At 41.7% G+C, this 234,912-nt stretch overlaps 4 protein-coding genes across 10 annotated transcripts; 2 read left to right on the forward strand and 2 right to left on the reverse strand.

Moving 5' to 3' along the window:
* Positions 1 to 20,375: 20,375 nt before the first annotated feature.
* Positions 20,376 to 68,649, forward strand: LOC115578710 (growth factor receptor-bound protein 10-like). 2 transcript variants are annotated; one of them, XM_030411805.1, is made up of 17 exons: positions 20,376 to 20,532; positions 23,557 to 23,664; positions 30,635 to 30,728; positions 36,581 to 36,833; positions 37,812 to 37,935; positions 50,294 to 50,450; positions 53,152 to 53,267; positions 55,441 to 55,515; positions 55,908 to 56,045; positions 56,320 to 56,430; positions 58,660 to 58,758; positions 58,856 to 58,933; positions 60,413 to 60,529; positions 61,168 to 61,234; positions 61,993 to 62,080; positions 62,511 to 62,604; positions 63,281 to 68,649. In XM_030411805.1, the coding sequence occupies exons 2-17, from the start codon at positions 23,614 to 23,616 to the stop codon at positions 63,425 to 63,427; spliced, it is 1,809 nt and encodes a 602-aa protein (XP_030267665.1). In that variant the 5' UTR covers positions 20,376 to 20,532; positions 23,557 to 23,613; the 3' UTR covers positions 63,428 to 68,649. The 2 variants fall into 2 exon arrangements, with proteins under 2 accessions (XP_030267665.1, XP_030267666.1); XM_030411806.1 differs by lacking the exon at positions 20,376 to 20,532 and adding an exon at positions 20,542 to 20,649.
* A 4,820-nt stretch (positions 68,650 to 73,469) lies between these two features.
* LOC115578509 (triple functional domain protein) lies at positions 73,470 to 157,521 on the reverse strand. 4 transcript variants are annotated; one of them, XM_030411508.1, is made up of 63 exons: positions 157,196 to 157,521; positions 138,455 to 138,505; positions 121,322 to 121,396; positions 117,040 to 117,154; positions 115,154 to 115,346; positions 112,354 to 112,458; positions 111,981 to 112,177; positions 110,148 to 110,400; positions 109,270 to 109,392; positions 108,565 to 108,756; positions 105,696 to 105,827; positions 104,767 to 104,997; positions 103,902 to 104,024; positions 102,308 to 102,499; positions 100,950 to 101,119; positions 98,553 to 98,727; positions 98,084 to 98,279; positions 97,092 to 97,258; positions 96,817 to 96,936; positions 96,511 to 96,702; positions 96,234 to 96,383; positions 96,029 to 96,143; positions 95,629 to 95,744; positions 95,407 to 95,529; positions 95,114 to 95,308; positions 94,894 to 95,009; positions 93,992 to 94,058; positions 93,743 to 93,852; positions 93,103 to 93,172; positions 92,840 to 92,929; positions 92,662 to 92,754; positions 92,470 to 92,581; positions 92,133 to 92,323; positions 91,642 to 91,743; positions 90,429 to 90,458; positions 88,986 to 89,128; positions 88,729 to 88,828; positions 88,370 to 88,613; positions 88,128 to 88,235; positions 87,712 to 87,905; positions 87,454 to 87,624; positions 84,345 to 84,440; positions 83,811 to 83,959; positions 83,632 to 83,698; positions 83,340 to 83,443; positions 83,187 to 83,256; positions 83,011 to 83,100; positions 82,810 to 82,902; positions 82,586 to 82,636; positions 82,420 to 82,497; positions 82,110 to 82,301; positions 81,008 to 81,188; positions 80,659 to 80,916; positions 80,058 to 80,566; positions 77,997 to 78,244; positions 77,577 to 77,715; positions 77,449 to 77,476; positions 77,114 to 77,276; positions 76,847 to 76,968; positions 76,677 to 76,755; positions 76,203 to 76,403; positions 75,935 to 76,073; positions 73,470 to 75,287 (listed from the first exon to the last, which is right to left on the reverse strand). In XM_030411508.1, exons 1-63 carry the CDS (start codon positions 157,263 to 157,265, stop codon positions 74,730 to 74,732), a joined length of 9,327 nt encoding a protein of 3,108 aa, XP_030267368.1. In that variant the 5' UTR covers positions 157,266 to 157,521; the 3' UTR covers positions 73,470 to 74,729. The 4 variants fall into 4 exon arrangements, with proteins under 4 accessions (XP_030267368.1, XP_030267365.1, XP_030267369.1 ...); XM_030411505.1 differs by having other exon boundaries at positions 77,577 to 77,718; XM_030411509.1 differs by lacking the exon at positions 90,429 to 90,458.
* Positions 157,522 to 165,312: 7,791 nt separating this feature from the next.
* cfap90 (cilia and flagella associated protein 90) lies at positions 165,313 to 169,816 on the forward strand. Its single transcript, XM_030412574.1, has 3 exons — positions 165,313 to 165,521; positions 166,250 to 166,366; positions 169,556 to 169,816. The coding sequence occupies exons 1-3, from the start codon at positions 165,405 to 165,407 to the stop codon at positions 169,730 to 169,732; spliced, it is 411 nt and encodes a 136-aa protein (XP_030268434.1). The 5' UTR covers positions 165,313 to 165,404; the 3' UTR covers positions 169,733 to 169,816.
* Positions 169,817 to 171,129: 1,313 nt separating this feature from the next.
* On the reverse strand, positions 171,130 to 223,174 carry adcy2b (adenylate cyclase 2b (brain)). 3 transcript variants are annotated; one of them, XM_030412571.1, is made up of 25 exons: positions 222,207 to 222,470; positions 213,444 to 213,641; positions 207,729 to 207,890; positions 206,563 to 206,712; positions 202,813 to 202,961; positions 200,980 to 201,091; positions 197,700 to 197,827; positions 195,900 to 196,058; positions 194,561 to 194,693; positions 190,718 to 190,894; positions 190,591 to 190,631; positions 190,417 to 190,497; positions 189,606 to 189,675; positions 189,215 to 189,312; positions 188,423 to 188,507; positions 186,447 to 186,587; positions 185,686 to 185,841; positions 185,055 to 185,239; positions 182,504 to 182,588; positions 180,345 to 180,503; positions 179,220 to 179,366; positions 178,924 to 179,031; positions 173,780 to 173,894; positions 173,563 to 173,687; positions 171,130 to 173,477 (listed from the first exon to the last, which is right to left on the reverse strand). In XM_030412571.1, the coding sequence occupies exons 1-25, from the start codon at positions 222,468 to 222,470 to the stop codon at positions 173,325 to 173,327; spliced, it is 3,381 nt and encodes a 1,126-aa protein (XP_030268431.1). In that variant the 3' UTR covers positions 171,130 to 173,324. The 3 variants fall into 3 exon arrangements, with proteins under 3 accessions (XP_030268431.1, XP_030268432.1, XP_030268433.1); XM_030412572.1 differs by having other exon boundaries at positions 173,269 to 173,477; positions 186,447 to 186,584; XM_030412573.1 differs by lacking the exon at positions 206,563 to 206,712 and having other exon boundaries at positions 173,269 to 173,477; positions 222,207 to 223,174.
* Between the last annotated feature and the right edge of the window lie 11,738 nt (positions 223,175 to 234,912).

A 234,912-nucleotide genomic window follows, 5' to 3' on the forward strand; every position in this document is an offset into this window, starting at 1 on the left:
AGGTGCCACTTAGACAAAAATATTAGTTAGTTAGCCAGAGACGTTCTACTATTGTGCCTAGAAGGACTTTGAGTTAGCTTAGCAGTTGTCACTTGCACATCCTCTATCTTATTTATGTCCTATTTTTAACTTCTGGTTCCCAGGTCACTTACAGTAGGGATGCAGAAAATAATCGATTCAAACATGCATCGAGATGCTTAATGGAACGATTCTGAATCGATGCAGTAACGTAACATAACCGTTTTTTATTGCGTTTCCCGTTTCTGCTGGACAATAAAGTTGTAAAGTTCAAGTTGCACTGTGGGTGAAGGACGGACACGCGAGCGAACACAGTAAAGCCACCATCTTAACATGGAGGAAAGCAGTAGCGGTAGCCGATGTGCGATTAAAAAAAGTCCACACAATTTAAAAGCGGATATCTGGGAACATTTCGGATTTTATGAAGTTGCTGGGACGCGACGACAACTGGACGAGACCCATGCTATTTGTAAAACTTGCCACGCTAAAATCAAATACTTCGGTAACACCACTGATATGAGGAACCACATTAGCCAATGGCACGCTGAGCTAATGTTAGCCTCTGGTCACAACGGAAAGAAAACTACTGACCCAGGGCCAGCACAGCCAAAGATTGCTTTAGTAGCGAAGGACTTACGGTCTTATAGCGTCGTCATGAACGCCCGGTTTCGCCAGCTGGTTAAGGCCCTGGAACTGCGGTACAAGATTCCATCTCGGCAAACAGTTGCAGACACGGTTGTTCCGGCGTTGTACAGAGAAACAAAAGCCCAGGTGATGAATTCAATGAGGGAAGCTTGCCGAGTAACTTAGCAGTCACATGTGATTCATGGACTAGTGTGGCCACCAAGTCCTATTTAACGGTAACGGCACATTACCTTCATGAATTAAAATTAAAACATGTTGGAAGGCTTGGCCTATAATTGTATTTTTCTTTACAACTTAATGTACTAAACATGTGAAATTTGTTTACATCTGACTTTAAAAGCAGCTTTCTAAATAAAGAGTTCATATTTATCTGACTGTTTGTGTTAATTGATGAAAAACCATGTGTGGTAATATAGAAAATTGAGGATGAAATGCATCTTGATGCATCAAGAAGATGCATCAAGATGCATCGTAGAATCGAATCGAATCGAATCGCATCGTAGACTGGTGAATCGTAATAGAATCAAATCGTGGGGGCAGTGAAGATGCACACCTCTAACTTACAGGCTATGCTTTATCAACACATCAACCCTGTTGGTTGCTTTGTATGCAGTGTAGTACTACTGGTTTGCTTAGTTCTGACAGGTTATGTTCTGCTTAATTTTTTCCAATATGTAAAGTATGACATTGCACACAATCAAACAATTATCATCATCATCATCATCATCATCATCAACAACATCATAATAAAAACATCTGCAGTGGAAAGACATCAGAATCTGAGTGCACTCAAAGATCTGAGTATGAATCAAAGTGCATAAAGCAGAGGGCAAAAATAAACAGCTGGAATCGGCGTACACATTCTGTAAGTACAGCTGTATTTAAGATAATAGAATGGAGAAAACAGTGTGAGGTGGACCAAAGTATCTTCATTTGCACAATGTGACAAAAAATGCCCAGAGACATGAAATATAATCATATGTTTGCACTTCATCAATTTATTTCACATAACTTTATGATTAACACTGACATATCACTTTGGCATGTGAAGTCATCTCAGATCCGGCTTTGTCTCAGTGGCAGAAGTCCACCACAAGATGGCAGCTCCACCGCGTCAAGTTAAAATCTGCTGTGAAATCCGAAGTCGAAGTTATGATTTCAGCATCTGTCAAACAGTTGCCTCCAAGACCTAATCTAATAGAAGCAGCATCTTCCCATCACATGCTGGAGTTGACTGGAAATATAGAATGGAATCACAGTGAGCCTGTGAACACAATGCACCAGCTGTTTTGATGTGATCTTACGACTCATCCTCATCGGTGACCTCCTCTCTCTACAGCCTTCACCTCTGACGGGCCAGACTGCCTCTTTCACTTCAGACAAAGACAGGAAACATGCTGTGGTCCAAGCAATAATTTCCTATATTTCAAAGTAAAGACAGGAACCAAAGTGCAACAGGAAGAGCCAATAACTCACATGCATCAGACATCAGGTACAGCAGCGTGGGCCTGTTCAGTGCTTGTGGAAAACATATTTTCTGGCTTCAAATTAATTATTTTACCAAAACATTGATTTAAAAAAAAAAAAGTACACAAACAACATAAAATACCGCTGTGGGTCTATACACATTACTTTGGGTAAGTTTGGTCAGGAAGAAATTCAATAAGTACAAATGTTGATTATATTACTGATTCCCACCACTTCATTAAAGCCAAATGTCGTCAATCTAATGCATCATTATGTAGGCAATCTGCACTTGTTGATCTTTGCCAAGAAGGTCATTTCTGAATCATAAGTCTTAAAATCCAAACAAAATGCCATTCTTCAGGAAACGTCTGCTGAGTGATGGGAAATGCGATTTATTTTCAGCTGCCACGTCACCGGCGCTTTTGTCCAGCTTTTCCTGTGGCCCTCACTCCAACAACATGTTTGTTTTCAGGTCTATAATTGTGTAGCCAACTGCTGCCGATGGGGGAAATCCTGTCTGAACTCTCGGCCTGTTCTGATGAACACACCGGCACTTGGTGACGTCCAGGAGACGGAATGTTAATTTTTCTTTAAATCTTATTTAATTCACAGCTCTAATCTTTGTTTGAACAGGCAGTCCTCGCTGCCACACAGAATGTTAGGTCCTAGCCTGGAAGCTGGTGCCTTGGTTGCACTCTCAAACATTCTTTACGATGAGAGCACACACAGTATGCACACAGTTGATGAATGCCGCATCCCACTTGCGTGCACGCACACTAACACACACAGATGGTTGCAGTTAGACTGTAATATTTTCACTTAGGTTGCCCTTGGTGTTACATGTCTGGAAAATCTGAGTAATGCTTGTTTGACAAATCATCTCTGATCTAATGTAGGCTTTGTTTAATCACCCCATAATGCATTAAAGCATGTTTGTAAGTGAAACAGATGCTCGGATAAATAAACACACGTCGTCATCACTACGCTCACATGTGAGGGTGCGGTTACACTGTGATTAATTGTCCAGTACACAATCGTTCTCGAACAAAACTACTTTTTCTCGAGGTTGTCGGTCACTCATAGTAATTCCCAAATGTGTAGAGAGAATTTAGACTAGATTAGATGACAACTGCATGAGGTAGACCTAGCTAAGTCTAGTACAGACCATTAAACAGACTTGCGCTACATCCAACCTTCACGAAGCTTATGATGTGTAATATTGGGGAGTGAGACACGATACGATGACCCCCACCACAACATCTGTGGTTGATACTTTAGCATGCTAACGTAAGAGTTACAGACTGTACTTAGTTACCTTGGGTGCCGTGAAGTGAGCTTCTGCAATGTTATGGCTGGAATGTACAGGCATGGCATACGTTGTTGTGACAATTATTATTAATCATGGCCAAGAAGTTGTTAAAAAAAGTGATAGCTAGTAATGGTTGTTTTGCCTCACCCTGACACTATAGATCTCAAGAATACTTTATTAAAGCAAAATTTGATTAAAGTCTGGTATTTGGTACTTGTGTTTTTTTTATCAGGTTTTTGAAAAACTTTATCTTATCTTCCTACTATTGATGTTTTACATCAGATCTTTGCCTATAGAGTGTTGTAATTTGTAGCCTTAAATCATTTAGCATTTTGGTCTGCCTCTGCATCTGGTTTCCTTGTCCCAAATAGATTTTTGGTTAAATGCCTGAAATAAAGTTAGTGGTTACCACAGGCTTAAGATAATTAAGTGCTTTGTTTTACGACAAAAATTATGTCACTGCTACACTATTCTATAAGGTCCAGCTCCTATAAATAAAAGGTATTGGGATGTTTATTTGTCAGAGTTCCACATCCCACAAAAAAGACCAATAGGATTCATATTAAACACTTGTTTTCTAAATCTTAGCAGACTGATGTGTATCAAACAAACCAATCACTCGATAATTAACCCTACCGTATGCCACCATGTTGACATAAAATGTTTGAATATGTATTTAAAAAATGTTTTGCATTGACCAGCTGAGGAACGAAGCAATGATTCCAGACCTTGTCCTTGTCCAGAAATATACTTCATGCAGGTCGGTGCGGACGCATTATTCTGCTACTCTGTGTGTACAGTACTTTTTGTTGCTCTAATGCTAAGCCCTTCCTGGTATGTACCAATCCCTCTGACCACCCAATCAACGGTATGTTTGTTTGGGTGTAAACACTGAGAACTGGAGAACTGTATGTGTGTGTGTTTGTGTGTGACAAAAATAGTATCAAAGTAAGTTATTTGTTGTTGGGACAAACTGAAACAGGCCAGTGCTTGGTACACACATCCGGCGTGTTTAACAATAGCTTTTGTGAATGAATATTTTGTGCTTGTGTGTCTCGTGTTGTTGCGTCTGTCTGCAACCACTGATCCAGGCTGCCAGGCCGACAGTCCCAGGCCAGGCAGCAGCGCAGCAGGGGGCCGCTGCCATCAGACCACCACTTCCCATCATGCCGTTCAGTATGGCCAGTTCTGAATGGGTGACTCAGCAAGCGCCTGATGGACATTTTCATGTCGCTGCTCTGTAACAAAGAAAGGAAAATAGCACAATGGTGCCCAGTGTATGTGTGTGTGTGTGTGTGTGTGTGTGTGGAAGAAGCCAGGTCTTCCCCACCAATCAGAGTCCAGCTGTTGCTTTTATGGTCTCTAATGAAGACTGAGCGTTTCTTATGTATTCGGCTGTGATTGTGTTTGTTTTCCTGCATTGATGTATTTGTGTATGTGCCACCGTGTGAAAACCATTCTCAAGCTCATTCAATGTGGCACCACAGAGACGCTGATGGAGTTTTGTTTCCTGGGCAAAATCCTTATGTTTTTTCCATTTGTCACGGTTGGTCAGCCTTCAGGGACAACGTCTTTCTTGTCACCAGGCTAAACACAAATAAAAAGGACAATGGGTGGCATGAGTGTGACCGTAGCCAGAATGGGAGGACTTTCTCCTCTCTGGCACATGAAACCCGACATGAAATCATTTATAATGTGTTGCTGCTGAAAAAATACAGCGAACGAGCCAGCGTCAGCGCCGGCCTTATATAACAGGCCATATACAGAGCAAATAGGCCCCAGCCCTAGTGAAGCTGTCATCTGCTGGAGTAGTAAAACAATGGAAGTGAAGGGTGAGAGATAACAGAGCACCACCCCTGCTGTGATAATAACACTGTGCAATGGCTATATTTTGGGGCTCACTTTGACAAAATTGCTTGGTGTGTGTGTGTGTGTGTGTGTGTGTGTGCGTGTGTGTGTTCGTGTGTGTGTGTGTTCGTGGCGCTGTACATTGGGCTGCTCAGAGCTCAGCACTATGCAGCTCCACCACAGCTTTACCGGTGAATTCACTCTTAAAGAAAAAGATAGGTGAGTATTTTTATTTTACAGCAAGGAATTAATCTGTATGTTTGTCCCTTTTAAAACATCCTCATGTATTATACAATATAATGTCTACGGTGAGTTCTCCTAGTAACAATTCATGTCAAATTAAAGGGTTCAGGTATGGTTGTGTTCACTATCAAGCCCAGATACAGATCCACTCAGTTCTAAATTTGACCTTTTCGTAAAGGGACATTGTGGCCTTTCCCCTACATTCTCAGACCGAAGCACACCACTCATTAAACCGGCACCAGAGCTTGCTACCAAGCCCTTACCTCCAATAAAAACAGCTCAGGCCTGGACAGCAGAATAATGACTTTTCACTCGGTTTTTACTCGGGTTTGAAGCCAGCTGATGCATTTACAGGAGAGCTGCTTTCCTTTCTCCTCTTCGGCTCTTAAGTAACCCACACTACTGTTTGCTTTTCTTTTTTTTACACTCAGACTAGATAACCACTAAATATTTTTCTTTTACTTTATTATATCTAGCATCTAGCACATCCAATCATTCATTTTGACTCATGTTTGGAGTCCAGCATTCAGTCTACTTTTGGTCTCTTCCAACTCCTGAGCATTATATTAGGACCTTCATCTGATACACGCTAATGCTGCTAAATGCCCCTGTCTGTCTTCCGGCACTGAGCAGAAAAAAGAAAAGCTTTTACCAGTGATACCTGTGATTATTCTCTTGTCACAATGTCCTTTGATTATTGATTGCAGACACTTTAAAGAGGGCTAAAGCAATTTTGAACTGAATTAAGACAGTTTAGCCTCTAAGTTAAGCTACTGACCTATTGTATGTAACGGTTGGTTTTACCTTTTGGGAAAATAAACTTTCTTGGGACAGACTGTAGCAAAGGTGTATTTGTAACTGGTGAAATCCATTTAGGTGCTACCTGGTATTGCGTATGCTAGCTCACTCTTCTGGCATAATGCAACAATTCAAAGGGAAATAATGTTATTAGTGACACCTTCTTTTTTCCTGTTAAAACATGTCAAAATGTCCACTAATAAAGGTCTATAAACTATTTGAACGCAGCAGCCATTAGGAGGCTCAAATGTTGTACTGCTGTATTGTGGCTGCACTATAAACATACGAAATCTGCCAAATTGTTATCACTTCACTGTTTCCTGATCGATTAGCAGCTGTAAAGACAACAGATAGTTTTATCTGGAGGGATGCTGGACCATATTTCAAAGAGAAACCACAGGTTTGATGCCCAATTAGCTTCCATCAACCAACAGCTAACGTTAGCATTCGCCCACATTCTAGCTAACCTTACTGTATGAAACTCTACTGTTCTGACATGGTACGATTAGGAAAAGTGTAAACTAATTCAGAAGTATCAACATACATCTTGAAGACATTTGTCATAACCTGCAAGTGAACCACAAAGGATGTATAGGCCTAATCATACGGTTATGTGAGCAAGGAAAATCTGGATGAAGACGACAGTTAACAAGTTATCAAGTAAGTTGTTTCACATCGAAATATGGTCGAATGTGCATCCAGATTTTCACTTTCCATCATCTTTTCAGTTGCTGATCAACTGAGAATTTGTTAAGATGCATGACTGTAGCAAGGATTTGTCGAACTTTGAGGGCACTATGCAGTATGAAGGGAATATACACTGAGGTTTTGGACATTTTGGTGAACTCTTGTAATACAAAGCATAATGTTAGCTCTGTAGTCTATGAGTGTTCAGGCCTTCTCTTTGTTTTAGCTTTCTTAAAACTCCTTCTTAGCTGTTTTCAATACCACACCAGGTAACTGATGCACATTTATCTCCTCTTCTGAATAAATCTAGTTTGATTAACCCCCCATCTCAGCTAACCAGCATTAGTAAGCTTGCTAACAGCTACTGTAGTAAAGCCTGCGTTAATCAATTATTGGCTACTTTTTGGGAGGCAATGCAAGAAGGCGTAAACACAACTTTGTCATATTATTGCTTTGTTAAGTTATGAGTTTATGTGAACACTAGTTGCTTATTGGTCTGACTTTTGGCTGCTAGATGGTCAGCTAGAATAGAGTCTGTTTTTACTGAGCTTTCCTGCTTAAAAGGGCTGCCATGTTGCAGCTGGAAACTACTGTATGAGAGCCATTCAACCAAAACCATGAGCTGAAATAAGCTAAAAAGCTCTTACTCACGCCCTTAAAGATTAAATATATGATATCTGAGTTTTTCTTACGCAAAGACAGGGGAGTGATGGAGTCCATCAGAAAAGTACATCACGCTCTCTTTGTGCACCTTATAATCTGAGCTTCTCTGTTCTTATTTATTTTATTTGTTTTGGTACTGTGATGGCTGAGCATACGTGGATGGGGATCCCTCTCCTTCTGCCTTGTCCATTTTCAACATGGCGGCCTGGTGAGAAACATTGTCACATTACAGCTGCAACATCAACTAGAACATGAGGTGAGAAATTGTCGATACAGTGACTGTATCTTGATCCGTATTTGATCAGCAGTGTCTAATTTTAATTATTTATCCAAGTTTTGTAAGAAGTGTGTGTTCATTTTTTTTTTTTTCCAAGTCTGACAAATTGTCACAGATCAGTTATTTGTATCACAGCAGTGGTGTTGGACTCAAACTGTGGAGGGCGCCAAATCGCACAAAATGCTGATGACTACATAATGTTTCATTAAAGATGGATGTGACACTGTGATCTGACCCCCTCACTGGAATTAGAAACAAGTGATAGGGGGGAAGAGTGGCTGAGACAGAGATGCCATTCAGTCTAAAAAGTTACAATACAGTAGTGTTGCTACTTTTGACAATATTAGGATACTAATTGTCCTGTCAGTATCCTGCAAATTCATGGCAAATCTAACCCCACTATACAGTGACCGAGACTTCCAGACGTCACTCCTCACGGGTTCACTCCTTTCCCTTGTCTCAGCACAACATGTTTTCTTGCCATTGATTGGGGCAGACTGTTCCCTGCACTGTTTCTGTTGGCTGGCAGCCAGGGTTTTTGAAGCCATCATGAAGAGATAAACCAATCAGAGTGGCCAGGGTAACGTCAGGGTTATCAGCGCTACTGTTTATCTAACCCTGTTCACCAAAGACGTGTGGATGTGTGTGCATGACAGCAGCTCCAGCTCTCTTTGTGCAGTAGTGTCTAATTGTTATTATATGAAACAAACCGTCACAGGAGCAGAGGCATCACAGGATGTCCCTACTTATTAGACAATTATTCATCTAGACATCCCAACACACACACACACACACACACACACACACACACACAGTGTGTCTTTATTTTGCACTCTTTCTCCCTCCTCCCCTCTCCCTCCTTTTTGTCTTCAGATTCTGGACCGATGTGTCAGGGTTTGGGAAAATGCCAGTTCCAGAGATACTAGAAGTTCAGACACAGCCCTGCAGAACAGACTCACTGTCATGCGCACATATGAATGCACACACACACACACCTCCTCTTCTCTCCTCCTTCCCCCCGTCTTCCTGTTGGATTCTGTTCCCGCTGTTCTGAGAAAAATGAGGCTTGACTTTTAAAAGGGAATGTTCTGGACCTTGTCAGCAGGGTTTGGTACCGGTCATCCAGTCATGGTCAGCAGGGACAAACTCACAGTCTTACATGTTACATCATGTTCTCCAGATTTGCTCCTGTGTGACCTTTCCCTGCCACCTTAAATGGAAAGTCCTGCTGGGCTCAGACAAAGAAATAATCTGGACCTCTCTGAAATTACTCAAAGAAGTGACTGTTGGGCTGCTTTGCAAAGTTTGGAAGCAGAGTTTATTTTACTTTGCTGTATGTCCTCCTCATGGTTAAGGTGTGTGCCACTCCTGGCAAGATGCTCTGCACAATCTCTCAGCCACGGGGCCAACGCTTTGCTGCAGAGCCAGATCAGCTCCGAGTAGAAACTTCAAGCAAGCAGCTGCCACCAAAACTGTCTTGACTGAGATTGTTGATGTAGACGAAACTGGATATGCACAAAATCTCATTAATTTTTAATGTCTGCTAAGGCCTGTGCACTAGATATCACTGTTTTACACAGAGACACCCTTGACATGCCAGTAGCGCTGAGATCGAAAAGTGGCTACAGGTATGTCGATTGCTGCTCAACGGCATATACCGATCCCTAGAATGGCATACCGATCCCCAGACTGACATACAGATTCTCGGAGTGGTATAAACCGATCCCCAGACTGACATACAGATTCTCGGAGTGGTATGCTGCTATTATGCCGCTGTTATTCCACCGACACATGACGGTATGTGCCGCTTGAGATTGTTACGGCACTGAGAGACTGTTGGATGGGTACCGCTTCCTGATGAATATGCAAATGTAATGCCACTGGGCTGGTTTGACGACAAGTACAGCAATAAACGTATACTTGTTTTTTTGTCTTTATTGACAATGCTAACTTAACATTTTACTGCAAGTAATGTTATGTTGTTGGGATTGTAGCGTATAGACAGTAATTACACGTGGGACTCTTACGATATGATAGTAAAGTAATATGTCTAAATGTCCGCCTATAAACGACTTAAAGCTAACGAAAGCGCTAACCTTAGCTGACATGGCTAATATTAGCCCAGCCACCTTAGCCAGTCTGACTAATCGATAGCAGAACTTTTGAGCCTGCCAACAAAACAATACTTAGTGACGGGTTTTCATTATTATGGTGGCTGGGCTAATATTAGCCATTACTGTCTATAATTACTATCTATATGCGTACAATCCCAACAACATAACATTTCTTGTGGTAAAGTGTTAAGTTAGCATTGTCAATAAAGACAAAAAAAAAAGTATACGTTTAGTTTTTAGTTTAATGTGTTTATTTCGGTCTTGTAAGAAAAAAGACAAATACAATAGACAAATATAAAAGTATAAATACAAAACAAAACAAAACAAAAACAAAATAAATCAATAACAAAAACAAATCAAAACAAAAAACAATACAAGCAATACAATACACCTTGACCGAAAAGGTGTAGGCTGAAGCATCAGCTTATTTTGCCTACCCTTCTTAAATTAACATTTTCCGTTTGCTCATTTTAAAAAATCTTTTGGAAGAAAAAAAAACAAAAACAAAAAAAAACGGCTGTACTTGTCGTCAAATCAGCCCAGTGGCAATACATTTGCATATTCATCAGGAAGCGGTACCCATCCAACAGTCTCTCAGTGCCGTAACAATCTCAAGCGGCACATACCGTCATGTGTCGGTGGAATAACAGCGGCTCTGACATGCACCACCCCTCTGACTTTAATTTGATTTATAAGCTTACAGCAAAAACTTTTTCAGCATAAACGCAGTCACTTTACACACTACAAAGAAAAACGTGGACTCTTTTTGTTGCTAGGATGTTGGAAGGATTTGACAACGAAAGCTGACATTAAAGGAGCTGTAACTTAAATCTAGTTTAAAATAATAAATGTCTCTGATCTAAACAAGTCGTTGGAGATTAAATGGCTCAGAAAGCTTTTGGCTTCTTGGTCTTACAGTTGATCTTTGTGCTGCAAGGCAACCCTCACTCCGGCTTGGCTGGCGTTCAGCAGCGAGACTCCAAGTTGCTGGCTGACGCATGTACAGTTCACTCGCCGTCACCAAGTTTAAATGATTAACCTCTTCATTCGAGTTTTTTTTACGTCCGAAGCAGTTAGAGCATCTGAGATCTGTTTAGTTTATCTCTCATTCCTCTTCTTTTTGCTGCCAGAGTCATTTGAGTTTCTCTGTGCTGTTTAATGGACGCTGAGCTCAGCCTTGACCTAAACAAATGTGGTTTAGATTCTTTGAGTGTTGCTATTAATATCCAGTCAGTCTTTTGGCAGCAGATAGCTGATACTTAAAGAGGGAGACAGGGCATGATGGGAGGGAACTGCCTGCCTGCATGGTGCACAGGGGAAAGTCTTTGCATAACCTAAGAATACTTTCAATCTGTTTCACAGTCAGTAGCTTAATAAATCAGGAATCTGCAATTACACAGCAGCATTTCCAGCAGTATGGCAGGTATTAGTCACAGTTGGAGTTGATAAGCACTGACTGGAGAGCAGTTGCTCCACTTGTTAAGGGACAGGCAGCTTTTAATGATTGTGTTGTCTTCAGTCAACTCTGGGAAAGTGTTGGTTTTTATCCAATATCAGTGCTCATCTGGCAGTTGTGATTGTGATCCAGACACCTGAGATATGATTGCGATCTCTGTTGTAATCATAGTCATTCATTGTCTAAGAATGTGAGTACTTAATGACAAGCTGAAAAATGGCTTCATCTTATCACTCCTAAGATCTCATTTACACTGCTCACAGAGTGTTTGTTGTTGTATTTCTCTTTCATTGAACAAGACTGATTATTCATGCCAGCCTCACTCTCTGGATTCATTTGCCCGGCTCATAATGAAATCCCCGGTGCCGGCACAGACTCAGTTTCTGAGGTGCAATACAAACATTTCAAGTGATTCAGCTGAGGCAAAATTAAATTCCTCAAATGATTATTGCTCAAGTCTTTTTCTTTTCTTTTTTTTTTCTGATGCGCTCATAAAAGAAAAGACTTGCAGGTGCAGGAAGAACATTCCTCTATCCTGCTATCGCTATTGAAAGGGGAGTTGTGTTCCCAGCTTTCTCAGTACTCTATTCCTGTAGCTTACGAAGCCCGGGCCAGATGGAAGGGTGGCGTTCCACCACACGGCGATCCAACCCAAACATCTGCCTGGCAACGGCCGAGGCCTTTTCACTGAGACAAAACACAGGCCCGCTCTGTGCGATACCATTACAAATGATTTCTCTGTTTGATAGGGAATAGCTGCTGTGCACTGCTTCCGGCAGGGAGATGTTGGAAATCTGTGCGTCTCAGAGTGAAACTCAAAGTAGGACTGGATGTTTCAACTCACCCTGCCTTCAGCCGGCTAACGTCAGCCCTTATCAACCTTTACCCACTTCACCCAGCCCTGGCCACAGACTGTAAGAAGGCGTGAAAGTAGAAGCACAGCAGAGGTGTGTTATCAAGTCATATTATTCAGGTAATGATGCTGATTACTTTGGACGTGACAAACCTGAATTTGATTTTTGACACCAGTGACTTCACTTGGACCTTGGCCTCATTACTTAGAAATGACTCAATATCCTCCATAAGTAGAAACAAAAAAAGTGTGCAACCCAAATCTGCAAATCTCCACTCTGTTGACAATGGATACCCAATAAACCAACCTGGAAAGGTGCATTTGTCATTGCAGAACAGCAAGATAATACCTCAGATTATCACGTTCATATGAAAAAGACTCTGTGGTCAACAGAAAAAATGGACTGCGCCGTACAAAGCACACTGCTCATAAATTTCATGTTATTGTAATTGTGTTACAAGAATAACATACAATGGCACATGGACTAATGGATCAGATGACTGCACCCAATGTTAAATAGGTCACTCATAGTGATAAACCCAGAGAGAATTATCACTCATGTCTGCAATTCCACTCAGCTCAAGGGAGCATTTCAGCCGTTTTAGCTCATGGTTTTGCTCTCAAGACCAGCAAAATTCTTTTTCTTTTCCGGGAGCAGCAAGCAACCGCTTCCAGAAAACAATCTCTAAAAACTCAGCGCACTTTCTGATCAACAGCAAACAGATACAGTTGATCACAATAGTGGAATGCAAAAGACTCAGATATGTATATGCCTCAGGAGTTGGGGGAGAACAAAAACAGCTAGCGAATGCTATTGTTGCTCCAAAACGGCTGTTTTTGTAAATAGGTTATTTTTTTCTTGAGTACACACAGTACAACACAGTGTGAAGAAACGACAGTGTTGCCATTACGTCCTGTCTATTGTGTTGCAAAGATGTCTACTAAAGTTATCAAGCGAACCGGCTAGGCCCAGCTCATCCTGACATGTAATACCACTTCGTACTTCAAGACGTGATAGTCTGATAGGTCACGGTCCAGGCAGCCAGTGGAGCCTCTTAGCTCCATGCCTAAGGGAACAAATAAACTAACTATATGTTGATGAAGATTCTTAGTCATTCCCGGTCATGATAATTCTAAGTGCTGTATTGTAGGCAACTGGACTTGTTTTCATTTCAAGAAAAAGAAACGAGTCCAGCTGCGTTCGATATAGCACTTAAAGGGACAGTGTGTAATATATCAAGTATTTAGTGCCATCTAGCTGTGAGGTTCTACATTGCAACACTCCTTTGCTCACCCCTCCCGTTCTGAAGACGTTGGAGACGTTCCGGAAGCTACGGTGGCCCTGACGGAAAAAAAACTCATTTTGAAAATATGGACTCTTTCCCAACAGCGTCGAGTAATTCTACTGATTCAAGTAATGAGGTAAAGATGTAGTTAGTTATTAAGGCTATAAAAATATAAAACTCGCTGAGCTCCCTCTCAGTCAAGCTAGCTCTGAGCGAAAACGCGTTTAGCCTTACAACGTAGTACTACGTAGTGCTTTGTGTCCCTCTCAGGAGTCCATAGTTTATTTAAAACCAGAAAGATATGGCGGCCTTCGTAGAGCTTGCCCGTGCTATGTATATTCAGATAGGCAATTCTTCTCTCAGGAGGATAAGTCAGATTGTTAGCAGAGGCAATTGTACACCAAAAAGGACTTACTTATGAACGAAGACGTTGATTTGAGTTAATAAATTACTTAAATCGTTACACACTGTCCCTTTAACAATCAACCAACTGTAGCTAGCTACAGCCAAGGATTGCTTCTGTAGCAAAGAGCAGCACGCGAAAATAAGATGATGCTGGGTTAAATGTCATGAAGTCAATTTGAAAGTAATACATACAAACAAAGTGCTCATTCCTTCAGTACCAACTGTTTGGAAATTTGATATACTGTACCATCAGATTGGGTGAAGGGCATATAATCCCATTGGGACTCGAGCTTGATTTGAGACCTGTTGACTTGTAATCTGAATCAGGACTCCATAACCAAGACTTGAGGCTATTTGTAATTGAAACAAAACACAACCCACCCCTGCCGCTCACCACCATCTGAGTCATTTAGTGGATCCAGAAAGTCCAAATTTTCCCAGCATGATGGACCCTGGGTGCAGCTGACTCTGTCAATCAAGCACAAAAGCTCCCAAACATACCTCTCTGAAGGCCAAAATATCCACAAAACCTCACACTTGTGATATTTTCCATCAAAACATGTGCTATTGAGAGCCTAAAATCTTGTGTAAAAAACTGATTTGCTTTGGAGAACTTGTCGGTTTTCATGAGCAAGAGTCGCTGCCAGTCTGAGGAAAATGTTGAAAACTTGAGATGTTGCATATTTTAATGGGAAACTTAGTATAAATATCTTATATTTCTCTGGTGATTACACGCAAATAAAGGTGGTAATTGGGAATCTGCTATAATCAGAACATGGAGCTCCTTCTTTGTCTGTGATTGCCATTTGATTTAGGTAACGTCTAAAAAGATAAAACATCATTACAGCAAACTTACTCGAATAATGCACATGTCGCACCAGGGTGAGACACATGAAAGCTCTCTAAAATAATTTCTGAACCTTTTTTATATTCACCACTCCATCAAGTGTAACAGGAAAGGTCCCTGTTGTGTAGACATACAATGTTTTGTGGCCGTGTTTGAACTTTTCCAGAGATCAGGTTTGAGGTCCATGCTGGTGTGACTGTAGAGGCTCGGTGGCACTGACGTACCAGGCAGCCGGAGTGAAAAGAATGTTCTGTTATTAGTGGAAAAGCTCCTGTTATGTGGATTAATCTACAGCTTCGACTTTGATCTCCTGACTCACTCTAAGCGACTTTGGAAGGTAGTTGGGGCCAGCGCACATTTCAGACACACACACTGCACACACACACACACACACACACACACACACACACACACACACACACACTGCACACGCACACACACACACACACACACACACACACACACACACACACACACACACAGTGTACTGCAAATGCTGCAAAATATGAATGTTCATCATGAGTCACATAATCTCAGTTGAAAATGTCATTAAGACTTTCAAAACAAGTCAAAATAGTCAGTGAATTGTTTCACACTCCATGATGTTGAAGAATCTACTGAAGTTTTCTGATCGAGCAAACAAAAGTCTTTACCCAATTAGAAGAAAAGCTCCCACGTTTTTGCGCTGCCAAAATTGAATGTAGATTTACCGTAAATAATGAGCAATTAAAATGTACTTGCATGCACGTGCGTGTGCACCTGTGTGTGCGTTTGCACCTTAACTGCATGTGTGTGTGCACATGCAGTTCAGGGCTTATCAAGCCCAAAAGAAGCAAAATCTCTGAATGCCAGCACAGTGTTCCAAGCTCTTAATAAGATTTAAGTTTGTAATGTAGATGCCTAATTATAACCCAATCTCATGTGGAGGCCAATGACAGAACAAAATTGTTTTGTTACTAATTTAGATTTAATGATTACTAAGGTGTTAAGGGATTAATGATGCCTGACAATATAACAGCACTGACTGTAACCACAGTTTTAATCCAACATTGCAAAGTTATTAATCTTATATCGTTGGCTGACTTGGGAGAAACCTTTAAGGTACAATGTAACTTGGGATTGTCGGTATCAGATAAAAATAATTAGGTATTGTAAAAAAATTTTTAGCAAAGCATACATGACTTAAAATTGCTTTGTTTCAATACAGGCCAATGCAGGCAATAGCTCTCAGACCACCCAACCACAGACACATTGTCCACACAGACACACCCACAAACACGGACGCACACGGTGAATCACCTACAAACCATGCCAGGCGCACACAGTCAGGATGACCCAGTTCCATGTGGCTGGACTCAGCTTTGTTTACGCTCAGAGGTTTCGAAATGGTCACAACACACTGAGTCTGTGACCCAACCATTTATGGTTTTTTAATTGTCTCACACATCAAAACACACACTCAGATAGGGAAGCGCTTTGATGTCACTCTTTAGCCTGTTATGCATTCAGGCACGCCGTACACTGTATTTACAACTGGAGACAACTGAGCCTACGGCGGTGGCGTGTTGCGTGTGTGGGACTTGACCTCCTAAGGCCTTGACCGACTCAGATTCCACCACATCTGGGATGCCTAACTATTTCCCAACGAGGATCAGTGGAATTTTTATGTAACAGCCACGCTTCTCCTGTGTTTTCAAAACACTGCGAGTCCATGTGTTTGTGCGGCTGACCCATTTCAGTGGGAAGCATCAAGCTGTTTCTGTTGTCAATTGCGTAACTCTATTAGACTTAACCTCTGAATGCAAACAAACAGAGCAGTGGGACTCGCTGGTCATCGGACCAAGCCGGGCCTGAGCCTTTAAAGTTTGTTGGCTTTCTTAGAAGGCACTGTGCTTTGAAGTGTTTCCACCAGTACATATTGTTTCGTGTTCAAAGTCATATTCCAAGCTGAAACCTCAGATGTTTCTAAAATGTATTCTAATTCAGCCTGTTGGAGCTACTTTCAATTACTTGCCAACACACATAACTTCTTTGAAAATAATGTTGAATGAAGGAACAATATCGTGGATTGGCCATATACTGCATTCTGTCACGATTCTGACCCCTACCTTTAGACATTTATTGACAAAGATGATGGTGCAGTAAACACCATTCAGCATTATGTCCTTTGGATGACTCAAACCAAAGGTCCGTCATTTAATGTAGAATTCTGTTATTTCAAGAAAATCTGGGTTGTATATTTATATGTTTGGGTGTGTAAATGGTTCATACTTACCAACAGTTTTGGGATTGGTCCAGTTGACCAGCTCAGCTGGCAGCCCCAACACTGCTGTAATGGCTGCGACGTAATCCTTTGGGGCAACTCTGACTGCCAAAGTTACATCCATTAAAAGTGTTTATTTTGTCACTGACAGGCTGAGGTTTTTATTCTACGTGTCTGGCAACATAACTAAAATTATTTCTAAGGTGTCTGACCTGTCTCTCTAATAATAGAATCCTTTTTGCGTCCAGATATGAAAGTATCGCTGAAGGAGAACAAGGTGGAAACATGACTCAGTGGATGTAACTTAGTAGACGTGACTTTGACAGTCGGAGGTGCCCCAAAGTGCAAACAGGTGCAGGATTTTGTCCATGATTTAATGGAAAATCTTGAAAAAGTGTTTTTGCTCAGTTGTGTTGTCCAGTCTGTATTATATTGTATGACAGTCACTCTCCCCAACTAATCTTGAAGGTAGTTGTACAATAACAATACGGTTTTACAATATTTGTGTTTTCCTCACTGGTGGAGAGTTGATGGTGCCGTCTCCATTTGCTCCTTTGGGTGAAGACAGTGGCGGCTCCAGCTGCTTTGAACATCAGGCTGCTGCAAGTGAAATCTAACCTAAAACGATAATCATACAGTCATTTAAATGTTCGATTTGACATGGAATCACAGTCTGTACAAATGCTAAAAATGTGCTACAGATGTCAGAGATGCTCTGCCAAGTTCTGTAACTGAGTATAAATACTCCCATGTGACGCTCAGGAGGTTTGATACTCCATGTGTATTTACAGTGTACCTCTATGTGTTCATTTTGTAAACAAAGGTTTTGGTGGAGTGCAATTTCTGGAAATAGTCTGCACTTCTTACCTAGAAAACTTTTTCATGAAAAACTGGTGATGACTCACATGCATGTGGCCTCGGGCTCATGCATGTCCAGGCACATGTTTGGCTTTGGCAGCCTTACACATGTGTCCAAGCTGAGATCTGGCCTGTCGCTTGTGTGTGTGATGGAGGAGGCGCCCCTTTAGGTTTCCATAAATGTCTAACCTTGAAATGAGTGTATGTTGTGCTGTTACATGAATAGCTTGGTTCAAATAAAGTATCCTGTCTCCTCACTGGATCCACTTGGCCAAGCTTCCTCCTTATCGGCTGTCAGCCCCAACATGTGTCCACCTACGGCTGGTCTGAAAGCAGATAAGGTGAAGGGTTGAGTTAACCTGTGAGTGGGTGAAACCTGAGTTTGTGAATGGCTGCTGGATGATGGATAGGTGAAAGGGGAGGAGGTGTCAAGGAATATCTAACACAGTACAGACAATTTATGGCCTGTCAAAGAAGTTAAACTGTAGTAGAGCCAGCATGCGTCCATAGTATTAGTGGGAGCCTATGAAATTGTACGGGCGCTGCTATGACTTTTATCATGATAAGTGGTCGATCCCCGAGTGCGACCTAACAGGCAGGAGAGTAAAGGTGGACCACTTTAAGATTTACTACGATAAATCTAGTAATTTAAGATTTACTACAGTAAATCTTAAAGTGAAACTCTCGGCAAAAAGCAACCAAGGCTTTATTTATGATTGAATACGAGTCAAACCTTTGTGTAAAAGCATAATTATGATGAAAGAGGCACTTTTAAGATTTACCGTAGTTTCGTTTTTGGGCAAGCTAATTTTCAATGGGGTGCATGGGGCACTTTTACGCTAGCATCAAAATCGCTTTTTTTAAAAACACTAAGAAGGCTCGACACAACATGAAACTTTGCTCGTAGTATCACCATGAGCACGAGCATTGTTTGTGTACGCAGAGTTTACAAAAAACAAGGTTTTTGAACTACCCACCGTTGGAGATGGATCTCCTGCACGTCTCCATCAAGGCAGACAAAAAGTGTTGATCCCTGAGTGCGACCTAACAGGCAGGGGAGTACTGGTGGACCTCCTGCCTGTTAGGTCGCACTCGGGGATCGACACTTTCAAATAGCGATTTTGATGCTAGCGTGCCAGTGCCCCATGCACTCCACTGAAAATTAGCTTGCCCGAAAACGAAACTACGGTAGATCTTAAAAGCGCCTCTTTCGTCGCAATTATGCATTTACACGAAGGTTTGACTCATATTCAATTACAAATAAAGCCTTGGTTGCTTTTTTTGGCAAGAGTTTCAATTCAAAAGTGCCTCTTTCGTCGTAATTATGCATTTACACGATGATTACGCTGATTTCAGTATTCTTTGTACTCGCAAGAAAGAATTGCTCATGCTGTACTAGTATGCAGCATTGTTTTTATGTATGTATCTATATTACCAGTTGAAATATATGTGGTTTTACAGTTTATGATGCTCAGTGGAGCGTTAGTGGTACTTCTTTTTATGCCTCTATGGTTTTAGGTCAAATGTTTCTATAGTGCTCACTACTGTACTCAAAGTTTTGAATACCCCATTAAGGTGTGTTTATGGTTCTCACTCGGCTAGTAAGATGGTGACCTTAACGTGCTATTTCTAACCCCTATGGTATGGCTGTTATATGCCTCGAGGAACTCGGAGTTTGGCTGTTTTTCAGCCTGTTGGTGTAAATGTTTGATTAGATTTGACATAAAGGACATATGCCGCAGGCTACGGGGCACGCACTTACTGTACACCTGCAGTTCTGACACCAGATGGATGGATGACACTAATGACTGTGTCACTTCAGCTCACAGAGGAGGCCTCCCTCTACTTGAAGGGTTAAAGTCAGGTCTTGAACACGCTGCAAGAAGTGTCAACCCTCGCAGTTATTTTTGAGTCGAACAAACAAAATCAAACACGTGTCAAACAAATTTACAACCACATTTTCAGAAGGGAAGTGAAAACCCTTTGGAGGACAGATAGTCGTTTTTCTACGTGTTTTGCGTATCGTGAGATCTGCGTGCTGGCAATCAGGTTGTTAAAAAAAGTCACTTTTTTTGCAGTGTGCTGCTGTGTACAGGCCGGGGCGGAGAGAGGAGGTTTCCTTCAGAGAGAGAGAGCGAGTGTGTGTGTGTGTGTGTGTGTCAGTGTGTGTGTGAGTTGGGGGGGAGTATGTGTGGGGAGAGAGCGAGGAGAGTCAGCTGGTCGAGAAGTGCAGGTTGAGATCAGTGCATGTGTGCGTGTGTTTGCGAGCGTGAGTGTGCGTTTACGTGTGCGTACGTGTGCAAGGAAAGCGCCTCGGGGGGGTTGGGGGTGGGGGGGGGAACAAGGTAAAGACAACAGTCAGAACAGCGGACGGAGTTTTTTAGGGGGGAAGCAGTTTGTGTGGAGATCCAGACGAGGACGGTCGAATCGCCGGCTGCTGCACCGCCGCGCGTCCTGGACACGATCCTTGAGCCGCGTCCTGCGCTTTGATTACCGTAAGCACTTGGGGTTACTTGTTTGGAAAGTCAGTATAGCGCGCATATGGTTGAACCTCAGCGTCGAACATTGTTCTTGTTGAAGATTATTGCGCATGCACAGGGATGCAGGGAGAGGTAGACGCTTTTCTTCTTACTTTTCCAACGTTTTTTTAAATCGGCTGAAATAAGACTGTACTGACATTTTCTTTATGAGGTTGAATGAGCTGTAAAAGTCACCGCTCTTCTCCAAAAGTCTCATCAAACCACGGCAGGTAATGTAGCCCATGATGAGACTGACATGTAAATGATACCAATCATGCATCTCTGGAGAAAAAAAAACAAACAAACAAAAAAAAAAAACAGAAAAGAAAGAAAGATGTTAAGGTGACGATCATCAGGTTTAGGGGGGGCAGAAAATGTTGATTTCTATCACTTCATGCTGAGACTGTGTCAGTGGTGGTGGAGGGCTGCTTGAGTTTTTCCAAGACATAGAAATGACAACTTCTCCTCAGTACTCCAGTCAGCCTGGATGCTTCATCAGTGTCAGAACCTCTCTGCAGTGAATGTTTCATCTCCTCACTCTTAACTGTACTTTGCTTCCGCTAATTGCTACTTTGTAAGGGAGTTATCTGAACCCGCAGCACATAGAGGCATGGCTGCATCAAGGAGGATAAGCTGGCTGAGTGTGTACTGTGCGTACTGTGTGTACTGTGTGTGTGTGTGTGTTGTGTGTTGATGGTCTGTCATAAAGCTCCATTAGCTGTGTCTTAATGTAGGCTAATCTCTGCATGCTGCTAAACTTCCTCCTTCTTTCCCTCCTGGTGCATAAAGAAGACGACATGTCTGTCGAGGATCGGGTAACATTAAGGCCCATAAGAGCCTCTGAATGGCAATTGTACTACGGTGTGTAAGGTGCAGGTGCAGTTAGATAGTATAGATTGTCCCTAGTGAGGTTGCAATGCAGTCCAATTCACTCATAATCACTAAAAACCTGCAACTGAAATGCCCTCAATGTCAGCATCTGAGCTAATTTGTACTTGGAAAGATTTAGGAGTGTGGAGTTTTATATCCACACACACACACACACACACACACACTTGCACATACGTGTAGCTTTATTAAGTTACTCCCTGCCCCTTTTTAATTCTCTAGATCTCCCTGTATGACCAGTAAAGCTGAATTACTCCCTTTCTCTGCAGGAGGAACCACAAATGTCAGCAAATGTCAAGCAGTTGGAGCTTTGGCTTTGCTTTCAGGCTTATTAGCCACACATACAATCAGCCCCGCTTGCCCTTTTGGCCCACAGTTTATGTTGTAAACACAGGCATAGCCATATGCAAGAAGGTGTGAGGAATAAAACTGGGTACAGTAAAAAAGAAAAAAGTGCAACTATCAGGAGCGGAGAGGCTGTCGTGTGCAACTGTGCACACACATTTAGACACAGATTCTCAGTCAGCAGAGCGACCTAAAGATAGCAGAGCCCCAGTGGAAACAGTAATTAGTGGGGTGAAAAGAGAGGGAGAGGTGGTGGAGGAGGAGGAGGAGGAGGAGGAGGAGGAGGAGGAGGAGGAGGAGGAGGAGGAGGAAGAGATATTGTTTGAACCATCTGATATCTGTTATATAATGACCTGTACAATGGAGACATGCTGGGAGAGAAAGTGAAGAGAAACGAGCAGAGTCAAAGAGTGAGAGGAGCTATTTAGTGAGAGAAACGCTGTGTGTGTGTGTGTGTGTGTGTGTGTGTGTGTGTGTGTGTGTGTGTGTGTGTGTGTGTGTGTGTGTGTGTGCGTGTGTGTGTGGATTGGTGCTCGGTTGCAGCACTTGCGTGAAATTTGTATGTGGGCTGCAGAAGTATCTTAACAAGTCATGTCTTCCTGTGTGCAGCATTCATAATTTTCTTGAATTGAGAGAAATATCAAGTTTCAAGAGGTTGACATGTCAAAATGTTGCTGCAGCCGTCTATGAAACTGGGTGGGCAGATAGGACTTGTTAAAGGGAACAGTTGACAGTTAGAATTTGATGGTGACCTGGAATTTCCACCAACAGGCGAGGATAGGACGTTCTGGCCAAAACAATGAAACAAACGCAGACAGAAATCTGATTCCAAAATGACTTCACGTTTGCCCCACGAACCCATTTATCTTTATAATGAAGTGGCTTTGGGGTGTAACAGCAAGTTTGATGATTGTTTCCGGAAAGCAACTTGCATCAGAACTGTCTATCTCTTTGACAATGCATTGATTGGTATTGACATTTCATGCTCCAAAACAGAAGGATCCTGAACAGCCTTAAATGGAAATTTATTGCGGTGTGTAAGTGTGTGTAGCCTCTTTCCAAACACAAACTCACACATTCACAATTTCCCCCTGCCTACTCACAGCAGATAATGCTGCACAATGCTGTGGCAAGAGCCGACTCCTATTTCAAGTTCCCTTAGATAAACCGCTCCCCCTCTTGCCCACTTTTGCCTTCCCCAGCAATCTGCAGGTGCTGAGTGGTCATGTGTTGCAAGCTTGGAGAGGGTCTCTTATTTAGTCTTAAGCCCCAGGCTTTGTGTGGGAACTGACGTGTGTGTGTGTGTGTGTGTGTGTGTGTGTGTGTGTGTGTGTGTGTGTGTGTGTGTGTGTGTGTGCGCGTGTGCGTATGTGTGTGTGTGTGTCGTACACAATGGCTGTGTTTACATTGGATTCGGTGTGCACATGTTCATCCATGCATGCACATTAACTCGAAAATGCAGGCTTTGTTTTCTCCTGAGCAGGGAGAGGGGTGTAAGGTTTTTGTCTTTATGCATACCAAATGGATACCAGTTTACAAAGTTGTTGCTTGGTGTTAAGCACAGATCCCAACACCCAGTCATTTTTGTTAATTCACACTCTGTAGGCTACCTCATTACTTTTCTGTCTATACTTCGGCTCTCAGCTCATTTATGTGAATTTGTGTTTTCTCCTGTAACCTCTGTTCAGTCAGCTTAGTGACAAGTGCTTTCTTTCCTCTTTTTCATTCAGTCTGTTTTGTGCTGCTGTGTCCTTCCTTCATGTGTAGGGTGCTGGTGAGACCAGAGGGTGCCACTCCCTACGGAGGGAACACTGAAGGTACATCATGGCCTTAGCAGGATGTCCTGACTACTTCTTACGTCACTCAAACTACCAGGTAAATATATTGTGTGTTGTGCAGTATGTGCACTGGTTGGATGGGAGCGTAGCAGTCAGTGTGACAGTAATGTTACTCTATGTTCTTATTCAAATGAGTGTCAATAGCTTTATATTCCGACAGTAATCACTGTTATAGAGGGTTTGGGTAGCCACCAACATCTCTCCTCCCCCGCTTATGCAGTAAAAGAGGAAAGAAATGTTCCGGGGTCCATGCACACTTTATCCACTCAGGACAAGGAACCCCATAAAGAGGCGGTCCTGTGTGCTTGTAGACAGTCAGAGCAGGATCCTCCTGTTCTGGTACCAACCCAGCTAACAATTTGAGCGCTCCCTGTGGCGGCTTATACTACCAAAAAGACCAAGTGATGAAAAATGCTTGAAGAAAAAAAAAGGGGCAAAGACAACTACCATGAAAAAAAAGACAGGAGTTGTGTGTGTCGTGTCATGGTGATGTGGAGAAGAGGGAGGGGATTGCTAACTGCAAGACAGACAGGAAGTTAGCTAAAATGACCACAATGCTTGCAGCAGCTTTAATGAATCAGAAAAACTCATGCGGGGCTGTAGACCTTTCTGCTCTGGATTTTTTTTGTCAAAGCAGGAAAAGCGCAGGTGTAACTCGTAACTTTAACAATGGCATCATCTTCTTTAGCTTTGGAGCTAGCATATAGTGCCAATGCTCCCATTATTATTGCCATTAAATTGTTTCTGTGATTGACGAGTTGGTTCAGATAACAGCCCCTCGATGATAAAAACAAAAAAATGCCTTGAATATATTTGTCCTAGTTGTTCACAATGGACAATAAACAACTATGGAAAATTAATAGGAAGCTATTGTAGCGAACAACTAACGACAGAAAGTCATGCTAAGCTTAACTGTGTTGCTATTAGAATAATTTTACTATGTCTTGTGCTAAATGTCAGTTCAAGGCGTAGGGTCGGGTTAAACATCTACCCTAACTTTAATGAGTTTGGCTACTTTTCATTTTAGCCCAGCATTCATCTGTGTTTTAGGTACTGTCCTGTGCTCATGTTAAGCAAGCACACATACAGGTGCTTGTTATGCTCTCACACTGACACTTGTTAACTCAGCTTAGTTACTGTGTAATTAGGAAGCTAAATTAGCTTACTTCGTACTTTCTACGTTGAGCCCTGCCATCGCGATGTCACCTTTTCCCCACATCCAAACAATTAAGTTGGTGAGTAGTACATTTTCATAATCAATGTAAATGTTGGCAGTATCTACAAAAATAAATTAAGTATGTAGAACTATCTGAGAAGGCAAACGCTGAGATACTGCCACGGTAAAAAGGTGTAAGGACTACCGTGTTAGCAAACAGCCTATTCACCGACTCGGCAGACACAAGGCTAAATTAGCATTCATTTAGAATATTTCTTGGCTTGTTTCTTGGCCACAGAGGCATATAAGTTGAATATTTTCTTTCTTTTAGCTCTGTTTGGGCCTCCTCCAACTCCTTAGAAAATGTGGTCCTCTAGCTGCTAGATGCTTCTCTGTGTTTACAAGCTAGTTGCTAACATAGTCTGTTGTTTTGCACTGGGTTTTGCCCTAAATGTAGGTTTTTAGTGTACAGTGGAATTCAATGTTGTCAATTAATGTTTTGCTATAAAAAGAAGCAGCTTTGTGCAGGGCATTGTGGAAGAGGAACGAGCAAAAAGATGCTAAAACGCTTTATAGCGCTGAAGGGAGTTACACTGTTTATATTGCACATATACTGTATACATCTGCAGCCTTTGGTTACATTTATGTCACATGTTGTTTATGGGTGTGGTAAAGACTGTAGTTTTGACAAGTATAGTAATATGAACCTCTTTGTTTGTATCAACATGTGTACCTTAGCTCTGTAAGTCTACTTTCTTCACAGTGAATGACTACCAGCCCAGTTAGGTGAAATATGGCGTCTCTGCAACACAACAGACCCACTTCCACTGTCCAACTCCTGCAGAATGAGCCCTTTGTTTCACTGCTTTTCTCCTCTCCAACCCTGCAGAAACCTAAAGAATTTGGTTAAAGAGCATCGTGGAGGTCTATAAATAGAGCTCTAAACAAACAACAATAACAAACTGGGGGCTTTGTTGTGTGGCAGGCCTGAAAGCATGGGATTGATGGTATGACGTCTTCTTGGGACCAATGGGGATGATGGAGGTGACGTAGCTTCAGCTGCCTTATTCCTCTTAGTGGAGGCGCAAAAATGCAGATCCCTGCTAACCCAAAGCGTGGGACCGCTTGAGCTGACATGAAGTTGGATTGGTTCACGTTAGCTTCCAGGAAAGGGTTTTGCACCAGTAAGACTGCAGTGAATAGTGAATTGAATCCCCATAGAAAACAACATTCCTCCACCCTGAATCTAGTGGAGAAAAAACTGAGTTTGATAGTTGGAGGGAGAGAAGTGGGTTACAACATTGTGTGTATGTGTGTGTGTCTGTGTGTCTGTGTGTGTGTGTTATGTAAAGCTTGCCAGTTGACATGACACAGCATGGCGCACAGACACACACCCCATGGATTCTCTCCGGAGGCAGTGACTGTAGGTTCAGTGTGTATAGATAAGGCGCAAATGAGCCCTCTTTTCTGCACACTTACATAACGCCATACATAATGCTGGGCATGTTTTGGGAATCTGGGCACAGTGCCAGGCCTGTCTCTGTGTGTATGTTTATGAGTGTGTGTGTGTGTGTGTGTGTGTGTGTGTGTGTGTGTGTGTGCGAGCGCGTCTGTCTATCTTAGTGAGAACGTTGGGTCTGTGCCAGAGGTGTCTTGGAGAAAGCAGCCAGCAACTCTTGCTGTCTTTCTCTCTCTTCCCTTCCATCTTCTTATGTCTTATGTATGAATGTGTGTTTGTTAATGTGCATACACATGAACTGCAGAGCACTGAAAAAGCCACAGATGCGAGGCTCAGCTGAGTTATGACTTTAAGCGGTCAGAAGAGCCGAATGAATGAAGCATTTAGCAGATTCTCTCCCCTGGACCTCAGTATTTGTACCAGCAATCCTGAACATGTCTGTTCTGTATGAGAATGTGGACTACAGTTCGTTTCTTTCTTTATGTTCTGAGAGGTCAGAGGTCAGCGGCTGCACGCAGCGGTCACCACGTCACTGGGCACGCTCAGTCTTGTACTTGTGCTTTCGAGGAAGTGTAGTCTTTGATGCTCTGAGAGAAAGTGTGTTGCAATGCTTACGTGTAGATGTTAATGCTGTGGGCTATAAAGAGGAAGTGGAGAAGTTTGGTCACGATGAAAGGGATGTCAACAGTCGGGTTTGTGTGGTCATACAGAGGAAGAGAGTGTTGACAACCATGTTATAAAGCAGTTTGTCCCCAACTTACATTTTTATGGTAAATACAATATTCACCCTTGAGCGTTATGTAGAACTTTAAGCGATGCGAGCGTCTCTATGGTTAGAATCGTCGTTCGTTGGTCGGTCAAGATTCAAAACATCTGAAAAATTTCAACAACTCTTGGATGAATTGCCAAAAGGCTCCAGTTCAACTGTTTTCACCACCGTCCTGGAACAGACCCAAAAAACAAAATCTTAATGTTCCGAACTGAATGTAATCCGTTCCTGAATTCAAGCTTTGCTTCTGTACCTATAAACTGTACTCAGCTGAAGTAATCCAGGACATGTATTTAATGTAAACTTGTTTTGTTGTTACATTAAACTTAGTTGACTGTTTTTAAAGCTTCATGTTCCTCTGAACAGAAACAGTTTAGCTGCAGTTCAGCTGTTAGCTCTATCAGCTCCGTAGCTCTTAGCTCCTTAAGCCAAACAAACCGCAGGACTCGGCTACCTGGCTCTCCTCCTGCCGATTTCAACGTGGGTTTATTGTTCACACTGAAGCATTATCTGGAAAAAAATAAGGTGCATCCCCGTCGATGGTGAGTTCACTGCATCTTTACGATTTGAATGCTTCATATTTTTCATGCACGCTAAGTAGCCAGCCACTTATTGTGACAGTTGATGCAGTTAATCATTTGCCAAGCACACTCTTAATGTAGTTCGATCAGCTAAAGAATCATCATCTTCAAGCATAGTTATAGATATGAGTATAAATATTTATGTTACATTTCATTTTTTGGTATGGAGAACAAAAAGGACGCATGTTTGAGGTTTTAATCATGGAGATACATTGACTATTAGGTCAATAAAAAAACAAGGCCTTAAAAACTGAAAATGTTCAGTGACCTGAGTGAACTGTAATGAAAACAAATCAAATAAGTTTATTCACAGATGATAAACAAAGTTGGTCGATTTATGCCATTGTGTAACTTAAACACAAGACTAAAGGGCTGACTCACCAGCTATAAAGTTTAAGAAGAAAGCCTCCCTTCATGTACTCTACAGCTTGTACCCTGAAGACTTATAACATCAAGAATGTTATTTTGAACCATTGGCTCATTGTGTGCAAAACAATCCACATCTGGAGAATGCTTCACTTAAAAAACAATGCCTACTTTTAGGTGAACCATGTCTTTTACATTTGTCATTTCAGGATCTGGTTGACCGTTGGGGCAGCGTCAGCACGCTGTCTTCAGACTATAGAGTCAGAGAAAGTGCATTAGTGGGGATTCACAATGAGGTTTTTATGTGGAATGTAGCCGTTAAAGCTGACTCTTTTACTGCACAAGTGCTGCTGAGGGGAGGGGATTTTCCCTGGGTTTACTTGTAGCTATATATTAACACTGGTGCAACTGATATATGTTAAGAGAACTAGGTCGCCGCCCCGCCTTCAGCTCCACTCAGCATACACATCTACCCTCATATTTCTAGGAAAAGGCAATCCCAAACCTGACGGTGCTGAAAGTAAAGTTACAAACACACAAGTTTTGTGGCTGCAATGTTTACCAAAAATGAATGTGAACCCATGTAAAGTGTATGTTCAGTGTAATGTATGCAGGAAACAAGCACACACATTCTTTATTTGCTTGGACCAGCTCGTCATTATAACTATGATTTTAGAAGCTAAGCAAAATATGAAGATGTTCTATTTCTATGGCTGCAGCATTACATTTAATATCGGTACAGTATGTCACTGCATCATTTCATCCACGTTTTCCCATAATACAGCCTGACATATCCGGTATCTTCCAGTCATCATTAGATGAGCACTAATTTGCTTTCTTGCTGAGAGTTGCCTTAGAAGATCTGTGCAACTCTGATGTCTGTCAAATTAGGCTCCAACCAGAAGTCAGCTATTTTTTGCTTAGCAGAGAGACTGGAAATGGGAACGAGAGCAAAATCTCCCTACCTCTCTCTCTAAAGCTTACGTTTTAGATCTCTTTCCTTTTAATCCGTAGAAAAGCAAAAGTTTAAGAACGAAAAGACCATTCAACATGTTAGGAGCTTTATATCCAGGACTACTTCTTAGGTCTGAGCAGTTTCCAGGCAACCAGCATAGACTAGATGAAGTCACCTCTTTTAGTACAGTCTTCGCATCCTGGGTGTTTTTGTTTAAATTTTTGTATAGGTTTCTTATATGTGCTGGTAGCTGCATTGCTTTTTTTATGTTTCCAGTCTCTGTGCTAAGCTAAGCTAACTGGCCAACAACTAGCCATCTACTCAGTGGATGGATGTGTGCATGTTATCGATCATCCAAAATGTCTACATGAGACAATAACAGAGCAGCAGAAGCAGCTTCAGTGGTTAATCTGTTGCTACACAGGATATGAATTTAGACACAGTACTAAGCGTCAGTCGTGTGTGTTTTGGCAGTGTTTGGAGCATAATACACAATCACTGTAGCTGAAACATAAAAAAACGCTTTGGGACGTGTTTTTGCGTTTTGAGAAAATACAATGAGGACCATTAGGCGACAACCTAAACAGCTGTATTGTTGGAAATGCAAGCATAACTGTTCCGTCAGACACGTCCACTGAAAAATGCCTTCTTTTCTGGGCTTGAATGGTGCTTTTACATTAGACTGTAAGAAAGAACTCACCAGTGGATGCAGCAGAGACTATGAGGCTTATTTGAATTACTTTGTCTGTTTGAGCTTTTCTACTGTGCACTTGGGGTAATGCTCATTGTTATTTGAATGTTGGCTTGTATTTCTTTGACATGCTGAGTAAGATATACTGTGTATCAGGGAGTGTTTAGTGGACGAGTTGTTTTATCTCTAGCTAGTCAGCTCTAGCTGAAGCCTGCAGGCTTTCTTTGTCAGCCCACAGGCCCTGCAGCCAAGTTGCCTTCCTTGGAAAGCTTTTGGCTGCTGCTTCTCAGAGCTATAAATCTTACTCTGGGCATTCATGGGTGTTTTCGAAGCACCGAGGGGAGCTGGGAGTGTGTGTGTGTATGTGCATACATGCACAACAGGACCCCTGGCCACGAGCAGTTCCTGGAAGCAATGCTTCCGCGTTCTCTGTTTTCCTGGAAAAGGGAAGATTGAAAATGTATTTGGCTTTTTTCCCCTATCGTTCTCCTCTGCAGCTTTCTTGCCTCAAGGCTGCATCAAATTAGACAACGTTTGAGGAACTTGGCAGTGTGTGCGTGCATCTCCAGACGTGTGAGATTGTATAAGTGTGCCTGAGCCTGTACGTTTGCCCTGTAAAAATGATTGATCTGTTTTTTTGGTTTTTTTGTTTAGTTTTTTTGTATCAGCACCTGATGTAAGATCCACAAGTGGGAGTTGGAAACGAGTATGTGTGTATGTGTGTCTGAGAGAGAGAGAGATAGAGAGGATAGAGAGAGAGAGAGAGAGATAGAGATAGAGAGAGAGGATAGGGCAGGGGGTCGTAAATTCACAGGGTCAAAGTGTCACAGTTCTCTGAAGTTGAGGCATGATGTTCCTCGAAAGCAGAGGCATGAACCCCCCTCCCCTTGTCCGACCCTCTGAACTCTGTGAAAAAACAACAACCTTTCTTGAATTTGAAACACTGCATGGTTTTTACTGTTACTGTTTTTACTATCACCTTTTTTTTTTTTTAAATATAATTTTTCTTTTCTCTGCCCTCTTTCAACAGGAGAACATGGACCGCACTTCCTCTCGCCGGCCTGAGGACCTGATTGTTCCAGGCTTTCAGCACCCGGCCAATCAAAATTTGCCACATCACCATGGTAACTTTCCTCTGCTCTCCACATACTGCCCATGTCAGATGCATTCAGGGATTTGAATAAGAAAATAAGGGCGTTACTGACGTCTCTTTATCTGCTCTTCATGTAGTACAGGTTGAATGACTAAGTTCAATCTCTATTTTGTACCTTTCTTTATGGGATCTCTTCATTGCCAAAACCCACCGAATGTTCTTCCTGTCTTCCTAGAAACCCCTCCCTTCTCGCTCGCTCACTATCATCTCCATCTAGGACATTTTCTCTCCTCATCACTGCGGGCTCTACTCTCCAGATGGAGAGGTTATAGACAAGTATAGACAAAATGCCCCCCAGTTTTTTTTGTACTTCTCAGCACTTTTTTATGGCCCCTCCTTCCTCCCTATATACATACACACACACACACACACACACACACACACACACACACACACACACACACACACATGCACTAGCCTTCACTCAATATATTCCCAGAAATCCCTTCTTCAGCCATCGTGGAAAATCTTGGGAATCCTTTTGGAAAGCGGCCAACTTGAGGAGAGGAAAGGTTGTAAATTCTCCCTCCCTTGGCCTCTATCCTTTTTTTCTCTCTGGTTGGTGGTTTAGTTGTCTGCCCTGCTGATGTGCAGTGGTCATGCTTGTGTGAGAGCATTAAATATGGCTTCACTTGAATGGGTTGAGTGGATGGGGTGTTTATATAGGCCTCCAGGTCACCCAGTGCCGGGCACAGTAGAGTTTATACTAAGTAGGCCATAGGTCTGTGGGGCAGGGGTGATAGATAGTAGAACGTATGCAGGTTCAGACTCCAATACGGGCAGTGACGCCACAGTCTTGTAAAGCCTTTTTTCCTCGAACGCTTCCATGATATAACCTCAGGTTGGGTAATTACCAATGCAGAGGCGACGGAATCTAATAGCAACAAAAAGACCAAGAGATCTAAAACTGGTTTGTTTCTAAGGAGCTAACTGATGTTTAACAATTGGAGAAGAAGACATACACTAACTTATCACAGTTTTTTTTTTTTTACAAATACTAATATTACTCCTGCTCTTTTCACCTACACACGTAAATGTTCTGAGAAATTTCACAACCACTTGATGGTAGATGTAAAGGAAACTATAAGACAAGGAAGAGTATTAATTAAGGCAGAAGTTGATGTGAAAATGTAACAACTCTGTATCTTCAAAAATCCAAGGACCACACTGTATTCAACCACAAATTGATGATACTAAAAGCTCAAGAGTAGCTTTTAGTCAGATGACTCAGCAGTCATCTTAGCAATGGCACCAGGCAGTTATTTCAGACTAACAAGAACAAAGGTGCTGGATGTGTGTGTTACAAATACCATCTCTGATGTGAAGAGCCTTACTATTTAAAATGCTTTAAGTGGTTTGTGTCCTTTCTTGTAACTTATAACTTCTTTTTATTAAAGCAGCATTATGTAGAAATCGGCATTTTGTGTGCTTTGGTCACACACACACACACACACACACACACACACACACACACACACACACACACACACACACACACACAGCTTCTTAATGCAACACCACTGTCATGAACACAAATCCCTGGTGTGTAATAATTTGTCAGATGCTGTTTAGGTGCTAACTACGAAAAAAAACACAGTTAGTAGTTTAATCAGAAATCTGGTGAGTAGACAGTGATGAATAAGATAAGATGAAGACTAAATCTGTACAAATGAATGAGATGTCTGCTTGATGACTTCAGTGAAAAAGCAAGCAGCTGCTACATTCTGATTTTGCTCTCCAGAGAATCAACCCATCAACCTCACTGACGGACTTGCTGTATATTTAGATCATGCCCCGGTCAGGTTTCTTGCCCTTCGTTTATGCTAGCCATGTGTATTTGATGATCTGGTGACATGTCTCTTGATACATACCACGGGGCTGACTGCATGTAAGCCAGCCTGTGTGCTGTACAATGCATGAGAAGTTCTGTTTTGCTCATATTATTCATAATGAATTTGTTCTCCAGAGTCGCCCTGCCGCACCATAAGGAGTTAATTTGATGCTGGTTATCACTTAAAGTTTAGTTTAGTTTAAATCTGAGAACTCACTTGTTTCACTTTCACTTTATCGTCCAGAAATAAAAAACATGTGCTTCGTCCAATGCAAAATGTGAATACACTGACAACAAAACACAAAACAGTCTCAGTGCAGAATAAAAACAAAATGTACCACACTGTATTATTATGTCACTTATAACTAGAGTATTTTATGGTTTTATAATGGCTCTTAATTGCACTTTGCCCCTGAACATCCAGCTCTTGTCCCTGACCTCTTCACTGCAGTCAGAGATCAATGATTGCAGGTTGTTGTGGCCAGGGACCGAGTGTACTCATTCAGTGTATTCTGGGATCTTACAGGAATGAATTTACCACAGTTTTATGGTGGGTTTTGTTGGATGCTATAGCTAGAGTGCTGCAGCAGTTAATCTACATTCAGTTGTAGTCCGTGAAAGAGAGGAAGGAGAGGACATTTCATGCTATATGTCCGCTGGCTTTCCAGAAGCTGAAGCCAACAGTGCAGTGAGGGCCAAGCCAGCAGCGGGAGGAGGGAGAGGAATGCCAATGATACCATCATTACCCTCTTAAAGCCGCACTAGGCTACATTTTTATGTAAAACTGCGGCCGGCTTATCAGCCTTAATCACAAAGTGGCAACAGAGAAGAGCAGCAGAGAGAAAACCCTTCCCACTCCCAAAATTAAGAGCATACATTTGGCCTTGAATACTTTTTGGTTTCAAGTGTAACCCTTGAAGGAAATGTTATGTGTACGTAGAAAATGACAAACTGGAAGTCTGTGGCCTGCTCAAAGAAAACTAATCTCGCTAATGACAACTTAACCAATGATTCTTCACTACCTCCGCTGAGGGAACTTTTGCCACAGACACATTCTTAAGCTACAGCTGCAGTGTTTACATCTCAAACAAATCAGCTGTTTCTAATAAAATAAAAAGGTCTTTCAGTATTCTTTAGGAAACAAATTTAAATGTTGACCTGATGATGGTGATAGATACAAAGTCATGGACGTCTGTAACAAATTTCATGGTGGTCCAGCCAACATTTGTTGAAACAACAATTGTCAACCTCATGATGGCACAAAATGAAAAATTGGAGGGAGTCAGCAAACATTTCACAGAACTGCTTCTAGTAGATGTTGAGTTATTTCAATCTGGGCCATGGTGGTGGATCAGCAGACATTGCCATCCATACAGCTTTGCCTCCAGCATGGAGCATTTAAAACCCTTGTTGACTCTCTCCACCTTCCTGGAATCTGGTTTTTATTTTTCCACATTCATCTTTGTATGATTTCTGGAACAACTGAAAAGAATCACATTTAGGCCCAAAACTCTGAGAAAATGGATTTTGTTTCTCAGAAATATCACATCACAAGATGTCTGCATATTGAGGTTATGAGTTAAATTGAATTTACCGCTCCCCCTGTGGCCATCAGTGTAAAATAGATCTTTGGGCAAAGATACATTTTGACATGTTACAGCAAGAAAAGCACAGGAGAAAACAATACAAGTAAGTGATGTCTGAATTAAAATTCCTGTTATTGTTCGTGCTGGCACATTGTCATATTGTAAATACTGCCTGAGACACTTATCAGTAACACCTGTGCTTTTCCAACTACAGTAAGATAAGTCAAGGCTATGACTGTCTGCTGTGAGAAAGGTCTTCAGTTTATTGCAGCTTTACATAAAAAAACTACTCTGGTTGTCCTCATGTGGTCTCTTGTGCTTTTCCAACTGTGTGCATGTTCTCCCTGTGACACCCCGACCTGTGTCCTTCTTATGAACTCCGACATCACATGACCTTGTGTCCCAGACTGTCCTTTATGTGTGTGCATGTGTGTCATGCATACTGCTTTGTGATCTGAGATCAGACAGGGCGACTCCCGCTTCCTTTGGTACAGCGGCTTCTTTTTCCCTCAAAAGGATCAGTGTGTATGCTCGCTGAGCTTGTGTGTGTGTGTGTGTGTGTGTGTGTGTGCGCATGCAGCACAATGTGCTTTTTCTTCAAATTCTCCTGTATAATTACATACACATGCTCATCAGCACTGCATAGCGTACATGGTGTCCCAGGCTCTTCTGTGTGTGTTTTGGTGCCCTACTTTGTCCTGATCATTTGGCCACCATATGCCATGAACAGGCTGGTGAACGTTCTCAGAGTGCTGTAATTTCTTCTCACAGGAATGTCAGGAATTCTGTGTGTGGTGTTGGGGTGGGAGGTTGGACCAAAGAGCTTTGGACACACATATGTACACACACGTACAGAAACACGTGGACACATACCGCACTACTAAGTCTTGCACTTATTCTACCCCTAACCTGACTGTTCAAACTGTTCAGGTTATCTACGGGTACTCGAGTCCAAGGATTTAATTAGTCACTCTAATTTGGCCATAGGTGCGAATGTGAGCATGAATGGTTGTGTGTCTCTACATTTTAGTGCTGTTATGAACCGGCGACTTGTCCAGGGTGTTCCAAAGTCAGCTGCGATCAGCTATCCTGTGAAGGATATGTAAAGGGAGTGAATGAATAGCATGAAAAAAATGAAATTCTGCACGTCTCAAATACATGAAAGGCCCTCTCTAGAGCCAGTGTTTGGTTTGTCAGTTCTGGGTGACTTTGAAAAAATGGCATGGTGTCTGTAGAAGAATGCTCATTCTGAGGTCAAGAAAACGCAGCGACTCATGTGCCACCTGAAAAATCCGATTGCGGACACCTTCAAGACTGATCACAATCGAAGTCATCAGATTGAGCACAAATAGACACAAGTCTGAGTTCATGTAATGTTTTTTTTTCCCTGAAGGGTTATTGATTTAGCAGCAATAAGTGCTATTAAAAGTCTACTGGTTCGATGCTGAAGAAAACACGAGGCCTTCCAAGTCCTGGGGTGACATCAGTTAATTGATAACAGACAGGCTAAAAGCCAAGCACTGACTGGCAACCATGTTATTGACTGTCCTGAGACCCTTTCGGACGGGTTTGGTTTGGTTGGTTGTTCAGTCTGTGGGCGACTGTTGGTTCCAACATCCAGTGCTTGATAGAGAACTCAGCCCCTTGAATGACAGGTTTCACATAACCTGACCAATGGCGAGCCAGTGAGTTAGTGTACTACACAGCCATTGGAAGAGATCCAAGCCAAAGTGAAATCCAGCACGAGGAGGAGTGAAAACCTCAAAACAAGGCTGTCTGCTCTCATGCTCGATGGTTCAGGGCCATGGTGTACTTCTGGCAAAATGTTTTGCTGTTGACCATGTTAAAGTACAACTAATTAAATTTGCAAGTCACAACGGTGTGCCGTTGTCACAGTGTACAGGCTGGGAGCGGGACAAAAGGTCAAAATGCTGAGCCGTGTGTTCAAAGGAAAGCAGGATGCCTGGTCATTCTTCATGAAGCAAACTTTTTACACAAACAGGATTCCTTTTTAAATCATTTCTGGCACATTGGCTTCCACAGCACTTACTCTTTAATACAGAAATGCACATCACATCACTTCATATGAATGTCCATAATCAGCCTTCATAGTTTGCCTTGTTTTACCTTTATCAAGCCTTTAAAATCAGCTGTGGAGACTGCTGAGAGGATGCATGGATGACTGCAATGACTCTGCTTCTGCCTTAGCTGTTTTATTCATATCACAGCAGAGAGTTAGCACCACAGTCTGTGAAGGATGATTTGTAATGACGATTAGCTGTTTTAAAAAAAATAATCTGTCAAACCCACTAAGGCGACACCTAGTGGATCTTTGCTTTCCTGCAACTTTTACTGTTACCGTCACTCATTTTCTTCCTCCACCCTTCTCCACCTCTCCCTCCACAGACGATGATGTGGACCTGGAGCAGCTTGTGAATGACATGAACTCGTCCATGGAGAGTGTGTACTCTACGCATGCGGACACGGCTCTGCTCCTGAACAACGGCCACGTGCATGCTCCACACCACCAACACCACATGCATCCTGCCTACCCGGGACACGGCCAGGCCCACCGCCGTCACACCCCGCCCCTGCCCTCTTCCTCCCCCTCCAGGGAGAGGCTGAGGCACTCACAGCCCATGCACATCAGAGCCGTCAGGTAGAGATACACAGAACTTGCACCGTGCATTGATTTTTCCGTTAAGAAAAAGACAGCTGGAAGCACTGTCCTCACAAAAATTAAATTATGTTTACATAAAAAGACAGCATTGCCTGAGGAAGAACAGTTGGTAATGTTTTCAGTTTGTGAGTCATTATGGCAAATTGTGGTCCTTGAGACACCTTTTGGAGTAGGAGCGATTTTTACATTCTGTGGCAGGTATTGATAAGTCTGTCTACCTGTGGACAGAGTTTGTCGGTACATCAGCATCACAGCTGTGCACGATGCTATCACAAAAGTTCACAGGTTGGTAGTCGAGATCAAAATAAAGGCCCAGTTCAAAGATGGGTGTGGTCAATGCAAAGGGCCCAAAATGACCGTTGAGGTCAAAGATGGGCTCGACCCATGAATATTGAGTACAATGTAATAATGACTACTTGGCACTCAGGTTAAGAAAGTCAACATGTTGATGGTGGTGTGGTTGGATTGTTTCCATCAGAAGCTTTGGATATAAACTAAACTGTAAGATGGGGGATCGTGCACATATCGCTAAATACTGCTGGAAAATTTAGATTAAGGGACTAAGATGCTCGTTGAAACTCAAATAGATCAGAAATATTCTGATTAGTTGAGATGTTACAGATCATCAGTTTCCTAAATCATCGTGTTGTTGTCAAGTTTCACCATTTAAAATCACTCGGCAACAACTACAATTCAGCTTTGAAGACTGCTCTTTATCTTTTTTAGATTGTAGCAGCACCAAAATAAGCCAATATAACATACATTGTCAACTGTTTGTTAATACAAACTTTACAAGACCGTACTATTCAATGTGAAACTTTTAACTTTAACGAAATATGTACTTCTTGGTCTAAAAACCCAAATGATACCCAGAATCACACTGTATGTGAACAGTAATGTTAGTCTTCCATTGATCAGCGAGGGCTTTGACATGAGTGTGTGTGTCTCCCTCTGCAGGTGCCTGCAGGAAGAGCAGCAGCTGCGTCCAGCCTCCCTGCCAGCCATCCCAAACCCTTTCCCTGAGCTCTGCAGCCCAGCAGGCTCCCCTGTGCTCAGCCCCATACAGACCTCTGAAAACCACGTTAGTACACCTACACCGACTCACCTGCACTCATACAAACTGTATACAAAGGTTAAAAACGATAACTGCCTGGAGGAGGAAGGTGCTGTTGAAAGGTTTCTGAATGATGGGCTGCCTTTCAGTGCTTGTTTTGGGGGGAAAAAACGTCAGCAACTTTCTGTCGTATTTGAACTGTTGAATAATTACATGGACATCTATCTTATTGTCTTTTATCGTGTTGTCCTTTACTTACCTTAACGTGTGTGTGTGCGTGCATGCGTGTGTGCGTGCGTGCGTGTGTGTGCGTGCGTGTTGAAACCAGCTGACCCGCCTGTTATGTTCAGGACAGAGCAGAATGTGTTGACTCTGGCTGGCTGCGTACAGCCTTTCCTTCCATTACACAACAGCTCACCCTGGGTTATCTGACTGTATGTGTGTGAGTGTGTGAGTGTGTGTTATTCTAGAAGCATCATTATCAGTCACATGTGCAGACACACACACACAGTGACAGACATGTTTTGCTGTGGAGAGAGGTGAGCGATGTCTCCAGGATGCTGCAGACAGAGTGCAGACTTCCGTAGTTGAGCTGGGAATAGGCTGGGAACGTCTGCAGGTCGGATCTCTCTGAACCTTCTGAATCCGTCTGCCAGCTCCGGGAAGACAGGCGCCCATTTCCGGTTCACACGCCTCAACTTTGGCTCTTGGCGCGTGTGTGTGTGTGTGTCATAGCCTTGCCTTTCCTTCCCCCGGTAGATCCTCCTGCTCCAGGAATGTTCCACCCCTCTCAAAGATGTTTTCAGGATGCCCACCCTGAACAATAAAAGTTATTTTTGATGCTCACCCTTTTCTGAGGTCCAGTCTCCACACACACACGCACAACGCACACACACACACTTTTGCATTTGGTTGTCATCATCTCACAAGGTCTGGAGTCAGAGCGCAAGTTTGCAGGTTGTACAAAGGAGCTTTTGTGTGTGTGAGAGCTGACTGAATGTTGCATCGTGTCCCTTTCCCAGAACATCTTCGTTTGGCCCCATTTCATTTAACTATTGTCATGTGTGTCCGAAAAAGGCAAATAATCACTCTTGTGATAGCGATGGAACGCATTTGTATTCTGTTGTACTAAGCAGAAAGACAGTTTTGACTGCAGTTTTTTTTAAAGCTGCTTTGCATATGCCTTGTATCTGACATTGATGACTCATTCCTGCTCTCATTTTTCAAAAACAGATGATAGCTCTGCGGTCTGGCAGCATTTTGCGTCTTCTTTCCTGCATTTTTCATGGCATGTCACCAGGTTAGGGTCGGCAGGAAATTCTTTGCGGCTTCTTAATGGCACAAAAACAGGAAGATGGTAGTATTCTTCCAGCACGAACTGCGATAAAGCCTGAGCTGGAAGGAGAGTAAAAATGCATGGAAGAATCACTTCCAACATTCCATCATGTTTATCATCGTCAGCAAAAAACTTTTTGGCTGAGGAAGCAGAGGAGGTGGCTAGGAGACTGATGAATGTGTGACTGGAGGTGATGGGGATCATGGGAAACCAAACCACCAGTGTAGAGAAAGATCTTTGCTGTAATTTGATTAGTGCACTGTCATTAATAAATATGACAGTGATACATTCATTCCTAAGAATGTTACATCTTAAATGTTACACAACTTTTGGGGCAGTGGCATGGTTCAAGGGACAGTACCATTAGTCCAGACTGAAATATACCAATAACTATTTGATGGAATGCTTTGAAATGTTGTAGAGACGTCCATGATGTATCAAGGGTCTTGGGTTAATTTAATTTGTTATTTTACAACACAGGGTTGTACAAAGACATGGGAGGTCAGTAACAGTCTGAGGAGAGAAGCTGCCCTGTAGTCTGGTGGTGTGGCTGCAGATACTTTTGTATCTTTTGTCAGATGGCAGCAGGGTTGAACAGACTGTGGCTGGTTGTCTTTTAGTATCCTTTATGCTTAGTGCAGACGTCTCACCTCACTGATATTGCAGATGCTCTGTAGATTGGTGCCAATGATGCTGTGGGTGGTTTTAATCACCTACTGCAGAGCCTTCCTGTTCTGGGCTGTGATGAACCATGTCTTACTCTTGTGCCACCACAACGGGCACATTTGTGGTTTTGATTAAATTGCCTTGAAATCTACTGGAATGATTGCCCACGAATATTGGTGCAGAATAGAAGGATAGGTTTTGATACATTTGAAATGTTCCATTTGTCCAATACTTTGATTTCTGATCAAATAAACCAATGATGTTTCTATAATATTAAGCTGCATGTTGGTAATTTTCATGAAAACACATTAAGCTTAGATGGTGAACATTTTAAAAATTACCTTCTGCATATCAGTATGTTAGCACTGTGAACATGCTGATGTTAGCATAGACTGCTGGGGGGGTGATTTGTTTTTTTTGGCTAACTCAGAAGTTGGCATCATCCTGGTTCCCGCATCAATAAGCCTATTGAATTTTGGATTAATGCAGAAAATATGTCTGACACACGGGTATGATACTTGCATGTTTTGTTCAGCAAGATGAACACCACTTTTAGAATGTTCTGAGCATAAAAGCAGTCGCCAAAAGTTAATCCACACATAGCGGTTGCATGACTTCACTGTCCTGTCTGTCACCAAACATCTCTTTCAGGCATCTAATTGAAAACCCACTGAGTTCACGGCAAGGGGAACCGGAAGTGCAAAAATGCTAACTATTATCCGGGTTATAGTACTCGTTTCTGAAAGCACCACAGAGCTGCCAGCACGGCTGTGGACTTTTTAGTCTGATTGAAGAGTTATATGACTGTGACATCTCTTCTAACCATTCCCTGTATTAACTTGCCTCTTTCATAGGATGCGTGTAGAGCCGTCATTTACTTTAATCCACTCTGATACTTAAAATGAGCCATGGTGAGCCTGTAGCTGATTGAATGAAACCTTCACTGATCGTATCACTTAAGTTCAGCAAGAGCAGTGGCAGACTGGCTCCAGTCGTCAGTGCTTCTGTTGGCATGCGATGTTGTGTAACATGTAAGCTATCAGGAAGGCTATCAGCTAGTGAAGGCGGTGAAGATGCTGTATGTGTGGATGGAAGTGTGCAGGCCAGTTTAGTTATCCTGTCTGAAGAGCATTGAGAATGGCTTACACAACAATGCAGACGAGACTCTCAGACGTGCCGTGCGTTGGTCTACAGACATAGTTGCATTGTATTTGCATTGGCATGGTTTTATCAGAGGATCTCTCTCCCTGCAGCTGTAGAGTTGGAATCTGAACATTCTTTACTAAGCTTCAGTCTTTTTCAAAGGGATGCACAGCTTACATTATGAGCTAGTAAAACTGTGTATGTGCGTGACATGACAGGTTTATGGTCTGCGTTGCCTTTGATAAGATAAATGGATTTGTCCTCAGGGTATCATGAACAGGCTACAATGAGCAGATAACATGACGCTGCATCTCCATCAGATTTTGGAAACAAGCGTAGGGGAATGCCCATGTCATGGTAGGCCCTGTTTAACTCTTTACATGGACACCGATAGCTGCTGATGTTAAAGCTAATTCAGTGGTCTGAGCAGTTTCCCACGCAAATTGTGGCAGTCTTGCACCATACAGTTCAGTGTTGTTACTCCAGCTTTCACAATGATTTGGTCAGGTCGTTCTGTCATCACCGGCCGAATGGGTTTGCTTTGGCATCATGACTGCGGCTATAACGCAACTCCTGCTTTTATGTGTGGCCAGCGACACAGCATTACAAACATCAGGGAAAGCAGGGAGCCCCAGTGGTTTGAGAGAGAATCTCTCAAACAAAGGTCTTGGGTTCAAACCCCGTGTTGGCAGGCATCCACCCTGCTGATGAAGCTTTGAGCAAGACACTGAACTCCCTCCAGCTCTGGGTTCAGTGTTTTTTAAATGACCCTGACCTCTGACCTCCCTGTGGAAAAGGGCAAGAGAAAAGAGGGTTTTAATGAAAAAAATGTGATGTGAAAAAGACTTTTTCTCATGGTTTGTTATTCTGTGCCGTGTCTGATTACTGAAATATTCAGTGCTTGAGAAATTTGACACAAATTTTTCATAATTTGTCATACTTGCTGTCAGACAATGGGGTGTTTTTCTTTTTTTAGGCATGCCAGTAACTCAGAAGGGATGGGTCAGTTTGGTTGGTTCATCACTTTAATCCAGACTGACATACCTCAGCTATTGCACTATTGGAAATTTTTATGTTTCCCAGAAGATGAACCCTGATGACTTCTGACTTAACCTCTTGTGCCAATATGAGGTTTACATTTGTGTTTGTTAGTGAAATGTCTGAACAACTATTGGATGGAGTACCATAACATTGGCACAGGCGTTAATGGTGACCAGAAGATGAATTGAACATACTTTACATCTAACGTCATCAGGTTTGGAAAATGTAGCCAGAATTTTAGTTTAAAACATCTGAAAAATGAACAAATATTATGAATAGTGTGTAAAGAAGCAACAGTGTAGACGTTATGCAAAAGACATGTATATACTGTGTTGCAGAGGTATCCACTGAAGTTTGCATGCTAACCAGCTAGCCCTGGCCTCTCCTGTTCCGCCTGCTGTGTCTTCTTGTCTCCGAAGTTATAGTCCGGGTCAGAGCCGTTGTAAATCACCATGGTATTGTCTTCAGTCCTCGGGTCTCAGACGCCGGGTTCAGTCACAGTCTGGTGTCCAGCCGTGGTCACTGGGAGGCTAGTTTACTGAGCCCCAACATGAGCATGTTAACATAATGTTTTTCGCCATTAGCTCAAATCACATTGTGTCATAAGACACCGTCACAGAACACATATCACTGCTCTTTGTGGGCTCTTGTTTTCAGGTTCTTTGATCTCTGATACATGTTCATGACCTGTTTGATGTACAAGATTTGTACCCCTGTTTTGGCACATTATGGATGTGTTGTATTAATAATATAGTGCTACAGCTGTTCTTAATGATTCTGAAAACAACAGTGTCCCGTGTTTAGTGGTTTGATAATAATGTTTGATTATAACTTTGTATGCGGTTTTTAATGGCGACTCTAATTGCTTGAACACACGCAAGTTGTAATAGCTGACAAATATTTAAATACTATTTATTTTGTATGAGCTTCAGCTGTTCATACTGTAGCAGTGTCATTAAAAACAAATTGAAGACTAAAGCTCTGAGTCACACACACTCTCTGTTAAGGACTCCTACCTCCCCCTCTGTCTGTGGTCAGCTGATGTACTTCTGCACGCAATGGTCTGCTGAACCACTGCAAATCAGGTGCATGTGCTAAGAAGATAGCCGTGAAAGTCTGTTCAACAGAGTATAAGCTTTAAATGACAAACTACTACAACAACTACAACCAGATAATGATTAAGGGAAGTCGGAGCTTTGATGTAACATTCTTTCAGTTTATGAGCCAGAAATCGTAATTGTCGGGTTCTGATTGCAACACTGATAAAACCATTTTTATAACAACGCTTTTGGAACAGACATGAGATGAAATTATATTACTGTAAAGGGAGTTCAGACACATTCTTTGTTTCTTTGGATTGTTTCAGATACAATGAGTGATATCCTGTACATGGCCAAACTATGCAGCAGGCATTCATTTTGCTGTGGAATTGGGGTTGGAGAGCTTTGTCCTTTCTGCTCAGACAAATGAGATGAAAGATGATCAATGGGTGGATGGGATCTGTGCAGAGAAACATAAATCCCTGTGTAAACTTTTCTGCCAAATCAACCCAAGTTCTTTTATTTATTTTATTTTTAATATCTACCAGATCAAAATTGGATTTATCTTCTGTTTTACTGGATCAATTTCAACAATGCCCACATGACTTTATTTAGGAAACCTCTGGATGACACTAACACGTGAAGGGATTCCTAGAACTGGCAGGTGGAGGTCTTCTTAGAGGCTTTCTATCTGTCAGTGTGTGTGTGTGTGTGTGTGTGTGTGTGTGTGTGTGTGTGTGTGTGAGAGAGAGAGAGAGAGAGAGAGAGAGACACACGCGTCGTGTCAGTGTTGGGTCGTGGGGAGGTGGGGAGGTGGGGAAGTGAAGCCACTCAGTGAAGCTTTGTCGTGGCGCTCCAGCGAGGTGAAATTAAGTTTGGCCTGTCTGCATAGCTAATCAGCTCTGTCTGGCTTGAAACCCGACCACTCACAGACATGAAAGACAACTGATGCTGTACTAGAGCGGGGTTGGGAAGTCACCACTAAGCAGTGTTCAAATGCAGACATTAGTGAAGGGTGTGTTAGTCTGTGAAGGAAGCCTTCCCCAGACGCCTGCTATCATTTGGAGGTTTGCAACTGGTATTATAATTTCTTCAGTTTTTGCATAATGTAAGAATCAGATGCTTGTTTAATATCATTAGCCATTTACACGAGTCAAGTTAAAAGGTCACCCCAATTGCAGAACTGGCACTTCATATAACCTTTTACTATGTCATCAGTAACAGACTAGTTATGGATTATGGATCCATCTCAAAGTCTATGATATTAAAGCATACCAGTCAGTAATCTTAGATTGATAATGGAAAAAATGACTAAACAAAAGCATCACGAGAGTCCCCCCTTATGGCCCACTTTGGTTCAGTTTTACCACTCAAGTTCTGATGAGCCAGCTGTATCTCAACTAGGGCTGAACGATATATCGTTATCGTATCTATATCTAGATATGAACATTCAAGATATTTATATCGAAAAAGCAACGATATAAACGATATAGATGACCCCGCTCGCCCTGCACATACAGCTCTGGCAGTCACAACAAACATCCTTTTCACGATTGCCCTTGAATGCACCGCTAAGGCCAGCCAACCACAAACCTTATTTCATGCTTGCTGTGGATCGACAGCTGAAGCCAACCATTGACAAACATACGAGGGCGGGAGTGAGGGAGACGGAGACTGAGACGCCCACACAACTTGGCGACTTTCTAGCTAGTTTAGCGACTTTTCAGACCCTCTTAGCGACTTTATTTCTAAAAAGCGACTAGCAACACATTTTGCAACTTATTCAGATCATCAGGGGAAAGGCGAGAAATATATTATATTATAATTCTCCTGCTGCTCAGAGTCATCGCAGTCCACGGCTCCTCTGCCCTCCTGAGCGGCTGCACAGGCGGCAGGCCGGTGTGTGTGTGGGGGCCGGCCGGGCCTGTGCAGCCGCCTGAAGCTGCTGAGTCTCAATCTTCACTCTCACTCTTTCTCTCCAGATTAGGATGTCATCGTTCATCTTGTAAAAATGCACATAGTTCGTTTGATCTTCTCCCTCCCTTTACTGTTGTTACTTCAAATATATTTGTCTCTGTAGTGGGTTTGTGATTATTTAGTTAAGATTTCTCTGTCAACCATTTGTATATGGCTTAAAATAATCTCTTTATTTTTCTGAAAAATGCTTGGTTTTCACCGTACCCGTAGTCGTATCGTATCGTATCGTATCGATATCGAGATATCTGGCATGAATATCGAGATATGAAATTTTGTCCATATCGTTCAGCCCTAATCTCAACTGCTCAGCACCAAACGACAGGCAGATAAAGTTAGCGCTTAGCCTTTAGTAGCTAATGAGCCAGGAAGATTACTCAAGAGTTAGTTGAGATCAAATCATAACATCTGTCACACTGACTCCGTACCCAAAAGTGGCATATACACACTGTGTAGACTTCCAGTTTGTGATATTTAGTGGCATCTAGATTTGTGGTTGCAGATTGCAACCAACTGAATACCCCTCATCTCACCCTCCAATACAGTGGTTGCTAAAAACTCTGAAAGTGAAAAAGATCAAACTGCTCCTGAAATGCCTCATGAGTAGTCTCACCTTTTAATTCTGTGACTTTGTGGCGTCACATCACGTCACCATGTTAGACATTTGCGTAGTGTTTGCCTATCAGCTAGTCAGGCACATACGAATTGATGTAGAACAGCTGCTCTGTTGTTGGGTGCAGTGCTGTCTCAGGCGTGTGTGAGCTGACCAATCAGAGCAGACTGGGTATTCCAGAAAGTAGGGGGCGGGCTTAAAAAAAGCATGCACACCTACTCTAGTAGTAACCCAAAATAAGATAAGAAACCTGATGATAAACATAATATGTCTCCTTTAAAGGTGGTCAGTGATGCAAGATCATAAAACTAAGAATCACTGGGCAGCACATAATCATCGCTCACTGTATTTTAAGTCCTGAGCGTGTCAACATGGTTTTGAGTGGCATTTGGCACTTCCTTGTTGTTGTTTTTTTTATCACAGGGACGAATACCATCCTTGGCCACCTAAAACGATTAATCAACATGCATGCTAAAGTTAGCATGAAGCACATGAGCTAATAATCAGCCGGAAACACATACCTCCTCATCCATTTGTCGCACTGCATTCAGCATATTTCTAGCCGACTACAAGTAATTATTTTTGAAAACGTACCATAATTTGAGATTTTTAAATTTTACACTTAAGTAGTCATTCATTTCCGTTCATTTTGCTTTGCTATGACAAAAACATTGAAATTGAGTGCAATATTGCATTCAAAAATCTTACAAAGGCAGCTTTCACATCTTCAAAACCTGTTTCGTATCAGTAAATAGCCAGTAGCAAGCACAACTAGCATTTACCTTTAATAGACAGAACAATTAGATCCATGTTAACCTTTTCTCTACATTACATGTTAAATTCAGTTGTACCATGAAGACCTATCATGTAAAAAAAAATATATATACATAAAAGATAGTGGCCATCACTCGCTCTGCCCCTGCTGCCTCCTCCACTCTGAATGAATCAAGATTGCTTTTACAATCAGCGGGTCGTATTACTGTGGAATAGATCTGCTCTGGCTTAGAACAACCAGATCACTCATGCTAGCGTGCGTGCGTGCGTGTGTGTGTGTGTGTGTGTGTTTGTGTGTGTGTATAGCCTGATAGGTTTAGGGGCCCATAAACCTCTTGGTCAAGTGGGTCTGACCCTGGCACAGATTATTGTGTTTGACCTCTGACCCTGCCCTGTACATACTGTGTGTGTGCACGCCTCTCTTTGTTTATAGGCCTGCAGGTGTCTGCCCATGACCCTTCAATCCAATATGGTGTGGCTCCAAACCCTCTTAGTGTGTGTGTGTGTGTGTGTGTGTGTGTGTGTGTGTGTGTGTGTGTGTGTGTGTGTGTGTGTGTGTGTGTGTGTGTGTGTGTGTGTGTGTGTCGTTATAAGCAGCATATGAGACCAATAACCCTGTACATTTCCACCCCTCACCCTCCTCTGGTGGAGTGAGAGAATAAGGAGGAAGTGGGGGAGGGGAAGACAGAGGGGGGAGGAACAAGCCAAGGTGAATTGAATTTCATCATGTAAAGATAAAACTTGGTAAAGAAATAAAGAGACACTGGCCGAAGATTTGAAGGAGTTAAGATTAAAGGAGGAAAAGTTGGCGCGCAAAGTGAGCTTGTCATCTGTCCCCGCACCCATATTGCCTTTCACATATGCTCATCACATACATGAAAGTGCATTATCTACACACACACACACACACACACACACACACACACAAACTCACTTAGAGCCCAATGGCACACTGCTCCCCAGACGGCTGCAAAACTGCTGCGTGCGACTGGAGGAAAAAGTCCAGCAGTAAAGTCGAAAAACTGCTGGAGCTGGTTGTCATAGTTAACATTTTGTCTTCTTCTTCTGTGTGTGTGTGTGTGTGTGTGTGTGTGTGTGTCTGCCTGTGTGTGTCTGTCTGTGTGTGTGTACAGCTCATAGTTCTCATGCACACTGTATTAAGGGGCCAGCTGGGTTGGCCTGCGCGCTACACATGAGCCTGATTATGACTCAGTATTGCATTACTGACATTCCTCTATAGCTCTCGCTCTTTTTTTCTTTCTCTATTCATCTCACCTTTACCCTCCCTTTTCTTTTTCTTTATCTCCTTCTCCCTCTCTCTCTCTCTCTCTCTGTCTACCTCTCCCGAGGCTGGGCAGATTTGCTGAGCAACCAACTCCCCCCCCCCCCCCCCGTCGCTCCCTCCCCTCCCTCCCCTCCCTCCCTACCCCTCCCTTGACCCCTTCAGCAAAGCCCCAACTCCCGACATGTGATCCATACGGCTTCAGATCGAATCACCCCTCTGTTTTCTTTCAACTTCCTCTGCAAACCCCGAAGCCACCAGTGTGCGTTACACATGTTGCTCTGGTCCTAACACTCTTGAATAGTATTTCACATGCAGCTGAGGAGGACGAGGAGGAGGAGGAGGAAGAGGAAAAGGAGAAGGAGAAGGGGAAGAGGGAGGGGGTAGAAATTAAAACCGTCAGGCAGCTCAAAGAAAATGTCAGTGGATGCATAAGAATAAGGGATGTTTGTGTGTGTGTGTGTGTGTGTGTGTGTTGTGGGGAGTTGTGGGCGTGTTTTAAGGGAGAAAGACTGTTACTTTTGGTGCGGTGCCATCAGTAAAAGGAGCTGTCGGTGATCTTTTTTGTGGTCGGGGTGAGGGGATTTGAACGCAGCCCTGAAGAAAAGAGTGCACAGTACGTGACAGGTAGCAGCTCACCGTTTAAAAATCCCACACTGGGTTAATCCAGCAGGAGGAGGGGGGAGGAGAGAGGAGAGGAGAGGAGAGGAAAAGAGAAGAGAAGAGAGGAGAGGAGAGGAGCGGAGCGGAGCGGTGGCTCATACCACTCCTCGCAGCTCAGCCTTTATGCTGCCCAGCACGAGAAGAAGGGGCAGACTGTCTCTCTCTCACGCGCGCGCTCCGTCTCTTTCACTCTCGTCCTTCCTCTGTCACTTCCTCCCTCCTCCCCCTCTTCTTCCCTCTTACCTCTCTTGCATTCTCCTTGCCAATCTGTCCCTCCCTCTCTCTCTTCCTGACTTCCTTCCCTCCTCCTCCTCTTCCTCCTCCTCCTCCCTCTCTCTCTCCCCCCCCCTCCTCTCTCTCTCCCTGTCTCTCTGTGTCACTGGAGAGCGTCTCAGTGTGAAAATGCCATCCTGCTCTCCAGACTGTTGCCTCTTTCAGGCTGTGGAGGTAAGAGACTTGTGTGTGCGTATGTGTTCCTTTCTCTTCTGGATGTGCTTTGTGAGCTGTGCGTGTGTGTTTGTAGTTGTGTGCGCGAGCTCGCAGGGACGAGGATCTTTGCATTTGGAGCCCTCGATGTTTGCAAAAACTTTTCTCAAACAAAACTCATGCGTCATGAAATTACTTTTTTCTTTCATGGGGGTGTGTGGGGAGAGCGGAGGGAGTCTTCAGGCTCTGCAGGGCACTGAGCGCTGTGACGTTGTTTCTGGTCGGATTTCGTAGTCGCCGTGCTGGTGCTTCTGGTGTTTTGTGTCATTTCTAGGCCAGTGCTGCTGTCGTTTTTCGGTGTTTTAGTGGGTTGCCACCTCGCAGTGCCATTGTTCGACTTAATTTTCCGTACCCCCACCCTCCAGCTCTCGCCCATCACCAGCTTTGTGTTTCATGTGATTTTCAACAGTTGCTCCCTGGTGGTTTTGTGTGAAGTACAGGGCAGCAGAATCCAAGCCGTGGAGAGGGGTGTGTGAGGATACATACAAACACACACATACATGCAATTTCTCCCTGATACATGGAAGATAATCTGCGTCTTTGTGGTTCGCAGCCACTTTCTGATGTTTATTTGCTCCGATTCATGCGTGTTTGTGTGTTACGCTGCATGTAAGAGCGACCTCTCCATGTCGTGTGTGTGTGTGGTTGTGTGAATGTGCTCATACAGTGGTGTGAAGCAGCTGGTCTGTGGTTATCTGTGGAGCAACACTCCCAGAGAAGGCGAAATTACACCCAGTTTAAATGTCGCTTTGGGCACTTGGCGAAACTGGTTCAAAATGGCGCAACAATGGCAGGTCCTCCAGCCTTAAACTGTACCCGCGTGCTGCTCCAGGCACTGATATTTTTAAGGGCAAAATGCAATATGTGTTGATGCACGGGGTTATTTCGCTGTCAAAGTGTGAATATGTGGTAGTTTTCCGACTGTGGATTTTCTCGCATGTGACAGGAAACGTGTCATTTTGGTCTGTGTGCAAGCAGGTTTACATGCGTACTCTTGGATGTGCGTGTAAGTAAGTTTGGTTGAGCTGTGGACAAAAGGGTTGAACTGAGAGCGCAGGGGCCAATCGACCTTTCCTGGACGTCATCCTTTTTTTTTTTTTTTTTTTTTTTTTAAAGCGCTTCCCATGTTCGAGTGATAATGTGAACCGGACTTTTAAAGAGTGGACTTGACAAAGCACCTGGTTATGGAGGTAAATGTAGCCACTGATCTGTTAAATTCTCCCTTTTCTCGGCCGATTCAAAATTCCGAAAGCGAGTCAGGAGGAGTCTCGCCTTCGACTGTTCTTAGACTTTCCCCAGCCTGTGAAAACATGACCTTCACTGCTCATATGAACATACCCTCATTGTTACCCCCCTTGTGTTTTCAGATAGTGAAGGTTTGGAGCGAAGATGGGGCCGGTAAAGTGGTGGAGATCCCCGCAGACATGACAGCCAGAGACGTCTGCCAGCTCCTGGTCTACAAGAGCCACTGTCTAGACGACAACGCCTGGACACTGGTGGAGCACCACCCCATCCTTGGCCTTGGTAAGGTTGTGTTTTGTGTGTGCTCAACCTTGCACGGATTTGGCAAACACTCGCGTCTATGTTTACGGTATTAATTCGCTGAGAGATTCTACTTTTGTGCATTGGTTATATGCAATGATGGAACAATTTATCAAAGAGTGGTAAACAGCATTATCACATCCTGTAAGGCTAACCTACAAAAATGTGAGAAGAATCTGTTACGTTATCAGTTATATTTAACAAAAAGAACACATATTTTTGCTCTTGCTCTGTCGTGTCTTTCCGTAGCAAGCATGATTTTTACACCACAAACTGTGATGCATGCCGAGAAAATATGTCATGAAGATTCATATTAGCCTTGAGAAAGTGCATAAAAGCCATTCTGCAGGTGAAAAGAAGAGTAAAATGCAGGCTTCCTCTACATCACAATATGGTTTTCTATAGATATATATGTCAGCTGTATATGTGTCTGTGTCTATACCTCTTTTGTGTGTCTCTGCATGGCTGGCTATACTGTGGTGTGTAAACCCTCAGTGTGTATGTTCACTTGGGCATAGCACGAGTGCTCGTATGCTTTCTATACAGCTCCGGGAGGGAGGTGTGGTGGTCGTAGGATTAAACATTTTCCATGTTCTGCTCGCATGCCTGTTCCCTTCCAATAATTCACGGGGGGGGGGGGGGGAAGAGGGGAAAAAATAGAAAAACACAAGACTCGTGCATTTGTTTCTTCACTTTTGCTGTGTCTCCCTTTGAAGCTTTATTTATTTTCTTAATTTTTTTTCTCCCTGGGTCCGTCTTTGTCCTCGATGAGGCTTTCCGACTCCCGAGTCGTATTTTTAGAGTCAAAGGATCGCTTTGTGCGTTGCTGCTTGATCTGCGTTTCTGGAAAAAAGTGCACTGGAGAGATGGAATGTGAGGTGAGGAGAGGGAGGGAAGGAAAGAGAGAGAGAGATGAAGGGAGAGGGGAAGAGAGACAGAGGGGGGAGAGATCGAGGGGGGGAAGGGCGGAGAGAGAGGCCTGGACTTAGCGTCATACCAGAGCTGAGGGGAACCAATCGTGGTCCTCTGTCGGACGAGCCCCTAGCCTTGCTAGCCAATCAATCTTTCCTTAGCCCTCCACAGGAAATTCCCCTGCTGGTAGCCAGCGCGTGCACACACACACACACACACATAAAAAGACACATGCACACACTTAGAAAAGTCTGTCCACCCCGAAACTGCAGCCAGAATACATTTTTAGCAAGAAAAGTGACCACAGTTTCACCAAAATATGTGTGTATATAGTGCCTCATCCTCCCTGTGTGTGTGTGTGTGTGTGTGTGTGTGTGTGTGCGTGTGTGTGTGTGTGTGTGTGTAAATAAAACCAGACTTTGTGGGTTAATCTGAAAGGCAGAATTAGTACTAAAACCTTCATTGCTCTCATTTCACGTGTGTGTGTGTGCGTGCGTGCGTGCGTGTGTGTGTGTGTGTGTCCATTCACGCAGAACTGGAACATCCTGTCGCTATCAATTTCTAATCGGCCTTACTCTGAGATCATATGCCTTCAACTTCGAGAGAGAGGAGAACAGATGCACACACACACACACACACACACACACACACACATAGAGAAAGTCATCGGCCCTGTGTGGTGAACAGTGAGCAGGTTAGGCCTGTGTGAGCTCTTAATGTGTGGTTGTGTGTTTGTCTGTGGCTTGTACTTTGCTTATGGCTTCGCCGCTCTCAGCAATCAGCCTAAATACATGACATCATCTTCCTGCAATGCCCCCCTCCCCACCACCTCCTCCTTCTCCTCCTCCTCCTCCCCTCCTCTCCATCTCATACCACTTCTCCTCTCCACCTTCACTTCCTCCCTCCCTGCCTCACTGTGCCTCTTCTCTTCACGGCCCCTCCTCAGTTAACCTCTTACTCCCATGCCCGTCTCTTAGTAACAGGCGATTTGTTCTTGCTGTGTCATTGTATACGATAGTGTAACCGGTTGATGCAGGGGTGAATAGAGGAGGAAGGTGAACTATTGCCTCCCGTTATTACCTCCAGTGATGATTTTAATAAATGAATGCTATCAAATCGGTTTATGCTTCATTTTAATGTTCAGGCAGTATTCTATTAGGTACACACTACACTAAATATGACTTCCACTATTTACTGTATGAATTTAGCTGAAGAAGGTAAACTGTGTACTAGACAACATTTCTCAGATGTATACCAATAACCTTTGTGAAGTAGATAAGTGACTAGGTAACATTCAACTGATTTATATTAGGACTTTATGTCCTAACACATCAAAAAGTTGTTGTGTCTCCTGTTGTTAGAGGACACTGTTCGAAACAGTTTACATTGAACAAGGTCCTCTGTTGACAAGGACATCTCAGAATATTAAAAAGAGAAGTAAAAATGAAGTGGGAGAGGAAATGCATGCCAAAGAGCTGCTTGTTATGCAGCAGATCAGCCCTAAAAAAAGAACAATGGAACAGTGGAACTATAATTAGCATGTAAATTGCGTTGTTGAAATGCTTACATTTGGATTTCTGAATAGATTCTTTGAACCCAGTTTCAATCAAAAATCCAAATGAATTCCAATTTTAAACGCGTGAATAAGCCTTCAAGCAGTCAACATTGATTTAAAAATCGGATGTGTTTTTGCCTCCAGCTACAGTACATCCCAGAGGACCATACAAAGATAACCCTGTGACTAACTCTGTGTGTCTGTGCCCTCATTCAGAGAGATGTCTGGAGGACCACGAGCTGGTGGTTCAGGTTCAAGCCTCCATGAGCAGCGACAGTAAATTCCTCTTCAGGAAGAACTATGCCAAATATGAATTCTTCAGGAACCCCCTGGTGAGTCTCTTGCATCCCTTAAAACAAATTTCTGCGCCTGCTTCGGTTTAGCACGCAGCCTCTCACACCCACACACTGTTTGCCATACACACACACACAGACACACACAGCTGGTGTTCAGCCTTGATATTTTTGGACTGGAGCTGCTGATAGCTGAAATTTCATGCTGACATTCAAAACCTAAATATTTGATTGTTTTTAGCCAAAAATTACAGCAGCTCAGCGTTTCCACAAGAATATGTTTACTAGGTGAATTGCTGAAGTCTGTGTAGTGCTCCAAAAATTACTTTTGCCTCTAAATACTTATTTTAGTCACATGAAGATAGAAAGTCTAAAGCCACGCTAACAGCAGTTTGAGGCTCCGTTTGGTTCTTCAAGCTAATGCAGCTAATGTCCTGCTAACATGCTCATGATTGACGAACAGTGGCTGTGCTAACATGCCAAACTGTGGCAGGTATGTTCACCATGCTCGTTAACTGTGTTTAGTGTTGTGAAGCCATTAGTCAGCTAAGTTGCTCACATTCATGACATGAAGTTAATCATTTAAATGTATATCTTTGAGCCAGTGTCCCATCTGTTAACAGCAATGCTAACGGCAAAAGTAGTAATGATTCCAAGTGTGTCGTACAACTAACAAGATGATGGTGGCCCACAGCTCCTGTGCTAACTAAGCTAACTAGCAGCTAAAGTTAGCAGCAGTTAGCAGCATCCCTCTGATACTTTTGTTTGGTGTTGACGACAAGGCACAGCTCCTGAATGTCAAATGAAACTAGCCAGCATTTTGCATGTTGCTGACATCCTGCGGTCGTTGCTGCAAAGCTTCGGAGTTCTGTCGGTGGCAGTGAGGGAGATTTTACTTAAAACCATATCACAGGCAGGTGAGATACACATATCTTTAGCCAGATTAATACTAACTCACCACAGGGGCATTGTATATTAGAAATAAAAAAATCTGCAGGACTGTCAGAATGAGAGCGCCAGTGTAACCTAGAAAGTCACGACAAATGAACTCCCGCTCCTGCAGTGTCCTCCTGTCCACACTTACAGACAGCCCTGGTGCAGGAGGAGGGGGAGAGACCCCGACGTGGCCTGCTGTTTCTCTGCTCACTCTGAGCAGCATTCATGCGAATGGATAACAATAATAGAATATTTTTCTCGCCTTTTTCCCTGATGGTTTGAATATGTCACTGAAATTGTCCCGTGTCGCTTTTTAGAAAAAAAGTTGATGAGAGGGTCAGAAAAAAGTTGCTAAATCATGCAAGAGACTCGCCTGCACCTTGGGTTGATGGGAATGTTGTATGTTGAAATGCTGAGATTTGATCACAAACAAATAAGTTAGTTTTAGTGACCGATCATCAAAAACAATATATTAAGACTATCGTTAACTTTGAGTAAATTATTATCCAACTGTAAAACAGTATATATGTCAGGTATGTTTGTTAATTCCTTTCATCTTTCTGGTTTTGTGGAAGCTGAAGCTCATTTTGCACTCGCTCTAAGTCTCTCTGGGTAACAGCGTGAGCTACAATCTGAAAAGCAAAGCTGTTCATCATTTTAAGGACACAAACCTGCCTGTGACAGCCAACGAGTTGGCGACAGCCGGTTTGCGTGGCATCTTTTGCTGATGTGGACTCAGCATGGGGCCCTGCCGTTACGCGCTGGCCCGGTATAGAGGAACGTTATTGCCGCAGTGATTTAGGTGTGTGTCAGAGCCAGCAGGTGACCTCAGCGCTGTGGTAATGAGCACAGTAAAACACCAGAGTGCTGGCCGCGGCCTGTCAATCACGCTAAGAGTAGCGCTGCTGGCTAAAGGGGATTACATCAGCGGGTGAGATCATACTGCATCTACTCCCAGTGCCCTCTCTCTTACACTCTCTCTCTCTACCTCTCACCCCCGCCACTTTGTCTCAGAGTCCTTGTGCTCATCAGACTCGCACACACACACACAAGAGAGATGTATTCTACATAGAGAAACACTACCCCAGTCTGAGCTTGCATATGCACTAAGTGGTTTCTAGTGCCTCTCTCTCTCTCTCTCTCTCTCTCTCTCTCTCTCTCTCTCTCTCTCTCTCTCTCTCTCTCTCTCTCTCTCTCTCTCTCTCAGTCTCTCACTCATTGTCGGCCTCTCTCTCTCTCTCTCTCTCTCTCTCTCTCTCTGTGTTTTTCCATTCAGAACTTTTTTCCGGAACAGATGGTGGCTTGGTGTCAGGAGTCTGACGGCTCAATCCCTCAGTCACAGCTCTTACAGGTGGGACGATGACTCAGTGTTGGGACACATGCGATGCTTAATGTAAACGCCAATTTAATCCTGCATCCTCACTCGAAAGTAGCCACCCTTAAAGATAGAAAGCGAATATGCTCTCACTGAGGATTTTTTTTTTGTTATCCTTGTGAGGACATCTGTTTGTCCAAAAATATGCACGGTCACACACATGCTTCCTGAAATCGGCTAATTACACTCGCTCAGTGTTGTTACTGCAATCTCCAGACTCCTTTTTTAAAATGGGTTCTACAACATCTATGAGCATGTAGTTCCCAGGATGTTGGACGCAGAAACACAAACATTTATGTTATGTACTGTATGTTATCAGTTCCCCTGCAGCACTGTTCCCTATAGATGCTGTTTGTGTATTTTTGCAGAACTTTCTGAACTCCAGCAGCTGTCCAGAGATTCAGGGCTATTTGTACTTGAAGGAGCCTGGACGCAAGTCCTGGAAGAAACTCTACATGTTCCTGCGACGCTCCGGGCTCTACTACTCTACTAAAGGAACATCCAAGGTGATTAATTACTGCCCCACTGATTCTGAAAGCTGGATGAGGGGAGATCAAATGTGGTGTTGGTCTCAATTTTCAGATGACGTACTTCACAACTGTCAAACTTTTTGTGTAAAATATGCGTCTGTTGATTAACCCTAACCCTCAAATGTAATATTGCATTTGCTCAAGTGAAAAAAACATTTAAAACAGGTTACATTATTAAAAGCGGTCCGTCATTCTTTTCTGCATGCTCCTGCTGACATCCTTTTCTCTTTGCCTCCCCACAACTAAACAGGAGCCCAGACACCTGCAACTGCTGTCAGACCTGGAGGACAGTAACATCTTCACCATCATCACGGGCAGAAAACTCCACAACGCTCCCACAGATTACCAGTTCTGCATCAAGGTAACACTGCAACCAGTGCAAGTAATTTATCAGTATTTTAGTGTCTAGTGACTCCCTCAAACCCCATCAAGAAACTGAATCACACAGCCATCCTATCAGAGGTGGATGACTGGGTGTTTTGTGATGTTCCATAAAAGCTGCTTCCCCTCTGCGAGGACACAAGGGTTAAAACCACCCAGCGGGGGTTTCAAACACACACTCAGCACTGTGTGTCCCACTCCAGGAGTTATCCGTGTTGGGTCACCTGCTGATCTGGGATAAACCCAGTGGGATAAGCCGGAATGGTACAGGGAATCTGGCCCGCCTAACCCCCTCACCTCTTTCACACACACACACACACACACACTAGACGGCCGGCGTGTCAGATGCTGTCAGCGGGGGTGACAGTGCAGGATTTGGTAAAGGGGTTTTACTTGGCAGCTGGGGGTGGCTGGATTGTTGCTATGGAGACATGAATAAATTTATCGGTGAGAGGTCGCATCTGAGGAGCAGTGTGTGTAACGTCCTTGTTACTAATCGAGGGAAAAGGAGAAAGTCTTTGCTCTGCAGCTGGTAAAGTCCTTGCTAGTAGGACTTTAGTATAATATATTAAATGTCATTAATTGAATGTCAGAGGAGCTGACAAGCCTACAGTCTTTGATATAATGTCTGAAAAGCTGCTCATGTGAAGATGTTTAAAATGGGGTCAAGGCTCTATCCAGACATTTTCTCTTTATTGTTATGAGGACACTCTCATCTAGACATTTTTAATATCGCAATAGTTTCAAGTAGATGGGGAAAATAAGCTTGTAATTTAAGAGATTCAATATCCTGCACTTATGAACAACAAAACCTTTTTTTTAAAGTAGAGATGGTGAAGCTTTAAAACACACGTTTTGCACTTTTATGCCAGAGGAAGAGTTACTACAGAAATCACTGCTGATACAGATTGAACGCTACAGAAGACCAATTGGTTTATTTAATGCAGTCATATTAATGTGGTTCAGTTAGATACACTCGGCTGAAGCTGCTAAAAAGGTTGTCATGATACCAGAATTTTAAACTTCAATACAACGTGCGCATCAGAAAACGATACTTGATACTTCTTTTGGTACCAAGGAAAAAATAACGAGCAAGGAAGGAAGATGCAAGCCTAACACATTACTTAGCACCCACCTTACAATGCTGTGCTGAGCCCCCCAGACAGCTTAACAACCATTCACACCTGGGCACACCCAGCGGTTACCGGTTGGCCCCAACAACTCTGAAACTCAGAGCTCACATGTGTCCTCAACGACTCCGTAAGGACACTCCCACACAGAGTTTAAAAGCCTGCAGCTCCCCTCCAGTTAGTCAGAACTGAAGAAGCCTCTTGGATGAGAGGAGAAACGTCTTCAAGGAACTGAAACAAGTCCAGTTGCCTACGATACAGCACTTAGGAATAAGGAAGGAAGATTTTTTTCACAACCTGCACACAGAGCTGGTACAGAACACACACCAACACTCAGTACCCAAACCCAAAAGTCATACTTTAGTAAAAGTAAAGATGTTCAAATATTACTTTGGTAAAACTGAAAGTCACCCATATGAATAGTACTTGAGTATAAGTATCTGATATTAAATGTAGTGAAGTATCAAGTCCAAGTAAGAGTAAATAATACATATATCACGTGTGTGTGTGTGTGTGTGTGTGTGTGTGTGTGTGTGTGTGTGTGTGTGTGTGTGTGTGTGTGTGTGTGTGTGTGTGTGTGTGTGTGTGTGTGTGTGTGTGTGTGTGTGTGTATATATGCTGTGTGGGTTAACTGATTGTTGGATCAGTATTCAGCATTTTATTTGTCCAGTTGCCGATGAAATTCTGCTTTTTTTGGCTCTGATGCAGCATGTAATCTGTAACTTGTATCTAAAGTTACCTAAAAATTGTACATTCGTACATAACTTGAATAAATCTACTTACTTTCATTCTTTAACTTCCAGCACATTTATACTTAATGTCTGTGTCGCCTTGGGTTGATAAATATGATTGTAGATGTTTTTTTTTATAAAGTTTCAGTGCTTTTGATATCATCAAATGTGGATAATGTATCATTTCAAACACTTGGTATAAAGACAATGTTAAATTACTGACACTTTTTAATGCTAGCTAACAGTAGAAAAACTATGACGAGATGATAAGGTGTGACTGACAGTAGACTCGATCTCTATGATCTGTGCATCCCGTTAAATGAGTGTTGTGCTGTGTTTGATTGACAGCCCAGTAAAGTGAGGAGTGACTGTAAGGAGCTGAAGATGCTGTGTGCCGAGGACGAACAGAGCAGGACCTGCTGGATGACCGCCTTCCGCCTGCTCAAAGTACTTCCTTTACTTTCAAATGGTGTTACCACGCAATGATTTGTCAGCTCATGGAACCGCGAGTTGACGCCATCTCTCCTCTCTTGTGTCCTCACAGTATGGGATAGTACTGTATCAGAGCTACAACGTTCCCCAGCAGAGGAAGTCTAACCTCTCGCCTTTCACAGCGCCTGTGGTGAGGATCTACTCTCTGACATCATCACCTTCTTACAACCCTGCTCTAATGCCCCCACTCAGCCAAGACCAATCCAGATCCATTAATCAGCTGATGGTGAATTGGGAACCAGTTCACTCTGTGGCCACCGTGTGCCTCGCTCCTCTTAAGGGGAAACACACAACATGGGCTAGACTTTTCCATTGAACATGTGAAGGATTTGTTAAGTGCTCACATGTATTTCTATTCAAACATTCATTGCTGCAGTTGACCGTTAATGAGGTAGGAGTGGTGCCCTGTAGTGAAAGCTTATGGTCCCGACTCAGGTCAGACTGCTCATTGAAACAAACAGCAGTCTATAACATAAGTACATCCGACACAGAATGTCTAAACCTCAGAGTTAATTAAAGAGTGAAGCCCAATGAACAAGAACATGCTTAGTTGTGTGTTATACTTCACACTAATCACCTCACACCAGGAGGTGTTTAATATAGCATGATGTGTGTTAAGTCCACTTTGTACGTGAGAATATTTTTACTGTTTGAATAATACAGACTTAAAGAGCAGATTATGATCAAGGACTTATGGTCACATTACTGTACCGCACTTAAGAACTTTACAGTGTATATAATCACAAAATCATCATGTCTGAAGTAATGAAATGAGGGCAACAGCTAACAGTTGTTTTTACTATCACTTAATGTACCAGTTTTTATTTTGATTGATTAGTCTGAAAAATAGCCTCTCACAAGAGCCCATGGTGATGGCGTCAAATGTCAGTAGCCGTACAAAACACAAATATATCTGTGCAGGTCAACATCGAATTGTTGTTCACAGTGTTGAATTGCAAATCTTCACATTAGAGAACAGGAACAAGAGCGTGTTTGAAGATTTTCTCTTGAAAAGTCACGCAATATCAAAATATCAAAATAGTTATCGATTGAATTTTCTGTTGCGTTCCAATGGACCTAGATATGTTTATTTAAGAAAATGTAGGTTTTTAAAAATAAGATGGTGTTAGTAAAAAAAAAAAAAAAGTTCAGTATGACTGGTTATTGCTATGACTTAAAAATCCGTACTTTAAAGGTGCATTATGTAACTTTCTCAACCCGTCCCCAGAAAAATCAACCATAGGGGTTGACTGTAAAATGAGCTTATTATGACCCAGGTTTGTTCTCCTGTATGATACATATCCTGCAAATTGTGCTAAAGAATGGCAGGTTTTGAATTGACTTAACTCTCAGAAGAGGGGAACACGTTGGTAATTAATTTGAGCAGGAGACTAAAGGCTTGTCCACTTCCTCAGAGGGGCATGTGTGGATTGAAGTGAGTCTCTGCAGACAGGATTTGTCTTGCATCAGTGACTGTGTCTGGCTTGTTTGACCTTTGACCCTTGTCTCCCCCCCCCCCCAACACCACCACCACCACCATCCTTGCGTACCCCCTCCCCCTGCTCACCTCCCTCCACCTACCCTCCCACCCTGCAACGTCTCCTTACAGCGGAGCGTATCTGAGAACTCCCTGGTTGCCATGGACTTCTCCGGACGGACTGGTCGCGTCATCGACAACCCGGTCGAGGCCCAGAGCGCTGCCCTGGAGGAAGGACAGACCTGGAGGGTAAGAAGGGGGGATGGAGCTTTGGCTTTGTGATGGATAGATCTTCAGGAAGTTATCCAAACATGAAAAGTTTCAACAAAGGAGATGCTGTTTATAAATAAAAGCCATATTATCATGCACTCTCGCTTGGTTTATGTTTTGTATTGGACCGCCTCTCATACTGGATGTATCCAGATCACAGCTTTCCACAAACATTGTTGACCGAGATCTTTTGCATGTTTGAACAATCTTGGTGTAATTTCCTTCATGGAAATGTTCTGCAGAACCCTTTTTTCCACTCAAACTCATTTATCTTTCCCGGGCATCCCTTTTCTTAGTAAATTCAAGTGTGCAGCAGCTCCACTTATCTGTTGCTGAGATCACTGCTCTGACGGGGCTGAAGAAGAAAAGCTGCTCACTCCCATGTTTCTGGTTGAGGGTGACTGCAATGCATTACAATGTGTGTTTACTGGACTAAAAAGAAGTTTCACCGAAAATTCTTTGTGTTTTGGTTCGAATGAATGTTTAAGCATGTCTCGGTGTGACAGTATTATGAGTCAGATAATAGGTCATGGCTCACAGGTGGGAGGCTGATTTAAAGGAATTTAATTTGACACCTCGTGTTAAATTCTGTCGTGTTGTTTGTTTCTTCCACATAGAAACGGAGCCAGCGTATGAATGTCCTGGGCAGTCCCAGCCCCCTGCACCCGTCGTCTCTGAGCACAGGTACTCCCACTTCAAACCACGAACTAATGCAACATTAACCCAAGTGGTCTGCTTAAAGCCCATTGAATCACTGATGACGACATTCAACTTGACACGCGTCTTGAGTTACCACTTTGGATTGGATCTCACTTCCCCGCAATGTATGCAAATAAACTTGATAATCACTGGAACTAATGAACCCAATGTTTTGTTGGCAAAGAAAGAAATATCTTCATGCCTCAAATACAGTGGCGGTTCTAGACCAGTTCTAATAGGGGGGCCAGGTTGGGGCCGGCTTTTTTGTAAGGGGGCACATACAACCTCGGAAAAAAGGACAAATCCCTCATTCAGACAAAGCAAAGTTTACAATTTCAACAATTTTGATTGGGTAGTAAACTGCTGATACACTTTAATTCTGTCTTTCCTTTCAGTTCAAAATCATTGCAAGAAATCTGTCATTGTATTAGTGATGCAGACTCACTGTCAGGGGGGCCACAGGGGGGTCCAGACTCAGAGTTACGGGGGCATTGGCCCCTGTTGGCCCCCCCCCCCCAGAACCGCCACTGCTCAAATAGTAGAGTAATGGAGAATTTGGTGTACACTGCATTTAACAAAGTTTGTCCGATAATTTGTAATCCAGTACAACGATGGTTTTGGATCACCAAGGATGTTGAAGTGTGAACAGCCCCCCATTGTGTATTTCGGGGGTTTATTTTTGTCTTGTCCAGAGTTGGTCGATAAAATTCTCAAAGTCTGAGTGAAAGATGTCTGTCTTCCAGTGATACACAGGACACAGGTGTGGTTCCATGGTCGCATCATGCGAGAGGAAGCCCACAAAATGATCATACAACAAGGCCAAGTAGACGGGTAAGAACAGCTGTATGTGGAGCCTAATTTCTGAGTTTTGGTTTGACGCTACCTCCCGGTAAATGTTGCTCATCTTACATAAAGTATAAAGCCCTCAGAAAAGCGAGTCAAGTGAAGATTATTTTGTCCTACTAGAACTACATGAATCAAAAATGTGAAAAATGTAGACATGGCTGCTGCCCAGATAAGCTTAGATCTGGAAAATGTCGGTGTCTAAAAATGGCCTTTTGGCTCTTACACAGTGGATTAAGATAAGGTTATCAACCCAGCTGCTTCAGCTCATGCAACAGCATATCATCATACGTCCAGAGCCTAATATGATCAAAACAAACAAACATAGAAATGGAGTTATAGTAGGGATGCATTGTGTAGTTGATTCTTTTTGGTGAAAGAGTTGATTCACCTCTCTTTTAACGTTCTGTGTTTTCAGGTTATTCCTGTTGCGGGACAGTCAGAGTAATCCCAAGGCATTCGTGCTCACCTTGTGCCACCACCAGAAGATCAAGCACTTCCAGATCCTACCGGTGAGTCACGTAACACAACGCAGTAACAGTCTGCTCCAATAAGGCGCAGTGAGGCTGCTTCACTCCGACAAATTAAACAACTCAGACCTGTGCAGACTGATAGATTTCTTCAGGTTGATAAAATTACCTTCTGTTACATTTCATGCTGTATCCTAATTACTAAACTGCAGTTAAAGTCTTAAAACCAGCTGCCGTGGCTGGTTGGCATCGCCTGCAGTGACACATCTTAAATACAACTTAATCTCATAAGGAAACCTACAAGATTCATCTGGCCTGCTGCGCTCGCTTCACGTCACTACCAAGCATTTTCCAAAGCATGCCTTGCTTTTTTTAAACGATTTGAAACATGTTTTTTCCTTCCTCCCAGGCAGCCATCTGTTCTCATTTATCTTCTGACAGTACAGGAATCAACTTGAGATGGTTTAAAGGGCCTGTTCACTGAAATTACGACACATACTTTTTCACTTGCCGCTAGAGGTCTTTAGCCATGCAGAGGGTGAGGTTTTGAGAAAATTTGCGAGTAATACAAGACTGCTGCAAGTGTAAGACACGCTGCAGAGACACACTCCTCTGACCTCTCTGATGAGCTCCATGTTCTCTCAGTAACAAAGTTATAACATGTCTCTGTCACCTGGTGATCAGCTGTCCTCTCCTCTCTCCTCTCTCTGGTTGTTAGTGTGAGGAAGACGGTCAGGTGTTCTTCAGCCTCGACGACGGCACCACCAAGTTCACCGACCTCATCCACCTGGTGGAGTTTTATCAGCTTAACAGAGGAGTGCTGCCCTGCAAGCTCAAACACCCCTGCACCGCTGTGGCCTTGTGACACTCCACAACCCCAACACCACCACCCCCTTTTTTTGCACACCTCTCACCCTGAGATCCCACCCCCCCATCTGCCCCTTCCTCACCAGCGCAATGAGGTCGAGGAGAAAAGTTGAGTCGAGTTTCGGGGATGTGAACAACTCGGCAGGAGCCGGCATTAATGCGCCCGTGCATTTCTCCGCCTTACAGCTGTTTGGATGTTTTGAATAGCAACCGTTCGGACAGTTCAAGCGTTGCAGATTGTGGTCCCAGCAGCCCGCCCGGCTCCTGCCACGTTAGCACGGAGACTTGGTTGTTTTGTCATTGCCCTTTTGACCCTGGAGAGAGACCATATGTTAGTGACAACACAAGACAGTTAATGCCTGTTCTGCGATGGATCCCTTCCTTAGAGTCCCTCACCCTTCAGCCCCCCCCGACCTCCCTCATCCTCCAGGCCTGATAAGCTGTGGTGCCTGCCCCACCCGCACCCCTTCGCTGGCGAGGTGAGCGGGGAGCGCCACCCTCTGACTTCCTCATCGATCATCAGGGATGGACGGGAGACTCTCTGGGTCTTATCAAACCCGATCCAGGAGTTCTCTCAACCTGTGCAGTCCAGTCTGGATAAGCTGACACCCTGCCCACCCCCCCCCTAACCGCCACCATCACCACCTCCACCGCCACCTCCACCTGAGCGGACTTGATGCGGCCTCTCTGCTGTGTTCCGTCCCGCAGTCCCCCGGTGCAACAGCGATCCCCCCCTCTCCTCCTCCACAAAAGCTCAGAGAAAAGATGTGAGAGAAAAAAGAGAAGTAGCTGAAGGCGAGATAAGCAGAACAGTGGCGAGGGTTTGCTGAAAGGACAGAGGAATGTTTATCAGGAAGGCTGAAACAAGCCTCTCTTGTAGAGTTGATTACTTGATGTCATTTTAATGCTGTTTTATTACTGTTGATTCAATGCAGAACTAGTTTTGCACTCCCGGGCGGACAGACGACAGCTGTTCTCTCTAGCTACGTGAAGCTGCCTGCGTCCGTCGTCGTCCTCGTCCTCCTCCTCCTCCTCCTCCACCCCCGCTGAAAAGCATGCATGTGAATTTCCACCAGTTCTGATTGGATTACAGTGGCATGGGAGCAAAGAGAGTCACGGCTGATTATGCAGTGCCTTTCAGACAGGTTTGGGAACATCTTAGACCTCTATGTGTCTTGAAGCAACGTAACCACGCTTTGGTTAAAAAAAAAAACGAATGTGCTCTTGTGTCTCAAGACCATGAGGAAGAGGAGGGAGACTGTTAAGTAGACTCCTGAAAAAAAAAAGTGTCCACCCCCGAGCTTCTACCATTTCAGTCTTTTTTTTGTTTGTTTGTTTTTTTGTTTTTTAATCAAAAGGGTTAAATCTGTTGGTGAATTTATCTTTGAATGTCATTTTCTTCTCCAAAGTCTGTACTGAGCTCACTGCTTGCACATTTGAATTATCACATTCAGATTCTGACCACTGTTCCATTCACATTGACTCCAGAAGAGACAAATCAACAAAAGCACTCCCATTTTGTTTTTGTTTTGTTTTTAATATGGAATTGAACAAATAACTTGAAACGTGAGCTCGGGTGACTGTGCAGCAACGCGGTCCAGAGAGATTCACTCGCCTTAAGTGAAAATTGTGAGCCTAAGCTATGTTAAAATGCACATACGGTAACACATTATAGATGCTGAGGGGATGGTATAACATCGAGACTGTTTGTAATTATGTTAAATCGATAGTTTCACACTTTTGGGAAAACTCTTCACTTTCTCACCAACAGTAAAATGGGAAGATCAATACCACTCTCACTACTGTACTGTATATATGAAGCTACAGCCAGCAGCCTGTTAGCACAAAGACTAGAAACAGAAGGAAACAGCTAGCCTGGCTCATTCCAAGGCAACAAAATCCACCTACCAGCACTTTTAAAGCTCACTAAGTAGCACATTATATGATGCTGTATGTAGTTTTATCAGGGGTTTGGAAGTTACCATATGCTTCCTAAGCTAAATTAACCAGCTGCTGTGCAATAGCGTCATATTTACTGTGCATACCACAGTGGAAATAAGTCAACGTTCTATATTCTCATCTTTCTCGTGACAAGAAGGCGCAGAAGTATGTTTCCCAAACTGTCAAACTAATTTTTAATAGCAAAAATCCACTTGAACACACTTCAGGAAGAAAAGGTGCAGCTGATGCTGACTTGCATCACCGGGCCTATTTTCTCGTTGGATGCTGTATTTATGTTACTTTTGCAGATAACTTGCTGAAATGTAACATCATGTCCGGATATTTCTACGAGATAGCACCAGTGGTGAACATGGTGATGTGGTGTCAGTCCCTCACAATCAAACGGTAAGGTGTTCTTTCTTAAACGGCCATTTTGTAACAATTACACAAGGAGAAATTCATCTCCACACCAGCAGCAGCCTCAGTATACCAGAATGCTTTGCAGCCGTCAGGTGTGTGTGTGGTCCAGAGGGAGCATTACTAGTGTTACTGAATCATTTTAGAGCTGAAATTAATATTTATTAATCAACACAAAATTAATTGGCAAGTCTTTCAATAGTCAGAAATCTTTTTTAAAACAAAAATGCTTTCAAATGTAAACATGGTGCTTTTCATGATTCAGTTTATAATATTTGTAAGTACAGGCTTTTACATTATAGTAAACGAAATATATTTGGGTTATGGGTCAAAAAATTAATAATTTTTCGCAATTTTCCTGACATTTTATAGACCAAGTGAGTCTGGGATTAATCAAGAAAATCCACAGATCTATCATCATTCAGCTAGCTAGCGCAATTTCTGTGGCTATAGGCCAATAATACAATGAAAACAATATGGGTATGCTTATTCTGGTGGTTGCTGAAAAGCATTCTGGGAGATGAAGTGAAAAGGAAGGTACATTAGGGAAAGTTTGTCCACCAAAAAAGTTGACATTAATACTTAAATCACTAAAAAAGAAAATCTGTCTGTGAGCATGTTGAACTTTGTTGCCCCCTTGTGGTAGCATTGAAAAACACATTCTCATGCTATATCCACTTTAAATAGCCATACATTGTGGCTTTCAAGTAACACCTGAGTGGATGTTTTCACTCTAAATTTGTCCCTGACTGCCCTGTAATCACCCCCCAAAAAGTGACGACCATCATGTAGGAATGTAAAACAGGAGAGAGGTTAGAGAAGACTTTTAAAGTCGTTTTCCTGCCCTCTCCTACTGTCGCGTGACCAGCGAATGAAAAGCTGCAGTGACATAACACCTGCTTAGCTTCGCCCTCCTGTTCTCACCTGCGCCTCCCCTCCGTCCTGTGCCAGATTCACAGTCGTCAGGGTTAGCATGAGGCCACCAGGCTCCCCGCCAGGCTAACTAAACTCTCTCCAAGTGCTGTCATCGACTCACAGGCCACTGCCACACCATTCAACCAATCATGTGACCTGACAGACTCACCAGCTCTGCACTCCACCAATCAGGCCTTTTCTAGTCAGCCAGGGCAGACTCTCTCTCTTTCTCCCTCTCCCTCTCTCTCTCTCTCTCTTTTTCTCTCCCAGGATTGGATAATGCTTGAACCCCCCGCCCCCCTTTTCCCACCTGTGTCCAGCCTGTAAGCTATGACCTTGTGGTGAATATTTGTGTGTGGATCCGTGTGTGTGTGTGTGGATGGCCTGACTGTTATATTCACTATTCAGGATCGCTAAGTCTGCTGGTTATCATAACTTGCCTTTAAAGAGGAAGGTTGCTTTGTGTGGTCGGGTGAAGTCAGGCTAAGCTGTGGATTTAGAGGAGATGGGAGTTTAGCTGGACATATCCCAGAATTCCCAGTAGTCAGCGGAGGGCTCTTCCTTTCCGTCAGAGAGGGACGTGAAGCCACACCGCTATGGGTCAGCGGGGACGAACCACCGTCCTCTCCTCCTCCCTCCATTTTTAATCACTGTGCTACAATGCAATCCTATACACAAGCCCAAGTATATGAACATACCAGTATACAGTATCATTTGTTTTCTAAGTATGTGAAGCTATGGAAAAGATGTAGATCTAACACTGTACCTAGGTCACAGATCACTATGTATGGGGCGTTATGCTTTTGCTCATAACTCCGTGTAAAATGAAGAATGATTTATTTTGTCCTTTTTTTCCATTATTTGATTGTGTGTATATTGACATTATTGTGTTTTTTTCTTTGGTTTGCCACAAAATGACCTTTTATATATATATATATCTATATCTATATATATAGATATATATAAAAAGAATATACCACAGTATATACAGTATTAAATTAAGCTGTTTTTTTTATTTTTATTTTAAGAGATCAAACTGGATTTTTGGCATGTGTCAAATTTCTGAACATCAGTTGTGTGTATAAGCTGACAGGCTGGCAGAGTCCTCCACTCTGCCAGCGTTCAATTCTGATGCCATTTTGATGGTAAACCACGTTGAATATCCCCTCTCAGTCTGTCACAGCCCATTCCACTCATTTACTTCAAGTTTCAAGACCGTAAATGTTTGGATAACCACCTTACAAACACACACACACACACGCAAACACACACATACACACCATTGGTTTTCATTGAGAGCGCGCGCGCACACACACACACACACACACACTAATGCTTGACCCTCTGGGATATTCTTAGCAGCTTTCATCGCAAGTAGTGCAATTATACGCTGTAGCTCAAGAGGGTTGTGCATTTTCATTATGTCCATTTACTCTGATTTTTAAAGGTGCATAACAAAGTTTTTAAAATTCCTTTTTCTTAACCAAGCCTATTCTTGCAGCAGGTGCCTCTTGTTTGTGAACAGTATCAAGTCCTTAGTTGCCATCCGTCCACTCACTGCGCTCATTTACAGTTAGCTGTAAATGTGAAACATAATCCTACTGGAACTAAATCCTAATATCAGGTCAGCAACGCATACAAGTCCCATCGACGCTGGTGACGTAGGTGCACGTGAAGCTGACACGGTGTCGGCTGTGTTGTAATTTTTGGGTTGAAGTCCTCATAAGCTGAAGTCAAATCAACATTTCAGGGAAAGAAACAATAATAGAGCAAATGAACCGTAATCAGTTTTTCAGAGAACCCCACTGTGCTTTGCTTCATTCTGTCTGTACGGCTCCTGGATCTACATTGTATCCTGTTCAGGTATTTTTGTACAAATAAGGGACTGATATATTCTCTGTTTATTGGAAATTAGAATAAAAGACAACATTGCTATAAACCAAAAAATCCATGGCCTGGTGATGTTTTTTTCTCCTCTTCCTCCTTTTTCTTAAACTTAATTCAAGCATAGTGGGAACATTTACAAACTGTAACCATTGCTTTACAGGCTGTCGGCATGAGTTGTAAGTGGCAGAACAGTAACATTAAACAATTTGTACAGAACTTTAATTCAGGTCAAATACATCAGTTAGTGATTATACTAAAATTATCCTGCACAAATGAAATAGAATTAACTGTTCCTCAATTTCTTTTTTTTATTTTATGTTCTTTAGTTCATTAGTCTTGAAATTCAAAATGTCATGATGGACGTCAATAGAACAGTGAAATGCAATTAGGGACTCTGGAGAGGGATCAGCTGATCAAAGATTGTAGATTCCAAAGCAGTCAAATACCAATGCTTTGGGTTAGTAACAGTATCAGTATTTGACGACCTGAGACAGAGACTGTAACTGTACAACTGTATCACCTACTGCAGTGGAGGCTGATTGTTGAATAAAATAAAGCTTCATGGCAGAGCAGTGTTGCAGCATTCTCCTGAACAACCAAAGTATATGCGGACTTTGTTTTAAATTGTAAGAAAACAATCCCAAAAAACAGTATAATAACTTTATTATATAGCATAAACAAAGACACTGGAAACCCAGAGATCCCAAAACTGATCTGAAGACATTATTTACCTCCATCCGGACTGTGTATTGACTTCAGATGGGGCACTCATTAATGCTTTTAGCTTAGTAGCTATTATAAAAAGGTCGTAAGTGATGTCTTTTCAAATCAATTTGGGATCTTGGGTCGTCCAGAAACCTGGACTATGAGTTTACCAGACAAGCTGTACGGAGCCGTTTTAATTCCCCGTCTACTTCAGTTGTTCAGGAGAATGCTGCCACACTGTTTTGCTGTGATGCTCCAAAAAATGTTCTTAGACTTCAAGACTTGACCTGACTCTCTGTCAGCATGGGGGTGAGTAGATAATGACTGGAATCCGGAAAATGTAATTAAAGTATAACTCGTTTTACAGAAAATGGTTTGTGTGACGCATATATTATTCATGACATTTTCAGATTGTAAATTCAGATGCATGAATTCATAAGAAGCATTTTACTGTTGAAGCCGTTCAAGATTGAGCTCGTTTTAACCACTAAGTACCGTTAGCTAGTTTAGAAAAGTGGCTCCCAGCCAATGGTTCAGGCCCCTGCAAAGGGTCACAATACAAGTCTGAGGGGTCACGAGATGATCAACAGGAGAGAGGGGGAAAAAAGTTCTGATCAACAAATTGTATAAGTATTTTGGACTTTTCTCTAATCTTTTACTTTGCTTATATATTGCAAATTTGGGCTTCAGACTTTTGAAATGTTTCAGAGAAGATTAGAGGGGAAATGTCTCCAATAATTAAATTGTAAACAAAATAGATTTTAATTAATTAATTTAAAAAAAGTTAATTTGCTGGAAGGGCAGTTTTTCTAGGTGGTGACACATGAGTATCAGTGTGTCTGTTCTGAGACATGTGCAGGAGGTGTTTCAAGAGGGAAACCAAACAGGCTTCAAGGACTGTGGAAAACAAGAAACGCAGCAAGTCTCATGGAGTCAGAAGAAGAAGTCAGGTATGTTTAATGTAACATAAAATTAAATATATATATAAAAACATTCCTGATTATGCCAATAGAATATCATTTCATAGGTCCTCTTCTCTGAGACATGTAAAGTAGCCTCCTCTCACTGTTAGCAAAGAACCACTTGAGGGCAGTGCAGACCATATTCTTGGCTCAAACCAAATCACCAGATGATAGATAGATTTAATTGCAAATCTTTTCTAACTGCTTTAAAACCACCTGCCAAAGGTCAAATTTGCCAGTCACATAATAGAAACAGACCAAAAGTGTATTTTTGAGAAGAATATAAGATCAGGTCGGCTGTGTAAAAATCCACTGTCTGTAGCGCCACCCAGTGGCCATATTTTGATTTGCAAGAATCCATCACTCCTGGATCAACACAACCAATCAGAGCCAAGGTGAGTGTCTGAGAAGTGTCAATCATTCCCGTGCAGACGCTGCTGGCAGCCGCCATCCCTCACGCAGTGCGTACTGGGCAGTGCCCCTCCCCCGCAGGTGCAGTGCCTGCTCTTACCTGGTCAGATATGTTCAAGCCCAAGCTGTAAACAATGGTGGAGAACAGACAACAACAATAAAGCCGAAAAATGCCCCACCATAGCCCACGCCAAAGAGAAGAAAGAGGACTGATGAAGAAAGGCAGTGTAAAAACAAAGAGTATGACCGAGCCCAGTGCCGGCCCAAGCCTTCTGGGGGCCCTAAGCAAAATTTGACTAAAATGTCACACTATAATGTTACATTATAAATTGTTTTAATACAGTAACAGATTATGAACTACTGTACCCCCTGGGCACAGATGCATAAGGACCCCCTCTAGTTTATGCGCATGACTCAAGTGCTGGCAGACACAGCAGTTGTAGGCAGGTATACTGATCATGAAATATACTGATCATGAAATCTGAATCATCTTGTCTTGAATTATTCATTAATTCACGTTACTTGTTTAATGTCTTTAATATTAGAATATATAATATTCTAATATTAAAGACATTAAACATAAAATAACACTCACTGAACACAAACTAAGGTTATAACTGCCCAGTCACTCAAAAGTGTCTTTTAAGTGACTGGGCAGTTATAACCTTAGTTTGTGTTCAGTGCGCTCTGAAGTGGTTGAATTGGTTTAGAGAAATAACGTTACTCATGCTTCAGAAAGGCAGCATGGCAAAAATGTTGCACAGGGTAGTAACTACGGTGTCACTCCGTCTAATGCGATGAGAGGAATATTGTTTGTTACTTTGGAGATCTACAGTGATCGGCATGAGGCACTCATTGTAATTTAGTGGTATTGGTCAGAAATAGAACAATCGGGGCTTATTTCTTTGTTGTTATTTTTAACGCACTGTCTAGGTTAACTGGCGTCCTCTGTTACCGTGGTTACCAGCCTGCTCGTGTAAGGCAGGCTTCTCTGTGGGGAGGGGCGTTGAAGGCAGGGCTGCAGCAGCAGAGAGGAAGAAGGAGGGAGCTGGGAGATGTGCTCAATCAAATTTTCAGGCTAAGTCCACTTTTTTCTCAATCTCCAGACTGCAACTTTAAGAAAATGTAATAAAGATATAATGGCTGTCATCATGTTTTTAAAATTAACATGTTAGTAAGTTTTATTTCTAAACACAAAAAATATAATTTGAAGGACTGTCCGAGGTGCTGCACATCGCACATCTAACATCCAACGTTGCACAAGGTTGGATGTTAGATGTGTGTTAGGAGATTGTACGATGTAAAAATGTCTTTATCACCACTGATGTTGTAGTAGGTTGAGCTAGACGCTGCGACTACAATATTTACTCAGCACAATTTTTGAAAACAAAGATTTACTTTAAGACAAATTTGTTAAACGTGACTTTACTGTATACAGTCATCTCAACACTTAAAACTCTCATTATTGAAAAATCCAGTATTAACTGGATCAGCAGCTGACTCAGATCAGCTGGTGTGATGACTGAGTAGAGCCACCGTCACGTAAGAGACGGTTACATAATCTTTCTGACTTAAATGCAATTATTTCACTTCATAGAAATGAAGTGATGACAACCACAGCTCTCCTCCTCATTTAAATCAAGCTCCAGTAATGTTACTTTACAGATTCTCAGCACATCGTAATGTCATCCACTCGTGAAAACTGCTTATATCTACTCTCATCAGAACTCACATTAAAGTTTATGCTCATTTTCCATTTAAGCTTGAATTGAGTCACTGTAAAATGTAGCTTTCCAAATAACACAACTCAAAAACAAATACTAACACAATGTTTAAAAGAACAAAATGTAAAACAGGTTATGTGTTCATTATGTTTAATTCCCAAATAATTGATGGCAAAATGAGAATATTTACAAGAGAAAATATGTATGATCTGTACAAAGAAATATACATGCAGTGATAAAAAAAACATAAAAACAGACAGCAAACATGAGACGAATGAAACCGAAAAACAAACATGACAAAAAAGACAAACAACAATGGAAAAAAAAAAAAAAAAAAAAAAAAAAAAAACCTAAACTGAGGTATCCAGTCCAAGTTTCCTTGTTTTTAATGGCCTGTGCACACCTTTCAAATAAATAAAAAGGTAACGGAAGGATGACTGATTTCTGTTCCCGGTAGGATCTGTTCAACGTAACACATCCTAACCCCATATTGGATTAATGTAAAGTTAAGTGGTTATAGCTTTGCTATATTGTGTATTGTTTTAAAAGGAAAGCAATAAAAATAAACGATTTGTTAGTTGCCGTATTAGGGTAGTTGTGTGTATTTTTGTTTTGTTTTTAAAGGAACAGGAACTGATGGAAAAAACATTTTGGCAGCAAGTATCTCTACATAAAGTTAGAACACCATTTAGATAATGATGTACAAAATCTTCCATTTAACTCTTGAAATGAAACTGCGATGCTCCACTATCTGTGAGACGTACACTTCTCTCTTTAATCCCCTGCACAGGTGACTAAATAAACCGTGTTCTTTCAACATAGTGTTAACTAGTGTAAACAGTCATTTCACATGGTCATAGATAACCTAACTCAAGTGAAACATAATCACAATTAAACATTGTACAAGTACTATAAAGCTGGAGCAACTTTGGTGTACCAATACTACCGAGGCATACAGTACAAAACGTGTTAAATTATTGTTTTGTTCAAACCATAATGATTGTAGATTGTGACCTCTAACCTGGCCTGGCCTGGAAGTCCCAACACTCAGAGATCAAATAAAACACAAACTACCAGCAGTGCTTGCAGTACCAAGTACATGCTTTTCTCTAGATTTATTACAGATACAACAGATGTCTTCATAAATAGTTGCATAAAATGTTAAAGCCGCAACATTGCACATGATAATCAAACATAACATACAATGAGTGCATTTACAGTAATTTGTCTTCCTCCGCCTCCACATTCACTCCCGTCCGATTGGCAATCACTGCTGCCGCTGAGGCTCCGACAGTCTCATGTCCAGAGTCCACTGTGAATGTGAGAGGGAAGAAGGCAGAAGTCTATATACAAGGTAAGGCTTAAACATCTCATATCTGCGCAACACAAGTTTTGTTCTAGGAAAAGCAAACGATGGATGTCTATTGTTTCTTCTCAGATTGGACAGTGCAGCATTGTTACTCGCAACATGGTCATCATGGTATCTTAGATTAGGTACATTATATAAGCGCAGCCATCAAAAAGCTCTGATCAGACGTATAAATGTCTCAATAAATTCAAGAACCTCAGTCGCTGTCTCCAGGTGTCTACAGAGTCCAAAGTAGCACAGCAACTTTTAACTGATGAGCGTTTTCTGCAATTAATCTTTTTTTTCTTGGAAATGTAGAGACAGTACTTTTGTTTGTATACATTGTTTCTATAAGAAAGGGCTGCTTCTCAAAAGTCTTTGAGTTACAGTTTTAGTGTAAAAGAGCAAAAACACACAACGTCTGTGTCCCTCGAGCAACACGAGGGAGGGCAGTTTGCTCTGAGCGCTATCACTAGCTTTGTGGGCATCGCTTTCTCCTGAAAGCTCTGTGCCTGTGCAGTTGTGTCAAGGCTCGATCAATTAGCTCCTCTGATCAGCTTTAACTCTTGCAAAGGAAAATAAATTACTTCATGTTTTTTTTTTTTCTTTTTTTAGATTTTTGTTCGCTTAACTACAAAATCTGTTTTGAGTTGAAACCAGCAAGCAGCAGTAGACAAAGGGCATCCATTAATTTAGGTGATTGGTGAGAACTCTGTTCTCAAGGGCTCTGATTGGCTGAAGACCCTAAACAGGTCTCTGGTTAATTGGTGAAAGGACTACAGGACTTCAGTAAATCAGCATTCTGTGAAAGAGGATAAGATCTGCATTCATTATTTCTCCTTTTACATCTAGACCACCAAGATGCTAAACTCCAGAGGAACCTGCAGCCCCTCCAGCCTCAGCTCTGTCCAGTTACTCAGCTTTTGTCAGCCATGATCAGACAGGAGGCAGTAGGGAGTGAGGGTTGTTTGGACTTGTTTATCCCATCCATTAAACTTGGGGCTGAAGGCGACTTTGGATGAAGCTCCTGACGCCTCCGATGGCCCGGGCATCAGTCTGATGTTTCCTCCTGTCTATGAAGGAGATGAGGCGGGAGGTGTCCAGGCAACCATCTGCTCTGGCCCGGCCGTCAGCCGGCCCGGCCTGCAGCCACGGCTCCTGAAGGCAGAGCCCGGCTGGAGGCCTTCTGCCTGGGTCGGTCCTCAGAAGCAGGCAGATGAAGTCCCGGGCTGTCTGGCTGACGCCCTGGAAGTAATCCCTGGGGAAGCTGAAGTCTAGCCGGCAGATGTTCAGGCACGTCTCCTCGGCGCTTTCATCGAGGAAGGGGGAGGCTCCGCTCAGCAGCACATAGGTCACCACACCAAGGCTCCACAGGTCAGAGGTCAGCGACACCGGCTCTCCAAGGACCAACTCTGGGGAGGCAAACTCAGGGCTGCCCAGCAAAGGGTGACTGTAGTGGGCACTGTTGAGCTGGACAGCATCACCAAAATCTGTGACTTTGACCGATGGCTGGCCGCTGGAGCTGTGAGCAACCAGGAGGTTCTCAGGCTGGGTAAACAGATCAAAAGGGTCACCATTAATCTTAAATACACATCTACTACATGACCTTTGACTGCCATGATGACCAACTCAAGATCAGGTAAGTGTTGTAGGTGTTTTAGGTAAAACAGTTCAGCTTCAGACCACACAGTATTTCAGGTTTTAAAGGTTCCAGGCTTGGCTACATCTTTATAGAATAGCTTGACTTTTAAGGAAATGTGCTTATTTGTCATATTGCACAGAGTTGATGGGTTGCACAGAGTTGCTATGCCAACTTTGCTGTCAATGTGACACGATCAAAACAAAGTGGGATTGGTCATAAAACTTGGCTTAGGTGTTACTGAAACCTGCTGTGATTGGTCCTGTGCCTCTTCTTCATTCTTTGGGGATAAAAAACTACAAAACTCGTTTTCTTCAAACTGCTAAAAATGCTGAAATATTCAAGGCTAAATAAAAAGTTTTCACAGCTACATCCCTGGATGTCCACGCCAGGTGATGCTCACGTTAGTATGGATTACATACTGTAGCAGCAAATGATTCTGTGTTTTTCCCCAACCTAACAGCTCTGGTCAGTGATGTACAGATCTCCTGTGTTGCTGAATTTAATATCAAAGAAAATAATAAAAAAAAAACAACACTGAGGGGAGAGTCCTTACTTTTATGTCCAAATGTACTATTCTGCTGTTGTGAAGGTAATGTAAAGCTTCTAAAATGTCCCGTAGGTAGCAGGCCACTTTCTCCTCCGTCAGATTCCCCCAGCTAACAATGTAGTCCAGCAGACGACCTTGGTCCACCCTGAAACGCAAACACCACAAACACAAAGGTAAAGCTTCAGATGGAGAAAATGCTGGTTTATCAGTGCTGATCAAGCTAATGAGCTTAATTCCGTGTAATTAAATTTTGCTTAATTTGCTCTGTACTCACATCTCCAGGACGAGGGCGTAGCTGCTGGGGGTTTCATACGTGTCTATCAGGCTGACGATGTGAGGGTGTTGGAGCCTCTGGAGCAGACTGAGCTCCTGAGTCACCCGGTCCCTCCTCATCAGCTTCTTGTTGACGTGTTTGACCGCCACTGTGCGTTTGGTGCCACGCTGGTCACAACGCTTGACAACAGAGAAACGACCCCTGGTGAAGAAAAGAGGACCGATGTTCAGAGGTCAGTTAGTTCACTTCAGACAGGTGTTACGGTTGTTGGATTGTTTTCATTATCCGATTCAAATTACACCTCATAAAAACACTTGTGTGGGGTATTTTAGGCGTTTAATGAGCAAAATAAATGTCTTTCAATCATATCAGGAAGAAAACAGTGATTGTTTAATTTATAGCAAGGGGCTGCAGTGTTGTTGCAAAACCTGCACATTCGCGTTACCATGGAGATAATAAGGAGTCTGTTATTACCTGCCCAATTCGACCACCTCGGTGTAGTGAGCCTCGAAGTTGTCCTTCCAGCTCACTCTCATCCCGTCAGTGGACACAGCTGTGACGAGTAACGACACAAACAATTAATCAGTGTCTGCTTCGTCAAATAATCTCTGTAGAGCAACTGCTACAGTGTATTGTTCTCTTACCCAACACTCTGAGGCTAGCTGATGATGTTACGCTGCCAAGCTCATTTGTGGCAACACAAGTGTAAATGCCATCATCCTCAGAGGCCACGCCGATTATCCGCAGCGTTGCTTCACCGGTATCACTGAAATAAATGCACACCCGTTAATATGATGTACATCTTATTTCAACACTGAACTTCTTCACTTTTAAGCACCCATTTTCTTTTGTACTACAACAACTGCTATAGTAAACAGTCATGCAGTGGTACTCAGATTGGGATATCTCACCTGTAGGCGATGCTGAAGTGTCCATTGTTGGCGAGATTGCTCTGGTTGGGTCCCTTCCAGGTGACGGCAGCCCGCGGTCGACCGCAGACCTTACACCTGAGGGTGACGCTCTCTCCGTTGTCACAGGTCACATCACTCAGGGGTACAAGGAACTCTGGGGGAACTAAAAGAGGGGGGGCAAAGTTCAAGGTTTAATGCTGAAATCTTCGAAAAAAATCAAACTGTTTAATGCTGTTCATCAAGCATATCTTGTCGAAAGCAGTTTTTGCTTTTGATGGTATAGAATTGGTTTTGTAAATCCTCAAATAAACACAATTTGACAAAGTCGCACTTGCCATCATAGATGTAGTTTGGATTTAGAAGCTGAAAAGAAAAAACAAAAAGCACGTCAGAGTGAAAAATGCACTTCAGAAGAGTAGAGACAGGTCTTAATAGCAGCACTCAGATGAACTGGTGAACTCACCTTTACAGAAACTTTATTGGCTAGGCCATCTCTGGACTTCCTGTAACCGTTTTCCAGCTTGGTCTCCTTTTTTGCCTCCTTCTCCTTCTTCTCAGACTTCTTACGAATGCGTAGGGACGTGTGCCAGGATGATGACTTCCTACTAGACCAACAAAATCAGACTGCTTAGCTAAACAAGTAGGTGAAAGTGTGACTTTAAGTCAGACACTGAGGGTAGTAATGAATGTAATAAATCAAACACTGGAATTCCTTTGTAAAAATATAGTATAGTATATGTATAATATATAGTATGTTGAACTGATGTTGGCCTTATTATAAAAATCAGTTCAAGACAACATCCTTCAAATAGTGTGATGAAGCTTTGATTGATGTAACACAGTCAAAATAATTTATTCCTGAGTAACTTCTCAGCGCTCTTACTTGATGGGTCCCTCTGGGCAGTCAGGGGCGATGGCCGAGGTGTGTCCCAGCACAAATCCGGGGATCCAGCCCTCGGCGGCGGGGCCCTGCTCGGTGGCCGCCCTGAACACCAGGAACATGTTTTGCTGGTTGCTGGCCAAGATCTGGACCACCTCGCCCTGAATGACACTGATCTCATCCTCCTTCACTGCCATGTAGTCCTGGGTCACCAACATGGTGGATACGCTACTGCTGCTGCTACTTTCACTCTGCAACACGGGAAGGAAACAATGTGGGAAAACTGTGAAGTACAAACTTGTATGGTTCATTGTAGTAAAACCATGAATTACAAAACAGTTTGTCCTAGGGCTGTAACGATACACGTATCGAAACTGAAATCGCCACACTCAGATCCACGAACCTGTCCCGCAGCGTGAGAAGGCAGAATCGCAACACAACTTCCAGTCCAGATCCAGCCCTATGAGCTATAAGTAGATCCTTTCACATAGAGACGCCGCATTAACACCACAGCGATGGTTCTCCGTCGTTGGTCGTTCACACAGAGCGAAGCACAGCTGGACTAAAGACGAACCGCTGTGTAATTCACACAGAAAGCCAGCGCTGCGGCTCCTAAAGAGACGTCGTGATGATGAAGCGGATAAGTTGTAATCATATGGTTGCTGTTTTAATGTGTCGTGATTGAGATCCTGACTCACGACATCCTGTAAAGTGATGAAGTTACGCTCCTAATTACATAATAACATAATCACTATCAGTCAACAGGTCGCGCTGTCTGACTCTGATGCTGTTTTCCGGGGTAAAGTTCACTGAAGTCTCGATCCGGATGACTGACCGTCGCGGGTATTTTTTTTCATCATAAACACTCGGTGAGTTAAAGTTTTTTTCTGGTGACAGACGCTGTTTTTCGGGCAGAAATGTGGCGAGGAGTTGGTAGGACAGGCGGGAGGACGGACGCTTCTCCACGTACAGCTACGGTATTTTTTTCCCTGTTGCCAAAGACAGTTACATTTACTACGTTACCATAGTTTGGTTCTGTAACAGATCATCCTATAGACACACCCTCCATACGCACAGCCGGCTCATCTATTCACACTCGTTTGCCAATACTGCGCCTCTGATACTATCAGACAACTATCATATACAGAGGCTATGAAATGTTCCATAAAAAATAGTTTAATCAATAAAAAAATAATAACAAATCAAGGTTTGTATCGAACCGTGGGTAAAAAAAAAACGTGATACAAACCAAATCGTGAGTTTGGTGTAGTGTTACAGCCCCAGTTTACCAGAAATCAACTCATATAAAAGTTGACACTATTATCAAACATTTTAAAGAATTAAAGAAATCCGAAACTTTTGATTTGGTAAAAAGTAAGAGAAAGGTTTGAAGCAGAGGACAAACACTGGAAATGGACGTTTGACTATTGTCCACTTGATAAAGTCTTCAGAAAGAATTAAGGTAAAGTGCAAGAAAGATTTAAAAACAGAATTTCATTATTTTTGTCTTGGAAAAACAAAGAACTGGATGAAGAAAGCCAGGAATAAGATGGTTTCCATTTCACTCATCTTTGCTCTGCAGCGTCAGGCAAAGACGAAAGGAGGAAGGTTAGATTGAATGAGTGGATATCTGCAGAGTGCGTTTGCAGGTGAACCACAAACGCCAACGAGGTTAGTTGCAGGAAAAGTACATTTCAGTGACACACCATGAAGACAGCAGGAGGTGAAGGACGGCCAAGAAGAAGTCAGGTGTTAGTATAAGCTTTGTAAGACTTAAGACATCTACAGACACCCTTGAAAGGAAATCACTGGAGGGCTGATTGAGGTCCAATAGAGAAATTCTGAACCTGAAAACACGTAGAAAGTGGGAACTTGTGCAAGAGATTGTCTTGAGAAAGGTTCTAAAGCTAGAGAAGATGACGCTGGAGAGCAGTGAAGGTTGTCAGAGATGTGTAGTAGGGGACAGATTAGTAGAGCTGGCTGCAGCAGGACGAGACAGCAGGCAGACAGGACAGACCAGGCCTCCCTCTGCCTCGGTGTTAGTCGGTGCAACACTAGTCTTACCCCGTTACTCTGGGTGGACTGGATGGACTGCTCGCTGGCCGATGAGCACGTACTCATGCGGTCGGCTTCCTTGCTGTGCGTGGAGTGTCTGTGGGTTTGGCTACCAGATCCAGAGCCAGTCTGAATCTGGTTCGAGTTCTGACGGACCAGAGTCTCTCCTGCCTCGCCAGGGAAGGTGAACGAGCCAGGCCTGCTGGCTGGTGAGCCTGGCATGGAGCTCCAGAATCCAGATCCGGACTTGTGGCCCGGGCTGGGAGGGGGAGGAGGAAGGCCGTCCTTGCCAAAGGCAGGAGTGGCCAGGGGCGGGGCCATAGGGGACACGGCTCCTGGCCGTGGTTTGGAAGTGGGTGTAGAGGGCAGGGGCCCAACTGTAGCACGGGGAATAGGGGCTACAGCACTGGCAGGAGTGGGGGTCTGTGTTTGGTCCTCTGGGGGCTGGGTAGGGCGCTTGCCCTGCGGGCTGCCCCCTGGAGGGAGTAGGGAAGGAGGGACAGGACAAGCGGACGAACCTGGATCATAAATTAACCAAATTCATTCCTCAGTCACATCTTTTATTTTGCCATCAAAACAAATTTCACAATTACAGACACATGTTCCATACCTGACATCTTGTTGGGGCCGTCGGGGTCGCCCCCGGGATGGTGGCGTAGGGGCTGGGGTAAGCGGGAAGGCTGGGGGATCCTGGAGGGACGACGAGAGCTGCCCTGGGGCCCTGACGGGATGGCGCTACCCTGGGAGTTTCCACCAGGCGGCACACTGGACCCACTGCTGCCTCCAGCTGGAGCTCCCATGCCGGGCACACATGACCCACCGCTCGCCCCCACATGGTTCCTCTGATACTCTATAGGTGAGGTCAGAGCTGTGACAATGTACAAAAAAGACGAGGGTAGCCATGAAGCAGAAAGCCTACATATTTAAAAAACCTTTTCTGTGTGAGTGTGTGTGTGTACCATTGAGGAAGTTGCGTTGGCTCTCGAGTATCTGGCTGATCTGAAGGGTCCAGACCTCACGCACCCCTGGGTGGGAGGAGTGAAGCACAAAGGACTCCGTGGCGCTGTTGGTCGATCTTGAGGTGAGAGTGAACTTACAGGGATCACCTTCTGCATTCTCCTCTAGACCCAAACAGCTGACCTACAGAGTGCAAAAGGAAACAGAGAGGGAGTCATACTGTTGCGTATCATAATGGTTTTAACACTGACTCTTAACTATTATGTTATCACATTCACATGAATATCTTTATTATTTTTTAATGATTTACTTCTTTGTTTTAAAAATTTTAAGCCAGTACAACAGAAGAACCTGAGACAAAAAAAATATATACAAAAAACTCTTCTGTCTCTGTTGCACAGCACGTCTTGTGTCTGACTTACCAACACAAGTTTAAAAATTATTTTTTATTGAGCAGTATAGCTGCACCGATGCACCAAAAGAAAATTAAATGTGAACTATTTTGCAAACCATTTGGTTGTTTCTGTTATTTTTCCAATATTTTCTGGTTTCAGCTTGTTAAATGTTAGATTTACTGCTTTAATTTGTCATCCATGATTGTAGATAAAGTGTCTTTAGGTTTTGGACTGTTGGACAAACGAAGTAATTTCAAGATGTCATTTCGGGGTATGAAATTGTGATGATCATATTTCACAACTTCTTGACATTTTTTAGCAACCAATCAAAATTAATAAATACATTTTTTAAATGCTCTTTTCAAACAAATCTAAATGTAATTTGAAGTGATTTACAAGTGACTGAAAAAAAAACATTAACAAAACAAAAACAGGTTATAGACTAAATGACCTGCAAATTAAGGCTCAACAAATGTTTATTTCCCACATCAATTAGTCTGTCGATGAGTTTCACAATTAATTGTTGGTATTCTGAAGTGTGCAAATATACAGCTTATAATTCTGAGAAACTGATTTTTCATGGACTGCACTTTCTCCACAAGAGGGAGCTGTAAGCTCTTTAGATGACAACCACCCACTCATCCCATATTCTACTGGCCTTCACTGATAGTGTTAATGCACACCCTTGCCAGACTTTGACATCTGTTACCTTAATGCTGTTCTTATAGAGGAAGCCTGGCAAGGAGAAACCTTTCTTCTTGTCAAGGGGCTCGCTAAAGATGACCAGCTGCTCAAAGAGGAAGACTCTCCTCTCCTTCATCCGGCCGAGCAGACTGCCCTCTGGGTCAGACACCATGAACGTGTCTTGCAGTAAAAGGCGGCCCTGAGCCACAATCTTCCCCTGGAGAGGGAGACGGGAAAAGATGCAAGATGAAGATGTTATAAAGAATTTATTTGTTTAGTAACAGGCTGTTGATGCGAAGTATTATTCCAATTCATAAGTCAGTTTGATTTCTTACATCAAATCCCTGAAGTCGACCGACATTCATCATATCGTTGCACCTTTTTGGCACAATGCACATGACTTCCACTGCTTTCTGTAAGACACAAATGACCACAAGGTTGATAACTGCACACGTTTAGCTTGATGTTGAGTGATGAAAGAGTGCTGTCTCATTCACTTACCTCCAGCTCCATAGACTCCAGCCCAGCCTTTTTAGAGTGCTTCAGGAAATCCTAAAACAGGAATAGAAATTGTCAGAAGAAAATATAAATGCAACAATTTAAACTTCACAACAACGTAACAGTATACATTATAGGTAGAAATGGCTGTTAAGATGACCAGTTAAAGGGGAGCAGGAGCAGCAGTTGAGGCTCTGGCGCCCTCTGCTGTCTTGCAACAGACCAACCTTAAGCAGCAGCTGGTACTTCATGATCCTCTGGACGGGCTTGATGAGCAGGTCTGAGATCTGTAGCCTGTGTCCCAGCCGCTGCTTCAGGTCCTGCAAATTCAAAGGTCAGAGGTTACTGGAGATGCTGATGGCTGGATGAGGTTTGCATTATCTGACGTGTGTCAGACGGTGAAAGTGCTCAAAATAACGGGCTCATACCTCAAAGTAGGTGTTAATGTACTCTGAGACGATGTGTTCCGACTTGGGCTTGTTCTGACAGTACACTACATACATGTTGAGTCTCCGTTCCTGGATACATAAAGCATATAACTTACAACGTGATCAAATAAACACAAGCATTTACAATTAAATGAGAAGTCGGAAATCCACTGAACCTGTTTGAGAAAGAGTGGTCCCAGCCGGTCAGGATCCTCCAAACATTTCTCCAACTCCGCAAAAAAGAAGCTAAAATAAACAGCAGAGAGGTTAGTAAGCTACTGAACCAGTGAACTGAAAAAGAGTCTATATTCTCCGGATCTGTCACATACTCCTTGTGCCAGTCGTAGATCTGGTGGATGTTGCCGAACACGATTTTGTCTTTTCCCTTCATATCATCAGGGACACCCTCCTCCTTCATCCGGCTCATGTAGCCCTAATGACGAGACGCACGCGAACACATTAACACAAATTCACACGAGGGAGTCTGTGAAGGTCAGCAAATTAATTCTAATACTTTCAGTGACATTTTAAAATGATAATCTTACGACTTTATTTCTTTTGGATCCATCACACAGCACAGTAATGTATGACTAATGAAGCAGCTGGTGAAGCACGACTTACCTCCACCACCAGGCCAAGGTCTCTAACATAATCTCTCTCCGTGTCCACCAACTCCAACAGAATGTTACTACGGTGAAGAAGAAACAGACTCAAAACTTAAGAAATCGGAAGAAGTCACAAAAGATTTGCTAAACCAAATCATTGTGTGTTTGTGATACAGATGAATGGCGCGGACGTACTTTCTCTTCTTCAGGATGCTCGTCCTGCGTTCGTCCATCTCTTCGATGGGGGAGGAGGAGGAGAGGAGGGAGTTGTCAGAGGGGTTGAAGGATGGAGAGCTGCTGTCTCCCTGTTCTACCGACAGTGAGCTGGGCCTGTCCTCCAGAGCCTGCGCCAGAGAGAAACACGAGGTAAACTAAAGAGTGTGAAACACAGCACAATATACATCACATGTGTGTCTGTTTAAAGACAAGAGGGGCATGAATACTGCAGTTAATCATGCCAAGTCCAGGACATATGTACAAGTCATGTTCACATCCGCCGCTGATGCCATAATCCACATGCCTATTTATCACCACAGGAGCACATTGTTTGAAAAAAGTAAAACATAATATAATATATATAATATAACACTGAAGCCCCTAAGTTGATCTATGACAAATTCTGATTTACCGATCAAATCAATCTTATTGATAAACGATAACCATGGCAAAATATCTTCATGTAGGAACTGATGAAGCTTAGTGTGTTCTTGTTTTCCTCTGTCATCCTACCATCTTGCTTTTGACCAGCTCCTCGATGGCGCTCACCAACTCAGCAGCACTGGGCGTCTCTGAACTGGATGGACGGACCGACAGACGAGAGGAGCTCTGGGTAAAAAATAGAGAGATGAGAGGATTGAGAAAAGAGAAAAAAAGAGCATTAGAACATTATAAACCTTTGACTTAGACCTATTTCTGTGAGCTCTATCTCTGCTCTTTGGCTGGTGTTGATACAAGTCTTCTAATTGCTTGTATGTGTAATTTAGTCATCACTAAAACAGACAATAAATATTTGTATTATCTGTTTTATGTGAACATTTCTATGTGAACCCAAGTGTACTGAGTTGTATGAAACAGATTAATAGCATCTTACTTGAAGATAAGCTTTTGTTTCGCTCACTTCTTTGTTAGTTTTATCATCAGTGAATGTTTCGGTTACCTGAGTGAGAAATGACTTAGTGAAAATGTCTGTTAAATGTTCAATGCTGTAATCTGAAGAGAGATCCACAGAGATGTTTCCACAAGTGAAACCCCAATGCTCGAGAGTTAACTGTACATCTGAAGGTTCAAAGGAAGTGAAAAGTAAAAGTATATGAAATTTGAATGTGAAGGAATAAACGTGAGGCTGAAAGTCGGGATGACCAAAAGAAGATTGAGAAAAAAGTGAAAATGTCAAAAAAAATGTCGATGGGGAGAGGGTCCGGTAAATAATAAAAAAAAAAGGGAGATGATGTCTGAATGGAAGATGTTCCGGTCGCTTTCTCAGGTAATGATAAACAGCCTTTGAAATAAAGAAAGGATGCTAACAGAGCGAGAATGAAAGAAGGAATATGTATGTATGTATATATAGTTGAGGAGACTCTCACCCTTGCTGTGCTGTGCTTCAAGACTTTCCCCAATTAGGTTTTCTGGGTGAGGCTGTGTGCCCTTCTGGCCTCGCCAGCGTTTAAAGATGCCAATTACTCGCATGGGTAATGAGGTTAACGCACAGAGGGTAAAAGGGAGATGAGGACGAGCGGGCAGGGCGGGTGAGGGAGGGGGGTTGGAGGATGATGGGAACAGGGGGGCTTTTGAATTTTCACCTCAGTGTTGGGTCATATTTAGAATATTATCCAGGATGGGCTGACGGAAATCGACCTTCCTCTTGCATTCACATTCACATCTACTCGTTTCTTTTGAACCTCACTTGGCGACCAAACTTTTCAAAAACTATGAATGATAAACATGCAGAAAAAAAGCTGCTGTCCTTAGTTATTCCAACAGACTCGAGGGATTACAAAATGTCCCTAAATTGTGAAGAAGTCGACGCAAACTAGTCCTTTAAGCCTTGTGATCTGCAGTCAAACCAGCGAGAGAAAACCTCCGCATTGATTTAGAGTAAAGAGCACATGCATCCTCTCTTCATCTACATGATCCCGTAGTGCCTCTGCTGATCTGCCAGGCGACTCTGCGTTAAAGCGGTGTGTTGTAGAAACAGGGCGGAAATTATAGGTAAAAGAGAAGATAAACTAAAAAAGAAAAAAGGAAGGAAAAATTCTGCTCTAAAGAAATTCAGGAATGTTTCAGAGTTCAGAAAAATACAAAAATTTAGGAAGAATGACCTTTAGGGGACAGAGAAATGTGTATTTTAAAAAGAGGGAAGTTTAAAAGTCTAAAAAAGCCGCTAGCTTCATTTCCTTTCATCTATAAACTGCTGTAGAAACCAAAGAAAAGACTTTAGCAAGTAGCATTTAAAGCTGAAGAGAGGGGGAAAAAAGAGAGATTTGAAGAATCGACTGAGGTAAAGAGACAGAGGGGGGACGAGCGGGGCATTTCAGATGGACAGGTATGGAAACTGAGACAAAGCAAAGACAGGACATAAATCAAGGTAATGCTACAGCATGGCAAACAGCAAACGATACAACCAGGAAACAAAACAAAAGAGAAACAGAAATTAGTGTCAGAGGGGTCTCCGCTTTAGACGAAGAGGAGACTTGGAGTGCCTGAAACTTGTCATAGATTTCTGCTTTAGAAGAGAGGGGAGAATATGATGCAACATGCCAAGATAAAATGTTATGCATAACAAAAACTAAGGAGTCACTTAAAACTGTGGCAGGAAATGCCCTTTTTCCGGAGGAAAGTGGGAGACTGAAATGAGTGAAAATGTAACCTGCAAGAACTAAAAATCATAACAACAATAAGGAGAAAAAAAAGCCTGCATAAAAGTGTTAAAAAATATGTAACTTATTTTGAAAACTAGTTAATTGTTGAATCCCGACCCTAGGTCTTCATATATCGATGTTTTCGGATGGTGGACCAAGCAAACAATCAATATCTTTCTCAAAAATCCCTTAGAAAGTTACAAAACATGTCCTTAAGATCATCATAAAGAGTACTTAGATTAGCTTACATTGTTACCCAAACAAAGTCGCCCCCTTACACTATACCTACTTAAATCTTGGACTAAATGTGATTTTGTTTCAGTCACTGATTCGATTTCAAAACTAAATTATACCTCCTCATTAGATATGGAGCTGTGAAAGCCGTCTCCCATATTTACTTTTGGTATATTTTCAGGTAACAAAGAGCATCTTAAGTTGATGGTATGATCAAAGTTGGCAACAGTATGTAGAAACACTGCACACCTACACCCACATGTAAGCTATTGACAAATATGTTAACTGTGTCACTGATCTGTGATCAGAGGGGCACTATGTAGTTTTAGAGAAGGAATTCAAAATTTGAACATGCACAATATTAATTAGATAATAACTCAGAAATATATATATTTTCCAATACTGAAAACAAGCTGTTTACAGAGGTAAATAATGTCCCTGGATCACTGTTTATGTATGGCGGACCCTGCCAGCTTTCTAGCTATAAAGTAAAACAGTTTAAAATTGTGTTGTCCTTTAAGGTCACTTTGTTTATTCAGTCATGGGAATGAAGAGAGATAGTTATTTAGTTTCTGCAGGCATAAAAAGAAAAGAAAGTCGGTGAAGATCTTCATTCGATGAAGATCTTTCTATACTGTAAAAGTGTCCCCTCTGCTTCACCTGATCATCGCCTTTGCCTGTCTGCCTCTCCCCCTCCTTTCTGACCCCCTCTTCTGTTCCCACTCTGACGTTTCCCCTTTCCTCACCTTGTCATCCTGGGAGTCTGGCTGCAGCAGGCTGTGCTGCTGGATGGCCATAGGTGGAGGCAGAGGTACTGAGTCAGCGCCCTCCTCGCCCTCCTCCTCTCCGCAGCTCTGCATGCCAGAAGAACTGGACTTGGACAAGGTGCCGCTGGACAAGCCCTCGTTACGCACTCTCTGCAACACACCAGAAGTAGAGTTAACATCACAATACTTTATTGAGAGAGAATGACATCGAGACTGAAGTGCTGTGTTTACACCCACCTCCTCCACAGTCTCATCCTGAGGTGTAGCAGCACTGTCGTCTGAGTCTTTCTGGGAGCCCATCGTCATCTCCCCGCTCTTCCGCACCTCGCGGCTCTTCTTGTGCTTGTGCGCCAGTTTCTTCACGTGGCCGTCGGCCTTGCCGCTACTTAGCCGGCGCACGGGGCTGGTGAGCCACTTCCGAAGGGTGTTGCCTAGGAAACAAACCCAACAGACCAAACTCAGTAGGCTGCTAAAAGCATCACAGTAGAACAACAGAGGGATGTTAAACGATAACCATTTATTTTAAAAAGATTTAGTTCAAATGGAATTATTTCAGTAACAAACAGCAAAAGATACTCAAGAAGTAGTTTTAGCCAAGTTAACTATTGCTCTCATGGGAGTTCCCTCTGTGTTGCTTTGGACACATTACATACCTGGTCTTTTAGGCCCTGGTGAGGTATGGGAGCTCATGACGTGACCGGGCTGCAGCGTAGCGGACGACCCTGGCATGATGGAGTCATTGCTGCACACTGACAGAGTGTCTGTGGAAGAGGGAGTGATGTTTATCATTTGTTTTATGAAGCAGACATACACCCAAATCAGTTTTTCTTTCAGCCCCATTGTGTATAATTCAAATTAAAACCTGTTTCCTTTCCACACTCTGTCAAAACTGTACCTTTGTGGTTGAAGATGCCCTCCATCTCCATGGAGGACCTGGAGTGGGCAATGCAGAGCATGGAGCAAGGCACCAGACCCTCGAGGGCAGGGGAGCGGTCTGTGGTCCTTACCAGACACCAGTCTGGCCTTTCATGGCAGCGCTCCAGGACCTCCACCGTCTGACCTCTCCGCACAGTCAGCTCGTTGTTGTTGCTGGCCATGAAGTCGTGTATCACCACAGTCAGCTCACAGCCACCGGACAGCTGAAGGAGAAAAGGTGATCACTACAGGAAACAAGCTGAGCTGACAGTGTTCGTCTAACTGCAGAACATGTGCAGATACTGAGCCATTTCTGGTCATCATGTATATATCGCTTACCTTGTCGCTGTCCAGTGTGTTCTGTGAAGTGCGGGATGCCAGAGAGATGGTGTCTGGTTGGCTGCTGCCTTCACCCTGACTGTCCAGGTCCTCTCCATCCCTAAAAGACACACAGATGTTTAATAAGATGTGTCAGTGTTTCTGAAAGTGAGCGTAAATAAAACTTTAGGGTGTGTGTGACGGATCGGATCGAACCAAATCTGATTCTGATTGCATTTCAAACATTTTCAACAGCACAATAGGTGTCACATGTTTACCTTCGGCCCTTGTGGTGCTTGGCTGTAGTGGCTTTGGGAATGTGAATGGGCTCCTTTAGTGCTCCTCTCAGGTGAATGGTGCGCTCCTGAATCACCTCCCTGATGTGCTTGATCCAGTCCTGCTTGTTCTCGATGCTTGACGCCTGTGATTGGTCAGCAATAGAAAGAGTCAAACATTGACAGTAAAATAAATTTGTTTGGAATTCTTGTTTCACTCTGTGTTTCACACAAGTCTGAATTGACCTCTTGTCATCTCTTATCATCTCAAGAGTTTGACAAATTATTTTTTTTATATGAACCCTTTCTAACTGTTGACCCCTAGAACAGTGACTTCCAACCATTAGTCCAAGATGAACTTAAACAGCACTTCATTAAGACCACCAACAGGTTCTAAATGTGTTCATTTGGATGGATTTTAAACTGGATATTGACTGGATAAGAGTTGTACTACAGTAGAAACAATAATGATTTCCTACATTTGAACGGTCAGTGTTCAGGTCAGTTTGGTAAGGCTTGCATTATTTCAACTTGTAGCAGAGGCTGGACGTCTGAACAGTTTATCCATTAGCCTACTTACAGCTAGCTTTACTTATTGAAACCATTTGGCCTACTTATAACCACATTTCTATAAATGACCTTTATTCTACTGTTGAACTGTTTATCCTTTAATTCTAGCAAACAATTTCATAACTTTATACTTTTTGCCAACCATTTAACCATTGGCCTCTTTTAACTAGTGCCGATTAGTATAACTTGTAACAATTTTTACTAATCAATTTAAACAGTTTATTTCTTTCAGCTATATATTTCCAGTCAATGTTATTCATATGCTTAACTTTTACAGCTTTGCATCCGTTATATCAAGCAAACTATTTCAAAAGTTTCTTGACATTTACTTTTAACCATTTCAAACATGTATATGTTAAAACATTATTCATATGTTTAACTCTCAGCTTTTAAATCCATTATTTTGAGCTAACGCTAACGCTAATTCTCATCTATTCATTTGTTTTATCAAACTATTTAAACAGCTATAGCTAACTTAGCTTTCGAGTTCAACCATTGATCTTTTTCTATTAGCTAATGTAGCTATCTGTTTAGACCTCTCTGTTCATTTGCTAACTAGTGTTCATGGACTCTAAAGTGTTCAGTTGACGTGTGTCAGTTAATCAGGTGAGTGATGTTCACTCTTTCCACAGACTTCTTTGAAAGTGTTGACCTTCTGTGCTAGTTGGGAATCACTGCCCTAGAATAAATTATGCTACAGTCTTGCAGCCCCCAATCTATGACCCTAGGTTAAAGTGTGTTTCATCTATGGGTCACTGTTTCTGCCCATGTGTGTATTGTTCAAGAAGAAGAGTGAGAATAAGAAGTGCTAAGAGTTTGTTTTTCAGACTTGTGAGAGGTGGCTGAGGGCTGTGTTGTGGGATTGTTTGTACTCACCATTGCTCCGTGTTTGGATCCCTGACTTAGCTTTGAATTTAAAATATAAAATAGAGAATTTCACTGTTTTGGTTTGAGAACATGACATTTTTTTATGCTGACAAAATGGTTTGACATGATAGAAACGTACAACACTGAAAATTCGCCTTGACAGTGGACTAAAGGCCAATTAAATGTGTAGCAGATTGTTGTGGTGTGTGTGTGTGTGTGTGTGTGTGTGTGTGTGTGGGAACATGTGTAGTTAGTAATGAGACACACTTCATTTACAATGCACATAGCACATAACTGCTTCTCAGCGGTTAGTTTGCTAGTCGACATGTATTATAGAGTTGTTACGCTCAGAATTAGACGTGTTAGGATTTTGGCTTCATGCTGTTCCAACGGCTGACACAAATTATAATCCATCTGTGACACTCTTTGACAGGCAAACACACAGACTTTTGAACATTGGGGCTTAAACATACACTCAGAGTACTAAGTAAATTGAATTTAAATAAACCAAATGGTCTTACTTACACATTGGCGTACAAATCATTAAAGGGCTTATTTTTTTCTGTTAGAGAAAGATGGCAACTCGTCACTTTGATAAAGTGGCATAGAGCCAGGATGGAAGATTGTGGGCGTTAAGGGGTTGAATCAGTGTCAGCAGCGTTGGTGGAAGCATGTCAACCCACAGAGAGAATTAGAGATACAAACATCCACAGAAAACACAGCCCCAGATATACAGATGTGCCGCTGTTTGTTAAGAGATGGAACAAAGCAGAATCTTAGCAGAGGACAGAGACAGACAGATAGAAAGAGGAAAGAAATCAAAGGGACAGAGGGGGAGTTGGTGACTACAGAAAGCCTCTTGGGCCACCTTGAAGCTTCTCATGCAATCAAACAAAACATCAGAGGATGAGAATATCGGAAGAAAGTAGGAGAGGGTTGAATACAAATGGAAGAGAGAGAAAACTAGGTCAGACCGATATACTGATTTTACGCCTTTTTCCCGAATCAGATCTTGGAGTGGAATCCAACATGGCTAATATGGAAGTTAGTTTGATTACACATTTTTAAACTTTAAATCTCAAATGTCTGATTTAAAAAAAAAAATGTTTTAATGTTAACACTTTCAGTCCCCAGGTATTTCAGGGGTCGGCTTGGTAAACCCATATCGGTCAAACCCTAAAGGAGATTTTAGAAGAAGCAGATGAGAGGGAGTGTGTTTTACCTTGAGCACAATCTTGTTGTCGTTAGTCGGGGTGCGCCCCACCCATAGAGCAAACTTACAGGGGTCTCCTTCAACATGCTCAGTCACCCCCAACTCTGATGTCTGAGGACAAAAGAATATTAAGTCATCAGAAATGTCACGGGTGAGTCAGGCAGTCTTCTAGGTTCTTTCTGTCACCGCAGTATAATTTCTATTTGACATACTCTCGTTTCAAATATAGTGTGATTTTTTTGAGACAGTTGAGACTTGAGACTGTCTCAAGTGATTCAAGTAGTACCAATTCAATTTACTCCCATCACATAAAGTACTACAGTCGAACAAACGAAACATTAAAATGATAATTATATCATCTATCAGTCAAACTTTTCAAGTACTTCTAGAACACTCAAAAGCCTGATTGGCTCCTTCAATACACTATTCTGAATTCAGTTAAAGAGAAACAGCTCATCCAAACATCTGTCATTACGCACATTTAATCATCGTCTACTTACAAAAAGCTTGCTCTTGTAGATGTACTTGCTCCTGCCGTTGGAGTCCTTGACCTCCTTGCTGAAGACAAGAGACATTTCAAAGAGGAAGAGGTGGCGCTCTCGCCCCTTACGGATCAGAGTCTTTGGATCCCAAACCTGGAACGACTCCTGGAGGATGAGCTCACCCTGGGACTCGATGTTTTCATCAAATCCTGAATGAGGCAATGTGACATCAACGAGAAAATCATTTTTTTTTTAAAATGCTGCCTGATTTATGGGGAGACGTAATCTGAATGCAGGCTTGCTACAAATACAACGATCACAGTGACATAAGTAATGAGCAGTGTGTATTAATCACCTTCCAGCATAGAGAGGTGCATGGCATCATTAGCTTTCTTCGGAACGCTGAGCATCACCTCCAGGCCGTCCTTGATCTCTCCTTTCCCTTCTTCGCAGCAAGTCAGCAGCTCCTGCACAGACACAAACAGTAACCATGACAACAAGAAACTATGCTGACAGTCACCCCAGCAGATTTGGTATGATGCGTCACCTTCAGCAGGAGCTGATACTTGGTGATTCTCTGCACGGGCTTGATCAGATAAGAAGAGATGGAGTTGGCCAGTCGGTGCCTCTGTTGAATTTCCTGCATAGACAAGAAGAGTCATGTGATCAGATGAAACTGACAAAGACCTTACAATCTCATTCTAACAGCCACAGGTGATACCCACATCAAAGTAGTTCCCAGCATGCTCTAGGATGAGCTGAGTGGAGTCTGGTTTGTTCTTACAGTAGTTCACATACATCTGGAACTTGTCAGCCTGGACAAAGAGAGAAAGATGATACAGTAAATGAGAGCTTAATGTGAGACAGCTTTGCTTGATTTCTGAAACGTTTAGGATTTACGTATCTCAATGTCCATTGGAACGGTACAAGATACAAAATATTTATAGCACATACACACAGCTAGTGCTGGTGAACAAATGATACATACCCATGTAACAAAGCAATGCCCAACATCCTCTGGAAGCTGCTCATATTTCTCCAACTCTTTGAGGAAGATGCTGACAAAATGATGAATGAGAGATCAAAACGTGAGAGACGGCAAAGACACAAGAGCTTTATCAAATGAAAAGTGATGTTCCGAAATGAAAAATAGAACAACATCTGTGTATATTTTGACAATAGAGGAATTGTGGCATAAGAAGCTGCCTTAAGATACTAAACTTTGTTTGAATGTCATAATATTAATATGCATCTAAAACTTGAGCTGCAACAATTAGTCGATTATTTCAGTTAGTTGTCTGTTAGTTGGTTCCAGCTTCTTTAATGTAACGGCTGCTTTTTTGTGTAATTTATTATCATAAATTAAGAGCTTTTCTGTTTTGGACTGTAGGTTGGACAAAATCAGCAATTTAAAGACATATCTTTGGGTTCTCTGTAATCATGATAAGCATTTTTCCCTTTTTTTTTTCCCCCAATTTTTAAATTAAATGATTCATTTATTACCAGCGTAAAAAAACTAAGATTAATCGATCATGACAATAAGCATTAGTAACAATGCTAATCTACATGCTTTTAAGTCAAATTTAAAATGAGATTTTCCATAAAAAGTCCTAAAAGGCGCTTCTTACTTATGGTGGAATTCATAGAGGTCCTGCATGTTGCCAAAGATGATGTGCTCCTTATTGATGATTCCTGGAGGAATCTCCTCAACTCCACTGGTCATCTCCCACAGGTAGGTCTGCAATGAGAGAAAAAGACAAAACCAACCAAACTCTTTAACAGGCTTTCTGACACTTTTCTTTATTTTATTTAAAAAGTTGTTGCACAACTGTGGCATCAAACAGGTTAACAGTGGTGGGCTGCGACGATGGACTTACATCCATGCACTCCCGCAGGTCTCGCACGTAGGCTTTCTCTGTCTGAATCAGCTCTGCCATGATGAACCTAGACACACACAAAGACACACACATGCACAAAATTAGCAGTTGTCATACTGTCCTCATCCACAGAGTGATAAATCACCAACAGCTCTCTTTCATCCGGTCTGCATCGTCCATTTACGCTAATGAATAATGAAAGAGTTACGGGCCATAAAACCTGATCATAAAGCAGCCATGAGTGACCGAAATCATGCTCATGATTTGTGCTTCTCATATGAAATGAAGCAGTCTCCTATGCCCGTGTACGACATATGTACATTCGATTATTCTCTTGTGGGGCTTCACTGTTGTGTCTGCAGCGCTTTTGCTGACACAGCAAAGTAGATTAGTAAATTTAAACCATGAAAATCCATCATGTACATACATTTACATTAACTCAATCTCTTAGAAGCACTTACAACTATTGAGCTAGGAGACATTGCTTGTGACAAGGACAGTGATGGGTGCAGTAATAGAAACTTTGACCTTTTTAGAGTGTACCATCTTAGTAAGCATTAGGCTGCTCTGCTGCGTATTTTAGGCACCGAGCCAGTAAGTTAATTACTCGTCCTTTGGGGTAATAAAATGTATTTCCAACAGGAGGAAAGGAGCAGTGAAAATGCTGACTAGCTACCATTTGTTTAGTTTGTAGGCATAGCACGTACTGCTCAGAAATGGGGCTTTTAGCTCAGCAGGCTAGACGCCGAACAGTTTTAATAGGCATGACCTAGTGCACTTTAATCTGCTGAATTATTCTCAACCACCAATCTTACAACCTGCTCTAAAAAGCTGTTATTTATCAATAAACCTGCTCTGAACAACTGAGCTTATCTTAGAGTACAACATAAGTGGTGACATACTCCTTTCTGCGGGCCGACTTGCGCTTCTCCTCGTTAAGCTCATGAGCAGCATCCCGCAGCTTGACCTCTGACCCTGGAGCTGTAGCTGGGATGATGTCCAGCTGGAGATCCTTACTCTGACAAAGACAGAGACAGAGATTTAAGTGATTTAAAGAGACAGATTGTGATTAAGCTGATTTTCTACACCTGTAATCCTCTACTAATACACATGTCCACTTACTGCCTTGTTAGAGTCCGAGGAGATGCCCAGGGCTTTCTCCAGGCTGCAGCGATACTTGTCCATGCGCAGGGAGAAGTCACGATAGCGTTTGTCCACAGCTGTCACCCATTTTTTGATCTCCCCAGCATGACTGTGGCCTTTCTCGCAGAAGCCGTCAGCCAGCTGGATCAGCAGCTTCACGCGCTCTTTAGTTTGCTGAAGGGGAGTGGGGAAAAAAGAGTGTTAATGCACATACACAAGCGTACACGGAGTTACATGCTTGTTTGCGTGTGTGTTTGTGTTGAGATGCCGACCCTGGCTGTGATGTGGAAGTCCTCGTGCTCTTTCAACAGCTCCTGTGTGTGATGGATACTTGAGCCAGTGGAGGTGTGTGTGGACAGGTAAAACTCCCCAGTGTCGTGAATCCACTCCAGAGCCTGAAAATACACAAACGCGCAAGATATACGTACTGTCAGATCACATGACAACAGAGAGCGGTGTATGTGCGGGAGTGCGTAGCGATGGATTTCACGTACCTGTTTGGCACTGCGTTCAAACACCACATACTGCTGACACTGGTCCAGCCGTCGTTTCCTCATGGTCCAGAAGTGGAGAACACGATTTTCTCGCTGTAGCAGCTCATTGAGGATGTCTTGATGCCACAAAAACACGGAAAACAATCAAAATTCAGGCATTCAACCCCCCCAAGATTCCTCAAAAGATTTAAAACCACACTACATACTGACAATACACAGGAAGAACCCTGATGTGTTTAGATATCATGTTTTTTTTAGCTAACTATTCCAACTGTTTGTCCATTACTGTTTTACTACCCAACAGACATCCTGTATCACTCATCAGCATCATTCACTCTGCATGTGTTACAGCCTACAGGTAGGCAATGTTCAATGATATACAAATGATTCAGATACTGACTTTTAACCTGCTGTTCTGGTGCTTTGACATGGCTCAACATCCCAGGCATGTTGACGCTGTTCCTGTGCATGTACTTGAGGAAGACGTCTGCGTTTCTTCTGGCCAAAGTGCATGCCTGAGGAAAATATCAACACACACACACACAAAGATCAGAGATGTAACTTAACACTATGTTTGGGTTTGTTTTGATCCCGTCATAAGTTACCTTGAGGAAGGCCTCCTTCTGCTCCAGGTGTTTACTGATCATGGGGGTGACGTGGTCTGTTTCAGAGTTGGGTCCCAGTTTGTCGGCCCCTCCACACCAGTCCTCTTCTCTCTTATACTCCTGTTCCAGGCTTTCGAGCACACTGCAGACCTGTGGAGACATACACGTGTAGTTTATTGTCTGAGGAAAACGGTTTTAAAAAAATTGTTTTTGTTTTGTTTTTTGAAACAAAGAAATAGTCAAATTGAATGCTGAACCCTGTGTGCGGGTCTCCTACCTGTTCAGAGGTCTTGTAGAAGGCCACTGAGGCATTGACCAGCTTGAGCCGATCCTCCATTTTCAGCATGAGCTGCTGCCAGTGGGAGGCCACGCTCTCTGCACAGTCTCTGATCAGGTCCATGTCATAGTGGTTTGCCTGGAGCAGAGCCTCTGCCTTCTGCTGAACCTGCAGGGCACTCTGGTGGGTTTTCTGCAGTAAGGGAATTGGTGGAGAAAGAATGGGGTCAGAATGATCAAAACCAGGTAAAATATTGTTTCAGACTTCAAACAGGAAACATTATAGTTAAAACAACTACCATCTCACCTCAATGGCATGTTGAAACTGTTCATGTTCTCTCTGCAGTTGCTCAGCTTCCTGCAGGGAGCTGGCTGTTATTAGTCCAGCGTTCAACATTGACTCGCCATTACGAATCCAACCAAGAACCTGGAAAAAATTAGGAAAGCTGTGATCAAATGTCACCAGTCCAACACTTAGTTTCAATCTCTATTCAAGAACTTGAAGATATCCTAGTATTCTATAGCTGCATGATCTTGGCCTGCAGATGGGACCCTCTTGAAGGTATGGACTGTATATCCGACCTGCTTGACTTCAGCCTGCAGGTGTCTCAGCTGGACGCACTGCTCAAGGTGCCTGCGGTGCTGCTCAGCTGCCAAGTCCAGTTCTTGCTGCTTCTCATGGAGAAACTCCAGCAGGTCCTGAACCCGCGTAGCCATGTCGACGTCTCGATCACACAGCAGCTCAACACCTAGGAGCAAGACGCACACCGACATGAGCTTTGGATGCATACAATAGATCTCTGTGCTTGTCAAGATCTGCGCATTGCCAAAGATCGCCATTCATTTCAAATTGAAACTGTCTGAATTCAGCTCCATTCTAACAACTTCTCTATGAATGTTATCAGCATGTTCGGTACACGTGACATGATGTAACTATTCTTCGTACAGTTTTAGAGAGCACCTATTAGCATGTGAGATCACAGGTGAGTTATTATGGTTAGTGAGTGGGTGCCTCTCATCACAAACGCTGACCGAAACTGACCCGCGACACCTACACAGTATCAATATTTAACTAATGTAGCCAACACAAAAAAATCTGTGCAGCAACAGTGAACACGGGCTGTATCCTGCTTTAACCCTCTACTGTGTGATGACTGATGTCTGAAGCGGCAACCAGGTGACAGTCAAACATCTCTTCTCTCCTACTTCACGGCAGTTGAGAATCATAATAGCTCATGATGGCAGGATCGCAGGGGGACAGATACAGAACAGTCAAGTATCTGCATATTTCAGAAGACTTTTTAAGACCTTTAAATGCCTGGAAACTGTTTAATGAATATGTTACTTACAACAAAAGAAGGCTTAAAAAATGTTTTATTTACAACTGAAGTAAAGGTAATGAAAGATGCCAAGGTAGCTAATAATAAAAAACAAATGAACACAAGGAAAATATTGTCTATATCATCTACAGACCTGAGTGTCATAATACAATATTTTGTGCTCTTTCAAGGACTATTGGCCAACCTGCATGGTGTGGAGTCCCATATAAAGTACTGTCTGGGTGGTGAACTCACCAGAGGCCTGGACTTCGTTGACATACTGCAGCAGCTCCTGTCCCTGGTGGATGACATCGAAGGTGAGGTTGTTCATGGTCAGGGCCTTGTCAGCGTGGTGCTGCAGCCTCTGCTCGGCCAGTGTCAGGTCCTCTGTGTCGAAATCATTCATCTGACCTGTCAGCTCCTCGTTCCAGGACTCCAGGTCAGAAATGATCTGAGGACAGACAATAAGATTACACTTTTTAGAGTCACCATACACCTTGAGAGTTTATTGATACTGCCTCTGCTTCTTTTCTTTCTTTCTTTTTTTTTTGTTTTTTTTAAATAGGATACATTGAAATTACTGGGTAGCATTTGATTGTCCCAAGCTAAGAATGTAGAAGAAAAAAATAACACAGATTTCTACTGTAAACACAACAAAACACACACAATCCCCCCCCCCCCCCCCCCCCCCCCCCCCCCCGCACTTCCTCCCAAGCAGACTCACATCAATGGCGTCCCTCTCGAAGATGCGGAGCTGCAGGAAGAGCTCCAGTTTGATCTTCCTCTCCTGGAACAGCTCCTCCATCTGGGCCTGGGCCTCGTCCAGCTGCTGCAGGACGCTCTCGATATGGTTGATGGAGCTGTTGTGTGGGGTCTTGTTGCTGGAGATTGCCGAGTCTCTGCAACAGAAACGCACAATTTAGCAATAAGCACTGAGAGGCAGCGGCGCGCACTTAAAAAAAAACACGGCAATAAAGACACAGTTGGGCACAGTGCCAAGCAAATTTATCTGCTCTAGGAACTGCTGCATAGCACAGCCTGCAGTGGCTTATTCAGCTGTAATAGTGCAAAGCAGGAGAGTTAAGAAATGGAGCTGATGTTAATTTAATTTAAAGTGAGAAAAGTTTGTGCCTGAAGAAAGCAAACATAATTTAATCTCTTGAAATTTAAGAATGAAGTGTGTGAATTTTTTAGGCTTTTAGTATAATCATTTATATTAATAAATACATCAATAAAATAATTGATCTACTGAGATTAGGCATAAACATTCAAAAAACCCACCTATTGTGTGTTTAGACTTATACTTGTTCTATTAATATACTTAAATGTATGAGAGATATTATTACTAGCTGTAATATTCTCCACGCAACACCTCTTTCAGCCTTTCCTTTACCATTGGTTGAGAGCTGGTGGATATTCTTTTATTAAACCAATTTATAGCGATCATTTTATGGGCTCAGAAAAACAGAAATTGTTCATCGTTATCAACCATAACTGTAAAAAACGTCTAAATAGTCCATTACATTTTTTCCACATCATTTCATCATAGTATTAACCTCCAATTCCCATCTGTTTTTAATATCAGTGCTATCCTTTCAGTTAGATACAGTAAATATTTATTTTATTGAACGAATTACTAGTTTTTCGTAGTGTTCTGAATATCAGAGCTTGTGTAGCTTTTTCCTTGTTCTTCATTTAATTTGTTAAACTGTCGCACCTAAAGAATTTCATACCAAAAACTATCTGAGATCAGTAACATCAGTAACACAACTAACAAAATTAAAAGTACAATTCATCTGATATATCATTTTGGAGTTGAGTAAAACAGAATTTCCGAAATCTACATTTTAATAAAAGGCCAAAACACTACACACATGTAGCTCAGGTTGTGAGGAGTTCCAATGAGTGTCAAAGTGAAGCAGGTCGTACCGATTCTGATTCATCAATCTGACAGATGCACACATGCATGACGCACGAACACGCAGACACCAGTGAGCTACCAAGAGGCAAAAGTGAGTAAGCAAAAAACATTGGCGGTCACATGGATTTCGATTAGCTGAGAGGTTGATTAATCAGCGTGACAGATGCCCTCCCGGACTAAAACACACATTCGCGATCGCACGTGTGCACACATACAGCACCAGTCTCATACTAACACACACACAAGCGAAAGGTGTGTAGAGTTTCAGTTGCCTGACGGAGGGGACTGCCTTTATGAGCTTGCGTCTAATTGTGTGGCAGACTTATGTAAGAATTCACTGTGGAGCCAAATACACAGGGGAGAGCGGGATGGAGAGAATGAGAGAAACAGAGAGAGAAAGACAGAACAAAGGGGGTGGAAGAAGAGGGACTGGAACATCCTCTGTGTAAAAATAGAGTTGGAGAACGAGGGTCACCGGCATCCACCTCTACAACACCTCCTTCTGTCCTCTCGGCTTTCTTTTTTTTGGTTTCCATCTATATCGCTGCTGTCTTTTTAAGATGAAACTGACAGACTAGTTCATTACAATACATACGTGATTTAATTCCCAATCGCCCGTGTCTGCCATTATCCTGCCAACGCGTTATCGAGACAAAGACTAGAAGAGGTCCATTATGCAAGAATATCAAGAAATAAATAATTATTGCATCATCATCATCCTGCTTTCTTTCACGCCTGGTGTATTCTCTCTCTTAACTAGTGGTTTAAAGGATTGTTTGGTGTCGGTTTATTGTTTTAACTCCATAACTGCCTGATTCAACTGACACTAGCATTCTTTTGGACTGCCCTTTGATTCCCATTAAGAAAGAAAAGTTACATTTAGGCTGGTTTTGTTTCACTTTCCATGTCCACTCATGTAGGTTGTAGATTTTGATGTAGTTCCAGTTGGAGTTTTGGAAAAAGCCATAGTTGCTCAACAGAGAAGAAGAATGCATCCATAGTTGGCTTGCATGTAAAATACAGCACCATATAGCTCAAGAATTACTGTAGGACCTTCATTAGAGAGTTATATTTAAGAGTTAGTTAAAGATTATTTTCTGAAATTTTCTCTCTTTACATCACTCTTAATTTATTTTCACAGAACATCTACGCATTTCAGCCTGTATGATTTCATTTTCAGTCAGGTGTGTTGATCTGTACCTGAGCTGCTGGATGAGATCCTCTCCCTCCTTGATGACGTTGACGGTGACCTGCAGCGTGGTCTGCTGTTGCTGGCCGAAGCGTTTGATCAGATCCTGGACAGCCTCCACCGACTCAGCATAAACGTCATCCAGCAGCTCCTTCTGGAGCTCCTCCAGCCATGTCCACAGCTACAGAAAGACATTTATTAGCATCTGAATTTTTTTGTTTTTTTTTAAAGCGACGAGTGTTCAGAACTTTTCCGGTAATTGTCATATAAATCTACACATCGTCTGATGGACTTGGAGGCTCACACTGGACTGCACTTCTCAAATCTCTCACTCTGTTCACAGAATACACACATTGTTATCACACACTCTGTGACCCCAGCCAAACAAGCATTGTTTTTGCTAGGGGTGTTTTATCGGCCCAATTTCACGATTCGATTCCGATTATTGAAGTCTCGATTTGATTACAAATTGATTTTCGATTATTAACGATTATTGATCTTCCATTTAACATCCGTCAGCTGCTGAATTATTTTACTTATCTTTTGAGTAACACTTCACAACACCTTCAATATTGTATAGTGTAACTGTAATATCCAAATTATTATTTTTTTACTTTGTTTTAAATGTAGTGTTTCACTGTTAAAAGAAAGCTGCCAAGCTCAGCAGCCGGACTCATGTTAGAAGCATCGTCGCTGACGAGAACCAGGGCGTGTTTCTCTATTCCCCACTGCCATTGCTTTAAGAAACTCACACATATTTGCACCTGTGTTGCCATCATCGATAGCTCTCGTCTGAAGTACGTAGGACATTAGCTTCCATTAACTGCTGACATGATGAGCTGTAACGGTCACGTATGAGACTGTAGCTCTGGATGTCCAGGCATCGCAAGTTATTGCTACCCTGTGAGCAGAGTTGAGGGACACTTGCACGGAAAGCTTTGTCTGCTTGATCTTTGGAAATTTAGTAACCGATTCATAATCGTCAATATTATAATCGCGATTAATCGATTATCGATTTTTTTCACCACCCCTAGTTTTTGCAATTAAAAAGATGGTTAATGACACTAACAGAGGACCTTCCTGAATTTTCATGATCAAGGCAAACCCAGATCATCTACCCTCACCTTAACCTGACCCTAATACTACATTTATCCACATACTATGTTTTTTTTTTAAGGTAAGGACTGGAGATCTAAAAAAAGAAGAATAGAAAATGTCCACTTCTGTGTGACTAACTGGATAAAACCAAAAAATACATAGTCCATTTTATCTGTTAATTAGTTCTCTCTTGCTCAGAGAGCACAGAAAGCTCTCATCCACACAAACACACAGCCCACCATCCACTTCAGCGTTACGTCATCCTGCCTACCTCTTTGACGTGCGTGTGGAAGGCGACAGACATGTCCAGCAGGACTTTGCGCTGCTCCACGCGGCGAACAAAGTCTTGGATCCTGTCTTCGAGCTGGTGGGCGGCCTGGTAGATCTCCTCTGGGTCGCACTCTCCTGTCTGGGCCAGCTGCTCGGCCGCCTCCAGCAGCTTGTCTGCATTAGTGTATGTATTCTATACCGAGGCCAGGGGATGGGGAGACAGAGGGATGGATTAACCCAGGAAGACGATATAATGAAAGCAAAACATATTTTGAACACGAGCAGAGAGAGAAAGAGCAGAGGCAGAGAGAAAATGACAAACAGGATATGCAGGAGACGTGTGCAATGATAACAGTCAGTGATATTAGAGCCGCAAAGAGATAACTAGTGAGAGGAAATAGAGACAGAGAGTGGGTGAAGGTGCTATAAAGAGGAAGAGAAAGAGGCTATGGAAACAAATAGGTACATTAAGGTGGGGTATCAGAAGGCTGATATTTATTTGTTCTGTTTAAAGTTGATCAGAGCTGACAGTACAAAGAATTCCATTCCAAGCAAAGATCCGGCATTGAAAAGGTCACTGATGTAATAGTGGGCGAGTTATTTTATCATTTCAAATATATCTGAAGTATCAGAAGTAAAATTATTCATTCAGAAAATGCCCCAGTGAGTGTTAGTGTTATATCACATGTCATATTATTAAATTATCTATTTCTAATGTATAGATGAGTAAGTAGTAGTAAGTTGTCAGTAAACTCGTAGCATGTTAGCATGTCAAATATAATCTGTAAAGTAACTAGCAAAATAAAAGTACAATATGTTCCTGCGAATGACATGCACAGAAAGTACAAAGTAAAAAAGTGTATGTGATTAGTTTCATTACAGTCTAGGCTACACTATCCCCTCAAATGTGTTAGGGATGAATACTAATGCCTCATTCGGACTATTATGTGAAACTCAAAGCTCAAAAGTCATGAGGTGAGCTGGACGATGTTTAAGGGGCATTTAGGGGAAACAGCTGCACACAGTCTTAAAAGTGAGAATATGTAGTGTATGTTTCTTGAACAGAAACTGGCATATGTGACAATTATAATTAATGCTAAAAGCGAAAACAAACGGTAGCATAAATGAGAGGAGTCAAAAAGTCAGAGACCTGGCGCACAAATGTCTGTTAAATTCAGTAATATATGTGTAATTTAGTGGACAGCAGCTAACTGTAGCTAATTATTTTGGTTAACATCAGCTTAAACAAACCACATAAGCTAACTGCTCATACCAGACCAAAACAGGTTGCAGCAAGCAAATCCCTGTATGTAATGAATTCAACAAGCGTGTTTAATTGCTAATGACTTCATTTTTCCTTTATAAGAAGACTAATTCATTATCTTTTCTATCAAAAGTTTGAAATTTAACTACCTTAACGATTTCTCTACAATAAAATTAGCAAATAAAATAACACATGAAAACACAATATCGGACCACATTGGTGGTGGATGAAACTGATGATGAGTTAAACATGAGAAAATAACCCTGTCAACACGGTTATACGTGGCTTAAACTTACGAGAGAGTGAGAGTATTGAAACAAAACCAAGCTACCTGTGCCACTTCCTCAAAGTCCTCGTGGCGTTTCTGCAGAGCTCGGGCTCGGTGGAGGGACTTTCCCACACCTGTGTGTTTACTGAGGAAGGCCTCGCCATGGTTTTCTATCCAGTCCAGCACCTGTACACAGGGACCAATGTCCACATAGTCAGACAAACACTAGGAAAGAAGCAGCCACAAGGGGGCGCTCTAAGGTGATAGATGATCCACACATGTTGATAATAATCAAAAGGAGTGTGTAAGTGAAGAGGAATGACAGAAAAGATTATAAATTTTGTAGGAGACATTGCAGCAAGCCTTAAATTTTCACACTCCTCTTCCTGAACTCTGTCCTTCAAAGTGTTAACGGATGAACAGCATCTGCACGGACATATGACCCAATTCAGTTGCCATGGCAACGGTTGCCATGTCAACACGCTCAGGAATGCCCTGATTTTTGGACAGTGTACAACTGTATTATCATTTTGGACCACTTGCATGCCCACTGTACTCGTTTTCAAGCCTTTATTCTGCAAAAAGCATTTAGAACGCAGGCTTTTGTCCAATGTTCCTTCCCACTGAAATGCATGATGAGTGAAGACGCAAGGTTCCACCAACTTGCTCAAGGACATTTTGATAGGAAACATGGCTGCTGCTGGGATCAAACCGTCTATTAGGAGTGGAATCCCTCTAACCAGTAGGCTACCCTGCTATTTTCAAATTACTGTCCAACCCTCTCATGTTATACTGAAAAAACTGGCAATTAAGTTTGATCCTGGAATTACCACGTACTCAAACCAATGTGCACACACATATAAAGAAACAAGCATATACAGTATATGTGTGTGTGTGTGTGTGTGTGTGTGTGTGTGTGTGTGTGTACCTGTTGGACATCCTGTTGAAAGACGCATAGCTGCAGGCGTTGGTGCAGCCGCACTTTGCGGTGTTGCCAAATGTTTTCCAGCTGTCTCTGGTGATGCAGCACCTCGTGGATGATGTCCAGGACGTGGTGCACTGCCTTGGAGTAGTTTGCTGATGCTGTCAGTGAATCAGCACTGCCAGGGGTCAAAGGTCGCTGCAGCTTGTCCAACAGGGCTTTTCCATCCTGGCTCACCTGAGGAACAGTTAAAAAAATGTTGTTGTGGTGTTTATTTTAATCCCAACTACTGCACAAATGCACAGGAGTGGAAAGAACTGGCAGAATGAAAAGTATACTGGCATTAATGCGTTTTGTATTTGACTGAACTTAGAAATAAAACATCATCCAAATAACAACAGCCAGCAAACTGCGTGGACATTTGCCTGGGAAAGCACACGCTTTCTATATTTAGAAACTCAAAAGGAGAAATAATAAATAAAAAGCCACACAACAGAGGAATTGGTGAGACTCAAAAGTATTTTTTGGCACTGCATAGATTCAATTCCTTTAATATGGTCGGTGTAAAAGTAGTCCTAACTTGAAACTGAATTTGAAATAAAGAGTTTTTCTGTGGAGAAGAAGTTGGTTGGAAAGAGCTTGAATTTTGACGTTATCTTAAAAAAAACAATTCTCCCAAAGTTCAAGAGTGTTAATTTCATTTTAGAAGCCTAAAAAGCCTTTAAATCTACCACAGATTACCACACTGTATGTAAATTATGTTTCAATAGCACTGTTAACCTAATTGTGACTCCTCAAAGTGTTGAGGTTTTAATAAACAGGGTATTGCTGCAAATGAAACCATGAACATGACATAGTGACATATTTTTTTTTATTTTCTACTCTATAGTTAAATGGTTTTACACATTATAAATGCAGATAAGATGTGATGTTACCTCAGAGTAGGCAGCCGTGATGTGTTCATACAGGCCTTGGTGGTGGTGGATGGCGTCCTCAAGGTCTTGCAGCTCGGAGGGCAAATCCACCTCGCCGCACGCCTTGCACCAGGAGTCCACGTTACTCATGTACTGCAGGGCAAGACAAGCACGCTCACATTTACACAAACTGCCACTCAGATATAAAGTGTTTCGCATGAGACACGACATGAGACAGTGTTGTATACATCGTTATACTCTTCCAAGGAGTCACATGTTAGTCAGACATACCAGAGTGTGCAAGAAATCGCCCGAGGGGCATTTTTCTATACCATCACTGAGCTTAAACAGGAAGAAATGTCCTTTCATATGGTTATGAGCTCTCTGAAGACTTTATCAGAAGAATTATTCATGGCTGAGTGTGCTGTTCATTGGCCTGTGATGACTTCCTGGAACTTTCTGTACCCCCACGTGGGAGGGGAGGAAAAACAAACCAATCAGCGAGGCGGGCCTCAAAGAAATATCAGAAAGTTGGTGGTTTCATTACTGCTGATAACTGGAATAAGATACACGAAAGGTACAAAGGTTTACAATGGGTTTCTCAGTATTTGTGGAGGAGAAAAGGTTGGGGCGAAACCTCTGGGAAAAAAAAAAAAGCTGTTTCTATTTCAGCACACAAACATGAAAGGCTGGTCTGATGACGGCAGTATTCCAGGTCGGAAAAGTCGTACCACCCATGTTCCCCAGTTGGGATTCTGCATGGGTGCTTTTTCAGTCGATGAATCATTCCATAGTGTCCCGACTAATGAGCGCCGACAGAAATAACAGCAGATAACAAATACTCTACTTACAAGCTGCATTGTGTATGCAAATATATGTTAATGCGATGCATGTGATCGACTTTATAGATTTAATGAAGCCAAATGGGTATTTCACAACCCAGAAAGTGTGTGCATCTCTGCCTGTGTGTGTCCATTAAGATTGTGAAGGTCAACACCTAAGCTGCTACCAAAGGTACATCAATAGGAGAATCAAACATAATAAAACCTGTTAATTAAGGAGCTTAACACATGCTGGAAGGCAGGTTTTATCCTCTTTGGAGTAAGGCTGGATTTCGTTATGCTAAGCTAACTGTCTCCAGCTTAAAGCAACTTCATGTAACTTTTTACTATAAAATAACAGAGTCCATACATGAGCGCTATAAATCCTCTCATCTAACTCTTAGTAAGACAGCAAAAAAAAAACAATGTTTCTTTGATAACAAATCAATAGAGCATGGAAAGTTAGACATGGGTACGAGACGAGGGTAGACATGTCAGAGCAGTTACAGTGAAATTAAATCAAGTCCATTCTGGGCTACTGTAAAACATGGCCGTGAACATATCATTCCACTTCAGCAGATAGATCCCCCTAAATGAAACATACAGGACCTTCAGGTCTCGTATCATGACTTGTAAATAAAGTTTTTGTCCCACAAGGACTGGAAAGGATTTTTTTTCTATGTTCTTGCAAACCTTGAGGCACCGAAGACAAAACATCAGCTGAAACAATCGTCAAATTAATCAGCAAAAAAGTTTCAGTTATTTTTAAAGGGAAATAGCAATCAATGTTCCAGCTTCTCAAATGTTAATACTTCCTGCACTTCTTTTATCTTATATGATTTCAAACTGAGTATCTTTCAGATTAGAACTAGGGATGTCCCGATCAGATCGGATCGGGACATTTTTCCACTGATCGGAATCGTCAATTTTGAATTTTTAATGTGGACCCAAGCCCGAATTTTTTTTGTTGTTGGTCGGAGCACAATTTGTGGCAGAACGCAGACGCGCACGTAACATTACTCTGGCAAATCTGTGGATAAAATGTCTGCAGTGTGGAAATAACTTAAATTAGAAAGCGAAAGCAGTCCAACGGTGACATGTAACATCTGCAATACCATTGTTTCGCGGAGCTGCATTTAAGACTAATCATTTGATAAGGCATATAAAAACAAACACTCAAAGAATACAATGAGTTCGCTCAAACAATACAGGCAAAGACACCGAAGCAACAAACACTCGCGGATACTTTCAAATGGACAGAGAAATATCCTCGAGACAGCGACATGGCCACAAATATCACAGAGAAGGTGATCAAATTAATCGCTCTGGATAACCAGCTCATCTCCGTGGCAGAGGATCAGGATTTTCTTCGTCACCTGGCACTACATTATATTGACTCCACTTTCGAGTTACAACGTGCTGGAATGCGCACTAGTTTCTTGGGTCTCATACAGCAGAGCATGTAAAACAGGCGATCGAGGAGATGCTGAACACGTGTGAAATAGACAAGCAATGCGTCCATGTCATTTTACCTGACAACGTAAGGAATATGAAAAAAACTGTACTCGAGGATCTGCTGTCACAGTGAAGCGTCACACACTCACATGCTAACACAAGGAAGGTGGAGGCCAATGTTGCAATAGCATATGCAGAATAAGAAAGAGCCATATGAAAGTACATACTTTGTTTTAACAAAATAAAAAAACCTATTAAAGAACAGCTTGGATGCAGGTACTTTTTTTCTTAATGCAGCTGTATTATCCAGGAAAATATTAGTTCAGGCTGAGTATCGGATCGGGACTCGGTATTGGCAGATACTAAATATTAAAAGACTCGGATCGGGATCGGGGTAAAAAAAAACCTGATCGGGATATCCCTAATTAGAACAGTTATGCACACAAATCAAGCATCCTGAAAAGATCACCCTGGGCTCTGGGAACTTGTGATCGATGTCACTATGTTCTGAATTTTAATAGAATCAAATGATTAATCGATGAAATACAACATATTCACAACATAAATCTGTACATAATCTTAAACTGCAGCCTTAAATCTTGCTTCCGACTCACCTGATCACATTTTTGGTGGAAGCTCGCTGACATCTCCAACAGCGTGCTGCGTTCATCCAGTGCGGCAGCGAAGGCCTTCCACTCCTTCTCCAGCTGGCCTGAGATCTGCTTGATCTGCTGGGAGGCGTAGTGACCCGACTCCAGTAGCCGGTTTCCCACTGACATGATACGGTTGATGTTCACGTACACATTCTGCACAGCAGGGAAGGGAGAGAGGGAGCGAGACAGTTGAACAGAGGAGTTTGTGGGTAGGTTATGCACTTGACATTGGGTAAGACTTAAATGAAATAGAAGAAATATAGAAGGAGAAAAGCTGGACAGATGAGGAGCAGAAAGAGGAGCAGAGACTGAGGAGATGGCTATTGAACTGGTAGCATCATTTCTCATCCGTTGACAGAAACTCTAGCGGCTCGATTGATTCCCTCTCTCACAGTTTCATAATGGTTACATAAGGCTGACTGAGGATAAAGAATAGGATTACTCAATACCTGGTTGTGCTGCTGCTAACATGCAGAAAATCTGCAAGTGCACACAAGCACAAGCTTCTCCAAACAAACACTCAAACACAGTACTAGAAGTTGACGCTGAGTGCAATAACTATATGATTATACAGTGCGGGGCACGGACTCGATACTCCAAGTGGGCGGAAAAGCATTACCTCCTGCTGCGGATCAGTGGGTGCGTGTGTTTGTGTGTGTGTCTTACCATGCAGTTCATAGCGAAGTGGTTGTGCTGGGTCTGCAGCTCTATGGCATGGGGGTGGTTGTTGCCAATCTCTGTGTAGCCTGCCAGGAACAAACCCTTGTTGTGCATGATCCAGTCAAACATCTGAAGCACAGGAAATGACAGAACAGACACACAGACGGATAAAAAAAAATCATGTTAGCCAAATGAAATATACACAAAGGGTACGGGTTCATCAGTAACTTTCACAGATCAATGCCAGAGCAGGTGAAAACAAACAGCTGGCACTTAGCCTGACTGTGTTTATGTACTGCTGCAGTTTGCAGATACTTGTCATCTTAACCAGGCCAGAATTCAGAGAAATGGACTGCCTCGATTAAGAGTATCCTCTCAGGCTCTCCAAGAGAACAACTCGTGGCCTATGGTGTCCTAGCAACAAGCTCCTACTACTGCAGTGTATCCAAGACTGCAGCTCTCTCCTTGTTGCTGCAACCTGCTATTTTATTCTACTCACTCAAACATGGATCTCTGAATTTTTCTCTGCCTGTCTCCTTCTACTTTGTGCCACAGCTGTCATCACCTGAGCTGTCAGAGCAGCTGCCATCCTCCGTCTCCCTGCCTGTTATCCTGGGATGTGGTGGAGTGGCAAAGCCATTTAGTTTTAACCTGCTGTTTTATTTGTGGAATAAAGATTAAGCTGCTGTTTTAGGACCAAAATCAAAAGGGCATGAATTCATGAGCTCTGCAACCACGGCATAAATCAATGCTTCTCTGTGGGTGTAATTAAGTTTTTGTTGTATTGGCAGTTGTCAGCCCCACAGTGATTACCAGCTGATCTTATAGATTACCACTACATCGCTGCTCATGCTGAAAGATCTCCCCTCCCGCGTTCCACCGACCTTTTCTGCATCCTGTTCGAACAGCCGGAGCTGGAAGCACTGGTCAAGCTGGAGCTTGCGGACATGCCAGGCCTGGTGGAGGTGCTGTCGGGTGGAGTGGAGCTTATCGAGCAGCTGGGTGATCCGCGGCACCAGGCCCTGTGTGTCGGTGTTACACATCCCACCGCTGCTGCTGCTGCTGCTGCCACCGCTGCCCCCGCCTCCGCCGTTACGGTTGGAGAAGGACTCGCTGCTCTGGATTCTCTGGAGCAACCTGGAGATGGATTTAATGTGTGTTGAAGAATTACTCATGCTTGTGATTTGCTGTAATTGTTTGACTGAGCAACGCTTTGCATTTGTGTTGAAAGAGGAGTGGTTGAAGGGACTAGCATGGATGGATAACACATCAGCGGATGTCAGAAAGTGACAAATATGTTTTATTCTACCTAGATTCTACCAGGGAAGATATTGGAAAAATGTGCATTTGCAGGGTTCCAATTATTACAGAGCACTTAGTGTATTAAGCATAACGTTGACTGAATTTACATAATCACGACCTGACTTCTATTTTATGCAAATGACTCCGTCCAGAATGACGTACTAGGTTCACGAAAATCAAATCGAACTGTCAAACTACGCAGTGCTGATGAGATATGGATCAAGACTGAAGACATATGCACTGTTTAGCTGTAATGTGGGAGAGCTTGGGCCCCGATGCGATGTTAAAAAAACGGACGAGCCAAATCCAAGCACCGTGCAACTAGCTGTTACATAACTCATCAGCCACAGCTCCGAGTGCACCGCTATATTCAGATGCATTGCTCACCAAGTGTCTCTACCATAAGGGCTGCAGTATTCTAAATGAATACTATTTTGTCAGAAACGGAAAGTGTTTATGGTTGAGAAAAACACAAATGGAGTCATAGATATGATGTAGATGCTATATCACTCTTTCTCTTGGAAGACGTTCGTACAGTTTCACTCCATTGTCATCAATGAAAGAAAACGAGAGCTGAGAGAGAAGTTTCAACACTGACTCATTTCTCACCTCCACACAGCTGGCTAATCAGGGCATGAAGAAATCTGACAGAAATGCGTGGACACAACCACCCCCTCATCTAATATCGGAGTAGTGTAGGGAGGAAGATTTCTTGATACTGTATACTCGCCCCTTTAAAGGTGCAACAGAATTCAACGGAATGTGAAGAAATAAAAGCTTTGAGTTGATCTCAAAGACGTCTGTGTGTTGTATCGCAGAGATATCTACTTAAGTTGGCATGCCAACACTCTGAGCTCCCAGTCGGGACTGCTACCTGCACAGCTAACTAAGCTAAAGACCTAAAACACGAGAAATTACTGCTTACTGTGGTGTTATGCTGCCTCCTATTTGAGTATGAATGATGTGATTTTTCTTATATACATTACACCTTTAAGCTTTACATACAGAGAGCGCCACTGCCCATGTGGCAACCTGTGGCATGTGGGAGCAGGTTTTTCTTGCAGATGCTAATGATCCTTACATCTTTTAACTTTCATATCTCTTTCTTTTAATCTAACTTTCACTTCTTCAGAACAACGTCCAATGATTGCATGAAAGGAATAAGCTTAATTCACACAAAAGTGAGCAAGCAAGTACAAATAGGACGCTCAAAGGGCTGCGTGTGCACAGCTTTTACACAAACCCCAAACAGTCGCCCACGTGATTGACGAAGAGGAGCTGAAGGGAAGGCGGGATAAAGGCTATTTTTTGATACGACCGAGTGGTGGAAAACATTGTGAGCCTTCAGGCCTCTGCCCTACTGTTTAGTCCTACAAAAAAGAAAAGTCACAACCGATGTATTTCTATGTGCTTACCTCTGTCCCTCAGTGTCCAGCTCCTCTATCGGGGCTTTTATGACTTTCTTCTTTAGCGTTGCGTGTTCTTCTATCATCCGCCTGGCTCCTTCTAGGTCCTGGGGAAAGTCTTTTCTCGACACCGTTTCTTGCATCTCCTCTAATCGGGACAACATCTGGGTGGCGTGACCAGAGAACTCCTCAAAAGCCACACGCACCTGAATAAAAACAGAGAAACATCAGAATAAGGGGCTGAAAATGACAGAATATGACTATGTTTACAGATGCAAACAGCCAAAGCCTCGGTCTTATTTTTAATACAATGTTTTTGCTCACTGCATTTGGCAAAAAACTGAATTTTAAAATTTCCTACAGATGGGCAGGCCACTCTTACCTCTATCCACTCCTCATGGTTATATTCAAGGCTGCCATCAAAGTCAGCCGTCAGTTGGGAGGGGTCGACGACCTTCGTCAGGCCCTCTAGCGACACCATGGTGGTCTATGGAGCAAAGGCGGGGGAAAGGTAGTCGAGAGAGAAAGAGGGATTAAATGGGGTTTAGGCGGTTTTGGGTTAAATTCAGTCGATTAAGAGTAAAATGTCTCCAATCTCTCCTCTTCTCCTCCCGTTGCATTTCCTTTTCTGTCTTCTTGTGCGGTTGAAAATCTTTATCTCTTAGCAGAGACATGAGCAACCCTCGCTCCCAAAATGTATCGAGACAGGATGTTTTGATGACGGCTGAGTTGCGGAGATGTAATTTTGAGCAGAAAGCCATGTAATTAATTACTTAACAAATCCATGGCATGACTCAAGCCCGTTCATCCTCTTTATCCTGCCAATTTAGCACGCTGCGGCTTATTTTACTGTAACAGCAGTCAGCAAAAAACACTTTTTAAAGCATCTATAAATATATCACATACAGAAAAGCTCAGAATTAAACAGTTGTAACACCTTCGCTCAATTTCTCTTTGATCCCCTCCAGTCGTCCTTCACTTTGGAGCTAAGTGAAATTCAAATCCTCTCCGCACGAAATTCACATATTACAATATCGATTTCAGAGAAGCAGCAAGGAAATGTCTCCCTGTTTGGTTTTAGTGCCTCTGTGTTTCTGCAAAGCCACCTCCGCACAACACCCCCACACACATGGCCAGAGATGGATGGAGACAGAACGGTAGCTAGATAGCTTTGTGTAGGCCAAACAATGCAGAAACACACTGTTGCTGTCCTTGGGTAAAAAAAAAAAAAAAGCACAGTGACACTCACCAGGGGAAAAAACTGATACCGGCGTGTTCGCCATTCTGGTTTGAGTTAATTGATTTGTACACTGTTGGATGGTGAGGGAGAATCGGTCAGGGCCGTTGGGTACCGTTTTTCTCCCCTACCGAACCACGCGATTTATCAAGAGGCAAAATCGAGGTTGCAGGCGGCTCTCTGCACCCCGGCTCGCTGCTTTCATTCTTTCCATTTTAGTTCAACACAAAAGGGTGAAAGAGCAGTGACATGTCCTGGCTACTCTTCTAGCTTTCATTTTACCAAGCCAGGAGAAAATCCTTGAGACTAACACACACTCGCCACAGTGACACCTAATAATGCGCATGCTGGGAGCCAATCGGTGGTGTGAATACTGGGCGTAGAAGTCCTTTTTTGGAAAAAGCTTTTCACTCGTGCAAAGTTTTCAACTAAATATTCGTCCATTAACTATTAAATTAATTGCCAACCATTTTGATAGGCAATTGATCAGTTTGAGTCATTTCTGTAAGAAAAAAACCCCAACTAATTCTAAATTCTCTGATAACAGCGTCTTAAATATGAATGCTTTCTGGTATCTTTACTTCTCATTGTCCCACCTATCTTTGGGTTGTGGACAAAACAAGACATGTGAGGTTGCCATCTTCGACTTTCTGATTTTATAGACACCCAATCCATTAATCAAGAAAATAATTGAGGAAAATAATCACTAGTTGCAGCCTTAATTTACTTGGTGAATTCCTTCTCTAGAAATCTCATAAGGTCAGGGGGATATACATGAAGGCAGGCACACATACAAATCAAAACGCAATGAGTCCGATCAATGCCCGTGTGACCTGGCAGAGCGGCTCTTCGATGAGAGCAACCTGCCCTGTGGCATCTGCCTGTTCTTCCTCTCAAACAGTCAATACGGTCTCATCAGACTACAGTGGACCTGTGTGTGCACGGGCATGGGAGCAATCGGAGCCATTTCCACACCAGTGCATCCACACACACACACACACACACACACACAGTCAGATGCTCACATATCAGAAACACACTGCACAGAAATCGAAGCACATACTGTACAAAGATGGCCATTATCATAGCAAGGAAGGTTCTTTAATGACGGATCAAACAGGAGGGTGGGGAATCATTAGCAAGTCCTCATTAGAGGGAATTTACTAAAAAGGCTTCAAATCAGACGAAGGCATTTTTCTACAACTTGAAAAGCGGGAAGCTCACACTTAATAACCCGTGCAGTGGTGTTTTCGGTATTTATCCCAGTGGTGCACATTGTGGTGCCAGTTTTAACGATGAAACAGTCCCAGCGTCAAAATAAGCCTGTTCTTGTGAATACATCATTAAATTAGCTGTGAAAAAGGCTTCTAACGCATGACTGACAGCATCACAAACACTGCTCCTCGTGATCCGCTGCGTGCTGTTTCTGTGTTGAATGTGTGGAAATGTTTTTCTCTGGTAAACCGCTGGCTGGTGATGTGCACACCCAAAGCAGCGGGCAGAGGAAAATAACGAAATGTGTCGACAATGACCGGCTCAGCTGGCCGTTAACGCAACTCAGCTGATGGGGAATTAAAGAGAAATGTTTGACTTTTTCTACTTTTATAAGTCATTACTTGAAAATGGCAAATATAAGATTAAGGTACTAAATCTCTCTTTATCTGGGTGCTTACAAAATTCATTACAGCATGCTAAAAATATAGTACAGCCAAGTCTATCTTTAACTAAGCAGCACTTGAATTACATAATTAAAGGGATGTTGTTGCTTTTTCAAGTGACAGTTCACCTTGCAGTTCCCATCATTCTCCCCTGGTTTTAACTGTGATGTTATTGTTTAAGTTTTCAAATAATTTTGCAGGTAAAAATGCATGTTTCAGGTTATAAAAAAAGCAGTCAGAGAGCTGGGATGAAGTTGAAATACTGTGTTATTGTGGTTGCATCCTACCTCAAATTCGAACTTAGAGCTGCCGAAGTTGGTCCTCTGCTTCTGCCAGAAGTTGTCTGGTTTGATAATGAGGGCGACGTGGATGCAGGAGGGAAACGACTCCTGCAGGATCTTCAGCAGAGGCTTGATGCTGTCCCATTTGGAGCCGCGCATATCAACGATGACCGTGAAGCCATGTTTACACACCTCCTCGCTGGAATGGATGGAGGTCGGCGGGAGTGGGAGGAATTAAAGAGAAGAGAGGGCAGGGGAGGAGGATGTGAGGGAGGGAGGGGTGGCGAGAGAGTATAATCCAGAGAGAGAGGAGACAGATGACAGGCGTGGGAAAGGATGAGAGAGGGATGGAGAGAGAGAGATGAAAAGAGAAGAGGGGAGATGGAGATTGAAAAAGGGAGAGAGAGAGATAAAAGGGGAGGTAAAGAATCAAAACAAACAGTGAGATGACGCATTTTCTATACCGTGAGAAGCCTACGCAGCAAACATATATGCCACACACACATACACCCACCCACACCCACACACGCCCACACACACACACTCACTCCTACGCCCACACAAAACCTGCGACGAATGAGTCACAAATGTGTGCATATATATAAAAACACAAATCAGCACATTTGTGCATCAGCAGCCTCGTCTCCCTGGGGCGCTGAGTTCTGGATGAAATCATTATCCCAGATCCTCATGTGCACATAGACACACACCTCTGCTATAATTATGCAATATCTTTCAAAAAACACATTTTTGACTTCACGATGCAAGGAGGAAACACACAGCTCATTGGGCTTCATTTATCTTATCACAATTACTTATCTTATTTAACAACCCCAGACTGCTTCTTCCCCTACTGGTAATTTCATGCATTCAAAAACGGTCCCTGCATCCATTCCTTCATTTTTCAGATTGCCCCAAGAAATATTTTCGCAATATCTTTCTATTCTTGCATCTCTATACCTCCACATCCTCATCCAAACCTCTCCCTCTCCCTCTGGAACAGCCTGTCAGTAGATAGCCAGTGTGCAGATGTTGCCTTTCCCAAAATAGAACACCTTTGGTCACCAAAAACCCAAACAGTTGAGAGAGAGCGAAGATGTGCGAAACATGACATGACGACGGCGTGGTTACGAATGTCTAAAAGACACCGCTGAAGTAAAAATGATCACTGACAGTAAATATAGTCACATTTTTTTTAACTGTACAGAAATAGTACACAGCGGTAAATCAGACACAGAGAGGGTGGATGGATTAAGGCGGGCTGAGGGGGAAGACGAGCGGCAGATTAAAGAGATGGAGAGGTAAACAGAGAGCTGGAGAGATGTTTTACCTGCGAGGCGAGGAGCTACTCGTCCACAGTAACTACCGCTGCTGCTGCTGCTGCACTGCCTCAGCTACTGCGACACTTTGTTTTGCTTTCACACACACTCGCTCGCTCTCTCGCTCACACACACCTCCTCACACATGCGCTCTCTGTCTCTGTCAGTTTTAATCCCCCCCACCGCCTCCCTGCTCCTCTCTCCCCGTCTCTCCACTGCTTTCTCTCTGTTGATCCCTCCTTCCCTGCCATCATTTGTTGTGTGTTGTACACCCCTCTGTCAGCTCAGGCTTTCCCCTCTCTGTCTCGGCATCTCACTGTTTCTCTAGAACGGATTTTTGGCAGCCGAGAAGCTGCGGCAAGCTAACTGGTCTTGAATTATTTCTCTCTCCGTTCCTCCCTCACCCTCACATGCTCATCTCAGCTCTCTCACGTGTTTTCCTTCGCAGAGTCTTCTCCACTTGCTCCGGGTGTTTGCCACATTTCAAGGCATTGCTTCTCTTCAGATACATGAGACACACGCAGATACTGCAATCACGCACACACCATGGAGCAAATGTAATGAATGTGCAACCTGGGGATGCCAGCGAGGTAGGCAATCAGTCTCCTCAGGTCGTCCGTTCGTATTCTATCGTGGTTGCTGCGTGATGGAAACGTTAACACCGGACCACCGCGTCTGTCTCTGCCACCTGAGGGGACACACACACACACACACACACACACACACACACACACACACACACACACACACACACACACAACAAACAAACACAGTCAGAGTCAGATTTAAGAAAGAACACTGACAGAACAAGCAGGAATATATCCAAAAGACCATTATGAATTGTTTGATCTAAATGGCAGTTTAGTGCAGTACCTCATTTCTACCAAAACTGATTTAAACAGTGAAAGCTATTCCAGATCACCTGAATGTATATTTGTGTCACTATATCAGTAAAAATCCGACTGGAGTATAATAGCAGGGTTCGTACACATTTTTAAGGTCAAATTCAAGCACTTTTCAAGCACTTTTAAGGGTAATTTACAAAATTTTCCAGCACCTTATCACTGGGAAAAAATACATATCTACAGGAATATATATACACTCATGATTATTTTTTTCACTTTTTATCACAATTATGTACATTGTAGTATGCTGTAAACATCTAAAATGATGTTTCATGATAGGAAAAACTTTAGAAATTAAAGGAGAACACAAAGTTTTATCCAAAAAAAGGGAAGCCACTTGGTGTTCTTCAGGTACACTTGCACCGGGACAAAGAGAGACCTGAGAGCACCCTGTAATTTTCTTTTTTGACATAAACTTTTATAAGCTTTTCGCTTATTCATCAAAGTTTATTAATATTGAACGTGTCATCAGTCCAAATTGCATCAAATTCACCTTCTCCTCAGCCGTCCTTCTCTATTCCTACCAGGCTGCGTGTGTGACGATACACACACACACACTGATTTTATTTCTCCTTGTCATAAGAAAACCATCCAGTCTGATCCCAATGTTGCCAAGACACAGAGTTATATTGTCAAGCACTTTCAAGCACTTAAACTAAAATCCAAGCACTTTTCAGACCTTGAAAACACAACTTTGAAATTCAAGCACTTTCAAGGATTTCAAGCACCCGTACGAACCCTGTAATAGGCATGACAGTGACAAGTAAGCTCATTCAATAAACGAGTCAGGGGTTCAACAATACAAGATGCTGAGCCTGTTAAATTGCGCGCCCTTGGCAACTGATTTACAATTAATTTAAATCACTATTTGCTCTGCTAGAAACTAGAGGCTCAAAACTAATGGAGCAATGTAATAATGCAGGGCACACACTGAGAAGCCATCACCGGAAAGTTGTAGAAAAGGCATCTAAAGAGAGCAATTACTACATTCACGGTAAAGAAAATGCTACTTGTTTTAAAATACAACAACATACGTCAAAAGCTTAACTGTATGTATTACCATTGTATATGTTCCCGTTAATACAAATTCAGCTGCAAAATGAAGTAGATCTGCCTGCAACCGGCTCACTTCTATTTGTGATCTACGACGATGAATGCAATGTGTTAACGTTAATGAACACGATGCATTCAAAAGACGAAAGGGTCAACAGCCCTCTTAGCATTTCTGTGAGGCTGTTCTGAGGAACAGCAGTGCTGGGAGCTAAATACTAATGCTCACACGAAAGCAAACTCAAAGTGAGAAGTTAAATTCAATTTCTTCAACAAGCAATCAATAAAAAGGTACATCTTTTCCCATCTAATCTTAAAGCAGGTAAAATGTTCATTTCATGATGTTTAGCATGTAAGCATACATTTCCAAATTTGCACAAATCACAAGGTAAGGCTGAGACTGATGATAATGTCTTGTTGTATATAAGATGGCAGTTATTTTGCAATAAACCAAACCCAAACCAAAACACGTGAAATTAAATTTTTTTATCAGATTGTGTTGCTAGATGAAGAGTGAGGGGATCACCAAAGTAACTACCTGAGGAGGGCACATATGTCTGTACTGATGTTAATGCCAATCCATCAAACTGTTGAGATATTTCACTCAGAAGTAAGGCTGCACGAGATACGATATTGCAATTGTGTTAGGATTAAGGATTTGCGAGAGTGATTACTTTTGCATCGCAATCTTCATTTTCACTGAAGAAAGTTCAGTTCATGATGTTGTGACATTTGTTTTGGTCTGTACCGAACGTCAATTTTGTCTTACATCTGAAGGATGAGATTTTTAGATCAGAGCATCTCTGCAGCAGTTACACCATTATTAAAAAAAATGCAGCTTTCTACGATTTAGACATTACACTTGGCCATTTTGCGATTCTGGGAATATTCTAATTAACACAGAAACATTTGTGTTTCGTTTTTTTTTCTCAAACAATGACAATAAAAATCTATTCGATCCTCTATCTGATTGTGCAGCCCTAGTCAAAACCACATACATCAAGGTCATTTTGGCACTAGAATTAAAGTCAGAGTGTCTCCAGTGTCAGTAGGATACATCATCTGGGGAACATGGATGTGTGTTTAAAATGCTGTGCTAATACATCAAGATGATGTTGATAAATGTTCCAGGATATGTGAAAATGCTGACATGTTAGTGGTATTGGAAGAAAGGCCAGAGGATCAATTAAGTCAGTAGGATCATCCTCTGGGCACTATATGGTCTCTACACAATGTCTGGTAGTTGTTGAAGTGTTTAGTCTGGACTGAATGACCAACCAGATATTACTTTTCCTCAAGCTATGACACTAGCATAGCTAGAAATTTATATAAATCAAATTATGAAATTATTTGGTCATTCCAAACACATGTCCACATTGTATGAAGTATTTCGACACAGTGTGCATTTTTTGCATACCAGACTTTTTGTGTGTTAACAGTATTATAGCCTTCAAGAGCCTTGAGCCTGAATCCAAGTTTTTGAATTTATTCTTGTCATTTTAATTGGTAGTTGGGGAACCCTTGCTGTTCACAATACATAGTCATTAGACTGAATTATGAATATCTGGTACAATAATAACAACAATATTTTGCCTCTAGATCCTGACCACTTTCAGAAGCGGAGCGCTGCTCCAGTCACGTGGGAACTTGTAAACACAGGCTGGCTGTGCTCAGCCCACAAATTAGTGAGTTCAGGCAGGTTGCTGTGCGCCTGTAGGCTCGACCTGGCCGCTCAGAAGAGAAAATCAAACGCTCACGTGGCGAACAGGCAAACATGAGTGAGCACGAACATGGCCGATTTATTAAGGGGCCAGATTCGGGATAATAGGCTTAGCTCATTTACCCTCCTTTTCACAAGCGGTCCCTCCTCTACCTCCCTCCCTCCTTCATTTCAAAGCCAATTACTCCGCAAGCGACTACTATGGGATGCGGTAGCTGAGAGTAAGTCATCTCCATGGCAACGGCGCCCTGTCTCTCCCTCTCTCAATTTCAATGTGTTTGTCTGAGTCATCGTCCTCATCATTGTGTTTCTGCCTGTGACCTTCGCTGCATGCACGGCAACAAGTAGACCAAAGAGAAGAGTGCACACAACACACACACACCCACACACACCCACACACACACACACACACCCCAACATTTCACTTCAATATTCCATTTGAAATCTACTGTATCATGGTATTTTTCCACTGGCATCTGCACATTGATACATGTGATGATAATACACACTCTTTCACACACACACACACACACACACACACATACACGAGCTGAATAATGTTTTTGTGTCTTGTACAAATAATCCTGCTGGATGTTCTTGGCAGTCCTCATGTCCTACTCGGCCTCCTGTGAGTTTTCCCTGGCACAACTCAAGTGTGTGTGTGTGTGTCAGACATGACTGAGCTTTCCTTGGAGGAAGTAAAGACACAGCTGTAGCTGTCTATCCTGTAGTCCTGCTCATACTGACTAAACAATAAATGTCTGTGTGTCTCAGTGTGTGCATTTAGTGTAGTCTGTGTGTGCTCGTATGTGTGTGAAGTAGGGTCGAGGGTTAAGTGTCTGGGGCTCAGTCTGACCCCGTGAGTTTTTTCAGGCAGAGTGCACGGCTCGTTATTATGTGTGTGTGTGTGTGTGTGTGTGTGTGTGTGAGCGAGAGTGAGACAGAGATGCAGACACACACAGAGAGAGAGAGAGAGAGAGGGAGAGAGAGAGAGAGAGAGAGAGAGAGAGAGAGAGAGAGAGAGAGAGAGAGAGAGAGAGAGAGAGAGAGAGAGAGAGAGAGTAACTCTATGCAAACTAAAGACTCTACTTCATGTTTCATTAGCCTTGTCTACCATGATCAGACACCCGAGGTTGGCTGACCTGTCGGACTAGACATGCGTACGCACACTTAAACTTACCTGACAAAAAGGCAACTTTTTCTTTGAGGATGGGAAGTACTTCCATTGCTCTCATCTCCTCATTTCTCCTGAAACCTGCATGAAGAGAAAGTGAAGACAATGAGGTTTGAATGTAAACACAGAACAGAGCATGTCTCCCTGTTCTATCACAGTCGATCAGATGTGATTTTTTTCATGAGGGCAGATTATGTAGGACAGACATTAGTGCCGTCACTTTTTCTTTGATATTTGGTCATTACTTTGAGCAGGGTGGAAAAGTTCGGATTCAAACTGTAACAACCTGTTCATATGCAGACGCTCTAAAAATTCACTGTCAGCTTGACCTATTTTTTACCCTGTATCAGTAAACAGAGTTTTCTGACAACGCTGTAGTAATCAGTCCTAAATCCCAAAATAAGTGAGCAGTTTTGCACTTCTGGTTCGTCATGAAGTCAGTGGGTTTTTTTTAAATGGTTTTCAGTTACATGCCTGTAAAAAAGTCTGTGGTTAGAGATTTTCAAGTTTTATTCTAAGAAATTAAATATGTCAGTAAATACTCCACATGTGAATTATGAAGTATTTATGTGTCTTAAATAAAGGTGTTAACAAATGGCTAAATGAATTGATCAATTGTGTGAAAACTGTGTATATTACAGTGTATTAGGAAGCTCAGTGGTGGTGACACTGAAGTCATTTGGTCGCAGTGTAGTTTGTTTACAGCCTAACATTATCTTTTTACTTCTGGTGATTGCGTCTACACTCCAAAAATCATAAATGTGGTCTTCATCTGTGGAGATTATCTTGATGAGCAAGACCTCTAAGTATCATAAACTTGTGCTTGCCACAGAGCTTATTTTCTGTAATAATCCAGAATTCAATTGAAGAAATCCCACATACTTTTTGCTGAGGGATGCAGGGCGATGGTTACTTCCGGGTTTAGTCTATAAGAATACGCCATTGATACCATTCTCTATGTTATGTTGTTTGCTATGAAAATGGACGACACTGTACATTTTAATTATGTGTAAACACAGCTGTTGAAAAAGGTAACATTGAATTTCTGGAAGGATATGTGTCATACAGGTGTAATGTAAAGTTAGTACAATAGTACAATTATCATTAGTACAATAACAAAATTAACGTTGGGGTAATGGAATGCCTATAGAAAGTCATTCATGTAATTGCGTGCCATTTGCAATGAGTCCAAACTTGACTTTTGGAAAAAGTGACAGCCTTAGAGCAGATTTTGTCCACTTTTAATCCGTAAATCCACAGTTTTTAAACACTGGGGATTGAGTCCAATTTCAGATTGCTTGCATCATGAGGAAAAAGCTAGTAAGATTCACTCACACACACAAACACCAAGAGGAAGCATAGAGGCTGTGGTCGGAGAAACAGTAGCGGTTAGAGTTAAGTGTGCCAAACTGAAGGGAAGTTGAGGAGAAACAAAGAGCTGTTGTAACTCTTACTGTAACAGAGGTGAAACGGGGTGAAGTAACACCAAATACAATCGGCCACTTCAGTTCCAATTGCATTTGAGTACCTGGTGTATTTTACATCTGCCAGTAAGTGTTCAGTTGAAGAAAGAAATTGGATGCTAATGTCAGCATGCTAACATGCCCTAAACAACATTGCTAACATGCTGCTGTCAATTAGGTATAATGTTTAATATATTTCACCATCTGAGTTTGGCATGTTGGCATGCAAACATTTGCTGATCATCCCAAAACACAAAGCACAGCTGAGGCTGATGTGAATGTCACTAGTTATGAAGGTATTACTTCATAAACTACTGAAACTTTGACCAGATGATGGCATGAAATGTAAAGACAACGGATCAACAAAGTTAACAAATGTTGGTAATAGCTTGTTGTGGTGCGAACTGCAGATGAAGGGCAAGAAGTGATCAATGATACACTGTGTAGTGATTCATAGAAAGCACCATTACAAACTTTAATGGTGCCCAGGGTTTGCGTCGTTTACTGTTGCCATAGGGAGGAGTGGAATTGGATAATGTTTTCATCTGTGCGGTGACCACTTTGTCAAAGGTGAATTTGTAACAATTTCATGACCATGCTGTTGAAACGTTTCAGACACAAAGCCACAAATGTCAGCACCATGGTTGCAAGAGTTGTAAAGTCAGGATCATACTCTTGAGACCACCAATGTCTGTTCGAAATGTTGTGGCAATCCATCCAGTAGTTGCTGAGATATGTTAGTCTGGACCAGTGGCGTACTAGCCAACCTATCAACAGACCGACATTGCCATCCACAGAGCCATGTTCAAAAATTATTGCCCCAATTACCCTATTTAACAATTTTTATAAACCTTATAAATCCTGGGCATCATCAACCAACTGCATGTTTCCAATTTAAAATTGAGACATCTCAGCTTTCAAAATTTCCCTCCATCTTCTGTACAAACCGCAGTCAGGAGATTTTCTAAATTGCAATATTAGAGAAGGCCAACAAGCTGTCAGCTGAGAAAAATTCATATAAATATAGTTACCATACCCACTTCAACTCTGTTTGCCTTCTCTTGGACTACTAATCTCTGACATTTTCATATAAATAAATGTCTGCTAGTACTTGCTATAATTCAGTGATAAATCACACAACTGTGACGGAACCTTTTCTTCGTAAAAGCTTGAAAATGTTCTCAACACTGGTTCTCTAATAACCGTGACTCTTTCTTGGAGAAAAAAAAACATCACATCACAGAAGGGCTGATGTGTTTCACATACTGGTTTGCCTGGAATAAATTGAAGAACTGGAAGGTAAGCATGAGAATTAATTTGTAAAATGAAAAAACCCCACAGCAATAATCTGTGCTATAAATTGACACCCTATAAATGTCAGACTGGATCTCGTGGGTGTGATGGAGCCAAAGATCCCCTCGCTGTGCTGCTAATATTCTGTCAGAGGTGAATGAATGACTGTCGGGAGATATTCAATAAGTGAAAACCTGTTCAAACAACCACTATATATAGACACACTATTCCCCTACGTGATTAAACTCACATCTCACCTTCAACACACACACACACACACACACACACACACACACACACACACACACACACACACACACACACACACACACACACAGGTGGACAGAATGGGTCCAGATTTTGTCCTTCAGACACAGCAGAGGTGTAGTTTTTGATTGATGAAAAAGAGGGTCATTTTGTCTATTATGAGTCAGAGTGCGGATCTTTGGGCCCCCATGATTTGATTGAATTCTGATCCAGAGGGCTTCCCAATCATAAAACAAGTATTGATCCACTATGATGCACCAAAATGTTAGATTTCTACACTTCTTGCTTACTTAAAAACATAGCATATTTAGAATGATTATAAAAAATTTACCATAATCTTTGCTCAGGATTAGCCACCCTCAACAAAACTCAACTCAGCCAAAATGTTTGAATTTCTCCAGCTCATGTCATAGATTTTCTTGAAAAAAAAAGAAAATGTGAAGATATACAGTAGTTGTACCCCACATACTTTTTTGTAATGAATTTTGGAAGTTTGGCTTATCTACGTGTATATAAACCCTCACCAATCGCTTATTATTCTTTTGATTGTGTTGACATTTTATCTGAACATCAAGTATTCAGTTAAATAGATGTTGATATTTTTTTTACAGCAGTCAAGTAATACAAATAAATCTTTTTTTGTTTTTTAAAGAATCATTTTCAAAACATTATATCGCTACTCATTTTCAATCAAATTTAGATTCTGTGAAGCATTAATATAGATAGAAGAAGAATGTATAGTACTCACATACAATATACAATGTATTAACAATGGCAATCTGCATCTAACCTATACCTAACCCAATGCACAGGACCTGAGGGCTTACTCCAAATTCTAAGCGAGTGCCTTGGTCAAGAGCACTGACAGGAGAAATAACCTAATATACATGTCTTGATGGTGGGGGAAACCCACACAAGCACAGGGAGAACATGCAGGGCCTAGATCTATCACAAAGTTGTTTGGTCCTGCATAAATAATATTGTTGCCACAGAATTTGCTAAGGACCTTCACAGCTACAGTTAAAGAAACATCCTTTTTAAACATGTTTGTATTTTGTCTTCTGTGTAGGGCCTAGGTGAGCTGAATGGAATTTACATTTACATTTAGGGCATTTAACAGACACCTTTGTCCAAAGGGACTTACAGTAATTCATATATACATTCATACACTGACGGTGGTGGCTGCTATGCAAGGTGCTGACCAGCACATCAGGAGTATTTTTTGTGGTTCAGTATCTTGCCCAAGGACAATTTGACATGCAGGCCAGGGGAAGTGAACAGGCGACGTTCCTATAACAAGATGCTGGCTCTACCCCTTCTAAAACACACACACACACACACACACACACACACACACACACACACACACACACACACACACACACACACACACACACACACACACACACACACACACAAAGTGTTACCACGTATTACATAATGGTTACTACGTAAGTGGAACTAATGATTTCTCCTCTAGCATTCTGTTGTTGTTGCAGACGCACAAAGACACCCCTCTTGGGCACTTGAATTTTACTCCAGTCTCTGCTCTCAGCATGCCGTCGTATTTCTGATTGTATGATAATAAGATGTTAATTATTTTTCCACCACCAGAGGAGATGGATGAGAATCACTACTTCGCCTATTTCTACTCTTCTTTCCTCCTCTCATTTGTCTCCTGACTTCCCACAGGGTGCTACAAGAAACAAATTGTCATGATCAACTACATTTCCCACTGTGCTCCCGTAGAGTGTGGGCTTGTAGTTCTTTACAGATGATGCATTAAAGGAGGTGGATGCAGACAGAGGGCTTTGCTGTGCCTCTTGTTGTAGGGGTCACACGTGGGCTAGAATTCACTCTCTGTGCAGAGAGCAGGGGAGTCAAATTAGGCTGCCACTAATAATTGCACACTAATTTGACACCATTTTTTTCTTTTGCTTGATCATTTGTCAGTAATCTATCAAAGATAATATTAAATGTCCTTGACCTGTTTCTAACGCCCCAAAATATCTTCAATTTGACAGACAAGCAATTCGAAGCCCAGAGCTATTCCAAATTCAGCAAATAGTCACACTGCAGAAGTTACGACCAGTAAGTGTTTGGCAGTTTTGCTTGACTAATGATTTCAATGATTCAATGGTGAGTAATTTTGACTTTTATGTAGAAACAAAAACCTGCAGGTTATTGGATTCGTGCAGTGTGACATTCCTGAGTACTAGTTTTTGCATTGAACTTCAGGAAACTGTATTGGATGTTTGTTTTGTTTCACATTTTGTCATAATTCTACCAGCACCGACAAATTATACTAATTTTTGTTAGCGATTAGTCAGTTATTATTCAAAAGTAAAATGATTCATTGTTTAGTTCAGTGTTCTTCAATCATGGTCCTGGGCCCCCTGCCCTGCATGTTTTAGATGTTTTCCTTTTCCAACACAGCTGATTCAAACAATCAGCTCGTCATCAAGCTCTGGGACATTTTTGTCTAATATAATTTAATAATACTAATATTTAATTAATTACCATATAAAACAGAGAAAAAAATATTTTAAACGATTTGCCAGGTCTAGCTCACCTTGTCAAAGTTGCATCTTATTTACAGTGGTAAGACCTCAACTTTTGCTGTATAAGAGTCCGCATATTGTGTGTGAAAAGCTAAGACTCAAAGGTAAGTCAAAGACCGAATGTTGACTAGATGACTAGCAGTAAACCACTTCATGTGAGTGTGAGACAGAGAGTGTGTGTAGAAGGAGGGAGTACACACAGTGAGTGCTTTGTAGCTCTGTGTGAACTCAGTAATGTACAGTCAAATTTAACGGTCTGCCCCGAACACACACTGTCCTCTGTAAACAAGCACGCACCCACAAATCCTTGGACACAAATTTAGTCATCATCAAACGGATTCTGGGAATTCCAGCAACAATTATTTCTTGTGGAATAGCTCCTTCATCAACCTCTATTTTGGTCAGTGATTTCCTCCACCTTCCAGACTGACTTCAACATGCTTCAGAAAGGTGTAGGGAAGTTGTTCCAGCAATAAGGTCTCTGGGTTGTTGATGTAACTGCTAGTGGAGAAACGTTTGCTTCTGTGATGATAACATGTTCATGATTTCATCCAGTGACTCTTGTAACTCTACAGATGATCACTTGTTAGGATGATTACTAGATGATTAGAGTTCATCACATGGAACCTTGAAACTTTTCCAGCGACTAAATGACTTTGTATCTGGAAATATTTGAATATGAATATATTTTCTATGAATAGCCTGCCAATGAAAGTGAACAGTACAACCTTCAGTGGAGGATTTAAACTGTGCTGAAGTATTTCTGGGGGTGGGTTCTTCTCTTCTTCTACCAAATACAAAAGGGAAGTTTAACCACAGACACATCACCTCCCTGTGCTCTGCAAGTGTTTTGGGACTGGAGAAAGTGGCACAGCAGCTAAATATAGAGTGGCCGGGTCACACTCTCTCAAACACACACACAGACACGCACACACACACACACACACATACACAAACAGTAGAGAAGGAGGCCTTTCTGGGCGAATGTTGAGCATAAAATAAGAAAAAAGACAAACTATGAAAAGTGTGAGATTATGAAAGGACAAAGGGTGCAATGCTGCATGTTTTTTTTACGGCTGTAAACTGCAAAACAATGATGTCAAACAAGGACTGCACATTTAATCTAATCGACCATATTGTTCAGCTCTATGTCAAACTCGTGCATCTTTGCTGCTGTAAACAAGGGGCTATGGCAGAGAGAGTGCGAACAGGATTTAATTGCACTACTTGCACTAAATGTAAATCGTAAGTAAGGACGGAAACACCAGCAATATGGTGAAACATCATAACATGTGATCAAGTGTAAGGAAAATGATCAAGAGTGAGGGATGTGATCAAAAGTAACAAAAGTGGGCCAGAGTAAGAAAAAGAAATGTGGCGGGGGAGTAAGTGAGAGAGGAGAGGTGGGCAGACAAACAGAAGGAGGGGGCAAAAGACAAAGACAGCGATGCCAGGCTGACCAATCAGTAGCCGTTTTTTATACTGGGCAGCAAGCTGCCAATTTGTCCATCCTTCTGGTGGCTAGGTCCGTGGTTTTAGACAAAGGCCGGCAAATTTGGGGTCTGTCTTGGTCGCCGATTTGCCGCCTCGGAGGGTACACTTATTTCAGCCTCGACTACTATCTAAATCCGAGCCGTCAATGTACTGGCTATTGCTTGAGGTGGGAGGAGGTGTCGATGACATGCATTGTTGTGCGACCCACAGCCAGGGAGTTTTTAAACCAGGAAACAGCTGATCACAGCAGTCAGTCCATCATTTCATCTGCAGACGTCAAGATGAGCAACTGGACAGCTGCTGAGATTAAAGAGATGCTAGCGTCTCCTCGGCCTCTGTAGCTGTTTGGTTGTGTCCGCTTGTTGTTGTAGCGGCAAGCTGCTAACAGTTGCTACTTTCAAATTAAAAGCCCCCTGCTAAGAACCCAGTTCTAAACTCCAATGGTAAAGCTCTTATTTTGTAGACAAATTCGTCATCACAAGTTTACGCCTACCCCAGTGGTGGCTTTTGGAAAAGAAGGAATATTATGCCTCCGTTTCAGAAAGACAGGCCAGCACATTGCCGCCCTTACCTTGGAGAGAATGTGCCGCCTTTTCTATCTAAAAAGGGCTAGTATCTCTCAAACACTCATTTCCATCCTGTCTCTGTCCCTTGTTTTGCTACTCTATTTCTTCCAACCCACTTTCCCTTTACTTAGTTTCACAGCTTTAAAGCTGATATAAAGTAGGAGACAAAGTAAATTCACTTGACATTAGTGTTGGGCAGTATGTTGATATGATATCATCATCATCATATGAGGTTTGTATTTTGGATATTGTTATATTATAAAATTGCATAAGCTTCCCGTTTTTAAAAGCTGCATTACAGTTAAGTATTGTAATTCGGAAAAATGACCAGACTTGCCTTACCCACTTCATTAACATTTTTAAAAATATTTTCATGGTAATTCTCAATACTATATCATAGGCAAAAACTGAAACTAGTCCAGTTGCCTACGATATTGCATTTAGAATTACCATGACCTGGACGAACCTTCTTCAACAGTGTATATCATATAATCAAAAACCCCATAGAGTTATTGTTTTATGAACGTACCAATGGTCATCACCGCAGTATTGTAGCAATATCAATATTAAGGTAACTGGTCAAAAATATTGTGATATTTGAATTTGAAAGCATTTTTTTCTGAGTATTGAAAGGATGATCATGAAAAAGCCTATAAAAAAAAATCTCCATATTAATGCCCAACCCTATCAGGGCAACAGAGTAGAAAAAGGAGAGGAGGGCGATGAGCTCATGGTAAATGTATAACCACGCACCAACCAGACGTAGCATTGTACCTGTCAGCTCGATGAGGGCGGAGCCTGTCTGGGCAAATCTCCATTTGTGATTGGTAGCCCAGCAAGTCATCCTGGATAATTCTTCCACAAATTGTAATAAAAAATAAAGAAATCCATAAATTGCTGCGGCTTTGGCTTTTTTTGTGGATGGCGGGGACGTAGTCCACTGCTACCATCAGCTAATGATAGACTGACTGTCCGATGTGCTGAAAAGATCCCAATCCAGTGTGGGCACAGTCGGAGCAGCTGAGACTAATCCTGGGATTCCTGAGGGGAGATATTCCAATCCAGCAGACAACCAAAACCGCCCGTTTTGGTGTCGTCTACGGGTCCACACGGAAAAGCTGTTGTAAACATTTCCAAGCAGAAACGTGTCTGTCAGAGTGCTGTGTGGATGCACAGTCAGTGTGCATCTCATGTGGCATTAGGTGAGCTTCTAATCTGCCTGTCTTTCGGAAAGGCAGGTTCCTGGAGGTAATCCCATTGTGTAGGAGGGGCAATAATTATAAATATGCCTGCACTGCATTTAGGCACCTGGTGAAGCTGCTTAGCATCAGGAGTGAGACTGATGGGGGAAACCCTTAAAGCGCAGGAGAGGGTTGGATAACACCACATTGACATCACAGTCTCTTCTTCCCTTTGGTCTCTACAGCCACAGTGGAACCGTTCTGGGACAAACAGCATCAGATTGTGTTTATACAACAGATCTGTATGGGTCTTCATTTATCAGTGCCTCGCAATATAACCCAGAATACATGATAAAGGTTACAAGGTGCATTGTGTATGATTATGTGGCTTACCTGAGCTATACACCTGTATTAGTAATTAAGGAATTTTCAGCTGAATATACATCAATAGAAAAAGCAAGACAATCACTGTCATATGAGTAACAACAGTCTGAATGCCTTACCTAAACCCCATTATAACAAAAAGCATGAGAGAGGGAAAATAACTAATTGTGGGGGGGAAAATATAACTGATTTGAATTGCTAATAAAAGAAGGAGGAACATGCTAAATCAAATTCTGATTATAAGTCTTGAAAGGAACGTAAACCCTGGCCTCCACAGATGTCCCCAAGCGTGGAGATGCCCCTCTCTATCCGACAGGGTTAAGTGCTCAAGCCTGAGTATAATGAAAACCCCAAACTGCCGTAGTTGCTAGTAATTTTTTCAGCCCATTATCTAGAGGTCACAACTTTATTAACTTATCATCTTCTAGTGATTTAATGAACTCATTATTAAGAGATAATTAATAGTTTATGGAGCACACCTTTCTGTTTTTTCAAGGCTGTAATCTTGAGTGAACAATTTCTTTTGTTATGAAAACCTTCTAATTATTTTAATGAAATGTCTCCATAACTCAATTTACGTTTTTTTTTAGTTCCCTCCCCTTGCTTAAGATATCTAGTAGCTATTTATTGATTGAATATTTCTTTTTTTTTGTAGTTTTTTTGTTTTTTTAAAGCACAAAAAAACATATTTAACAATTTAGGAAAACAGCTTAACAACTTAATCACAGAACTAATTTGTTATCTTGAAAACAAGTCATGATCAAACTAAAATGACATTCGGTAGAGCGCATACCTCTGCCAAGACCCAACAGCCTCCTCATTCCGACTCACTCATGTTCACCAGCCAGCTAAAAATGCCTGATTTTTTTCCATCAAGATCCATGCACCGTTCTCTAAGAAGTTAACAAAAATGTGGAAAAAGGCCCCATCTCGCAATATTAAAGAAAGCAAGAAAAAACTCCTTGGATCCGTCCCTTTCTAAGGATCTGCACCAAAAGTTTATGGGGGCTATTCTTGGCCCAGACCCATCCTCTATCTAAGTTTCATGGAAATCCAGTCAGGAGTTTTTGACTAATCCTGCTGACAAACTGACGCGGGTGAAAACACGACATCTTTGACGGAGTTAATTATGAGGTTGAAATAATGGAAGTAAAAAAGCATCTGCAACCACAGACGTGCTGGGTTACATTTCCCACACATTGTCAATAATAGGGCAGCCCACGCAGGTGAAACAGTTCTTTGAGGAACTCTCTGTTTTGAATTCCTTTCCAGCATCGTCACGCATGAACTGGACTTGCTAAATGAAAAGTAAACAACAAGTAGCCAATGTTTACCCATGAGGAAGTAAAATTACATATTACGGGAAGAACAGCAAAATATGTAATTTTATAGCATTCCTCATTTTAATTGTAATAAATGTGCTACTAGATAAAAAAAGAATGGGTTTTTATTACCTTGTTGTTGAAGGCTAATTTCAGGAATGCATCATCCATTGCCAAGCTGTAAATCCACAAGACGATTTTACTCTCCAAAAGGCTGGATAACAGCTCTTCAGGACGGTTGTCTATCCCATACAACAAAGTAACTAAAACAACAGTCTCTCCCAATACTTCCTGGGCTGCTTGTCCTGTGCAGAGTGTGTAGTGTGTACTGCTGAAACACAGTAACCACTGATAAAGCTACACCCCCTGGGCAGGGGATGAGAGGGAAATCGCTATATGTAAACTACCGCAACACAGTCAGTTCATCATTCAGGTCAAGGCTGTTACTGGGTCGTGTGCGTCTGTGTCAGAATATGTCAACACTCGGCACACACCTCAGAGGCTTGAGACTTGTAGGGGCCTCCAAGAGGTCAAGTGGGCATTAGGCTGGCTGATGCAACAAAGCAGTTTACTGGACAACACCACTACAAGACTGCCCCACAGAGATGTGTGACAAATCGCTCAGGGAGGGGTCAAGCTGTGTGTGTTTCTATGTTTAAAAAAAAACGACAGAGAATGCAACAGCTGCCTGGATCGGGACAGATGGGACGGGTGGTACGGCCAGCCAGCGGAGGGAGGGGAAAAGTTGCCCGCATACCACAAAAACAGCACGCACATTCGCAGCATCTTCACCGTCTGATTAAAGTACAGTTACACGCGTAATCTCATAATGGCTCCCCTGCAGCTGACTTGAGCGCATCGTTTCTAAACCAGCTGTTACGGGTCGAGGGAAACCAGAACCGCGCACATGTGTGTCTATCCGTGCATAACTGCGGACTTCCCACATTCACAGCGTGCCAGGAATTCCTCACTGAGGGATGTGTGGGAATGGCAGGAATTCCTCGAGACTGAGGGAGTGGACAGGAATAGGGCGTCCGTGACCTGGACCCTTGAACTACATCCTGATCAGAAGCTCTAGGAAGCCGGGTTAGAAACAGAAGCGTACTAAGAAGAGCAGTTTTACTTGACTGCATGCTTATTTTATTCATGAAGGGTTCACTGTGGGAAACTCTTAAACGGAATTAATTTGATTTTGACACTTTATATTGATTACACTCAAGTATGCATGAACATGTTTTATTTTTCCCATGGTCTGAAAGCATTTTCCTCCCTACAACAACAACAATTCTACTATGTAACACACTCTGCAAAGAGGTCCAAATTAAGGATATCCACTGTCATGATCCCCTAGATAGATTAATCTTGTGTAAATCCAAAATTGAGCCAAAGGGAAGAGGCAAATGGACCGTTTGTTAGAGGCCTGTAATTCTTAGATTCTGTTGCTATGCCTGTTAAGCCTTCCATGCTCTCCTGGCAGGCCTATCTATATTCTATATTATTTCTAATTAATGTTAGTTTGAAATGAATCCTTAATTTCAGACAGATGGAGGCAAAAACAGCCTGCCAACTTGTAGTAGCCTACTGAAAAAGTTGCTGCGTGAAATGACAACTGCCACGAGCAGAGTTGATCAGCTGTAGCTAGCTAGCTACCTTATTAAGCTAAGATTAGCTTCGTGAGCAGGTGGAAACTCTCGTCTCTGTCCTACTTTTCATTAGTTCTAAGCCGCCTCGTTTTAAAATGAAAGGTCCCTGTTCACTGGTCTTAAATGTGCAGATGATAGCAGAGATGGACAGAGTACTCGACCCCAGTACTTGAGTAAGAGTACAAATACTACTGGTCAAAATTTACTCCGTTACAAGTAAAAGTAGCTCAGTCGACATGTTACTCGAGTAAGAGTAAAAAAGTACTTGCTTTTAAAAAGGTACTTAAGTATCCAAAAGTACATGCTTTTAAATTTACTTCAAGTAAAAGTAAGAGTAAGAGTAAGAGTAAATTTCTTATTTTTCACATCAATGAATTACTATAATTTTTTCTAAATGAATTTAAGGACCTTTTAACTCTTGTTTCTGAGAATTAACTCTTTGAAACCACCTGCACTGATGTGCTTGCTTTTAGAACTACAATGTTATATGAAGCCTACAGAAACACCTATAAAAACAAATAAAATGAATGGGATCACAGGAGGACAGCAGATGTTGCAGATGCAGATGTTTATTAACAATCATTAAAACTGTAACCAAATGAACCTGCACCGTCCAACTAACTCTCTATCATTTAGCTAAGTTGGGAACTGGAACCCCCTCAAAGACCAATGTTGTCCCCATGGGGAGGGATGACGTATTTCCGCTTTTACGTAGATCCCAGTGGAGAGCGTGCACTGTGATAGGTTTCCTTCTTTGACAAACACAGCTTGTGTCCAATAGTATTTTAAAGAAAAAGAAAGAAAAAGGGCAGACCTGAAAGTAACAAGTACTTTTCAGCCTTCCTAGAAATTAACTCGAGTAAAAGTAAAAATATTTGTCTTGGAAATGTATTCAAGTAAGAGTAATAAGTACCAAAGAAATCTAATACTCAAGTAAAGTACAAATCCTCCGGATATGTACTCAAGTAAATGTACTCCGTTACTGTCCACCACTGGATGATAGCTACACACAGTACATGATATTGTGCTAAGAGGCTAAAGCTATATGTCCCAGGCAGAAAGTCAACATCTTTTACAGTCATTTGTGTAACGCATTAGTTTGTCGCAGCATTCCAAGTATGATAAAGCACATTTTTAAATCACAAATGTTAGATTTATCCACTCTTTAACCACTTATAGTAATGCATAAAGTGCTCCTTGGACACGCTAATGTTTGTGGGTTAAGCTATAGCAAATAAACACATTGAAATCCCTGTGCTCTTCCAGTGTTCTGCAGGAAACGCAATCCTAACTCTATAAACGCTCAGGATTGATTTTACCACAGTTCAATGTACACCACTTAACCATGTGGACAAATAAAAAGCTTGATGGTCAGAAGGCTGTGATTGGACAATCACTACTTGGGGTTTCGCTAACCTGAATGTATTTTACTAGATACAAAGCAATGCGGTACTACAGTGTAGTATGCTGGGTAGATGCTGTGTAAGCCTTCACAGACTTTTCCTGACACCAGCTCCCACTCAAAAGAGGTTAGCTAAAGGTGACGGCTAAATGTGTGTGTGTGACTGATGCAGGCATCACTTTTCCTCTGTCTGAAACAGACACTGACACAAAGTGGATGTTAAAAGTCAGGAGAAATTCCTTTCTCTTATTGTGTTTCCTTCTTCATCTCACTCTTGCCGATCTTGTTCTCACGTGCTTCCCTTGTTTAACTCGTCTTCCATCTTCTCTCTCATCTGTTACAATTGCTATTTTGTACGTCGTGCATTCATTCACAGCCAGCAACACTGTCTGCGATTAGCCTACTTTACCCGCCTCTCCGTCCTAGTAAAGCAGCGTTGATTGGCTGCTGCAGGAGGGTGTTGCCTTACCGAATAGCGATTGAACAAGAGGGGCTGATCTGATTGGCAGATCTGATTGTCTGCTGTGATCAGACACAGCTGTGCTACTCTAACAATGCACCTACTGTGGGGTACAGCTGGCACTCGCTCTGCCACTGTACACACACAAACAAGTGGGTAACTAGTTAGGAACACGGAATTACAGCCTATTGTTTCATTTGATGGAGCAATATACACATTATACATCATAATATGTAAGTAACTCATAAATACCCACATAATTTAGGTCTTATAGACACTGGCAAATCCTGCACTGCAATATGAGGCACTAAAACTCTGCTAACAGAGGGAGGATCACTACACTTTCTACAGCCTGATTGTCCTAAAATCGTTGCGAAAAATCCTCCTCGACACCGCTGGAATGATTTCTCCAGCCAACCGCCTGGTCTGATCCAAGATAGACAGCGTGAAATAAAAGGTGCAATTTTTTTTAAAAAAAAAAAGATATTTTTGTAGCACTTACTTCATGCTACATTGACTATCAGGCCCCGTCGATTAAAATGGGGTATCATTATCTTGAAACACCGAGCTGACAGCATAAGCGATCAAGCAGCAGAGCCAGGGTATTTGTTTCCAGTCCATTCTACTCAGACACTCCGTGTCCTGCCCCATTTTCCTCTTTTTGTCCCCAAATCTGGCCTGGGAGAGAGCGCACCATCTTTCCTCTACCTCCGCCTCTTTCTGTTCTCTCCATCCGTCCAGACCTCTAATAGCAGGGTAGGCTAACCGAGCAAGAAACAGGGCCAGGGTTACCCCAGCGACCCAAACACAGCAGGGGAGGAGGGGAGGAGGGAGAAAAGAAAGACAGAGAGAGAGAAAAAAGAAGGCTTGTTATTGGTGCCAACGGTTCTTGCGTCTGGGTCTTTGAATGCCACCTGATCTCATTCTGACAAAGAGTGACGAGACGAAGAGGTCGCACAATTGGCAGCATTAAGCTTTGTATATAAAAATCTGATGAAAGAGATGAAAACAACTACAGTACTTTATTTATATATTTTTCCACTGTTAAATACTTCCCTCCTCTCACCAGCCAAGATTCAACCAACACACAATAAACAGTTTGTCACTGTATTCTTGTTTTCAGCTGTTGACTCCTGCCGCAATTCACAGTCAACAGCCACTGTCGTATCTCCCTGCTGCAACCATCTCTCTGCTTCCAATCTGCACAAATACGCCATCTGGAGGTGACTATGAAATCAGCGTGGAGAGCTGATCACTAAGGATTAACATAAATTCAGTTTTATTGGTGTAATTCTACATTTTCACCAAACTACCAGGGAGACAGTGATGTAGCGCACCACACTCCCTTCCTGCAAAGTACTTTTCAGCACATCTGTCAAGTCCAAAGGCATTAACATTATTACATAACAGCGTTGCCTCGCCTCCCCCTCCACTTGCAACCCACTCTTCAGCCGCCCAGTCAGACCAGTGGCTGAGGAGGCCAGGCCAGCAGATGGACGGATGGGCCTAATCCCCCAACACAGCCCCTCTAAACCGGAAAGTGATAACTGGCAACCACCAGGAAGCTCTAAGAAAAACACTCCAGGCCAAACAGTCACAATGAAGCCAAGTATTGTCTACATATAATTGCATTTGTGCTGTTTTCATTGCCTTTTTCTACAGGCGCGAGAGCTGTCTCCATCAGGACCCCACGGGCATCTGAGCAACCTGCCAACTCACTGTCCTCCTTTATATGTAGGGGTTGAGGCCGCTAGTGCTGATAGTTTTGGAATAAAGCTACTCAAATTCAACCATTTGTGCATGTGTCCTTTTGAATCTAAAAGTCTAGTCCATGAAACATTAAAACTTCCCACTGAAGCGCAGTGGAATAATAACGTCAATTATCAAAGACATATGTCTCTTAAAAATGTCAGATCAGTGGAAGACAACATTGACCAGCAGATCTCGAATATCAAATCAGATAATCTTTACGAAAGTTTACAGAGGACTGATGGAGAGCTTGGTCACACGGTTTGATGACAGTCACTTTAAACTCAATGTCAGCAAAACCAGTGAGCTTGTTATACACTGCAGTGCTTCAAATATGGATGCTGCTCCAAAGATGCTACATATTTTAAAACATAGATGCATATGACATGTTCAACCCAGCACACAGAAGATTTATCCAGTAAAGATTAGTACAACCATTTCAGTGTCCGACTAAATGTGAAATGGTCACAATCTCCTGTTCTACTCTTCACATGTCACATGGAGGTTTACCTTTGACATTTGGATATAAAAAGGCGTCACTTTATTCCTCATTCCATCCGATGAGACATTTGTGCAAAATGTGTGTCTGAATTCTTGTGTTTAGGCACAAATAAAGTTTGTGAGATGACCTTTGACTACCATATTCTAATAAAGTCAAAGTTTAAGTAGACATTTGTGACAAATTTGAGGTAATTCCCTCAAGGCTTTCTTGAGATACCATGTTCACTATAATTGGTTAGAGTGAATGGGTAGACAGACGGAAAACCCAAAAACAATGCCTTCAGCGAGGGCTGTTGCCAGAGCACAGGCATAAAAACAAGAGGAAAATCAAATTCTGTGAATAAATCATATGTAGGGTACAGCAGAAACGACTGGAAATATCAAATCTGAAATGAAATAATACGGATGGAAAAAAATGGACAATGACAGCTACAGATATCGTCCATCTGAACTGATTTAGAGAAGCTGCTGTCACTACGGAGACCGGTGCTAGGAGCAGTTAGCCAATCACCAGCGTGATGAGGGAACGTGGTATGTGATGGTGGCAGGAGAGAGAGGAGATGGAGGGGCACAGATGAGGGGAGAAGGGGAGTTAGGGAGAAGTGAGAAATGACGGTGACAAAGACCTATCTTTGTGACTTGAAACACTTAAATATTAATAACGCGGGTGTGTGTGCATGTGTGTGTGTGTGCCCATGTGTGTGTGTGAGACAATGCTATTTCCATTATGTTAAAAAAACACACACTACACTTCCACCATCACCACTCACACACAAACAAAGACAGACGTGGCGATGATGGGACAAAAAGCAGCACTATTTTGAATCCCTGTGTGACTTGTGTTTATGTTTACCTGCTATCTGACTCGATACATCTCCTTTTGGCTCTTTAGGGAGGGATCCATCTGTAGGCACACACACAAAAAAAAAAGAATATTACCAACAGTGAAACAGAACTGATTTTGTTTGATGTTCTGAGTCACAATGTGTTCTGGAGCAAATCCAGCAATGGAAAGTCGGATGAATAGGAAATTATAAAAAGCCAATAATGACATGTTGGCTTTTTCAACAAGCATGAAATAGGTTTGATTATGAAGCTGTACGATTTATGGATCATTGTGCCAGAAAGGACATTCCCCTTACACTGCTGACACATTCAAAGCAGACCTTGAAAAATTACGTTGCCACGACAACAATAGTATCTTGAAAAGGCATTTATTTGATAATCAATACATTGCAAGACAATCAACTAACAATACATCACAATATCTGTCTAACTGAAGAATACAGAATGTGCATGAATTATTGATTCAGCCTTGTGGTGTCAGTTTCAAAGGATCTGACATGAACTCAGATAAAACAATGTATAAAAAGTCCATAGTTTTTATCAACACACACTGACTGCAAGTTGTCCATGTGTGCCATCATTCATCATTCTGATGTAAAATACCCATACACTGGTGAAAGGCTGAACTTCCAGACATTCACTGTGTAAATTACGCTCACATAGGTTTATACCACAAGGAGTCATGTCGCACTAACTCTGGTAAGTCAGTGTATTGATTATCATGTCATAAGAGGAAGTGATAACATATACTGCTGTATACATATTTCGTCTCACTTTTAAATATGACTTTATAAGCACTGCATCCCAACTGATATCTCAGTTGGCGGACATTATTTGCAACAACTGATAATGATTGATATTGGCCTCACATTGATGCATGTTGGATATGTTGCCTGATCTGCATCAATAAGCAAACTTTTTAGTGACTAAAATGTAAAAAGGTGATTGGGATGTATCCTAATTCAATTCCCAGTGAGGCTTACTGCATTTTACCCAAACATGATTGTTAAGCTGTAAAATATACTGCTCCTATAATGTGCATATCTCTGTCACAAGTATTTAATAAACACATTTGACATATCATTGCAGTTGTGTGTATACTGGCCAAAAATTACTGTGTATATTATGTTGCTGCCAGTACCAAAAATTGTGCCTTGGTCAAGCCCTACTCAAAATGCCATGACAACAGCAAACGATAAGAAAATATGGGTAAGATTCCAAAGCCATGCTAGCTGCTGTAAGTGGCTGACATCAGTATGCCAACATGCTCATAACAGCAATGCTAACATGTCGTCAAGACGGTGTATGGTTTATCCCGCTTTAGATTTTGGTTTACATTTGCTAATTAGCACCGATACAAATGTCATAGTTTTGCAGGTATTTTGTCATAAAATAAAGTTTTGGACAAATTAAAACTTTGGTCTGATGTTAGCACAACAGAAAAGGTCAGGGGCTCATCAAAGTCATTACAGTTCATCGTCAGGGGAACATGAATGTCTGTAACTAATGTCATGGACATTCATCGAATAGTTGTTGAAACTTTTTTTCAAACAACACACAAACAAAACCGACTGTCAGTTTGATATTGCCATCAGTACTGGCGTGGTTAAAAAGAAAGACTGGCAGTCTGTACACAGATAGTCTTTGTAGTGATCCAACGTGCCACAATGTTGAATACAGAAATCTGTTGGATTGCTTTGAGCAAAGAGTGAAAGAAGAAGGTACAGTGCGTTCAGCATAAACACAACAGAGGCCTTCAGAATGAGGTTACAGCACTAGCTAAAGGCTGATAGAAATCTCTCCAACATTAGCTTGTTTACTTAACCAAAAAAAATGAAGTATTAACATGACCTCTTAGTCACAGGCATCATTTTCAGTGATACAAATACACTGCTGTGAGAGAAATGAGCTGCCGCGGAATCCTTCGTTTAGAATAATGATACCAGGGTACCACAAATGTGTCAGTATCCCATATTCTTAAACAGCGTGTTCTGCTTACACTGGACCAGTGCGTGCAGGAGTCATCCTCTCATCACCCTATACCTCATGACCAAGGCACACTGGTTTCTCAGCCAATACAAACAATCAGCCCATTGATCCAGCCTATAGCCTGTTTGTGAGAGCCATTGCTGCTGTTACTGAGGGGAAGATACAGTCAGTGTCATGTGCTGTCAACATGTAAACAGGCTGGACGCTCCGCTGGCTGACTCAGTAACACATGCTCCCTCTGTTCTGACTCAGACTTACGCCTTCCTGTTTAACCTTACAGATGGCTGAAGCTGGTGGCTGTACTGAAAATATGATCTGTGCAGTCAAGTATCGAGCAATATGGACTGGGATATAGTTAGATATTTATGTTTAACAGACCCAAGATAAGACCTTAAATAAATGTAATATATGGTACATGCAGTATATGACTGATACACAGAACATGACACGAACTATTGTGTCGAGTGTGTCTTTAAGATTTTGTCACTCAAAATGTGTCAAGATTTTCTTGTCAAACTAAATTTGTCAAGATTTTCTTTCCGCTATACACAACATAAGACTTTCATAAACTGAAGTACACTGAAGCAAGAGGAATATGTAAACACACAAACAAATTGCTGGCATCCTCTCTACATGTAAAGTCGATGTTGTTTTCATATCATTTTCTTTACGAGGAAGTCCTTTGTTTCTGGTTTGCACTCAAACATCTGTGTTGTGAATTTCAGGACTGGCCCTGTTATTACTGTGCCACTATTACGACTAAAACAGGATCTCATGGCAGTAAACATTGCAGTTCCAATGGAGTAATTGCCTGAGTCGCACCTAAAAAAAAAGCTAATTTATCTAAAGTAACAGTGAAACCTGCTATTCAGTTTTTCCTTGACTTACAAAATAAAACAACCTGGTTGCTCTCATGTTTACACTTGCAAGCACACAGGACAGTAATCCAAGTGATAAGTGACTTGTTCATGACATATTGGAGGAAGTAGTAGAGCAGGATCCATTGAATAATAAACTTACTTGGCATTCAGACCAAAAACAGCCCTGTGTTAAAACAACCTGCAGGTCCGTGTTGTTGGAGCGTGAGCTTTAAGGTATTGGTGAGACAATGTCGTATGATCCAGAAAGTCCAGTTAGATTTACAACAACAAGATGCTACGTAATGGTTTATAACACTAGAAGATAGAATTTTACATCCATAAAGTTGGCAACCATTATAATTTTCATCGCAACAATCGCGAAGTATAGAGTGGAAATGTAGCTTTGCTCATGTGAACGCTGTAGGCACACAGTGTTCAGGCACACACCAAGTACAAACTGATTTAATTCATTTCTTGTGCATCAGTGACCACATTCACCAAATTAAAAGCCTTGACAATGAGCTTTGAGTGTTACATCAGGCATTAGCTAGTTGTTGAGGTCAGTGAAATAATGTCAATTACTAAGCACCTTATCCATATTTGCATTACATACATCTGGACCACGGACACTACAATTATAAACTGAAAGTGTCTGGTCTGTACAGCAGCAGCAGAGTTGCAGCACAGAGTAGCTAGCAGGAGTCAGATTTCAAATGTACCTCAAGAAGGAAGTAATCACGGCCTCACATGAGGGTGCTTGGCAACTGGATATGGTTATACAGACTTAAACTGGCACTAAATGTTTGTGAGGTGTGGGCAGACATAAAAGTGAGTATTGTTCAACACATTACCATGAAGGCAGTGCCTTATGCTAATTTGTGCACAACAAGCTAGCCTTGACATGGAGCTAACAATACAATTTGTGAGTACTTTTTTAAAGATGTAACATTAAAGATTTAAGTCATTTCTATACGGACAATGAGTGTCATCAACGAGAAATGTTGTGTTTTATCTAAATGTCCTGTGTATTCAGTGCAAACAAACGTTGGAGTCTTTAAATTACGTTTATACTGATATCATGTTGTGTCAGCGGGTCTGGTATATTCTTGAAATAGGGTCCAGGTTCAACGCATGCTACCAGGAAGTATCTACCATGCTACAGGGCCCTTGGGAAAGAAACTTGACGCATTCTGCTTCTTCTGTAGCAGACTTTGACCTCTGCCCTTCAAAGGCAAGAGAGAAGAGTTTCCCTGCAAGGACCAATATCCCTGTGTCACATTAAATCACCCTGCTGTTTCCATTGCTCAGTTGTGTCAGTCTCCATGTTATAATGCCTCTCTACATGACAGCTGGTTTCCTTCTATAGTGGCTGCTAGAGTAAACTATCCTACCTGACAGCTGCGATTTAGCAATATTTTGCTGGTAGCAGTTTCCATTAATGAACATACAGCAGCACAGTACACATACTCTACACATGAGCAAACTTGCTGGCAACAACTGCCAATGCCACAGGGCCTTGTGTTCATAAGAAAAGCTCTCAAACACATAAACATGCCATGGGAAGAGAAGCACAAAGATCTCAAGGGAATTTTCTTTAAAGCTGTGTACCTGGGAGAACTTAAAAGAGAATGAATGGGATGAGGAAGAAAAAAAGGGGAAAAAAAGGAAGGCAAGAGAAAGACCAAACACCCACATAGTTCACATATTTGCAATGCCAAAGATGTCCACTTAAGCCGCAGTGTACAACAATGTAATACCAGACTGCAGTATTGGTTGCCCACATCTTATCACAATCTAAACAATAAAAGTCGTAGCCGAGCCAGAGGTCAAACATGCATGGACAAAAAGTAGATAAAACACAATGAATGTGTGCATGAAATGACAGATAGACACAGACACAGACACGCACGCACACGCACACACACACACACACACACACACACACACACACACACACACACACACACACACACACACACACAGTCACCTCAGAGATGTGGCCGTTGAAGCAGTTGAATAATCCAACCACACACACACACACACAGCCATGCATTGACACCAAGCCAACCCTGTTGCAGACCATAGTAGGATAAGCCCACTGCTTAAACGTTAGCCAAGTATTTGGACAAAATTAAACAGATCACACAAGCATCTTACGGCCGTTGAGGAAATGACAAAGCAAAAAATTCCGCGGGCCAGATCCCTTAAAACACCCATCTCTCTGAAACATGCAAACCCTCAGGTACAGTAACCTCACCTGGACCTCGGCTCTGTTGAACACAGGCTATACTGTATCCTTAACTAAGCTCCCTCCCACAGACAGCTCTCTCTTGTCCTGACACACACTGTTTCTGTCTCTGAGCCCACATTAACACAAGACCACCCTTTCAGTGGGCCCCTGCCTTCCCCTTCTCGGCAGGCACACTCATCGTTTGACTCATACACGAAAAGGAAAGACCCCTTTTCATTTAAAAATACCTATTGTCTGGCTCACACAGACTAGAGTGAGGTGCGAGGCTCAAAAACAATGAGCAATACCCTGCTGTCAAAGCTGCCTTGGTGTGTGTAGTGTTAGAGTGTGCTGTAGGGGTTTAGCAAACATTTAAATGTCAAGGGCCATGGACAACACATTTAACAAAATGATACCAAAGGGATCACGCATCTGAGAGGATTTTTGTTCCTTGGCACAGAGCTGTGGGTGGTGAGATACCGATGGAGCGAGTGAAACTTGTGATGTCAACCTGTGAAACTCATGATCAAAATAGTTAAGCGGTAGGTATTACTGAACTTCAAGTGAAAATGAAAGAATTTGGTGCTTTTGTTATCTTGGTCTCAGCTGTCGGAGCCAAATGCTCATTGCTGTGGTATTTATGCACTGCACTTCTCAGAGATAACCTCTTAGTCAAACAAGGTGATCTGTACTGTGGCGATGTTTTCTGCAGATTTCTGTAGCTGGTGCTCCTCTCTGTGTTAGTTCAATAATATTTATTATATTATAATACTTATTGAGTCCATAGTTCCTTTTAGATTCTTAAAAGAAAAGTACTCTGATTTAGCATTGTATTCACTTAACACTGTCAGACTCACCTGACTCAACCTTGCCATTAGCCATAATGCAACTTGAATGCCAACAGTTCAGCGGGATATTCAGCCATGCTATGCTAGTAGCAGCTAATGTAGTCTCAAGCTGCTGTCTCTTCATTTCCATATTTCCAGCCTCCAATCCTATTTAAGGCTGACAAAAGTGACATCACTAACAGAAATGTATCAAGCTTTGCAGAACTGGAGCCACAAGAGTTTTTTTTCCATATGCAGTATTACTCCCCAAGCAAATGGACTCAAAATTGGAGGAGGTAACCAAACCAAATGTTTGGCAAGCAGATATGATGCAAGTGGTTTTACCCACAAACAAGCTAGGGAAGCACTCAATCGATACACTGCATCCTGATTTCTGATGATGATCCTTATTTAGCAGACCAAGATCTAGCCAGAGGTGGCAAATTCATGTTAAACACAGTTTGTCAGTGTCATTATAAAATAAGTGTTTCTGCTAGTCACATTCAGTCAGTCACTGTTGTTACCCACAGGAGGTTTAACTGATGCAAAACATTATCCCAATATGGTCAGGGTGATGTGGTATGTAGACTTACTGCCATGGAGCACCACTATAAGATCGTGCCTCGTGGCGGCAGATACCTTAAATTAAACTTTCGGGGTCAGCGTCAGGAGAGTAAATGTGCGACTGGTTCATAATGCCTGTGTAGTTTGTGTGTATCAGGGCCGAAAGTTGGCTAGCCAACACCTGAATATCTTCCTTGAGAAGTTTGTTTTCTGCACAATAAAAGCATAGCTAGACATGTAGACACACCGTTTACTGTACTGTCAACACATAGTACCCTCACCATTAACATTTTGATTGCATCCTGCGAACAAGAAGTGTGAACCTTCTGAAGACGCACCAATAATCAAAAGACATGCAGGATTCTCAAACTGGCCTTCATCTGTGATTGCGTAGCTTAAACAAAGCGAATTAAAGTGGACAATGGTTTTGTATACGCTATATTTCATCCTTAAAACCAGCTTCTTGTTGGGTTTGACAGTCATGGCGCTTGTATCTGTATTCCTGAGGGGATTCATTATTTTGAGCTACTGGGCCAGCTCTTCTTTATTACAAAGTTAAAACATTAGATACATCACTAGTTGAACACCAAGTACTTTTTATCAGGAAATACACATCAGACAGCTGAATAAATCACTTTGTCTTCTTTGGTTCACTGAACCAGTGCTCCTAAGTCCTGATGCTCAAGGAATGACATTTTTCTATCCAAACATGTAGTTATCTGCTCTCCCTTCAGATCCCAGGTGCAAAATACTCCCCATTAGATACAAAAGCATGGCCCGGCCATGAAGACCACTTCTTTAAACTGTTCCTCATTTTGCCTTAGGACCTCTGGGAAAAGTCTCAAGGACCACAGCGGTCCATAGTGTTAGCCTGAAGACACAAATGGCCACGGGGTGTGATGTTTACAGTGGATCAATTTCTTTCAGCTACTGGCCCTTATCAGGGGAGAGACCGGGTGAAAAGTAGAGAAAGGAAAAGACAGAAAGAGAAAGTGAGCGAGATGGGGAGGGCAACAGTGAGATAGCAGTTTTGAATGCACTGGAGACCCGAAGGAAAAAGGAGTACAATGGTCTTTCAGGACTTGTCCTAGTTTGGTTCACTCGCTCCCTCTGTCTCTTTCTACTCTCAAAATAGGAGCAAAGACCATTCTGGCAAATCTTTCACACTGATCCTAATCAATTGCAAGCTAGTTCATTTCCTTTGCTGACCTCTTTTATTAACCAGGAGAAACTCTCTATTAACAGCTTGGCACTCACGTCTATACTTCTTGTCTCTTCACTATCTTCCCAAGGTCTAATACTCCCTCCCCCTTTGAATTTTGCAGCTCCTTGCTTGTCCACCTGCTTTGAATAGACTTCCTTATTTCCCCTTTAACAGCACAATAAAATCATTCACTCTCTCCAAGGCTTATTGTTTATGTTCCTCTTACAAGAATGCGTAAAAAACATGGTTATCTGCACACGTGATTTCACGGCTGCTTGCAACCTGCGTACCCCGCCTCCCTTAAAAACCTACCTCCTATCTTCTCCTCCTCTTCCATCTTCTCTCCATTTTTCTCTTTGCCCCCTCGACTCTTTTCCCTCTCTCGTTCCAGCTTGTTTCAAGAAGGCAGCGGCTGCGGGGCGTCAAATTTTCCCCGAGCTCAAACCAATTAGCTATCACGCCGGAGAAATTACCGAACGAGAGCACGGCGGATGAGAGGGAAAAGTGGGACAAGCTCCTTTTTATAAACACACAGAGAGGCGAGAGGTTTGCATGTGCGTGTGTGTCTACTTGTGTGTGTGTGTGTTTGTGTGTGTTGGTATGTGCATGGGTTTCACTTGTTTCTATGAGGGGATTTAAACAAGCAAAAAAGAGTTTCATTTACACATCTGACAAACACTCTAGTACTTCAATTCCCTGGTTAATGGATTAACATATAACTAACATTTGACATTATTCTATCGTACTTTTAAATAACTCTAATCCAGCGGTGCAAAACAGTACCAGCCAAAGCCAACTGCAACTCAACAGCCCTCCTCTCACTTCTCATTACCTTCTTAGAAACCGACTGTTGATACATTGCCGTTTCCCCTGATACACAAGTATTTTTGATTGACAGCTTTTATACCAGATGAGCAAACTTCTGCTTTTTTGTTTCGTTGTTTTGCAAGTGCTTCAGAGTGGCACCACCGGTCAAATTTGGTTTTTAATGTTTGCAAATGCAGCAAGTGATCCACCCTTGGACTTAACGGCCCACAACAAGAGCATAGGAACCGATCGTCATAATTAGCTCTTATCTATCAGCCTTTGGTCTTATCTTGTCAGTATCTGGGCGAACCTGTGTGCCTATTTGTGCGAGTGGTAAAAGCTCACTGATAGCACAGGCTTTCCGACCCACCGTTTACATAGACAGGTTAGTACAGCGATATTATGGGTCAGACAGACAGACAAAGTTGCCGTTTTTACTATGGTGACAGACTGCTAGCCTAGCCTTGTTTGGTGGACCTGAGAGCAAGATAAAACATGCACCCATGTTGCATAAAGTTGCCTTTTCTTTGTGTTTTTCTTGTGTTCAAATATCCTCCTTCTATGATTTACAACAGCGCCAGTATACAGCCTCAATATTGTCTTTGGGAACCTACTCCAATGTTTTAAAAGCACAGTTGTCACTATGATTGCCAAGTACCAAAGTTGAACTCAGAGTCATAATATTTCTGTGCTTAGATAAATACCCATTTAAATCAAAGCTTTGCCAATTGCATACTCTACTTTTTAATTTACGTTGTTGTTAAGATGTTTGTCTGTAGGCGACAATTAAAGAAATAGCTCAACATTTTAGGACATAGATAGACACCACTCTCACTCTCTCATACTCCTGTCTGACTCATACAACTTTTATTTAGAGATTATAATACAGAAAAAGATGCTTCATGTGATTTATGATTATCGTACTTCCAAGGGGAGTTTACTTTATCAATGCACTGGTGTCGTTTAACATGATAAAATTCTCGGTAAACTAAGCAAATCTTAGTCAAGTATTCAATAACCACATCTAAGGGATCAATGCGTAAAAGGTGTGTATATCAGCCAATATATATTGACAGAGTTTTTCCTCCTTAAGGGTCGCTGTCCACACAGTGCTTCTTAGGCTTGTGGGGCTCTACATCTGTCCATATAAACAAATCTACAGCCAAGAGAAGTTTAGCTATCTTAACATACAGACTGCTGGGGTAAACAGCTAATCTGGCTCTGTCCGAAGGTACCAAAATCACTACCAGTACTTCTAAAACTCACTGATTAACACATTTTGTCTAGTTTAAAATGTTTAAAATGGAGGAATTGTGGTTTTAAAGGGGATTAGGAGAATAATCCAGCTCATAATCCCCATGAAACCACAACTTCTTCCAGATTTTAGAACTTTGTTACAGCCGGACAAAGCAAGGCTGTCCATTCCTACCCTGTTGTAAGGGTAAACTAGACTGACCCCAGCGTCATATTCATAGAAAGACTCGAGAGCGTTAACAAACTACTCATCTGATGTTTCAAGAAAGAATATAAGCACAGTTTTTGAAATGTCACGCAACTGTGTGTGAGTGTGCATCTAAGCATGTGTACCGACGCATCGCAAATCAACCTTCCTACCTCCCGCCCCCTCCTCTCCACCTCCATGCATACACGAAAACACACAAGCACACACAGTAATCCCAGAGAATAAACACCAGATTAGATTAGGTCAGCGTGTGTAATCCAATGAACTCTCACCTCTAACATGCCTAAAACTGTTAGAGCTGGCAACATCACACCGTCACACACCAACAGGGACAGGCACTTGTACTGCTGCCACATAGCTCTGCTCTCAAACACACCTTTATATATATATATATATATATATATATCTATATATATATATATATATATATATAGCTATAGAGATATCTCTAGATATATAGACTAGATATTAGATATATATATATATATATATATATATATATATATATATGTCTATATTATATATATATATCTATATATATATATATTATATCTATTATATATATTATATATATATATATGTATATATATATATATATGTATATATATATATATATATATATATATATATATATATATATATATATATATATATATTCCTGTTTAAGCAAGCAGATTTGTTGTTAAAACAGTTCTTGGCCAGTCTGCTTTCCCACACACTCCATACCCTTTCTGAGAGGAACTGCAATCTTCTCACTATATTATTAATAACATACTGACTTTCTGGTATCAAAAGATATATATTCTTACAGCGTTTTACTATCAACATGTACATCTTTGGAAATCTTATTAAATCTTTTCTGTAATGATTCCATTGCAGCATACTAGACATACAGGGTCAATGTTATTCATCACCCTTTTCGAATCACCCCCCCCAAACTACCTTATTTGTAGTCTGTGACAGGCCACACTTCACACTGCCATGTACAGCACATCCAGAGAAAAACAAAACTTGTTTACAAGCATCTAACTATCAGGAAAGTGAACGTTACTCGCTCTGAAATGCAATCTGGTGCTTTTTGTTCTGGTTTAGGTTTGTATTTCTGTGGTGCAAGTTCACGCTGACATCACACATGCTCTGGGCTACACAGAACTCCAGTGCTGCCATTCATTTTGACTCCATGGCTTTCGATGGCTTCGCTCACCGTGTTCTGATTGAAAAATTAGTGTGTTTAGTCTAGCCAGGCATCTGTGAGCTGGGTTTTCCGACCAGTTCTACTGTGCGGACCCCAATCTGTGAGATGAAAACATACTTAACTCAAAAAACTGAATTCAGCATCAATACTTCTCCATTTGCATTAACAACGGCGGGCAGATTCTACTTTCATTCGAGTTGTGCAAGATAGTTTTGCAACTCCTGGTCTGCTTTTGTAAGTGTGCTTGTTAGTTATTAAGCCCTCATAAAAAACCTTTTCATTTATTTATTTCTGTCTAATTGGTTCCAATCACAAAACCTAGGTGGTTCAGCCTGGAAACTTTTACTGCCATAATGCCAACATGAGAAATCTGACATCACACTGAAAGAAAAAAAAAAAAAAAACTAAGCAGGAAAAGCTAGACTCTGCATACTGAAATACGTCACTATAACGCCAAGGTAAACCTGACCCAGATAACCAGTCTTTACAAACCTGTGATATGATACACTGATCAGCAACAAAGGCCTTGAGCAAGATAATGTATTGTGCCAGCTTGGCATCAGGTTTACCTACGAAATTGTTAAACCAAAACTTTTCCTGAGGAAGCCAACTGAACGTCTTTCTGAGCAATGCACAGCTTAACATTTGAAGCTGCTACACCCATATTTTTTTGTTAACAATGAATCACATGATTAACCTTTATGTGAAAACATTTGTCGGTAATGTTGAATCAACAGATAATCCCCTGATTATGCAGTTCCCATCAGCTCAACAGAGAATTTTAGCGTCTCTCAGCTCAATGTTTTAATTTTACCGCTCGTCCTCGCTGCCATGTTTTCTCTATACTATTGTGTGTAGGTGATGTGTCACACGTAGCCTTAGTTGTTTTTATTCTTCTAGTACAAACACAAGCATGTCACAGGCTAGGTGCACTAATCCTGATCTGCCAGGTCATTCTTCTCTGAGAGACTGGCAGCTCTCTGTGTTTGAATGCTAATGATTTACTAAAAACGTTGATCATACTGCCATGGCCTCCAAAACATGATAATTCAAACAAGGAAAGGAAAAAAACACAATCCACTCCCACTGAAACTGACCTCACAGCAGATTGAGGGGCTTTGGCTCGCTCTGCTTGCTGTAATCGGCCTTTAAATTTTAATGTACCTGCACCTGTTATTGGGGATGAGAAAGATTCTGTGTTTACACAGCTACTCGTGGGGAAATGAGAGCAAATTAAATTATTTACTCTTTACTAACCAACTGATATTGCCAGTATTTTTCTGCTATTTTCTCTGCAAATTAAAGAGTGTATGACAAAAATAGGTTGTTATTCGGGACGTGACGGTCTGTGCCACAAATGGTTTCCAAGTGCCTGCTTTGCTCTTCTAGTTACCATGTGTTTAGTTTTGTATTTGTGGTCATTTTAAGGGATGAATGCCTTTCTAACTGAGACATCGCATTGATAATGCCACAATAAAGGGAACAGTTTGAGTAAAAGGACAGCTTTTTATCCCCGGGTTTTAGCTTAATCTCCAGCCCTTTCTAAAAAGCTTTTTACCCAGCCATCCATTTGCTCGTAATTGAGGCTGCCTGGCTAAATAAAAAGCTAAAATCTCATAACTGACATCTTTCCCTCCAGCTGGCTTCCATTTATTATATAGCCTAAACTCTTCTGTTGCACAATAGTAGTTACTTAGAGGTGTATGAGGTACCTGATATCTTGCAGCTGAGCATGTGTGTATGAGTAAAGATGGCCACTCGCTGTGGATGTGACTGTATGCTCTGATTTTAACAATACACAGACAGGGAGGAGACGACATGGAGGACACAATGACAGGGTCAGTGGAGAGTGGCAAATCGGAGAAAGTGCTTGTGTGAGTAAGTGTGAAAAGCAATTGAGAGAGAACAGCGGCTGCCTATCACGGAGCCCCTCGTACTGTGAACCACATGATGCCACATGAGTGTTGAACAGAGTTACCCACAGCCTGAGCCTTCTAAAAATGTGTCTTTCCGATTGCACTGGTTTCTGTGTCCGGGAGCCTTTCTGAAGCTTAGGTCTGCTTGTTTTTCTATATAAAAAAGGTAAACTGCAACCAAGCTAATAATTTAGACATTTGGACTTAAGGATGGCAATATAATAAAAATATATATATGGCAAGGCAATATTGTGAAACTGTTTATCAGTATTTTACCAGGACTAACAGTTGTTCTGATATGGACTCCAATTCCAGGAATTCTGCCATGAAGATTTCAATATCCTGGACCAATGGGAGAAATTCTGGTCAAATATTAACTGTGTTTATTAGGCTTAAAAACATTACACTTAGACCGCTGATAACATACATTACCAGCTCAAAGCATCGGCCTCTGATGGCCTGGGAAAGAGACTCAACCTTCCCTAGGGTTAGGGTTGCAATTCAAAGCGTGCTTAGAGGGATTTATTTTTACTGGACATTATGACTGGAGGTGGTGGGAAGAGTACTAAAAACCTGTACTTTTGTACAAGTAGTTATAATACTGCAGTAATATTTTGTCACAAGCAAAACCTCTTGTATTAAAATAATACCAAATTGAACATATAAAATATTCTTCAAACGCTACTCTGAGTATTACCGGTAGTTACTCTTTAACCATTGATGCTTCATTCAATATCGATAGCATGCATTCAATCAAAGGGGGTTCTGCTTCTCCAAATCTTTGGTCTAAATTAATCCCAACTCCTGTTCTGTTCTGTTCTGTTCTGTTCAGTGCTCATGGTCCCCTCTCTAATCTCCAAACATGCATCTGCAGCAGAGTTTATTTTTATTTCTTCTTAGCTTTCTTAGACCTAGTTCAGATATCAATTCAAATTGTAATTGGCTCAATTATGATTTTAAAAGTAACTAAGTAGGGTTGGTTACTTCGCCCCTGATGACTGAAGAGATTTAATAATGTCAGACGTCAATAATAAAAATACTGTAATATCAATAATATCGCTGGGTGTATTAGAAAATGTGGAAAATGTTGCAAATAATTATGGCAACTTGTCAATTTTGGTTTTAGAAAAGAAGTTCGTTTTACTTATCATGAGGAGTAGTATTAAGCCAGTGAAAACAACCATCTCTTGACAGGAGCTTTCTAAAGGCTGATAACATAACCCTGATGATGTCATCAGGGGCTATCAAGTTGCACTGTGGGAAATGTAGGATCCAGTGTTTTGGGAGGTGTGGCTCATATTCAGAGCTAACAGTCAGGATATCTCGGTCTTACCAGCTTTCTACACTCTCTCTATTACAAGTTCCTGACTTAAACAAATACAATGTTTAATACTCATTTAGTTTATTCATGAATACAGGTTCTAAACCATCTCTCAAGTATTTAGCAAAAACATGTATGTTACCAAGAACGAAGCACCCAAAATGACTTCAAACCTAACCTTCACTTATCCATTTTGTATTAATCTATCATGCACGGATCCTCTGTTTACTTCCATCCCATAAACACAGGGATGATAAAAGAAATCTGTTTTGTGTAGCATTAGGCGTTAGCCTCTGCTCTGTGTCTGACTTGGCAGCTGTAAGCCTGGAGGAAACCTTTACTGAGGGACCTCAATCAGTCTCCATCTCCTGGATCAATATCCATTAGTCTGTGTGTGTGTGTGTGTGTGTGTGTGTGTGTGTGTGTGTGTGTGTGTGTGTGTGTGTGTGTGTGTGTGTGTGTGTGTTCCGCATCCTGCGTGAATGGGCCTGAGTCATAAATGCATGCTCTGGATCACATTTCAACCTCTCTCTCCTGCTTGTCTGTTTCACTCTCTCTTGCACAAACACACGTACACACTGATGCTCATTCAAACATACAGACCAGCCCTGTGAACGGCATGCTGTAGCCTCTAAACATTCATTCATGAAGGCCAGCCAGTGCGGACTGCTGATTTTTTTTCCGCTCCCTCCATGAATAATACCCTACACTAGCAAGAAGTAATAACTGTATGAAATCAACACTTAATCGGCCCGTTAGTCATCCATGCAGCCAAATATACGTTTGGAGTGGAATAACTTGATGATTGACAACATGTCACAACAAAACTCCCCCTTTCACAGCTCTGGGGCCTCGGTATTAATTCCAGTCTGGAAGACAGGGGAGAGAGACGAGGGGAAGCTCGTTTTTGTTTTTAGTTTTTTTTATTAGTTGTCATTTTGCATCAGGACGGAGAGGCCCAACACGATGAAACAAGAATGAAGGAGGGAGGAAAACGTGAAACAGACACTGGTGATTGAATGCTCAGAGGGCAGGCAAGCAGGCAGACAGACAGTAAGGCAGAAAGGGCAAAGGGACGACGTGGGAAAGACAAAGAGACCGAATGCCGTAGGATGAAAACAGAGATGAGGATGGAGTTGGGGATGGAGGGGGGGGAAAAGCATAGCCTATGGCAAGACACTCAAACCTGTGCATGTCAAAACAAGACTTCGAGATCTACGAGGAGGAAGTCCACAGGCAAAACAAAGAGGAGGGGAGCACGAATGTGAAACTCAAACTTTCCAACCAGCTTCTTGTACAAATGTGTTCGTAGACTGTCTATATTCAGAGAGGCCAATGGTGGTTTAACTACTGCTTTCACTACTGAGATGAACAAAACCTTTAACAAGCACGCTTCACTTTTACCTGTTTTCCAGTCAGTAACCATGCAAATTTGAAAAAAACGAAATAGCATTGGTGTAAAAGATTAACCAAGACACAGTTCTCAGAAGCATGCAAAACAAAAGTTACTAAAAGCCTTTCTGATGTGCCTGGTAGCTTCACATAGTTTGGAGAGCAAGGATGAAGCATATGACTTACAGTTTAAAACCAAAATCCTAGTTTACCCCCTAAATATCTGTCCATAGTTATCATCTCATACAGTAGAGAGTTTTGTCGATCACTGTCCTGTTGTGCTCAGAGAAATCAGCACACTTACTGAAGGTGTCAGGCACTCCCAGGGGGGTACAACAACACCGAAGCAGTAACAACAATACGCACAACTGAAGAGTACCACCTGAGAAAAAACTGGGTCATGTTTAACCTAAAGACCAGCTGTTTGTGACTGCTGCACAATCAGTCACATATACCTCAGTGTTAAGTATACCTCTAGAGATGCGTTCAATGAGGTGTGTGACAAAAAACAAAAACACATGCTCCTTAGGGATCTTCATACAACATGGTTGCTAGACTATGGAAGCAGCAGGGTAGCAGTTTGTTAATAAAACGACAATTATTGTACTGTGCCAGAAAATTGTAGATTGTTGTAGTTAAAGCTGGTGCTTGAATGTATGCATGACTTTAACCTCTGCCTATGTTCGGCATGAAATGTGTTTTTGTCAGAAACAAACACAGGTTTATTTTCATTCTATCCACAATTTCCCTTTTATCAATTCAGCAGTAGCCGCCCTACAGCTGATAGAAAAATGCAAGTGGAACAAAAACTAATTATGTGTGTCACTGCTTCTCTTCAAACAAAGTGAATATAGGATTTAAGTGCAGGATCGGTAAACAAAGAGCAATTACAAAATTACAAACTAAAACTGCAGCAGATGGACTTGTGGTAATATGAAAAGGAGGCATATCTAAACATTTTTAATTATACAGCAAATTAGTGACAGATCTGATTAACGATGAAGCTGAATGACGGCAGCTGTTCACCATCAACAAAACATACAAAAGTGTGGCTGCAAGTGAATTAAAGGATGCCTCTCTCTCCCTGAGAGGAAGCCATCAGATGAACTCAATCCAGATACTGAACTTCCCTCTGTGCTTATTATCTCGCTAGACACAAAACCACAGGAGCCAGAGGCTGGCTGTCAATACGCTGCATTTTCATTGTTTACACCCCCTCTAACGGTACCTCAGAATCTCAGTTCTGCCACAAAGGTCCTACACATGACAGTGCACTAGAACAGCCAGTGATTTGGGCTTTTCAACAGCACACAGTGCTTTACTATTCTTGAATGCCACCGTTTACTATTTGACTATCACTCGCTTATGCACAGATCACCAAGAAAAAATTAACTTGCCACTACAAAGGCAGGTATGGTTCATGGAGAAATTATACAGAAAGCAAGTGTAGTCAATGGCAGACATGACACAAGCCACTGGATCTAATTCACTGCTTGCATTCAGAGAACTAGAGGGTTATCTGGCATAGGCAAGTGCAGCCTATACCTAGCTTATACTCATCAGCTTGCTCAAGAATTTGTTCATGCATAACCATTTCATTCAGCTGTATATAATTTACCATGACCACATATTTCCCTGGCCCGGTAAATCTCTGCTGAGACTCCTAGAAATCACAGTTTATGAGCCATTGTTGCAGCCCATGGATTCACTGTAGGCCCGTGTTAGGACTTCAAGTCTCAGTCCTTTCTGGATAATTAGCCTATTTAGCTAATATTTACAATCTGTACATGTTAGCTGCTAACATGTCTAAAAAAATTATCTGGTTGTGTATGAATAAATCAGTGTCACTGACATTCTGTGGTTTTTATCACAACCAGCAGACCGTGATATTGATAACAGGCAGCCTCTTGGCCTTGATAGCTATGTTACACAGCTAGCCTCCCCAGTACAGTGCACACCCAGGCTGTCTGTGCCACGCCATGTATTGTTTACATAGCTTGAACGGTTGCGCTATATTTTGACAGCACAATAAACCGAAAACAACGAGCTAACCGAATAGCGAATTCAACACAGCCACACGTTGTGTATGTTTGCGCTTAGTACCCCAATAAGCTGCTTAGAAACACACCAGCGCTGTCAACTCACAGGGAAGCTAGCAAAGCTACACTAGCTAGCATTTGTTAGCTTAACAAGCAGACAGGATTCACCGAATCTGATACAGGATTCACTAGCTTCCAGGCTAACACTGGAAGCTAATAAGGAAAGCAGTCCGGTCCATTATCGGACATCCGTGACCTGCTTCTTTTCTGACTTCAGAAAAATGTACAGTCCCTCCACTGGATTAAGAAAAAAATATAATTTCATATCCCATTTGAATTATTTATTGATCGTAATAACAAAAAGTCGCTCTGGTCCAATAGTGTCGGGATTGCTAGATAGGGATCACATATCTGCGGTCTCTGTGTTTTCCTTTCTCCTGACGCTCACTGGGTCAAACTCGGCTACATTCCACATCCTCATTATGACAGCAGTCGAAAGTGTAACTTAAGCGAGTTTAATTAATGGCATGGAAAGGGTACAACACAGAATTACGTGTCTTAACAAAAGTACACGGAGAGCTAACTAGCCAAGCTCTCCTAAATCTGGAAGATTTGTCCGAAGATGGAACCCTGACCGTTAGCACTCTAGCTAACGTTGCCTGGCTACACAGTCCGGATGGGCAATCTGATGTAGTTGGAAAAATGCATTCAAAAACACATTTTCAGATTCTTCCACAATTTAATTGTTCCTCGCTATTTGTTGTACACTTCGCTTATAACAACTGTGCTAAAATTCATCGGATAAAGCCTTCCCTATCCTTCACTGTCTGAGCCCCAAGACAGTCACCACGGACAGGAACAATGTCCCTCACATAGCTGGAGCAAAGGGAGCAGCTCTCAGTGGAGCTCAGTCCGACCTATTCCACTCATTTTTGGGCTTACCGGTCTTGAAGAACGCCGCTATGTCGCTAGCGTCCTTCGCCGTCTCCTCCGCTCCTTCCCCGGAGCTCATGACTGCCACAACCCGGAGCTCGGTATCTCCCAAGTAGATCCCCCAAAAAATCGACAAAAAGGTGGCACAAAAATCACTTCTGTCCCGGCAAAAGCGTCATTAAAGACACACGGGCGGTTACGGTGACTCGTAGACGCTAGCAGTGCCATCTGCAGACCTCCATCTTGGGGTAACGTAATTGGAAACGATCGGCCGGGGGCACCGGGTTCCTCCTCGGAGTGAAGCCGAGGGGAGAGTAGCTGGAGCGCGGAGGAGGGGGGGCGGGAGGGGCCGGGTCGCTGCTCGGTGAATCTCCGTGAGCTTTCGGAAACGAGCAGACGGCGGCGGGTCATCAAGGAACGACGGCGGCCACGGTGTGCGCGTGTGCGTGCGCGTGTCTGTCCAACATACAGTGAAACATGTAGGACATATCAAACTGACGAGGGCTGAAAACTACCAGGAAACAAGTCTGCACACATGCAGCCGGTGGTGATACTGATGGGACTGACAAGCGTATGGGCTCCGTGTGACCCGAGCTGGATGATTATGCGACTCTCTGTTGGGAAATGACCGAGTTTTTGGGGGAGTTGAGCAGACAATGACTCATGAAGCCTACTGTTGATTCTTTCTGTCATGTTTCCGTAAAAAGTGGGTGAATGTTTAGTTACTCATACTTAAAGGGAGGAGTGGAGTGATTGTTAAAGTCTCCCGGATACAAACAGTATAAGGTCCGCTGTTGTGACTGTGGATCTATCCTGGTTTTCTCGCCTCTGTCAGCTGTGTCGCTGGTGCCATCTGCTGGCTGCGGCATGAACTGATGCTCCTGCCCAAAGTCTTACCCCAGAGGGAATACGAGGAACTTGTGTTGATCATATTAAAGCTTCTTGATGATAATGCAATCACTGAATGAGCTTCTAGGAAGATCATCCTACCTCCTCCATTAGAAACAATTCAGTTTTCTGGAGAAGGATACAACCACTGAAACCCCCCAAAAAAACAAACAAAAAACCCCCAGCATGAAATCAATATTTGATTATTAAATGCAAATATATGACATAATATAACCCGATGATGAAACTGTGAAGTAATCCAATCAACGTAAGAGCATCACCTTAAATAAAGCCTGGGCAATATGGCCTGAAAGGATAAGTTCACCGTAAAAATGAATTTTTGAGCCATAATCCATTCACCCTAATGTGGATTGAAAGTCTGGCAAAGTTTTGTAGTTAACAAATCATTTCTGGAGTATGTTTCCATACAGCTAGCTTAGCATAATTCAAGTCTCTGAATGACCAGACAACCCAAATTGATCAGAAAAAATGTTATTTATTACACCCTTGAATGCTGTCAGGCCAGTGCACATCACACTTAAGATGGGGTGAGTTTAACGGAGTAGCTCCAGTGAAGATTTAGGCTTACGAAAGGGTTCAGGTAACATTTCATATTCAGTTTGGGATTTCTGGGCTTCCTTAAACTTGGATTTTAATACAAGTCCCTGTTGACTTCAGCTGATCAGGAGAATGCTGCAGTGCTGTTTTGCTGTGAAGCTCAAGCACTGTGTTGTAGACGGCAAAACTTAACTGTCGCTTTCCATCTGCACGACGGTGAGAAGATTATGACTGAGTTTGAACTTTTTGGGTGAATTATCCTTTAAACCTATATCATTTCCCAATTTGGGATTCAATTGTATATAAAATTAAAAAACATAAAATAATATTACATTGACTAAACTGATATTTTGAAATATTATCAAGAGCAATTAAAAATTGCTAGGACTGAACATCAACATCGTTGACCAAATACCTAATCATTGATATTGTGCCAATACTGTTGGGATGGCAGGTACTTTCACAAAATATGAATACAATGGGATTATTGAGAACTAATTTTCAATAATATACATATGACGACTAAGTTGGTAAAGACAAGACACAAGTAGAACAGTCTGGTGGGTTCAGAAAATTACATCATTTACAATATTGCAGCCTTTAAATCCAGGAAACCCCTGATTACCATATCATGATATAAACATACCCAATACCCCACACAATATATTTTATATCACAAAAAAAGATGTAATATATTGATTTATTGACCAGCCCTTTCTTTTTGTAAGAAACTACAATGTAATGTTATCACAATATCATTTGCTGTCACAGTTCTATAGCCTATTTATTTTAATGAGGGTGGACTACATATTAGATACACCTCTCAGTATAACACAAAATAATTCTGACAAAACTGGCATAAAGCTGAGTCAACACTGTGATAATTAACTATGCTGAAAACTATACAGTACCTAATAAACTAGCAGCTGAGTGCAAAGTAGAAATAGAAACAGACTATGGGAAAATGGCAATTTCGAATAACACAGCTGGAGTTAAGAAAGATAGGTAAGGTAAGGTACTTTATTGTGAAAAGAAGATTGGTGAAATAACATTTCATAATACTGTGCTGTGGTTTAAACATTTATTGGATTATTTCACAAAATGTTTCTATCCCCCTTATATATATATATATATATGTATTATACCTGTCAGACACCCAGGCTCAAGATTATCAGAATAATTCTGACGCTTGCTTGAGAATTCTAACATTCTGATATTCCACCACCAGTATGTGACTGAATGACATTCAGGGCCTTCTGCAATTAATTTGAAAGAAATATTCTCAGGAACTGAACAGAAGGTCGTTCTAGAAGTGAGAGCATCGCCACACGACTGCCTGCTCATAGTGCATCGACACACAGCACACAGCACACACACAAACACACATGCACACACACAAACACAAAAACACACGCACACACACACACACACACACACACACACACACACACACACACTGCACAAAATGCTCCAAATGATTTCCTGCGAGTGAAAATGTTGATATTGATGAACTGTTGTGGAAATGCAGCAGCAGATAGTAGAGTGAATTATCGATGAGATGACATTATATTGTCCTTTTATAAGTGGGACTCAACATGGAAAATGACCTTTAGCCGTGATGCATTTATTACAGTCAGTGGAGGACTGCAGGTCGGCCTTATTTCTGTTAGCTTTCCTTCGAAGCGGCTGTTCAACTGTTTATGTTCAGCAGAGAGGTTGCTTGAATTGTTTGAAAGGGTTAGGGTTAGGGTTGGGTTAGGGTTAAGGTTAGGGGTTATTGATACTGATGCTGAATAATACAAATCTATCTATTGATCTGTAGACAATGCTGAGTTAAACTCACTTACAATGTGCTTGGATGCGCAAGGAAATAGCATATTTCAGTAGCCTATGTAAGGACGTCCTTCCAAAGGTTGTTCAGTTCTAAGGAGGAGATAAACTCAACAGACAGGTGAACACCATTAATAGTAGTCAATCATAGTCAAGAGAAGTTCAAACTTTAAAGCAACACTATATAACCTTTCAACAACGGCCACTGTGGATGTCATAACCCGGCTCATAGGCTATGACAAATACGGCAAGGTACACAATAGATGGCAGAACATAAGGGAATTTATTAAATTAGCTTAAACAACTGAGGTTATAAATACAAATATGAAGTGTGTTAGTCAGTAACATCAGTAATGTAAATGTGGATGTGTGAGCAAAATGGGGTGTAAATGTTGTAAAGTGAAAACGAAGTAGAAACCAAACAAAGAAAATGTGCTGCCGCTGCTGGCAGGGATGCACCCCAATCAGAGAGAGCGAGGGCCGGGTTGCTACTGGGTTTTTATCCTTTTAGGAGTGCCTGCACCAGGTGCTCCCAGTTTGTGCCCTGCTGATGTTACCTTCAAGGACACATGGGAAAAACCATAACCGATCAACCACATCAGCACATCAACACTAGACAGGGACCGTCACATGGACACAAGTGTTATTATAGAATAATAACTAGGAGAGTTTAACAGTCAAATAGGGGGCAGCACATCATCAGCGGTTAAGTTCAGTTAACTCAGAGCACTCAGAGAATTGTTGGTGTTGTTTCCTGTTTGACTATCCCCTCTTAAAGTATAAACAGTGATTAGGGGCTAGCTGCTTAGCAACTAACTTTTTTTTAGATCGCTGCACCACAGTACATTTGCATCCTTGACGTAATGCCAAAAATGTTGTCTATTCACATTCTGTTGATAATTTGAGTTAATTTTATTTTTTAAACGTACATATTGCACCTTTAAAACAACAAAGCCATTATATAGGAACACTTGACTACCACACGTTTATTAGAAAGAAACTCTTTTTAAATTGACATTTAATATTTCAATTTATTGCTTCCACTGTTCACAGTGTATTTGGTTGAAAAGAGCAGCGGATGTAGATGTTGATGTGTTACTTGTCATGTCCAGCAGGGGGGAGGCTGATACTGGTGATCACCTGGCTTTCATCCACACAATGATATTGCTGCTGGGTGATGAAAGAATGAGAAGAATCCCCCTCCCGCTCTCCTCTCTCCTCACAGCTAGAGAAACAACGTCCTTAAGCACAACCTATTGTTTTCAGGTAATCTGTGTCTTCAGGGCGGCGTGGGTGTGGTTTAATCACATTGATTCACACATGGTGCCAGCATAAACAAACAGCCTCCCAACTGTCATTACGTTTTGATTGGGGCATTCTTAAGCTCTGACTGGTGGACATACTGTTTTTTCTCACTGAACCCGCCCACCTTGAATAGATGAGTAAAGAAGACAAATACAGGAAACTCATATGTAGAAATGTGTCAGTATAGCAGGCCGTTACTTGAAATGTGCTGTTTTTCATATGAGAGTGGATACCTTCTGAATGTCGATGTTATTTTTGATCATAATTTACAGGTGTCGTCGGATTGGAAGTTTTATTGTTGAATAATCGTAACTTTTGTTGTACAGTCAAATCTTCATGATTAACTTCAACAGGGAATTCATACTGATGACGACTTGTTTCTGCGGGTTGCTTCAGTGAGGATCACAACTTTATTACATGTTTTTCTTCAACGTACAAGTTTTCAACACATTAAATTGTTGTGACATAATGAGTTTTGTTTGTAGTTAGCAGCTACACTACGTCTGACAAATTGTTACAGACCTGGGATTTGTGTTTACCAGAATGGTGTTGCACTCTGAAACTGTGGGGGCACAGAAAAAAATGCTAATGTCTATGTAATTGTCCCAGTTACACTAAAAGTATAACTGCAGACACACACAGAGGCAGGCAGGTCGAAAACAAAAAGTGAGCTTTAACGAGCTGATGTTCAGTATTCAAAAATCCAAAATCCAAAAGTGCAAACAATTAAATGGCCGGCGACAAAAACTGGCAACAAAAAGGCAGGCAAAGAAAAATAAGGAGGAGAAAGCCAGAAAACCACGAGGAGCAAATTGGGAACACAGTGAGAACACAAGGAACACTGGTAACAGGGCAGTGCTAACGAGGCTGTGGGGGGGCTGGGGAGGAGCACTGGAACACAGGGACAGAAACAGAACACTAAAAACACAGGTGAGCAGGAAGTGGAAAGTAACAACAAGAAACAAGAGGATATAACTACAAAATAAAGCAGGAAATAACTAACCAAAACCCCAAACCATGACGGCAATGGTGCTTTAAAAACAAACTGACGTCCTTTGTTGTCAAACCTTAGACAGGGAGTCAAAATGGGGAAGACGAGCTTTGATGACAAAGCAAGAGTTTGTTTTTAAGCTCTAACATGACCGTGCCGTGACAATTTTACATTTTAATAGTTTAAGAGAGAGTGCTTTGGGGTTTTCTTGGAATTTTTTATGTCAAAATCTATACTTTTTCAAAGAGCACCGCTAATAAATGTGATTTATTAATAGTCCAGGTAGTGCTCCCAACCTTACATTTTTCAATGAGGACTTCTCTTGCAAAGAGGCCGGCGTAACATTCAATTCTTCATTAATAAAACATCTGAAATAGTAGAAAAAACACACAGATGGAAATAAGGCTCAGTAACACTGGTACCCTCCTTTAATAACTCATTGAATGAGTGAACCCTGGCCTCAGGTGGTTTCATTCCCACAGTGAATCTTGCCAAATAGCAATATATCCCTCTGAAATGTCACCAGTAATTACTCCTGTCCTCTGAGACAACCTCTAAAATGAAAGAAAGCAGGTGTGAGCATGCTCCGTCTCCCTCTCTCTGTCTGTCTCTCTTTTCTCGTCCACCGATCGCTACCGACCTCGAATACGTCACTGTAGTTGGAAGCCTCTTGAATGGCAGGATTGTTGGCAGTTTCATCATAATTTGTGCTGCCCTGCTCTCAGAGCGGTTCATGGCTTTGTATTGTGATTCTGTGTGTGTGTGTGTGTGTGTTTGTGTGTGGCCAGTCTGGGCCAACAGCACATTGAGCGGCTCTTATTGGCCACCCCCCTGCTGTTTTGTCGTAATTACGTGGAGGGAGAGAACAATAACAGCAGGTGGGACAGGCTGACACACACAAACACACATGCACGCACGCACACACAAAATAAGGTGTATGTCACGGCTGTAGTCTCCTAAATGGAAAAAGCTTAGAGGTTAACTGTCCCTCTAGATTACAAGGCGATGTAAGCTTTCTCCAATGCAAGGCACACACACTCTGGAAGGTGTGAGGTCAAAGAATCGCTGTGCCTGTGTGCGAGAGACTGATTCACCCAGACACACACTTACAAGTGAAAATGTGTGCCACGAAATAAAATTAAATGACTTTTACTTGGATTTTCATTTTTAAGTCAAGTCAACCTGTTATATGAAAACAAACACAATGCTATTCAGTGTTTTGTATGTATTTTGTTTGTTTTTTGGAAAATTGACTTATTCCCTTTTTTTGCCAAGCGTAAGATGTTTAGATTGAGGATATTTCCCCTAGAAGACTCCAATTTAACTCTAGGGGATTATTCCTCCAGAAAGTCTGGCTCACCACACAACTGTCACCTCCAGATCAGGCCGACTCTGCAAGGCAGTTCTGCGCGCTGCTCTGACCAGCCACATAGTGAAACCCTAGAGGCAGAAATTATTTATTGTGCATTTAAGTATGAAGCTACAATCAGCAGCCAATAAGCTTATTTTAGCATAGAAAGTGATGACAACTAGCCTGGCTCTGGCCGACAGTTACAAAATGAGGACACCAGCACCTGATGGAAAAAAAAAACATCATAACATCATAAATTGGTCATACTTACGGAAGTTGTTTTGCAACTTTCCCAATTGGACTTGGATTACCTTGAGGTGCACCATCTGTACTGCTCAGGGACTGGGAAACTATATATACTTTATCTAAAGTCCTGGCAATTGGACTTTAATGTGACCCATAACCAAACCAGATATTCCACACCGTGCTTCAGGCAGAGTCTGTCCAATGTTATAAACTGATTATGCTGCCAGAGTCACACAGCAGATGCAGTGAGAGACCTTCGCAGGACCTTGAGGGGACAAGAGTTATTAGCATAAAGGAACATACTGGGGCAACTGTGCAAGGATGTGCTATGTGCACTTTATTTTTGTGGTCCACTCTTGACCCATAGCAATGGTTTAAAAGTGAATCAGACAGACAGTTTTAAATAGTATATTCCTATTGAATATCAGCATTCTTGAACTATAATATAAAACTGCATTATTCTATAACTTTTATATCTGCATAAATACATCTTCAACCAGACTGGTAGTAACAGGAATAATTTTTCATGCTCTCAGCCATCAGGGTTATTAAATAATGAATAAAATTGAAGTTTTCTCATTAAATTATACTAAAATTGAGACATGACAATTAAGACAACTCAATCAACTAAATAAACCTCACCTATGGAAGTTGAAATAATGAAATGTACTCAAAGCCTAAAAGCACAGGAATAGACTAATTCTCCTACAAAGTTTGCAAAAATGTGCTTCATAATGTGTCACAGTGAAAAAACTAACCGTCCTGCTGCAGTTATTAGTATTTCCCACTGTATCAAAACATAAAAAACTTTATTTGGAGGATGAGCACTCACCATGTGTGCCTAAAAGCAAAAGCACTTGAGTTAGGTGACATCTGGCATTATGAAACTTTGAAGTACTGACAAACACAGAGCACTTGAAAGCAGCATATCAGCTGGAGCTTTCAGTAACCTAGCAACCACAGACGCGAGCGCTCTGCGTCGTCCAGTCGGACGTCAACTACTCTAACGTTTTTTTTTACTTTAAAAGTGTGTTTTTTTAGCTTTTCAGATGGATGTGGCGCTCGAGGCACAAAAGAGACCGCTGGCTACGTTGTCCGCATTCAGCTACATTCCACCACGACGAAAGGGACCAAAGGAAATGTCAATCTTCAACACAGACTCAAGGGTGAGGTGTCGGAGTTAGCAGTTAACGTAAAACTTTGTTGCCAGGCATGCTAGGCTAATGCCACCGCTAATAAAACTAGCCAGTTAGCTAAGTAGCTCATGGGACATATTGGAATTCATAATGGCACTGTGACAAAATCACAGCAGAGAGTTGTGATTGAGTCTCCACACAATGATGGCAATACTTGGAAAGGTCACAGAATTGGCTAAAGCTAAAGTTAGCTGTCATATTTATGAAAGAAGTATGTTTGACATGTAGCTTAGATACAAATGTGTCCCTAGGATACAGGCTACATGCTACAGGCTAGAGAATATTGTCACTGATTAACAACTTTGTTCACTTCCATTAAGATAATGATTTGCAAATGCTTCCCCTCACAACAAACCCAATTGTAAGTAAAATTTCAACAGTAAACCTCTCTGGGGGATGAAAGGTCTATGAGCAATGATAAATATAAAGATCATATCAACACAAAAGAAACCTTTGATGTTGCTCTCAACACCATTTCAGGGTTTCTTTTAAACGATTAATTGAAATACCACTGGTGACTGAGTGCTGTTTGTTTCTCTGTAACTCGAACCAATTTTGAGAAGAGATTGCTGTAATTGTTGGCTTTGGTTCCACCTCTACCTGCAGGCACCTTGCCCAAAGTGGAACAAAATGACCCCCCTCTGTTTGAGCACAGGCTGTGAATGATAAACACCTGTTCGTTGCCTCTCCGTTGGCAGGTCCCAGAGGTCTCCATGTATGACCAAGTGTTCCACCAGGCCGAGGGTTATGATATGAGACTGCCCCGAGATGAGAGAAATCACTATAAGGCAGGGGGATTAGAAATATACGAAGAGGTAATAAACATAATTCATTGACTGTTTTAGTTCTCAAACATCTCATCTAAAACTGTTTTAGCTGCTGATGAGCTCAGACTTGAGTTACAAGAATCTGACTAGTGTTTAATATCTATTTAGATGTTTTATTGAAGCAAATATATGAAAGCCATGAACAAAATAATGAAAATGAATGAACACCCTTTTTTTGCTGCAGACCCTGTAGAACACGGTCATTTTTGAGAGCCACTGCACTAAAAAAGCCCGGCTATTCATTAGTAAAAGCCCTTGAGCTGATTTAAATGCACAGTTTCTCCCTTGTAGTACAGTTGCATGTGGAGCAGATCCTCTTGTCACATGTTGGTCAATGTGATGAAGGCATTGTGTATCTTTTAATCAATTTCAGAAATGATAGGCATGTCATAGTAACACACATCAATGTGACTGATTTTCTTAAATTAATCCGACATATTGGTTTTCATGGACACAGACATGCTTCAAATCATTCCTTCCTTTTGAGTTGACCCACTATTGAAATGCTATGCTGTCAGGGATGACTTTCATAATATATTACCCACTGGAGGTGACAGGCTGAAAAGGACTGCATCACTTTTATCACTTTTTCTTAAATCAAGTCAGGAACAATGTCCCTATCAGGGCCCTAAACCAATAATTATCTTCATTATTGAATTAATTGTTTATTCAATAAAATGGAATGGAAAATGCTCATCACAATTTCCCAGAGCCCAAATCGACTTCTCCACATTGCTTCTTTTGTCCCATCAACAGTCCAAAACCCAAAGACTCCTTATTTACTGTCATAGATGACAAAGAAAAGCAGCAGATCCTGAAATGTTGGGTCCCATACTGTAGAAAGTAAGATTCCTGTGTATTTTATAATTTTATTACAAAGAAGGTCTATGTGCTGTATGACTAAAGTGAAAGCATCAAAATGCTCATCATACAGAAACTGTGCCTGGAAAGGAGCTGTGGGGGGGGGGGGGGGGGGGGGGGGGCTTTATGACATTCACACATTTAGTTTCATTTAACTACACTATACTAAACACACTTTAAATTGATCAAATCTCCAATTTGTAAAGTTAGAGTTTGAATGGTTTTTAAAATAAATAGTGTGATCCATAAAATGAGCATAATATGGCACCAACAAATGTTTGACATTCTCCTTGAAATATCTCTGAAATATTGTATTTCTTTTCGACTGACTAATTGATTAATAAACTAATAACACAAAAGGTTACTTTTAGGGGTGGTGAAAAAAAATCGATAATCGATTAATCGTGATTATAATATTGACGATTATGAATCGATTATTGAATTTCCAAAGATTGATTTAAAAAAACAAAAAACTGCCTGCCTGCGATGCCTGGACATCCAGAGCTACAGTCTCATATGTGACCGTTACAGCTCATTATGTCAGCAGTTAATGGAAGCTAACGTCCTACGTACTTCAGACGAGAGGCATGGATGATAGCCACACAAGCGCAAATATGTGTGAGTTTTTCAAAGCAATGGCAGACGAGTGGGGAATAGAGAAACACGCCCTGGTTCTCGTCACCAACAATGCTTCTAACATGAGTCCGGCTGCTGAGCTTGGCAGCTTTCTTTTAACAGTGAAACACTACGTTTAAAACAAAGTAAAACATAATAATTTGGATATTACAGTTACACTATACAATATTGAAGGTGCTGTGATGTGTAAAAGAAAAGTCAAATAATTCAGCAGCTGACTGATGTTAAATGGAAGATCAATAATCGTCAATAATTGAAAATCGAATCGATAATCGGTAATAATCGAAAATCGATTTGTAATCGAATCGAATCGGGAAATTGGGCTGATTAACCACCCCTAGTTACTTTACATGTTGAGTGCACCAGACGACAAGCACAAGTAAACGTTACATAGCTGTTTTTCAGTACGATGTAAAGCGCAACTAATGTAATGAGTAAATGAACTAATTCATTACAGTTCTTTGCTTCTCTTGCACTCATGACATCAGTGGACACTGCCTTAAAGCGCTGACCACCTACACACTTGGCACTCAGACCAGTGTACATTATAAACATTACAGCTCTCCTCATCTAACAACACCTCCTCCTGTCGGGTTTTTCCTCAACACGCTTCCACGCTCTAGATGATATTGGCAGAAAGGCTTTTGGAGTGTTTCCTAAATGTAAATTTCATTTCGAACTGTTCCATATTTATACGTCTGATGAGATTTTTTTTTTTTTTTTTAGCATGCAGTGGCTGACATATATTTCCAAGTTTTAAGACATTTGTTTATGGCTCGTTTTGAAGCCACTTCGTCTCCACAGAGCAATTATTCATGTCAAGAGAAGTAGCTCGAGTTTCTGGGTTACTGGAAGCAGAGAGGGCGGTGAACAAAGCAGCCACACACACTGCTGAGCTTGTAATTACTGCTAGCTGAGCGTTCGGCTGACAGCTCCCGCCGAATTAGGACGTCTCTGTTGGGGGAATTCACATTTGAATATGAATTTGAAAGTTTTTATTGTGTAAAGTGTTGAGACGATAATGGGAATATGTTGTTTTTTTTTTTTGTTCATTTTCCGCTAAAGCTTATGCAAATATAAACCCGCCAGTAAATCTGCCACAGCCAGGAGCAGGTACTGTCTGTTCTGCAGATAGTCAGTCTGACCTCCCTGAAGTCAAAAATCTGAGGGAAAGCTCACACCGACACACACTGCTGCCTTCGGGTAACACATTTCGTAGCAACACGGTTTTCCTAATAAAAACCATCACGGTGTAGCTGATAGTTTCATTAGCGGGTTGTGGCGTTAAACAGACAGAATGAAAGTCAAAGCAGAGACGGGGTAACAATCATGTCTTCACCTCAGTGCTGACACAGTGCTTCAACCGCAGTGATTATGGCTTCACAAAATCACACGTTGCCAGAATATTCTATATTGTACCACAACAATGCATCAGTGAATTGATCGACCGTATTGGTCATAAATACTATAAATGTCTGCTTTTTCACAGCAGAGGACAGAAAACAAACCACCCCAGAGCTGACACGCCTTACTGTTATGCAGCCATCATTAACACTATTAGCAACACCTGTGCTTTTTCCCGCATGTCTGAACATCTGTGAAAAAAATGAATTGCCTTCCTTTAATTATGTTTGATATTTGTCCTGAACCTCTCTGCCTTGTTGTCCTCCTCGGCCTCAGGAGAAGACTCGAGCTGTTCCTTTGCGATCCTCTTCAGAGTACGGTCATCGTCCTGTTCCCGTCCTGTACCAACCGGGCCGGCAGTACGCTCGTGTGGCTTCCACAAAAGAATTTTTCATGAAAAACGGGATCATCTGGAATGTGGCTGAAGGGTACGGATCAGTGGCCCCTGTTTGAAAGCCTCAAGTATCACAGCATGAGTTCAAAGTGTTTGTTCTCACTGTGGAAGCATTGACTAATAAACCAGTGTTGTAGGGTGTAGATTTGTAGCTTGTTTGATAGGTCCATACTTAATAACATATATAACATATATTACTGTATTATATGCTGGTGATCAGCAATTCATGTAGATATTTTCAGTATATATTTAATGACAAAACTTCTTTGAAGACAGTGAGACTTTCTAAGAAGCTCAAGTTTTCTAATTTCAGGCTGAAGTCGCTCCGTCAGTCTAAGCATCATTTACAGGTCCTGCTGGTGCAGACAGTCGATAAATCACAAAATGTCTTCCAGTTATTGCAGCTCAATATTGCGCTTAATGTCAAAATTGGGCTGTTGCTGCTCAGACTTCAGTGTAATGGCTGTTTTTTAATGATGAGACTGAATGTCCTGGATGACAGGCACAATGTGATTTCTCACTCTGGGAGGATTTCTCCATTAAGGATGCCACTTACTCCTGAAAGATGGGCTAATTATGGATGAATTCACACAAACCGAAGAAGTTAAAAAAGAATCGCTTCGACCAAACTTAGAGTGAGCACATTCATATTTAAATTTACCACTAAACCTGGCCCGTATTTGCCTCCTCTGTTTTCTCTCATGCACACTTGCTTTATGTAAACACAGCTCTGTTGGTGCATCACTAACCTCTTCTGATTTGCAAGTTTTTGGATTCCTTTTTGAGTTTGAATTCTGAACCCACACAGCTGAGAGTGACCTCCTACATAATAGGATGCTTTTGAGCACAGACATCTCTCATTCCTCTCATTTGCCTCAGCCTTTGTGCTCTGGCAGAAATAGACTCTTTATTCTTAGACGTGATACAGTATTTGAATCTGTGCGCTGTTAGAGCTGCAATGTTTATAAAGGAGGATTAGAAGCTAATACATAAGGCCGTGCTTCCAAAGTAGAAAGAGAGAAAATAACTGAGTCAAATGAAAATGGTGAAATTGGTATTTGACCATAGAAGCCTTTAGAAAACAGATTCTTCCTTAGAGATTTTTGCTGTCAACGTACCTTATTGCATCACATTGCATTTCACCCAGGAAGCCTTTATTTTTACTCAAGTGTTGGCTGTACACATCATTTCTGAATGTTCATATATAAAAGACCAGTGTGTAGGATTTAGTCCTTGTGTAAGTGAGGTTGCAGATTGCAACCGAGTGAACACCCCTCACCCTCACCGTCACCCTCTGGAGGCTGCTAAAAATGACAAAAACATGAAAGGTCCTCTTTATAGTCGGTCAGTTAGTTTGTACATTCTGGGCTGCTGTAGAAACATGGCAGCCCCGTGGACAAGGACCGACACACTGGACCTTTTAAGAAGTATTCTACAAGAAACAACAAAACTGATGTACTCTGATGAGGTATTTATAGTAACATTCATACTGGAAATACAATGTAGTGACGGTAACAACTGGTATTTGTAAGCCAGAGGATATATTTGTGAATGTGATAGTTACACAGATGCTAACATGTCATCGAGTTAAACATCTAAGAAAAGTTTCACATTCTGACACACTTTGTCCCTTTCTGGTGGGGAGTTGGATGAAAAAAATGCCACAATCATATTTAGCCATTGAAGACAAAGCTTCAGCTAGCAGTCATATAGTTTAGCTTAGCATAAAGACTGGAAGCAGGGGAAACACTCAGCCTGGCCCTGTCCAATGCTCACAAAATCGGTGCCATTTTTTCTTGAAGGTTCCAGTGTTTTTAAACTTTGGCCCTTTATCTACATTTGTTGTTGTGTAAAATGGTTCATACTTAGCAAAAGTTTTGGCGTCGGTCCGGGCAATCGCCTCAGCTGGCAGCCACAACACAGCCGCGACGTAATCCTTTGGGACAACTCTGAGTGTCAAAGTGAGGTTTATCGTCTTTGTAACCAGAATCACAAGTCTCGCTCAAGGAGAAGTCTGGCTCTGAAATCTTGTGTGGGGGGGGTAACCACTTCTTCCTGGCAGTTGCTTTGGATAAACTCCTCTCTCCAACGCTAACTCACATTTCCACTGTCATCTCTCGTACAACTCACCTCTCTCGTAAGATTTCCGTGTGAGACTTCTTCTTGAGCAAGAATTGTGTTTCTGGTACCAAAAGGGATGTTATAATTCAACAAGAAGGTCTATCTCTGTGTGAATCATTTCCTTAATGTAGACAGAAGCCTAGTGTAACAAACTCAGCCTGTCAGGGACAAAATTAGCACTTTTTATAGACCTGACTTTGACAGTTGCCCTAAAGGATTATGATGCAGCCAATTAATCTGTGTCACAGCTGCCAGCTGGACTGGATTTATTCCAAAATCTTTGTTAAGTCTGAATCATTTACACACCAAAACATCTAAATAAGGCCCAGACTTTTAAATGTTGGAATACCCTTTAACTTGTTATAGCTAGCAAGTTAAATCTGTACACAAAGCAAAAGCTATAAAGGGATAATATGCCACTTTAGGCAAGCTATTTTTCAGTCTTTGTGGTAAGCTCAACTAACCGGCTGACAGCTATAGATTTATATTAACAGAGTGAAATAAGAGTGGTATTAATCTTCTAATCTAACTCTCCTACACATCACAAGACTCTAGATACTGGGGCTACTGTAAGATAGAGATCAGTATTATCAGAGCAGTCACCACGTCTGATGACAACATTAAATACATCTGCCACATGAAAACCTGTATTGTCTCTAATCATTCAAACTAATGACCGTACAAGCCTTTGACTCCATTGTGAGCACATCCTGTCAGTGTTTATACTGCGACCAGCCTTTAACGGTGCACTTGTGTTTACAGCACTAAAACAAGCACACAAAGACAGATGAGGTCATTTTATATACAAATGTTTAATGAATAACAAAAAGATGGCAGTGAACATTTACACACATTGCTGATGGTCTGCTTCCAGATGAATTATAAAAAACAAACCTCCACTTTTCCTCTTGGATACTGTGCCTGAGTCCTCCTACTCTTGGGTGGGACACAAACGCAGCTCTAAAGCTATAAATACAATTCACAGGTTTTGGCAAACTATCCATCACGCTAGCGGTTTGTTGGCGTCGACTGCTCTATATGACAATAAACTATTGTAACATCCATTTGGAATAAAATAAAAAAAAACTGGCTCACGGTGCCAACCAGGCAGATAGAAAAAAGCTCGACAGGCAGCTCAGTTTGCTCAAGTGTAAGGCTCTGAAGCGCTGCAACACTGGCATGGTTAATTAGCTCCACACCACTACTATTGTACAGATGGGTGACTGCGGTCCTTGAGAGCTGCACCAATTTAGTAAGACCTCTCTTTAGTCAGGCACTCCTTTAGACAGTGAAGAGACTCCTCAGAGTAAAGTCCTTGTTACACTTGATGTGAGTGTTGAAGCTCTGGGGCGCGGCGCCTCGGCTCTCCTCTTCATTGTGTTGCTAAGGACAAAACTGGTTTTCCACAATTGTCTACTGCTGGCTTCTGGTAATGGGTTTTAGTTACGGAGCATGACGAATCACTTCTACGGCCACTTCTTTGTGTGTGATTGTGTTCTCAAGTCTTATTTGTTCATTGGTGTTGCATGCTTAAGGCATCACGGTCCCTTGTGACAGAGATCGGGTCATCTCTGTGTGGACAAAGTAGGTCTTCAGGTCTCCTTTGCCCTTCACGTTTATGATGCCACGACATGAACACATGTAGCCTAGTGTTGATAAAATACCACTCGTCTCCTCTGTTACCTGGACAGAAAAAAAACACAAGTAGAGTAAGAAGTTTACAGGCATGCTGGAGGTCATTCCCCTGTAGTTTTGTAAGACAGCTCACCTGTATTTTTCCCAGCACACCAGTGGTCTCCATCCTACTGGCCACGTTCACACTGTTTCCCCAGATGTCATACTGAGGTTTCTGGGCACCAATAACTCCTGCAATAACTGGCCCATGGTTTATCCCTGAAAAACAAAAACAAATCACATGGCTTTAACTTCACAGCTCTTCAAATTGTATTAAAGCTCATATTTGTGCTGTGAAGAAATGTTCTCACCGATTCTGAGTCTGAAGTCGTTGAAGGAGTGTTTGTTGATGACATCCAGCTTCCCCACAAGAGCAAAGGCAAACTCCACCATGGTGCCGATGTGCATGTACTGTCGGTCATGTTCCTGAGGGAAATGCAAGGCGGGAGGAAAAAAGTTAAAAGGAGCTATCTGACCCATGTTTATATATGTCATATTTAAAGCAATAATTTGGAGGGACTCTGATCACCGTGATTGACAACCTCAATTTCATGCAGTGAATTACTATTATTGCTTTTATCTTTCAGAACTTAAACTTGCATATTGTATATTTATAGCTTTGGATGCACTGTGAGGAACACTGTGTCTTTTCAGTTTTGTACTGCAAATCAATACACTTTTCACGGTTGAGCAACCATAATAGCCCCTGACAGACATGTGAGGCTTGGAGCTCTTCACATTGTGAAGTGAAGTGACACAGCATTTGAAGATTTTGGAAGTATTTTTGTTTTCATCTCACCAAAGCCAAATAGATTTGTAGGGGCTGTGCTCATTGTAATTCTTATTGTTTGCTGTGAACATTTACATGTCAACCTAATAAATCTCCTACCTTCAGCGGTGACAGAGTGTTACTTCCAACGCCAACGAACACATCATTAACTACAGTGACTTACTATGTCGAGGTTGCGTTAATAAAAGCCCCAATCAGGAATGACACATTGTGCAGGAGCTGGATGCTATCAGGTAAAGTTAGCGGCTCTGTCCTTGGTCTTATTGGACCCGAGCATATAAGAGAGTGCTCCAATTCCCAAATTCATTACAGCCCTTTCTCTTATAAAATAAAATAGTGTATGTATTTTTTGAACCAGAGTTAGCATTCAAATAAATCTGCGTGTGAAAGCTGTAATTTCAAAATGGATGATTGAGAAACCTGCTTCTGTGTGAAATCAAACACACATAGCTGAGGGTGTCACTTTGTGTTGGAAAGTGGTGGGGACAAAAGAGCCTGGATGAATAGACATTCCTTAAATGGTTTTCAACAAGAGCCATTTTAGGCAATGTTATGGAAGGATCATGTCAAAGTAGATATAATAAATAAATAACAGAAGGTTATAAAAGGATGTAATTAAGGCTAGTCCAGTGTTGACAATATGAAAATACTCGGCATAAAACGTTGGCCATCTACATGCATCAGATCGACAGCTCGCACCATGTGAACTGAACAATGCTTATATCACATCGACCACAGAGCACCGGTGTATTTCAGTCAGCCACTTGATAACCATGTATATTCCACTCAGCTAGTCGGACTAGCTTTGCATCGAGCCGACAGAGACCCAACACTGTGCGGCAAAACCCGAGCCGGAGGACTGTGTGTTTACATCAGCACGGACTGGTGCAATAACTCTGTCCTAGTCTCCAAGTCAGTTCATGCCCAGAAAATCCACAGCCACTTCAGAGACAGCAGAGACAAACGGCAGCTGTTGCAGGGCATCCAAGCCATCTCCAACTACAGGACAACAACCCTGGCCTGTGACAGTAATGCCTCCCTGCCTGATGCGCTGAATCTGTTCTACGCCCGGTTTGAAGAAGAAAACGATGTGGTGGCGAGGAAGAACACCCCTCCTCCCGGCGAACAAGTGCTACGTCTGACCAAGGCTGAGGTGAGAAGGATCCTACAAAGTCAACCCGCATAAGGCTGCTGGCCCAGACAACATTCCTGGGAGTGTGCTCAAAGGATGTGCAGACCATCTGGCAGATGTTCTCACAGACATCTGTAACATCTCCCTGAGTATTGCCACCGTCTCATCGTGCTTTAAAACCACCACCATTATTCCTGCGCCCAAAAAGTCACCTGTGTCCTGCCTCAACGACCACCGCCCCATCGCACTCACCCCTACCATCATGAAGTGCTTTGAGAGACTGATCCTGAGGCACATAAAGAACCTTCTGCCTCCCACCCTAGACCCCCTGCAGTTCACATATCGAACCAACCGCTCCACCGATGACGCCATCACCACCACCCTCCACCTAGCACTCACCCATCTGGACAAAAAAGACACTTACGTCAGAATGCTGTTCATAGACTTCAGTTGAGCATTCAACCAAATCATCCCCCAGCACCTGACTAGGAAGCTGAGTTTGCTGGGCCTGAACACATCCCTCTGCAACTGGATCCTGGACTTTCTGATGGGGAGACCTCAGACAGTCCGGATCAGAAATAAGATCTCCAGCACCACCACGCTGAGCACAGGGGCACCTCAAGGCTGTGTGCTCGGTCCACTGCTGTTCACACTCCTGACCCATGACTGCACAGCTCTACACGACTCGAACCACATCATCAAGTTCCCCGACGATACGACCGTGGTGGGTCTCATTGACAAGAATGATGAGTCATCATACAGAGAGGAGGTGGAACAACTGATAACTTGGTGCAAAGTCAACAACCTATCCCTTAACATAGACAAAACCAAAGAGATGGTTGTTGACTTCCGGAGAGCACAGAGGGACCACGAGCCACTGAACATCCATGGCTCCCCAGTAGAGATCGTGAAGAACACAAAATTCCTCAGTGTCCACCTGGCGGAGAACTTAACCTGGTCCCTAAACACCAGCTCCACTGTGAAGAAAAGCCAGCAGAGGAAAGCCCACCCCCCAACCCCCATTCTCAACACTTTCTATAGAGGGACTTTAGAGAGCCTCCTGGGTAGCTGCACCACTGCCTGGTTCGTAAACTGCACAACACTGGAACACAAGAACCTGCAGCGAGTGGTGAGGATGGCTGAAAAGATCATGGGAGTCACTCTCCCCTCCATCCCAGACATTTACACCACACGCTGTATCTGTAAGGCAACCAGCATTGTGAAAGACCCCACCCACCCCTCACATAGACTTTTCTCTCCCCTACCATCTGGCAGAAGGTACCGTAGCACACGGTCCGTCACTACCAGACTACAAATCAGCTTCTTCCCCCAGGCCATACGGCTCCTCAAGGCTCAGAGACTGAACTGATCACCTCTGTTGCCCTTTTGTATGCTGTCCTATGTCGCTGTTTTGTATTTGTCTAATGCACTATTGCACCTCATGTAAATAGTAAATAATAATAATAACATTAATCATCGTACAGTCATTTTATAAAGCATTTTTGGACTTGAGAGCAGTTAAATGCACTATTTAAAAAAAAAAGAAGCATTTGGTTATTGTTGTATTTTGTTTGTTTGCACTGTTTGTTTCTTGTGAAATGATATTTCATTGCACCTTGTACTGTGTATATGGCTGGAATGGCAATAAACCCCTCTTGAATCTTAAATCTTAAATAATCAACATCACTGGCCTAAATACTGACAAAGAAGTGAAGTGAATAGATAATAAATCAACCTCACCCAGATATGGTAAACGTATACACATTTCTTACTCAAGTAGATGTTCAGATACATGTGTGAAAAAGATTCTGGTAAATGTACTGATTCAACTTCAAGTAGAGGATCTGAAATGCTGTCAAAGTGTCAGAGTTAAAATCACTCTGAAGGAAATTGCTACTGGCCATTACTGTGCAAGTAGTCTACTGGAAATTTCTTGGACCCAGAAATTGTGTTTCCTATAAACTTTTATTATTGAAATGTAATCTATAGGCCTAGTGGATGAAATTCAACTTGGTTGCTAAGAGTTGCATGTTGGGCAATTTGCGTAATTAGCATAATGAGCTAATTAAGGGGAGACACTACAGGTGAATAATAGGGACATTTTTTTTTAACTAATATTAATGACCATGAAACTTCCCCAGTTAATTACTTACATTAAGACAATTATTTTTTGTATTATGAGTTTTCTGAAATTGTATGTTTGAATATGCAAATGATGCATTATCTAATTAAATATGTGCCAATTTGCATACATTTCCAGAACATAAATTCAAACATTGGATAAAACCAGGTTCAAAGTTCTTGTTTCATTTTGTTGACATATTATAGCCAAAGGTTTTTTGGGGAATTTTGGATATCTCTTTTTATCACTCCATAGATCAGAAAATACTGTCAACAGCCATAAATAAACAAATTTTGCCCTGTTTTTTGGAATTAAATCTTATATAAATTTAGGCTACGAATGATATATGAACAAACCCCTCTGTCAATATCTTCATAATATATCATGGTCATATATATTAGTTAAAAAAATGTCCCTATTCTTCACCTATAGTGTCTCCCCTTAATTAGCTCATTATGCTAATTACTCAAATTGCCCAACATGCAACTTTTAGTAACCAAGCTTAATCTCATTTGCTAAACCTATAGATGACATTTTAATAATAAAAGTTAATAGGAAACAACATTTCTGGGTTTAGTATGGGCCATATAGGGGTTTCCAGTAGAATAAAGGCTAACTGAACCTCATGTAAATTTAAAGGTAGAATTGGTTGGGTTTGTCCTGAGTTGTTCTTGAACCCATCAGAAAGAAAGTTGATGGTTGAGTCTCATTCCCAGGATGTCAAATACTGTCAGTTTGTGTTGGTATTGCAGCCTGAGCACAGAAAGACTAAACTAACAAGTCCGTTCTGAAATTGTAAGGAGAGGAAAGATAGTTGACGTTGTACAAGAAATGAAAAAGTTGTCAGAAAATAAAAACTCAAATACAGATGCCTGATAAATCTACTACACTACTATGATAAATCTAAGTACAGTCACATACCAATATTTGTACTTGGCTACTTCTCACCTCTGACCAGCACACCTTTTTAACATTACAGAATGCAGTTCACAAGAGTTCATGAGTCAAATGTCTCTGTGACAATTGTGGCGATGTATTCAAACTAGTGTAGTAATGAATCACTGATGCCTTAATGCTACATGTGGCATTTTTACGACACAGCCCACACAAATGTCCAAATGTATTTGGACAGCAATTAATACTTCTTAAGCCTCATTCTGTTTTATTAACATTGATGAAAAATGACAAGTTGATTGGAAATGAGCTCAGGCTGCCAAAGCTGTTCTGGCACTCTGAAATGAGGTGAGAAGACTCTTGTTTTTTGCCGGATTTTTGATTATCAGATATGAGCTCTAATAGTCGGTTTGTCACTTTGTATCCAATGTGAAGGAGACCTTAAACACTCTGTAGCTGGTCTGCTCGTGTGTGTGCAAGTGTGTGAAAAATGTGGGCATGTGTGTAAAAAGCGTGCCTGTGTGCCCTCTGGTCCCAGTGTCACATTGAGTCCAGTAGCAGCCATGTAGGTGCTACCGATGGTCTTTATCTTCTCCACGCCGCTGAACTTCGGTTTGGACAGCAGCTGAGGACAGATGAAGGACACAGGATGTAACGTACACAGGAGCAGGAAATCTCTCTAACAACTACTGGCAGTATTTATGCTGCTGTTTTAAAGCATAACCTTCCAGTGTGCCTGCTTCTCAAAAAATCAGTAGGACATTATTTTTTCACATCTTCAGACAGCCGAGATTATCAGTGAGAGGAGTTTACCTCATCAAAGTCCGCTATGATCTCGTTGAGAAGACGGAGGCACTCCAGTCCTTCCTTATTGACATCAGACTCTGTATAAAACTCTTTGAAGTCTGGGATGGAGGCGAACATCACACACACCGACTCGTATGACTGATGATAAAGGTCCTGATAACAAGCAAGAAGAAGATATAAAAGTTTGATGTGTTGCATTGATCAGGCGCTAGGGAAGGAAAGTAAAAAAAAAAAAGAAACAGATGGTCTTCAGAGAGAAGATATATGAGCTGAGTACCGAACTCTGAACAATGACACTGACTCTTTAAATATATAAAATGAAACTTTAATCATCTCTGGGAGGGGTCAGTGCAGCAGCAAAATAGTACCAGCATTCATCATTGGACACACAGAGCGGAAGACAGATGTAATAATGGAGGAAATGAGGGTACGGAGTGTGAAGGAACACGTACAGCACTGGAACAAATTAAGTAGAAATACAGGAATGGAAAGTGTGTTAGGCGAGTAGGCTACATCAATTACAGCATGTGTGCAGGGACAACATGCAACAGCAGCAGAGCATAATAAGGCAGTCCAGAAAACAAAACAGTATGCTGACAAAAGAGTATTTATATGAAATTTATTTACACAAATTTGTTTCCTGCAGTATAATTTAGAAGGGCAGCAATGAACATATTATTCATTTTTTATGTGTATTATCTGATTTACGGTAGCCCAGAAAGGACAAGCTAAACACTGACTCTAGCGAAGGCCTTTGGCATTTTTTACAGGCACCATAGGGAGGGGTGAGGCAAGAAATGTTCAGTTGGTTGCAATCTGCAACCACATACTGCCCGATGCCACTAAATTCTACACACTGGACCTTTAAATAAGGAAGGTCAATACCACAGCAGCCATTTAGCTTAGCTTAGCACCAACACTGGAAACAGAGACCGCCAACCTCGCTCTGTCCAAAAGTAACAAGACCTTACACATTCATCTTGTCACTGTTTCCCTACGCTTGTGAAAGGCTTGGGTACACATGTTTGGCAGGGGATTTCGGTTCCTCCATAATAATAAAAGACAGGAAATCTCACTTTTAATAACAAATAACGCATGAAAGCAGAGGTCCACAGTTCAACATCAATTCACCTCATTTTTCCAGTTGCGTCCCAGGAAGTGTTCAGCGACATGTGCAGGCAAAACGTTCTCCAGCAGAACCCGGTTGAGGTTCTCCATGGTTTCGATCTCCTCGCACTCCCTCTTGAACTTGTCCCTCCACAGGAAGTCCAACCTACAGTAATATTCATTCTGTTACAGAAGGACACAGAGTAAAGAGACACCTGTGTCATTTAAACCCCGGAAGCACTCTGGTCCAAAGCTACAGGCCATAGAAGAAACCAAAAGAATCAAGAAGACATACTGACTGGAAAGTTGTAATTTCCATGAAGCAATAGATCAGTTCTGACATTTGCTTACGACTGGAGGTTGATCAGAGAAGCGAGTCAGCCTCCTGTGAAGTAGTCCTGCGGCTACAAACATTTGTCCTGATAGCCGAGTGTTTCTCACAGATAGACTACCTTGCATTCTGCTCTAATCTTTGCCACTAAATTGTGCAGGATTCTGGGGAAACATAACCAAGTGAAACTGAAGGGCTTGCTTGATATTCATAGAAAATTAATGTCCCAATAACGCAACAATAAAACAGTTTGCGACGCTCCGCTCTCACTGTTCAAGGAAATGGTAAGCAGGCAGAAGTGATTTGCATAAAAGATAGCCACTGCTCCTTCTTTTTCATGTTTTGGTTATTAATGCTAGAAGGACTTTTCTTTCTACATCCCAGGAGTGCGCGTGCCTCAGACAGCGTCCCCTGAACTCACCATCATTATGCGCGTATATATTTGAAAGCTCCAGGCTACCTGTGGGCCGACCCCTGCATTGTGTGAATGGATGTGTGTGTGTGTGTGTGTTGGGGTTAGTATCCTGTGAGATATGTCATTTATGTAGGCAGCAGTCTGCATGATGTATGTGCATACTGAATACTTTCCCCCTCGAGATTAAAGAACGGTGCCAATTTAGAGGCTTTCAACAGTGTAGGCCCATGCTGCTCTGTGCTGAGATCTGGTGCTTCAGTGTTGATTGCTTGAGGCTGAAATAGAAATACAGACTTCCAGCCCTCTAAGGAACCATTTGTGTATGTATACATATGTGCATGTCCAGGGAGAGGAACGGTACCTCCAAGAGTACAGAAAGTAGGCCAGAGGAAATGCAGCTCATTCCAGATGCGGCTGAGAAACCAGCTAACAAGCCTGTAAATGAGCTTTTCTCCATCATGCATCTGTTCTTGAGGGATGAATTACAGATGCCTTCGTTCTCCTAACCTGCTTTCCCCTCCCTCTGACTAAATGGTTTGAAATTGGCTCATTAGGGTTGACGATGGAAATTCTTGCAAGGCAAATGTATTAATAGCAGACTAAAAGCATCTAAAATGGAGGCCTTTTGCTCTCATATCCGACACAGATCTATGTACTTCTGGGTCAACAGCCTCAGATGACGCCACTGAACACCTTTTGACCTGTTTCCAGCATTTTTTTCATGTTAATTGATTAATCATGTTACCTTACTAATTTATACCCAAATTGCATCCGGAACGGCGAACCAAATCAGTCCTGAAAGAACTTGATAAAAGTGCAGGCCATAATAAGCTTTGACAGTTACAAAGAGTTCACCACAACAAAGTTATGTTTCCATAACAAATGCTCCCCTCCCTCCTGGCGACAGTGCCCCAGAATAAGAACAACACATGGAGCTGTTTGAACCAATTGTGGCTCTCAGGGGAGCCCCAGTTTCTGGTACAGAACCTCTTCTGGGAGAATTTCTGTCCTGAACATCTGCTCTGGGGTCAGATCTGACGGATGGCACCCCGAAAAAGATAAAAAATGCACACTAAAATGTGTGTCAGCCGAGTTTTGTCTCTATGTGAAGTGAGACATAGAGGAGATGGAAGCTGTTGGCCTGACTGACTGCTTCATCACTGCAGGAATGTCCCTCTAAACAAGTGTTTTGATCTGTGAACACACTGAACTGAATCCTAAAACATGGATTCACTTGCTTCCAAATTTAATTCTGGAGAGCAGTGATAATTAACTGCACTGGTATCAAGTGTCATTAAAAAAAACCTCCTCACACAGAGATTGTTCAGTAACAAGGCCAGATAAGAGAGTAAAGATACATAAAGTTATAATTATATGTAGCTGTTCAGTAGTGACATCTATTGAGGTCATTGTGGTAGCTAATATAAGTTGACTGACCTGCCTGGCTAACACCAGTAAAGTGATGAAGAAGATAAAAAGAGACACAGAGCCCATCGTCTTCAGATCCTTCAGTACTCCTGGTCTGCACAGAGAGAGATAATACAATTAGCACAATGATAGTTGTCAAGTATGAAAGTCTGGTCATATTGTAGAATTAACAAATACAATAATAAAACAGAACCAACAATGATTGCATCCTACTAACAGGTATTGTCTGCGTAGCCAAAGCCTGATATATCTTATTTGTGGTTCCACTGAGCTCCATTGTTGTCCAGGAACCACTAAAAACAGATAAGTGACCCGCACTGTTACATGGTTGTTGTAGTTTACCTTGACTCGAACCAATGTATACTGCCCGGTGCCATAAATCCTAAGTAGTGTATAACTTGTTTATCAGTTCACAGCTGAAAATTGCTGTTTGAGCAACCTTTGCTAAAAACGACAGTTCCCAGCTGTGATGGAAAAGGGAGTCATACCTATGATACCTTTAAAGATAAATAATTGAATGGTAATCCAAATTGTTCGATATCAAATAAATAAAAAATACATTACATGTTTAATCATCAATTCATTATACATTTATTTCATAATGGCATGGTTTAGTTTCATTGCAGCACTATCTCGCATGCATATCTAGTATTTTTTCACATGTACTTCCCCCAGCACTTAGTATTTATTACATTTGGATGTGCATTATTTTAAAATCTTTTTGCATACCGGCATTGCCCTACATAAAACTTTAATTTCATTACACATTTTATTTCATAAAGTCACTTTCATGACTCACCTTTCAGGCAATCACGTGTCCCCTGATACCAAAAGTTAGCCAGTTAGCTCCTGTTAACTAAACAGAGTCAGCCCAGGATCAGCAGATGTGTTCAGTAAACAGAAGGAGATGTTTCTCAATCGGTGTGCTGTGTACTTTCAGTGTAAAGTGCTTTTAGCCGGTCCTTTGGCATTGTTGTTACTTAAGTTAGCTTTCTAGATGGGTAGATATGTATGTATAGGTCTGTGGCATGAGCTTATTGAGCTCACTAGGCAAGAGACAGGGGACATGTGATTGGCTTAAAGTTGTTCCATAAATCATCTTTTCATTTGCATATTATTTAATACACATATTATGTGTTTTCTGTGTTTTCTGCTGTCTTTTGCTCTGTTTCTCTCATGTGTTCCCTTTGTTTCTCCCCAGTCTGCTTCCCTCCACACCTGCTCTGCATCCCCTTCAAAAGCCCAGCCCTGTTCCCAGTGTCCTTCACAGCCTATCAGCTCCTTACATTATCCACAACTCTTTCCCCTCACCTGTTTCTCGGCTGCTCTCTTCCTGCACCTCATCCCCTCGTTAGTTTAGCTTGTATTAAAGTCCAGTATTTATTTCAGTCTTTGTTGAGAGATTTGATGCTTTTTGCTTGATCCTGCTGTCCAATTATCTGGTTCCCATTGTTTATTTTGAACACAACTAATCTGCTGGCCTGCTGTCTCTTGCATTAGGATTCACCTGCTTGTGTTGTCAGAGTGACAAATTGAGCTATAGTCTGAGTGCCACAGATGGGGAAGAGAAGTCAAAAAGTATTAAGAGACTAAGCAACACACTGTTTTGATATTTCTATGGCACTCGTTTACATGAGAAAAATAAAGCTATGATATTTTAGGCCTCCCCTGACAGCCTTTATAATCAAATATAATTTGTTGTCATTAAAAAGGCATAGCATCATTGCCATAAAGAACTGTGCATGACGACACTCAAGCAGTCATATTGTTTACTAGGATCAATTTCTACTCTGCACTGTATTTAAATTAGACAGAATCCTTACTGTATTTTAGCTACGAACACATTCAAAACAGTAAACGTCCCATTCAAATTACAAGAGGGGTTGAAAAAAAATCTTCTTGATGACCTATACATGTAAGACTTAAAGAAGATTGTTCTGTACTGTTTGAGTGGATCATATGTTGGCATGCATCAACTTGCTGATACGTAAAGTCAGTTAACCCAGCTGTTGCAAGCCATGCCAAGATATCTGAAGTGTAAATAGATGTATTACAAGAAACAAAAAATATTAGACAGTCCCGGTCTATTTTCTTTTCATTTAATAATGTATAATATTCTTATTCATATGCATCAGTGCTTTGGAAACAATAATATACTCCTCATGCTAATGAAGTCAAGGTAAGAAAGAGAAATAAAGAGAGAAATATGAGGGATGGAAAAAGTATTTCTTCACCAGCCTTTCTCGGAAATCTTTTTGCGTAATGGGATTTTTTCAGTAGTGACACTCCTGCTGTCACTCAAATGTGAGAAATGAATTCAGCTCCACCATCAAAACCTGCTGTATCTCATTCTGCCACACATCGTCCTCCTCTCCAGGGGTTACACTTAATCGACAGTCATATGGGTATTGCTATCTCAGCTCAACTGATGCAAGCAGGCTTCAGTGTCAGAGGGGGGTGGAATCTTTCAAACAGATAGTATTGACCTCAAGTGGGCTTAATAGTTCTTCCATTAATGCCTTATATAGAGAGGAGAGTGTGTGTGTGAGTTAACAGGTACCTATTCAGTGTATCGGTGGGGTACGGTGCTTTGCTAAATCCATCCAGCAGGGAGGCGTGCGTCTGGAGGATGATGATGTTGTAGATCACCACGGCAACGAGCATCACTACCATCTTCAGCTCATAGTTGATCCTCAGGAACACAGAGCAGGACACCAGGCCCAGTATACAGCAGTAGATAAAGTACTGGAGACAGACATTTAGAATGGTTGTGTAAGGCCTCGATGCTTGTATGAATAAACAGGGGAGTGAATGAAAGCTTCGAGCTCTGGCAATTCCCCCATATAGTATGTCTGACAAAGGGGCACCACTAATGACTAAAACACGAATCTTAAAAAAATGGATGTTACAAGCTTATTCGATCTAAAACAGCTATACCAAAGTTTCATTTTAAAACTGGAATTAACTGACATAAGTACCTCTTTGAATATTTTTTTCTTTCATAGGAAAGAGACACATTTCTATGTCCACACCACCATGTGGGCATAATATGTCTATTTAAAGTTAAAGAATGCTGGGTACATGTCATTTAAGTTGTTTTTTGGTTACCGGTGGTCAGTAATTGGATTTACATGACAACATATTTACCCCTTTTCAGGCCATGTTTGCTAACCTCACACTATTATACTTACTGGCAGATAAAACTTGTGTTTTAGTCCTGTGTTTCCTCCCTCGTACTCTGACAGGCTGTCGTTAGTTAGATTCACAGGTGGAGTAGTTATAAGGACCTCAGGTGGAGTAGTTGCTTGGCTGTCCTCTGTGGATCCTCCGGGATCCTCCACAAAGAACTAACGAGCAGAACAGAAAGGATTGAGGGCAAAAAGTTTAAGCCATGGCTCCTCTGTCATGGCATCCAGAACTGATAATCACTACCATTTTCCTAGAAGATATATTACTTAGTTCAACAGTGTGAGACTTGATCATGTTTTGATAATGTGGACAAAATACTAAAAGTTAGATGTGGTTCAGCCATACACTCGTTAAGTGACGACTTTCCATTTTTGACACCAATAATATATAGATCATATTTACAACTAAACCACATGAGCTGTGGAGATTAAATTAACTTTTGATACAGTTATCTTTTATCTAAGTTACCCTGCTGATGCATGTGAATCCATTAGTATCACAAGTATGTAAGACATGACAAGGACAAGCAGAAGGGAACAAATGTTGATGACATTGAACATATAGGCCTCTGAATATAATGTGAATATATTCCTGTTTGGGCATCTTAACAGGATACCTGACAACACTAAATTGTTGTCTAAGTGTGGTACCCAGGGTGTCTCATTATGTCTCATGCAATTATTAATAAGAGTAATTATGACATAGTTTTAAAGCCTTGTTATAATAACAACCACGTCATCTTAATCTGTAACTGGTTTCTCACCATATTGAAGACGGCCATCACCAGTATGAGAGCAGTCGTCGTCATGGTGAGGACCAATCGCAGCCAGGGATTATTGGTGACAATGATGCGAGAGGAAGTGGGGAACCAGGTCAGGGAGCAGAGGGAGCCCTTCCTTCCCTGCTGAGGATGCAAAGAAACAGAAGGAGTGATTAGAACAGAAGGAAGAAAAGTGGATGGAGCCATAATAGTATACAGTATACAACTATTCTGTATATATGACTATATATTTATACAAACATACACAGAGATTCTCTGCTTGATGGTTGCAGTGGCGCTTTTTACTTAGCAACAGCTAAGCACATTTCATCTTGAAAAGAGATTGTCCAAGAATTGAGTTTGATAACGATAACCATTTTATGCACTTTCACAGATGAACAGAGAACTTTATTTAACTATAATATGCTCCATTAATAATAACTTATAACACAAACCCAGCACCTGGAGGTCAAGCGCGCGCACACACACACACACACACACACACACACACACACACACACACACACACACACACAATGAAAATGTTAAACACGGCTCATGGTTTATCTCTAAATTGACTGCCCTTTAACAGTGAGCACAACAGCTTTTATTATTCACCTATAAATTGCTGTTTCATGATCACTGGCTCTCTGTTCTTATTGAAGCAGTGTATGATTCCGATATCTGGGTCAGTTTTATTGATAACTCTCCGTGACCCACTTACTGGCTGATGATACTCTCTTGAGAAGCAATAAGGAAGAAAAAGGGGTCTTAGGGGTGCAATCTGTTATTGACTATCCATAAAACACATGTCACAGGAAGCTTGTAATTAACACCCATCCCTCCACTTGCGTTGGATAACAAGCAACAGCAGTGAGCTGATGGATGAAGGAGAATAAACGGTAAATCAGCTCATATAAACCTCCTACAGAGCGGCTGCTAGGCTTCTATGAGACATGCCATTGTTGAGTCGTGTTGCTGTTACAGAAGAACCAGTCCAGACAGAGAACCAACAGAGCTTCTGCATGTTTTGTTTGTTACATGGCTGCTGTCTGCAGACTGGGAATACATACATTTGTGGAGACTGTGGTAACTTTCCCACACTGGGGCACCAGTATATCAACCAACAATTACTCTTTTGCAAGAGGTGAAGGAGGGAGCAGGCTGAACAATAGAACAATTAGGACCAAAATGTATGGATTCATGACCAATACAATCTGACATGGTGTTAGTGTTGGTTCCTGGAACATCATAATTGATGTTGCTCAAGGACCAGGATCACTGATATCGACATGTTTTAGCAATGTCATCCAGTTAAAAATACACACATGGGAGAATCTAGTGTTTCATTGTCTTCCTAAATCCTACCAAGTGTTTTGTTGCCTAAACCTAACTGAACAGCAGCATAAAATGAAAAAAAAAAAAACTTCGAAAAAAATAATAATAACATAACAGGTGAACAGTACTATCATGTCTTCCAGACAGGATCCAAACCCTAGTATCCTGAGTGAATGTCCTATTTTGAACCCAATCAACCATGACAGCTTGCTCTAGATAAAGTTTTCATTGGTGTTTTGTAATTAAAAACGATGGTCCTGGAGCAACATTAATTGTGATATTTCAGGAACAACACCAAAACAACAGTATCAGTCATAAGCTTGTCAGTAGTGTGTTTAACCACTCAGACTGCCTGAGGGGGGAGACTACAGACCCGTAATGCAGATCTAAGTTGCCGGCAGCTCTGCAGGAAACTTTATAAAGTGTTCAGAAGGGTGTGTGTTCATCAACCTTGAGGAAAATTATTGTTTCGTCAGCATTAGAGCATCACAGCACCATGTGTGTACAGGATTTCTATAATAAAAAAAAAAAAAGAAAAGGCGCTTTCCGTTTTTTTGTCTCTAACACACATTTGGCAAAGGCGCATGCATGCATGCATGCAGGTGTGTGTGTATTCAATAATAAAATTCATACAAACCCACCAGAATATGACCAGCAAAGCAAAGCAGCAGGATCAAAGCCAATAGCAGGAATGCCAGGCCAAAGGAGATCCCCAGCACAGCAGTTCTGAAACACACACACACACACACACACACACACACACACACACACACACACACATTATTCTAAACCCTCTTGGCACCTCTCGGCCCTCTGCAGCTCCATTCAGGGCAATAAATGTAATGAAGGTTCTAATGTATTCTATCTCAGACCTGCAATCCATTTACATTAAGCAGCAGAACTGCAGACTGTACAGCAGCATACTGTCTGTGTCTCCTATTCAGTTATGTTCATGTATCACTTTTCCTAAGGAGGAACAGAGCATGGCTGATTTAAGGCTGCCTGCAATAAAACAGATGATGTCACGTCTAAATGTGCGGAGCAATGCCACGACAAACAGAGCCAAGATAAAGAGAGTGAAAGAGGGAGGGGTGAATCAGACAATCAATGGCCTCTCAGATGCTGAATTACACCTTTGGCTCCCAGTGGCAGTAAATTAGCATGACTGTGAATTTCTCTCCTCGCCATTAAAGAGACGACACACTTTGATTCACCTGATCTATAATCACTAGCAGACATGGTGCCCTTTCATCTCCATCTGCTCTTTAGCATTCTGCCTCTTGCCCCCCTGTCTCTTTCATTTCAGCGCCGTCCTGTTGATGAGACAGCTGGCGTCAAATGGCTTTTTCACATCAACCCGCTTGCCACAGCTGGAGTTTGCTGATGCTACGGGGACTGTGCAGTGTGAATCCTGAGAAGGGCTGCAGACTTACTTGGGCAAGACGAGGACCTGCACTATGAATATACAGCAGAATATGAGGCAGGCACAGGTGATGTAGTACTTGAAGGCTGGCAATGTTGTGGATCTGTACTGTTGAGACAAGAGAAGGAAAAATCTTGGAAAACTGGGGACGACCTCATGAGGATGTGTAGTGCCGCAGCAGGAAAACATGATTAGGCAAAGTGAAATTAACACTGAGCATGCAGTAAGTAAAAATATACCAGCCTTATATGTGAAATGAAGCAGTCAAACAAGAATCTATTGCTGACAGTCTGTGCCTGATAAGGTTGTTCAGCCTCTTGTTTCACTGACAACTATACAATCCCATTGATTTGTTTCCCCCGTGAACAATGCTGGCTGGTGGTTTGTATGCATTTGCCTACCTCTTTCTCAAGAGCTTTGTTGTGAAAGAACAATGAGATCCGCTGGATGTCCTCAGACTTGAGCCACTGTCTGGAGACACAAGCCGAGCAGACAGATTCAGAAAATATAGAGGCATCTGGGTTGTGTCATTATGTTATCTGAAAACTATTCTGTTACCCCTCATGGTGCTGTAATGAGCCAAATGTATTTGTACCAATTGGAATGTAACATTACTGTTTTTAGAATAGAATAGAATAGAATCACTTTACTGATCCCAGACTGGGAAATTATTTTAATCTTTTATTTCTTAAACTTATCCCTATTTCATGATTTTATAAAATCTACGACAACGCCTGATTTTTTATTGAAGTAAAGCCGTAGAGCTTTTTCTTGTGTCCTTAATAGAGTAGATGGCTGCTGATTCTTACTCAATTTGGGTGAATTATACTAAAAAATGCTATTTGCTATTTCTTATGTAAAATGTACCATGAATACTAAGGAAAGCAAGGGAAATGACTTTAATTTACTAATATTGTTAATAAGCAGTTGATAATATTGCACTGTCACATCTTTAAACAAGATTAAACTGCACCTTATGTTCCATCTATCCATCTATCTATCTATCTATCTATCTATCTATCTATGCTAAAACTAATTGATTTTGGGCTACATTAATCTGTGACTCCTGACTTAGTTGGACGACATTACCTTCTTTTACAGGCTGACCTCTTGAAGATGTTTCTTCTAACTTGATGTGTCTACTGTTCAGTGGATTGTTATCTGAAGTGACAGTGCATGAGCTGTAATTGTGAAGAGTGATATAATGCTTACTTCTGTGAGTTGATGCCATCGATGGTGCGAATCATTCGCTCATTGAGTTCTTCTTCAAACCTCCTCCTTTGAGATTTGGACCTGGGGTGGAAGAGAGGGGAGGTCAGATTTAAAAAACGAAGACAGAGTTGTGAAAATAGATTGATTACAAATGCATTATTACTCCTAACTCACCTTTCTCGTCTCTGGAAGTGGTACTGCCCCATTGGAACATCCTGAAACAGGATTCAGACCCTCATCTATTAATGACCAATATCTGTGTTAATGTTTGAAAGACAGAAAAGTGCTGCATTGTACTTACAGTTGTGTTGATCTTGCCATTGTCTGTGGTCATGCTGTCTCGATGGTGGAGGTTAGCGAAGGGCTTGGCAGCGCCCCAAGACTCCAGGTATCGCGTCATTCTGACAGACGCTCTCATCTTCCCGCCGTCTAGAGAGGGACGAGAGCGCACGCCCAACAGAGGGCTGTGCCTCTCAGTCTGGGAAAAACAACAGGAACAAAGAAGCTCAACCCAGAACTGTATGTACGTTTGCTTAACAGCCATCACTGTGGTCATATCCGATAATAATGTGATAAAGTAGCACTTACAAAAGATAATAAAACAGACAGAAGGACCCCATAAGTGTACATGGTGTACATAACAAACTCCAATGTTTACATCTGCAAACTTTTATTCCTGACCAAGCCGAACAGAAGTTCATGCTCACACTCACATAGTGTGTGTTAACGTAAAAAGACTGGATTCTCTGGTAAGAGTGGCCAACTGACAGCTCTTAACATCTGTGACCTTCCAGTCATTGTTTAAAGCTACTTAAACCACTTTCAGCGAGTGATGCGGCCCTCCCTTTATTTTGCCTTGTACACTGAGTGCGTCGCTCTAATAACACCACTTACTGCTGACAGAAATACTACCCTGCACTGAACTGTGCATCAGTGATAGTCAAAGTTTTTTGGTTTTTTTTCTTTTACTTTTTGAGAAAGTAAACCTAGAAGGATTTTTCACACCATGTTCCTCTGGTGATTGATTTCAAGTATTCACCCAACACGGCGCCTAAGCCTATCAGAATTGGAAAAGACGCTGTCGATAAAGGCGGTGTTCATTTCCCATGGCTGCACTGAACAGCTCTGACAGTGACAATCAATGACAATGACAGTGAAGATGACACCTCCTGCGACCCATCCTCCATATTTGGCCTTGATCCACTTAGGGGATTCTTGAAAATGTCAGTGAGCAACCACAGCCTTTTTCCAATGTCTGATAGGAAATTGAAAATCTTCATTGCAGTAAGTGGAGGAGACAGAGCAGCAACCTGCCATATGTTGTAGACAACTCCTATAAGGTCAGGTATGTTATACTGTAAGAAAACAAGTCACTGCAGTTTATATACCCAGAGGCTCAGCTTTGGTCTAAAACTGTTGGTTTAGTTAATTACTGTTGGGCTGCCTGGAGCCAGACTAAATTAGATTTCTCTACTCAAGTGTTGCTACTCTGCATTCCCAAATGAGATACCGTAAAAATCAAGAAAAAGTCAGCTGAAGACAGGCAGCTGATAATACGCTGCTTGTGTGATTGCCAACATAACCTCTCATTTAGTAGAGTTACAACAGCAGATTGTGAAAACATGTCGCCGGCTGATAAAGTGTGTTGAAATATGTTATATATGATATGTTTTTAAAGTCTGTAGATGACCTCTTCTCCATTTCAGATTCTGACAGATGATAATTATCCCAATGTATCAAATTAAAGTGATGTGGTGACTTTAGCTACCAATCCTTATTCAAAAGGAACAAGCAGACTAAAGGGAGCCAAAGGACTGGATTTGGAGGAATCAAAGCTGAAAAGACCCCGTGGCTTGGCATGTTAGTTACTGATGGCATTTTAAAAACATTAACTGAAGGCCTTCATTCTTCAGAAGAGAGATGCTACCAACAACCCTGAAGTCTATGAAGCAGGCAGATAGTAAAAACAGGATGCCTGAAGGAAGAAGGTCTTGGTGCAGATATTTTAGGAGGAGGCTGCATCTTAGCCATGTCATGGAGGGATTAGGAAGGCAGAGGGGTGTTTTTTGTTTGCCAAGCCAAAAACACTGAGCATGTACTGGATGCCAACAACATATTCTATATAAAGACTTTCTTGGCAGAAAGTTCACAGAAGAGACAGATCTCATAAAGTTCGTGAAGCTGTTGAAAGGAAGAGCTGCACTACATCGCAGGCCACTAACAACACCTCAAGCAGTAAAAAGGGAGCTCAGTGGAGCAATTGACAGAACACCGGCCCAGATTTGTTAATCTGATAATACACTGTCATTGGTTCACCAAACAATCTAATTATTTTCGGATACTTGACATTCTCAGGTTGTTCAGCTGCCTACTGTGCTCCTGGCAGGATGAAAAGGTGGCGTGGGATTTTTTTGAGTAAACCTGACCTGCACATCAAAAAGTTTACAGAGCTGTGGTGCTAAAATACCCCTTCGTATTTTTACTTCCATGCTCATTATATCATCATGACCACAAACACACACACTGTAAGCAGATACTTCATCAATACAACAACACACATACAGTACACAAAACAGAAACCTACCCGAATACACTATAAGAAGCGCAGCGGCAGCAGGACACTAAAGAGTGGGGAACATGGCGAGGACTTGCTTTTTTCGTTTAGTGACTCATGACTTTACTGAAGGGTGGGCCATGTATCAAGTCTTGTTTTGTTTTGTTTTTTTGTTATTTTGTGTCGTGCTGTTTCTCTGCTGTTACGCTCGAATGCACTTCACTTGATTTTTTTTATGTTCCTCGACAAGAAGAATTGTAACTTTTAACAGTATGGGCAGCACCAGTGCAACAAGGAATTCTGAATGAGAGAAAAATAGATTCAACAAAAAATATCAAGGTGCAAATTAAAGAGCCTACAGCCAGGCTAGTGAGTCTGTGGGGCTGTTTAGACTAGGTGGTGTCACGATTCTCCAAATCCACAATTTGATTTGACTTTGATTTTTAAGGTCACCATTGGAATTCATTTTTGATAAAGAGCGGCTGTAGCTCGGGAGGTAGAGCGGGTCGTCTAGTTGTTGGAAGGTTGCTGGTTCAGATCCAGCTGTAAGTTGAAGTGTCCTTGAGCAAGATACTGAACAAATTGCTCCTGATGAACAGTTGGCGCCTTGCATGACAGCCTCCGCCATCAGTGTATGAATGTGTGTGTGAATGGGTGAATATGGCAAGTATTGTAAAGCGCTTTGAGCGTTGAGTACACTTGAAAAGAGCTATTAAAAGGCAAGACCGTTTAAAATACTTCTCAAACATACCCTCTAAGTGACAAGTGGCCACATATCTGCTTTTTCTTGCGTTCGAACATCCTATTCAATGATGCTTTCTGTATGTGAATGTGTAAACCCATGCCACACTTTCTATGAAGCCCATTCTTATAACGCATTATGATGCAATCATAATACGGTTATAATAAAGTTATAATGATTTATAATTGGTGTTATAATTACTTATACATGTTCATGATGTGTTATAATAACAATTATAAACAGATTATAATGTTTTTTTTATAATGTTTTATAAGGGTTCAACCATCATAATGTATCATAAAGTATTCTAACTTATCTCTCATGAACGCATTATAATCACTATTATTATACTTTATAACGTGATTATAATTCATTATAAGTGTTATGTCAAATAATGGCCGTATGAGAGGGTATAATGCTTAAACAGTGGTTATAAACCATTATAAGTGGTCATTGGATGCTTTTAATAAAGTGAGGACACTCTGGTGGCATCCAATGACCGCTTATAATAGTTTATAACCACTGTTTATTATACCCTCTCATACGGCCATTATTTGACATAACACTTATAATGAATTATAATCACGTTATAAAGTATAATAATAGTGATTATAATGCGTTCATGAGAGATTAGTTATAATACTTTATGATACATTATGATGCTCAAACCCTTATAAAACATCATTAAAAAAACATTATAATCTGTTTATAATTATTGTAACACATCATGAACATGTATAAGTAATTATAACACCAATTATAAATCATTATAACAGTATTATGATCGCATCATAATGCGTTATAAGAATGGGCTTCATAGAAAGTGTTACCCAGGGATGTTATCTAACCTTGGGGTTGATGACAAGGAAGGTGACCACTCCATGCTCCTTCAGGTAGGAGTCTCGGCTCTGTCCATTTCCAGGCTCCACCTTATATGAGCCCTTCAAGTGTTCCAAAGTCACAGAGGAGATATGGACCCTCCTGAGGACAGATGATGAGGGGTTAAGTGCGTGCGTCATTGTGGTGGTATCATCAGGTCTATTAAACATATTGTTTACTTCCCAGCTCTATAACAGCACTAACCTGCAATTCTCCTTTGTTGTTATCTTACAAACAGTGACTGATGAGTGATGGGGATGAGAAAGTGTTTTTTTTTCAGTGGGCATATTTTTCAGATACCTTTCAGCAGCATAAGAGGAGACAAACCATTAGCAGTCCAGCGAGACAACGTGGAGGCTCTAGAGAGCTTATTTTCAGTGTAGCACACTACGTATATCCACCAGCCAATTTTCCCATGCTTGTTACAGTGCTTGGATGGCAAACCTAATGGCCACATAACAAATTTTGAGCTGATCAAATTAGGTCAAATGAGGTGGCTGTATTAGAACGAATGTATCCAATGTTCTGTGTCAGAGTGAAAACCTTTGCTTTTCCGGATGCAAAACAAGTTGGTATGGAGAAGGAAGAAGTGATTCATATAGTTCATTTATATATAATATTTTTAGCTGAGTGTTGTGTTTGTTTGCTTGTTCATGGTGCTTCTGCAACACATCTTTATGTTGTTCCCTCAGGTGTATTTGGATTTAAGGGGGTGGTGTACTAGGGTTCAGCCAACATTGATTTTAGATACTGTTATGTATATTTTTTTAGGTTGAACTGGTCTATGATATTTCATGCCAAGTACTTAAAAAGCGTACCATTTCACACCCTAGAAGTTAAAAGAGTAAAAAGTATTGAATTTCATTCTTTTAAGGGTGAAAATGCCTGACTGAGACACAGACCCCTCCACTGAAACTCGAGATGATGACGCTATAATACTGCTGGCCTCTGGGACATGTTCACTTCTACTTCGTGGAACTGCAGCAGAGCAGATGGGAATTCACCGACTTGCTAAAGTGCAACTCAACATTAATCACAGAGAGAGCGAATTGTGTTAGTCGATTCCCAAGGCATAGCTCCCTGTCTGCTTTACAAACTAAAACTGGCACCCTTGCAGGTACATCCCTCCAGTTTGCCAACTGCAAAATAATCACAAGTATTTGCACACCAGCGTTGCAACAGCAGTGAGATCAAGTGAATCCTTTTTGCAATGTTGGTTCTATCATACTACTGAGCAGATTGTAAAGCCCACTGAGGCAATGTGATTGTGATTTGGGCTATATTCATAAAATGTATTATTTGATTTACCCTGGCAAACCTCCTGCCTCCATATGGTTGGCTAGTGTTACATCATGTGACCACACGTCGTACTGCCACTTCCGTAGGCCAATCACACCACACAGGACATTCCCAGAATGAACACCAACACGCATGTTGATATCGACTCCAGTGGCGTCTCGGACCTTCCTGTGAGGGGTACAGAGCAGAATTCATCTTTTAGAGAGAAGTTCACCAATGTGGAGAATGTGCTCCTTTACTTCTATAACAAGAGTGAAATTATTGAGCATAGAGCTGGTTTTGGGATGTAGGTAGCTTAGCAAGGTATAAAGACTGACAGCAGAGGGAAACTGCTCGCCTGTATCTTTTCCAAAGCTAAAATACTTCGACACCTCGAAAACTCAAAAATGAGACGTACAACAGTAACACCCTTGAGATCATCTTGTTTTCAAGTTGGTCCTATTATAATTAAAGGACAAGTTCATCCGCAAATGAAAATTTAGTCATAATTGTCAGGTTAAGTTTTTTAGTTCACAAACTTTCTGGAGCTTTTTAGCAAAACAGCATTTCAGCATTCTCCTAAACAACTAGATGTAGATGGGGACTAGTTTTAAAATGTAAAAAACAACTGAAAGAAAAATGTAAAATGGCTCCATAAGCTCTTTCAGCATAATGCAAGGCAAATTGATTTGAAAAGACATTACTTACACCCTTTTAAAAGCCAAAATTGTCACCGCAGCTGCTAAGCTAAAAGCGTCTGCAAAAGTGGGTGCACGGACTGGACCACACATCGAAGTAGCAAATTATGTCTTTACAAATCAGTTTGGGATCTCGGGGGTTCTGGAGACTTGAATTACTCTGGACAGGCTGTATAGAGCCATTGCATGTTTTTATTTAATTTTTTTTTTTTACCTTTGGAAAAAAAGTACCTGTCTACTTCAGCTGTTTACAAGAAGGCTGTTTTGCTGTGAAGCTCCAGAAATGTATGGACTATGAAACTCCACCGGACATCCTTTGGCATGGGGGTGAGTAGATAATAACTGTATTTTCTTTTTTGGGAGAACCTTTCCTTACATGTTTAATTTTTTTGAACACAAACCAATCTAAGAATGACAGTTCAGGGATTTATGTGGAGTTACGAGCAGGAACTCTTTCTTGGCAAATCAAACAAAACTAGCTAAATGTTGGACATTTAAGTTTTTAAAACTAATATTCTCTAGTTTTTATCCAATTCATAGACTGACATTACTGAAACTACCAGCAACCAGTAATGTATTTTGTTATAGATAATGACGATTCAGTATTTCCCCCTAAATTCAGGGTAGAAAAATCCTCCAGAACGGCACTGAAATACAGACTCCGTTTCATCATGTCAGAGGTGGACGACACTGGATAGCATCTTTAATTCGATTGTGATTAAAGGTCAGTCCCTGCAAGCAAACATGAAGGCCTGTAAATGTGTGTGTGTTCATGCATGATTGAAAGACATTGAGGCAGAGAGAAGGAAGGGGAGGGTGGGGGGCTGAAAGGGAATACTTTTTCATTTGTTCGAAATGTTTATTTGTTCAGTTGGGAGGCTTATCATATTAAATTCACATTGTGTTTACTCTCAAGTTCAAACAGAGCTGAAATCGAGTGTGGCGTTCCTTCTGCTCAATCTGTTTGACAGCCGTGTGTCTGTTTGCGTTCGAGTTTGTGTTTGTACATGCCTGTGTGTGTGTGTGTGTGTGTGCATGTGTGCATGCATGTGTGTGCGTGTGTGTGTGGTTGCGTGTGTGTGAGAGACAGACAGAGGGAGAGAGAGGAAGAGAGGGAGATCTGGTATTTTACTTGATGGCCTCACACATGTCCAAGCCCATCTTCACGCAGTTCCTGGCGTGGTGAGGCAGCGACTCAGGCAGACCAGACACACAGTAGTAACAATCTCCCAGGATCTTGATTCGCATACATTCATTTTCCTTTAAAAAGAGGGAGAGGGGGATTAAGTGAAACATTTATCACCAACCTCCATAATCGGTCCGCATTCATCTATATCTGTACTAACAGTTAACTATTTTATTTATAAAATGCTTGTTCCAGTGCTCTGTGTCACCTCAACACAACCCTCAGGCACACACACACACACACACACACACACACACACACACACACACACACACGCATGATCACATCCATCCAGCCCAAAACCATACACCCACACACCTGACACATTAGCTTTTATTCCACATGTGGGATGTGTAACAGCTCATCGTTGGATTGGTTTTATGTAACGGCAGCTTCATCAGGCGGAAGGACAGAGCTGCTGGACACGGAGCTGAGAGAGCCTGACTCAACTGTTTAGTAGAGCACCCATGAGACCGCTAGGTACACTCCGACCAGCCCACACGGTTACAACCTGAAGCTGTTAACAAGCACTCTGGGAGGGTTTGGTACGAAGGCCGAAACTGGCCGCGGGACACAGAAAACATTCATTTCAAGGTTCGTCTGATTGACAGCACAAGAAAGGCTGTTAACCCTTCTTGGTTATTTTGTGATCAACTGAACTGTGCACAGTATTCAAATTAGAATTAGACAGTAATACAGTCTAGGTAACATCAGCTGAAAGCCCTATTTGTGAATCAAACATGAACATCATTAATTCATGCCTTAAAACCAAATGAATACTTGATGCCGTACTGTCATTTCATAAATCTATGGAATGGAATCAGACTGAGCCTCAAAAGACCACAAGCTTCTTCTAAAAACCTTAAGGTAGTTTAAATAGCAATTGTGGCCTCCCTGAAATTTAAATTAAATGTGAAGCTGTTTTTGTTGTGGAGTGGTACTTGACAGCATTATACATATATTGTATGTCTCAATATTTTGTCTCCGTCAGTGACATCCTCTACAAGGAGGAATACAAACACGGCACAGTACAGTATATCTCGATCCAATACGTGACCACAAGAGAAGACAGCCTCATACACAGTAGGGAATATAAGGGATTACTAGAGGTGGGCAATTTATTGGTTTCGTCATCTGTGTCAAGACAAGTCAAGTGTTCAATCATATCAAAAATAAAGTGTTTCAGTGGGGCTGTGATAACACGCATTTAAGCACTCGTGGAACTAAAGTTTAGTCTAATAACTACTGGGTTCCTCACTAATGCTGAATTTGGTAACACAAACAAGAGGAGGGTTAACAAAGCACCCCAATTTCTCTGTTGCTGTCTGCAAAACGAAGGAGCAGAAGAGTTGTTTAGTTGAATATGTTAGTCTAGTCTTCCTGACTGCATGATCATCTATCTGACTGAAGTTTGTGCATGCTGGAATCTACGGTTCCAACCATGGCTCTGAATTATAAGGTGCTCAACTGTGCTGTGTAATTAGAAATCCATGGCACTGTCCGTGGTGCTTAAATAACAGGCGGATTTGTTGTTCTTTTCCCGTCCAGCCCTTCTGTCAGTTTCGTCTTGGATCTTGGATTAATTAGTAGCATCTGTGCTGCTGAAAATACATTCCCAGACCAAACCATTGCTCGAATAAAATACATTAGGGGATATTTGTTTCTTGTTTTGCATTATTAGTATAAGGAGTTCTGCAAAAATGTCCCTTGGCAGCTGTTTATGGGTGGGAACATTTTTCGATTCCTCCATGCATGGCGATTCTCTCTAGAATGATTATGTCTCAATGTAGATAAGTAAATAATCAGAATTGTAAAATTGAAATGAGTTTGCCCGCTGCAAAATTCAGTCGGCCTGCTGCAACATTCAGTCGGCCTGCAGAGTGCTACAGAAAGCGCTTGCTGATCCTCTGCTGTACACGCATGTGCTCCGAACACACATGTGCGAGTATATTCGAGCGGCGACAAAATGGCTGCAATGGCTAGCACCAAGCCCATAAGACCGGCACCAACTTCTTTGAAAGCTACTGTAATGCAGCATTTTCAGTTCCATGAAGTCGAGGGGAGAACTGACAAGACCTACACGGTTTGTAAGGTAAGGTGTGTGGAGCTCAACTTTAAATACTTCGGCAACACGACTAATTTGAGAAACCACTGTGCGCCATACCACCCAGAGTTGGGAGAGAAGCAGCGATCTGGTGCAGATGCCAGCCAGAGAACGATCGAGCAGGCGGTGGCAAAGCTTCCACCGAACTCTGAGAGAGCAAAGCGGATTACCAAATACATTGCAAGTTATATTGCATTTGATTTAAGACTGTATTCAATTGTGGAGAACGTGGGTTTTCGGACAATGGTGTTCACTCTAGAGCCAAGAAACAAAATACCATCTCGGCGTTACTTCACTGACACAGCCATACCCGACGCTCTACGTGAAACTAAAACAGAAGTTTTGGACACTTTGATGAAAGCAGGTAGGTAAGTAGCCATGTTTTAGTATGAGAGCTGATACATAGGTCCTTAATGTGTTGAAATGCAAGCTGCATTGATTATTGCATATATTTATTTTTATATAGGCTACAGTATACTGTTTTTTCTCTCGGGGATATGCTCATTGCCTGTTACAGGAGGATTCTGTGTTCATAGAAAGTCATGTCTATTTGTGACAAAGAAAAGCCTTTTCTTTAATAAAATATTAGAGAAAGTAATTCATCTGTTGATTTTTTTTAATGATCATCACATAAGTAGGAAGTGATTAGCAAACTCTGAGTAGCAAACTCAGATTTAATTATTATTTTTTTTTTTTTAAATCATGCATGGAAATGTACACAAATAATTTGTTGCATCGAGATGCATCGATAATCGGTATAGAATTGAATCGTTGACCTCAGAATCGAAATCGAATCGAATCCAAGAGATTCCCACCCCTATGGGTGTGTGTGTGTTTTAATTAGTAGGAGCCCCCATTATGAGTTTTGTTAAAAATGAACAAATGTTCAAATTCTCTTATCAACACCGATCTAACAAAGGCATTTTTCGAGACTATTATTACTTTTGGGAGAGTGGGCATCCTCTTACGGCGTATGTATCTGTGTTTTAGGGCCCTTCTGGCTTACACTTTTCTAATTATTTCTGCTGTGATCATTTTCATCTGAAGCACAACAGCATGTCCTTGTGCATGAAATGTGTTATATAAATGAATAAATGAATGAATTTGCTTGTTTTGAATTACCTTTGCAATCTGGTCAAATTTGCCGAAGAGCTCATTCAGCATGTGCACAAGTTCACCTGGGGAGCAGTCACTGGCCAGCCTGGTGAAGCCGACAATGTCAGCATACAAAATGCTGCAAAAAACAAGGAAAATAGCATCAGTTCAGTATCTTACTCAAGGACAAGTTGACATGCAGACCAGGTGAATTGAACCAGCAGCCTTTCGATAACAAGACGCTGGCTCTACCCCTGAGCCCCAGTCGCCCCTTCATTCTCTGAATAGAACGCCATTACTCCACAACATTTTTACATGGAAAATAGTTCACTGTTGCTCTATTGATGTTCAAACCTCATTTGACCGTTAGGTAAATTCCAAAGTAGGAATCATCTGCTAAAATTCAAGAAATTGGTAAGAACTTAATAGTTTAGAAATATATTTAATTTCACTGACCTGCAGAAGTTAGACAGAAACAAGTTGGAAATTAAAATGGTTAAATCGCAAACAACTAGTTGGAAGGTTCCTTGTAATGTAATACATAAATTATCAAGTATTCATAAATCTTTGTGGAAAAAAGAAGAATAGTATTATCAAAACAACATTATGTCACTTCTCTAACTTAAAATACCATCTTCAAAATCATTGTGATGGTTCAGTGTCTTGTAATAGGGTGAATGGTGTCTCTGTCTCATCTACTCCAGACCTTGGATTTGCGACTGTGGTGCAGCACTCAGAAACTGTTGGGTGCACCAAATCAAACAAATGCCAATTTCTACATAATGTTGCTTTAAAAAATGTTGAAGTAATATTCAATTACATTTTAAGGTAATTATTGTGGTCATGCCAAAGAAATGTACCACTTATTGTACTTTAAATGAAATTTGTGGACCTGTAAAATTAATGGTTTAAAGTTACTTCTTCTTTCTCTTTAAATATCCGGCACACTGAGCACACAAAGTGCAATTCTGCCTCCCAAGTATCGAAGTGAGATCCGATCACAGTTGGCCAATCGAGACACATGTGGATGTTGGTTATGATGCAAGACAGGAACTAATACTAATACTTACAGCTGTCCACTGTCTCATTTCCAACTCATCAAATAATAACACTTTAGGACTGTAGGTCAGGTTGACTGCCATCCAAAAGAATCAGTATTTGAGTGAGACAAAGAGGACCGTTAATGTCAGGTGTAAACAGGGCCAATGCCAAATGTCCTTGGGTGTCAGCTCTTTGTTCTCGAGAGATTGTCCTCTTCACAGTGAGCGAGACAATGTGAAAATTTGTTATTATTGGAAGGATAATAGGCAGATCAACATAAGCACACACACATATGCACACACTCACCCACACACACACCTGGTGCTTCTATAGCAGAGACAAATTTTCTCCTGTGAAGCTCCAACATGATGGGTTTTTCGAGGACAATCTATGGAGAGGCTCTTATGGTTAGCTTGGATTTGTGGCTATGATTATCACCAGTACAGAGGAGGGTGCCATCAAGAACAGAGGACATAGACTCCTCATCGTTTGGCAAAGTGACCTCAGAGCACAAAGGAGGTGGATTAACTCTCAATTGAATTTGGCCATGGTAATGAAAGGGAATAAGAAGATGGGATGTAGAGATGATGAAGTGAAAGAGAGAGGAGGGGAGAAGAATAAAAAAGGGAGATGACAGAGGATGAGCAGTATAGGAGCAATCCCATACTATAGAAGCAAATGTCAGAGCAGGCAGAGAGAGGAGGAGAAAAGAAGATGAGGGGGAGGATAGGATGGTATGGGAGCAATCAAACGCTAAGATGAGAGGGGCAAATAATAACCTTTATAAAGTGGAAGAAGGAAAAGACAAAGGATCCTCACCTGACATTGGTGTGCCGTTGCACATAGAGGTTGTGGAAGTTGTTGGTGCTCTCAGTTCGACCAAAGTTTGGTCCCTGCAACCTCTGGATGATCTCGGCTTTCATCACCCTGGCTATGTGAGCCGGCAGTAAGGATAAGAGTAATCGCTCCTGGAGACAGAGAGAGGGGGTAATGGTAGGGATGAGAGCCAAGATGAGGAGGAGTCAAGAAACTCAGATTTATGACTGAAAGACAACTATGCGGCCATGCTGAAAACATTAAAAAAATGACTAATATCACTTCCTGTTCACAGTGTTCAGTTTGCCTCCTGTGCTCCTCCCCAGCCTAAGTGTCCCCCATATAAACCTTGTTAGCTATGTCCTGTTCCCAGTCTCTCTCAGCCTCGTTTTCCTCCACACGTCACCTGTGCTTACACTCTGTTCCCTGGTCCTTTTGTGTTCGCTGCATTCTTAATTTGTTCTTAATGGTTTTCTGCTTTAGTATTTTCCCTTGCCTGCCTCTTTATTTGCCAGATTGTGTCGCTTGCCATTTTGTTGTTTGCGCGTTTGCCTTCTGTTTTGCTACCTGCCTGCCAGTGTGTTTTGCATTTGGGTATTTTCTCTGACTAGGCCATTAACCAAGAGTTTTCCCCCAATCACCTCCTAATTAATGCTTATTGACTGTGAGTAAGGAAGTTGTTGTGCCTTAAATATGATCTAAATATGCTTTGCTCAGCATGGACCTATATGGTTGTAGCCATTTTTTCTAAATAACACATAATACAGTTAGTCTATTCTCACATTACAAAACACAAAACTAAAATGTTTAATTGTGCGGTGACATAGGGAGGAAATATTACTTTGAGCTTTTAGTCTGACTGTGTCCATGTACACATGCTCTTCATTGTCACAAAAAAATGTGTTTAAATTAAACTTGTGTATTTTGATAAAGAACAACTGAGGCTCATCCAATTTATCATTTTCTAACTTGCTTACTTTTCACTAATCATGACCAATCTCATTGCAGTTCTCAAAAAAATTAGGAAATGCTTTTGCATGTTCAAACTATGTGTTGGGCTACATGTAGAATTTGTGTGGAAAAAAATTTTGTTTTGTGTAATGTTATTTTGAGCAGCAAAAACCCAGGTCTAGTCTAAACCATACTTACATAATTTATTCTATTCCCTTCTCTAATATGTTATATATCATTTAACCGTTGTTGTCCACCGCTAATATTCAACCTAGTTAATTGATTTTTACGCCCCATAAGTAATGATTCATGGGGCTCATTTCTCAGCAATGAGTTAGCTAAACTGCATTGGAGTGATTGACGCAGATACATTTCCCCACTGGAATCATGGGTCTAATGACAGAGGATGTCATTTGCTGTACAGATTGTAAAGCCCACTGAGGCAATGTGGCTATACAAATGAAATCGATTTGATGTGATTTGATTCTAATCTAACAGGCAAGTTTTCCAGTGTGTAAACACTGCTGCACATCCCCATATGCAGGAATGTCTCATACTTAAAGAGGGAAATTTCTTGTGTTTTAAACACACTGAGGCAGCTGTATGCTGCAAAAAGTCTCTTTAACATGTCTGCCTTAGTTGATTTCCTCTCTTTTTGTAGTTTTAACATTGTTGCTGTAAAATCTGACATCAAAGTTTCATGGTCACTGTTAATGTTTCAGAAAGCTGACATATAAGTTCACTGACTGTATAGCAGCCGCGGTAATATCTGAAACAAGCCTTTGTATGATATGGTCAGTTAACTGGAGGGATAACAGAGATGGAGAACCAGAGATGCACAATCCATCACACATAGCTGTTGTGTAACCATGCATGTTGTGGGTTTTTGTGTGTTTTAATTTAGCACCATCCACTGGATGGCGGATGGTTTGAGGGCGATTTTCGTTTGTGTGTGTGTGCCTGAGTGTTTGGCTTGTCGTGGGTGTGTGTGTGTGTGTGTGTGTGTGCATATTAGACAGAGTGACTAGCTGCCTGAGGGGGTGTGACTCATAAATGCGGCTCACAGCAGAGAGGGTCATTACATTGTTCACACACCACGGGCTCATTTCCTAAAACACAGCAGCAAATTAAGTAGAGAGAGGAGTTGGGGGGGGGGGGGGGTTGCACTAAAAATAGTAACCCACACCACCTGAACTTATTTACTTATTCAGCATGGAAGCAGTATGAACACTCCACTGTGAGCGTGCAGAGGGGGTATAATAGCCTGGAGAGATGTGGGTTTATTAATCATGAATTTGATTAATGAACTCAAGCGATCTTTTTTTGGCTAGACTGGTGCAGGTGCTGAGAAACATACGTCAGTGGACATATCCAATACGAAACAGTAAACATTTTGTTGGTCAAATTTAAAACTCGCATAATATTGTGTGTGTGACTGACCTGTGGGGAGAAATCTCTTACAATAAAAATGTCAGATATATTTGTCATGTATGAAATTGATGATGTACACACTAACATTAATTCCTGAGATAATAATACATTATAAATATGTAAACTTGCATGTAACGGGTATTTGAAATATTCTAACAGACATTTAATAGAAAATTGATAAATTATTAATCAATTATACGCTTCACCATTGGCAAAGGAATACTACTTCTATTCAAAGATAATTATAGCTAATACCCACTGAGTGGACAATTATTTATTAATGTGAAATTTCGTGCCATTTCCCCGGTCGAAAAGAATGGTTAATGTCAGGGCAAAGACACTAATGTCAAGTAAATGTCACTGCATAATGCCACTTTAGACATGACTGACTTACCAACTCCTCATCCCTGACAAAACTGATAAGTTAAACATTTTGGCAATAAACAGAAAGAGTTTGAATTTCATTCAGGCTCATATCGTGTTCTATCCAGGCTCTGCAAGAGAGGTGGAACAAGATGAGTCTACAGCCAAGCTAGTTGTTCTGTCAGGCTGTGCCTCTGGCTGTATATAAAGATAATAGCTTTTAAATAGAACCTTGGGCATACACTAGAAAAGTTTTCAAGCTTCCAGGTTGTCATCCTGGATTTTCACTGCTCATGAGTTCCTGCTCTGTGCATAGACTTTACATTATGATTAATCTATAATTTGTGCATGATAAAGATGGATGATTTGATTCCTCAAAAATGAGGTGAAAATGTCTTTATCGTCCCCTAGTGGCTGGCTGCAGTGTTGGCATAAACCCTGCGCCCTCTGTGTTAGCACAAAGTGTTCATTCTTCTGATGGGTTTGGTTTTAAATCTTTATTTGATGTGAATGTATGGGCAGGACACACACTATCACTACTACTCATACTCTGGCTCAAAATGGCATCACCATCGCGAGACGGCAGTTCTTATTCAGAAAATGAAGATGCATCTTCCATCTTTATATACAGCAGTTGGGTTGTACGACTGTGCTTTAAGCTAATTGCTAATGTCAGCATGCTAACTTACTCACAATGACCAGGCTTATGTCTACCAAGTTCAACATAGTTAAGTGTGTTAGCACGCTAACATACTCACACTGACTATGCTAACACTATGAATAGCAGGTTTCAGGTTTTTATTGAATATAAAATACTTAAGGATTTTAAAGCAATCCAGCTATTAGTTATTATTATTTTTTTCAATCAAGACCAGCGCAATCCCAAGAGCAAAAACACAATGGAGTTTTTTAGTACACAGACGCATTTAATCATTGTCTCATACAATTCTAACTAAGGTGTTAAAATTGTCATTGGCTAGATTCACATCAATCTGGTTGTGTGTGTACCTGTTGGTGCTTCTCAAACTCCAGTTTAATGGGGGACTTGATGCAGTTGCAGGTGTCCTGATAAGTCTGTTTGAGAGCCAGGTCCATCAGGTGTTTGTGGTACGCCCCGGCAAGGTTTCCACAGGTGAAGATGATCACATTGGCTAAGATCTGCCACGTACACCACATGCACACACAAATAATAAGGCATTAAAATAATGCCAGGAGGTGACGCATGTTCCAGATATGCCTGTATGTGTAATCACCCCACTATCTGCCTGCTTCCACTCAGGTCTACATTATTACCTCGTAAAAGCTGGCGACAGCACACACATGGACTGCGCTTTTACAACGTCATGTCAACCTCAGGCTCTTAAAATTGCGTCCTTGCATATCAATAGGTTGTCCTTGGTGCTGTATCCAAGGGCAATGACTGTCTTATATCTCATCTTTTATTGTTGGTGTGCTTTCCACTGAGTGTGTGTGTGCGTGTGTGTGTGTGTGTGTGTGTGTTGTGTGTGAATGTGTGTGATTGAGAAGAGGGCATAATGGTTTTAATGTCATCAGTGTGTTTACTTTGGTGGTCAATTAGAAAGAGTCACTAAGGGTGCATACGTGTGTGTGTGCATGTGCATGTGTGCGTGCATGTGTGTGTGTGTGTGTGCGTATGTCAGCCACGGACTTGCATGTGGTGCAAAAATCAATTCAATAAACAATCTGACAGACTTTTTTTCCTTATCTTATTGCTGTGTGATGTTTGTTGTTTGGTGCCATAATTGAAGCACTATGAGTTCTCTGTTTTGTGGAGGGACAGCTTTGTGCTTCTGTATCAAGAGTCCATTCATTTAGAGCCAGTGCTGAGCTGAGTACATTAAAAGGAAGTTCATTTGACTCTGGGGACTCTGCTGAATGTGCAGTGTCATCCTGATACAGGACAGGTTCACTGTTTTACAACCCAGTCCTTATCAAAATATTGTACCTCATCATTTTTAAAGGTGCATGGAACAGCCTAACCAATTTCTTCACTAAATCTAGTGAGGCAATCATTTAGGCCTCCAGGAAAAACAAAAAGGGAAGCTCATCTCCTGTAGAAGCAGGATTTTTTGTAAACTGTCATTTCAAACAGTTCCATATTGAGTTGTGTGTTCAAAAGTCTGTTCGTCAACATGAACAATTATCTGTCTTACCTGCCAGACTAAAGGTTCCAGTTCTGACACTTTGGAGGCCAGACAGATGCTGAGGGTGACGGTGTGCGAGGAGCAGGTGATGGCGCTGGCGATTATGGCTCCTCTCATGGAGAAGGGCAGCATGGTGTAGACAACAAACACGATAAACAGGAAGAAGGACACCTGGACACAGGAAACAGGAAGATGTAGTTTGATGAAGGGGCAGATTTTTCCAAAAGAAACCAGATCTCATTGATTTTAAATACGTTCTGGTAACTTTTTAGATTTCTCTCATGTTTGTAGCTTCTTAGGTCTGAAAACACAAATAAACAGTGAGAAACATAAAACAATTTGGCAGTTATTTGAGAGACACAGTCAAAAAAGGGGTACCACTATCCGAATCAGTAGTCCGGTTTACAGAATTGTGTGCACAGTGAGTGGACTGTAGAAATATTCCGTAACATTATCTTAGTCAGCATCACAAGTCTGCCAATTCTGGGTTGATATGCACAGTCATACAAGTGCAACAGCAGTGCCAAAATAACCACAGAACCATCCAAATATAGATCATAAAAATGCCTGCAATTCAATCCCACCAGAGATTTATGTTCTGTATCTTCTCTCTGTATCTGCTTTTTGTATAAGTACAGAATATGTTTTTTTTTTATTTAAGTGGGCATCCCTCTCTTCTTCGTGAACAGATCCAACGTTTAACTGTTGATCCTATAATAAATTATTAGAGATGAGGGGGCTGCACACTCAGCATGACAAAAAGACTAAAACCTGCCTTCAAGACTAAAAACAACTTCGGAGGATCACACAAACACAGATGTATAATGCAATGACTGATCAAAGGTTTCTTTTTAATAAGTGTCGTATTGTAACACACATTAAGATGGCGTTTCCTGCTTGTTTACTTGCATCCATGCTCACTCTTTCCAGGTTTCCGTCAAAACTTCCTACTCTGCCTTCCAATCTAATTGGACTGTGGACGTGTGTGCGTGCACGTTCCTGCGTGTGTTTCCTTTGTTCATTGATACCTTGCGCCACGACCTCCTGCTCTGACCCTGTCCATTTCCCCTGTCAGTCCACCCCTTCCTGTTATGGTGGCGACCAGCGCGAGTGTGTCACAGTTTCAACTGGGACACCAGATGAACTCTGACCTTCCTGCCTGTCTGTTTATTTCCTGTGTCTTTCAGGTTCAGAGAGTCTGTCTGCAAATTGGAGTGACAGCTTGGAGTGAATCAGAAGACGAACTTTGACAGGAACTGGTGTTGCTGATACCTGGACCCCTGTGTAACCTTCATTATACCAACATGTTGTCATTCCCAGCTTGTTTACAACAGCAGCTTTGATTAGTGGCCCTATGCTTAAAACTGTTACACTGTAGGGACCCCTTTAATGTTAGCTTTGCAGGTGCAGAGCTGCACGGTGAATTTAGAAGTAATAAAGATGTAACACATGGTTAGACTTGAAAAATATGTCAATATTGTGGTCAAAACAACTTGGATAGATTTGATAAAAGATTATAGTCTGGGTTGAAATAAGTATATAATAGGGTTGAGCCAATGGAAGATGCTATCGTATATCACAGATAGCTGAAGGTCATTAGCTTCTGAGCCTTGTACCATCGTAAAATTGGGATTCAAAAGAGACAGCACATAAACATATTTCCCTTTTTAAGTTGCTGCCAGGCAGGAATTGTTGGCAGTTGTGACATGTGGGAGAAAGAACTGTGTTGTTGCTCAATGCACTAATCTCACATCTCCCTGTCCCTTTTTCTTAAACCAGCTCAGTTAGGCGAACCCAAGACACTTGACTACATCGGTGGCAGCAGTCTTCTTTTCTGTTGCTCTCTGAATCGTGCCATCGTTACTAAGCTTAGCATCCTCAGTATAGCTAGCTGGTTAACTTTGTCTTAAGGTTCTGAGGCTGAACACAGCTAAATTGTGGACATGTGGGACACTTTTAAACCTGGCAGGCAAAAACAAACTATTGAACTATTGCTAAAGTCTCAAGTGAAGCGTCTTTAACATCCAAGTCAAATCTCAAGTCACTTGGGTTGCAAGTCATCAAAACAGTGACGTGAGTTGATTAAACTCAAAGTTACAGTGACTTCAGTCTACGTCTCCACTTAAAAGTCAGTCAACACCAACTTTTTGTTACACACAGGACTTGAACTGAGGTTTCATGAATGAAAGCCCTGTGTTTGACCAACCCAACCTCTTCCTAGAATGATCTTTTCTGGCTACTTTACAAGATGGGCGCCTTCAGAAATGGTGCGAGAGAGGATTTACTGCGTCATAGTTTAAAGTGTTGGGTGGCTGCTCAAGTTGTTGTATTTGAGTGAGAACAGGCTATAAAATAGATGTTTATTAAAGTCCTTTTTTTCCTTTGAGCGAGTTGAGCAAATATTTGAAGTGACAGGGTACTCAGAGATGCGTTAAGAAGATATCATTACTCCTGCCACTGACATGTAGTGTGTTACCAAGCGAAAACATAGGTTTCATACATATCAAGACTATAACATTGAATGCAAGTGATTGTTTGCGGGCAAAGTTCCTTCTAAAAGAGGACTTGAACACAAAGGGCAGAGAGAGAGGTGTTTTGTTCAAGCTTAGACACGATGTGTTGCTAAGGGAACCACTATAGGTAAAGATGCTGAGGATCAGAGTAGATTTGTTGTTCTGAAGGTCTTGTGTATTTAGCCAGAACCTTCAACCGCCAACCCTGAACTCGCACCTTTAAAAGAAACGGAAAAAAACCCCCCCAAAAAAACGGAGGACACAGGGCGGTTGGTGTGTGTGACGTCAGGTTTGTTTTGGGTGGCTGTGAGAATCGAATATGGCAGTCCAATTTCAGGTGCGTCACCTGCTTCTGTCTGATACGCAGGCAGCCAGACACACTCCATCTCCACAGCACACTGGCCTGAATCCTAATACACCCTCAAACGCCTCCAGATGGGAGCGCCTGCAATCATCTCACTTCTTCGATGACTTTTTTCCCCCTCTCTCTCTCTCTGCCTTGTTCCCAGTGCTCATCCCTCCTCTGTGTTTCAGATGGAAGCAGCACATGCTCAGTTGCCTCCAAACACACACAGACGCACACATATGCACGCTTGAATACCCGCTTCAGAAATGTTTTACTCTGCGCTCTTTCTAGCATTTATGAGTGTAAGCAGCATTTTTTGGATGCAAGCACACCCTCATCTTCTGCATGTTTGTGCCAACGCACACTCAAACACAGGTCAGTCTTGATTCTGGGGTACCAGGTGTGTTTAATCTGCCTTCTGGAGAGTGCCATGGCCTTCAGAGGAATTAAATAAAGGCCAAGGTAATAGGGTAATGCAGCTAGATGTTGGCAGACATGGCTTTTACTGTATGAGGACAAGATATTTTTGGGTGCGTGTGTACAAAAAGCCTTTCGGGAGGGCGGAGGGGTTAAAAGTGAATGACAGAGAAACAGTTTCTCTCTCTTTCTCTGTCTCCCTGTCTCTCTCTGTTTTTTAGGCCCTTGCTGTTATTAGCTCTGTGTGCTCCATCAGACACGCTGTTCTCTCAGTAATCACAATCAATCCAACCCACTGAGAGCGAGCTGCATTTCCAGCTGTTCTCTTTTCACCGGATTTCTGCTTCCCTACAAGTACAAATGTCTCTCTTTCTTTCTTTCTTTCTTTCTTTCTTAGATAGATAGATAGATAGATAGATAGATAGATAGATAAGTGGGAGAGACATGGGAACAGAGGAGAGCGATTAATAATGCAGAATGATTATCCTCTCACAGGTGGCTGATGGTAAAAATATCTCCACCCCAGAGGAAGGAGGGAAGGGGTGGATGGGGTACAAAGAGGGGAGGCAGAGGACATTTAGGCATGATGGGGTGGGTGGAGGGGTGGTCTTAACAGGAGAGGAGGAGGCAGGTGTAGAAGCTGGGTAGAGAAAATGGGATTTGATGAATAGGGGGAGACAGGGCGGTAGCATGAGAAAATAGGATTCCTGAGACAGAAAGAGAAGGAGTCTGGCACTGAAAACTAATGTGTCTGTCTGCTGATCTGCTCATCTCCAGCTTTCATCAGGCCTCATTAACACTTGTCACACGTGGAATTAATTTGGCGCTTGCACCTGAGCGCGTGAGAGCACAGTTGCACGCACGCACACACATTCACAACCATGCATACATATACAAATGCACTGATGGATAGAAGTGTAACAAAAATCACACACACACACACACACACACACACACACACACACACACACACACACACAGGCCTATGCAATCACATTGACACTCATGTAAACTCATTCAGTATTTGTCAAATGTTCCCCCAACTCTCTTTATATGCAGTGTCATCTAGTTGATTTGGTCCTTGCATTAATCTGACTGGTGATTTGTTGCTCTACCCTGTGGTTCATAACTTTTCTCTGACTATCAAATGACCATTTGCTCATCCTTATACCTTGAACAGTGATTCAAAGCAGTAACCATATCTAGCAGAGATATCGGTTCTGGTTAATTTTTCTTTAAATAGCCAGGCATCCATTCATCGGTAACTAACAGGTCCATTATAAAGACAACAACGCAAGAAGACTTGTTATACAAAACACGCTTTCCTCTGGTGATCCACTGACTCGATGAGCTCCCTCACGCTGTCAGCTTCTCGGCAGGGCTGTCTGACCTGTGCCAGACGCAGAGCTCTGAGTGAGGAGCACAGTCTATCACAGCAGGACCAATTTCCTTCTTGTTTTTCCCACCTTGAGCACACTGGACTGAATCTCCCAGTCAGCACTGATGATGTTACATGTCGTTGTGAAGTTAACTTTTTTTTGTGAGAGTGACTGCGGGACAGCTTGTCTGCCCTGACTAGCTTGATTTTTAGCACATCCTTCTTCTTCTCAGATAATTTTTGCATGTGTGAAGTCACAGTAGCTCTATATGTCATAACGTACTCGATCTCAAGGTACCAAATTTACTGTGCTATCATCAAATTTTAGCGGCTTGTCCCACTTTTCTCTAAATTGGGGGGACTTTACACTCCAGCAACCCCAAAACAGACTTGGAAAATATGAACACAGCATGAATCTAATTCCATCTTGTTTGGCCCTTTTATTAGCTAAGCAGTCTGAGATAACAGTCTGATCTTAAGTTTACCCTCATCATACTCATGACGCTAGGGCTACCATGCTCTCCATTGCACAATGTACAATGGAGGCTGACTTTTGTAATGGAACATGCAGCTTTAGCCTTAGCCTTTCATAATATCACGACAGACTGCGTGTAGCCATCAAGTGAGCCAGAATGAGTCAGACAGAAACGTTAAAAAAGAATGCTGGCGATGATATAATTAGCTTAATTAGCTATAAAATTGCTAAAATTGTCCAGCAACACTGACATTTCAGAGAGCAAATCGGACTGTCGCTAGCTAGAAATATAAAGCCTGCTTTTGTCCTCTACTGTCTGAAATCAAAAAACCTATTGTGTGAGAAATGAATTAGAATTTCAATGGTCAGTCTGTTATCACTGTTGTCATTGTAATCAGCATAAGGTGTTGCACAAGAACAGAAAGCTTGACAGGCATTGCAAATGTAACAAAGAGGGCTGAAGTTAAAAGACAAAATCAATCATATTCATTGCAGACATACAACATTAGTTTGGTATTTGGCCCACAGTTGCATCTGCACGGTCTTTTTGACACACACACACACGCACACAAAACAAACACACACATTTATCTACCTGATCCCAGGGGCTGAGTATCCCTCCTGAGAACATGAACAGGTAACCCATGGTGACAAGACAGGCCCATATAAGGAGTGAGAAGAGGCCGAGCATCCGCTTAAAGATCGACTCAATGCAGACGAGGATGAAGATGGACAGGAAAAGGAAGAGAGCGGCGGGAACCGTGATCAAGAACGTCAAGTGGTCCTCTGTATTCTGGGTGGAAAGAGACAGAGAGAGATAGGATTATTGGTTTATACAATTTCAGGGTTGGTGAGTTAGGCTGAACACAAACATACTGATGTGCATTTTGCTTATTCGGTAGGCAACTCACACACACATACACTTGGCATGACTGTGGAAGCGTCTAGCAACTCTATAAAGTTATGAACTCTGCACAGACCTCAGCACTGTGTATGCCCCAGAGTTATCATGGAGGACCACAGAAAGATCTACCAGAGACACCTGGAGTTCGGTGTACGTTTTAAATGTGCAATATGAAGGAATTGGCCTCCTTGAATTCAATCAAACAAATAGAGGCCTGGTCTATACATCCTTGACTTTAGCTACTGTTAGCTTGTTAGCTTAGTTAGCAATGCAGCTAGCTGGAATTCAGGTGATTATTTGTGTTTACACCACTAGCACAGGAGCTTTGGACCACTGCTAGAATGAGATTTTCTGGCACAAGGCTAGCTGGTTAGCATGCTAACTTATGTAGACATCTCTTCAACACAATACACAGACACATTAGTCTTTGACATAACATCTACTTAGATTTTTTCATCTACCGTTTCCTCACATTCTGTTCATAATTTTAGTTGACTAATAATAGCAAAAGAATGTGTCCTTGTAAGGATAGAGGTACACACGCACACACACACACACACACACACACACACACACGAACAGACGGCACACAGATTGGCAGACAGACAGTCTGAGCCCAGAGAATGTGCTACTGCATCACTTCTGCACTCACACAGTCAAAGTCAGCATTTAAACACTGTCAACACACACGCGCGCTTACAATCTTGATCACTTTGTCCCCGAGCAGACCTCCCTCACGCACCTGTTCATCCCCTACTGCCTCTGTCACTCTCACTCACACTTTTTAATGTTCAGAAAATACTTGCATACCAGACCTGTTCATCCTAACAGGTCAGTTCTCTTAAAAAAGACATAAAGCTGGTGGTAGCTTTTCCTCACAAGGCAGTGTTAAGCTGTTTTCAAGGATTTTTGTCATATCTTGGTGCCAATATCTGCCTCACTCTAGCTTGTGAAGATATTCTTGCTCCTTTTTAAATGACCGTATTCAAGTCAGAATGATCTCACAGAGTTTTCCATTTGTTCTAGGAAAAAATGACTTCATATCAGACATAATGACTCATGAAAACTTTTTACGGCTTAAATTATATTTCTGCCATTTTCATAATCACTACAGCACAATTTATGATAAAATGAATATTTCATGGGTCAATTAAATGGCGGAAATATGAACACAATATGACCCAAAATGTGTGCCACGATTCAGGTAAGATGGATTCATCGGTGTCTTTGTGATAAATTATTTGTGTTAGCAGGAGATTGCAGCAACTTTCAGTTCTCTTTCATGTCGTCATCCTGTGCACTTTCATCCCTTTGACGTGTCCATAACCTCTGCATGTGTATGTGCTCAGAAGATTTCTAATCATACATTCTATGACCGAAGTACCTCTTCTGATTTTGACTGAAAAAAAATATTTGCAATCATGCAAAAAAACCATCACACACAAGCACAAACCAATAACAAACACACACACGCACAAATGTGTTCGAGGGTGAGAATAAAACACTCTCTACGCCCTTTTGCCCTCTACATGCTGTGTAAATTATGGAACAGGAGCCAAATCACCATCATTTGCTCAAGGAGAGGACTGAGAGCTTCCACACACTGAGCGCACTTTCCTGCCCGACACCCACTTAAACCACATTAAGTTATTCCAAAGTCATGATTGCACTGACAGGTCCAGTATATGTAAATGTAAAATTAGCAAACCACTGTGTGATCAGATGTCACAGAACATCAGAGTGGGTATAGAAATGTGTTGGATTCTCTTCACTGGAGCAGGTTTTATGTAATAGAACGAAAACGTGCAACAGACTCAACCTTGAATTTGTTGCTGATTTGACAGTTTGTTGACTTGTTGAGAACAGCAGAAGCTATTTGGCCAGAGCAAGTGCAGAAAAGGAGCTTTTTGCTGTGTATTAATGTAGCAGCACAGAGCAGCAGAGGTGGTGTGAGTCAGGGTCTGGTGCTTGGATCCCATGGGATCCAGCTGCTGACGCCATGCCAGCTATACAGTCAGCCTGGAGCGCGGATTGAATCCCAATGAGGACGTAAGCAAGGCTGCAAACTCCAAACACTGCAGGGATACCTGAGTGGACATCAGTGACAAAGACCCTTCCTTTGGCTGCATTCTCGCACACAACCATGTACACACAGGTTACAGAGGGATGACGCTGCTTTTGTGTTTTCATGTATTTGTTGTAAGAAAAAAAGAAGCATTTGCACTATGCACATTTCTGATTGTAGGCCATCTAATCCTGTTAAAACCCTTTTGAACCCATTTGAAGCCACTTCCCTTGACATGGCATAGAGGGTGGGAGTAGTGCCTGCCTGCCATAATATACTGCATTGTCATCCAGAACAATTATATCCTTTTTTAGCACAGTCTGGCTTATCCAGCTATTATACTGGGAGGAAAAAGGGGGGAATGGGGAGATGTGGCAGCAGCAGCAGCAGCAGAAAGAGACAGAGTGATGCAGTAATCTAATTATACAGCAATGAAATGACACAAACACACCAAATACTGCATGACAAAAAAGTGTAGAGAAGCGGAGAGGTGGTACAGATGCTTACGATGAAATCATAACAGTGTATGCATGTTCCATGTTCTTGCTTTGAATGTATCCTCTCTGATGAAGCAGCAGCACTCATGGCAGATTTCTTCAATCTGTTCTCAGTCTGGTGAGGAAAATCATCAATAATCAAAAAAACGTTCCTCAAGTGCTCCATTTGCAGTGTAGAGGAGCGTTAATGCACTCAGTTTAAACAGGTCACAGGCTGTAGGGCATCCAACATTTGACCCAAAAGATTATGAAATCAATTCTTAGAATAAATGCGGAGCAAATTCAGAAGCCAAATAACTTTTATAGAGAACTTATTGTTATGAAAAGAACAATTTGACACGACTTCAAGTGCCTCAAGTGCTAAAAGTGCAAGTAAAAGTTCAAGTGCTACCGTCTGTGATATAGTTTTTATATCAGCCCTGAAATGTGAGTAAATTCAATATGTAATATTTCAAAATACAACACTGTTGTTTATCATGAATTCATTACCATGAATTTATCATGAAGGATCTTGAGAGATTTTGTTGCAATAACCGTGTGATCATACATGCATTCATCACAGCAACCGAGCGGGAGGATTCATGGGTTCATCACAAAGTGAAGTAATATTTGTCTTATGATCAGACAAAAAAAATGCAAGAGGTCACAGCAGTGACACAGAGCTGCAGTAAATCGAACCAGTTTGAATCACATTCATACAAGCAAAGACTCCCACCAGCTGAATAATAAATAACATACATGTGAGATATGGCCATGGGCAAATAGTCACATGATCACATATGACACTGTAACTGAGGACGTGGGTATTTTATCAACAATAAACATTTGGGGAATATCTAAATTTTAACTTGAAGGCTAGAGAAAATGTTTTTAAAAATCACAACCATGTGGAATTATATAACTATTTTGCAACCTAAAAAGGGACACTCCACATATTTTCGCATCAAAGTCAAATTTGTTGTCATGGGAAGTAGTTCTCATCCTATGAAAATAGTTGTGTTGCTCTGGGGGATATTTGTGGAATAAAGAATTGACAGAAAGTCTGTGTTGCAAGCTCAGGCTCCAGTTAGAAAGTCATGGCTGTTTACCGGACAGGCAGCTTCAAACAAAAAAAAGACACAAATCATATCTATTATGGGAAGCGTTGTACTTAACCTTTTTGGAGCTTGACTGATGCCATTGACTAAACGTCAGAACCAAGCCTCTGGCTCTCAACCCAATTTGACATAGTGGCCATTGTGTAATTACAACGCCATGTGATAAAGTAGCCTGAAAATACTTTTTCACATGAGCTTACATTGTGAAGAAAGATACTGTGTAACAGTGGATTCATTTTTTTAACCATCACAACCCCTACAAAACGACTCGTTTGATTTGCATAATTGAATCTATTTGGTCCGACAACCGTATTTGGAATGTCTAGAGGAGCCACACATTTAAAGCATTTCATCCCAATTCAAGTTAGAGGATGGCTAAAGTTAGACAGCTCTGTTTGTCTCTATGAGCCCCACATTGAGGAAGGTATGGGCAGAAAATCAAAGTAATTTAAACCTTTCTTGGCAACATTCACCTGAATGAACAGGGTCTTGCCACTGACACGCAAATTAGATTTTTCTTAATACATCCATGGTAAGAATATCTTGGCCCCCATTACTTCAATTTTTACTATTCTTTGTTAAATGTGTCTCTTGCGAGTTCCTCAACCTTACAGATGTACAACACAAAAAAGATGAAGTTGTCCTTCAGTTATTCACTAAAGGAGATCAAGGCTTTCTGCTTGTTGGGAGAGAGATGAGGTCTTTATGGGATGGTCTTTGTTTGTTTATAGGGTTGGTTGGCTTGTTAATGACACACACTGTGGTATTTTGATTATATTTATTTGAGCGATAGAGAGAGTTTCACTTCAGCTATGAGGTCTTACATCCATTCATCACAGCACCACAGGGGGGGACTTTATCAGCACAGAGGGGACAGCAGAGGCACCAAGCTGCAGAGTGGATCGAACCAGTATGAAACACACTCATACAAGCAAAAACCAGGGCAAATAATAATTGACTAAAGATGGGACATGAGAAAATGATAACATGGCTGCGAAACTGTATCTGAGAAAGTGGGTATTCTATCAATGGTAAGAATTTTACAGAAGTCTGAATGTTAGTTTGAAAGTTTAAATCACAGTCAGACAAATCTAACCTTAACCATGTGTTAACTATTATCGAAACAAAGGTCCCTTTAACTTCAACAAAGTGATGACTTGAACCCAAACCATGCCTAACTTTTCAACAGTGATTTGCAAGGGTTCAGTGAGGCGCAGAGAAATGATGTTGTTCTGCTGACAGGGGACAGGGAGAATTTGGGATTTCGACTTGCCATCTAATTGCTGAGGACTTTTTGTTTGGCTTTTTTTATTCTGAGGTCAACATCATTAAAAAAAAAACATGTTCTCCAAGAAGTAAAACAAATGAACTTGGCTGTTAAAAGAACACCACAGATTTATCTAAAACATTTAATTAGAATAAAATCATGAGCACAGACTTGTGGAAATTAACAAGATGTCCAATTTTTTCCGGATTAAACTAAAAAGATTTTTTAGTGAAGGATCTCTGGGTCGGACTTCAGTGCATTGTGGTGTGGCAGCCCTGACCACACCTCAGTCAGTGATGTCACGACATACAGTTTGCCTCATTCATTCACCCTCCTGCCCCCATGTAATGGATATGCGATCCATCATTACAAACACACCCTGCTCTCACTGCCCTGCATCAATCAAACTCAGACAGGAGGTGCAGAACATGTTTTTGCAAAGGCTATTTATATAAAATCAACAGATTCTTGAAATAAAAAGACTAAAAATGTGCTGAAAATGATAATTAACTGGAACAACTAGGGCTGTAATGATTGTTGACATCAATAATTGAACATGTACTGATGTAATCAATTGCTATAAATCATTCAAAGAAAGGGAGCTCTTTCATCCGGTTTAAAGATTTCCAATGTTTGATAAACATATATCAATACTGATCTTTATTAAAAGTGTTAGATGCCTTTGGGTTAACATACTGCCATGTAATTGCTGGAACTGTACAGACATTAGAGCATAAATATACATAAGCATACACACATACACTTTCCAATCAATCGACTTCAAGACAAGAAGAGCGAGAATTATTTTCTCAAAATTTTTAGATAAGCCTAAGGAAATGAGAGACTTCCTAAGACAAACACACCCAAACAACACACACAGTAACAAAAGGAACATGCATGCAAGCACATACATGTACACACACACACACACACACACACACACTGTATAATATGGGTGGAGGAGCCTTAGAAACACCACATTCACCCACTCCAGGCCATATCTGAGGAGAAAGATAACAGTCTGCAGTAATTTTAGGAGCATTAGTGCTGCTTTGGTCGGGTTTCTGCCGGCTCACTGATAAAGCCAGAACCCTTAGAACAACATCCTCCCCTCCCTCTGCTGCCCGGCCACCAGCTCCAAACCTACCCTCTATTTATTCCTGTCATTCTTCTTCTTCCAGCAGCAATAAATACACACGGCTCACTGAACAACCACTCCATAACTACAGACAGGTATGTCTTTCATCTAAAAGAAACAAATTGGGAAAAAAAAATCTGAAATTATGAATGATGGGAAATTATTAGAGGTGATTGTAATGTAACCTGTGAACACAGCCAGAGAAGAAGAGAAGAACCTGGAGAATTAAATCGACCAGCTGGGGCAATAAGAGCTATTGATTTGTCTTAAATAGGAGTAAAGGGGTTCGATTTAGGTGGAGGTTCCTCTGGGAACAAATCTGTTAGGTAGTTTAATTGAATATATCAGGACTTCAGAGCCTCAAGTGAGCAAGCAAGACACAGGAACGAGGGGTGGGGGTGGGGGTTCATGACCTACCACTCCCAGAATATGAAAAATGGGAATGTATCCCCCCCCAGTATTTGTCATCATGGCCAGTCATTAAATGCCTCCAAAAACAAAAAGAAAAAAGCTGATCACTCACAAAACATAACTATTCTTTTTTGTATTATTTTTGAGGATTTCACCTACCCCCCCCCGATGTTTGACTGATGGTTTCAGCCTTGACCTGCATGTTCTTCTCTGAGCGCACATGACGCACTCAGAGAGAAAAGCACGGCAAATCTACAGATCCCGTGGAACATATAGCAGCAAAACAATCGTTTTGAAACAACAACCACAGCAACGAGTGGGCTTCCTTTTGTACGGTTATTTCATGAAAACACAAAAGCAATACTTGAGAAACAATAGCTTGTGTTTGTGGTGGAGTGTTTGTGGCCAAAACAACACTTTTCACTTGACAAAAGCACCAACACCCACATAGCTGTGAACTAAACTCTCATCCCGCACTTGATCCACTTTGCAAACCCTGTGTTGCAATTAAAGTGCCGCTTTACGGCCACTTATCTTGTCACACATATTCATACGCATGCACATGGGCCTCCCGGTCTCATTCAGTCTCTTGCTTAAACTCTTCTTCCATTATTCTATATAACACCTTTCTGCGATTGTGACAAAAAGACTTATATCTAATGGAATATACAGCTGGTTGAATCAATGTTGCAGAATCTTTTACAATAATGTAATGAAAAGTGCAGCATTCCACCCCATTTAAAACACACACTGACCTTTTTTATAGTGCACATTGATTTCCTCTGTTCAATGAAGGTTCATTATGAAAACACATTTAACTTTGGTCTTGCTCTATGACTGCAATTCTGATCATCACTTGTACGAGAGAGAAGCAAAGAGGAATGAGGCAAAGAAAATGTGTTTTTGGTGGAAGCTGAAGGTTCAAGCGCAAATTTTTACACTACATTTCCCAGCTATCACCTCTCACTCAATGTATGCATTACTGTCATGTTCACTTGTTTGAGTTTCTGTGGGAGTTGTGCTTTTCTTTTTGCTGGCTATTGCCATTCTTTGATAAATGTGTCCCTTGCGAGTTCCTCAACCTTATGGAAGTACAATACTAAAAAGATGCATTGTACTGCCTCATTTGTTGGGCAACAGCCAGCCGATACCTGGATTACCGAGAACTGATATCTGGGCTAAGAATACCATGTGCCGTTCATTGTTTATAGTCCAATTAGCAACTTAAAATACAAGAATGGAGTTGGAGTTGAGAGATGACTAATATCTATAAATAGATAACTGCACATGACACATGCACTAAAATTTCTTCAAAAAACTCAAACTGTTGTCATCAGACAATAGCCAAGCTATTTTCAAGATTGCATTTCAGCCAGTGCATTCTACCTTTTAAACTGCAACCAATCAAAACCCTCTCAACTGTGGTCCATACTTACTGGACTAAAAACTATTTACTAACATCCTGTTCATAGAGATTGAATAATTATGTGTACAGAATATGAAATACGCGATTATAAAACTTGTTGATGTGCTAAAAAATACATTTTGTATGTTCTGGACAAAGACAGGGGAACTATTTCCTCTTGTTATCAGTCTTTATGCTAAGCTAACTATGCCTGCTCTACCTTCACGATGATTGAGCAGTATCCATCTCTTAGTAGTTCTCTGGATAAAAGCAAATAAGGACAATTTCTAATATGTACAACTATTCCTTTAACTACAAGGGTCCTCTTCTATTTGTTCTTAACACCCCGAAGAAGGGACGTGACAAAATGTTGAAATTGTTACTTTTTTGAAAATGTTGTTTAATGTAACAGTAATTAAATATCCTGTTTATTGGCGCTGACGTGCTGCATTTATATTTCACATCAAGCTACAACAAGCTCTTCCTTCTGGATGGATAAACTTACCAACATCTATAAACACCTGCCTAAACACTCACCTCTGCACACACACACTGTAAACACACACTCACTCACCAGTCCTGAAGCAAAGAACACAGCCAGCAGTGCGAGGCAGGTTCCCATGACGATCAACAGCAGGAACACGATCAGCGGATGCTGCTGGCTCATTCTGTAGTAGGACTCGTACAGCCAGTCCTGGGGCTTCTCGCCCTCCATGCACACCTCACCCTGAAACCCTGGACACCCGTCTCCCAGGATCTCGGGGCCCTCGCTGCCCTCGCCGCCATCGCTCTTCTCCAGCAGGTAGCGTCCTCGGGTCCACAGAGCCTCCTGCCACATGGGTAGCTGCCTCTGGAAGGACGGTCCTGCTTATTGACCGACCAAAACTAGTCCGCACAAAAGTGAACAGTGTGAGGGATGCTTTATCTCCAGGTGCTCCTCACCCTCAAAAGTCCTCCTCCTCCGCCTCCTCCTCCTCCTCCTCCTCCTTCTCCTCCTGGATTAAAAAAGTTTGGTCAGCTGTGTGGGATGGATGGACAGCGGAGTGAGCGAGAGCCAACTTTTCAGCACCTCCGGTTTCCTTTGCATCATCTACCGCTCCCTCCGCTCGAGGCGACAAACTGAGTCAGGACAGTGTGAAAACTGCTCTTCCTCCTTCTCCTCCACCTCCTCCTCTTCCTCTCAGAAAAGGTGGTTGAACACCGGAGAGGAGAGATGAGACTTCCCTTCCTCTTGCTTCTTCTTCTTTATGTTTGGTCAGGCAGGCTGTGCTCGCCGCTCTGCTCTCTGGCTGCGACGAGGCAACATGCAACTCTGCTGAGGTGCAGATGAGGACTGAGGGAGAGAGAGAATGTGTATAACTGGGAGGGAGAAGAGAGAGCGAGAAGAGAGAGGGTGTGTACCAATGTGTGTGGTGGGGAGAGCTAGTGGGTAAAAGTGTGCTTGTGTGTGTGTGCTGTACCTATCAGAGCGAGTGGAAATGTGAGAATGGTGATGGTGTGAGATTAGCTAATGTGGAGAGAACTGGTATATGACTCAAGATTCTGTGTGTGTGTGTGTGTGTGTGTGTGTGTGTGTGTGTGTGTGTGTGTGTGTGTGTGTGAGTGAGTGTGTTTGCAAGGTGCAGGAAAGAGAAGAGTAAGACATTTACATAAGAGGGAAGCAGAAGACAGTGTGAAGTTGGCAGAAGAGAAGAGAGGAAGAAGAACTGTGTGTGTTTGTGTGTGTGTGTGTGTGTGTGTGTGTGTGCATGCGTGCGTGAGTGTGTGCGTGCGGAAAAAGCAGAGTGAAGTGAGTGACTGAGAAGGGTTGTAACAGCTGTGCCAAAACAAGAAGAGCAGCAGAGTGTGGAGGGAAAGAGAATAAAATGCCATCCAGCAGTCGGTGACGAGATAAAAAGACGGGCAAGAAAAACACACACAGAAGGGGGAAGGATGGTGAGGAAGAGGAAGACGAAACAAAGTCAGGAAGGAAAAACCTCCAGAGACAGAGAGAGTGTGGGAGGAAGAGAGATTGGTGCTTCAAACGAGGGGGAAGGAGAGGGAAGAGAGAGCTCGTAATGAGTGAAAGTTTGAGAGTGACAGTGCGGTCACACAGTCTGTGTGTCGTCCTCTTGGTGGGAGTAAAATAAGGTCTGACAAACCAAAATCCAAATATTCCTCTCCTCCTCCTGCAAGCTTTCATTTCTCTCTTTCTTTCATCTGCCACAGCGGGCTTCCTCTCCCAGCTCTTGCCATGCTACATGTGATGATCTGTGAAGTGTGAAAACGGCCATGCCACTTCGATGTGTCAAACCCACAGTTCCCTCTGAAGCACGCTAACCAGAGAGACAGAGAGAGAGAGACAGAGTGTGTACACTAAGGCAAAGCATGTAGCATAACTGATAATGATAAATACTATCCATAGAATTGAAGGTCATCTTTAGAAATAGGCTTTTACGTCGTAGGATAACAGCTGAGTGTTGAACTTATCCAGTGTGAAAGTGAAGGCAACAGAATGTACCTCCCTCCCAGAGCAAACAAAATTATAAGCAGCCATAAGCGAAGCAACAAATATCTCATCCCCAGTGAATAATGCACCCAGCCGGTGGCAAACTGGTACCAACTTATACAGATGGAACAGACAGTACCGCCATGCAACCAGCTCTGTGGGGCTGTGCTTTGAAATTGTCCTGTTAAAATTCTTACATTATGTGTATTAAAACATCTATTTGTATTTGTACTATATTTGCAGGTAATAATATTTACCGGTAAATGTTAACCACGCGTACTGTCTTAGTTTAGCGTGTTCAGGCCCCTATACAACACTAACACCCAAGATCTAGCTGCATAGGCCAACTCTTATGTCGCCTCATGTTTCCTGTGTCTCGGCCAAAAACCTGCACTTGAACACGCCGCAACGACTACAGCTGGTGGCCAACAAGCTCATACGTTCTGCGCCTGCATGAAAGGAAATACCACTCTGCTGATCTACAAACTGTTGTAATGATTAAGCGTCATTTTTTGACACCACTCTTGCAAATATAGCCGCTCCTAATGGAGAATACCTCAGATAAAAAGTTGCAAATGGCATTAGCAAAGAGGCAGAGGACGGAAAAAAGGGAGAAAACAACTCTAAATGGATAAAAGCCAATCAGTGTATGATATCTCTCACCGATTCTAAATGCTGAATCGGACAATAAGCCTGCAACAAGTGCCGTCCCTGACAACAGGAGCATCAGGTGCGTCAGGTCTTTTAGCATGCTAACATTTGTTAACAAGCTAATGTGATGAAAAGTTGAGGCTGGTGGGAACGTCATTTGTTTTTTGGGGATACATCTAAAAATGGGGGGGCTTTTTGCTAAAGATGCATGAGATGAAAAATCTGGGAATCACCAGTTAATTCTGAATGGAACCTGAGAGACTGAACTGACTGACAGCTGACTGAGATATCTAGCCAGGGTTCAACATTAATTATATTAACAGAGCCTTCTCCATAGCTGCGCCGTCCCTCTGGACCTCTCTCTCCTAACTCCGCACCAACCTGACCACATTTAAATCTCATCAAAACTCACCTTTTCAGAACGGCTTTTTAAGTGCAATGGTGCTGTTTTTCTATATGTATTTAATGTGTTGGATTCCTTTTATAATGTACTTTTTAAATTTAATTTTGCAAAGTTTCTTTGAGTATCATGAAAAGCACTGTATAAATAAAATACATAATAACTTTTATTATTATTATCATCATTGCTGAACCGTTTGTTCATGCCATTTTCCAAAAAGAGATGACAAGAAAGTGAGATGGCTCACTCCTTATCAACTTCCATTATCAACTCTGGAAAAAAAAACTGTCTTTAATTCCCTTCCCCTTTAAAACAACTGGGTTGAAACTACAGCTAATCTGAGGCAAAAACAACTAGACCCCTGCTCCGCATTCTGTTGTGTTTTACTACTGATTGATTGATTGATTGATTTACTGATTTTACAACTTGCGAAATGTATGACCCTGGTGTGACATTTAACTTGCTTGGGGCAATCAGGCAGTGATTACTGCTGAACCGTACTAACAGGGGAAATCTTTTACCCACTCAAAAGGATTACTTCTCAGGGGACCTTGAGTGTCTGCACCAAATTTCATGGACAATCAATCCAGCTGTTGTTGAGACATTTATTACAAAACCAAAATGTCAACCTTGTGGTAGTCTGAGTCATTGGATGATGACTGTTGGCACCAACCTGCCATTTGGAGACTCATTCAATCAAAATTCTCTTCCCCTTCTGCCCTCCGCTTGTTACCATTTTTTAAAAACTGCTATGAAAAAACAACAACAAATGCCTCCAAGCTAGTAACCTACACGCTGAAAATGGCAAGCTGTCCTAACCTTTGGCTTGTCGCTAATGGTAGGAAACTAAAGAGGATAGCATTTACTTTTTCTTTTGTGGAGATTTAACAAGTTCAACCCAACAATATTTGGCAGGGGCGACATCGCTGCATCCTGCCTATTGTGCTTAGTTTTTGCTTTTGTTTTTTTAAAAGTGTCATTTGGGCACACAAATACACATTTTCAGGGCAATTTATATATAACATTTGGTCTAAACAATCACAAAACCAACACAACAGTACAATACATAGAACCCTGATGGTGGCTTGGCAACGCAGACGCAATGTGACAGTCTATTTACAGCATTTGTGTTGTCTTGTTTTGATTGATTGTGCACATGATGTAGTCAGTATAAACACAAGGGTCCTGAGGGCAGATCATTACAACGAGGGCACCTGGGTTCACCACATTTCATCTAATTCCAACTGTCAACCCCCTTCAGACATTCAGTCTTACATTGAAAATCTCAGAATGCAAAAGTGAGTGTGTCATAAAAACCTGATTAGCAATGTGTGAGAATTTAGTATGTAAGAGATTGACACATGAATGGACTTACTCAGGATTCATAGCTTCTTACTCTTGGAGATCATGGAGTATATGGAACTTCCGTTTTTGGAACGACAGCAGTACAAACAGCTTAAAAATCGAGTGTGCTGAGCTCATAGCAGCTGTGACCACTCACTGTTCGTCTGACTGGAGAAAGAAAAAGACGCCAAGAAAGAGACCTTTATCATCAATTTTCATAAGAGTGCAGAGCAGGGAAATCAATCACTGTAGAGAAAATGGCAGGGTGAAAAATGCATTGCGAATCACCACCTAGTTGGGTAGCGTAATGTCAATTGTCACAGAGATAATGATAACGACACCTGTATCATCATGTCCTGCTGTACATTAACCATCAAACTACCAACATATGTACATGATTTTAGACAAAAACAAACCTCCATGCAGGTCAATAACAAATGATTATCTGATTAAAATACTGTTTACTAGTTGATTTTGATTGAACAACATAACTCTCACCAAAGCTGCAATCAAAACAATTCAAAATACAATAATTGCTAATAAAACATTCAATACTGATTCTACCTTATGTCCACAGTGGCTTACATAGTGTGAATGTAACATATTTGTATAGCGAAAATGGAAATATTAATCATACTGAAAAGTCTAAGTATGGATGTCAGCTGTTGATGGATACTAAGGAGCTTTTTTAGGGCAGATATTTTTGACAAGCCACAGCAGGAACAACACAGCTGGCTCTAACAACACTATTTACTCCATTCAGGTGTGTCTGATTTATGGCCCCTGGTTGCACCTGTGCTTTTCGAGTAAAAAATGTCTGCTATTAAAAGCTGTGCTGTTACACAAGGGAATATACAAAAGCATAAAAAAAACAGCTACTTACACAGGTGTAAGAGCTTAAATTAGTTGTTGAGAAAAACATTTTACGCAAACAGAAAATAAAAGTAAGCTTTGGGCCAACAATCTGATGAGTGCACATCTGTTAACGTTAGCATGTCAGTGCCCCAGTATTACTCACCATTCCTCCCTCTGTTAATGTTTTTTTTCGGATGTTAGATGCAAACTGACAAAGCAGTACACTCTAAACATTATGCATGGAGTTGGTTTTTACTTTATAGAATAAGCATTATGCTATGTGTGTGCTTATTTCTTGCTAACACCTGTGCAAACAGTTGCCCTCATACAGACCCTGTTAGCTAACACATAGCATTATTAGCCTAGCTTTGACCTTCATCCAACTGACAACAATAACACTCACCTTTCAGCTCCTTTTAGCCACGACCAGTCCCTCAAAAAGATATCTGGACTTTAGCTTGGTTGGTGTCCAACTTTCTTCAGCCTCTGGTCATTTACTCCAGCTCACTCTCTCTTCTGCTGCTGGGCAGGAAGGCAAGCTTGTGTGAGAAAATGGCCGCCATTTGTTTAAAGGAGAGTTAATGAGAACCGCAGGACTCAATGAGGCAGTTGGCTGTTACTTCTCAGCGGGCTTAACATAAAGAATATAATTACATGCAGATCTAAATTAAAAAATATTTATACCTTTATTAGAATTATGCCTTTTGTAAAATAACAAATGTTTTCAAACTAGCAGAGAAATGCACACAGACCAAATTCAGAAACTTTGTCTTCAAACCAGCTCTCAGGACCTCTATAAGGTTTTGATGTCAAAGCTTCAGTCACTGCCCTCATCGTTGTTGTAAAAACAAAAAGGCAGAATGGAAGAAGGAACAACATAGCCGGTGCAGGCTCAGGCCTGTGAGAGCTAACCAATCAGAGCAGACTGAGCTTTTTCGGGAGGGGGGCCTTAAAGAGAGAGGCACTGAAATGAGGCTTTCAGACAGAGGGGTGAATTAAGAGGCTGCAGAAATGTACAGTACAACAAAGATTATGTTTTTCTTTTTTACATTAGATACCCAAATTGAGCATAATGTGGGACTTTTAAAGTGTTACAGTCACTTTGGGCTGTAGGTAATGAGTGGCCTAAATCACTCTTTGACTAACATTGAAATAATCATTAACAAGTCATTAAAACACACCCAAATTAGCTGTTTCAGGATGAGCATCGATCTCCCTCTTTCTCTTTAAAACAACACTGAGTTGAAACTATAACTAGACCATTGCTCTGCATTCTGTTGAGTTATATACTAACTTTATCCTAATGATCATTCCAAAGATGATCGAACCCATAGTGACGGTGCATTTCATCTGGTTGCCTGTTGCTATGACCTCCACGAGAGTGTCAGCGTGTGAGGAAGGAAGTCAGCCGACGTGACTAAATATGATGTGAAATAAACTTTAGTAAAACACCTCATCCATGAAAATTTCAGCCTGAGTCACATCAGCCAGATTTTCATCGGATATGGTGGTTGTATAACAGTGAAGACAACAACTCCCATTATCATACTTACGTCTTTTGTTTTGTTTTGTTTGAGAGACCACTATTAGCATTACATATATGCTGAGTTTAAGTGTTGCATAACAATGATATAATTGATAGTTTAAGTAATTTTTGATACTGGAGAATTGATAAAAACACATTTTGCAAAAGTTCAAATTGGTTGTGCAGAATTATTCCATGTAATAGTATTAACCACTGTGTATCATTCAGCTTGATTACATATGGTAAAGCTTAATCAACATGGTAAATGTCTAAACACCACTAACTGCAGTCTCAAAATGACAGCTACATAACCTAAGATGCTCCAGCGGCTGCTCAGAAGAGGATCAAGTTCTCAGTGTCAGTAACCTCCTGAATGTAAAGCAGGGCGCTGCTGTCAAAGACGGCAGAAAGATGAGGCCTTCTGGAACAGCCAAAGCCCAAATATTTATTTTAGTAACAGGAAAGACGGCAGCGAGATAGAAGAAGGGATGACTGACGCCAGGAGACACGCATCGCAATAACCCAGATTCCCCCTGACAAGCTGATAGCTGTATGACATGAAGTGTGATGTATTTGCAGCCATTCAGTGTTGCTCATTCTGCCTCCTGTGACCGCCAGTCCGCGTAGTCGTCGCTGCGGCGGCTCTTTGACCCCGCGGAAATTGGTGCGAATCTGTGTTTCATTGTCACATCAAATCAGCCTTCTGGTGCTAGCAGAGGCATTTGACAAACAAGTGATGAAGTCTAAATCTGCAGTGTTTAGTGTCTATGTGTGTGTGTGTGTGTCTGTGTCTGTGTGTGTCTGTGTGTGTGTGTGTGTGTGTGTGTGTGTGCTCAAACCATATTGCAACATTTCATGTGCTATCTGCTTGGTTGCCTTGAATTAGTGTGTGAAATGTAATCTAATTAGGTCTGCCTTGACACAACAAAGACAAGATTAATGAACTGAGCTGAGCTCCTTGCATACAAACACACACATAACCCCCATGACAGTTTAGGCGTGTGTGCGTGTGTGTGTGTGTGTGTGTGTGCGTGTGTGTGTGCGTGTGCTTGAACTGTGAGCCATTTTCCTATTTTAATCTTGGCTTCCGAAAAGTCTGATGTTTTTTTTATGGGTCCTTGAGCAATGTTACTCAAATTTAGGGGAATCCCAGTCTTTACCAAGATTAACAGACACACACAGACACACACACACACACACACACACACACACACACCCTTCCCCAAACGAGGGGAGAATCACTGTGGAACTAATAACTTAGACTGCGAGGGGAGGAGGAGCTGGGAGATCAAATTTGAGAAAACAACCCCCGAAGATATCATACACAAAAATAAACACACGCACACTGACCAGCGGATATGGGCAAGTGTGTGCGAGACAGCCACAGACAAACAACGCCTGTTTGTGTCATGCTGTCAAACCGAATCCCATTCATCATCCGTGTGTGTGTCCGATGTGCTATAAATGGAGTATTCTATATAAGCTCTGATACTCCATCACATTAACAACAGGTGTGGTTGTGTTGACCACCTGCTACCCACTCCACACGTGCGTACACACACACACACACACACACACACACACACACACACATACCCAGCGCTAAAGGCGGTGACAGAATGAGAGCACATTGAGGAAGAGTGGCCTTAACACACTAATTCTGCATCAACACCCTCCCACATACAGACATAGGCACGGTGTCAGGGTAGAAGACGAGGAAGCAGATGGAAAGAGGACGATGGAGCTATGCTGCCTTCATGTGCTGTGGGAAATACTGCAACTACAAGATAACTCTTAATAAAGTGTTAAATACTCATGTAAAGGTTAAGACTGTGAATGTCTTAACTGTTAATACTACCATTTCTGAGAATAGACAAAATACATTTTTGTTTAAGGTGCATTTACACATTTTTTGGACAATTGGGGGGCAGTTAAACAAACTGAAAACACAATCTTAATTATTATCACCTGATTAAATTTTATTGGTTTGTCTTCAAAATAAAAAAAAAATAAAAAAAGGTTGATTCTCTGGACATCTTTCATAATTTTCTCTTGGCAGTGAAGCTAGCAAGATTTGTACTATTTCATGTTAACAGTAGCCTAAAGTCGCTATAACTTGTTAGCTGCTAACTGTTAGCTGCTGAAACAATGATCTATGAAAAAAAAAGAATTCAGACAAAGTCAGCGAATACTCTTATAGTAGGCGTAGATTCTGTCCACAGATATGGCATCTGCTTATGAGTTATGCTGGCATGTAAGCTATAGTAACAGTTGCCTATTTACAGCAAGCCCCTGGGAATTTGACACAGTGGCTAAATTGTGGTAATTGCATTTTCACGTGATGCACAGCGGACCAAAGCAACTCTTTCCCCACAGGTCTACACTGTGAAAGAAACAGCTGTAGCCCTCCAAAAAGTAACTCTTAATAAGTTATTAAGAAACACAATTTCTTAGCCAAATGAAGAGGGAATGTCATGTTCATTAGTTATTAACTGATGGACATGACATTCCCTCTTCATTTGGCTCTTTTTCGGTCTCCACCGACTCCTGTGCGACATGTCAAACTCTTTAGCTGCTTAAAGCTCCATTTTGTTATCAAACTAGGACTGGACATGTAGTGAACAGTCAGTTTATACAAGATTACATCTATTTGTCATTTAACAATGTCAGGTTTACAAGATGATATTGAATTGAAGCGATTTTTAGCTTCATCACAGACAGTGGCGGTTCTAGACCAGTTTTAATAGGGGGGCCAGGTTGGGGCCGGCTTTTTTGTTAAGGGGCACATACAACCCGGAAAAAAGGATAAATCCCTCATTCAGACAAAGCAGTGTTTACAATTTCAGCAATTTTGATTGGGTAGTCAACTGCTGAGACACTTTATTTCTGCCTTTCCATTCAGAACAAAATCATTGCAAGAAATCTGTCATTGTATTATTAATGCAGACTCCCTGTCGGGGGGGCCACAGGGCGGTCCAGACTCAGAGTTACGGGGGCACTGGCCCCTGTTGGCCCCCCCCGCTAGAACCGCCCCTGACCACAGATAATCAAACAAAAGAAAAAAAGAACAGGGGATGAATCTCACAGCCTGAGGAGCTGCTCTGTAGTCTGGTGGTACGGCAGCAGCTGCTTCTTTATCTTTTGTCAGATGGCTGCAGGGTGTTGTCTTCTGCTCTGTGCAATCATCTCAATTATTATCTGAGCTGAGGAGACATATCGCTGAAACGCTTGTCTTCTGCTGCAAGAAATTAGGATGAAGTGAGCAAAGATTGTGTGGCACGATACCAAAACAGTGAGCTAAAATAGGCTAAAAAGGGCCATAAACCTAAAGGGAACAAGAAAGTTGGGCTTATGAATCTTTGTTGGTTCATCAATACAAATAAACCCTTTCTTATTCTACTCCTGTTATATGATCCACCATTCAAGTGCAGCTGTAATGCCATGGTGAAAAGGTCATATTTAAATCAAATATGACATTTAGCTAAATATTCAAAATGTTTGTAGGTTTCTCACCTCAGAAGACTCAACGATCCAAAGGCTTTACTGTCACATTCAGAGATAAACACGGTGTCAGTGCAATGAAATTCTTATGTATTGTTTTTTCTCTACCTCCTGCTGAAACTTACTTAATCTACAAATATTTGAAAGAAAGACAGAAAGAAAGAAAGAAAGAAAGAAAAAAGAAAGAAAGAAAGAAAGAAAGAAAGAAAGAAACCCTTCATTGTCGAATCAAAACAGAAATATAAAGAATGACAGTCACAGGATCCATGATCCATCTGGTGTAGTGGTCATGGTAATGGTCTACTCCAAATTGAAAATGCCTGCTGACAGTAACAAGTTGTATTTATAGAAAGGGAACAGGAAGAAAAACAGTGAAGCCTGAGGAGCGAAATGACAGCGACATCTGACCTGCACATGTGCATCGTGATGGAGATAAAGTGTATTTGTGTGTTCTGCTCTGCTGCACATGCGCCTGTCGTTTCAATGCCTGTCTCAGAAGACATTTCTTCTGTGTTTAAGAACGAATTTCTTTTTTTAAATTTTATTTTGTCTTGGGTAATCAAATAATTAGGATGCACGGTGCTGGCAGGCCCCGCTGAGAGAAATCTGCAGCTTGTCACTTTTTCAAATAGAGAGCAGCGTGAGCTCAGGAAGAACGGAGAGAATTACGGCTGGATTCTAGCGTGGCTTCCTCTGTGTGCTGCTGTTTGATGTAGACCAAATACAGAAACAGATATTTTACATCCATCAGGACCGTCAGAAGTCAGCGAGCGGACAATATTATTGGGCCGGCTCGGTGTCACACATCCACCTTTACTCATCTGGGAAATCAACAGGGATGGAGATCAATCCCGTCTAATGGATTCACTGACGCGCACTCGAAATTGAAAGGTCAGAACTGAATGTGCTCCTCTGTCTCCAGTTTATGATATAAAGTTGTTGAACATATCAAAGGGCTAAAAAGGATCTAGGTCAAAAAGCATCTTGTGAATATTGAACTGGAGCAGCTGTAGCTGAGCACGAACAATGGTAATTGCAGCAGGACTAACGAAGTGGGCCTCATCACCTAACTGGGTCTCTCACAACCCAGCGGTGATTAAAACACACTGAGATGACCCAGATAAGTAGCAATCAAGATGGGAAGGTGGGTGAGAGAGAGACAGCGATGAAGAGAGAGCGAGAGAGAGGGAAGCCACCCACACAGAGAACTCCTGATTCCTCATTAAGATGAACACCGTGGGATTCATTAGGTACCACGCGCGGTGTTTTTCTCAATCAAACACAGTTATTTAAACTGCGCTGTACACGCGGCCTGTTTTGCATTTGCTCCCCTGACAAAAACACTCCTTATCTCCTTATTTGAGAGGTACACAAAGTATCGGGGAATCGACAAAATGCTAAGTTAATCAGGCTTTTAATTGCCGTTGATTGCTATTCTGCGGGGGATTCTTACAAGGCTTGTTAAAATGCAGTTTGGCTCTGTTTGCTACAGCACAAAATCTTGAGAACCGGATGATCATCGAGGTGGAAGACTCCCTGGAAAATTATTGGAGCTTTACAACATCATCAAGTGCTGGAGATGGTGTTCTCTCTCCTGCACTGTACACTGTAAATACAACACTAAATGAGGCGGTTTGTAAGAAATGGCTACTGGTTCATTCCAAGTTAAATCAAAAAGGACAACCAAATCATGTACACTGACACAAAACCATAACTTGTTACATCTCATTGCCTTTCAGCAACAGTGGTACATATTATCGTAACCACGGCTGATTGTGTTAATATCAAAAGCACTGGTTACCAACCTGGAGGTCAGGTCCTCCGCACGGTTCACAAGATCAATCTGAGGAATGGAAGATAATTCTCTTGAATCTGTAAAAGAATGAAATTAATGTGTCCAATCTCTCCATATCCACCTTACACAGCCATATCAGATACATGTTAAACAACCTGGGAAAGGTTGAAGGAGTTTCATTCTTTAACTACACTTGCATTAGCCGACGCTGCCACCTTTCCAGCTTCTCGGGGCCTTATTTTCCTGTGACAAAAGCTTGTTTATTCGGTTATGGAAAAAATAAATTGCTCTGAGTTTGTATTATGACCTCATTACTTTTTAGATGACAAAATTCTGAGTTATAATTTCTTCTCCATTACTGCATAGTGTTGTAAAGAAGTATTTAGTTGCTAAATGTTGCTTCCAATATGTTCCCCAGCTCGTCGCTAACTTCGCCTGTCTGCAGTTTAGTGCTGATTTTTGGAGCTTTTTTCTGAAACATTGACAGAACAGTGAAGTTGCGGGCCGCAAAATCAAAAACGGTGATTTCAGTGCTCGTCAGACTGAAGTGAATGGCAGAGTTGTGTGATAACTTGTTCAAGTGGCACCTCTCGTGTTCCGCGTGGTCATGTGGCCGACTGATTTGTAATGGGAAATATTGATTAGACAGGCTTTAAACTACTCATAGCTCCTAAACACACTCAAACTGTGAAGGTAGCATGTTGGATTCGGTCAAAACAAC

The sequence above is a fragment of the Sparus aurata genome, chromosome 3 (genome assembly GCF_900880675.1).
Source record: "Sparus aurata chromosome 3, fSpaAur1.1, whole genome shotgun sequence".
NCBI lineage: Eukaryota > Metazoa > Chordata > Actinopteri > Spariformes > Sparidae > Sparus > Sparus aurata.

Excerpts from the sequence above, each read along its gene's own strand:
- LOC115578710 (XM_030411805.1), top strand. The coding sequence starts at position 23,614 with ATGGCCTTAGCAGGATGTCCTGACTACTTCTTACGTCACTCAAACTAC. Across the intron at positions 30,729-36,580 it reads AAATTTGCCACATCACCATG|ACGATGATGTGGACCTGGAG; the intron begins GTAACTTTCCTC and ends CTCCCTCCACAG. Across the intron at positions 61,235-61,992 it reads CCCGTCGTCTCTGAGCACAG|TGATACACAGGACACAGGTG; the intron begins GTACTCCCACTT and ends TCTGTCTTCCAG.
- LOC115578509 (XM_030411505.1), bottom strand. The coding sequence starts at position 157,265 with ATGAGCTCCGGGGAAGGAGCGGAGGAGACGGCGAAGGACGCTAGCGAC. Across the intron at positions 112,178-112,353 it reads ACCATGAGGAGTGGATAGAG|GTGCGTGTGGCTTTTGAGGA; the intron begins GTAAGAGTGGCC and ends GTTTTTATTCAG. Across the intron at positions 92,582-92,661 it reads AGTATCAGCTCCTGCTGAAG|GAGCTGCTGACTTGCTGCGA; the intron begins GTGACGCATCAT and ends GTGTCTGTGCAG.
- cfap90 (XM_030412574.1), top strand. The coding sequence starts at position 165,405 with ATGGATGTGGCGCTCGAGGCACAAAAGAGACCGCTGGCTACGTTGTCC. Across the intron at positions 165,522-166,249 it reads TCTTCAACACAGACTCAAGG|GTCCCAGAGGTCTCCATGTA; the intron begins GTGAGGTGTCGG and ends CTCCGTTGGCAG. Across the intron at positions 166,367-169,555 it reads GATTAGAAATATACGAAGAG|GAGAAGACTCGAGCTGTTCC; the intron begins GTAATAAACATA and ends CCTCGGCCTCAG.
- adcy2b (XM_030412571.1), bottom strand. The coding sequence starts at position 222,470 with ATGTGGCAGGAGGCTCTGTGGACCCGAGGACGCTACCTGCTGGAGAAG. Across the intron at positions 179,032-179,219 it reads TCATAGCGGACTTTGATGAG|CTGCTGTCCAAACCGAAGTT; the intron begins GTAAACTCCTCT and ends ATCTGTCCTCAG. Across the intron at positions 173,688-173,779 it reads CGACTTCAGACTCAGAATCG|GGATAAACCATGGGCCAGTT; the intron begins GTGAGAACATTT and ends TTTGTTTTTCAG.